At 46.6% G+C, this 230,556-nt stretch overlaps 3 protein-coding genes, 6 long non-coding RNA genes and 1 other non-coding gene across 25 annotated transcripts; 4 read left to right on the top strand and 6 right to left on the bottom strand.

Annotated features, from left to right (window-relative positions):
- The first annotated feature begins 5,477 nt into the window (after window positions 1-5,477).
- Window positions 5,478-8,317, top strand: LOC144337705 (uncharacterized). The gene is made up of 2 exons (XR_013411138.1): window positions 5,478-5,524; window positions 6,327-8,317. It is a non-coding gene; the product is annotated as an uncharacterized LOC144337705 (long non-coding RNA).
- A 13,545-nt stretch (window positions 8,318-21,862) lies between these two features.
- Window positions 21,863-206,042, bottom strand: WWP2 (WW domain containing E3 ubiquitin protein ligase 2). 14 transcript variants are annotated; one of them, XM_077983736.1, is made up of 25 exons: window positions 205,965-206,033; window positions 181,110-181,194; window positions 169,503-169,650; window positions 169,037-169,158; window positions 126,642-126,779; window positions 124,770-124,866; window positions 93,175-93,302; window positions 75,909-76,119; window positions 55,773-55,862; window positions 46,582-46,756; window positions 37,634-38,068; window positions 37,359-37,515; window positions 33,895-34,019; window positions 33,216-33,408; window positions 32,243-32,318; window positions 31,890-31,961; window positions 31,582-31,670; window positions 29,358-29,517; window positions 27,534-27,667; window positions 27,068-27,208; window positions 26,280-26,400; window positions 25,857-25,961; window positions 24,463-24,559; window positions 24,173-24,245; window positions 21,863-23,745 (listed from the first exon to the last, which is right to left on the bottom strand). In XM_077983736.1, exons 14-25 carry the CDS (start codon window positions 33,341-33,343, stop codon window positions 23,646-23,648), a joined length of 1,296 nt encoding a protein of 431 aa, XP_077839862.1. In that variant the 5' UTR covers window positions 33,344-33,408; window positions 33,895-34,019; window positions 37,359-37,515; window positions 37,634-38,068; window positions 46,582-46,756; window positions 55,773-55,862; window positions 75,909-76,119; window positions 93,175-93,302; window positions 124,770-124,866; window positions 126,642-126,779; window positions 169,037-169,158; window positions 169,503-169,650; window positions 181,110-181,194; window positions 205,965-206,033; the 3' UTR covers window positions 21,863-23,645.
- On the bottom strand, window positions 30,290-30,389 carry MIR140 (microRNA mir-140). The gene has a single exon (NR_032412.1). It is a non-coding gene; the product is annotated as a microRNA mir-140 (primary transcript).
- On the bottom strand, window positions 48,989-55,702 carry LOC144337689 (uncharacterized). The gene is made up of 3 exons (XR_013411117.1): window positions 55,583-55,702; window positions 52,142-53,622; window positions 48,989-50,452 (listed from the first exon to the last, which is right to left on the bottom strand). It is a non-coding gene; the product is annotated as an uncharacterized LOC144337689 (long non-coding RNA).
- Window positions 76,815-79,327, bottom strand: LOC144337710 (uncharacterized). Its single transcript, XR_013411143.1, has 2 exons — window positions 77,897-79,327; window positions 76,815-77,605 (listed from the first exon to the last, which is right to left on the bottom strand). It is a non-coding gene; the product is annotated as an uncharacterized LOC144337710 (long non-coding RNA).
- Window positions 104,454-106,458, top strand: LOC144337708 (uncharacterized). The gene is made up of 2 exons (XR_013411141.1): window positions 104,454-104,592; window positions 106,326-106,458. It is a non-coding gene; the product is annotated as an uncharacterized LOC144337708 (long non-coding RNA).
- Window positions 104,748-112,954, bottom strand: LOC144337701 (uncharacterized). Its single transcript, XR_013411134.1, has 2 exons — window positions 110,474-112,954; window positions 104,748-106,205 (listed from the first exon to the last, which is right to left on the bottom strand). It is a non-coding gene; the product is annotated as an uncharacterized LOC144337701 (long non-coding RNA).
- Window positions 121,239-122,226, top strand: LOC100426255 (protein-L-isoaspartate(D-aspartate) O-methyltransferase). Of its 2 annotated transcripts, XM_077984561.1 has the most exons (2): window positions 121,239-121,428; window positions 121,534-122,226. In XM_077984561.1, exons 1-2 carry the CDS (start codon window positions 121,374-121,376, stop codon window positions 122,055-122,057), a joined length of 579 nt encoding a protein of 192 aa, XP_077840687.1. In that variant the 5' UTR covers window positions 121,239-121,373; the 3' UTR covers window positions 122,058-122,226. The 2 variants fall into 2 exon arrangements, with proteins under 2 accessions (XP_077840687.1, XP_014981992.3); XM_015126506.3 differs by having other exon boundaries at window positions 121,239-122,226.
- On the bottom strand, window positions 147,670-150,222 carry LOC144337699 (uncharacterized). Its single transcript, XR_013411132.1, has 2 exons — window positions 150,024-150,222; window positions 147,670-149,567 (listed from the first exon to the last, which is right to left on the bottom strand). It is a non-coding gene; the product is annotated as an uncharacterized LOC144337699 (long non-coding RNA).
- Window positions 206,043-208,645: 2,603 nt separating the features above from the next.
- NOB1 (NIN1 (RPN12) binding protein 1 homolog) lies at window positions 208,646-222,145 on the top strand. 2 transcript variants are annotated; one of them, NM_001258197.1, is given in 9 exon segments: window positions 208,651-208,723; window positions 208,845-208,977; window positions 211,798-211,928; window positions 214,457-214,528; window positions 214,746-214,871; window positions 214,966-215,166; window positions 215,753-215,850; window positions 219,036-219,180; window positions 221,416-222,144. In NM_001258197.1, coding segments are annotated over 9 exon segments (1,239 nt in total). In that variant the 5' UTR covers window positions 208,651-208,660; the 3' UTR covers window positions 221,686-222,144.
- Window positions 222,146-230,556: the final 8,411 nt, after the last annotated feature.

The raw sequence follows: 230,556 nt of genomic DNA, 5'->3' as shown, positions 1-230,556 counted from the left end.
CGATTTTTATTCCGTAGACCTGCCAAAGAGCTAGTTAGTGGAAATTTGGAAATAGGTACAGCTTGAGTATCCCTTATCTGAAATGCTTGGAACCAGAAGTGTTAAGGATTTGGGAATTTTTTTTTTTTTAATATTTGCATTATACTTAACAGCTGAGCGTACCTAATCTGAAATGTACCAATGCACATTTCCTTTGAATACCATGTAAGTGCTCCAAAAGTTTCAGATTTTGGAGCATTTCAAATTTTTGGATTAGGGGCACTCAACCTGTAGTAAAATGTAAAATGACTATTGTTCAGCATAAATAGAGGCATGCCCCATCGGGGTTCATTTCAGAGTTCATCACGATTCTGAGATAAAAAGGCATGGTAAAGTGAAAACAGAACTAAACTGACTTTTCTGTTTCAGAAGCCAAAAGTCAGATGGTTGTATCTAATTGAATAAAAGAAACTTGAAGTACATAGATTAAAACTTGAGGTGTATCCCAAACCACGGGAGCGTTGAAGCAGCTTTTGAGATTTGGGTGCCGTGTTTGGAACACACTGATGTGACAGGGAGCCTGGACCACAAACCCTCTCTAGGAAATGGGCAAGAACAAGACTCAGGCGTGGGAGGAGAGCCAGGTGCCATGGTGCTGAGGTTCTAAGCAAGGGAACGCGGCGTCATCCTGAGGAACGGGTCCTGTATGTGAGGCTCGGGGGCAGGTGCACACCTGAATTGACACCGCACAGGATTCAGGTCTGCCTTTAAGAATATAATGCAGGGTTGGGGGCAGTGGCTGGTGCCTGTAATCCCAACACTGGAAGGCTGAGGCAGGAGGATCACTTGAGCCCAGGAGTAAGAGACCAGCCTGGACAACATAGTACAACCCATCCACAAAAAATTTTTAAATTGTCTGGGTGTGGTGGGATGTGCCTTAGCCCTAGCTACTCAAGAGGCTGAGGCAGAAGGATAGGGGAGCCCAGGAGCTCAAGGTTGTAGTGAGCTGTGATCACAGGCCACTGCACTCCAGCCTGGGCAACAAAGCAAAATCCTGTCTCTTAAAAAAAAAAAAAAAAAAAAAAAGTATCATTTGGATTTAACAGACTTTCCCAGGGTCCGGTGCACTAGCACAATGCCACAGCCTTTTAAGTTGGTCACAGTTTGATGAACTGAAATGTTCATTGAGCATCTAAGAACATGGGAATCCCTAGGCCTTATTATTTTTTAATAGTTTGGCCCGCATACGAACAAAACTGACTTCTACCTTCCTAACTGGAATCTTCCATTCCTACTTATGAGGAAAATAGCCTGTAGCCTGTGAAGTCACTTAGGCACATTTTCTAAGGCCAAATTGCTGCCATCATGTAGAAGAGGGGGAGCCCAGTAGAGCTACCGATGAAGTCTTGCTCATACAGATAGCAGCTGACTCGACTGCAAAACCCAGGGCCCACCCCTCAAATAAAGCCTTACTTTTGTGTAGTCTGGCGGTCTGGAGATGAGGCTTCTAGGTGGCTCTTGCTGGTTTTGGAAACACTGAAAAAGTATTCTGGAAAAAGCGTGATCCTGAGCCTGGATCTCATCTCCATAGCTACAACATTAGCTTCCCTTCCATTTCACCACAGCTTCAGAATGACTGCCTAATAGATTTCAGGCTGCTCCTGTGACACATCTTACAGAGGATGGTGTTTACTCCCGAATTATGGTTTTCTGTTTGAAAACATGAAATATGTGAGTTATAGACTGGGTGGGGATAAATGTGGAGAGGGTCCTGAAGTCAAGGAGAAGATTCTACCAAAACTAGAGCACTTTAACGCCAGAAGTAGGCCAGGTGTAGTGGCTCACACCTGTAATCCCAGCACTCTGGGAGGTCGAGGCGGGTGGATCACTTGAGGTCAGGAGTTCGAGACCAGCCTGGCCAACACGGTAAAACCCCATCTCTACTAAAAATACAAAAATTAGCTGTGCATGGTGGCATGCACCTGTAATCCCAGCTACTTGAGAGGCTGAGGCAGGAGAATTGCTTGAACTGGGGATGCAGAAGTTGCAGTGAGCCGAGTGCCACTGCACTCCAGCCTGGGCAACACAGTGAGACTCTGTCTCAAAAAAAAAGAAAAAAAGAAAAAAATGCCAGAAGCAAATGAAGGACAACTACAGGTTTAAATGAAAACAAGCTGAAGCAATGCAAACTTTTTATATTAGATATTTGACTTTAAAATATCTCAATAAAGTGTTGATTTTCTCAAAAAAAAAAATGAAAAAGAAAACAGGAAATAGCCCTCAACTTATGGAAAACAATGAAATCTCCCATTCACTGGGAAGTTATGCAAAGGCATTTTCTTCTACCATTTGTGGTTAAGCAAAATAAAACTTGAGAATGAGTTAGGATTGTTTGTCAGACTATATAACACGCTAACAAAACCACTTTCATCTGCCCTGTCGGGGAAAATGGGGTGGATACAGGACTGTGGGAAGGCAGAGAAACATTTGATTTATATGGCCCACAAGAAAAAATGTTTACAACTTCCCTAAGCAAATGTATTGCAAATTATTACACGTAATACCTGTGCACATTCCTGTGCCGTTCAACTCTTGGCATTACCGATTTTTGCCTGGTAGCAGTGCAAAATTGAGATCTTTTTTTAAAAAAAGTAAAGCCTGTTTTTTGGCCAGGCACAGTGGCTCACACCTGTATTTGGGAGACCGAGGCGGGCAGATCACGAGGTCAGGAATTCAAGACCAGCCCGGCCAACGTGAAGAAACACCATCTCTACTAAAAATACAAAAATTAGCTGGGTGTGGTGGCGGGAGCCTGTAATCCCAGCTACTCGGGAGGCTGAGGCAGGAGAATTGCTTGAACCCGGGAGGCGGAGGTTGCAGTGAGTCGTGCCACTGCACTCCAGCCTGGTGAAAGAGCAAGACTCTGTCTCAAAAAACAAAAAGTCAAGTCTGTTTTTATTGGCGGAGTAAATAAGAATTGACTCAGTACAGACATAGAAGTGAGGAAAGAAAATATGTGAAAAGAAGGGAAGAAGAAACTGGAAGTCGTGTTTCTAGCGCCCAAATCAAGAGGAATCTTTTGCTAATCGTTGCTCTTTGGAGCCAATCTGTTCTTTGACACTAGATGGCGTCATTCACTCAGCTCAGCTCATCTCCTGTCGAGAAAAATTTGATTCCCAGTTGGGCATAGATTTGGGCATCTGCCCCAATTACTTCCTGCCATTTCTGCTTTCGGCTGGAGCCACCCAGGCAAAATTGTGAAGGAATTTGAAGAGGCTATGGGTGCAAAAAGACTGGGTTAAGCCTCCACACCTCCACCATTACGTCCTTTTACACACTGCTGCTGGGGGATGAATACAAGCAGATAGTTCATGCTTCGATTTTCCTCACTGCTGGTATTACTCTTCTAATTTTTTTTTTTTTTTTTTTTTTTTTTTTTTTTTTTTTTTGAGACTGGGTCTTGCTCTGTCGCTCACACTGGAGTGCCGTGATGCGATCACAGCTCATTGCAGCCTCAACCTCCTGGGCTCAAGTGATTCTCCTGCCTCAGCCTCCTGAGTAGCTGAGACGGCAGGCACGAGCCACCACACCCAGGTAATTTTTTAACTTTTTTGCAGAGACAGGTTCTCACCTTGTTGCCCAGGCTGGTCTTGAACTCCTGGGCTCAAGCAATCCTCCTGCCTCGGCCTCCCAAAGTGCTGGGATTACAGGCATGAGCCCCCATGTCCAGCCTCCTAATTACTTTAAGGATCTTACTCAGTGGTGTGCTGGTAAACATGTAACAATCAGTTCTCCAAAAAAGGGATGAGGGGCATTGATTTGTAAGCCTTTCCCAATTTCCCTGGTATAAATACTTCCACGGTGGCTGATTTCACAACAACCTGAGTTGGGAGGAGAGGCGCAGAAGCACAGTGCTATATAGTATTTCTACCTTACAGATAAGATAGACAAAAATAATCTTAGGAGCACACTTGATAGTAAAATGTAGTAAAGAAATTAGGGCCGGCGCGATGACTCACGCCTCTAATCCCAACACTCTGGAAGGCCGAGGCAGGCGGATCACCTGAGATCAGGAATTTGAGACCAGCCTGGCAAAACATGGGGAAACCTTGTCTCTACTAAAACTACAAAAACTAGCCGGGCATAGTGGCATGGGCCTGTAATCCCAGCTACTTGGGAGGCTGAGGCAGGAGAATTGTTTGAACCCAGGAGGCAGAGGTTGCAGTGAGCCAAGATCGTGCCACTGGGCAACAGAATGGGACTCGGTGTCAAAAAAAAAAAACAAAAAAAGAAAGAAAAATATTTTCTTAATATAATCTATTTAATTGTAAGTTTATACAATTTAATTTTTAACAATGGTTGTGTTTAGCCTCCAGCTCACAAAATTTCTGAAAATTTAACAATTGGCTTTTGCAAACCTGTGCAACCTGGCTGCAAGCCCACCCTTTCCAGTCCTATTTAAATGATCACTGCCTGCATAACTGCTACTTAATCCCCACTTGTTTTCATTGTAGACCTGTTTCTGTTTTTTTCAAGAAAACTAACCAAGACTTGGAGGTTCATTCAAAGTAGCCCTCTCCACACAGGGGCAGACAGTTGTAGGTGACAAATCTTTGTCAAATGCCTGGGACTTTTCCAGAAGGGGGTGGTGCTGCTTGGTTGAGTGATTCGTTTCCACTCACTAGGACCTCAGCTGGCCATTCTCTAGCAGTTACTCAAAGCGTAGAACCAATGACAGCAGATTTCACTATGATGCTTGTTAAAAATTCAGGTTTCTGGCCAGGTATGGTGGCTCACGCCTGTAATCCCAGCTCTTTGGGAGGCCAAGGCGGGCAGGTCACTTGAGGCCAGGAGTTCAAAACCAGCCTGGCCAATACAGTGAAAGCCAGTCTCTACCAAAAAACACAAAACTTTGCCAGACGTGGTGACACGCACCTGTAGTCCCAGCTACTCAGGAGGCTGAGGCCAGGAGAATCTATTGAACCCGGGAGGCAGAGGTTGCAGTGAGCTGAGATTGTGCCACTGTACTCCAGCCTGGGTGACAGAAACGCTGTCTCAAAAAAATAATAAAAATTCAGGTTTCTGGGCCCAACCCCAGACCTGCGGTGTTAGAACCTCTGGGGATCTGTGTTTTTAAGATGGTCTCCATATGGTTCCTGCCCACATGAAAGTTAGAGAACATTTATTTTGATGTAGATCAATCTTATCAATTTTTTTTTAACAGTCCAGGGGTCTGTTTTGTTTTTTTGTGCCATTTTAAAATCATTTATTTATTTATTTTTCATAGAGGTGAGTCTCCCTATGTTGTCCAGGCTGGTCTTGAACTCCTGGGCTCAAGCAATCCTCCTGTTTTGGCCTCTCAAAATGCCAGGATTACAGGTGTGAGCCACCATACTCGGCCTTTTTTTTTTTTTTTTTTTTTTTTAAACACCTATAAAGCCATGAATTCAAGAGGATCGGGTTCCAGAAGCTTAGGTTCCTTTTCCCTGTTCTCACAGATTGTGCTTCTCTGACTGGAGCAGGCTGGCACTTCAGTTGAACCCAGGTACTCTCTGGCTGCCTTCTCTTTTTTTTGAGACGGAGTCACTCTGTGTTGCCCAGGCTGGAGTGCAGTCTTGGCTCACTGCAACCTTTGCCTGCCAGGTTCTCGAGATTCTCCTGCCTTAGCCTCCCAAGTAGCTGGGAATACAGGCATGGGTCACCATGCCCGGCTAATTTTTATATTTTTAGTAGAGATGGGGTTTCACCATGTGGGCCAGGCTGGTCTTGAACTCCTGACTTCAGGTGATCTGCCCACCTCAGCCTCCCAAAGTGCTGGGATTACAGGCGTGAGCCACCGCACCTGGCCTCTTCCTCATTTTCTTTCTTTGTTTTTGAGATGGAGTCTCGCTCTGTCACCCAGGCTGGAGTGCAATGGCACGATCTCGGCTCACTGCAACCTCCACCTCCCAGGTTCAAGCAATTCTCCTGCCTCAGCCTCCTAAGTAGCTGGGATTATAGGTGTGTGCCACACACCCTGCTAATTTTTGTATTTTTAGTAGAAATGGGGTTTACTGTGTTGGTCAGGCTGGTCTCGAACTCCTGACCTCGTCATCCGCCCGCCTCGGCCCCACAAAGTGCTGAGATTACAAGCGTGAGCTACTGTACCTGGCCTCTCTTCCTCATTTTCAATCCTGACTCCATCCCCACCTCTTACCCCTAGGCATATAAACCCTCAGCTCCCTCCCATATTACAGCTGCACACCTGCACTCTGCAGCCCCTGCTGTAGCCTTCCTCCATCCTTCTTCTCCCAGTTAACCTTCAGCAAATGGCTCACCTATGTCTGTTGCCTTCTCTTGTCTTCCAGGTATTTCCTTAATCATCTGCAATCTGGCTTTTGCCCCCCACCATTCCACTAAAGTAGCTCTCACTAAAGTCACCAATGGCTTCTTTGTCCATCCTGTTGGCCCTTCTGAACCCTTATATATTAGTCCGTTTTCACACTGCTGATAAAGACGTACTTAAGACTGGGTAATTTATAAAGAAAAAGAGGATTAATGGACTCACAGTTCAAGTGCCTGGGGAGGCCTCACAATTATGGCAGAAGGCAAGAGAGAACTTGTGCATGGGAACTCTTCTTTACAAAACCGTCAGATCTTGTGAACCTTATTCACTGTCATGAGAACGGCATGGAAAAGACCCGTCCCCATGATTCAGTTGCCTCCCACTGGGTCCCTTCAATGACATGTAGGAATTACGGGAGCTACGATTCAGGATGAGATTTGGATGGCGACACAGCCAGACCATATGACCTCACCTCCCTGGCTTGATCCCTGGCACTTCTATCACGGTACTCTTACCTGCTTCTTAGAGCCTCCTGAGCCCCTTTGGCTCCATTTTCTCTAGACCCGCATTTGACTCAACCTATGTCTTATATTTTAAAGAATCCCTCATCGTTATCTGATGCCTCTGATTCCAATACTCATTCCTCCTCTTTCTTCCAGACCCTGGCTGGTCACGCCACCACACGCCACCAGAACACAGGAGTCATACTGGCCGCCCTGCTCAGCCTCAGCTGCTGCATTCAGCCACCTGGTCCTGTGGGTTCTACCACGTGGACCCTCTCTGACACCTGCCCCTCTGCATTCCTGCTGCCCCTGCCTATGTGCAAACGTTCATCTCCTTTCTGTTCTGTTGCTACAGTTGCCCAACAGCTCTGTCTGTCTACTTTTTCACCCTCCCCCTCCTCTTCATTCTATTCCAGTGCCAGAGTTACATGGCTGGAGGAAGAACCTCAAATGTAGAGAGTGGCAAGACTCTTAATCCTCAGTTCATGACTGCCATCATCATCACCATCATCATCAAACGTGTCCTTTCTTCGATATTTTTTACCTGATTTCCTCTATCATTCTAACCACCCATCCTTCCCACACACATAAGCTATAGCCACTTCAATGTGTTTAATAAACGTCCTTAGATATGGATGGATCTGCAAAGAACATGCAGCGTAATGTTCTCGAACTCCTGACCTCAGGTGATCCGCCCACCGCAGCCTCCCAAAGTGCTGGGAGTACAGGCGTGAGCCACCTCACCCGGCCCATGCAGCGTAACGTTCTATGTGCATGTGTTTTAATTTCTGTAAGTTTCCCTTTCATTTCATTCTTTCCTACCTTTTTATAAAACTTAAAACTATGTTTAAAGACCTGTCTTCATGGCTGTATGTATAGATTCATTCAGTTCATAGCTTGTAACTGCTTGTGGCAGCAACAATACTATGTGTTCCCAAATCCTGTTCCACATTCGTCTTTCCTGGACATACTGCAGACTACACTTGCCACCCCTTTTGCTCCAGAGAAGGCCACGAGATGAGTCCCGGACAATGAAAAAATATAAGCAGGCCGGGCGTGGTGCCTCACGCCTATAATCCCAGCGCTCTGGGAGGCAAGGGGGGGCGGATCACCACCCAGGAGATTGAGACCATCCAGGCCAACATGGTGAAACCTCGTCTCTACTAAAAATACAAAAATTAGCTGGGAGTGGTGGTGCGCGCCTGTAATCCCAGCTACTTGGGAGGCTGAGGCAGGAGAATCACTTGAACCTGGGAGTCGGAGGTTGCAGTGAGCCGAGATCGTGCCCCTGCACGCCAGCCTGATGAGAGAATGAGACTGAGAAAGTGAAAAGCCCCTTCTGTCTCTCCCCCCGCCTGGGCGACAGAGGAGGGACATGCTGAGATGGCAAGTCACACAGGGTGCAGCCTGACTGCTGAGCCCCTTTACAGAGAAGAGGTGTCCTAGAGAAACACGTGCCTTGCATTTGATTTGATGTAAGCTGGAAATAAAACTTGTGTTCAGCCACTGAGATTGGAGGGCTGTTTGTCATCACGACGTAACTTTGCCTACCCTGCTAGTCCACTAAGGTGGGGATCCATTGTCATCAGCCACCGTGGTTTACTCACCTACCTCCTAGTGATGGACACCTGGGTTACTTCCAGCTCTCCACCACCACAGACAAAGCTACCACATGTCCTCGTAAGGACCTGAGCAAGAGTTTCTATGGAGTCCATGTCCAGGAGTTTGCAGGAACATAGAATACAGGCATAGTTCATGTCTCTAAGTACAGCCAGGTTGCACGCTAGAGTGGCTGCAGGCCTTTATGCTCCTACTCACGGTGCATGAGGTCACCATGTCTGAAACTACAGTATATTTTAGCAGCTTAAAGTATGGGCTCAAGTCAGATTGCTTGACTTGGAATCCAAGATGTATAAACTACTAGCTGTTAAGGCTATTTGGCCAGGCGTGGTGGGTCACACCTGTAATCCCAGCACTGGAGGAGGCCAAGGCGGGGGTATCACCTGAGGTTAGGAGTTCGAGACCAGGCTGGTCAACATGGTGAAACCCCGTCTCTACTAAAAATACAAAAAATTAGCCAGCACGCGTGCTTGTAATCCCAGGTACTTGGAAGGCTGAGGCGGAATCGCTTGAACTTGGGAGGGAGAGGTTGCAGTGAGCTGAGATCACACCATAGCACACCAGCCTGGGTGACAGAGCAAAAAAGACAAATCTCTATCTCTATTTTCCCATCTGCAAAATGGGAATAGTTTTATTACTACCTGCTTCATAGATTTGTTAGGAAAATTACACAAAGTATTACTTATAAGAGGCTTGGAGCAGAGCCTGCACACAGTATATCCCGTGTCAGTGTGATTGTGACAGTCCTTATTAATATGCTTGCCAACCTAACACTGCGCATGATCCAACTTCCCAATTTTTATAGATCTTAGGAGTGCAATAGTATTCTGAAGTTATTCTGATAGAGCTTTCTCCCCATGGCCATGTCTATTGTCCCTTCTGTGAATTGCTACTTCTGTCTTTTGCTCATCTTTTTTTCTATTGAGTTTCTTTTCTTTTTCTTGTAGATTTTCAGACATCCTTTGAATATTCAGGAAACAACTCCTGTTTCGGTTTTTTGTGACAGCTCTTTTCAGTCAGTCCCATCTGTTTGTTACTTTATCTTTGGGGAGCTTTGTGGAACAGAAATCCTCTATTTTGATGTAGACAAATCGATCCATTCTCCCCTATGGTTAGTGGTTTGTGAATCACACTTAAGAAGCCGTTCCCTAGCTTAAAGTCCCAAATCTATTCTCATACTTACACATCATTAGCTTTATATTTTCACCTTTCACATTACATCTTTTCATTCACTTCAAGTTTCTTTTTTATTTTTACTTTTTGAGAGACGGGGTCTCACTCTGTCACCCAGGCTGAGGGTGCGGTGGTACGATCATAGCTCCCTGCGGCTCGACCTCCCAGGCTCAAGCGACGCTCCCACCTCAGACTCCCAAGCAGATGGAACTACAGGCGTGCACTACCATACCCAGCTAGTTTTCTGTCAAGACGAGTGTCTTGCTCTGTTGCCCGGGCTGGTCTCCCCACCTTAGACTCCCAAGTGCTAGGATTACAGGTGTGAGCCACCGCACCCAGCCTCCACTTCAAGTTTCAAGACTTCTGTTTATCTGACAATTTCCAGCTCTGTACCTCCCCAGCCTTCTGCTGTCCCTCAAATCCCCAAGCCTTGAGCCTGAATACACTTCTGGTCTGCAGCAGTCGGGAACGGGCAGTAGCTGAGTTGCATGGGGCCTGGGAGGGGAGGTGGGTGTCCAACTCCTCTGTATGCGGATGCTTAACTACTCCACTTGTTTTTGTTTGTTTTGAGATGGAGTCTTGCTCTGTTGCCCAGGCTGGAGTACAGTGGCACAATCTCAGCTCATTGCAACCTCCCCCTCCCAGGTTCAAGTGATTCTCCTGCCTCAGCCTCCTGAGTAGCTTGGACTACAGGTGCACACCACCATGCCCGGCTAATTATTTGTAGTAGAGATGGGGTTTCACCATGTTGGCCAGGCTGGTCTCAAACTCCTGACTTCATGATCCGCCCACCTCAGCCTCCCAAAGTGCTGAGATTACAGGCATAAGCCACTGCGCCCAGCCTACTCCAGTTGTTTTTAGGCCCTAGTATCACCCTTGCCTTCTTGCTGCCCCCAAACCCTAAGTCTCTCAAGTGGTCTACTAGACAGAGTGGCTCATTTCTCATCGGCCTCCCCTGCAGTGCAGATTCCGGCTCTGCTTGATCAATTACAATCCTCCACCTGCTGTCTGCCTTGTAAAACTATGTTAGCCATCCTCGTCTGCCACCAAGTCCTCTTATGTTCTCTTTGCCCTTGTAGGTTAAGACTTTTATAAAACTTTCACCTTGTTTATGGTAAGAGATAGGAATTCAACTTTGTTTCCTCCAGAGAGTATTCATCCCTGGCCCCTGCAGCTCCCCTGCTCTAGTCTTTTGCATCAGATTAAATGGTATCATCCTCTTCCCAGTTTCTCAAGCCAAAAATGAAGACATCATCCTTGTCTTCGCTCTTTCTCTCATGCACCATTTCCAGTCCACTGGCAAAATCATGTCAATTGCACCCCAAAGACAGCATGAGTCTTTCCATTTTCTACTCCGTATGAAGTCAACACCTAACCCAAAGCCATTGCCTCTCCTGGATATCCACAGTGCCTCCTAACCACCCTCCCTGCATCCCCTCCAGCTCCAGGGGACCCACGCTCCATGCTGCCTTTGGGGTGATCTTTCTCAGGTGTACCTCGGGGCATACCTGTCCTGTGCCTGAGCCTCCAGTGGCTTCCCACTGCTCTTAGAATGGAAACTGAAGCTCTTCATCAGGGCTCATGGGTCCCTGCATGACCTGGACCTGTGCCAACCTATGGGTCTCCTCTTATGCTGCCCCTGCTCCGTCACCCCAGCCCCAACCCACTCTCAGAACAGGTCAGCCTCCTTCCCACTCAGATGGCTGCACTGGATGCTTCTAACTCTGGACATTCCTCCTCCAGCTCTTTACTTGACTGGCTCCTTGTTATTATTATTTTATTTTATTTTATTTATTTATTTTTTTTGAGACAGTCTCACTCTGTCACTCAGGCTAGAGTACAGTGGCACAATCTTGGCTCACTGCAACCTCTACCTCCCAGGTTCAAGCGATTCTCCTGTCTCAGCCTCCCGAGCAGCTGGGATTACAGGCACCCACCACCGTGCCTGGCTAATTTTTGTATTTTTAGTAGAGACAGGGTGTCATCATGTTGGCCAGGCTGGTCTCAAACTCCTGACCACAGGTGATCCACCCCCCTCAGCCTCCCAAAGTGCTGGGACGACAGGTGTGAGCCCCCATGTCCGGCCTTCTGGTTCCTTCTTACCTTTCAGGTCATTAGGCTGAAACACCTCTTTTGAGAGGCTTTCCCTAAAATCCTATCTAAAGTAGACTCTTTCTCTTGCACTCTTCTCTGCCATGTAATATTTATCAAGAGGCATCCTGTGCCCCTTGGCAGAAAGCTGATGTTTAGGGGTGAGTCCCACGTATGGAGTACAGGGACAGGATAACAGTCAACATTTACCACTCAGGCTATTTCTCATGTACCCCACACACAGACATTCCAGATTTTAACCAGTGTGGACCAATTACAGAGAGTTGGCAGATCTTGACTATAAAATCCAGACATTCAGATCAGGCGCAGTGGCTCACACCTATAATCCCAGCATTTTGGAAGGCCAAGGCAGGAGGATCCCTTGAGGCCAGGAGTTTGAGACCAACCTGGGCAACATAGTGAGACCCCGTTTTCACACACAAAAAATTTTTTTTTAATTAGCCGGGTACACTGCAGCCTGGGTGACAAAGTAAGACCCTGTCTCAAAAAAAAACAAGACAAAATTAGCCAGGCATGGTGGCATGTGCCTCTAGTCCCAGCTACTCGGGAGGCTGAGGTGGGAGGATCGCTTGAGCCCAGGAGTTTGAGGCTACAGTGAGCCTAGATCGCACCACTGCACTCCAGCCTGGGCAACAGAGCAAGACCCTGTCTCAAAAATAAATAAATAACACAAAATAAAATCCAAAGGTTTGGGGGTAAAATGGATATCCTCCCAGAAGCAGCACTGCTTCTGCACCCACAGCCCACCAGGCCCCAGATACTCATGGGAGGCCGTCATGGATGCGAGAGCTTTGCCCTGAGCCAGCCTCCGTGGGAGTCCTAGAGCTGCAGAGGCCGCCCTTCAGGCTAATTTGCTGCTGTAATAGCACCATCTACCCTGCTGCTCACCCTATAATTACACAGGAAACGGCCCCAAAATTGTCCTTGAGAGACTGGACACAACTCTTGCCAACTATGTTTGGCTGGAGGCCCAGACAAGAACTAATGACATCTCAAGGCAGAGAGCCGCAGTCGCAGACTGGGCCAGACCTGAGGGCCCCGGGACCATTGGCGCTGCCGGGCAAATGTTGTCAGGCTGGAAACTGGGGTCTCGGGGAGGGATTAAAATGACTCCCACTTCCCAGTATTCTCTTTCCCTGAGAAGAGGAACACGGGCAATCGGCCTGTGTTCCTGGTATGATTTTGTTGATTTACAGATAATCTCCCTGCCATGGCTCTTTCATGTATTAAAAATCATGGCCACATTCAGGAAGCAGGGAATGGAAGGGATGCTAATCTGAGGACATTTAATCTGACCTAGGATGGTATACTGGTTACCTATGGCTGCCTAGAAAATTACCGTAACAGTTAGCTGCTTACAACACGCGTTGGTTATCTCACAGTTTCTGTGGCTCAGGGGTCCAGGCATGGCTCGCCTGGGTCTCTGCTTTGACTTGCTCACCGGCTGCAGTCGGGGTGTCCGCTGGGCTGTAGTCACCTCCAGCTCAGCAACAGAAGGATCCGGCTCCAAGCTCACATGGCTGTTGGCAGGATTCAGTTCCTCGTGGGCTGTGGGCCTAAGGGCCTCAGTTCCTTGCTAGCTGTTGACATAAGGCTGCCTTCAGTCCCTTGCCACGTGGGCCTCTCCAGCACAGCAGCTTGCTCCATCAGGGCACACAGGCCAGCAGGCAAGGGGACAGTCAGTGAGACAGATTGCAGCTGAATCACAGAAGTGACATCCCATCACCTGGGCCATGTTCCACTGGGTAGAAGCAAGTCCCTAGGGCAGTCCACTCTCAAAGGGAGGGGTTTTCCCCATGAAGGTGGGAATACCAGGAGGGGAGCACTGGAGGCCACTTAAGAAGTCCACCTACTAGGCCAGGCGCGGTGGCTCACAGCTGTAATCCCAGCACTTTGGGAGGCCGAGGCGGGTGGGTCACCAGAGGTCAGGAGTTTAAGACCAGCCTGGCCAACATGGCAAAACCCTGTCTCTACTAAAAATACAAAAATCAGCTGGGTGTGGTGGTGGGTGCCTGTAATCCCAGCTACCTGGGAGACTGAAGCAGGAGACACACTTGAACCCAGGAGGTGGAGGTTGCAGTGAGCCAAGATTGCACCATTGCACTCTAGCCTGGGTAACAAGAGCAAAACTCTGTCTCAAAAAAAAAAAAAAAAAGTTCCCCTACTGTCAGAAGGTATGCGAACCAGAGTGACTCCATCTTGAACAGGGGCTGGATAAAATGAGGATGAGATCTGCTGAGCTGCATTCCCAGGAGGTTAGGCATTCTCAGTCACAGGACAGAGGTTAGCAGACTGGTATCACAAAATACAGGTCATAAAGACCCAGCTGATAAAACAGGGTGCGGTAAAGAAGCCAGCCCAAGCCCACCAAAACCAAGATGGCGACCAAAGCGACCTCTGGTCATCCACACTGCTCATAATACGCGAATTGTATTACATTTGCATACTAAAAGACACTTCTACCAGCATGTGACAGCTTACAAAGGCCATAACCATGTCCAGAAGTGACCGTGCATGATAGAAAAGGGAAATTCCCACCCCTTTCCTGGAAAACTCATGAATAATCTACCCCATATTTAGCATTTAATCAAGAAATAACCCTAAAAATAGCCAACCAGCAGCGCTCAGCGGTGCTCTGTGGAAAACCATTCTTTTGTTTCTTTACTTCTCTCATAAACTTGCTTTCACTTTACTCTGTGGACTCGCCCCGAATTCTTTCTTGCATGAGATCTGAGAACCCTTTCTTGGAGTCTGGATCAGAACCCCCTTTCTGGTAAACACTAATACAGATAGGAAGAATTCACTAGGGTAATCAAGAATAGAATACAGTGGGGTTTTCTGAATTTGGTGCCTAATTAATGTCTTAGAATGAGAATACTGTTAGTGGAAAATGCAGAAGTAAAAATTTTTTTTTTTTTTTGACAAGGTCTCACTCTGCCACCCAGGCTGGAGTGCAGTGGCACAATCTTGGCTCACTGCAACCTCCGCCTCCTAGGTTCAAGCGATCCTCCTGCCTCAGCCTCCTGAGTAGCTGGGACTACAGGTGCCCACCACCATGCCTGGCTATTTTTTTTATTTTTAGTAGAGATGAGGTTTCACCATGTTGGCCAGGCTGGTCTCAAATTCCTGACCTCAGGTGATCCACCTGCCTCCGCCTCCCAAAGTGCTGGGATTACAGGCGTGAGCCACCATGCCTGGCCACCCTCTTGTTTATAAACAGGACTACCTATTGCCACCATTGGCTTTGGAGATAAGAAAGCAAAGCAAAACCATCCCACCTACTCCCCTTCCCCGCCCCACTTCATCCACCTACCTCCATCCCATGCCCTTCACCTTCCACCCTCTCCCAGCATAAGGAAACCAGTCAGTGCTCTTGGGGAAGTGGGCACAATGAGGTTCATCTTGGCTGATGATCTGGGTGCGGTGTTTCACACCTGTAATCCCAGCACTTTGGGAGGCCGAGATGGGCGGGTCACCTGAGGTCCAGAGTTCAAGACCAGCCTGGACACAATGGTGAAACCTCATCTCTACTAAAAATACAAAAATTAGCTGGGCATACTGGCGGGCATCTGTAGTCCCTGCTACTCAGGAGGCCGAGGCAGGAGAATCGCTTGAACCTGGGAGGTGGAGATTGCAGTGAGCTGAGATCATGCCACTGCACTCCAGCATGGGCGACAGAGTGAGACCCTGTCTCAAAAAAACAAAAACAAAAACATCTTAGCTAATGAGCAAGAACTGCATTCCGAAATGTGTTTCTGTTTTCTTCCTCTCAAGACCCCATCAGAATGGCAGTGAAGGAACATTAAAATTTTTCCATTTTGCTCTACTCAGTTCGCCCAATCTGAGGGGTAGCATCTGAGAGGTGGACCAGAGAGTTCAACACATTTCTAGGAGGTGTCAGGCAGGAGGAGTGGCCAGGCAGAGGGAGCCCTCGCCAAGAATTCAGGCAGAAAGAGCTTAGCCAAGGAGGGCTCTGGTGAACCCTGCAGAACCTGGAAAGGCTCAGGACTGAGAAAGGCAGAGGCAGCAGCAGCAAAGTTAGTTGAAAGTCAGTATAATAAAAGCAGACAAGCCCCTTCAGGGCCTCGATGCACAGGCTACCCTCTTCTGCCCCCAGGCGCATCTATCAAAGGAGAGGAAGCTAACAGAGAGCAGATCAAGCATCTCTTCTTACTAGAGCCCCAAAAGTGTGTATTTATTTATGTTTGAGACAGAATCTTGCTCTGTCACCCAGGCTGGAGTACAGTGGCATAATCTTGGCTCACTGCAACCTCCGCCTCCTGGGTTCAAGCAATTCTCCTGCCTCAGCCTCCTGAGTAGCTGGGATTATAGGCGCCTGCCACCACACCCGGCTATTTTTTGTATTTTTAGTAGGGACGGGGTTTCACCATGTTGGCCAGGCTAGTCTTGAACTCCTGACCTCGTGATCTGCCTGCCTCAGCCTCCCAAAGTGCTGGGATTACAGGCTTGAGCCACTGCATCCTGCCCAAAATTATTTTGTACCCTAGAACTTAAAGTATAATAAAAAAATTTATAAATAAATAAATAAATAAAACAACCAAACAGGCCAGGTGCAGTGGCTCACGCCTGCAATCCCAGTACTTTGGGAGGCTGAGGCAGGAAGATCACTTGAGACCAGGAGTTTGAGAGCAGCCTGGACAACATAGTGAGACCTTGTCTCTACAAAAAATTTAAAAAATAGCCAGGCACAGTGGGGTGTGCCTGTGGTCCCAGCTACTCAGGAGGCTGAGACAGGAAGGTCGCTTGAGCCCAGAAGGTCAAGGCTGCAGTTAGCTGTGATGGCACCACCACTGCACTCAGCCTGGGCAAATGAGGGAGACCCTGTCTCAAAAAAAAAAAAAAAAAAAAAAAGGCAGGGTGTGGTGTCTCGCACCTGTAATCCCAGAACTTTGGGAGGCCAACTCAGGAGGATTGCTTGAGCTCAGGAGTTTGAGGCCAGCCTGGGCAATATGGCAAAAAACTGTCTCTACAAAACATTTAAAAATTAGCTGGGTAGTCCCAACCACTCAGTAGGTTGAGATGGGAGGATCACCTGAGCCCGGGATGTCGAGGCTACAGTGAGCCATGATCGTGCCACTGCACTCCAGCCTGGATGCCCTGTCTCAAAAAAAAAAAAAAAAAGAAAGAAAGAAAAAGAAATGAGCCCTGCAGAGCTCGCAAGAGACTGAGAACTTGGGGGCAGCAGGAAGCAGGAGTGAGGTAGAGAGCTGAAAACTGAGGTAGCTACAAGTTCCTCTACAGAAGAGTGGGACACCCAGGTCCTCTCCAAGCCGCACACGGTCTGGCTACCTGCCCACTCCCAGCTGCAGGAGACGAGAGATGGAGTCCAGCTCCAGGACTGAAGACCTGAGTCAAAGCTGCAGGCAGGGAGAAGGAGCAGGGCAGGAAAGCAGGAGAAAAGGTAAGGCTGGGGGCCTGGGCTCTGCAAGCTCAGTTCCTTCCTGCTCTCTGTTCCCAAGAAATCTACACGCAGGTGCACCCTGTCTCAGGCACGTCCTCCTCTCCAGGCAGGAGACCGGAGGAGTCATCTCTAGAGAAACCAGCCACCCTGAAATAGACAGCCCCGAACAGTCAGATCTGGGGCCTCAGTGAAAAGGCCCACTTGCCACCCAGTCCCTTTCCAGCAAAGGCCAGCAGGTGAGAGAACCACTCCTGTGGTGTCTTCCATGGAGGAGGCAAAGATGTTGACTGGGGAGCTGCTCCTTTACCGGCTCTCCTGGGCTCCCGTGCTCTTCCCTGCCTAATGCTTCTGCGGCTACCTGTTCCTGTGCTTCTAGGCACCCACACTTCTAGGGGCTGATCTTCAAATGGCAGTTTGGGACCCTGGCCTGGGTGACCTAGGAAGATCACACAGACCCTGTTCAGAACCCATGAAGTGGGTTTGGCTAGGTGAGTTTCCATCTCCTTAGTCGTTTGTTCTCAAAGCCATAGCCCAGGTACACAGCAGCGGCAGTTTGCCTTTGTCTCTGCTGGTTTGCATGAAACGGGAGGAAACAGCGAGCTGGCCCTGTCCCCTCTATGCTGGAGTTTATTCAGACCCCTTCAGCCCGCAGCAGCTGAACTCTCAGCCCCATTGCCAGGCAATGCAAGCATGCAACAAGCCCACAGCTTCATTCTCGCCCCACGTTTTGTGCTTTTGCTCTGTTTCTGGCCTGTGGAATTCTTTATCTTGTTTTTGAACCAGTTCTTTTGTTTTTTCTCTTCTTGTAGTTTGTTTCTTTATTTGGAGCAGAGATGTGATCAAATCATGAATTCACTGTGCTATTTTGACAGAACCCCATGTTTTGAATTGAAATCATTTTTTTTACACCAAAAGAACAAATGCAGCTAGCAGAGTAGTTAATTCTATGTTTTGGGCAAGACAACTAAAGCTGGGAATAGAGTATCTTGTAAGCCAGTGGTCCCCAACCTTTTTGGCACCAGGGACCGGTTGATTTCATGGAAGACAATTTTTCCACAGACTGGGATGGGGGTATGGTTTTGGGATGAAACTGTTCCACCTCAGATCATCAGACATTAGATTCTTATAAGGGGCGTGCAACCTAGATCCCACACACGCGCAATTCACAATTGGGTTCATGCTCCCATCTGAGAATCTAAGGAGGCTGCTAATCTGACAGGAGGCAGAGCTCAGGTGCTAATGTCAGCAATGGGCAGCAGCTGTAAATACAGATGGAGTTTCACTTACTCAACTGCTGCTCACCTCCTGCTGTGCAGGCCAGTTCCTAACAGACCATGGACCCACAATGGTCTGTGGCTCCCGGGTTGGGAACCCCCATGGTAGACCATCAAATATACTGAGAAAGATGGCACCAGAGTCCAACTAAAGAGACCAAAATTATAGCAAGCATCAAAAAGAAAACCATGATCACAAAGGACTGGAATACACAATTCTCCAAAGAAAATATACATTTGGCCAATGAGTACATGACAAGATGCCCAACATCACTAGAGAAATGCAAGTCAAAGCTACAATGAGATATCACCTCACACCCATTAGGAGAGCTACTATTAAAAATAAAAACAAGAAAAGAACGAATGTTGGTGACGATGTGGAGAAATTGAAACCCTTGTGCATTGTTGGTGAGAATGTAAAATGGTACCACTACTGTAGAAAACACTACGGAAGTGCCTCAAAAAATTACAAATAGAATGATGCTGGGTGTGGGTGGCTCACACCTATAATCCTAACACTTTGAGAGGCTGAGGCAGGAGGATCACTTGAAGCCATGAGTTTGAGACCAGCCTAGGCAACATAGGAAGATCCCATTTCTACAAAAAATAAAAAATCAGTCAAGCATGGTGGCATCACACCTGTGGTCCCAGCTACTCAGGAGGCTAAGGCAGGAGAATCACTTGAAGCCAGGAGTGCAAGGCTGCAGTGAGCTATGATCATGCCACTGCACTCCAGCCTGAGTGACAGCATGAAACTCTGTTTCTAAAAAATAAACATAAAAAACAGAATTACTGGCCGGGCCTGGTGGCTCATGCCTGTAATCCCAGCACTTTGGGAAGCCAAGGTGGGCAGATCATGAGGTCAAGATATCGAGACCATCCTGGCCAACATGGTGAAACCCCATCTCTACTAAAAATACAAAATTTAGCTGGGTGTGGTGGTGTGTGCCTGTAGTCCCAGCTACTCGGGAGGCTGAGGCAGGAGAATTGCTTGAACCCAGGAGGCGGAGGTTGCAGTGAGCCAAGATTGTGCCACTGCACTCCAGCCTGGTGCCAGAGTGAGATGCTGTCTAAAAAAAAAAAAATAGAATTACCATATGATCCAGAAATTTTTTTCTTTCCTTTTCTTTTTTTTTTTTTTTTTAAGACAGAGTTTCAGTCTTGTTGCTCAGGCTGGAGTGCAGTGGCACGATCTTGGCTCCTCTGCCTTCCAAGTTCAAAGCGATTCTCCTGCCTCAGCCTCCTGGGTAGCTGGGATTATAGGCACCTGCCATCACACCCGGCTAATTTTTGTATGTTTACTAGAGACAGGGTTTCGCCATGTTGGCCAGGCTGGTCTCAAACTCCTGGCCTCATGTATCTGCCCGCCTCGGCCTCCCAAAGTGCTAGGATTACAGGCTTGAGCCAATGCACCCAGCCCAGAAATTTCACTTCTGAGTATATACCCAAAAGAACTGAAAGCAAGGTCTCAGGGGTATTTGTCCATGTGTGTTCACAGCAGCGCTATCCATAATGGCTAAAACATGGAAGTAACACAAGTGTCCACCAGAGGGATGAACAGAGAAGAAAAAAGATACAATGGAATATTCTTCAGCCTTAAAGAGGAAATTCTGACCCATGGATGAACCTTGAGGACATTATGTTAAGTGAAATAAGCCAATCACGAAAAGACAAGTGCTATATGATTCCACTCATAAGGAGGTAGTTAATAGGAGTCACAATCAAAGGGACAGAAAGGAGAATGGTGATTACCAGGGGCTGTAGGGAAGAGGAATGGAGGGTCAGAGATTCCATTTTGCAAGATGAAGAGAGTTCTGGAGATGGATGGTGGTGATGGATACACAACATTATGAATGTATTTAATGCCACTGAATTGTGCACTTAAAAATGATTAAGATAGTAAGTTGTGTATTATGTGTATTTTACCACAATAAAAAACAAAACGAAACAAAAACAGTCAGGTGTGGTGGCTCATGCCTGTAATCCCAGCACTTTGGGAAGCTGAGGCAGGAGGATCACCTGAGGTCAGTAGTTTGAGACCAGCCTGGCCAACATGGCGAAACCCTATGTCTACTAAAAATCCCCAAAGTGCTGGGATTACAGCTGTGAGCCACCACACCTGGCCCCGTTGGGATTTTTAAAGTATATCTGGAAAGATCTGAGAGAAGCCAGCAGTGATGGTTGCCTCCGGGAAGGGATCAGGGTGGCCGAGGGACAGAAGAGTAAGGGAGGCCTTACACAGCAGCTCCTTTGCATCTTTCAACTGAACCTTCACCAAATTTTAAAATAAAAATAAAGATGCATGATCAACAATCAAACTTCTAAGACCGCCCCCTAGCAGAAGAGCAGCAGCAGCAGCACGCAGACCTGCCCGAGGGCGTTTCCCAGAGCTCCACAGCCACCAGCAAACTGTGGGACACAGGTGCCACCCCCTTTAGGAAGGAGCTGAGCGTATTACAGAACTGCAGGAATACGGAATGTCACACAGTGGCTAAAGAATTAAGTAGTATCTACCTCGACGAACATGGAAAGGGGTCCATAACATCTCATTTAATGAAAACAGTGAGTTGCGCAGTATGTACAATATTCCATTTTTGGCATATTTAAAAATCCTCTGTGTAAACGATGTGCCCACCCACACAGAAGCATCTGGAAATGCCACCGCCAACTGTGAGCGGTAGGTCCCTCTGGGGACAAGGGTTGGGGGAACGATTTCCACTGGGGCATGTCTTATTTGAATTTATCATGAGACATCTGGACCTTTTCCAATAATTTTGTCAGAGTACAGCCTTGGCCTATTGCCTGAAAATAAGGTTTTGGAGCCGGGCACAGTGAGTCCAGCTGACGAACCCAGGAGGGAGCCCGCTCTGAACACCTCTGCCCCGCTGAGCATTGGAGGCACGGTCGGGGCCCTGCTTGATCCATGACAAAGTCACTTCCTTGTCAAATGCTTCAGGACCCATCAGCATGGTGATCTGTCAAAACCAAAAACAGTGGGTGGCAAGCCTTTACGTGACCCTGAGGTCAAGATCACAGAGTCCCTCGACCATCGACCGTCGTGGAACTTGCGAAACCTGAGTATTTCCTGAATGAATGACTGCCTAGAACACTCTCCCTGCAAGCCAGTTTCGGAAGCCCCAACCTGCAGCTGTTATTGTTCTGCACCCCACAGCAACTGCTTGGAGACCCCCCCGGGTCTGGCAGGGGGACGCAGAGGTCCCGAAAGGGTGCAGTGAGGTGGCCGATCAGGGGCTGAAGCTGGTGATCCTTGGGCCAGGACTCAGCTGCCCAGCCCAGAAGTTGGGGGCTGCCTCGGTCCATGACACACAGGCTTCTCAAAACCAGCGAGGTCAGGGAATTTCCACCCCTATCCAGGCCTGGAGGGTCTGTGAGGACCAGAGTCCTCTTGACTAGAGGACCACAGGTTTGTAAACATCCACACCAACACCACCCACAGCTGCTGATTGTTTATTGCACAAGAAACTGGCAATATCGAGGCAGGGGGCGGGTATTACAAAATAGTCTGGTGACCAGCCCATGGCTAGCAAAGGGCATTCCGTACAGACACTTCAGTTATATACACGTACGCACACACACGCACGAACACACACGAACACCCGTGAGCCTGATGCTTCCAAACCTCACCAGCAGCTTACGCCCTGACCCACCCTGGAGCGGCTTCCGTGGTGGCGTGCCGCAGGGAAGTACGGCAAATGACTGAAAGGGACAGAAGAGGTTGCGCTGTGGCAAGCTGAGCCACTCAAATCAGCACACATGACACAGGCAGACGCAGGCTGCACCTCCCCGGCCAGGGAAAGGTCGAGAATCTGGGAGCATGGAGACTGTGCTTGGAAGGTACCCGGGACCAGGCCAAGGGGCTGCCTGGGGTCCTAGAATCCTGGGGGCCCGGGCAGGGAGTCTGCCATGATTACTGCCCCAGCATCCTGGGGGGGCATGGTCATCTTGAAGATTTCAATGTGACCTGTGAAGATTCCAATTATGGCAGAGTCCCCGGGTTGGAGGCTGGTGGGAACTGCAGAAATCAGACCGGGCTATGCAGCAGGTCAGGGCCTTTCTGCTGGTTTCCACGTCCTGTGTGCAGATAAAGCACCTACGCAGAATGGACACTTTCCGCTGGCCGGGCCGCACTCCATTCTGAACAGGGGACCAGCAGGCCCACCTGGAACTCCAAGGGCTGACGGGAGAGCTCCACAGCCGGATCCCTGTGTCCCGCCACTGGGGACTGCCTGGGGGACCCTATCTAGCAAAGGGATTTCTTCTCTATTGAAGGCGGCAAGGCTAGGAGTGGCGCTCGGGACCTCAACCCCTCCCACTCTGCCAGGCTCGGGGACGAGGTCCCTGCCAGGCTGCGCCGCTGGGTCAGGCCCGCCTGAGCTCACGGAACCACCAGGCAGGTTCCTGAGACGCGTGGCTGTTTGGGAAACTCGTGGACCCAAAGGCCTGGGTCCCTCAAGGTCTCAGAACGCCTGGGGTGCCAACTCCTGGACAGAAAGTGACAGCAGCATAACAAAAAAAACTGCAACCCTACAACACAACCGCTTCAAGTTTATAAATGGAAAAAGAAAGTCTGAGGGAGTCTGCTGTTTCTGTCCCATGGATACCCAGGCAGCTTAGACAAACCTTCATTTGCTGAGAATGAATTAACTGACCAGCATGCGTCCTGCGACTCAGCCTCCATTGCTGCTGCCTGCTAGGGAGGCAGGCGGAGATGGCCTCGCCCCAGGGCCGTCGCCCTCAGACCTTCACTTCGTCTCGATCATCAGGCAGAACCTCCTTTGCTGGCAAAGACCCTTGGCTCTCAGTCCAGAACAGCCCAGCCCACCCCAGGAGCCGGTCTCCTGGCCAAACTAGTCCGGGAGGTCTTCGGCCTCTGCAGCAGCCCCTGGGGATGCAACACCTTCCCTTGCACACACACACACCCAGGGTGGGGTCTAGGGGATGGGGGAGAGTTTTGCAGAGAGGGTCACCCCTCTGGAACTTTGCGAAGGTGGGGCCAAAGGCAACTAGGGGGCTTTATTCCAGACTGCCATCCATGGGTGGGGGGAACTGCAGGGCCTCCTGGGATCAGGCTCTTCTGCCAGAAGCGAGATGATGGTGTCGTCCCACACAGGGCCACATCCACGGGGGCCTCCCAAGGGCTGCAGGGCCGGTGGCCTCCCAGGCAGGGAGGACTCAGGACTATGTGTGCACTGGGGGGTGTGGGGGGGCGGCCTCAGTTACTCCTGTCCAAAGCCCTCGGTCTCCTCAATGGCATACAGCAGCTTCTCTCTCAGCTGTTCGTAGCTCTTGTAGGGAGGAAGATCCAGACGGTTGAAGCTATCGAGAGCGGGGAAAGCACGACAGTCAGCCCCAGGAGGCCAGGGCCCTGACAGCCCCGCCCTGCCTGCCTGCAGCAGGGCCACAGGGCTTGCGCCACACTGGCTAGGGCTCAGGGGCTGCCAGTCAGGCCTTTACACTGCAGGTACCTGGACCATGGGGTGTTAAGGGAGGGGCCAGGACAGCTGGAAATTGGTTGGGGGGACACTTAGGGCAGTAGCTCTTGGACTACTGGAACAGAAGCGCTTCATATGTAAAACCCGGCAGATAAGATGCCCATCACAGCCCCATCTCTCCAACCCAACACCCCAGGGCCACGCAAAAGCTGTCAGACTCGAGGCTAAGAAGCTGCTACACCCACTGGGCTGTCCCAGGAGCTCATCGGGTCTGAGGCCCCCCGACGTCCCACTAAAACTAGAAGGCTCACCAGGTGTGGCTTCTGGGCAGCCAGGTTTCCTTGCCAACTTTGTCAATGCAAAACTTCTGTGGTCCATTGCTACCTGTGATCCAAGGTAAAACACACCCATGTCAACAGAGACGTGCCTTCCCAAAGCAGGACCCTCCGGCTCCACCCACAGATGGGCTCAGCCCCAGGACACAGAGGCCTCAGCTCTTCTCCATCCCACTGACGTGCTTCCAGGAAAAGACTAGGTTCCCCCCTCCCTCTGAGCTGTCCTCACTGCCAGCCAGGACACCAGAGGGCGAGAGAAAATGTACCGATGAGTTCAGCAAATCCGCCGATGGGCAGGCGGCAGGTCCCAGTGACAAACTGCAGCAGCCGGATCCTCTTCTCATTGTCCATCTCCTTCACCACCTGGAAGTCCGCAAGTCAAGGCACAGTCAGGCGACCCACGGGCCCAGTACTTAGCCCGAACGTGGAGCTCTCCAGCTCAGCGGGGCCCCTCTTTGGGGCTGAGGACACAGAGCCAGGTTGGCCAGGGGATGACAGCCCCCAACCTGAGAAAGCCCGGAAGTGCTCCTGCTAAGAGGCTGTGTCTGCAGAAGATTCCCACCCGTCCATGGGACAGCTCTGGGTCTCAGGGACACCGAGTATTCTCTTCCCATCCAAGTTCTGCTTTCAGAAATGACTAAATATGGGAGTGACTGCTTAATGGCTATAAGGTTTTTGGGGAGATGAAATGTCCCAGAATTCGATAGTGGTGACAGGTGCACAACACTGTGAATGTACTGGAAGCCCCTACTCTCTCGCCCGGGCTGGAGTGCAGCGGCACGATCTCGGCTCACTGCAGTCTCCACCACCCAGGTTCAAGCGATTCTCATGCATCAGCCTCCTGAGTAGCTGAGATTACAGGTGTACGCCACCACAACTGGCTAATTTTTTGTATTTTTAGTAGAAAGAGGGTTTCACTATGTTGGCCAGGCTGGTCTTGAACTCCTGACCTCAAGTGATCCACCCACCTCGGCCTGGGTGGGAAACCAGGGAGCCCAAAGTGGAAAGCCACTGAATTGTGTATCTTAAAAAACTTAAATGGGTTGGGCACAGTGGCTGATGCCTATAATCCCAGCACTTTGGGAGTGTGAGATGGAAGGACTGCTTGAGCCCAGGAGTTCAGGACCAGGCTGGGCAACATAGCAAGACCCTGTCTCTATTGAAAAAAAAAAACAAAAAAACCATTTAATAGTTAATTGTAGGTTATAGAAATTTCACCTCCACAACAAATTTGTATACATACATATGCATACAGACATATACTAAGAATATCTGTAATCATTTTTTTTATGCTATACTTCATAACGACAACAATGACAGCTCTTTCTGTTTTCTGGAGCCAAGCCCCTGACTTCCTGTCCCATCTGGCTGGCAGGGGACCTCTCAACCAGGGGCAGCTGCTGTCTGCCTGCAGGTCTGTCCCTGCACACCAGCTGGCCCAAGGCTGACCACTGACGGCCTCCTGTCACGTCCACTGGCCACCACTCAGCTGGAACTGTCCCTGTTCATCCCAAGGCTGGTCTACCGTCTCCTTTTGCAAGTTGTGGGAGGTGAGGACAGGGTCAAAGCTGAAGGTCCTTGCGTGTGAGGTCTCCTCAAGACCCGTTTCCTTTGGCTGATGGCCCAGATGTCCCTGCCAAGGCCTGGGCCCAGGACCCACCTGCCAGAACCACTGGATCTGCTTGCTGTTCTTGGTGTAGTGCCGGTAGATGGTGCTCTTCTGCCAGTCGCTCATGTCTATCTCCTGCATGCCGCACAGCATCAGCTGGGGAGAGGCAGCAGTCAGCACCCCTGGCAGGCCCCTCCCCACGCATCGTCCACTCGCTAGCACATGACATTGCCCCAGACATGTTCAACTAGCCATTTCTGGTGTCAGCGTTAATAATATGGGTAATGTAAGTCCCTGTTTTCTTGAAACAAGTATCTGGGGAAAGGTGGGTCCTGAGATCCCAAATTAAACCCATCTGCCCTGCCGCAGTGGGCGTTTCACTGCTGAGTGTCTGTGGGTGCACAGTGAGCGCATCACAGAGCAGGATCACCCCAGAGGCAGGGGCTCAGGGTCCCAGCAACCTCAGACACTCACCTCCAGCTCTTTTTCATCAAAGTAGCGCAGCCACTCCAGCGGGGCCACCTCGTTGAAGCCATCCAGGAAGGCTTTGGTCTGCTCTTCCACGCCTCGGGTGAAACGCCAGTCGGTCAGCAGCCTGAGACCAAAGACCAGCCATGGGTGGAGGATGAGACCCATCGCTCAGAGGCAGCTCCTGGCCAGGCCGCGTGGCCGTTACCACGCAGGACCACCAGATCAGAAGAGCCCACTTCGCACACCCAGACCCAGCCTGCTGGAGGCCCTAGAGTGCGGCCCTAAAAACCTCACAGTGACCTGCAGACACCGGAGTCTTTGAAGTCATCCTCACCACCGCCACCTCCTGCTCCTGCCCACAACGCCAACTGAACCTCAGACGTATGAAAGCGTGGAGATAAAAAGACTAAACCAAGAGGCCTGAGGAACAGGCATGGAGAACGGGCACACGTGAGACGGTGGGTCTAGGCACGCAGGCCACAGAGATCCTCTCGGCCTGGAGAAAGATGCAGACGTCTAAGCTTGACGCGACTTCAAAGAAATTCCACCCTGGAGGCTTGAAGTCTCCCACGTGGGGAAAAAGTGCAGCCGGGAGTCAGTAACTAAGGACCTCGGCTCTGGTCCCCCAGCTCGCGCCATCACATGACGGCCCATCAGCAGCCACCTTCGAGGCAGATGGAGATGGCATCCACAGTGACCGATGGGCCACAAGGTGGGGGCCCATCTTGCTCTGCAACCAACTAGATCTCCGCACCGCCCCTGGAGCGGAGGCCCCGGCGCCTGAGACTCACATGATGTACTCTTCCTTGTTCTCCTCCGTGACCCGGATGCTCTCGCCACCCTCCTTCAGTTCGTGGGTGGTCACCTTGCCCAGGATCTCCATGTCCTGGATGAAGTACAGCTCCAGGCCACATTCTTCCAGGTTGTTCTCTCTGGGGGCACAGCAGACCAAGTCGGGAGATGTCTATCGTGGCAGGGTCTTTCCTGGATCCTGCTCTGCTGCCCATGGGACACCAAGGGTTCACGGGTGGCCTAGAATCCTGAACAGTGACATGGGACAGCTTCCTGACTCAAGGAGGGGATTCTAGAACTGTCCACGGGGGACCCAGAGGACATTCCTCTCCACTAGCTCTTTTAAAGGCTGGACAAGAGCTCAGGGGCCACACTGGCAGACAAAATAAAAGCCGTCGGTACCTGCTCCCTGCCCAGAGACGTCCCTCCTATCAGTGCGGTGGGGTGAGGGGGGAGGGAGCTCACTTGATCCAGACAATGGAGTTGTAGAACTCAGGGTCGACGGACTCCAGGTCTTTCAGGGTTGGTCTCTTGTTGAGCATCCGCTTATAGAAAGGGAGGGTGAAGCCCGTGTCGATGAACTTTCCGTGGTACAGCGCCTGGGAAGGAAGAGGCACAGCACAGAGCTTGGGCCTTCCCCAGGCACTGCCAAGACTGGCTCTCGGATACTCGGTATCAAACTCCGCTACCGCCACCCGCCTTCCCTGACAGAACCGCAGCAGCGGCTGCCTCGGACGCAGCGGGAGGGCCTCGGGAGCAAACAACGCCTTTGTCCTGACTTGCACCTACAGAGGGACTCCCACCCTGCCCTGCAGACCGCAGGACTGGGCAGAGACAGCTGGCGCGGGAACCCACGTCCAGGCCCGCATCTGCCCCTCACACTGGCCGGCTGGCTCCCAGCCTAGCAAAGGTCTGTCCCTTGCTCACAGAAAAGGCTTGCTCAGAGCAGCTCCAGGTGGCAGCCCTGACTCACTGGCGCTCAGGGTGGGTGGCAAAGGCAGCCAAAAATAATGCAGACACCGCTGACAGCGAGAGCTGGCGGCCAATGGTGAGTAATAGTCTAGGGTTTTACCGGTCTGTCCTGTTGGCTGCTGGGCCAGGCGGGTCTCTAGACCTGGGAAGAATGTGCCCACTTCCAGAGCCCAGCACCTTGGCCAAGAGCTCCCCGACGATGGGAAGGGCCATATTTAGTCACAGGCTCCTGGGACACTTGGGTCCTCCTAAGAGGGGAGCTCAGGAAGGCAGGGGAAGAAGCGAAGGAAAGTGAGAACTGAAACTTCTCAAGCTATGAATGTGGCTCCCGTGCTGGTCCCCGCTTCTCAATCGGGTTCTCCACACTCCCAAGACCCTCAACAGGGGGCACGTGGCAGGACCTCCCTTTCCCTATTCACACCGTGTCCTTCTTTCCAGTTAAATACAGATGCTGGGAAAGCCCCTCCCCAGAACTGGCCCACTTTCTGACATACGTCCCTACACCCTGCACCAGCCAGTTTACGGTTCACCAGGAGGCAGCGTGGCGTGAACAGCAGCCCCCGTGGACTGGCGCGCCCTCTCTGGGCCCCACCCTTCGCCCCCGTAGAGCTCGTAACCTAAAAATGCAAAAAGCTGGAGAGAGTTCTGGAGAAGCCAGAGCTTTCTCAGCGGCTGTCCTGTAGGTAGTGAAGAGTTTCCACGCTGCTTGTATAGGACTTGTCGAGAGGAAGCCCAGGGTCTCTGGGCCACAGACTTTAGGGTTTTGTTCTAAGCTAGTGTTGACTCCAAATGTCCTTCCAGAAGGCTTAGTGTCTCAGTGGGACGTTCCCAAATGCCGTGACAGTGTCACCTCCCAGAGACAGGCAGCAGGTGGGCAGCTATGTTTTCACCTGGCCCTGTCATCCCAAGGCCCTCAACAGAGCGCATATTTAATGTTCAGTAAAGTCTGTGGCCCAGAGACCCTGGGCTTCCTCTCGACAAGTCCTATACAAGCAGCGTGGAAACTCTTCACTACCTGCGGGACAGCCACTGAGAAAGCTCTGGTTTCTCCAGAACTCTCTCCAGCTTTTTACATTTTTAGGTTACGAGCTCTATGGGGGCGAAGGGTGGGGCCCAGAGAGGGCGCGCCAGTCCACGGGGGCTGCTGTTCACGCCACGCTGCCTCCTGGTGAACAGGCCCAGGGCCTCCTCCAATGCTGCCCCTTCCTGGAGGTCTCAGAGAAAGAGCAGATTCCCCTGGTGCCCCTGGCACACTTCACCAGGAGAGGGAAGAGGAGGGAGAGGAGGGAACCAGGCAGACCCCTGGGGCCCCCTTACCATGGCGATGAATCTGCCTATAAAGCGGAAGTAGGTGAGGTGGTCTGGGTTGATGGAGGAGGCAGGGTTGATCTGCAGGCAGTAATTGTTCTTTCCCGCGTATTCAAATAAACAATACATAGGGTTGAGCACCTCGTGAGACAGGAGGAAAAACCACTCTCTGTGAGGGAAGAGAAAGAAAAGACAAGAATAATGGGTTCCTTGGTGCACATCTGCCCAGGAGCTGTGACTCTCCACCGTTGTGTTTCAGGTAGTCTGGGGACACGTGTCCCAGGGAGTCAAGCCCCGTGACAAGCACCCGCGCTAACCTATATGAACAGCTGGTCAGTGAACAGGGTGGGCTCTGTTCTACACAGAATGGCAACTGCATTTGAGGATGATGTTTGGGGAAACGTGTCCCCGTCGGCTCCCAGATGACGTGTTCCGAGACTTTACATCACAATATCCAGAGCTTCTAATGGTAAAGGTGGTCCTTGTCACCATGCTCAGTTGCATAGGCTGTGCACTACACAAGGGCACGATGCGTGTTTATGACAATAATTTTTCTGCAAAGGTTCTGTATGAATAGCAACTACCCTGTTTCCGCTCTACCTGGGTGGGCAACATAACGTAAATACAGAGCACCACATTCCCAACCCCGATCCATGAAAACGTAATCCATGCTGCCTTCAGATTAGAAACCTCACACCCACCAGCTACGCCACACTCTTGCGCTTTGCCCTCCCTTCACCCCAGACCCCAACACCATCCCCATTCCCACACTTCCAAGCATTCATCTGAATCAACACCCGTGCCCTGGGTGCGAGCCTCAGGCATGAATTCAGAGTCCTTTTGGGCTTGAGCTAAACCAGCAAGGGGACGTCCCAAGGGGGCCAGTCCCCGGCTGCTGGGCTGTTTGTGGCTGGGCAGACGAGGAGTCCTTCGACGCAGAGGGTGCCCCGGTATCCTGTCCGTGGTTCTACCCTGTGGTAGAACAGCATGACGTAACCTACCATAGGGTAAAACCACTGGCAGGACACAGAGAGAGACACACACAGGGCGCGGCCACACCAGGGAAGCCCACCAAGCAGAGCCTGGAGAGGAGGTCACCACGGAAAAAAGGAACAGTCCATCCACAGGGCCAGCGCAGAAGGCCACGCCACCACCAAACAGAGGACCAGAAGCAAGTTAACCCAACACCAAGCGAGAAGACATGCCCACACCGGGAGAGGTCTCGAGCAGAGAGGTCGCCGCAGGCCAAGGCGCTCCCTCTCTCTGCCGGGGCCCTTCTGCCCTGCCGTCCGAGGCAGCATTTCCCAGAGGGCCTGTTAACTTTTATGGGTGGACCAGGGTGAAGGCAAGACAATGCTTTGGACTCTTTTTAGGGTGACATAAGCCGTTACAGTGTTACTGACCCCAGACACGTGACATGCAGCTGAGCCCTGCTCAAGGCCCTGTGGATCGTGACATAGCTTATCCACATGGGGACACCTGACTTCACCTGCCCTGGCTGCCTTAAGGGGAGGGGACCCCAGGGTCAACTCTAATGGATGACCACACAGCCCTGATATTCAACTGCCCAAATGCTGCTGGCCTGGTTGTTAAAATACAGAAACATGACACACTGGTAGATAACAGAGCCACTGTACTGAGCTTTCACCCCTCCCGGGAGTTCTCCATCGCCTCATGACCCAGTTACTAAAGGCTTAACGCCCAGCCCAGCAGGGCACCCCAGGACCCTGTTCCAGGCTCAATGGACTGGCCACATGGATTCATGTATTTTGGTTTTTTATTTATTTTTGAAATGGAGTTTCGCTCTTGTTGCCCGGGATGGAGTGCAGTGGCACGATCTCGGCTCACCACAACCTCCTGCCTCCCAGGTTGGAGCGAGTCTCCCGCCTCAGCCTCCCCTATGAGCTGAGATTACAGGCATGCGCCACCGCACCTGGCTAATTTTGTATTTTTAGTAGAGATGGGGTTTTTCCATGTTGGTCAGGCTGGTCTCGAACTCCCAAACTCACTTTGGGAGGCCTTGGCCTTGGCCTCCCAAAGTGCTGGGATTACAGGCGTGAGCCACCGCACCTGGCGGATTCACGTATTCTGAATGCCACACTGTGCCCACTCCTGAAGATGCATGAGAACTTTGGGAGGGAATGTGAGCAGGGGGCAGGCAGCTTTCTGGCCATGGACGCTGTAGCCTGGGGAAGCGGGGTACAGGGCAGCCTCCCAGGGCACTCAAGCTCACCTGGCAATGCCCCCATAGTCCAGGCCCTCCTCGCCACGCATGATGATGTAGAGCCGGCGGCGCAGGTCATAGGGTTTCATGTTCATGATCTGGGAAGACAGAGCATCGGGCCGGCCTGCCACTCTCCCTTTCACAGCGGGCAGGGGCGGGAGGGACGGGACTCTAAGGCCTACTCTCCAGCAGACACAGTCACCAAGACCCATGCCGTGGAAAGTCTGCAGTGTGGGTTTAACAGGCCATGCGATAGGAGATGGGGTGCTGGGAGGAGGGCGTCGGCCTGGCCCTGGTTTCAGGCACCATGATCTAACCTGTTGGAAGGAATCTTCAAAAAGCGTCTGCCTGGAAACACTGATCTTCACGTGGCTGGGTAGGGCATTTGACTGAAAAAAAAAAAAGAAAATAACTTCAAATTGAGCCTCAAGTGATCATCTGTTCTCCTGTCTGTATGAACAGGCAGCCCCCAGCCCGATGGGCCAGGAGGGGACAGCACGTCCCCTAGGAATGAAAACTCGCTTCCTAGAGACAGCCAGTTTGGGGTTAGACAAGTGTCTGGCCCCCACCTAAGACACAAACATTCCGATACCTGCTGCTGTGCCGGGAACTCACACCAAAATAACTCAATAACCCCAGCTGCCACGGGAGCCCCAGTACCAGAACTCACATGGCAGAGGAAACGGAACTGGTGATACTTCCACCGAAAACTGCGGTCATAAGCACCAGGGGAGCCTTGCTTCGTCCTGGGAAGAGCAAAGGTGTTTGGCGGTTCATGCCATTTCTCAGAAAATGAACAACTTGTCTTTGTCAACCCTAAGGAAAGCTGGTGCTATGTTAATTTAAAGATGAGTAATGTAAGGCGAGGAAGTGACTGTCATTAAGATCCTTGAAGAATGAAAAAGAGAATCTAGAAATAAAGCCAGACTTCTTGTTTTTAGAGAAATAACACTAGTGTCACTTGGAATAAACAGGATAGTCCCTTCCTCCCCATCCCATCTTATTTATTTGTTTGTTTGTTTTCTAGAGACGAGGTTTTGCTCTGTCGCCCAGGCTGCAGTGCAGTGGTGTGATCATGGCTCATGGCAGCCTCAAATTCCTGGTCTTAAGTGATCCTCCCACCTCAGCCTTCCAAGTAGCTAGGACTACAGGAGTGTGTTACCACACCGAGCTAATTTTAAATGTATTATTATTTTTTAGAAACAGGATCTCACTCTGTCACCTGAGGTGGAGTGCAGTGGTGCCATCATAGCTCACGGCAGCCTCAAACTCCTGAGCTCAAGGGATCCTCCCACCTCAGCCTCCCACATAGCTGGGACTATAGGCAGGCACCACCGCATCCAGCTAATTTTTAAATTTTTTTTATAGAGATGGAGTCTTGACATCTTTCTCAGCCTGGTTAATCTTTTTTATTCTTGTAGAAACAGGGTCTCACTATGTTGTCCAGGCTGGTCTCAAACTCCCGGACTCAAGCAGCTATCCTCCCATCCCCTTCAATATGACATCAACATTGGCCACTAGAGGGCAGTAAGGGCAGTAGAACGCACTGCAGGGGCCGCCCAAAGTGGGCCTCTCAGAGCCAGAACAAGGACGGCCTGGGTCTCGGCTCCTGGACGCTGCTGCTACCTGTACAAAGTCCTTACCCCGACTCAAACCCTGGGCGAGGATCCTTAAAGGTGGTGGTGCGGGTATTGTGGTCCACAAAGTATCGCACCCCCTCGCTGGTGTATTTCATCTCCCATCCTGGGGGCAGAGCTGGTTCCTGGATCATCCTGGAAACATGGGAAGAAAAGGGTGAAGGGCTGGCCCCACCTTCTGGACCTTGGTGGTTGGGGGCTGGGTCCTCAAAGTGTGGCTTTGTCTCTGCAGAGTCCATGAGGGACCTTGAGGACATGCACCCAAGAAGCATGACCCAAGTCGTGAGGACAGTTCTGCAGCACAGAGAGGTCATTTAATATCTCATGGCCAAAAACGCAGCCCTGCATGGATGGCACTGGACTGAATGGCCACCAGCAATCCTGAGACACTCCATGCCCCAGCACGGCTTCACTTGGGGTGTTGGGAAACCAGGATCCCTCAACCTTTTTGCAATTATCAGCAGCCTGCACAATCAGTATGGAGACCAGCAACACCCGCCAGCCAGGCCACCCTCCATCCACCAGGAAGGTCTGTTTAAGAAACCACTTTTAAGTTGTCATCAGGCCAACAGTGTATCTGTGTAGTGAGAGTCTCAAGACACTTGTGTGTGGCTACAGGTCCCTGACATCAGCCCTCTGGGACGATGCAGTCCAAAACCACCTGCCTAATGCTGGAGCTGCACACAGACCCAGCCTGGCCCGGCCCCCCTCTCAGCCCAAGTCCTTACCCCTGGGTCCGGGGGTCCTCCCACTGGGTCGTGCGAGTGTTATGGTTCACGTAATACACCCGTCCATTGTCTTGTCTCTTCTCTGCCACATGAGAAGAAAGAAAGAACCATCAGATTCAAACATGGAGAGCCGGTGTCCTTTCCCCGCGGCTCCCACCTCCTGGATGCTGGGTCTGAGTTTCTCTCCCTGTTGTCAGCCTGTTAGAGAAGAACCAGCCAAAGCCGAGCTCACTCACACTTGTCACTGGGAAAGGGACAAAGAGGGTCCTTCCTTCTTGTTGTTGTTGGTGGCGAGGGGGGGTGTGTGACACATTTCCAACTCGAGATGAAGCACTTCTTTGGTTGGTTGGTCAGTTGGAGGGAGGGGGTGGTGTGGCCACCCGGAGGGAGCAGCACAGCTCAAACCAGAGGCATAATTGCTCCCAGCTGTGTGCAGCACGGAAGCCGGGCAGTCCCCAACCCGCCAGGCCCCCCACCCAAGTCCCTCACGGCTGATCCCTGGTCCTGGGACCCTCTGCACTGCATGCAGCTGACCTGGGCGCCTCTGTCCCACAGGGCATGGTCCTTATGGGGTAGCTGCATCTCCCTCGCACCTCTCTGATCAGTGCTCTGCACCCTGCGCCCCTGCACCCTCCAAGTTCTCCCTCTTCTCCCACTTACAGGCTAAGTCTTGTTCTAAAACTCTCATACCCTGGCACATCTCTTTCTTGCTTATGAGCAAATAAATGATATCTGGGGCTGAGGACACTTACACTGCCCAGCCTCTTCTTAGACATGTACCTTTTTTTTTTTTTTAATATAAAGACAGGGTCTCGCTATGTTGTCCTGGCTGGTCTCGAACTCCTGGCCTCAAGTGATCCTCCCGCCTCAGCCTCCCAAAGTACTGGGATTACAGGCAATAAGCCACCATGCCTGGCCTGCCTATCCTGTTCTTACACCTAAGTATGTGCTTTGAGACAGGGGAGTGTTCATAGAGTGGGGCTGGGGCACAAATATACTTTTCCTCTGCTCTCAACAATCTCTGTTGTCTTGCCCTTTACTGATACACTGATAAGGGCTCTGGGGTCCCCAAGGGAGGAGTCTGGGCTCCAGGGGCAGACCCAACCCGAGCTGGCGATTCTGGACCTTGAGAGGGATGGAAAGGGTAACCTCTCAGCTCCAGGTAGACAGGGGAAAAAAAAACTAGGGGGTAAAGCTCTTGGCCCAAAAGAGGTCACCTTTCCCAGGAAGTTCGAGCCTTCAAATCTGTTTCTCTCCCGAAAACAAATGATGCTAATGGCTCTCCTTTTACAAGACAGAGTAACATTAAAGAAATAAAAAATAATCAGTTCCAGAAGCTACAGGGAACCTGAAAGCTGAAAAAGGAGCAGAACAGGAAAGAGCAACAACCCCCTCCTCACTCCCTACCAAGACTCGAGCTGCAGTGCTCCCAACACCAGCCCAGGCCTCAGTCTCCCTCCCACTCTCTGCCTTACCTGGTATCTATGACTCGTCTGAAATTTTACAAACAGACATTATTTGTCAATCATACGTCGATAAAGCTGGAAAAACAAATAAATACAATAAAATAAAAATAAAGACAGGCTGGGCACGGTGGCTCACACCTGTAATCCCAGCACTTTGGGAGGCTGAGGCAGGAGGATCGCTTGAGCCCAGGAGTTTGAGACCAGCCTGGGCAACATGGCAAGACTTCATCTCTTTTTTATAAATACAAAATAAATAAAAGGAAGACAAAAGGAAAGAAAGAACAGGAGGTGCCCAGAGCTGTCAGGGAGCTACCACCACCTCAGAACACACAGAAGGAAGGCTTCCCAAGAGGTTTCCAGGGGAGGGGGCCGCTCCCAGCCCAGAAGCTACTGCTTTGAACTAGATCCTCATGTCTGCCCTGTTAAGGGCCAAAGCCAAGGCTAACCACAGGGCCAGGGGGATCTGTCCAGCGGGCCTGAGGCCTGTGTCATCATTTCTGGCACTGCTGCTGCGTGGAGGCCTCCCAAGGCCGGCTGACTGCCTCGCAGCCTTCAGTTTCAGTTAGGGGGCTGGGAAAGACCTTGAAGGAACACCAGCTCGACCTCATTTTAGGAGCAAATGGACTCAGACGTATTCAGCCACAGGCCCAGGGTCAGGGCCACCGAGGGCAGATGTGGATCTCAACCCGAGGTGTCCTGAGTCCCACAGCAGTGTGTGGGGAAGATGCAGGGTCTCTCCTGGGGCAGCAGAGAGGGACACCAGCAGGCTTGGTTAGCAAGCTGCCGCTCAGTGCCATTCTCACTTGGTCTGGCTGTTCTTTCTGTTCATTCTCGGCGAGCCCTGGGGAGGCGGCCCCTGCCACAGCCCTGGGGCAGCCAACACAGATCCCCAAGGATCTGCAATTCAGAAGGAGCCCTGGCCTTTAGCCAGAATGTTCTTCCTCTTAAGTTTGGACTATGACAGTTTGGTGGGCTTTTTTCTGATTGTTCATTAACAGCATCGACTCTGACCACGGCTCCTCCATTTCCATCTCAAAAATTTCCACACTTAGCATTCGAGAGCTGCTTTCAAGTCTCCATCAGCTGTGCTTACCTGGTGACCATCACTCAGCAGAACTGGCATGAAAACACACTTGACTGCGCTACACCACCTGCCTCTACAGAGCCTGAAACACACTAGCAGTCCCCGGCTTCTAGGCCGCTGGTCACCAAACAGCAGTACAGATTCTTGTTTAATCTGACGCATTTTCCCCTGCCTACTGATGAGGCGGGGTCTTCAGAGTTTTACTCTCTCACTTTGGAGCTGCTGCCAATCTCTGAGATACCAATGACCTTTCTTTGATCCAGGGAGCCATGTGGGGCAGCTGTCTGCGTAAGGGATCCCTGAGCTGAAAGTCAACAAATATGTGGAAGCTTCACTAAATGGTATCTCCAACCAGAAGGACCAGAAGGCCCTTCTAGGACCCTGGACTGCAGTGCTCATTCACTAAGTGGTACCCTGCAGGTATAAGAGGGTTGACACAACCTCTTAAATGACTACCCGAGAGCAGATGTGTCTGCACCGAGAAGGTCCAGCTCCAAAGCTGCACGTTTCCAGGCATCAGAAGCCCATCCTATCATTGTCAACTTCCCAGGATGCACCTCTCCATCTTTGTTGTCGAGTGCACCCCCTCCCAGTTTCACACCATCTGTCAACACCACCAAACCAACGTTTACCGTATTCTGCTGGCCTAATCCATAAATGAAACGCAACACATGCTGGTTCCCGCAAAAACTGCCTTCTTCCGCTCTCAGTGACTCTTACAAGATTAAATAAAACTCTGCCCCAGCTCTCTCTATCAAATGCGCTAAGTCTCATCATCTCTAATGACCCTTTTTGCATGGCTACTCCTTCCTAGAATAGCCATGAAGCCTATAATCTCTCCTAAGTCATGGGTGTCCATCCCTTAACTCACTGTTAGCAAATCACGTCAAGGACCTGGGATAGGTAAGAGGCGGCTACCAAGGGCGAGGAGAAATCTACACGGCGTTATTAACTAGCAGCGATGCGTTTCCAGAGTCACCACCTAGCATTCAACTCTCGTATCTGCTTGCCTCTGGCCTCTTTCACAGCTATGTCAGAAATAAAAAGGTGGCTTCTATTAGTCAAAATTAGACCGAAGTCCGCCAACATCTCAGCTGCAAAGCAAGATGTGTTAAGGTGGATCATTCCAAGCATATGGTCACAGACCTGAAACAAATCCATGTGGGAGTTCGGCAGTGTCAAAATATCTTAGTGTAGCATGGACACTTGAGTAGACACCTTGAAACTCAAGACCAAAGCCCAATAGTCCCCCAGCTGCTCGGGGACATCTTTCTTAGGGTCCCACTCCTTTAGCGATGGTGGGTTTGGTGGATGCTCCAGTGGTTCGGTGGAGCTTGGTTACTTTCCCAGCCGCCCGGCTCCATCACCTGTAACTGCTGTGGCGGGGCATGCCCAGAGAGTGTGCTGGAGAGGGGAGAGATGGAAAACAGACGGACAGGAACAGGGAAGGAGGACACGCGGGAGGAGAGGACAGAGCACCGTGGCTGACAGAAGGCCGAGGGCCGGGAAGAGAACTCAGTACTTACCCCAGCCAGGAGGGAGGGGGCCCAGGGGATCATGGTCAGTCGAAGCACTCGAAGACTAAACACAAGAAACACAGCAGAACACAGAGGTTACAAAAAGCCACTGGTGAAAAAATAAATCAATCGATAAAAAATAAAAATGCCAACGACTCGCTTCCGCATTTGAGCGCTCTGCAGGGAATGCAGTGGGACTTTAGGTAGCATCTGCTCCTCTCAAAAGTCTCTGGTTTTTGTTTTGATTTTTACAGAAAAACCAAAAAAGAACCCTGTGCACGGAGGGCCCAAGTGAGTTTTGGAAATGGTAGAGCGATGGGGAGGAGGCGGCACGCTGGTGAAGGTGTGCCAGGGTGGTGGAGGCAGGGAGCAGCCCCGGTGGGGCAGAAAGGCCCGGGAAGCAGGCTCGGCCCAGTGCCTCCGCTCAGCTCCGGCTCGAGGCGGCCAAGGCGACTGAAATCACCACCACCTCCAACTTTCTCCAAGAACCACACGCAGGAGGGGAAAAAATATCGCAGGCCTTTCCAATGAAATCATTCCCACAAGCCCTGCCCACGCCCAGAGCTTCCTGGCTGGGGCCTGGCCCTCCTCCCTCCACCTCGGCGTCCCCCCCAACCTCCCATCTGGGTGTGCAGTGTCCACCCAGACTGAGGGCACATTCATGCCCCAAGCCCTCACCTCCCCCAGGAATGTTTTCCTTCCCCTTCACAAAGCACCTTTATTCCTCCCCTGCCTGAACCTGAAGTTGCTCAGTGTTCTGTGTTTGTCTGGAGGGGGGGGGTTGGGGCTGGGGGCGGGGCAGCAAGACAGAAGGGGAGACGGGAAAGACGGGGCCACCGGCTCCAGGACTTCAGGGTCGCTGTTTACATTAGAATCCCCCCCGCACCCCCTTCAGCCAAATTCTGCTTCGAGGTCCCTGGGGATGGACTGCAGTGGACCAGGAGTTCTCATATCCTGCAGGGAAGGGGGGTGCCGTCAAAAAGTTCTGGTCATTAAATAAAACAAGTATTGTTCCCCTCTTTCTTCTTTTCTTTTTTTTCTTTCTGAAGCATTTTTATTTTACTTACTAAAATGTGATCGTTATAAGAGGGGATCAAGTTCTAAATGCGGACTTCAGGCTGCTGGGCTGGCCCCGTCTGGGGGTGCCGGAGCCACACACGGGCAGGAGGATGAATGGGCTCAGTCTCAGCTTGAGAAAACATTGGTGGAACTCAACTGCCAGCAAGCCCCTTCCACAGCCCTCCCTACACGCCCAGCTGAAAGACAGAGAAACTTTCTTTCCAAGGTGGCAACACAGGCCCCTCTTCCAAGCAAGTTCCAACAAAGATGTTTAAGTCTTGAAACCATAGGCTCCTTGATAGGACGGAGCTCCCTTTCAGGGCAGGGCCTCCCGCCCACACAGAACGCAAGTGCATGGAGGTGGGGGAAGCTCACCTTGATTTAGGGTCCCTTATCATTGATCTCGAGCTTAAAATTCTCCATCGCAAATCATATTGAATCATTACTGAAAAAAAGCTCCCGAATTCACAGAAGTCATGTGGGCGTGTGTCTGTGTGTTGGGGGGTTGGGGGAGATAGGGTACAGTATCTCATAAAATCCAACTCTGTTTTGTAGTTAACACATTAACAACATTCGGCAACAGAGGCATGGGAACAAATGTGAAAACACACGTATTCTACATCATGGAGCCAAAGGCACTTGGTAAGTGCTGAGCTACAGCAATGACCTTGCAAAGGGGAAGGACTATAGAAAAGGTTATTTTAAGACATTAAAAGAGGACGCATTTGGTGTAAAAGTGTTTGCTGCTTCAGGTCTTGTTTTGCAGTGAGTAGATCATCTGTAAAGTGTTCAGGGCTCTCATGGGAAATCGACAACCAGCTGGTACCAACCTGGCTTCCACGGGGGCACGGTCATCTTTTGCTTAATTCTACAAATCAACAGACCAAAAAGGTCTTTATCGACAGCCCCCCTGACTAGCACTGAACTAGGATCAGAAAATACTGATCAGCCCCTTTCTGAATCCTTGCCTTTAAAAAAAAAATCTCGGCCTTTATGCAACGTAGGCTCTTTTGTTAAAGTGTTTTTTAAAAAATGTCCCTGGTATCCTGATTATTATTCTATCAGAACGCCCCCCGCACCCTCCACCACACACACCTATAAGAATCGAGGAGAAGAGGAGGCAGACAGGCCCCCCGCGCCCTCCACCACACACACCTATAAGAATCGAGGAGAAGAGGAGGCAGACAGGCCCCCGCACCCTCCACCACACACACCTATAAGAATCGAGGAGAAGAGGAGGCAGACAGGCCCCCGCACCCTCCACCACACACACCTATAAGAATCGAGGAGAAGAGGAGGCAGACAGGCCCCCCGCGCCCTCCACCACACACACCTATAAGAATCGAGGAGAAGAGGAGGCAGACAGGCCCCCGCACCCTCCACCACACACACCTATAAGAATCGAGGAGAAGAGGAGGCAGACAGGCCCCCCGCGCCCTCCACCACACACACCTGTAAGAATCGAGGAGAAGAGGAGGCAGACAGGCCCCCGCACCCTCCACCACACACACCTATAAGAATCGAGGAGAAGAGGAGGCAGACAGGCCCCCGCGCCCTCCACCACACACACCTATAAGAATCGAGGAGAAGAGGAGGCAGACAGGCCCCCCGCGCCCTCCACCACACACACCTGTAAGAATCGAGGAGAAGAGGAGGCAGACAGGCCCCCGCACCCTCCACCACACACACCTATAAGAATCGAGGAGAAGAGGAGGCAGACAGGCCCCCGCGCCCTCCACCACACACACCTATAAGAATCGAGGAGAAGAGGAGGCAGACAGGCCCCCCGCGCCCTCCACCACACACACCTATAAGAATCGAGGAGAAGAGGAGGCAGACAGGCCCCCGCGCCCTCCACCACACACACCTATAAGAATCGAGGAGAAGAGGAGGCAGACAGGCCCCCGCACCCTCCACCACACACACCTATAAGAATCGAGGAGAAGAGGAGGCAGACAGGCCCCCGCGCCCTCCACCACACACACCTGTAAGAATCGAGGAGAAGAGGAGGCAGACAGGCCCCCGCACCCTCCACCACACACACCTATAAGAATCGAGGAGAAGAGGAGGCAGACAGGCCCCCCGCGCCCTCCACCACACACACCTGTAAGAATCGAGGAGAAGAGGAGGCAGACAGGAAAGGGAGAGACACCAGAGACTGATAAACACAAACAACACGTATTAGGTTGGTGCAAAAGTAATTGTGGTTTTGCCATTGAGTCATGGCAGCTGGGTGCCGTGGCTCAGGCCTGTAAACCTGGCACTTTGGGAGTCGGAGGCGGATAGATCATTTGAGGTCAGGAGTTCAAGACCAGCCTGGCCAACATGGGGAAACCCTGTCTCTGCTGAAAATACAAAAATTAGCCAGGCATAGTGGCAGGCACCTATAATCCCAGCTACTCAGGAGGCTGAGGCAGGAGAATCGCTTGAACCCGGGAGGCAGAGGTTGCAGTAAGCTGAGATCACGCCACTGCACTCTAACCTGGGTGACAGGGCGAGACCCCCGTCTCAAAAAAAAAAAAAAAAAAAAAAGGAGTCATGGCAAAAATCACAATTACTTTTGCACCAACGTGATAAAATCAGAATCAATGGGAGCTGATCCTCACAACAATTTACTTCTTATTGTTAAATCGAAGCACTTGACGATTTTGGATACGTCCTTCCTCAGGCACACAGTACAAGTTGAAAAAGAAAGAAAGCCAGAAGGGAGGACGTGAACAAGGAGAAATGAAAAATAAAAACTATGCATCATGGCCAGAAAACCAAAAGCCAAAAACCCCACATCTCCAATGGGCCAACCAGCTCCCTCCTCTTCTACCACATTCCCCTAAAATGAGAGATGTCAAGGTGTTACTTGGAGCAGATAAAGGATGTAGATGGGGGAAAGCAGGACTCTGCAGCCAGAAGGGAGATCCTGGACGTTCTCTATCACTAGGAACAGAAAAGAACACTGGAATCCTCTTCCCGCGTAATGGTCCCTGGGTTGGGAGATCTGGGGTGCAGGCCATGAGCCAGAGAGCTCATGAGAGTTCAAGTCCCTTGGGAACTAAGCACGAAGTTCCAGTAATATTTTAAGATACAAACTCAGAAATGAAGAATGTCTAGCAAATACAGCTGAGGGTAAGAAAGGTCTGGGAAGGGCATAAAGGTTGCAGCGTGGAAGGCGGGCATTTTTTTTTTTTTTTAAGGATGTACTAGACGGACGCAGAACAAAATCCAGGTGCTTGAGAATTCAATGCAAGGGGCTCTCTGCAAAGTAAGAAACAAGTTGTCTGTTTCTCGATAATGGACTCCACACCCTAAGAGCCAAAAAATAATCTGTTTCTTTTCCTCTTTTTTTTTTTTTTTTTTTTGAGATGGAGTCTCACTCTGTCGTCCAGGCTGGAGTGCAGTGGCGCGATCTCAGCTCGCTGCAGCCTCTGCCTCCTGGGTTCAAGTGATTCTCCTGCCTCAGCCTCCCAAGTAGCTGGGACTACAGGTGCCCGCCACCACGCCCAGCTAATTTTTGTATTTTTAGTAGAGACGGGGTTTCACCATGTTCGCCAAGATGGTGTCGAACTCCCGACCTCAAGTGATTCGCCTGCCTCAGCCTCCCAAAGTTCTGGGATTACAGGTGTGAGCCACCGCGCCCGGTCAAAATAATCTGTTTCAATACTGCAGAGAGAGACGCCCCAGAAGTTGCCGGCCATGTGAAGGTCCCGTCACAACAGCACAACGTGCAAGGCTGTGCCGGGCATCTTCAGTGGGTCCTAGCAGGAACGCGACACAAGAGGGCAAAAGGAAACTGCAAGGGTGAAACAAGCAAACGAAAAGATACATGATGATCATGGGCAACATTAGCACATTCGTGAGTTAGGAAAGGGAAACATGGCAGAAAAACTAAGAACTAGGATTTAGAGGAACTGGAATAGGTGTGTGTTGAGGCAGACAGCAGGAAGGAATTACAGGAGACTGCAATCTGGGATTCCCTTGATTTCCATTTTGAACTCTATTTCGTGGTGTCTGCAGTACAGCAAAGAAGAACAAGGTCTCAGTCGAAGCCCAGCAAGAGGAGGAGGGGAGGCCGCTAGTCTGGTATTGGATCTTAAGTCTTCCGAGTCAAACTCTGGGCCTAAGCCAAACCCCAAAATAACTATATGAAAGCAACCCTTCTTGCTTGTAACCAGGACATGGCACCATAGCAAACAAGAGGAGAAAACCAATGCCAGAGGGGGAGGAAAATCAACAGAGAGACATTGAAAGCAGACCAAAGAAAGATTCCTGCCACATTTTTCAATATGAGTCTTGTTTCATGGAGAAAAGGTAACCATCACCTCCATGCAGAACCCTCCCACATCCCCAGCGAGGCTGAGAAAACCATTTTAGCGTATTCAGAAAGAACAATTTTTTAGTGTTCAATTTTTACTTCTAGGGAACCCTCCAAGTCAAAGTTCTATCTCTAAAAACCCAGAATAATGTTGCTAAGAGAGGCAGGCAAAAGGAAGGAAGACTCCAAAAGACCAGGCAGATGTGAGCTCCTGAATCTGGGACTCTTCCCTTTCACACACCAACATCTTGATCAACCTACAGAACCTAATTGGTGGCTATTAAGGGGGAAAAAATTGCTTTAATGCATCTTATTTTATTCATTCATTTATTAAGGCAGGATCTTACTGTCATCCAGGCTGGAGTGCAGTGGCACGATCATAGGTCACTGCAGCCTCAGACTCCTGGGCTCAAGCGATCCTCCCACCCCCAAGTCTTCTGAGTTGCTGGGATTACAGGTGTGTATCAGAATACTCAGTTCAATTTTTTTTTTTTTAAATGAGAAAAGTTGGATAATCAGGCAGACAAAAACCATGTGAAACTCCTAAAATATGTCCTTGTCTCTAAGTCAAAAGACAGATAGGTCAAAGAAGAAAGATGCCCCAGACCTTCCCAGTTTTGCAGCCACAGCCACCCAAGAAAATGGCAGGCAAAATCTTTGGGGCCCAGCTCAAAAGGAGCAATCACTGAAATGTGGTGAAAGACGAAGATTCCATCCAATTCTGAAACATGCCAGAATTGGATGTCAGGCATGTGTGGCAGGCATGGGTGGGAAGCCTGGCCCAAGAAAGTGTGCAGTGCTGCACTGGGCTAGACAGCGGGGCCCTGGCTGGAGACAGGCATGACCATCGACCCTGCAGGCAACTTACTAAGACAAACACCACACTTTCTGCTGACCCCTGCTAAGGAAACTGAGGCCCTCCATGGTTTCCTCCCTGTATGATGAGCAATCCATCCCCACAGACAGAACTAACCAAGGGAGATGCTACAGTGACTTATGGCTGATGATCAAAAGTCGGAGGTCCATCGGCTGGGTGCGGTGACTCACACTTGTAATCCTAGCACTTTGGGAGGCCAAGGCAGGTGGATCGCCTGAGCCCAGGAGTTCAAGACCACCCTGGGCAACATGGCAAAACCCCATCTCTACTAAAAATACGAAAAATTAGCCAGGCGTGGTGGTGCATGCCTGTAGTCCCAGCTACCTCAGGGGGCTGAGGTGGGAGGATCGCTTCAGCCCAGGAGGTCAAGGCTGCAATAAACATGATCATGCCATTGCATTCCAGCCTGGGTGACACAGAATGAGACCCTGTCTCAAAAAAAAAAAAAAAAGGTCAGGGGCCCAGCTCAAAACATTTCCAGCCTGGAAGGCACCATCATACCCTGTGTTAGTTCTGCTGTAGATCCCAACCTTCACACCTAAAGTATTCTGAGAAAAGATAATCAGCCAACTTGGCAGTCCCATGTCTCCCTACCAAAGAGGCTGTGCGGCTGGGCTTCCCCAAGTCCAGGTCACTGTGGACCCTCTAATGGGATGGAGACTCCAGCAGGTGGAACTGGGAGGGTTCCCAAAGGGACACAGTATGGGAGACTGTTCAGGCAGTTAGTTTGAAACCAGAGCACCCAGAATTCTGGACTAGAAAATATAAATGTGGGTCGGGCGTGGTGGCTCACACCTGTAATCCCAGCACTTTGGGAGGCCGAGGTGGGAGGATTACCTGAGGTCAGGAGTTTGAGACCAGCCTGACCAACATAGTGAAACCCCATCTCTACTAAAAATACAAAAAATTAGCCAGGCATAGTGGCGTGCACCTGTAATCCCAGCTACTTGGGAGGCTGAGGCAGGAGAATCACTTGAACCCAGGAGGTGGAGGTTGTAGTGAGCTGAGATTGTGCCACTGCACTCCAGCTTGGACAACAAGAGCGAAACTCCGTCTTGAAAAGAAAAGAAAATTTAAATGTTGATGGGAATGGTGGCTCATGCTTGTAATCCCAGCACTTTGGGAGGCTGAGAAGGGCAGGTCACTTGAGGTCAGGAGTTCAAGACCAGCCTGGCCAACATGGTAAAACCCCTATCTCTACTAAAACTACAAAAATTAGCCAGGTGTAGTGGCGGGCACCTGTAATCCCAGCTACTTGGGAGGCTGGGGCAGGAGAATTGCTTGAACCTGGGAGACAGAAGTTGCAGTGAGCTGAGACTGTGCCACTGCACTCCAGCCTGGGCAAAAGAGCAAGACTCCATCTCAAAAAAAAAAAAAAGAAAGAAAGAAAAAAAGAAAAGAAAATTTAAATTTACTCTTTAGGTAATGACCACAAAAGGTTTTGAGCCAGTAAATGGATGCAATGACAATAACATTTGAAGACTGCTCTGGAGGAAATAGGCCAGATGGACTGGAAGAGAGAGAAGGTCAATAGAGAGAAGAACTTAGAGGCTGCTCTAGCAATTCAGATGGGAAGGGGCAGAAGATGATCAAGCACCAGACAGGAGGCTCAGCTAGACTAAAGATAAACTTTTTCTGCAAAGGGTCAGACAGTCGGCTTAGGCTACTTTAGGATTTCTGAGTTACAGTCTTTATTGTGATACTCAACTCTTTTGTACCACGAAAGCAGCCACCATTAATATGTAAACTGCTGGGTGTTCTTATGTTTCAATGAAACTTTATTAACAAAATGAAGTGGCAGGCCAGCTTGGCCCATGGACTATTATTTGCCAATCCCTGATCTAGATGAGCCCAAGGATCTTTCATCCTTGAGAATCTGTCAGATAATAAAGATCTAACAAAAAACAGTAGCAGTTTTTTGTGTGTTTTTTTTTTTAAGAGACGGGGGTCTGACTATGTTGCCTGGTGATTGCTTTGATCTGGAAAGGTGAGGGATGGGAGAAGTTAAAGCTGACCTTCAGGGTGCAAGTCAGGGAAAATGGACTTGAATGAAGGGGGCAGAAATGAAAGCCAGTCTTGGAAGAAAGATGGGGAACTCAGTTTTAGACATGTTGATTCCTTAAACACAGAGGCTAGACACGGAGCTGCTGAGTGAGGAACGCTGGAATTTGAGGAATTTCACCGTGATGAGTGAAATCTCCAGGGGCAGAGCGCTGACGTTGCCAGACGCTGTTTTCCCTGCTCACCAAGCAGGTCAACAGAGAACGCGGTGAGGCTGCACGTGCGCAAGGGCAGGGAGGCGCCCCCACCTCAGGCCAAGCGCCTGCCCTCTCACCTGGTAGAGGAATCTTTGGCTGAAGTGCTGCATGGCCCCCTGGAGCTGATTCCGCTGCGACTGCCACTGCTCATAGTTGCGCACGTACTCCGCGGTCGGAGGCTGCCAGGTGGTGGTCCTAGTATTGTGATCCACATAGTAAAACCTGCCTCGGGGATCTGTGCGTTTTTCCCAGCTGGAAACAGGAACCTCAGAATGAATATAATGACAACCCCACTCCCATCCCTCAATTCTAGAAAAGTCTCAGGATGCCTAGCACAGCCAGGCAGGCCCTGTCACAGAGGTTGCTGGGGCTTAGCTGGCGACAGCAGACATCTGTGGTTGCCTCCACAGCACCCAATCCCTCCTTGCCATTAGCTCTCAATTTCTAATTTGGGGATCCATGTGGTTCTGGGGAAGCTGACTCTGTTCCCAACCTCAGAGCTGCATGGTTGCCTGGACCAGAAGTGCACATGTGACGTATGCTGAGCCAGCCACAGCCAGTCTCAGGACTTCTGCTAGCAAATCTAGGAAAACTAACAGTCGCTCATCTTTTCTGAATATGACTGTGTAAGCATGCGGTCTTGGGGGCCACTGGCTATTATTTAGGACCCAGAGACAATAGGAAGTTGACCCAGTGGATGGCACAGCAGAAAAATGGGAGAGAAGCCAATTCCTTGGTGATATTGTTGAGTAGCCCAAGCTTCGCTTGGAATCAGGATATCTAGAATTTTCCATTACATGAGCCAATACATTGCCTTCATTATTTAAGCCAACTTTGATAACAACTTTTGTTACCTGCAACTGAAACTCTCCTGATATAAGGCGCCAATGAAAACATGTTGTATGGTCTTTGGTTTTGTTTTGTTTTGAAACAGAGTCTCACTGTTTATATTTTTAGTGGAGATGGAGTTTCACCATGTTGCCCAGACTGGTCTCGAACTCCTGGACTCAAACGATTCCCCCACCTCGGCCTCCCAAAGTGCTGAGATTACAGGCATGAGCCACTGCACCTGGCCTCAATGATTTTTTTTTTTTTTTAACTCAAGGCCTCCCTAAAAATGGTTTTCCCTCAAATGGTTCCTAGGACCCACAGTCAGTTCCCAGGTTTTGTCTGGATTCTGCCTGCTGGAGTGCCTCACCTTCATGACTGGCTGTCACCCTTCATTCAATTGAATGCCACAGCTCTGTCCCCACACCCAGGTCTTTCCTCAGTTTCCTCGTGTCAGTTCTCCTCCCAGGGATGAAACCAGGCCAACATCATTCCCACTGCTATCAGTCAATCACTTAGCCTAACTACTGCTTTTTCACTGTCTCCCTGCCTCTGACTTTCCATTTTCCACTCCTATGTCCAGATCTGTATCACCTCACCCCTGGACTACTGCACCTACCCTGGAATTAACCTCCCCACTCCATCCAGCCTATAAACAGCCATCAGAGTAAACCACTAGACTGAGCCCTTGGGTCACACTCCTGCTCAAAAACTTCAATTGACCAGCCAAGGCAACAGAGGGAGACCCCCATCTCTACAAAAATATTTTTTAAAAATTAGCTGGGGGTGGTGGAGTGTACGCCCTTGGTCCCAGCTACTTGGGCGGCTGAGGCAGGAGGACTGCTTGAGCCTGGGAGGTCAAGGCTACAGTGAACTATGGTTATGCTACTGCACTCCAGCCTGGGCCACAGAGTGAGATCCTGTCTCAAAAAACAACAACAACACTTCAATTGACTCCCCACTGCCCTTGAGTCAAAATCCTTTAGTAAGTACGCAAGACTCACAAAAATCTGGAACCTTCCTAGCTTTCTCATAATTTGTCTACCCCAGGCTGGAGTATAGTAGTAGGATCATGGCTCACTGCAGCCTTACCTCCCAGGCTTAAGCAATCCTCCATCTCAGCCTCCTGAGTAGCTGGGACCACAGGAATGCACCACCACACTCAACTAGTTTTTTTAAAAAAATTGTTGTAGACATGGGAGTCTCCCCGTGTTGCTCAGGCTAGTCTCAAACTCCTGGGCTCAAGCAATCCTCTCACCTCAGCCTCCCAAAGTGCTGGGATTACAGGTGTGAGCCCCTGCACCTGGCCCAAAGCCATATGTATATAGTTTTGAAACACAAACAGGACTGCAGGGAATATAATGAAAAACCACAGTCTCTTGCCCCATTGCTGACTCCTGTTCCCCATGGACAACCACTTTCAACTTTCAATTGCTTCTACTAGTATATGTGTACATCTGTGTCTCTAAATAACATGCCTACTTCATTGCTTTTTGTCTTTCCTTTAATACAGAGACAGGGCCTCACTATGTTCCCCAAACTGGATTTGAACTGCTGGGCTGGAGTTATCCTACAGCCTCAGCTTCCTGAGTAGCTGAGTAGTCTCAGGTGTGCACCACCAAGCCTGGCTCATGATTTCTTGTTTTTGTTTTTTTGTTTTTGTTTTTTTTTGGGGGGGGGGTTGCCCTATTTGCTATCGCTTATGGACTTTCCACTACCAAAGATGAGGAATGAGGATGTAGGTATTGTACTCCATCCCTCAACTATCTCCTCCCCTCGTCCCCTCAATATGGAAAATCACCATTAAATCAATATTCAGAGTTTGGATTATGACAATGTAGAATACTGTAAGTATATTTCCTTACTTGTAACAACTTTTTTCTTTTTTCTGGAGGTAAGAATGTCCTTTTTGCCTTCTGTGTGGTTTTCAAGAACCTATCACTGACGCATCCCCAGATTCTCAGACAGGACAGGTGGCCTGGCAGTGGCCTTGCTCTCTCGGCCACATCTCTCCCTCATCTGACGTGGACAGTTGTGTGTCCATCTTACACCTGCTCTGTGTCCTTGACCTGACTCGCCTTCCCTTCTCCTCCTCCTGGGAGATTCCACGGCCTTGGGGTTAAGTTCTCTGTGTCTCGCATCCCATTCATTCTTCTTTCTTGGCTTCCTGGTCGGATTTGGTGGTGGGATAAATCATGGAGTAGCTTTCGAGAAAGGATGTATCAAGGTTAATTTTTTGAAGCCCAGAATGTCTGAAGATGCCTTTATTTCTACTCTCACATTCAAATGTTAAAATAACTCAAAGTTGATTTCTAGACAGGAAATCATTTTCTTTTTTGTTTGAGAAAGGGTCTTGCTGTTGCCCAGGCTGGAGTGCAATGGCATGATCATGGCTCACTACAGCCTCAACCTCCCAGTTTAAGTGATCCTCCCACCTCAGCTTCCCAAATAGCTAGGACTACAAGCACGCACCACCATGCTGGGCTAATTTTTTGTTTCTCGAAAAGACAGTGTCTCACTATGTTGCCCAGGCTGGTCTTGAACTGCTGGACTCAAACGATCCTCCTGTCTTGGCCTCCCAAAGTGCTGGGATTAGACGTTTGAGCCACTGCGCCCAGCAGGAAATCATTTTCCATCGGAGTTGTGAAGGTCCTGCTCTACAGCTGTTGAGAAGGATGGCACTCTTGGTTCCTGACCCTTTCTAGGTACTCTGTTTTTTCCCACTGGAAGTTCTGAGGTTGTCTCTTGACACTTGGAAATTCAATCAGATGAGCCTTGGGGTGAGTCTTTTTTTGTCCTCTGGGCTAGGCATGTGGTGAGCTGTTTGAATCTGGATACTTCAGTCCTGGCAATTTTCTTTTCTAATCATTTCCTATTGCCTGTTTCTCTGTTCTTTCTTGCTATTCAGCAAGTTCTTGCTAAAGAACTATTCTTCAGATGTTAATTTTTTTTTCCTTTTTCTTTTTTTTTTTTTTTTTGAGACAGAGTCTCACTCAGTGACCCCAGGCTGGAGTGCATTGGCGTCATCTCGGCTCACTGCAACTTCTGCCTCCTGGGTTCAAGCGATTCTCCTGCCTAAGCTTCCCGAGTAGCTGGGATTACAGGCATGAACCACCACGCCTGGCACAATTTTTGTATTTTTGGTAGAGATGGGGTTTTACCATGTTGGCCAGGCTGGTCTCAAACTTCTGACCTCAGGTGACCCACCTGCCTCGCTCTCCCAAAGTGCTGGGATTACAGGCATGAGCCACCGTGCCTGGCCCAAATTTATCTTTCAACAATTCTACTGAATTTTTCATTTCTGTTGTCATATATATTAATTTCTAAAAGCTCTTGTTTTCTGCCTGGTCCATTTCATGGCCTCCTGTTCTTGTTGCACAGATGCCATTATTTTCTTCCAAATCTTTGAGGATATCAATTATAATTTGATTTTCCTTTCCAAAGTTGTTTTTCAGCTTCCTATATTCTTTTCACCAAGTCTCTTTTTTCTGTCTGCTAATCTTTGGCTGTTTGGTCACATTTATTTTTACTTCTTATTATTATTTTTTGAGACAGGGTCTTGCTCCGTCACCCAGGCTGGAGTGCAGTGGCACAATCACGGCTCACTGCAGCCTCAACCTTCCAGGCCCAAGTGATTCTCCCACCTCAGCCTCCTGAGTAGCTGGGAACACAGGCGTGCATCACCACACTCAGCTAATATAAATTTTTTTTTTTGTTTTGGCCGGGGTGGTGGCTCACGTCTGTAATCCCAGCACTTTGGGAGGCTTAAACAGGTGGCTCACCTGATGTCAGGAGTTCGAGACCAGCCAACCGGCCTGGCCAACATGGTGAAACCCCATCTCTACTAATCTCTACTGGAAAAAAAATTTGCAAAAATTAGCTGGGCATGGTGGCATGTGCCTATAACCCCAACTACTTATGAGGCTGAGGCAGGAGAATCACTTGAACCTGGGAGGTGGAGGTTGCAGTGAGTCAAGACTGTGCCACTGCACTCCAGTCTGGGCAACAAGAGCAAAAATTATGTCTCAAAAAAAAAATTATTATTTTCTTTTTCGTAGAGACTGGTTCTCTCTATGTTGCCCATGCTAGTCTCGAACTCCTGGACTCCAGTGATCCTCCCGCCTTGGCCGCTGGAAGTTCTACTATTACAGGTATGAGCCACCACGCCCAGCTGTGTTCAGTCACATTTAACAGTGAGCCACTAAAACACTGACTAACTTCTGTATCCTCAGCTGGGCGCCACAAACTACAGAGTGACCAGGAAGAGTCTCAGCTATTTCACTAGAAGGTTCCCAAATATCACAATCTATGTTTCTTTCTGTTAGACTGACCACTTTCCCCAACAAAAACAAACAAACAAACAAAACTACCCTCCAATTTTCAGCCTGGGGAATGGAGATACCATCTGCATTTAATCTCTTGTTTCTGAGTTCATCCTGGCCTTCAGCTATAGTTTGTGTCCTCAGACCAGGTCCTCCCGCTCTCTCTGCAGCTTCTCAATGTCAGAGGCAGGCATGAGGCTCTGTATATGTGTGTGTGTGTGTGTGTGTGTGTGTGTGTGTGTGTGTGTGTGTGTGTGTGTGTGTGTGTGAATCCAAATCCCTGCACAAACTTCCAACTTATCTTCCCACTGATCTAAAAGCAATGAGGTTTTGTTTGTTTGTTTGTTTGAGATGGAGTCTTGCTCTGTCGCCCAGGCTGTAGTGCAGTGGTGCAATGTCAGCTCACTGCAACCTCCACCTCTCGGGTTCAAGCAATTCTCCTGCCTCAGCCTCCCAAGTAGCTGGGACTACAGGTGTGTGCCACCACGCCTGGCTAATCTTTTTGTATTTTTAGCAGAGATGGGGTTTCACCGTGTTAGCCAGGATAGTCGCAATCTCCTGACCTCGTGATCCACCCACCTCAGCCTCCTAAAGTGCTGGGATTACAGGCGTGAGCCACCGTGCCCAGCCAAGGTTTTAATCTCATTCCACACCCATCCTTGGTGCCTCTAATCACTGAGGCTTTCCAGGGCCCCATGGTGCAAATCAGCCGGCTTCTTGGTGGATTCCTCATCCTGCAGGTGTGGGTTTCGGTTCTCTCAGCTCTGCCATTTATCTACCAGAAACTAAACTTTGATTAACATCTCCCATATGCTGTTTCTCCTCCTCCATTCCTTTACTGTTGAAGGTTTATGCCTTTTTAATACCTTTATAACTATTTTAGTGGGTTTTCAGGAAGAACAGAAATGAACACATGTTCAAGCCACATGTTTAACTAGAAGTGCTCTGCTGTGTTGAATTTCTACTTCTAAGCAGCACAACTGCACTCTTTATTTCAGTTGAAATATTGCACAGAACAGTGACTGGAGGCCCAGTCAGCCCTTCCACCCTCTTTGGCTCCAGTGGGCATCTTCCCCAAACCTGAGAGCCCCTCTGGGGACACTCTGAGCATCTTTACTTCATACAACCCTTCCACTCCAGCATAACCGCCCCGTGCATCCTTCCCCATCCATATCCTTTCCATTCCCACATGCACGCAGCCACCTCCGCTGTCCCCACAACCTGGATCATCTTCCTGCAGGAGTTGGAGCCACTTCCCTCTGTGAGGCCTCCTCAATCCTGCTGTTTCGCAGTGATCACTCTTCGCTTACCTCTGGTCTGAGCATAGCTTAAGAGTGACTGATGAGCAAATGGTTGCATTCACCCTGAGCTACTAGGTCCAATACTTATTGCTCCTGGATAGAAGGACCCATTCTCATACGAGTTTCCTGTGGGTTTCCTATACAGGGATGGCCATGACAAAGTGAATCGTTGGTTCAATCTTGCTCCCCAGGGACTAGGTCTGTAGAGATCATGGCTCCATCTGTAGTTTCAAAATTGTTTTCATCATGGTTAATACTTCCCTGGAGGCAGGACTTCTGCCATTAATGAGAAATGAAAGCTTAAGCATTCATTCTGTTCTCTCTGGATCCCCTGTGATTACAGAGCAGAAATGAGAGCTAGAGGACCAAAGTTCTTGATCTAAAACTCAGGAAGAACTAATAAGCTATGCAGGGTGTACAGGTGAGCCATCTCCCAGGAAAACATGAAAACTACCCTGGAAATAAGACAGCTTGATTAGTAGTGTCCCACCTCAACACCGGGAGGAGAGCAAGTCCCCAGCCATCCTTAGAAGATATCACTGCATATCTTTACTTAAATTCCATGCAAATGTTCATTGGGTCAAGGCCTACATCCCTCCTAGACCAGTAAGGTTGAGAAGAAGCCACAGTAGGCTAGGCGCAGTGTCTCACGCCTGTAATCCCAGCACTTTGGGAGGCTGAGGCAGGCGAATCATAAGGTCAGGAGTTCAAGACCAGCCTGGTCAAAGGTGAAACCCTGTCTCTACTAAAAATACAAAAAATCAGTTGGGCATAGTGGTGGGCGCCTGTAATCCCAGCTACTCAGGAGGCTGAGACAGGAGAATCACTTGAACCCAGGTGGTGGAGGTTGCAGTGAGCCGGAGACCGCACCACTGCACTCCAGCCTGGGCAACAGAGCGAGACTCCGTCTAAAAAAAAAAAAAGCCACAGTACACAGAGCTCCTGCTGTTTTAAAGTGCACGTTATAAAGTACACAAAGTACAAGTGTGTAATACATACTGTTAAAGTCAATGTTTAATTTGTGACACAATTATAGAAAGTCAAATATTGACTGGGTATTTGATAATATAAACAAAATACCGCTAATGATATTGGAGCTTTACTTTTAATAAAAGAATATGTTTTAGAAATATATACTGAAATATGGAAAAATGATGTGTTTGTGTTCGTGTTTGGGATTTGCTTCAAAATTACCTAGATCAGAGCGTGGGGGATGGGTGGAGGGTTACAGATCAGGAGCTAGCAAATTTTTTCTATAAAGGGCCACACAAAGTAATTATTTTAGGATTTGCAAGCCATAGAGTCTGCTGCAATTACTCAACTCTGCCAATGAAGTACAAAAGCAGCCAAAAACAATAAGTCAACAAATATGTGTGGCTGTGTTCCAATAAAACCTTATTTACAAAAACAGTCAGAGAGCTGGGTTTTGCCCACAGGCCATCATAGTGTGCCGACTAGTTTGTACAGATGAAACAAAACCCGCCATGAGTTGATAATTTTTGAAGCTAAATGTTGACTATGTGGAGGTTTGTAATATTATTCTCTCTATATCTATTTGAAATTTTCCATAATAAGAACATTTTCATAATTTTCATAACAAAACGCTCAACCTGTTTTTATTTTTTACTCTTATTTATTTATTTATTTAATTTGAGAAGTCCATGTTTAACTTTCGTAACTTATTTGACTTCAAGTCAAAGTGGAAAACAGAGTGAGCACTGATGATGACAGGTTATGAGTTTCATCCTCCAGGAGGTACAGAAAAAAGGAAAACTCAAGCATTCTACTGGAAAACTGGAGCTAAAAGCAGCCCATCCACGGACCAGAAGATGAGGTGGGATGTGTGTGGCACACTCCTGACAGCTGAACCAAACAAGCCACGTGGGCTCTCCTGAGAGTCCCCACTTCTGACAGCCTTTCCCTCCACAAACTCAGGGCAGGGGGAAGTATGTATATTTTATACAGGAGCGCTTCATGGCTACTTCACTGGGAGGGGATTCTTTCTTGAAGCAGAATACGTTCCCTTTTGAAAGCTCTCGGGACCAGGAGACACTTTGTGGAAAGAACTTTCTGTCCCTGGCAGACAGGGAACCAAATCCCTTCTCCTTGAACTTGGACAGTCTTCCCTGTCTTGGAAGCCTCTCTCATCCTTTGGTTTTGGATAACTTGGCGGCATTCTCACAAAGCCCTGCCGAATGAGAAGCACTCTGCCTTTAGGGACAGGCGGGGCACAGGGCACGGTGAAACGCAGCAATGCTCTATCTTGGCCTTCCATGCGCCTTTCGTTTCCCAGAGATCCTCTAACAATTCTTTTTTTTTTTTTTTTTTTGAGACGGAATCTCGCTCTGTCACCCAGGCTGGAGTGCAGTGGCGCGATCTCAGCTCACTGCAAGCTCCGCCTCCCGGGTCCACGCCATTCTCCTGCCTCAGCCTCCCAAGTAGCTGGGACTACAGGCGCTTGCCACCTCGTCCGGCTAGTTTTTTTTTTTTTTTTTTTTTGTATTCTTTTTAGTAGAGACGGGGTTTCACCGTGTTAGCTAGGATGGTCTCGATCTCCTGACCTCGTGATCTGCCCGCCTCGGCCTCCCAAAGTGCTGGGATTACAGGCTTGAGCCACCGCGCCCAGCCTAATAATTCTAATATGTCCTAAGACATGGGAGCAATATTAAGGTAAGTGGATAGGAAAAGCAATCAAGTGACCCGGAATAAACGTCACTGTGCTATGCTACCTCTGCAGAAAGGGACCATTTCAAGAAGCCATTGGGTGACTCATGGTGTCAGTTCCAGAGTCTCAGGTCTTCTCAGGGGATGACTTACCCCGGAGGAAGCGGCCGCTCCCAGGTGGTGGTCTTGGTATTGTGATCAACATAATAGACACGTCCATTGGGCAGCTCTCGCTGTTCCCATCTGAAAAATAAAGTCAAGGGTAGCATGAGACACACAGTGGAAAGGCATAGGCCCCTGTTAGAAAGGAAGACCTTCACCACTCATGTGGCTAATTTACAAGAAGCATCAAAGATGACATGTGAGGTTGACCCAATGGTGAAGCCGGTTCCTGCGTGGCTGAGGGTGCCAGCCAGGAGTGCTTCTTGAAGAAACTATAATAGCTCCCCTGTATGGAATCAATGGACCAGCATCCACTATAGATCACTCTAAATTTCCCTAAATGACCCGTAGGAATATATATTCCATGGATTTAAAAATCAATTTAGCATTTCTCCACCATTTCACAATCAAAGGTCCCTTTGGAAACGTGATGAAAGATGAGGACCCTTTCCCTTCAAAATGCACTTATGACAAAAATTTGTATTGCAATTTCTGGGTTTCACAGACCCCTCCAAAAGATCATCTATAGGCCCTCCAGTCTTTTTCATCTACCCAACCTGTTAAAGTCACAGATTCTTTATTTTTTTAATGAGACAGGGTCTCACTCTGTTGCCCAGGCTGAAGTACAGTGGTGCAATCTCAGCTCACTGCAGCCTCCACCTCCCAGGCTCAAGCAATCCTCCCACCTCAGTCTCCCAAGTAGCTGGGACTACAGGCACACATCACCATGCCCAGCTATTTTTATTTTTTAATTTTTGATAGAGACGGGTCTCACCACGTTGCCAAGGCTGGTCTGGTACTCCTGAGCTCAATCAGAAGATCCGCCCACCTTGGCCTCCCAAAGTGCTGGCATTATAGGAGTGAGCCACTGCACCCGGCTTAAAGTCAGGTTCTATGACTACCCCTGTTCTCCGAGCATCATATATATTCATGCTTACATTTATTTTTGTAATATAGGATTCATTTACAGCATATCTTAAAAGAGATCTGGGTGAATACAGAAACACAATGTATTGTTATTTTATACTGCTCCACTTATAAAGTCAAGTCTGTTTGTAAGCTAATATAAGCTCAAGGTGCTGAGGGTGGCTCATCTGCACTACTGAAAGAATGCCAAAGTATCAGGTGATTCAGAGATAAGACACAAGACTGATCAGTACAAAATACAGCCAAGGACCACCCATTCTCCACACTCCTGTTATTTGCATGATGTCTGACAATAACTCTACTTCCCCAGAACATAGTAACCTATATATAAAGGATGTAAAAATGTATTTATATAATGCTTACCACTTTCTCAAGGATATTAATGGTACTGCAGGCCTTTATGTTTTACACTGAATTTATTTACTACTTTTGGGTACTGTCTAGGAGAAATTGACCTTTTCTGGCAAGCTACTACAGTCAGTTCTGCTGTAATGCTTGTTTTAAAAATGCAAATCTGTTCCAATGCTACTGATACAGAGAAGCGGACAATGTGAGCATAATGGAAATTCTGTTTGCTTATGCATGATTTTGTCTGTGAGAAACACTAGATGAACACAGAAAACTTCCCCCAGCTAAACCGAGTGACACAAGAATACACAAAACCCACAGGTATCTAGCAGCCTCCTCAGTTTACAGTGTATTAACAGGCTACACTGTCAACATCTGGAGTTACAACTCCCATCTGATTTCAGATAGCCCTGCATGCACCAGTTCACAGTAATACTCACAAGCTCCAACTTCTGACACCTGCTTCCACAAGCAAACTTCAGGTCTTCTCAAGAGAAAATGCCATATTTACTGTAGTGTTATCTATTTCGTAATCATTTAACATGTGTAAAACTGCTATCATTATTAGGTTCCTATTTTTTTTTAATGTGTCACTGACAAATTTTTTTAGCATTACGTCCTACTCATTTTTCCCCAGAAGCCCTGTGGTTTTTATCCTCTTAACATATTTTTATTTTTATTTTTTTAAAGACAGAGTCTTGCTCTGTTGCCCAAGCTGGAGTGTGGTGGTGTGATCAAAGTTCACTGCAGCCTCTGATTCTTGGGTTCAAGTGATACCTCTGCCTCAGCCTCCCAAGTAGCTAGGGAAACAAGTGCATGCCACCAGGCCTAGCTAATCATTTTATTTTGTAGACTTGGGGTCTTGCTTTGCTGAGGCTGGCCCTGAACTTTTGGGCTCAAATAATCCTCCCACTTCAGCCTCTCAAAGTGCTAGTATCACAAACCAACGTGCCTAGCCCCTCTGTGTTTTAACTGCATAATTTTGCATCACGTGGTGACTTTTAGGGGCACATATGTTAGAGCAGAGCTAACTGTATACGAACAAAAGTGTCCTAACTTCTACTATTAAGCCTGATGTGTCTACACTGATAGATACCACCTGTACTTAATGCCATTTCTCATTTAAACTGGGATGTCTGGTTAGTGGACTGCATTGATCAGCCCCTCAGAAGCTAGTCCAGAAACAGATACATAAGGCCAGACACAGTAGCTCACGCCTGTAATCCCAGCACTTTGGAAGGCTGAAGTAGGCGGATCATGACGTCAGGAGATGGAGATCATCCTGGCTAACACAGTGAAACCCCATCTCTACTAAAAATATACAAAAATTAGCCGGGTGTGGTGGCGGGCACCTGTAGTCACAGCTACTTTGGGAGGCTGAGGCAGAAGAATGGCGTGAACCTGGGAGGTGGAGCTTGCAGTGAGCCGAGATTGTGCCACTGCACTCCAGCCTGGGCGACACAGCAAGACTCAGTCTCAAAAAAAAAAAAAAAAAGGAACAGATACATAAGGTTTTCAAGGTAAGGAAGAAGCAGAGGAGGCACCATCACCACTGAGAATCTACCATGAGCTACAGGCTTACACCATGTATGCAATCCTTGCCTCCATTCTTTAAGGTGGAATTACCATCACCACTGAGGAAACTGAGGCTCAGAGAAACTATGTAACTCTTCAATGAGATTCAAACTCAGCTCTGCCCCCCAAGCCCATGAATTTCACCATGCTTTGCAGGAAGGAAGAACAGGAAGAAAAGGAAGATGAACTGAAATTTATAGGGGCTCTTCTACATGGCCACCATGTGCCAGATGCCTTCCCAATGCTGATCTCAAAGTGAGCAGTTTTCCTAGCACTGGCATCGAGGTAGGATCGAAATGACTAGGGAGGAATTATACAGGTTGAGTAGGCCCTTCTCTAGATGCTTGGGACCAGAAGTGTTTCAGATTTTGGACTTTCGTTTTCAGATTTTAGAATATCTGCAGAATACATACCAGCTGAACATCCCTAATCTGAAAACCTGAAATCCTAAATTCTCCAATGAGTATTTCCTTTAAGCATCATGTCAGAACTCAAAAAGTTCTGGATTTGGGGGCATTTCAGCACAGAAACGCTCAACCTGTAATGGGTCCACAGTCTTCATTTCTAGGTTCCATTTTAATCACAATCCTCTGCTCAGATCTGATTTTCTGGACGAAGCTACACATTTTGCACCACTAGGAGGCCTGGCCCCAAGAACAGTGAGATCTAGAGGTTCTACACAATCCCCAAAGTGGACAACTCTTGGTTGAGGACCAGAGCACTACTGTTTAAAGACAAACATTAGACAAAATAAATTTAACCAAATTTATTTAAGAATGATCCATGAACTGGGCAGCACTCAGAACCAGGAGAGGTTCAGAGAGCACTGCCACGCAGTGAGAGGAGCAAGTCTTTAGAGGCTGAACATGGAAGCAAGGTAGAGAAATCATCTAAATGGCTACAGCTGGGCATCTGCCTTAACTGGGCATGGTCTGATCAGCCACCTGCCTGTGACTGGCTGAAACCCAGCTATTTGTTACAAAAAACACACACTCCTAATTTGGGTTTTGGTTGGTTTCCGTAGTAAGTTAGGTTGTAGTTCACTATGTAAGAATTTGAAGTACAGAGACAGCCTCAGGCTAATGGCCTCTTGCTCACTTATTTAACATGGCAAACACCATTAAATAGCACCTAGGGATGTTTTCTCTCCTGGGCATTCTTGCTCAAGGCTCTGACTGATGAGAATCCTGGGGATTTGACACAGATGCCCTGGTTCCTCCCACTGCAAAAGGGAGATTTTCATATTCCCTTTAGTATTTTTACCAAAAGGGCAGGATCTGGCAAAAGTGGTCAGATGAAAATGCACACTAGGGCCAGGTACAGTGGCTCATGCCTGCAGTACCAGAACTTTGAGAGGCTGAGGCAGGAGGATCACTTGAAGCCAGGAGTTTGAGGCCAGCTTGGGCAACATAGCAAGATCCCATCTCTATAAAAAAATTTTTAAAAATAGGCAGATGTGCTTGCATATACCTGTAATCATACCTACTCAGGAGACTGAGGCAGAAGGATCACTTGAGCCCGGGAGTTGGAGGCTGCAGTGAGCCATGATCATACCACTGCACTCCAGCCTAGGCAACAGACCCCAACTCAAAAAAAAAAAAAAAAAGAAAGAAAGAAAGAAAGAAAGAAAATATGCACTAGGAATAGTCAAAGATCTTCTCCCTCTGAATGCCCTTCTGATTTGAAGACAAAGGAGTAACAATATTGCCAGCTCAAGAGGCTGGTGTTCCATCTGTGGGGATTTGGCAGGGCCTTCTAGCACAGAAGGCAGCCGACATACTACAGTATTCTCCAAATACCTTCTGTCTGCTCGGTAACAGAGGAGCAAATCTGATACCCTCTTTGTTCATCTGAATTTGGAAATGAAGAAAGTCCTGAGAAAGATATTTGGCTTAAGGGTAAGTATTAAAAAATGAAAGCGCTGAGCGCCAACGGCAGCAAGCCTCTCTTTTATAACATCTGCTCCTAATGCGATTTAAGTAGCTGAGAACTCTCCAGCACTCCCTAAGAATTTAGCTGCATCCTTCCCTTCCTTGAAAACAGTTCTTTGGGCAGTTTTGTGGCACAAAAGCCCTAATATTAGTATGCTCATTTTTCAGTCACTATTTGGAAAACTAATATTTGAGGGGCTGCCCCTTTTATTAAAGACAAAATATCTGTTAGAGTAGCAATTGGAGTTTAAAAACAAAACTTAAACACATTTTTCTTTATTCTTTTCTTTTCTTTTTCTTCTTTTTTGAGATGGATTCTTGCTCTGTCACCAGGCTGGAGTGCAATGGCACAATCTCGGCTCACTGCAACCTCTACCTCCTGGGTTCAAGCGATTCCCCTGCCTCAGCCTCCTGAGTGGCTGGGAGGTATGTGCCACCACACCCGGCTAATTTTTTTGTATTTTAGTACAGACGGAGTTTCACCATGTTGGCCTCCCAAAGTGCTGGGATTGCAGGTGTGAGCCACCACGCCCAGCCATTTTTCTCTATTCAAAAAATTCTTTTAACTTTCATATTATCAGCAGTCTCCACTTTTGACATCTTTTATGTTCATTTGAGACAAGGAGAGAAACATTGATTACACTTTGGCTAATGTTTTAATATGAAGGTAGGGTAACGCTTCAAATTCCATGAAATAAATGTCTGTAATTGACAGTGGTATTCCCACACACTGCCAGAAATGAAATCAGTGCTGAGTCCTCTTCCCTTATATTCAACAGTTTCAGCAGGTCTTCAGAGGACACAGGCCCAGATAAGGCCCACCCTTCCATCTTTGATCGCAGCTGATGCTGGAAATGAAAGTCTCTCTTTCAGGGACTATTATTGTCCCACAAAGCTCAATGTCCTTCTATGAACCCCCCTCAACTGGCTTAGCGAGAAGAATAGTTACCAGAGGAACAAGAGCTTTCTTCCATCACCTTTTTTGGTATCTACATTTTTCCCTTTTGCAACTGGACCCCTGCTCAGATTAAATGTCCCTGTGGGTCCTCCCTGATCCACGACCTGACCTTCCTTCCTTTCTCACAGAACCTCACTCCTCCCTCACCTGCACGGCTATTCATAATTCACACAAATCTCTCCCCTTCATTCACACAGCACAGTCGGTGGATTCTATCAGCAACCAGACGAGCCTCCTGATTCCTGTTCCTCCTCAGTGGCCACTGACCCACATAGATGGAGCCTCCAACTGTCTTGGTTTGGTCCCCCCATGCCAAGAAAGTGACACTGGTATCAACTTTTCATCAGCACATCCCTGTCAGAGGTTACATTTCTGTCCCTTATAAGCAACTCGTTCACACTGAGATTAAAAGGCTTTTCAATCAAACTACCCATGGGTCTCAACACTGCATCTTGGTCACGTGGGTCATCTCCTGTCCCCCTCAATAGCTTCCATTGATGCTTTCAGGAACAGTGTTCAAAGCACCAAGCTTGTTTTAAGTCCCTACCCAACACATTGCTCCTTGGCCTTCAATGAGTAACATTTGGTTGGATCATGGACTACATGAGGTCTTTGTACTTCAAAGTACTTTAAAAGCAGTCTCCAACTGCAATTAATCTTAGGTACTTTTTCTTTTCCCTAAATTACCTTTGCTCTGATGGATGTTAGCTACCTTTGGTTCAGTTGTATATGAACCATGTTCCACCCCCACATCCCAATTCACTCACAACTGCCATCTTAACAGGTTAAAGGCTAAATATCTCTATCTCATTATTAGAACAACATCAACATCTCTCTCATGTTACCGGAAAGGAAGTTGTCTGGTCTTCTGAACCACGTTTTCCTGTCAAAGGTTTCCTATATGTCTTCAGGAAATTAATGCTCAATTACCCATTGTTACAGTATGTGTTCAGCCATTCTGATCACCATATTTCTTGGTCAGATTCACTTGTTTGAAGAGAATCACCATTTCACCAAGAATAGGATTAAGCTAAAAGGGATTAAAGCTGGGCAAAGAGTTCAAGTGAGTATTAGAGAAATTCTCTATTTATTTATTTATTTAGAGGCGAAGTCTCGTTCTGTCACCCAGGCTGGAATGCAGTGGTGCAATCTTGACTGATTGTAACCTCTACCTCCCAGGTTCAAGTGATTCTCCTGCCTCAGCCTCCCAAGTAGCCGGGATTACAGGGACTTGCTACCACACCTGGCTAATAGAAATTATCTTCAAATGGCCCTTATAAATTGTATACCAAAATGCTCCAAATTTCAGTCTTGGTAGGAGCATTATCAGCTTGTATTATTCATTAATTTGCTTACTTTTTATTGACACAGGCACTGGGTATTATTAGTAAAGCTAACTCAATCAAAATCCACTCTCTCCATTAGAAAATAAGACCACATGAAACTCCGTCTCTACTAAAAACACAAAAAAATTAGCCGGGTGTGGGGACACGCGCCTTGTAGTCCCAGCTACTCAGGAGGCTGAAGCAGAAGGGCATGAACCCAGGAGGCGGAGCTTGCAGTGAGCCGAGATCGCGCCACTGCACTCCAGACTGGGCGACAGAGCGAGACTCCATCTCAAAAAAAAGAAAATAAGACCACATCGGAACCCTTTCACGCCCTAAAGAAAAGACGTCTTGCTGGTTACTCAGACAAAAATTAAACTTAGGAAGAATACACTGGAAGTACTCAAGTATTCTTTAAGCTGCCTCTTCAGAAGTTCAGCTCCCCACAGGCAAAAGTTACATAAAATCACATTTTCTTACTCTATGCTCCTATAATAAATGTTTCTGAGCCAAGTCCTGTTCTTCCCCCAAGCTTTCGCCACTTCCGGGGAGAACCATAAGATGTATTTCTTCTGTAGGAATCTTTTCAGGCTGTTTTATGAGTCAGAAATCTGTCTGCAATGGAACATACCTCCTGTGCACTGTGTTTAGTGCTTCAGTAGGTCCTTTGTAAACTGGGTGGGAAATGTGTTAAACTCAGTCCTTCCCCAAAGGACCCTTCCTGAAATAAGGAACTAGCCTTTAAATCTAAGCACACTAACCTTTTAATAACTCAACAACCAGCACTTTATGCCTTCCAAACACAGGATGGCATGGGAGCAGCTACCAAAGCTCCTGAATTAACTCTTTCTTCCTATCTTTTTTATCTTTGCCCAAGCTCCTCCATAAAGGCTGGCAACACTGGCCAGGCACTCACGCCTGTAATCCCAGCACTTTGGGAGGCCGAGGCGGGGAGATCACCTGAGGTCAATGGTTTGAGACCACCCTGGTTAATATGGTGAAACCCTGGCTTTACTAAAAATACAAAAAATTAGCCAGATATGGTGGCACGCACCTGTAGTCCCAGCTACTCCGGAGGCTGAGGCAGGAGAATCGCTTGAGTCAAGGAGGTGGAGGTTGCAGTGAGCTGAGATTGCGCCACTGCACTCCAGCCTGGGTGACAGAGCAAGACTCCACCTCAAAGAAAAAAAAAAAAAAGTTGGCAACATTAAAATATATGCATCTATAAAAAATCCTTTTAATTCTCTTTTTGAAAAATAGAGACGGGGTCTCGTCATATTACCCAGGGTGGTTTTGAACTCCTGGGCTCAAGCAATCCTCCTGCTTCAGCCTCCCAAAAGTGCTGGGATTATAGGCGTGAGCCACTGCACCCAGCTTCTAAAAAATTATTTTTAACCTTTTGCTGTCCAGGCTGGTCTTGAACTTCTGGGCTCAAGCAATCTACCTGCCTAAACCTCCCAAAGTGCTGAAGTTACAGGCATGAACCACCAAGTGTGGCCTGTAACATTTTTATATAACTTCGGAGTAGGGAAAAATTTTAGACAAAACACGAAAGACACATGAAAAAGATCACAGATTTGGCTATTTAAAATTATTAACTCTTGTACAATAAAAGGCACCATAAACAAAGTGAAAAGACAAGCCACAGACTGGCAGCAAATATTTGCAATGCATATAATTGAGAAGCAATTTGTATCTAGCATTATTAAGAATCCTGCAGATTGGACGGGTGTGATAGCTCATGTCTGTAATTCCAGCACTTTGGGAGGCCGAGGCAGGTGGATCACCTGAGGTCAGGAGTTCAAGACCAGCCTGACCAACATGGTGAATTCCCATCTCCACTAAATACAAAAAAAAATTATCTGGGTGTGGTGGCACATGCCTGTAATCCCACCTACTCGGGAGGCTGAGGCAGGAGAATTGCTTGCACCCGGGAGGCGGAGGTTGCGGTGAGCCAAGATTACATCATTGTACTCCAACCTGGGCAACAAGAGTGAAACTCCATCTCAAAAAAAACAAAAACAACAAAAAAGAATCCTGCAGATTAAAAATAAATATATATACAGACAAATTTTAAAAATGAACAAAAATAAATAGGCAATTTACAAAAGAAGAAACCAAAGAACCTAATAAAAGCACGTGAAAAGAGGTTCAATCTCAATAGTAATCAGGGAACTTCAAACTGAATCCTCAAAGACGTACCATTCACGCCCATTAGACTGGCCCACATGAAACACAACTGACAACACTAAGTTTTAGCAGGAATGCTTACGCATGTTCACAGGAGTGCGAACTGGTTAGGTGATTCAGGCAATTTGATAATATCTACTACACTTGAAGATCTTCATTTCCTATAATGCAGAAATTCCAGTTACTGTACAAACCTTTAAGAAATAACTGGCCAGGTGCAGTGGCTCACACCTGTAATCCTAGCACTCTGGGAGGCCGAGGTGGGCAGATCACCTGAGGCTGGGAGTTCGAGACCACCCTGGCTAACATGGCAAAACCGTGTCTCTACTGAAAAAAAACAAAAACTAGCCAGGCATGGTGGTGGGCGCCTGTAATCCCAGCTACTTGGGAGGCTGAGGCAGGAGAATCGCTTGAACTTGGGAGGCGAAGGTTGCAGTGAGCCGAGATTGTGCCACTGCACACTCCAGCCTGGGGAACAGAGCAAGACTCTGTCTCAAAAAAAAAAAAAAGAAAAAGAAAAAGAAAAAACTATGTACACAAAAAGGCATGCACAGGAAAACCTTACTGCAGCCATTGTTTCACTGTTTGTTTTGTTTTGATTTTTTTTGTTTTGAGATGGAGACTCGCTCTGTCGCCCAGGCTGGAGTACAGTGGCATAATCTCGGCTCACTATAACCTCTTCCTCCCGGGTTCAAGCCATTCTTCTGCCTCAGTCTCCCGAGTAGCTTGGACTACAGGCATGCACCACCACACTCGGCTAATTTTTGCACTTTTAGTAGAGATGGGGTTTCACCATATTGGCCAGGCTGGTCTCGAACTCCTGACCTTGTGATCTGCCCACCTCAGCCTCCCAAAGTGCTGGGATTACAGGCGTGAGCCACTGTGCCCAGCCTACTGCAGCCATTGTTTATAGCTGTCTAGAAACAAGTAAATGGGTAAATTTTTATCTATTCATTAACAGAATACCGTATAGCAGTTTAAATGCATGTCCCAAGTCCCATGTATCACTGTATACAGGGAATGAGATCAGAGAGTTCACGGAACCTTCAGCTGTACTGGTAACATCTTACACATCAAGGGATTAAAAACAAGTGGTTAAAAGACCTCTTCAGGGGCTGGGCACGGTGATTACGCCTGTAATCCCAGCACTTTGGGAGGTTTAGGGGAGCAGATCGCTTGAGCCCAGGAGTTCGAGACCAGCCTGAGCAACACAGTAAAACCCTACCTCTACAAAAATTACAAAAATTAGCCTGGCATGGTAGGATGTGCCTGTGGTCTCAGGTACTCGAGAGGCTGAAGTGAGAGGATCACCTGAGCCTGGAAAGTAAAGGCTGCAGTAAGCTGAGACCATGCCACTGCATTCCAGCCTGGGTGACAGAGATTCTGTCTCAAAAACAAAACAAACAAACAAACAGAAAAACAGGGGGAGACCTGTAGCAAATGCAGCACAGAGCTAAAGATGGTAAGCCACAGGTATTTCTTACATTCTTCTCCAATTGTATCTGCATGCTTACAATATTTTACAATAAAAATGAATGAATTTTAAAAGCATATATTGGAAGATTATCACATTTTGGTAGATGTGTGTTATATGTGTATCTGCATATGTGGTGCCTGGCAAATTGCTTAAGTTCTCCTCACTTGCAAGATGAGGATAAAAGTAGCTCTCTCACAGAGGGAAGACTGCATGAAATAATCTACGTAGGAAACTGCGCAGTCCCCAGCACATTAGAAACACTTATGATACACAATAGCTGTAGTTAGTGTTTAAAAAAAAAAAAATACACGCAAGGTGCAAAAGAAATGGCCGGGCGCGGTGGCTCACGCCTGTAATCCCAGCACTTTGGGAGGCCGAGGCGGGCGGATCACAAGGTCAGGAGATCGAGACCACGGTGAAACCCCCTCTCTACTAAAAATACAAAAAATTAGCCGGGCGCGGTGGCGGGCGCCTGTAGTCCCAGCTACTCAGGAGGCTGAGGCAGGAGAATGGCGTAAACCCAGGAGGCGGAGCTTGCAGTGAGCCGAGATCGCGCCACTGCACTCCAGCCTGGGCGACAGAGCGAGACTCCGTCTCCAAAAAAAAAACAAAAAAAACAAACAAAAAAAAAATACAAAAAAACTAGCCAGGTGAGGTGGCGGGCGCCTGTAGTCCCAGGTACTCAGGAGGCTGAGGCAGGAGAATGGCGTGAACCCGGGAGGCGGAGCTTGCAGTGAGCTGAGATCAGGCCACTGCACTCCAGCCTGGGCGGCAGAGCGAGACTCCGTCTCAAAAAAAAAAAAAAAGAAATACCAATGGTCAGATCTGGGTGGGTGTTTGTTAACTGTTGGTACTATGCTATGTATTGTTCTTCTCCTGCCTCCTATTTTTTTCTAATTTTCCATCAATGGGCTTTTATAATAAGATCAAAAAGAAACTTTAAAAAATTTTAAGGGCCACTGAGAATGTGGTATCATTTTCCCACTCATGTAACACATCATTCCCTCTCCTTGGAAGCCAAGTTGTGTGCTGGGTGCAGGGAACACAAAGACGGACACAATATTCCTTGCTCTTGAGAAGCTCTCAAGAAAGCGTAGTAAGGTTGGGCACGGTGGTTCACACCTGTAATCCCAGCACTTTGGTAGGCCAAGATAGGAGGATCTCTTGAGCCTCCAGGAGTTGGAGATCAGCCTGGGTAACATAGCAAGACCTTGTCTCTACAAAAAGTACAAAAATTAGCTGGGCATGGTGGTGCACGCCTGTAGTCCCAGCTACTTGGGAGGCTGAGGCAGGAGGATTGCTTGAGCTAAGGAAGTTGAGGCTGCAGTGAGCTATGATCATGCCACTGTACTCCAGCCTGGGTGACAAAATGAGATCCTGTCTCCAAAAAAAGGAAAGAAGGTGCAGTAGATATGAAAATGAGTAATTATGCATGAATACACACACATAAGGTGAAGACATTTCATGGCCCAGCCTCCGACAACAGTAGAATCTTTGGAAATAAGAGTTTAAGTTCTGAGACGGTGATGAGGAAGCCAGAAACATGCACTATTCCATGTGACCTAAGCATGTAATAATCCCTGCAGAGTCATGAACTAAACCACAGTAAGCAAAGAAACAAACTGGAGGAAAGATACAGATGCTCGCAGTGTAATCCTTTAATCTGAAGCTACTCAAAGAATGGCCCACAGGCCAAACTGTTACTGTTCTGCGACCAGAAAAGTACTGAAGTTTCTAAGCACTTAGAAACTTTTTTTTCTTTTAACTGAGACAGGGTCTCACTCAGTCATCCAGGCTGAAGAGCAGTGACTTGAACACAGCTCACTACAGCCTCGACCTCCAGGACTTATGCGATCCTCCTGCCTCAGCCTCCAGAGTAGCTAGGAACACAGGTGCACACAGCTGATATTTTTGTTTGTATTTTTTGTAGAGACAAAATCTTGCTAATTTGCCCAGGCTGGTCTCAAACTCCTGGACTCAACCAATCCTCCTGACTCGGCCTCCCACAGTGCTGAGATTACAGGCATGAGCCACCATGCCTGGCCCACTTTAGGAACTTTTGTGCCAATCTGACACTACTGTAATATGCACATATGTGCTCAATAGATTTGTCTCATTGAGCAGAGTATAGAATAAAAGGATTCACAATAGACAGAATATTTTAAAATAAATTAAAACAAAACAACAACCAAAAAGGACTGTTTTCTCACAAATAGTTTTGAGAAGTACAGTTTTAAAACTTCTTGGGTAAGGCTCTTTGGCTAGTGCTGAAGTTGAGTTTGGAATGAAATTCAATGGCAGCGCCTGGTTTATAACTTAGCAGAGAAGCTCCAAATTCCAACATCTCTTAGAGTGTCCCCACAAGCAAACATCCAAGAACTCTTACAAGGCTATCGTCCTTGATAGTGTCTTAAGGGCCATCTCAAGAGAGTGCCTCTGGATATCCATAATTGGGCAGGGGGGTAGAGGAGATGGCAAATCCGAAAGATCTAGAAAACATCCCTCCTCAATTAATTCCACTCAGAGGCAGGAAATAGACGGGGCAGCCAATGGCTGCGGGAGAAAAAGCATGGTGTGAAATGGCAGAGCTGAGGTAAGTCAGCAGTCCAAACACAACGCCCTCCGTTATGTAAGAAACCACAGTGGCGTGCTGGCTGCCAGGGCAAAATAATGTGCCTCTGTGTGTGTGGGACCGAGGGAGCTGCAAAGACTGTAAGGGACACGCTTGGAGTTTATCTAAGCCATGTACACACAGTTGGCTCATTGATAATGAGCGTTGGATCCCCAAAGTGGGCTAAGCACTGAAAAAAAAACAAATACACGGCCCACAGACCAAAGCAGCCTCGCTTCCCGTTGCCCACGACCTGAACCACTATCTCACCAGGACCCCCCAAACCTTCCTGGCACCCCTCCTTTCATAGACATTTGCAACCTGAAAACTTCATACCCCTCCAGTTGGCTTCTTTTATGCTAGTTAATTTAAAAGTTATGGAAAGCAGGAGGGCTTACAGATGGGGACAGAGAAAAAGGGATGGGGAGTGCTGTATTTGGACCTCTGCAGCCCAGGTTTCAGCAGCCTTCAGTTCTTAAAATGTTCTGATGCGTGTAACCACATATGGCCAAAGTCTCATCTGCTGCGTATTTCAAAAAGACAACGCAGCTAGGCGCAGTGGCTCATGCCTGGAATCCCAGCACTTTGGGAGGCCAAGGCGGGAAGATCGCTTGAGCCCAGGAGTTTGAGATCCACACAGGCAACAGAGTAAGACCCTCACTCTACTAAAAAAATTAAAAAATAAAAAAAAATAGCTGAGAATAGTGGCATGCGCCTGTAGTCCTAGCTACTCAGGAGGCCGAGGCAGGAAGATTACTTAAGCCTGGGAATTTGAGGCTGCCGTGAGCCATGATTATGCCACTGTATTCCAGCCTGGGTGACAGAGCGAGACCCCATCTCAATTTAAAAAAAAAAAAAAAAAAAAAAAAGCAGTAACCTGAAAAATAGAGCCATTAGATCCTCAAGAGAACCTTGCTCCTGTCACTCAGTAAGGGAAATTGGATGAGCTGAGAAGATAAAGTTAGAAAGACAGAGTCCCCTGGAGGGCCCAGAAAGCAATCAAGCTTAGCTCAATTGCCTCAGTGAAGATGAGCCGTGCTGCACAGTATCTGCCAGTGCGGGAAACGCGATCCTTTATGAACAGAGAAGAGCATTCTGAGGGCTGGGTGCAGTGGCTCACTCCTGTAATCCCAGCATTTTGGGAGGCCGAGGAGGGTGGATCACTTGAGGTCAGGAGTTCGAGCACGGCCTGGCCAACATGGTGAAACCCTGGCCCTACCAAAAAATACAAAAAATTAGCCAGGCATGGTGGTGCATGCCTGTACTCCCAGCTACTTGGGAGGCTGAGGCATGACAATCATTTGAACCTGGAAGATGGAGCCTGGACAACAGAGTAACACTCCGTCTCAAAAAAAAAAAAATAGTATTCTGAACTACAAGAGATGCATATTTGAACCCAAAGCCAGTCAACCCAGTGAATGACAGCATTAGGCTCAACTTTCTTGCCCTTGGGAAGAAAATGCAATATTGCTGTCATAGTTGTTCTTTCTTTGAGGCATCAAAGAAGCAAAAAACATTCATCTAGGTGAAGGAAAGAAAAAAAAAAAGATGGCATTTAAAAGTATTCATCCATTCATTACAAACAAGTCTTGGGGGCCTACTCTCTGCCAGGCTCCTGGCCACCTTGGCGTGCAGAGCCAAGAACAGCAGAGAGGCAGAAAACAAGCAATGACAGGTGTGAGAAGAGTGACAGAGGAAGGACACGCTTCCTCTTGTCTGCCAGGAATCAGGGAGGAGTCCCAGAGGATTTACTGATTTAAGTTGACACTTGAGGATGTATAGGAATTAATGGACAAGATGGCAAGGAAGGTTTCAAAAAGAGCGACCAGCACAGGGGAGGGTCCTAAGTCCGGAGAGAGGGTGATGCATTTGTCAAATTAAAGTTAAGTTATTGGCCGGGCGCGGTGGCTCAAGCCTGTAATCCCAGCACTTTGGGAGGCCGAGACGGGCAGATCACGAGGTCAGGAGATCGAGACCATCCTGGCTAACATGGTGAAACCCCGTCTCTACTAAAAAATACAAAAAAACTAGTCGGGCGAGGTGGCGGGCGCCTGTAGTCCCAGCTACTCGGGAGGCTGAGGCAGGAGAATGGCGTAAACCCGGGAGGCGGAGCTTGCAGTGAGCTGAGATCCGGCCACTGCACTCCAGCCCAGGCGACAGAGCGAGACTCTGTCTCAAAAATAAATAAATAAATAAATAAATAAATAAATAAAGTTAAGTTATCATGGCTTAGGCAGAGACGTGGAGTGGATCCCACTGAAGGCTTGAGGGGTAGGTGTGGTCATATTACACAGGCCTTTTTAGGCCTAGGATTTGGGGATTTATTCACAAAGACAATATGAAGCCACTGGAGCATTCCAAGTGGTGAAAGGTCATGATCAGAGTTTTATTTTTAAAAGTTAAAACAGGGCTGGGCACAGTGGCTCATGCCTGTAATCCCAGCACTTTGGAAGGCCAAGGCAGGAGGACTGTTTGAGCCTAGGTGTTTGAGACCAGCCTTGGAAACATAGGGAGACCTTGTGTCTATGAAAATAAACAAAATTAGCTGGGTGTGGTGGCAGGCGCCTGTAGTCCCAGCTACTCAGGAGGCTGAGGTGGGAGGATCACTTGAGCCCATGAGGCTGAGGCTGCGGTGAGCCAAGATTGCACAACTGCACTCCAGCCTGGGTGACAGAGTGAGACCATGTCTCAAAAAAACAAAAGTTAAAATAGATTGGGAAAGGGTAAAAACAGTCACTTGAGTGACAGATCATGGTAATGTGGTCTGGAATACTGCAAAAGCATGTGGCCACGTGGGCAGATGTAAGAGTTGTTTAAGAGAATCATTGTTTCAATGAGAACACATGGACACAGGGCGGGGAACATCACACACCGGGGCCTGTCAGGGATTCGGGGCTAGGAGAGGGATAGCATTACGAGAAATACCTAATGTAGATGACGGGTTGATGGGTACAGCAAACCACCATGGCACATGTATACCTACATAACAAAACTGCATGTTCTGCACATGTGCCCCAGAACTTAAAGCGTCATAAAAAAAATCGTAAAATAAAATTTTAAATAAAAAAAAAAAGAGAGACTCATTGTTTCATTTAACTATTTCCTGGAGTCCCACTATGTGCCAGGCTAGGTACATACGTGCTAGGTGCTGGACACGCAGAGGCAAATAAGAAAGACACAATCCCTGCCCGTATGGCACCTAGAGTATGGTGGAGGAGATGGTCACTCAATAAATGGTATGCAAATTATACCTGTGATAAACGCAAAGCAGGATCAGCATGGGAAGCTGAGACAGCACAGTCTGGAGGCCCAGAGGCAGGGCTTGATGACTGAATGGATGTCAGGGACGGGGAAAGATGTATGGCTTGAAGGTCACCTGGGCAGATGGTGGCACCATTCCCAGGAGGAGGACCAGGTTCTAGCCAGGATGGGATGGGTAAGATGATGAGTTCTGTTGGGTTGAAATAGCCACGTGGCACCGGACCTGCCATCTCTTAAATAGTAACAGATATTTGTCTAATGAAAGAATGAACAGTGTAAAACCTCGAATATAGAACTTAGGCACTAGTAGATACTCAATTCAGACGCTGCATTTATATATCCTCATAAAAGATAAAGGCATTCTGCAAACTCAAGAAGATGCAGTTCCTATGAAATGGCACTCCAATCCCTGCGCCACAATACACCCTTTGTTGGTATTGGAATTAGAAATGACAGATTTCATTCTCTCATTGGTCCCCTAACTCTGAACACCAGGAGTAAGTTAATAACCTGCCTTGCCTGGATCTCCTAAACTTTTAAGTAAGCTGGGGTGGGGCTGGCAGGCCTATGAACAGGAAGGATCGCTGGCAGAAATCGTGCTCTCTCTGGCTTCCATCAGCTAACCAAAAGCCTGCCGTACTCCCTCTTAGACACTCAGCAGTGCTAGTCAGCCTCCAGGTAGGTGGCTGATGATCTCCAGGCCCTGAGTCAGCCCGCAAAGCCCTCCTAGTCATTTAGAAGGGCACGTGGAAGCCATCTGGGCTGGAAAACTGGGTCTCCGACACCCTTCTCCGGGCCATCGTAGATGTTCAAGTGGGGAGCAGCCTCCCCAGGCCCACACGTGGGCCTCATCACGTTCTAAATGCCCCAAGGAGGAGATGCTGTTCAGGCTCTACCTCAGAAACATGTTTCAGCCTCTGGCAGGATGAGGGAGGGGAATCGGCTTCCCTGGGCTGCTCGATCTGCCAGACTTAGAATAAAGAGCGTTTTCAGAGCCTGGAGTTTTCCAGCTGCCTGGAAACAGGAAGTGCCCAATCCCCGAGAACAGTAACCCTCACACACACCCTACATAAAGACATGTTGAGCCATTAGCCCTAATTGCCTGTGACTGACACAGGAGTGAGGCCGGCCTTCCAGGCATTCGCTCAGCGGAAAGAAAACAAACAGCTCACTGGGGACACAGGCGTCCATTTTCTCTCCTTTCTGCCAACATGATTCTGCTCTGTTCCCCCCAAATTATAACATACAGGCTTCAAATTATAAACCAAACAAAGGTCTTTCGAGTATTCCTTACCACATACAAAAGAGAAATATCTCTGTAGGGAGTAGCTGGACACAAAGCAATTGATTAGTGAGCTCTTCACTTTAACCTTCACTAAAATCAAAAACCTCACAAAAAAACGTCTCAGAGCTGCCTGTCAATCCTGCCAATTCTCTCCAGGTTTGAGGTGCGAAGGAATGTTGAACAGGACTTTCTGAAGAGACGGAGTTAGGTAGCGTGGTGCATGCTGGGAAAACAATACGTATGTGGTAAAGGTCACATATGCCTTCAGGTAAAGGATTTTTGTTTTGACAATTGGGTTTTTGAAAGTGGCTTAAGCCAGCCTGGGCAACATGGTGAAACCTTGTCTCTACAAAAAAAAAAATAATAATAATAATAATAACAAAAATTATCCGGGCGTGGTGGTGCAGGCCTATAGTCCCAGCTACTTGGGAGGCTGAGGTGGGAGAATAGCTTGAGCTCAGAAGGTCAAGGCTGCAGTGAGCCAAGATTGTACTATTGCACTCCAGCCTGGGCAAAAGAGTGAGACCGTGTCTCAAACAACAACAGCAACAACAACAAAGAAAGTGGCTTAAGAATAACAGAATAAGGAGATGGGATAAGGGAGGGGAAAAAAAGAATAATACAACACGTTGTAGTCAAGTAAGAGGCCTTACACCCTTCCTTTTTCCTTCATGAATTACAAGGGTTCACAGGACACACACTGCCAAGTCATCGTCAGCCGGATCACCAGCAACTAGAGTGATACAGATGTGGGTTTCCTCCGCACCAAACTGATAACCAGGAGGGGCAGTGGGAGCTGGCCCCAACTGTGATCAGAGCTGCTGAGAAAGGGCTTCACCTCCTGGTTCAGAAGCATTCCCTTCCTTTAGGGCCCCTTCACAACCACTTGAAAAATACCACTTACCAGGTGTAACACCTGCCAGTCAGTGAGGGCTTCATGCTCACCATCTTATTTGAGTCCCTTAACTTCCTGGGGAGATATGTATGATGATTATCTCCACCTTACCAAGAGGCTAAGTAATTTGGCCAAGGTCACATGGTGGGGAGATTTCAAACCCAGAGCTATTTGATTCCCAGGTCCATGCTTGTAATCTCCACTCACGATATAACCAAACTCGAACTTCCCTTTGGCTTACAGGGGCCGTCTTCTTATCATCCAAGGTCTTTGCTGTCAGATTTATTTAATTTTTATTTCTGAGACAGGGGTCTCGCTCTGTAGTCCAGGCTGGGGTACAGTGGCATGATCATAGCTCACTGCTGCCTCTAACTCTTGGCTCAAGCAATCCTCCCACCTTGGCCTCCCCAGTAGCTATGACTACAAGCACAGGTCACTGTCCCCAAATTTGTGTGTGTGTGTGTGTGTGTGTGTATCGCCCAGGCTGGTCTCAAACTCCCAGCCTCAAGTGATCCTCCGACCCCAGCCTCCCAAAGCATTGGAATTGATTGGCACATGAGCCACCACACCATCTGACTGAACTAAAGGATGGCAAGAGGGCCGGGTGTGGTGGCTCATGCCTGTAATCCCAGCACTTTGGGAGGCCGAGGCAGGTGGATGACATGAGGTCAGGAGTTCTAGACCAGCCTGGCCAACATGGCGAAACCCTAGCTCCACTAAAAATACAAAACAATTAGCCAGCGTGGTGGTGTGCGCCTGTAGCCCTAGCTACTCAGGAGGCTGAGGCAGGAAAATCACTTGAACCCAGGAGGCAGAGGTTGCAGTGAGATGAGATCATGCCATTGCACTCCAGCCTAGGTGACAGATTAAGACTCCATCTCAAAAAAAAAAAAGATGGCAAGAAAACTTGCAGTTTTTGTTAACTGAAGTCCCAGTTATGAGAATAACATACAGCAATACTCACAGCCTAAAGCCCAACTCCTGCATGGGCTGATAAAATTCAAGAGAGAAAAGCTGTTTTCTAGGTAGGATCTAGGTGAACACCCTCCAATGATTCAGGAAAGCAAAATGAGCTCCTTGTTCCATAAAAGCCACACTTTTTGAGTCAAGCTGTTCATTTCAAGTCACGGTACAAGGTAGCATTGATTCTGCCCCAGGCAACAGATTCTTTTTAAGATTTATGTAGAACAAGCAGTTCTTCCACACCTCCCTTGCTTCAACGCACAGCAGCCTCCCCAGAGGCTACTAGCCACTAGGTAATAAATAATCACGTTGTTTCTGCCCCCGTAAAGGAGCCTCAGTCTTTGGGGAGGAGAGATCTTTATGGGACAGAAGGCTACTCACCCGGCGGGCAGAGCGTCGGGGGCCTGGGCAGCCGCTGGGAGCTGCTGTGTACCCGAAGTGCTGGGTTCCTCTCCTTCAGCCGGTGTGGCTGGGGCAGGGAGAGAAGTCGTGTTGGGATTCGGGGTCACACTCAAGGGTGCAGCAGGTGGGGACGTCACACCAACAACGGAAGGCTCTTCGGGATCTGTGGCTGTTGTGGGTTCGTCATTCACTGAAGATGCACAAATCATACTTTAAAGATCAACTGAGAATGAGAATTTTATTTATACTTGCTAGGTTTTTCACTTAATAGGCTAACATGGTATCTATAATGTCATCCTACATGTATTGGGCGAGAGCAAAAAATTTTACAAAACATGACTTTGGAAAGTACAGTAAAGTCATTAATGCCTGTCCAAAGGAAATCAGGATGAATCTGAAATAAATATATTAACACTACCTTTTTTACATAACTTTATCAAGTTTTTCTAACATACTATGGTTATATTTACATTTATTGCAACAAAAGAGTAGCAGGAAAGATCAACATCACAGGAATGTGTTGGTGCTGGGCTCGGTGGCTCACGCCTATTATCCCAGCACTTTGGGAGGCTGAGGGGGGGGTGGTGGATCACTTGAGGTCAGGAGTTCGAGACCCACCCGGACAACATGGCAAAACCCCGTCTCCACTAAAAATACAAAAATTAGCTGGGCATGGTGGCGCATGCCTATAATCCCAGCTACTTGGGAGGCTGAGGCAGGAGAATTGCTTGAACCCAGGAGGCAGAGGTTGCAGTGAGCCAAGACTATGCCACTGCACTCCAGCCTGGCAAAAAAAAATTTAACTGACAGCAAAATTCTGTCTCAAAAAAAAAAAAAAAGTGTTGGGGCTAAATGCAGCAAGGCCAAGTTTATAGGGTCACATCCTTTTCTTTAAATTTGTCATTTGCTTGCTAGACATGACTAGCACCTTCTTTCAAAAAGCTCATACACACTGAAGAGGCAGAAAACTTCCAATATTGTGCTCATTCTTTTAAAGGCTCACGCTCAAAGTAGGAAGCAAGAATGGCTCACAGCTAAGGGTCTTCTCCCTGAGATAACAGACAATGAGACAGAACTGAAACACACTAGTCTCCAAGTCTCCCTATTTCACCATCTCTTCACTTCTTTGATGATCACTTATGTTCACAAGGACCCCAAGGTGCATTGCAATATCCTCTAACTCAAAAAAAGATCAAATAAGGTTTCAAAGAACCGTGGTTCTTTGGAAGTGATAAGCTATATGCAGAGAATTTTCCATGTATGTGATTGCATATGTGTACATGTAGACTAGAATTTCACAGGTTAACGCCTTAATCATCACTTAGCCTCATCTTCCTAATGCAGAAATTCTTTTTGTTGTATCCCTAAGAAGTGGCTATCCAGATTCTTCTTGAACATTTCTCACAGGGAGCTCACTACAGAATCATCCCATTGTTGAACAGATGTACTTGCCAGAAAGTTGGTGGGGGGTTGTTTTGTTTTGAGACAGAGTCTCACTCTATCACCCAAGGTGGAGTGGAATGGCACTATTTTGGCTCAATGCCACCTCTGCCTCTAGGGTTCAAGCAATTCTCATGCCTCAGTCTCCCAAGTAGCTAGGATTACAGGTGTGCGCCACCACACCCGGCTAATTTTTGTATTTTTAGTAGAGACAGGGTTTCGCCATGTTGCCCAGGCTGGTCTCAAACTCCTCAAGTGATATGCTCACTTCAGCCTCCCAAAGTGCTGGGATTACAGGCATAAGCCAGAGGACCCGGCCCAGAAAGTTTTTTTTTTTTTTTCCTCTTCATATGAGGCTGACTGTATTACCTGGTCTGAGTCTCCCCATCTCTATCTCCAAAGCAATTCAAAGTATCTAAGCCAGACACCTAGATACTTTGCCTCTAATTCCAGCACTTTGGGAGCCTGAAGCCGGAGGATTGCTTGACCCAGTAGTTCCAGACCAGCCTGGGCAACCTAGCGAGGACTCATCTCTACAAATAATTTAAAAGAGTAGTTGGGCATGGTGGTGCCCACCCGTGGTCCCAGCTACTCAGGAGACTGAGGGAGAATCACTGGAGCTGAGGAGGTGGAGGCTGAAGTGAGCCATGATTGCACCACTGCACCCCAGCCTAGGTGACAGGGTGAGACCCATCAATCAATCAAGCAATGAATGGCCACTGTTTCATGTTAGTATTCTCATTTCTAGTAAAGAGGCCTACCATTTCTTCAGTGTTTCTAGGCGGCCTCCCTTTCCCGATCATCTGGCTGCCCTCTTCTAGATATCGTCTACTGCCTCTTCTAGATAATCATATCAGGAACTGAACATAATAAATCCGATACCATGAGGCCAGCAGAGTCAGATTACCAACTTAAATACCAGGTAACATTTCCAGAACACCAGAATGTGCAGGCAAGGTGCAAAGCCCTTTGGATTATCTCATTTAGGCCTCACACGCAACCCCACAAGTTAGTTACAATTGATATCCCCACTTAACACTTAAGGAAACTAAGGCTCAAAAGGTTACAACACCTCTCAAGGTCATATAGCACCTAATTCACACCATGCTGTCTGCCTCCAGAGCCTAAATCACTTGTCACTACGCTCTACTTCTCCCTCTCTGCACATCCTCTAATTCAACCAAAGATTATAACTCTTAGCGACCACATGATCCTGTTGGCACACATGGGACTCGTGATCAGCTGAAAGTCATATTTCTTCATATGATGTGATGGACGCCAAGCTAGATCTTAACAAATGGGTAGGAGGCTGATGCTAGAAATTGCCTACGATTTATTCACTTGTTTTCTCTGAAGTATATAAAATATTGCCTTTCACACAAGCTAAATTAGTTGTTTAATAAATGACTAAATCTTGTGCAATTAATGTTTCCCTAACAGAAATGCAAGGCTTGATATTTATATTCCTATTCTATCTCAGGCAAGCCAGTATAACACAATAGATGGCAATTCACTTTATGCACATCTACACATTTTACTCAATTAAAAAAAAAATACCACAACTTTTTTCAGAGCTAGATGAATTTATTCTAAAATTTATTAGGAAAACTAAATACACAAGAATAGCCATGAACATTCTAAAGAAGAAGAGTGGTGTGTGTGTATATAGGGGGAGTTTGTAAAACAGTGGGGGGGGTGTGTGTGTGTGTGTGTGTTTGTGTGGGTAGGGGGAGTTTCTAAAGTATTAAAACATACTACAAAGCTACAACAATTAAAACAATGTGGTACTGATACATGAATAGGTGTGTCAATAAGGAAGTCCAGAAATAGGCTTAAATAATTAAATAATTCACAGAAGACTGTAAAATAGTAATATTCTAATTCTACCACACCTTCATTTATCAGCTAATAATACTTCTATAAAGAGAAACCTCCCCTTATCAACTATTCGGCTACCTAGAGGTTCAGTTTGTAAAGAAACGGCAGGAGAAATGCTTGCTTCTTTCCCTTTGTTTACCAGTTTTTAGAATGAGTTTATTTTCTTGCATCCTCAGAAAATGAACAATGAAGTTTCATTTTGTTTAAGAATCTTTATGAGGCACTGGATTTAAATATGTTGTAAAATATTTCAATCCATTGTGTTTTTTGTTTTTTGTTGTTGTTTTGTTTTGTTTTGCTTTAAGACAGGGTCTTGCCCTGTCACCCAGGCTGGAGTGCAGTGGTGCAATTATGGCTCAGTGCAGCCTTGACGTCCTAGGCTCAAGCAATCCCCTTGTCTCAGCCTCGTAAGCAGCTGGAACTACAGGCTCACGCCACCATGTCTGGCTAAATTTTGTTTTTATTTTTTGTAGAGACAGGGTCTCACCATGTTGCCCAGGCTGGTCTCAAACTCCTGAGCTCAAGCAATCCTCCCACATCAGCCTCCTGAAGTACTGGGATCACAGGAGTGAGCCACTGTACCCAGCCTAATATTCTTTTTGATCCTAAAATTGTCTCCATCCTTGGTTGGACTTACTGGGGAAAGGGGAGGTGAACGAAGCTCTTCAAGTTAGCTTCAAATACCGTGGGAAAATTCTAAGATAATTACTAAATGAGAAAGTGCAGAACAATGTATACATGTGCTATCATTTGTAAGTTTGTGTGCATACACACGTGTGTGTTTTTTCAAGGAATATATATACAGATACTTGTATATTCCAAGAATCTTTGAAAGAACCACAAGAAACACAACAGTGAGCCTTGGGGTAGGAAACTGAAGGTTAGCAGAATAGGAAAAAGACATTCTTTATACTGTTTAAGCTTCTTTTTTTTAACGTTTTAGTAACATATATGTACTATTATTAAAAATAATTATTATGAAATAGTTGACCATGAAAAGACCAAAAGCAGAGCCCCCATGGCATGCCAGGGGAGGAGATCCTCCAATGACCACTAATTGGATCTGACTGTTCATGCAGCTGCAAATCTAGTTACAAGGGTTCCCTCCAGGGTTGTACGTGTCCACAGGCCTAACCAAGAGCCTGTGACTCACCCTAGCTCACCCATAGTAGCTCTTCTGTTTAAGAGTTTGTGCGGGGTGGGGGTGCGGGGAGGGAGAGCATCAGTAAGAATGGCTAACCGATGCTGGGCTTAATACCTAGGTGATGGGTTGATCTGTGCAGTAAACACCACGGTACTCATTTACCGATGTAACAAACCTGCACATCCTGTACATGTACCCCGGAACTTAAAATAAAAGCAGGAAAAAAAAGTTTGTGCTACACCTTGAGTTCAGATTTGGAAACAGAGAAATATGAAGGCTAGATATCCTAGCATAGACAAGCCTTCTGTGCCCATAAGTATTCACGAATACCCCTCTCCTGCTCTCAAAGAGGGTGTGTGTGTGTGCGCGCGCGCACATTCTTAGAACACGAGAGACTGAAAGAACCTCAGAAGTCAATCCACCCCATCACAGCTCATAGGAGAAATTAAGTTCTAACAACGCATTACTGGCCCAGCATCATGCTAGTCAACCAGTGACAGGGTACCATACTCAACCCCAATGGGGCTTCAAATAGAAAAACTGGATTGTCAAAGACAAGGAGTTACAAGTCCATCATGCCTTACAGAATTGCTGTACTACCTTTTTTTTTTTTGAGACGGAGTCTCACTCTGCCATCTAGGCTGGAGTGCAGTGACATGATCTTGGCTCACTACAACCTCCACCTCCCGGGTTCAAGCGATCCTCCTGCCTCAGCCTCCGAAGTAGCTGGGATTACAAATGTGTGCCACCACGCCTGGCTAATTTTTGCATTTTTAGTAGATATGGGGTTTTACTATGTTGGCCAGGCAGGTCTTGAACTCCTGACCTCAAGTGATCTGCCAGCCTCAGCCTCCCAAAGTTCTGGGAGTACAGGCATGAGCCACCACACCCGGTCTGCTGTATTACCTTTTAACTCTATTCAATATAGCCAATGTTCTCTAACTTTTAATCCTAATTATTTGAGGTACACCCGTATCTCCCCAAAAGGACTGCACCCATCTTGAGAGCCAGGGCAGATTTGTTTCCCGCATTTTTCACTACTTCTACTCTCTGTCTCCTGTGTTCTTGCTTCGTCTCTTTGCCCACATCAGCCATCTTCCCTCCCCACCCCTGCAGCCCAGGGAGAGCATTCCACACTGTGAAGCCCACAGTACCCGTGGCCTCAGCTCCTCAGCCACACAAGCCCCTGTGACATGTGCTGTTTTGACTTTGCTGAGGTGTGATTTCAACTTCTCCGGAACGAGATCGTAGGGCAGAGACCTTCTCTTATATTGCTTCCCATCGTCTGTAGTGCTTAACATTTGCTAAATATTTGTTCAAGAAACACTTGTTCAATAACCCCAATAATCTAGCAAAAGAAAGCTATTTGACTGGATAGAAGAGTTTTAAAGGGAAAAGAAAAGAAAAAAAATACAAAAAAATAAAAAATAAAAACTACTGGGAGGCCAAGCCAGGCGGATCACGAGATCAGGAGTTCGAGACCAGCCTGGCCAACATGGTGAAACCCCATCTCTACTAAAAATACAAAAATTAGCCAGGTGTGGTGGTGGGCACCTGTAATCCCCGCTACTTGGGAGGCTGAGGCAGCAGAATTGCTTGAACCTAGGAGGCGGAGGATCCAGTGAGCTGAGATCATGCCACTGCACTCCAGCCTGGGTGACAGGCAAGACTCCATCTCGGAAAAAATAAATAAATAATAAAAATTTTAAAAATTAAAAATTAAAAAATTAAAAATTAAAGAAAGATATTCAAAATAAAACCACCTGACATTTGTATAACACTATCATTTACGAAACAGGTTCTTTTGGCCGGGCACAGTGTCTCACGTCTGTAATCCCAGCACTTTGGGAGGCTGAGGCAGGCAGATCACCTGAAGTCAGAAGTTTGAGACCAGCGTGGCCAACATGGTGAAACTCCATCTCTATTAAAAATACAAAAATTAAGCCGGGCACAATGGCTCACAACTGTAATTCCAGTACTTTGGGAGGCCAAGGCAGGCGGATCATTTGAGGCCAGGAGTTCGAGACCAGCTTGGTCAACACGGCAAAACCCCATCTCTACAAAAATTAGGTTGGACACAGTGGTTCACCCCTATAATCCCAGCACTTTGGGAGGCAGAGGCAGGGGGATCACTTAAGGTCAGGAGTTCAAGACCAGCCTGGCCAACATGGCAAAACCCTGTCTCTATTAAAAATACAAAAAATTAGCTGGGTATGGTGGCACGTGCCTATAGTCCCCACTACTCGGGAGGCTGAGGCAGGAGAATCGCTTGAGCCCGGGAATGGGGAGGCTGCAGTGAGCTGAGAGCATGCCATTGTACTCCTGTACTCCAGCCTGGGTGACAGAGTGAGATTCCCTCTAAAAAAAAAGCACACACAAACGGGTACTTTTTGTTTTATTTTGCACTAATTTGGATATTATTTTCAGAAAATCTGAAAAGACAGTATGCCCTTCACCCAGTTTCCCTTAATAATACTATCTTATAGAATCATGGCATATTTGCCAACGCTAAAATAATAATTAGTATACTACTATTAACTAAAGTCCAGACTTTATTTGGATTTCACCAGCTTTTGCACTAATGTTTTCTTTCTGTTCCAAGATCCAACCCAGGAACCTGCATTGCCTTTAGCAAGTTCACTTTTATTAGCTCACTGATCCTCCCAATGCCCTTATGAGGAAGATATTATTATTCCCATTTCACTGCAGACAAAACTGAGGCTCACAGAGGGACCACTCAGAGAGGCGTGTGCAGTCAGCAAGTAGCAGAACCAGTACTCAAACCAGAACACCATGAAGTAAAAACAGTGGGCGTAGGGAGCGAAGACGGCTTCAGTGTTTCCCAAATGGGAGGGAAAGTGGGGTACCAAGGAGGGAAAGTGGGGTACCAAGGACCGGGAAAGTAGAGTACCAAGGAGAGAAAGTGGGGTACCAAATGGTAAGCAGTAAGATGGCAGTTGCATGGCCTCTGCTTTCTGTAACCTTGGATATTTCACAAGGTTCCCTCTGTGATGTTGGTTAAACATTCTAACTTTATGAATCACATATTCATTCAGGACTGAGACACACTCTAGTCACAGCCAAAAAAAAGATCAGGAATTGGAAATTCTTTTGCTTAATCCTAGAGACACTGCCAGCCCACTGTGTGTACCAAGATGCTTAGGTGTGCATGGTATATCACAAGCTCATGGACACTCAGGATTTTTCGGCCCTGCACTCAAGCACGTGGAAAGCCAGCACCAATAACAACAGAAGCTCTTTCTACTGAAGATCAGCTCATACCATGTGGGCCACGGTAAAGCAGTTGGTGTCTTTCACCCATGAAACACAAGCAACTGCACTGCCAAGGCAGCTGATCAGTCAGCTCTTCACGAGAGCAACCAAAACCAGACCAAGATTTCGTAATTAGCACGGCATGGGATGACTGAAGCTCATATAAAGAAAAACAGTTATATTACACGGGGGAAAAAGGAGCAAAACTTAAAAATGGACAAAGCCATACTGTGTTACCTGATTGATGGGAAGGTAAAATCCTTCCCCGGTTTATATACGGATGAACACGATTCCTACTTACATCCCACTGTGCTTCAAAGAATTCAAAGTCTGAAATTTGTTTTGAAAATGTATGAGGCCGGGCGCGGTGGCTCAAGCCTATAATCCCAGCACTCTGGGAGGCCGAGGCGGGCGGATCACGAGGTCAGGAGATCGAGACCATCCTGGCTAACACGGTGAAACCCCGTCTCTACTAAAAAAAAAAATACAAAAAACTAGCCGGGCGAGGTGGCAGGCGCCTGTAGTCCCAGCTATTCGGGAGGCTGAGGCAGGAGAATGGCGTAAACCCGGGAGGCGGAGCTTGCAGTGAGCTGAGATCCGGCCACTGCACTCCAGCCCGGGCGACAGAGCAAGACTCCGTCTCAAAAAAAAAAAAAAAAAAAAGAAAATGTATGAACGATCAAAGAACATCATGGAGTTAAAAAAAAAAAAAAAAGGCAGAACTAGCCCTTCCAGACATTAAAGAAAATACAATAACACATCAGTAATACAAATCATATGGGACTTACTCAAAACAAGAAACAAATTCTCACCGTATGTAAGAATGTGAAAAGTGATCAACACTAAATAAAATCACAGTAAAAAATGACACTGTTTACTTAATGTCTCTGTGATAATAGGATCCCAGTATAGAAAATAATTTAGACCCAGTCCTCATTGTATATACGTACATGTCTACATAATATATATTATGTATAAATATATATTTATAGTTATATATTATAGTGATACATCTATCACTATAAACTCCAATGGGATATTTATTTTGATAACATAACATCATGAAGAAAGCAAGTGAAAACAGAAGGAAGTATTTATCTCTGCAGATCCAATGTGGCCATAAAGAAAAAAAAAGTATCTCATTTTATAAACAAGAACTTTTACATTATTGACGCAAGAAGTGAAATTATACACATTTTTTAACTGCGCAGGCCTAATTATTTTCAAAATTCTTAAATCCTTTTCTGCAATACTCACAGAAATAAGATAAAATGCAAAACAGTGATATGGGAAAATTTATAATCATAAATATAACAGATAAAACTTGCAGCTACACATAGTTAGTGGAATTACCATAGTAATTCCACTCCTAGGTATACAACCAAAAGAACTGAAAGCTTGGGCTCAGATACTTGTACAGCCAAGTTCTCAGCTGCATTATTCCAATAGCCAAAAGGTGGAAATGACCCAAACGTTCATCTACAGATGAATGGAGAAACAAAATATGGTATGTATACGCAATCAAATATTATTCAGCCTTAAAAAGGAAGGAAATTCTGATACATGCTACAACATGGATGAATCTTGAAAACACCACGCTAAGTGAAATAAGCCAGACATAAAAGGACACGTTAGTCCACTTAAATGAGGTATCTAGAACAAGAAAATGCAGAAACAAACAGGAGATTAGGGGTCACCATGGGCTACGGGAGAGGGGCGGGCAGGTTGGGGGGAAATGTTATTGTTTAATGGATACAGAGAATCTATTGGGATGATGAAGAAGTTCTGGAAACGGACACTGGTGGTGACAGTTACCCAACATTGTGATTGTACTCAATGCCACCAAATTACACACCTAAAAATGGTTTAAATGGTAAATTTCATGTTGTGTGTTTTTTACTACAATTTTTTAAAATTGTACCTAGAATATATTGAGCTTATATAAACCTCTAAAATAAACTTCTAAATCTTTGAAGGACAAATGATCAAATAGTATGAAAAGAGACACAATAAAAAAGAAATAGTTAAGCAACTAGTAAATGAGGAAATGCAACAAGGTTAAACATTTTAACCAATGAGGTGGCACTTAATACTATTAGCAAAAAATTATAAACCAATATTTACAAGGTTGCAGAAAAAATAAACCTCACATACCACTTTATGAACATTTTGGACTACTTTGGATATATGATTGATCCTCTTAGAAAGACAGTCTGCTAATACACACTAGAGCTCATTTTTTAAAATTCACATATTTTGACTTAAGAATTTCACTCAAGAAGAAACAAAGCTATATGCAGGTATTTACAGAAGAATTTTGTTTTGCAACAGGGAAATACACAAGAATTAAGGAATGGTTAGATGAATTACGGAATATTAACTGCAAAATAGTATGAGGTCACTTTTAAAAAGCAAAGAAGAAGAGCACATACATGTATGAAACCATGTATAAAAATAGGCTGGACGCAATGGCTCACGTCTGCAATCCCAACACTTTGGAAGGCCGAGACAAGAGGATCGATCCAAGCCAGGAGTTTGAGACCGGCCTGGGCAACAAAGTGAGACTCCCATCTCTACAAGAAAATTTTAAAAAAGAAAAATGAAGTGAAAAAAATATATATGGCCGGGCGCGGTGGCTCAAGCCTGTAATCCCAGCACTTTGGGAGGCCGAGACGGGCGGATCACGAGGTCAGGAGATCAAAACCATCCTGGCTAACACGGTGAAACCCCGTCTCTACTAAAAATACAAAAAACTAGCCGGGCGAGGTGGCGGGCGCCTGTAGTCCCAGCTACTCGGGAGGCTGAGGCAGGAGAATGGCCTGAACCCGGGAGGCGGAGCTTGCAGTGAGCCGAGATCCGGCCACTGCACTCCAGCCTGGGTGACAGAGCAAGACTCCGTCTCAAAAAAAAAAAAAAAGAAAAAAATATATATATACACACACACACACACATATATATATATATATATATGTGTGTGTGTATATATATTCATGTTACCTAATTAAAACTCCATAAAATTATTCATAAAGACAAAAGCTCTGTGCCAGGCACCCTGCCAAGCACTCTGCATGTTTTATATACAGGCATACCTTGTTTTGCTGAGTTGCACTATGTGATTTTTTACAAACTGAAGGCTTGTGGCAACCTGATATCCAGCAAGTCTATTTCTCAACATCATTTTTCCAACAGCATAAACTCCCTTCATGTTTCTGTGTCACATTTTGGTAATTCTCACAATATGTCAACGTTTCCAACTTAAAACTTTTCGTAGTTGTCACGGAGATCTGTGACCAGTGATCTTTGATATGTTATTAATGCCACTGTTTTGCAGTGCCACAAACCGCATCCATATAGAATAGCAAATTTGGGCCAGGCGCGGTGGCTCACACCTGTAATCCCAACACTTTGGGAGGCTGAGGCAGGTGGATCACCTGAGGTCAGAAGTTCGAGATCAGCCTGGCCAACATGGTAAAACCCCAGCTCTACTAAAAATACAAAAATTAGGTGGGCACGGTGGCATGCACCTATAATCCCAGCTACTGGGGGGTGCTGAGGCAGGAGAATCGCTTGAACCCAGGAGGCGGAGGTTGCAGTGAGCCGAGATCACGCCATTGCACTCCATCCTGGGCAACAGCATGAGACTTTGTCTCAATAAATAAATAAATAAATAAATAGCAAATTGAATAATAAATAGTGTGTGTGTTCTGACTGCTCCTCCCACTGGCTGTTCTCTCTCTCTCTCCTCACACCCTACAATGGCCTCTAAGTGTTCAAGTGAAAGGAAGAGTCACATGTCTCTCACTGTAAATCAAATACTAGAAATTATTATATTTAGTGATAAGGAAGGTGGGTTGAAAGCCAAGACAGGCCAAAGCGGAAGCTTCTGTGCCAGTTAGCCAAGTTGTGAATGCAAAGGAGAAGTTCTTGAAGGAAATTAAAAGCGCTACTCTGGTGAACACTTGAGTGATAAGAAAGTAAAACAGCCTTACCAAGAAAAGCTGGTAGGGAGAAAGTTTGAGTAGTCTGAAAAGAAGATCAAACCAGCCTCAACATTCTCTTAAGCCAAAGCCTAATCCGGAGCAAGACCCTAACTCTCTTCAATTCTATGAAGGCTGACAGAGGTAAAGAAGTTGCAGAAGAAAAATTGGAAGATAGCAGAGATTGGTTCATGAAGTTTAAGAAAAGAAGCCTCAAACATAACATAAAAGTGCAAGTGAAGAAAATGCTGATGAAGAATCTGCAGCAAGTTATCCAGAAGATCTAGCTAAGATCACTGACGGGGTTGGCTACACTAAACAACAGATTTTCAATGTAGACAAAATAGCCTTCTATTGCAAGAAGATGCCATCTTGGACATTCATAACTAAAGAGAAGTTAATTCCTTCAAAGCTTCAAAGGACAGGCTGTCTCTCTTCTTAGAAGCTAATGTCGCTGGTGATTTTAAGTTGAAGCCAACGTTCACTTAACATTCTGAAAATCCTAGGGCCCTTATAAATTATGCTAAATCTACTCTGCTTGTGTTTTATAAATGGAGCAACAAAGCCTGGATCACAGCACATCTGTTTGCGGCATGGTTTACTGAATATTTTAAGCCCACTGTTGAGATATACTGCTCAGGAGAAAAGATTCCTTTCAACATATTACTGCTCATGGATAATGCACCTGGTTACCCAAGAGCTCTGATGGAGATATACAAGGAGATTAACGTTGTTTTCACGCCTGCTAACACAACATCCGTTCTGTAGTCCATGGAGCAAGGAGTCATCTTGCCTTTCATGTCTTACTATTTAAGAAATACAATTTATGGCTGGGCACAGGGGCTCAGGCCTATAATCTCAGCACTTTGGGAGGCCGAGGTAAGTGGATCACTTGAGGTCAGGAGTTTGAGACCAGCCTGGCCAACATGATGACATCCTGTCTCTAAAATACAAAAATTAGACGGATGTGGTAGCAGATGCCTATAATCCCAGCTACTTTGGAGGCTGAGGCACAAGAATCACTTGAACCCGGGAGGTGGAGGTTATAGTGAGCTATGATCATGCCACAGCATTCCAGCCTGGGCAACAGAGCGAGACTCCATCTCAAAAACAAAAGACGAAAAAAAAATACAAAAAAAACCCACAAACACATGTTATAAGGCTGTAACTGCCATAGATCATGATTCCTCTGATGGATGGGGGCAAAAACCCATTAAAAACCTCCTAAAGGCTCAGGCCTACAATCCCAGCACTTTGGGAGGCCAAGGCAGGCAGATCACCTGAGGTCAGGAGTTCAAGACTAGCCTGGCCCACCTGATGAAACCCCATCTCTACTGAAAATACAAAAAATAGCTGGGTGTGATGGTACATGCCTAGAACCCCAGCTACTCCTGGAACTGAGGTAGGAGAATCACTTTAACCCAGGAGATGGAGGTTACTGCAGTGAGCTGAGATCATGCCATTGCATGCCAGCCTGGGCAACAAGAGCAAAACTCTATCTCAAAAAAAAAATTAAAAAATTAAAAAAAATAAAAACTAAAAACGACTCACCATTCTAGATGCCATTAAGAACATTTGTGATTCATGGGAGGAGGTCAACATATCAACACAACAGGGGTTTGGAAGAAGCTCATTCAAACCCTGATGGATGGCTTTGAGGGGTTCAAGATTTCAGGGGAGGAAGGAAATGCAGGTGTGGTGGAAACAGCAGGAGAGCTAGAATAAGAAGTAGGCCTGAAGATGCTACTAAACTGCTTCAATCTCATGAGAAGACTGGAATGGGTTAGGAGTTGTGTCTTATGGATGAGCAAAGAAAGCAGTTTCTTGAGATGGAATCGACTTCTAGTGAAGATGCTGTGAACACTGTTGAAATGACAACAAGGATTTAGAATATTCTGTATACTTAGTTGATAAAGCAGTGGCAAAGTTTGAAAGAATTGACTCCAATTTTGAAAGATTTTCTACTGTTGGTAAAATGCTATCAAACAGTGTCGCGTGCTACACAGAAATCTTTGATGAAAGGGAGTGTCAACTGACACAGCAAACTTCATGTTGTCTTATTTTAAGAAATTGCCACAGCCACCCTGACCTTCAGCTACCACCACCCGGATCAGTCAGCAGCCATCAACATCGAGGCGAGACCTTCCACCAGCGAAGAGATTTCCACGGGCTAAAGGCTCAGATAATTGGTAGCATTTTTAGCAATAAAGTATTTTTTAATTAAGGTATATACATTTTTTAGACATAATGCTGTTGTACCCTTTATGGACTACAGTATAGTGTAAAGGTAACTTTTATATGCACTGGGAAACCAAAAACTTCATGTGACTTGCTTTTTTGTGATATTTGCTTTATTGTGGTAGCCTGGAAACAAACCCATAATATCTTGAAGCTATGTCTATAATTTATTCCTTATAACAACTTATGAGATATACACTTTTGCTGTAATTTTTTTTTTTTTTTTTTTTTGAGACAGGGTCTCACTCTGTCACCCAGGCTGGAGTGTAGTCGTGCCATCTCAGTTCACTGCAACATCTGCCTCCTAGGCTCAAACGATCCTCCTGGCTCAGCCTCCTGAGTAGCTGGGACTACAAATGCATGTCACCACGCCCAACTTTTGCCCTAATTTTATAAATGAGAAAACTAAGACCCAGCAAGTCACTGGGCCTTAAACACATTAAAGATGAAGAACCGGAACCTGACCACAGCTGATGCAACTTCTGACTGATGTGTATGGAAATTACATTTAGGGAAGAAGTAAAATATGTAAATTTGGGGGTAAAGTCTTCAATAAAGAATTAGCAAGTAAATCATTCCATACAAGTCTCTATGAAGGGCTACGCCATTAGTCTATTTCTTGATTCCACCACTTCTAAAACTTAGAAATATAATATTTATACAGACAGGCTGCCATTCACTCTTGTTTTATAAAAATGGATACTTTATGGTTGTGACAACATAAAAAAACCACCTGGAATCCAGCTCCGGTTTGGCCCCAAATTTCTTTTTCATGCATAACTGCAGCACACAGCCAAAAAAGGCTGCTAAATAAATCTCGCAAGTCTGTGGAGACTCTTCCAGGAGGCAGAGCTCCCCACCACCACCATCTTGGAACTGGTCCTCAGAGTTCTCACAGCAGCAGACTGAGGGATGAAGATGTCCTCATTCACACCCTCAAACCCCCTCGGGTACTGCGCTACTTAAGAGAGGAGCTTCAGCAGCTCCCCACGGCAAAGGTGACACAGTTCTGTACCCTTGGGGCAGACGTTATATCAAGTACAGGCTGCCTGTGAGGTAAAGGTGAAACACCATCACAGCAGAAAGGGGAGAGATGGACATCAAGGCCTCAGCACTGGAGTGGGCAGAAATCCCTAAAATACAACTGCCCTTCAGAGACAGATCTTAGGAACAGGTTTGGGCTTTGAGAGACAACACCATGAAACGTGTCCAAGGCAGTCCGAGGTTAGAGACACTCGGCTTCTTGAAGACACAGCTGGCACCTGCCTTGTCTGCTAGAACATAATGTTCCTAGAGATAAGGACAATAAGTAACGGTACCTAAAAATAAATGTAGGGGAAATACAGCTCTATTGAAATGTCTAAGAGTGACTCAAGGACTATCACCAAAGAAAGTCAATTCACCAATAGTTTTTATAGGAAAAGTAGAAGTAGTTGCAGGAAACCATGATCCCAGTAACACAGGCCCCTGGCAGAACAAAGCCACTGGTAGCTCCGCCACGGCACCTGGCAATCAGTTGGTTCCTAAAAGCCAGTCCCCCGTCCCCATTTGTAAACACTGCCCTCCTCCACAGCCACTGAGTTTTCTAAGAGAAAAATGCTCGCAGAGCTGCCTATGGTTCTCTATACCATGGCTCACGGCCATCACTTTGCTGTCGCCTTCACACAGACAGGAAGGCCAGGCTCAGCTACCACTGGATGTTCCAGCACGAGGATACAGTGGGTGGTCCAGGGGCACCAGGCGGCTGAGATGGCAGCCCCAGGACTCCCCACCTGCAGCTCCTCCTCATCCCCAAGGCTCAGGGTGAGCTAGTCAGTTCACTCAAGTCCTTCAGGCAGGTCCCAAACTTCAGGGAGGAGGTCAGGCCACCGCACTCACAGTGTGCTTTATAGGACACAGACCACTCCATCTCGTGGTCCACTGAAGACGACAGGGTATCCAGGCAACAGCAGCAGCCACAGGGACTCTGAAGCCCCCATATGGTGCTGCCAGAGAACTGAAGGGTATTACAAAGGAACTCAAATCAATTTCTTCCACTCAGTAAGTTTGTCACACAGAGGTCATTTAACAATGCCACAACAACACTTCCATGAAGAGCCACGCTGCTCTGAGTCTCCTGGCCTTCACGCCACACCTCTGCTGTCACGAGCATTAGAAAACTATCTCAGCGTCAACTACCAGTTTCAACCCCAGCATTCCTCTACCTACAGTGCATGGAAGCAAAATGTCTACGTCCCTGCCCAACTGCCCCAAGTGAAGACAAACTACCAAACGACCAGCAGTCACTAAAGATTTGACAGTCTTTGAGAAGTTTAGAGAAATGAATGGGTTTGTTTTTTCTTTTTCTTTTTTGACTCTGTCCTGATGAGAGAGAGGGAGAGCAGGACGGAAAATGAGTTGTTCTGAAATAGGTCCTTCCCGTCTCACTTACGGGGAAGCAGAGCCAAGTGTGGGGAAGCTCTGTGCGCACGTGGACGGGACTGTCTCCTCTCAAATGGGGCCCCCGTCAGGATGGCCCCAGCACACCCCCAAGTAGTTACCTGGCTTTGCCCTAGTCAGCATCTCAACCTATTCACCAGTGGTGTCATCATCTGACTCAGCTCTTAGCAACAATACTTAGTCCTATATTTCCTTAGTCTGGTAATTCCCTTACGCGAAGGAAATCAAAAATATGCCATGTATAAATGAGACAGCCTCCCCAACATGAAATCTAATGCTGATGAGAAATGAATAGAAAGGCCGGGCGTGGTGGCTCACGCCTGTAATCCCAGCACTTAGGGAGGCCGAGGCGGGCAGATCACGAGATCAGGAGATAGAGATCATCCTGGCTACCATGGTGAAACCCCATCTCTACTAAAAATACAAAAAATTAGCCAGGCATGGCAGCGGGTGCCTGGAGTCCTAGCTACTCGGGAGGCTGAGGCAGGAGAATGGTGTGAACCCAGGAGGCGGAGCTTGCAGTGAGCCAAGATCGTGCCACTGCACTCCAGCCTGGGAGACAGAGCGAGACTCCATCTCAAAAAAAGAAAAAGAAGACAGGACTTTTTATTTCTGTGCAAATGAGTATTTCAGAAAAGTGCAGTCATATGGAGAATAACCACGGCTGTACAGAATATGCCAGAGATAGAAGAAGATGGGTCAGTAGAAAGACTGATGGATTCAAATCCAGTTTAGTCCTAGAGCCTTCTGATGCCCACCCTCTATTCTGACACAGTGGGCAGGATCCCGTGTCCACGTTAGAACGGGTGAGAGCCCACGGCTTCAGTGCAGGCTGGCGTGCAGTGCCATCACTCACCTGTGCCATTGGCCAAGCCACTGTGGCCTGAGTTCTTGACGGGCTGGCGGTGCCGGCTCCGAGCACCTGGGCTTTGCTCGCCGGTTGCTGGGGTTGTTCTGGCTGCAGCACCTGAATGTCTGTGCGTCCTGGGGGTTCAAAGTAGAAAGCAGAGAGACATAAGTCACTGAAAAGGACAGAAGTGTTTCCTGCCTAAGTCATCATATTCCCTTCTCCTGCCATTTATTGGAAACAAGACCTTTAATAGCCCCTCTAGTTTTGGACTCAACAGAAGCTGGTTCCAAGCAGAGAGACCCAGGGAAGTTTCCTTTTTGGTAAAAGCTCAGAAGGTAACTTTGTGTAAACTTTTCCACTTCAAGTAAATAAATCCAGAGTGAATTGCCCCTGCATCTGAAATAATTGGCAAAATATCCTGTGACCATCACATTATTTTTATTGGGCTCAAATGTTACAAATAAACAAGAATCACTGACAGGCTCAGATGAAAATTTCCCCCCTTAGGCAAGAAGAGCTTTTATCCAAAGCAATTTTCTCTATAGCTAGAAAGATAATTCCCTTGGCAATAAAAGTCAAGGGGCATTAAACAACGTTTAGTCAATGCGTATGGTGACGCTTTTTGTTGTTGTCGCTCACTTGTTAGTTTGTTTAGAGACAGGGTCACACTCTGCTGGAGTGGTGCGATCATAGCTCATTGCAGCCTCAAACTCCTGGGCTCAAGTGATCCTCCCACCTTAGCCTCCTCAGGAGCTGGACTACAGGCGCACAGCACCACGCCTGGCTCATTTTTTTTATTTTTGGGGAGATGGGGTCTTGCTGTGTTGCCAAGGCTAGTCTCGAACTCCTGAGCTCAAACGATCCTCCCACCTCAGCCTCCCAAAATGCTGGGATTACAGGTATAAGCCACTGTGCCTGGCCTAGATAGGTTTTATGTAGAAAAGAGGACTCAACAATCCATCCAAATAAATGAGAAGCAATACAGAAATGGACCCAATCACAAAGAAAACTATGGGATTTAGCAGCAGAAAACCTATCAGGCATCTTCAGAGAACACAAGGCAACAGGCAGCATGCGCTCTCAAGTTCTTTCTGTAGCTTGACTTTGCCCACTCAGTGAAAATGTCTAAGCCTCCCTGTCCTTCGGTTCATCTGTTTCACCAAAGGAGGCTCTTCTACTACTTAGTAAGCATCTACTACTTTGCAACTGTGAGATGGTTCAAATACCATCCAGTGAAGATAAGATCACCCCTCTCCAGGCAGAGAAACAGAGGCCCAGAGACAATTTGTACCATGCAACACGGGGTGATAAGACTACTCTCACCAATAAAGGTGGTTGGGCACAGTGGCTCATGCCTGTTATCCCAACACTTTGGGACGCCAAGGCAGGAGGATCACTTGAGCCCAGGAGTTTGAGACCAGCCTGGGCAACATAATGAGACCCTGCCTCTACAAAAAATAAACAAAATTAGCTGCACTACTGGTGCATGCCTGTAGTCCCAGGTACTCAGGAGGCTGAAGTAGGAGGATCATTTGAGCCCAGAAGGTAGAGGTTTCAGGGAGCTAAGATCACATCACTGTACTCCAGCCTGGGTGACAGAGTGAATGAGAGTGTCTCAAAAAAAAAAAAAAAAAGTCAATAAATAAATAAAGGTAATAATAATGGCTATAGAAGTATGTAATATTCACTGACTCTAACATTATGTTCCAGGTACTGTGTGTGCTATGCACGTTACATATATTTTCTCATTTAACATGGGAACCCTAAAGGTAGGTTACTATTATCATCCCCACTTTACAGATAAGCAAACAGACACAGAGAAGCTCTGCAGAAAGTAAGCCAAAGGATGCAAAGATTCATATCCAGGCAGTTTAACGTGAAGAGCTCAGGCTCTTAAGTCAGAAGATGGGACAGGAAGCCTGAACTCAAGCTGAATTCCTCTTGGGCTATTTTTTTGCTGGTCATTTGGACAATGGTGAAATTAAGAGCTATAATAGAAAGTTCCCACTGGGAGGATCCACCCCCAGCAGAACAACCCTGCTGTGAGTGTTTGGTCCAGCGTGTTGGGATGGTCAACAGGAGGCTCCTTGAGGGATATGAACCACCCTCACCAACTACCTTCTCTAAAGTAAGAAACAGAATTTGACAAGATGAACATAAACCAAAATCTTAACGGTCATTATATTTGGATATTGGGAATACAGAAGCCCTTTTGTGCTCTTCTAGATTTTTCCAGCTTCCTTCATTGAGCTTGTATACTTGTGAGTAAGGAAAAAAACATGAATTTTTGGCTGGGTGCAGTGGCTCACACCTGTAATCCTAACGCTTTGGGAGGCTGAGATGGGATGATGACTTGAGCCCAGGAGTTTGAGACCAGCCTGGGCAACACAGGGAGACCTCATCTCTACCAAAAATTTTAAAAAATTAGCCAGGTGTGGTGGCATGCCCCTGTGGTCCCAGGTACTTGGGAGGCCAAGGCAGGAGGATCACTTCAGCCTGAGAGCGTGGCAAAAGAGTGAGACTTTGTTTCAAAAAAAAAAAAATTTCTTTTTAAGTTTTTCTTGCCCCCAACCCCCAACAAAAAAAAAAAAAAAAAAAAAAGGAGAAAAATGGAGAAACGTAGCAAACTCTGGAGTCCCTCATACCTAAACACTGCGTGGCAATAGAGACAGCGCACGACAGAGCTGTGGAAATACAGACTCAATGTGGACTCTCTTTTTCCATCTTAACTTTTTCCTTGAGCTAATTTCATAAATCAAAAGCTGTTGGCTGGACGCAGTGGCTCATGCCTGTAATCCCAGCACTTTGGGAGGCCAAGGCAGGTCCATCACCTGAGGTCAGGAGTTCGAGACCAGCCTGGCCGACATAGCAAAACCTCATCTTTACTAAAAATACAAAACTAGCCAGGTGTGGTGGTACGCACCTATAATCCCAGCTACTCCAGAGGCTGAGGCAGGAGAATCACTTAGAATCTGGGAGGTGGAGGTTGCAGTGAGCCGAGATCATGCCACTGCACTCCAGCCTGGGCAACACAGAGGGAGACTCTGTCTCAACAACAACAAAAAAGCTGTCAACCACACCTCAGTCAAAGATGAGTATTTCAAAGTTCCCACTTCATGGGAAGAAATGTTCACCGTAAGCATTTTACCACAGCTCCTCCTCAAAAGTGGAACGAGCACAAATGAGTTCCAAAGGGAAAGGCAGGCAGCCCTCAGCAAGCTGGTGTGTGTGTGCACGCGTGTGTGCGTGTATACTTGTGTGTGTGTGTATGTCCATGTGTGTGCGTGTGTGTGCATATGTGTACGTGTTGAGGGCAGAGAGCTTGAGAGAGAAAAATTGGTTAATAGAAGCTTTGTTTATGCCAAGGAACCCTTTACTAGGACAAAAAGCCTCTCTGATTTGGAACTTATAGCCCCCAGGAGCAAGCTGGACCCCTCAGGGAGCTGCAGGACCTGCAAAAAGTACACTGTCAGCCCCTCAGACGAACCTGCCCATGATCAATTCCAGCCCTGGGTTCCTTGTCCCTCTGCAGAGCAGCTGGGCATGACAACAGGGTGGGTCCCATTACTCCCTGGCCCCGCCCTCCCTTCCCAGAAAGGGCATGTGGTCAGCGTGGAGAGAGAATACTTTCAGAAACACTTAACCACTAATGATAGCGGCTTACCCTGAATGATGGGCAGGGCAGGGCGGGATCAGCCCTAAGCTAGGGGCAGCTGGGACCACTTTGCATGAACTGCTGCCTCCCCGCCCGTGGCCAGCCACCACCCCCCAACACACACGCACGCCACATCCCCTCTCCCCAGATTCCCTCCTTGCCCTAAATCTGGAGTTACTAGTTTTGGGCTCTTGTGTTACCTTAAAAATAAGACACTTAAAGGAAGAGAAGGCCTCAACATCTGAGGCGACTCCTCTCTTTGGCAGTTTCCTCTCTTGGAGAACTCAGTCAACCCATAAAAGATGGGATCACATCATGATGAAAAGCTGGCCCAGAGGCTGAAACCACACATCGTGGACCAAAATAGCACCCAGACAAATGCCGGGTGATAGCTGAGACAGCCGAGCTCGGCTCTGCCCATGGCTTCAACCTTGGTCTGATTCCCCTTACCATTTAGGGGGAGGGGAGGAGTTATATAGCCCCCAAGGCAGGCAGAAAGCAGTTAGAACAGCCGTGCCAGTCAGGCCAAACTCCACAAATGGTTTTAAGTCAACTCATTATAGAAATTCAGCTCTCTTTGTAGCACACCCTTCTCAGGAGGCGGTGTGTCCTCACCCAAGGTCTTCTCTCAAGAACTGAGGCCTCCTGAAGGCAGGCCAGTCACAACCAGGACCCATGCTCCCCAAAGCAGTTCTGATGCAGATGAGGTCCCCAGGACAAGGCTGCTCACTGACACTTGGCATTTAAGCTTTGACGGTCATAGCTCTGGCCTCCATCCTCAGCTACACCCTGACAGTCAGAGCCTTGGGTGTCATGGGACATCTGGCCTCGCCCTTCATGAGGGCTGCAGAATTGTACTCAGTCATCCTTTCCTGAGTGTTAGGCCCCGTTCTAGAGACAAAACAGAGTCCCTGACCTCAAGGAGCTTCCACCTTAGTGGAAATGCTGTGATGTGTAATTCTGCTCAGACACAGATTTCCATCACAGCACACAATGCTGCTTTGGGGAAGCCACCTGCTGGTGAGTGAGCCTGGCTGACCACGTGACAGTGTCACCTCAGTGCAGCCTTGTTGACCATTGTCACTTATGCAACGGTTCATGTGAAGTAATTAAATAAAGCAGGACTTTGTTTATTTGTTTGTTTGTTTTTTAAAAGCCTTAGCCAGGTGCAGTGGCTCATGCCTATAATCCCAGCACTTCAGGAGGCTGAGGCAGGTGGACCACCTGAGGTCAGGAGTTCAAGACTAGCCTGGCCAACATGGCAAAACCCCATCTCTACTAAAAACAGAAAAAATTAGCTGGGCATGGTGGCGCATGTCTATAGACACTCGGGAGGCTGAGGCAGAAGAATCACTTGAACCCGGGAGGCAGAGGTTGCAGTGAGCCAAGATTGCACCACTGCATTCCAGCCTGCACGACAGAGCGAGACTCTGTCTCAAAAAATAAAAAATAAAAACAGAACTGAAAGCAAGACCTCAGGAGAGATATTTGCACACACAGGTAGACAACAGCATGATTCACAATAGCCAAGAGGTAGAAGCAACCCACCCTCAACGAATGGATAAAGTATGGTGTATGCACACATGAGTATTACTCAACCTTAAAAAGGGAGGAAATTTTGACACAGGCTACAACACGGATGAACCTCAAGGACACTACGCTAAGTGAAAGAAGCCAGCGGTAAAAAGAAGAATCCTGTGTGGGTCCATTTAAATGGTACCTGGAGTAGTCAAACTAACTGAGTGAGAAAGCGGGATGATGGTTGCAAGGAGCTAGGGAGAGGGGGAAATAGGGAAGAAATTTGTAGAAAGCAAAAATATCTATTAAAATGAGGCTAGGTGCAGTGGCTCATGCCTGTAATCCCAGCATTTGAGGAGGCTGAAGCAGGAGGATCAATTGAGACTGGCCCAGGCAACGTAGGAAGACTCTGTCTCCATAAATAAATAAATAAATAAATAAATAAATAAAATGTGAAACATTTTTTTTAAAAGCATTTTGTGGCGTCATCAAAAATTTTAAACTCCTGCTCTTCTAAAGACACTGTCCAAAAAAATGAAAAGACACTCCATAATACTGAGAAATAATAATACAATCCTAAGCCCCTCAACCAACTGAATGGACCCCCCTCTTGGCCAAGAGGACCCCAGAGAAACCTTGAAAACCTTAATTCTCAGCCATGACGAGATGCAAGGTCAGACATACCTCGTTACACCCCCTCCTTCCTAGCCATCATGAGTCTTTCTTTCCTCAGTGTTAAACAAAAATCAACCCTCTCAAACGACTTGTTCACTGCTGATTTCAACCAGCAGCCTCATGCTGCCTTCCCTTTTGTGGTTTCCACACAGCAACTGACCAGCATTCCTTCCTGATAAGAGGCCACTGACCACGGTGTAGTTCTGGCCAGGCCACGGAGGCTGTGCACTGAGTATCTTCCCATCCTCTGCTTCACCTTCTGACGGACAGGGCCTAACCATAATACATTTAAATATTAAGCGTCCACCCCAAAGGGCAACAAGGGACACAAGTAACAAACGTGTTAGTTTATGATGCACACATGTGTGTCCCCTTGGTAAATATTTATAGCTTCTCCTATAACCTGATAAATATGTAAACTTAGCCAACCAGTTTAGCGTAAATTACTGTCTCATCCTTCCCTCCCTTGAAGTGCCTGCTTTTTGGTTTCAGGCGGAGGCTCCACTTCCTGCCTGCAGGTTATGGTATCCCCCTTTAGAAATGAAGCTCTCTCTTCTAAATTTATGGAGTTTGTGATTTTTATGGTTGATAATATATATTTGATAAAGGAATTTTATCCAGAATTGAGAGAGAACTCTTAAAATTCAGCAATCAGAAAACAACCCCAATATTTTTTAAATAATCAAAAGATTTGAGGCTGGGTGTGGTGGCTCATGCCTGAAATCCCAGCACTTTGGGAGGCTGAGGCAGGCGGATCACCTGAGGTCGGGAATTCAAGACCAGCCTGAGCAACATGGCAAAACCCTGTCTCTACAAAAACACAAAAATTTGCTAGGTATGGTGGCAAGCGCCTATAGTCCCAGCTACTTGGAAGGCTAAGGCAGGAGGATGGCTTGAGCTTGGGGAGGTTACAGTGAGCCGAGATCACACCAGTGCACTCCAACCTAGGCGACAGAGCCAAACTCCAACTGAAAAAAAAGATTCGAACAGACACATCACCAAAGAAGAGCTACAGAGGGCAAATAAGCACAAAAAAGATGCTCAACATCATAAGTTCTTCAGGAGGTGCAAATTAAAACTACAATGAGATATCATTACATATGTATTAGGACAGACAAAGGTTTTTTAGGTCAGACGCGGTGGCTCACGCCTGTAATCTCAACACTTTGGGAGGCCAAGGCAGGCGGATCGCTTGAAGTCAGGAGTTTGAGACCAGCCTGGCCAACATGGTGAAATCCCTTCTCTATTAAAAATCAAGCCATTGCACTCCAGCCTGGCCGACAGAGCCAGACTCTGTCTCAAAAAAAAAAAAAAAAAAAAAAATACAAAATTTAGGCATAGTGGCTGGCACCTGTAATCCCAGCTACTCAGGAGGCTGAGGCAGGAGAATCACTTGAACCTGGGAGGCCAAAGTGGTAGTGAGCCAAGATTGTGCCACTGTCTCTCACAACAAAAAGAATGGACAGAGTTTTTGTACAACTTACAGTAACAAGTCCGGCCGGGCGCGGTGGCTCACGCCTGTAATCCCAGCGCTTTGGGAGGCCGAGGCGGGCGGATCACAAGGTCAGGAGATCAAGACCACGGTGAAACCCCGTCTCTACTAAAAATACAAAAAATTAGCCGGGCGCGGTTGTGGGCGCCTGTAGTCCCAGCTACTCGGGAGGCTGAGGCAGGAGAATGGCGTGAACCCGGGAGGCGGAGCTTGCAGTGAGCCGAGATCGGGCCACTGCACTCCAGCCTGGGCGACAGAGCGAGACTCCGTCTCAAAAAAAAAAAAAAAAAACAAGTCCGGGTTAGGATGCAAAGTAATTGGAATTCTCATACATTGATGGCGGGAACACAGCCACTTTGTAAACTGTTTGGCAGTTTCTTATAAAGTTTTTTTTTTTTTTTTTGAGACGGAGTCTCGCTCTGTCGCCCAGGCTGGAGTGCAGTGGTGCTATCTCGGCTCACTGCAAGCTCCGCCTCCCGGGTTCCTGCTATTCTCCTGCCTCAGCCTCCTGAGTAGCTGGGACTACAGGCGCCCGCCACCTCGCCCGGCTAATTTTTTTGTATTTTTAGTAGAGACGGGGTTTCACCGTGTTAGCCAGGATGGTCTCGATCTCCTGACCTCGTGATCCGCCCGTCTCGGCCTCCCAAAGTGCTAGGATTACAGGCTTGAGCCACCGCGCCCGGCCATAAAGTTAAATATATACTCATCATGCAAACTGACAATCCCGCTCCTAAGTACTTTTTAAAATTATTATTTTCAGACAAGGTCTCGCTCTGTCACCCAGGCTGGAGTGCAGTGGCGTGATCATGGCTCACTGCAGCCTCCTGGGCTCCCGCGATCCTCCCACCCCATCCTCCCAGGTAGCTGGGATCACAGGTGGGTGCCACCATGCCTAGCTAATTTTTGCATTTTTGGTAGAGAAGGGGTTTCACCACGTTGCCCAGGCTGATCTTGAACTCGTGAGATCAAGCAATCCACCCTCCTTGGCCTCCTGAAGTGCTGGGATTGTAAGTGTGAACCACCGCACCCGGCCTCTCCTAGGTATTTACCCATGAGAAATGAAAACATGTTTGCACAAAAGCCTGTATGCAAATGCTCATAGATGCTTTGTTTGTAATCACCAAATACTGTAGGCAACTCCAAGTCCTTCAACTGGTGAATGAATAGACCAACTGTAGTACACATAGTGGAATAAATTCAATGCATAAAAGGAATGAAGTGCGGTACATGTGGTAACAGAGGTGAGTCACAACCGCATTATGCTAAGTAAAAGACACCGAAGGCTACACAGTGTACATTTCCATTTTTAAGATATTCAAGAAGAGATCAAACTTAGAGAAAGAAAACAGATCCATGCTTGCCAGCAGTGAGGGGTAGAAGGAGGAGCTAGCTACAAAGGGGCACTGGGGAACTTTCTGGGGTGATGAAACTTTCTGAATCTTTTTTGTTTTTTTTTGAGACGGAGTTTCACTCTTTCACCCAGGCTGGAGTGAAGTGGCACAATCTCGGCTCACTACAACCTCTGCCCCCCAGGTTCAAGCGATTCTCCTGCCTCGGCCTCCCTTGTGGCTGGGATTAAAGGCGCCTGCCACCATGCCCAGCTAATGTTTGTGTTTTTAGTAGAGACAGGTTTTCACCATGTTGGCCAGGCTGGTCTTGAAGTCTGACCTCAGGACTTCACCCGCCTCGGCCTCTCAAAGTGCAAGTATTACAGGCATGAGCCCACAGGCCCAGCCTTTCTGTATCTTGATTACGATAGTGGCTACCTGGCTGTATGCTTTTGTCAAAAGTTACAGAACTATACACTAGTAAGGGTGGATTTTACTATTTGTAAATTATACCTTAGTAAAATAATAATTTTTAAAAGCCATTGGTGGAGAAAATATACAAGTAAGCAAAAGGTGTAGAAAGCAGGTATGGCGTGAGGATATGCTCCAAAAAACAGCAAGAATGTGGATGGGAATGTGATTCAGGAAAAATTCAAGACCCTACAAACATTTCTGGATTAATACATGTAGGGATTCTATATAGACTAGGGACACATCTCTCCCGAATGTTGAGAATTCATAGCTAGGCTGGGGGTGGCGGCTTACACCTGTAATCCAGCACTTTGGGAGGCCAAGTGTGGAGGACTGCTTGAGCCCAAGAGTGCAAACGCAGCCTGGCAACATAGGAAGACCTCATTTCCATAAAAAGTTGCTTTAACTTAGCCAGGTATAGTGGCAAGTGCCTGTGATCCCAGCTATGCGGGGAGGCTGAGGTGGGATGATCAGTTGAGCCCGGGAGGTCGAGGATGCAGTGAGCTGTGATCACACCACTGCACTCTCTCCTGGGCAATAGAGCGAGAGATCCTGTCTCTAAAAAAAAAAAAAAAAAAAAAAAAAAAAAAAAGGAATTCATGGCTGGCTGGATACCAGGTTCTAAGCATACTTTTCTATCTTGGTAAAAGAGGCCCAGAATATGAAAGGGAGGTTCACTGACCCCAGATTCAGGCCCACTGATACTCAAGTTCAGCAAAAGAGAAGTTTCAAGGTATAAAAACTGATTATTAGCCAGGCATGGTGGCTCATGCCTGTAATTCCAGCACTTGGGAAGGCCGAGGTGGATCACCTGAGGTCAGGAGTTCGAGACCAGCCTGGGGAATGGAGGTTGCAGTGAGCTGAGATCCTGCTGCTGCACTTCAGCCTAGGTGACACAGCAAGACTCTATCTCAAAAAAACAAAACAAGGGCCAGGCGCGGTGGCTCACGCCTGTAATCCCAGCACTTTGGGAGGCGGAGGTGAGTGGATCACCTGAGGTCGGGAGTTCGAGACCAGCCTGACCAACATGGAGAAACCCTGTCTCTACTAAAAATACAAGATTATCCAGGCATAGTGATGAATGCTTGTAATCCCAGCTACTCAGGAGGCTGAGGCAGGAGAATCGCTTGAACCCTGGAGGCTGAGGTTGCGGTGAACCGAGATCACACCATTGCACTCCAGCCTGGGCAACAAGGGCGAAACTCTGTCTCAAAACAAACAAACAAAACAAAACAACCTGATTATTGATTTTCCTTCTATAAAACAGCCACAAAAAGTAAAATTGCCTAATAAAACTCTTCTCACATTCCAATCCGGGTGAGCGGTATTTGCCTAGGATTACTAGAACCAAGAGGGCTCCCCACCTCACGTCTGTCCTTCCTCTGAGCACACTCTTAACTGGTCATTGTCTTTTAATAGCTGCATGGAAAAAAAAATTCAGTGGAGCTGGGCCAGTTTCCAGTGAGACAGAACCAGAAAGAAACAGGCACTTAAAATAGAAGCATGAAAAAATAAAAAAAAAAAAGGAAGCCGTAATGGGAAAAGAAACAGTGTCCACCACCCTGAGAAGCACCAATAAATAAACCTACTCCCACCTGCACCCCCCTCAATTCTTCCTCCCCACTCAAATGTGGATTAGAAAAAAAAAAAATGGAGAAGGTGGGTAAAAGGAGAAGCGAACCAGGAAAGGCACAATTAGAGTTAAAATCGGCCCCTTCCAGTCGTTGCAAAGGCAATTTACGGCTCCATTCCACACCCTACTCTGGACTGCCAGCCTCACAAATGACAGGGAAGGTAAAAATAAAACCGCTGCCAAGTCCATTCTAAATTACTGAAAGACTTCCAGAAGACAAACGATTTCCTTTTGCTCACCCTAGAGAACAGAGCAACCTTCTCAAAGGTGGCAATTTTATTAGACTAAAAAAACTCACCTTGAGAGAGAATGTACAGTCAATGGTGACTTGTCCAATCTACTTCCAGGCTGTATGCTGGGCTTAGCTGAGAAGAGTGCGCAAACGCCCTCTCAAACTTGAAAGACAGCTAGAGAGTTCAGAGGGGAAGTGTTCACCTGCTCAACGCGGCCATCGATGGCTTGAGGTACCCTGAACAGAGACAGCAGCCTGTGATTTGTCCTATGACCTGACATCCCCTGACCCTGAATTACGAGTGCATAGGACACTGTCGCCGCTTAGGAGATGAGCATCCCAGCCCATCAACCTCCACTGCGCACAGGAGGAATCTCCATGGGGCTGGCCCCCAAGGAATGCAGAGCACAACCTGTCCAGGTGAGCCAGAAAAGCGTCTTCACTTTCTTGCTATCGGCATCAATCCCTGTTTGAATCTGGCCCACTCACTGCCTCCTTTTACTAGCTCCAGACCAGAAAGGACGACACAGGACCTTGAATGAATGGGGGACTACAGTATATTAGAGTGTTCTTCCTTTTCTCTTTTTTTTTTTTTTTTAATAGAGATAGAATCTTGCTATGTTGTCCTGGATGGTCTCAAACTCCTGGCCTCAAGCAATCCTCTGGCCTCGGCCTCCCAAAGTGTTGGGATTAGACGCATGAGCTGGGTACAGCATTATTTCTAAGTGTTCTGACATGACAAATCACAAGGCAGGAATTCAGCAGGAGGGAGGCAGGATCCAAAAAGAATATGTTCAATGGACATTCCTCAAAATACCTCTCTAGACCCCTACCAAGGGGCAGTCAGACCCTTTGCTGATCTCCTTGCCAGGCATACTCTTCCTGGACTTTCCACCCAGGTGGCCAAACTCCTAGGCCAAATCTCGGTCTAAATGTCACTCATCTCCCAGGCTACAGTAAATTTCCTTTCACTCTCTCATAACATCCTAATCATTCCCTTTATGGCACTGCTGTGTGTCATTACATATTCATGAGGGCAGGGACCAAGTCTTGTTTTGTGAACCTCTGGAGACTTGGCACCTAGTGCGTGCCTGGCCCACAGTAGGCATTCAGGAAATATTTGTTGAATGAAGGAAAGATGCAAGCTGTCAGGTTCAAAATCACTCTTGGGCCTGTAATCTCCAGTACTTTGCATATTCTTTCCAGTCCAGTCACTCATCACCTCCCCAACCCCTTTAAAAAATGGAATCGGACCACCACACCTGGCTAATTTTTTGATATTTTTTTTTATAGCAATGGGGGTCTCGAACTCCTGAGGTGAAGTGATCCCCCCACCTCGGCCTCCCAAAGTGCTGGGATCACAGGTGTGAGCCGCCATGGCTGGCCCATTTGAGAGAGTCTTTCTACTGTGGGGAGAATTTCTAAAATGACCTCCCTCCCACTCTAGCCCCCCTCCGATGCCTAAAACCTGTGAATATGACAAGGTGCCACACCCTTGAGTATGTCGTCATGTACCACAATGGACCTTAAGAAAGGGGATCATCCGAGGGGTCACCCAGTCTAATTAGCATCACATCACCTCCTGAAAACAGAGCGCCTTCTCCAGCAGGTGGCAGGAGAGAAAATCAGATTCAAATCACAGGGACATCCGACACTCCTTTCCTGGCTTGAAGGTAGAGGGGGCACCATGAGAAGCAATGCAGGGGATCGGTGGGTGGGAAGCTTAAGGAGTTGAGGGAGACCCCCAATGATGGTCAGCAAGGAATAGGCACCTCAGTCCTACAACTGCAAGTAATTAAATTCAGCTAAGGACCCCTGAATAACTTTTTTTTTCTTTTGCTCTTTTTTGAGACAGGGTCTCCCTCTGTTGCCCAGGCTGGAGTGCAGTGGTGCAATCACTGCATCCTTGACCCCCCTGGGCTCAAGTGATCCTCCTGCCTCAGCCTCCTGAGTAGCTGGGATGACAGGCGTGTGCCACCATGCCTAGCTAATTTCTGTATTTTTTGAGATGGGATTTGGCTATGTTGCTCAGGCTGGTCTCAAACTCCTGGACTCAAGCCACCTGCCCGCCTCAGTCTGCCAAAGTGCTGGAATTACGGGCGTGAGCCACTGTGCCTGGCCCTGAATGACCTTTGATGCGAATTCTTCCCCAGTGTATGCAGATAAGAATGCTGTTCTACCAGAGCCTTGATTTTGGCCTTGTAAGACCCTGAAGGCAAAAGTCAGCCGTGCGATCCTGGACTTACGACCTACAGAACTGTGAGCTAATAAACGGTGTTGTTTTAAGCCCTGAGTTTGTGGTGATTTGTTACACAGCAATAGAAAATGAATGCAAATAAATGACAACTCAATTTCCACGGTAGAAGATGGAACTCTCAAATACATGTATGGCTAGGGAACAGCCTTGACCCAGTTCTTGCTGGTCTAGTTCAGAAGCCCTCATACGGTTATGACATCACTCTGTGGGATCCATCTCGAAGGAGCAGCATTCCAGTGATCCTAATGTCCTCAAGACACACATTCCTAAGATTCAACAATCACTTGGGAATTTGAACACCTAGACATAAATGAGATATTACCTATTCTTAGAGGGTAACATTCTTTTCTGGTAGAGTTGAAGTACACAGACTTTACACCTTCTTTTCCCAGACAAGACTTATTTATGTGTCAATTCTTCTCTGATTCCAATATTAACCTTAAAAGCTGCAAGGATTTGAAAAGAACAGGCCGTGAAAAGCATTCAACACAGAAATACCAATCATGAAGAAACAAACAGACGAAGCCACAAAGACTGCGCAGGCAGTGGGACCCCAGCACGCTCTTGGTGGTTCACCTTGCAAGCACAAGGCGGTTCTGATAAAGAGCACCCCCTCTTCTCTGTGGTCCTCAAATTATGGCATCTCAGGAGTCAGGGTGCCAGGGAATGTGAACCAGCAGCAGGACCCACCCAGAAGTTCTGGCGAATGAAGAGCAGGAACACGAGACTCTTTCAGCTCAGCAAATATTTATTGAGCTGCTACTACGTGTAGTGAGGCACTATTCTAGGTCCTGCTGGGGACACCAAGATGAATGAGGCACACAGAGCCGTGGCCTGGTGTTTGGGTGAAAGCTTCAGCACCACTTCCCCCAAGCCCCCTCCTCCCCCAAAAAACAACAACCCAGGTAGAAGAAATAACTCCTCGGAAGTCTCCAATTCATCATTCTTTTTCTAAGTGTAAAGAAAAATGTATGACTTTACTTAAAAGGAAACTTTTTTTTTTTTACTGGTTCTAAAGGTAAAATTTCAAAGAAAAGCAACAAAACCAACTGGGCCCTAATCCCCCATTCTCCACTACAAAATAATGAGTATCTGCACCACGTCCTACTCTAAGTTTTCACTAATTTCATTATATTTTCTTTGTGTCATTTTGTCATTACAGAGTTGTCCTGTTAGGCTGGATGCGATGGCTTACGCCTATAATCCCAACACTTTGGGAGGCTGAGGAAAAAGGATCCAAGACCAGCCTAGGCAACACAGGAAGACCCTGTCACTACAAAAAAAACAATTTTCAATTAGCCAGGCATGGTGGCACACACCTGTAGTCTCAGCTACCTGGGAGAATGAGGTGGGAGGATCACTTGAGACTGGGAGGTCGAGGCTGCGTGAGCTGTGATGGTGCCACTGCACTCCAGCCTGGGTGACAGAGTGAAACCCTGTCTCAAAAAAAGAAAAAAAAGACTTGACCTTCAAAGGTCATTTGAAAACACAAAACACACAAAGTAGACCCAACATATAGACATGCTGTATATAAAACTCAGCATAAGACCAAACAGAAAATCTTCAGGCCATGAGCCAATCAATGAGCTCTTGTTCTCTTCACACCACTGGATGCAGAATTTCAACACTCCATTATCAAATAATCAGGGAGCCAAAGATACCTTCAACCCATCAAGACTTTTCTTGAAAAGGCATACCAAACACAGGCTTAAAATGGAAAGTAACGCCAGGCGTGGTGGCTCACTCCTGTAATCCCAGCACTTTGGGAGGCTGAGGCAGGTGGATCACGAGGTCAGGAGATTGAGACCATCCTGGCCAACATGGTGATGGAACACGCCCAGCTAATTTTTGTATTTTTAGTAGAGATGGGGTTTCACCATGTTGGCCAGGATGGTCTCGATCTCCTGACCTCGTGATCTGCCCGCCTCAGCCTCCCAAAGTGCTGGGATTACAGGTGTGAGCCACTGCACCTAGCCACCAAATGGGTTTTTTAATGATTTTTAAAATTAAGGTATAATTTACATAGAGTAAAATTTACCCTTTCTAAGGGTACAGTTTGGCAAGTTTTACCAAATGTTTATAGTGATGTTACCATCACCACAATGGAGACACAGAACATTCCCATTGCTCCCAAAACTTCCTTGTGCCCTTTTGCGGTCAATCCTTCCTCCAATGCCCCGACATCTTCAGACTGGATTTCTGTCCCTAGAATTTTGCCTTTTTCAGGATGTTATATAAATGGAATCATACATAACTTAAGCTTCTATGTCTGGCTTCTTAAGCTTAGCCTAATACTTTTAAGAGTCATTCACATTGTTAGGTTAATTTTTATTTGTCAGACCAAATAAATATACTTTTTTTTTTTTTTTTTTTTTTTTTTGAGACGGAGTCTTGCTCTGCCGCCCAGGCTGGAGTGCAGTAGCATGATCTCGGCTCACTGCAAGCTCCGCCCCCCTGGGTTCACACCATTCTCCTGCCTCAGCCTCCCGAGTAGCTGGGACTACAGGCACCCGCCACCTCGCCCGGCTAATTTTCTTGTATTTTTAGTAGAGACGGGGTTTCACCATGTTAGCCAGGATGGTCTCGATCTCCTGACCTCGTGATCCGCCCGTCTCAGCCTCCCAAAGTGCTGGAATTACAGGCTTGAGCCACCGCGCCCGGCCTCAATATACATATTTTTTAGGGATGGGAGTCTTGTTATGTTGCCCAGGCTAGACTCGAACTCCTGGACTCAAGCAATCCTCCCAGCTCAGCCTCCCCAGTGGCTGGGACTATAGGCACATACCACTGTGCCTGGCTTCAGACCAAATAAATTTTAAGAGAAAAAGCACTAAAAAAAAGAATGACAAGATAAGGACAAAAAGTTCGATTCATCAGTAAGACGTATGTCAAATTGTACTCTAGATTCAATGAAATAACCTTGAAATACATAAAGCAGAAATTCATCAGAATGATCTGGCGCTACCCTTTACCACTGCCATCTCTTCCTGTGACTCCACTTCCCCTTCCTCTCCAGTGGGACTGGCCTCTCCACTGTTCCCTCAATTCCAAAGGCACATTCCTAACTGAAGGCCTTCCCAACAGCCATTCTTCTGCCCAAACACTCTTTCCCCAGATATCCTCATGGTTACATTCCTTGCCTCCTTCAAATCTTTGCTTAAAAGTCACCTTCTCAACAACACGTCTCTTGACTGCCCTATTTAATACTGCAACCGGCTCTTCTATGATACATTTACATATATTTTTTGCATGAATCAAACTCATTTTTTAAGTAATAAAAATCAATAAAACCAAGGGAAAAAAGGAACATTCTGGGATTCTGCATTATTATAGAAACCAAGGCACAAAATGTTTCTAGAGAGGACTAGTCCACGATGTTAAATTGGCAGACAGGTCAGGGGGGCTTTGGTGACTGTCATTGCAGCAGAATGATAGAGGCAGAGGGCAGACTGAAGTGAACTAAAAAATACTTAAGAAATAAGGATGGCAGACCCCAAGAATATTGAGACAAATACCTCCACTATATTTTTAATAAGTTAAGGGTGAAGAAAAACTTCATGAAACCCAGTACATGTGAAGCAGAATATAAATTCTAGATTTTAGTTCTGTTACTATATTTATCTAAAACAAAATGAAAAGCCGGCTGGGCTCAGCTGCTCACGCCTGTAATCCCAGTAGTTTGGAAGGCCAAGGCTGGTGGATTGCTTGAGTTCAGAGTTCAAGACTAGCCTGGACAACATGAGGAGACCTTATCTCTCCAAAAGAATTTTAAAAATTAGCCTACCATGGTGGTGCACACCTATAGTCCCAGCTATTTGGGAGGCTGAGGCAGGAGGATCACTTGAGCCTTGGAGGTTGAGGCTGCAGTGGGCCGTGATTGCACCACTGCACTCCAGCCTGGATGACAGTACAAGACTCCGTCTCAAAATTTTAAAGAAGAAAAGAGGCCAGGAGTGGTGGCCCACACTTGCAATCCCAGCACTTTGGGAGGCCAAGGCGGCCAGATCACCTGAGGTCAGGAGTTCGAGACCAGCCTGACCAAACTGGCGAAACCTTGCCTCTACGAAAAATACAAAAATTATCCAGGCGTGGTGGCAGGTGCCTGTAGTCACAGCTACCCAGGAGGCTGAGGCAAAAGAATCGCTTGAACCCAGAAGGCAGAGGTTGCAGTGAGCCAAGATCGTGCCACTGCACTCCAGCCTGGGCAACAGAGCAATATTTCATCTCAAAAATAAACAAACTTAAAAAAAGAAAAGCCTACATACAGAATTGATTCGACGTTTGAAACGAGTCGTTCTATTTAGGCTATTTAAATGCCATCAGAAAGGCAGTCACTAAACCAAACCCCAAATCACCACCTCCACAGACCTTGGCGCTTTAAAAGGAGCCATCCAGTTCCAACAGAATCCGAAAGGAAAAGTCGAACCTCATCTCATCAAACCACAGCCACAAACACCAAGGCTGAAGCACCCCTCTTTCCCTGCCATCCACGTCTGTCCAAAGCATTTGCAGCCAGTAGTTCTGTTCCAGTCTTCCATCAGCACGTGGCCAAGCTGCCAAGCTCTCATGACTAGAAAGTCATTTCTCCAAGACCCATACTCTTTTTATTAGCTTCTCTCTAAACTTTTCTCCTTTCAGTCATGATTTTCTAGGACCAAGAAGTCGTAGAATCCAGATACAGATCTGGTTCAAGTAGAACTAGCACTCACATGCCCTGAATTGTGGCGGCCCTTATTGTGCCCCTGTGGTTCACTGTCAGGAATACAATGTTTTGCTCTGTGTCTCTTCAGTTAGGTTTTCATTTCTCCTCCTATGGGTGCACTTTCAGAGAAATGACTCTGTCCCGGAGCCAGGCAGTACCAACGTTTCATAAAGTCTGATGAACACCAAAGCCAACCATCATGGCGGATGTGGTTTTGAAGTGACATCTTCATTAGCTCCCCACCTCTTGCATCTCTTGTCTTCATGAATGACAGCACAGTAGAGGAATCTGGGAGTCCCCCCACGCTCACCTTGTCTCATTAGCCAGCCATGCAGTCCTGCTTAATTACACCTCCTAGGTATTTCTCTTGTCTCCTCTCTATTCGCTACTGCCCAAGACTAGTCATCAATTGCAACCTCACCAGTTCCTTCAAGAGTCCTCTTCATCAGTCCCTGAGTCTTGTCTCAGCCCCACTGTGTCAGACGTTCCCACCCTCTTCTATCCTATATGCCCACCCTGACTCATTGCGGGGCCTAGAAGACTTCCAGACCCTCCTGCAGATAGTCTCTGGGTGTGATTTAGGTTGCACCAATGAGAAGTTCTTGCAGGAAAGTTGGAAAGCAGAAGGAAGGCAGAAGCCATTTGTCCTATGGTGGTGGTGACTGGCAGGGGCTCCAGCAGACTCCATGTCTCATCGCCTGGACACCCGCTTCATACATGTAAAGTGGTCACAAGGGCGCAGCAATTTCTTGGCATGTGAACTGGAGCTGCAAGCCTGTAAGCCTGAAACCAAAGACCTCAGGAAGACCCCTCACTCCTATTGCACCAGCCCATCCAGTGACTTTTATAAGCATCTAATTCCCCATATTAAATCCTTTTTCTGCTTAAAATACCTAGAGTGGTTTCTGTTTCCTGCAATGAACCCCAACTGATACAGTTCTGAATTCATCCATTAGACTACTTTCCTGAATAATTCACTGCAGAAATAGCATTACCATACCCTTAGCTCAAAATCCACTGGTTCCCTGTCTCCAAAAAATAAAATCTACAGTCCTCAGTAAAACACAAAAGGCCCTTTGTGAACTGCTCTTGCCTTCAAACCATCTCCTACAGCAGGGACTGGCAAACTTTCTGCAAAGAGCCAAATCATAAATGTTTTAGGTTTTGCTGACCATATGATCTCTGTTCTAACTACTTAACATGCCATCGTAGCATGAAAGTAGCCACAGACAATATGAAAATAAGTGAGTACGGCCATATAAAAATAAAATTGTATTTCCCAAAACAGATGGTAAAGAGAATGAGAAGACAAGCCGCAGACTGGGAGAAAATATTGGCAAAATATATATCTGATAAAGAACTGCCATCCAAAATATACAAAAAATGCTTAAACTCAACAATAAGAAAATGAACAACCAGATTTTTAAAATGGGCAAAGGACCTGAACAGACACCCTGCCAAAGAAGATATACAGATGGAATATAAGCATATGAAACGACTCTCCATATCATAGGCCGGGCAAAGTGGCTCATGCCTGTAATCCCAGCACTCTGGGAGGCCGAGATGGGCGGATCACCTGAGGTCAAGAGTTCAAGACCAACCTGGCCAACATGGTGAAACCCAGTTTCTACTTTAAAATACAAAAAAATTAGCTGGGCATGGTGGCAGGTGCCTGTAATCCCAGCTACTCAGGAGGCTGAGGCAGGAGAATCACTTGAACCCGGGAGGTGGAGGGTGCAGGCAGCCGAGATTGCACCATTGTACTCAGCCCGGACAACAGAGTGAGGCTCTGTCTCAAAAAAAAAAAAAAAAAAAAAGACTCTACACATCATATATCATCCAGGAAGTGCAAATTAAAGTGAGATATCACTAGATACCCATTAGAATAGCCAAAATCCAGAAAACGGACCACATCAAACACTGGTGAAGATGTGGAGCAACAGGAACTCTCACTCATTGCTGGTGGCAATGCAAACTGGTGCAGTCGTTCTGGAAAACACTTTAGCAGTTTCTTACAAAACTAAGCATACTCTTACCATATGACCCAGCAATCATGTTTCTTTGTATTTACGCAAGTGAGTTAAAAACTTTGTTTTGTTTTGTTTGAGATAGAGTCTCGCTGCTCTGTCGCCAAGGTGGAATGCAGTGGCACGATCTCAGCTCACTGCAACCTCCACCTCCCAGATTCAAGCTATCCTCCTGCCTCAGCCTCCCGAGTAGCTGGGACTACAGGAGCACACCACCACGCCCAGCTAATTTTTTTTGTATTTTTACTAGAGACGGGGTTTCACCATATTGACCAGGATGGTCTGGATCTCTTGACCTTGCGATTTGCCCGCCTCGGCCTCCCAAAGTGCTAGGACTACAGGCGTGAGCCACAGTGGCCAACCGAGTTGAAAACTTTTATCTGCACAAAAACCTGCACATTGATGTTTATGGCAGCTTTATTATTCATCATTGCCAAAACCTAGAAGCAACCAAGATGTCCTTCAGTAAATGAATGAATAAACTGTGAAGGAGGAATGTAAAAGTGAATGGATAAACTGTGGTACATGCAGACAATGAAATATTATTCCGTACTCAAAAAATCAAGCCATGAGAAGACGTGAAAGAAATGTAAATCTCAATTACTAAGTGAAAAAAGCCAATCTGACAAGGCTATATACTCTATGAGCCAACTATATGACATTCTGGAAATGACAAAGCTATGCAGACAATAAAAAAATCAGTGGTTACAAGGGGCTGGGGACAGGAGGGAGAGGTGAATAGACGAAGCACAGGGGAGTGAAACTACTCTGTATGACACAGTAATGGTGGATACATGTCAGTGCCAAAGCACGTGGATCACTTGAGTCCAAGAGTTCAAGACCAGCCTGGCCAACATGGCGAAACCCCATCTCTACTAAAAACACACAAAAAAATTAGCTGGGCATGGTGATGCATGCTTGTAATCCCAGCTACTCAGGAGGCTGAGGCATGAGACACTTGAACCTGGGAGGCAGAGGTTGCAGTAAGCTGAGATCGCGCCACTGCACTCCAGCCAGTTGAATGACAGAGCAAGACTCTGTCCAAAAGAAAAAAATTAAAGAGTGAACCCTAACATAAATTATGGACTTTGAGTGACAATGATGCGTCAATGTAGGCTCATCATTCTAACAAATGTACCACTCTGGTGGGGGATGCTGACAGTGGGGAAGAGGGTATGTATGTTTGGGGTAACCTAAAAGTGCTCTAAAAAAAAAAATCACAGCAGATTTCACCCAGCAAAAACAAACAAACAAGCAAGAACACCAACAAAAAAGCAGGTGGCAGGCTGGATTTGACCTGCAAACTCTAGTTTTCTATGTTATCATCCCTAATATCTTACACGTCAACATTACTAAATGACTTTTGTTTCCTCAAATATGTCAAGTTATCTTACTCCTCCTTGCCTTCACTCATGCTGTACCCTCTGCTTGCAGTGACATCCCTGACCCCCACTTCGTTGGTCAGGCAAACTCCTTCAAAATACAGTTCAAGTGTGGGAGGTCTTCCCCAAATCCCCCGGGCAGATCTAGGTAATGTCCCACTACATTCTTCTTGCATGTGTATATACCATCACCATGGATCCATCACACTAGACTCTAAGTGTCATCCATGCATCTGTCTCCTACTAGAGACACTCCCTGATGTCAGGGACCCTGACTTTTCATCTTTTAATCACCACGACCTAGCTCAGAGCCTTGCATTCATGTATATCAAATGAATATTACCTTCAACAGCAGAGATTTGTCTTCCTTACTCCTAGTTTATAACCAGTTTCCTGGTGCACACCACATCTGGCGTTATAAACATCTCTCTAGGCTCATACAGAATAAATGTCAAATAAATACCTATTCAATAAATAAATGTATGATAAGGTACCGTGTATCATTTTAATTGATGCAAAATTAATAAACCAATGTATAAATGAATTTGTAATTAATCTCCATGATTTTTTTTTTTTTTTTTTTTTTTTGAGACGGATTCTCGCTCTGTCGCCCAGGCTGGAGTGCAGTGGCCAGATCTCAGCTCACTACAAGCTCCGCCTCCCGGGTTTACGCCATTCTCCTGCCTCAGCCTCCCGAGTAGCTGGGACTACAGGCGCCCGCCACCTCGCCTGGCTGGGTTTTTGTACTTTTTAGTAGAGACGGGGTTTCACAGGGTTAGCCAGGATGGTCTCGATCTCCTGACCTCATGATCCGCCCGTCTCAGCCTCCCAAAGTGCTGGGATTACAGGCTTGAGCCACCGCGCCCGGCCCATGATTTTTTTTTTTTAAGAGACAGGGTCTCCCTGTGTTGCCCAGGCTGGAGTGCAGTGGCACGATCATAACTCATTGCAGCCTCAAACTCCTGGTCTCAAGCAATCCTCCTGCCTCAGCTTCCCACACAGCCACCATGCCCAGCCATGATTACCTTTCAATGTCTGGCTTGGAGAATGCAGTGGGATGCCTGATCACTGTCTCAATACTATTCCATATTTACCAATTGCTCAGAAGAAAGCCCTGCCTATAAGCAGGGACTTTGAGCATGGACTATGTCTTAATTATCATTGAATGAATAAATAAATAAATAAATAAATAATAAATAAATAAACAAGATTTACTCCATTGTCTTCCCCAGCTACAGAAATGAGGCAATAGCCAGATTTTAAGCATAAGCTATTACATGAGAGGGCTTTCCTGCTGACAGGGCAACATCTCTAAATAACTGCAGCTCCCAATCAAGCAGCCTTTAGTCACCTCAGTGGAAGGAGGGGTAGCAACCGCCAGCCGACAATGACTGTGAGAATGGCCTAGTGCCCAAGGCTCAGATCCCATCCACCCTCCACCCCTCCTCCCTGCTAGCTCTGCTTCCCAATTCTCCCGGCCCTCCCAGGACTTCCTGAAGTGTTCACAGTGGACTCACACCGGCATGAGTTTATTTTTCTTTCCTTTCTGGGATAGGCTGTCTGCAGACACAGTTGATGGTCTATTTAGAGCTCACCAGAGACGGTTAGGCTTTATAAGTCTCCGAGATTACAGATCTTTTACATCTTCAGAGGACTTTAATGCCAAGGCAAGGGAGCCAATAAATCTGATATGTTTTCATCAAAGCAGGGCAAAAAAGAAGAGTACAGGAGGGAGAAAGAAAACTATCTAAGAGGCTCTGAAACTTTTCCATGTAAAAAAATCACTGGGAAGGACATGTTAAAATGCAGATTGTGACCAGCATTGGCCACCACTGACAGCTGATGATGGCCACCGGCAAATTCAAGGTCCCCAGCCCTACACGCACACACAAACACACATATACACACACTCTATCTCATGCACGTTCACATGCACTCTTAAACAAAATAGCTTAAATACATATACATGTTAAGAAAGGAAAATAAATTGTTCAAGCCTCTAAATATAGCTTCTTTTTTTTTTTGAGACAGCATCTAGCTCCGTTGCCCAGGCTGGATTGCAGGGGCTCCATCTTTGCTCACTATAGCCTCAAACTCCTGGGCTCAAGCAATCCTCCCAACTCAGCTTCCCAAAGTGCTGGTATTACAGGCATGAGCCATTGCACCTAGCTATAGTAGACGGCTTCTTTTTTATTTTATTTTATTTTATTTTATTTTTTTGAGATGCAGCTTCGCTCTTGTTGCCCAGGCTGGAGTGCAATGGCGCGATCTGGGCTCACCACAACCTCCGCCTCCTAGATTCAAGTGATTCTCCTGCCTCAGTCCCCCAAGTAGCTGGGATTACAGGCAGGTACCACCACGCCCGTTTAATTTTGTATTTTTTTTTTTTTTTTTTTTTAGTAGAGACAGGGTTTCTCCATGTTGGTCAGGCTGGCCTCGAACTCCCGACCTCAGGTGATCCACCCGCCTCAGCCTCCCAAAGTACTGGGATTAAACCCAGTCCATGCGCTGAGCCATGGTGCCCAGCCAACAGCTTCTACTAAGATCCTTTACATTAATCCATATTAATGAAAAATTTTATGAACCAAAAAGAAAATTAAATGCATTCTTCTCGTTTTTTTTTTGTTGTTGTTGTTGTTGTTGTTCCATTTCCCTGTATGACTATGGAAATTTTACTGAGATTCTAGACAGAAGCACCAGATATTCAAGCCAGAGGAAATCGTGAGGTGCTAGGAGGAGCAGCTCCACTCACAGACAGTCCTGTGGGCTTCATTCCAACTTGACTCCCTGCTATGGTTTGGATGCAGCTTGTCCCCACCAAAATTCATGTTGAAATTTGATTCCCAATGTGGCAGAGTTGGGAGGTGAGACCTAGTGTTTGGGTCATGGGAGTGGATCCCTCATGAAAAAATTAATGTCCTCTCACGGGGGTGAGTGAGTTCTCTCTGTTGGGAACCTGCAAGAATGTGGTATTAAAAAGAGCCTGGCCGGGCACGGTGGATCACGCCTGTAATCCCAGCACTTTAAGAGGCCGAGGCGGGCAGATCACCTGAGGTCAGGAGTTCAAGACCCGCCTGACCAACATGGAGAAACCCCATCTCTACTAAAAATACAAAATTAGCCAGGCAGCTACTCGAGAGGCTGAGGCAGGAGAATAGCTTGAACCTGGGAGGCAGAAGTTGCGGTGAGCTGAGATCGCACCATTGCACTCCAGCCTGGGCAACGAGAGTGAAACTCCATCTCAAAAAAATAAAAAAACTAAGAAAAATAAATTAAAAAAATAAAAAGGCCAGGCACAGTGGCTCACGCTTGTAATCCCAACACTTTGAGAGGCCGAGGTGCATGGATCACCTGAGGTCAGGGGTTTGAGACCAGCCTGACCAATATGGTGAAACCTGTCTCTACTAAAAATGCAAAAATTAGTCAGGCATGGTGGCATGTGCCTGTAGCCCCAGCTACTCAGGAGGCCGAGACAGAAGAATTGCTTGACCCCAGGAGGTGGAATTTGTAGTGAGCCAAGATTGTGCCACAGCACTCCAGCCTGGGTGACAGAGCAAGACTCCATCTCAAATAAATAAATAAATAAATAAATAAATAAATAAATAGAGGCTGGCAGCAGGTGTGGAGCCTGGCACACAACTGTAGTGCCAGCTACTTGGCAGGCTAAAGCAAGAGGATCACTGGAGCCTAGGATTTTGAGGCTGCAGTGAGCTGTGAGTGTGCCATTGCACTCTAGCCTGGGTGACAGAGCAAGACTCTAAATATATATTTGGTTTGAAGAAGAATAAAATAATGAACACTTGGGACCCACCACCTAGGCAAAGTAACAACATGACCAGTACCTTAGAAACTTTCTTTGTACTCTTTCCTCATTATACCTGTCTTCCTCCTCCCGAGATAACCACCTCCTGAACTCAGGGGTCATTATTCCCTTTTTTTTTTTTTTTTTTTTTTTGAGACGGAGTCTCGCTCTGTCGCCCAGGCTGGAGTGCAGTGGCCGGATCTCAGCTCACTGCAAGCTCCGCCTCCCGGGTTCACTCCATTCTCCGGCCTCAGCCTCCCGAGTAGCTGGGACTACAGGCGCTGCCACCTCGCCCGGCTATTTTTTGTATTTCTTAGTAGAGACGGGGTTTCACCGTGTTAGCCAGGATGGTCTCGATCTCCTGACCTCGTGATCCACCCATCTCGGCCTCCCAAAGTGCTGGGATTACAGGCTTGAGCCACCGCGCCCGGCCTTTTTTTTTTTTTTTTTTTTTTTTGATGCAGAGTCTCACTCCGTCACTTAGGCTGGAGTGCAGTGGTGCAAACTCAGCTCACTGCAACCTCCACCTCCCGGGTTCAAGTGATTCTCCTGCCTCAGCCTCCCAAATAGCTGGGATTACAGGTGCACGCCACCATGCCCAGCTAATTTTTATATTTTTAGTAGAGAAGTTGTTTCGCCATGTTGGCCAGGCTGATCTTGAATTCCTGACCTCAAGTGACCCACCCACCTCGGCCTCCCAAAATGCTGGGATTACAGGCATGAGCCACCACACCCAGCCCCATCCATTTTTTACAGTTTTGCTGCCTCTGAAGGTACGCATACAACATGTGTTGTTTGACTTTGCATTTTTCATCTTTCTACATATGACATCATACTACACACTGTTTTCTATGACCTGCTTCTCTTATTCAACATTATGTTTCTAAGATTTTACCATATGGATATAACCATCTTTCACCTATTTTTACTATAAGAGAGTATTCCATTATAGGAGTATATGATAATTTATGATATAAACTCTTTCTTTACACAATCAGACCTCTGATTCCATATTAACATAATCTGTGGGCAAACAAATTTATGCCACATGAATTGTTGGTGGCAGTCTCATGTTGGCTTCCATGTGCCAGACCAGATAATTTTTTTTTTTTTTTAAGACAGAGTCTGACTCTGTCGCCCAGGCTGGAGTGCAGTGGCACGATCTCGGCTCACTGCGAGCTCCGCCTCCCAGGTTCAGGCAATTCTCCTGCCTCAGCCTCCCGAGTAGCTGGGATTACAGGTGCACACTACCATGCCCAGCTAATTTTTGCACTTTTAGTAGAGACAGGGTTTCACCATGTTGGCCAGCCTGGTCTCAAACTCCTGACCTCAAGTGATCTGCCCGCCTCAGCCTCCAAAAGAGCTGAGATTACAGGCTTGAGCCACTGTGCCCAGGCTTCATCTGATTATTCTTGAAGAGGAGGCAAGATCCTACTAAGAAATGGAGCTGTGAGACCTTGCTTAGCAAGCAAATGGTGCTCTGTGGGATGAGCTTGGAGGAATGAACCCCTCAGACAAAACCGTTTCACAGTTCCAGTTCTACACTTTACCAAGCAGGGGAAAGGAGAGGAAAGGGTTGCTTTGACATTGCAGTCTTCACCTTCATGGGCACGTCAGAGCACCTTTGTTTGATCACAGTGAATAGCACCCAAGTCCAAGAAAAACCTACCCTTCAGACAGCAAAAGCTAAATATTTAGTCTGGGAGGCAGCAGGCAGAAGCCCCATCATTCTCTCTGCCCCCAGAAAGCAAGGACAGCAAAGGACTGCCCTTGATCCCAAAGGTCTGATTCATCACCTCTCAACTACAGTCCTTGATGTAAATGCACCGGTAACGCCTCACTTCCCAGGCTTAGCGGGGAGGGGGGTAGGTGTGCACAAACGACAGTCTCCAGACACAAAGAAAACCCACTGCCACTTCCACCGAGTGCTCTGGTTGCGTAAGGCCCTCTGACTGACATGCCTTATCTCAGTTCATTCCCACAATAACCCTGCAACAACCCTGTGAGGCAGGTGATATCCCCACTTTACACCTGAAAAAAAAAAATGGGCATCTGAGAGGTTTTGTGACTTATCCAAAATCACATAGCAAGTAAATGACAGGCCAGGATTTGATCTGTTATCTCCTGATTCCAAAGCCCTACACCGTTATCCAACAGACTACTCGGCCACCACCTACAATCATAAGCACGTGTGTACAGTGACCTTCATACCTGCAACAGCAGAGTGGAAAGGGGGCTTTAAGGAGGCAAAGAGACAGTCTTTGGGTAATATTTGCAAAAGTGTTTCCTGCTGAATGGCAACAGGTTCCACGTGAGTGCAGAATGAATACTTACCTAAATGGCAGAGGCCCGGGAAAACTCAGACGCTACACGTAGTAAAAGCCTGCAGCAGCTAACAGACTGCAGAGGACTCCGATACGGCTTACACTATCTGGAAGGTACCTTGCTCACCATCTAACTAGCACTGAATGTCTACCACGTGTGATGGGCCAAAATGAATCCGATTTCCTGTTGCAGCCTGGTTGCTGCGACACCAATGACCTGGTGTCATTCTCAACACCAATGACAACAAATAAGTTTTAACAGGATCTCTGAATTGCAAGGTCGATGAACTGGAGGAATTCAGAGACCAGTAAATAGGTCAAGAATTTAGATACAAACTTGTTAAGAGCTGAATCTGACTTTAAGCCCCAAATTAAGTGATATGGGTGTGTCTGAGACAAATTTTCCAACTCAGCTAAAAGACTAAGATGCAGTTACTAGCACCAAAGCTGAGAAGGCATCACTCTCTAAAGAGTGATTTCACTCAAGTATTCTTCCCTCTCTAAAGAGTGAAATGTTCAAGTATTCCTCGCCCACCGCTGTTCTAGCTTAAGAAACTGTTTCCGGCGACGGCAGTAACAGCGGCAGCTACAGCGGGGACGCGAGCGGGGCGGTGACGGTGTGGGAGGTGGTCTCACTCTTGGGAAAACTGCTGGGCACCGTCGCCGCGCTGAAGGTGGTTCTGTACCTGCTCCGAGTGTGCTCAGCGATGGCCTGGAAATCCGGCGGCGCCAGCCACTCGGAGCTAATCCACAATCTCCGCAAAAACGGAATCATCAAGACAGATAAAGTATTTGAAGTGATGCTAGCTACAGACCGCTCTCACTATGCAAAATGTAACCCTTACATGGATTCTCCACAATCAATAGGTTTCCAAGCAACAATCAGTGCTCCACACATGCATGCATATGCACTAGAACTTCTATTTGATCAGTTGCATGAAGGAGCTAAAGCTCTTGATGTAGGATCTGGAAGTGGAATCCTTACTGCATGTTTTGCACGTATGGTTGGATGTACTGGAAAAGTCATAGGAATTGATCACATTAAAGAGCTAGTAGATGACTCAATAAATAATGTCAGGAAGGACGATCCAACACTTCTGTCTTCAGGGAGAGTACAGCTTGTTGTGGGGGATGGAAGAATGGGATATGCTGAAGAAGCCCCTTATGACGCCATTCATGTAGGAGCTGCAGCCCCCGTTGTACCCCAGGCACTAATAGACCAGTTAAAGCCTGGAGGAAGATTGATATTGCCAGTTGGTCCTGCAGGTGGAAACCAAATGTTGGAGCAGTATGACAAGCTACAAGATGGCAGCGTCAAAATGAAGCCTCTGATGGGGGTGATATACGTGCCTTTAACAGATAAAGAAAAGCAGTGGTCCAGGTGGAAGTGATTTTATCTTCTGCTCTTTCTTCTTCCACACATGCAAGGTGAAAGGGTGTGGATTTTAAGACATTAGATTACAAGAGCTGTTTTGGTTGTCACCTTTATGCTCCTCCATTATAACATCAGAAATTCATTACATTAAAAATGTGAAAAATGAAAAAAAAAAAAAAAAGAAACTGTTTCCTCCAGTTCCAGGTGCCCATCATGGCTTTGTTGACAAAAGATTTGCCAATTACACTGTCATTTGTCACCCCGTGAGACCCAACTATTGTAAGTCACCTACGGAGACACAGAAAACATGACTGGTCTTCGGGAGCGAGGCAACGCCTTTACAGTGACTTGGAAAAAAGAGAATGGGGAAATGGCATCTCTGCTTCTAATAAGGGTACGGAAAAAAGATCCGAATGTACATCTTGTCTTGCTCCCGCCACCTGCCAGTCACTGCAACCTCATAAGCCCATAAAACAATCAAATCAGGAGAAGCTGACGGCTGTCCTCAGAGGGATCTTTTAAGATGCTGCGGGTATTGGCTAAAATCATATTCCATTTCTCAAAGCATTATTACCCCTCCCTGGGATCTGTTTGGGAAGTTTTTTGGTTTTTTGGTTTTTTTTTTAACCAAACATAGTCTCACTCTGTTACCGAGGCTATAGTGTAGTGCCTTGTTGCTAGCTCAGTGCAGCTGCAGCCTCAAACTCTTGGGCTCAAGCAATCCTCCTACCTCAGCCTCCCAAGTAGCTGGGACTACAGGCACACACTACCACGCCCAGCTCATTTTTCTATCTTTTATAGAGACCGAGTCTCCCTATGTTGCCCAGGCTGGTCTTGGAACTCCTGGCCTCAAGTGATCCTCCCACCTTGATCTTCCAAAAGAGCTGGAATTACAGGCATGAGCCACTGTGCCTGGCCTCATTTAGGAAGATTTTTACTGCCAGTTACTTACCTACTCTCTGCAGGTAATAAAGATTTACAAACATATTTGTAGTTTGTACTTTTAAGATTATTTTCCTCAAAATGTCCTTTAAATATCTGGTGATTTTGCACATGCAATAAACAATAAACAAAGGTGCCAACCCTCTCCCTCGTCTCTCTATACTTAGAGTTATTTTCCTGCCTAGATGTTCAGTTACCATGGAAATGAGTTTGCACCACTAACACAGGTATAAAATGGGAATTTCGGTAAATTAAATTATGTCATTTGTAAAATGTATAACAAGTATAATATTTGGACTCTAAGTGTAGGAGGTCTTTTTTTTTTTTTTTTTTTTTTTTTTTGAGATGGAGTCTCGCTCTGTCGCCCAGGCTGGAGTGCAGTGGCATGATCTCTGCTCACTGCAAGCTCCGCCTCCCGGGTTCATGCCATTCTCCTGCCTCAGCCTCCCGAGTAGCTGGGACTACAGGCGCCCGCCACCACGTCCGGCTAATTTTTTGTATTTTTAGTAGAGACGGGGTTTCACCGTGTTAGCCAGCATGGTCTCAATCTCCTGACCTCGTGATCCTTCTGCCTCGGCCTCCCAAAGTGCTGGGATTACAGGCTTGAGCCACCGCGCCCGGCCTGTAGGAGGTCTTAACCAACACTCCAAGGGAACCCTGGGCCACCCCCTAAAGCAGAATGCACGACAGAAAATCTCACAAAGAACCATTGCTCTAAGCATTTCTATGTGTGTCCTGGAAGAATAACTGTGGCAGCAGCACCTGACATACAAAAGAGCAGTCGAGTTTCCTGTTCGACGGTTCCTTTGATCCAATAACCTACTTAGCTAGTCCCAGTCTTCGTCAAGGAGCCTCTGACCCTTCTAAGAATCCTGAATTCTTTCACAGCCATAAAAAATGAATAAAAAGTAAGCCTATAATCTTAGCTTATGCTAGATTATAGCACAGTGGCTTATGCCTATAACCTTAGCACTTGGGGAGGCCAAGACAGGAGAATCAGTTGAGTCCAGGAGTTTGAGACCAGCCTGGGCAACATGGTAAAATCCCATCTCTAGAAAAATTTAAAAATTAGCTAGGCGTGGTGGCACATGCCTGTGGTCTCAGCTACTTAGGATGCTGAGGTGGGTCTGCATCTTGAGCCCAGGAGGTCAAGCCTGCCGTGAGCCGTGATGGTGCCACAGCACTCCAGCCTGGGCAACAGAGCAAGACCCCATATCAAAAAACAAAACAAAAGAATGAAATCACGTCATGTCCTTTGCAGCGACATGAATATAGCCGGAGGCTGGAGGCCATTATCCTAAGCAAATTAATGCTGAAACAGAAAACCAAATACCACATGTTCTCATTTATAAGTGGGAGCTAAACATTGGGTAAACATGAACACAAAGATATAAATAATAAACACTGGGGACTCCAAGAACAAGGAGAGAGGAGCAAGGATTGAAAAACTACCAATCAGGTACTATGTTCACTATCTGGGCAATGGGATCATTAGAAGCCCAAACCTCAACATCATGTAATATACCCATGTAACAAACCTGTTCATGTACCCCCTGAATCTAAAATAAAAACAAAAATTAAAAATCTAAATTCAATTTAAAAAAAAAAAAAAAGGATCCTGAGTTCTGGACTCCTCTATTAGCCTCCTTCACCACTGAGTCAGTTACAAGATCTCTGGAAATGTCCAACAGTTTCTACCATAAAATGTTCCCCGCCATGTCCCAACATGTTTTCAATAGCTCTAAGCATCTTCTCAGCTCTTTCTCATAGCCAAGGGGGGTCTTACCGGGATCTTCCACCAAAGCAGTTTGTGCTGGGGAGCTGGTGCCGGTTCTCTGGAGCTACCGCTGTTCCACTGGAGTCTCTCGAAGGTGGCTGTGATCCTAGAAAGGAATCAATCACAAGAAAAGACAGAAGCATTGAGGAGCTCAACTCATGTTCGAGATTTGACAGCTAGGAACAGAACTCCCTCTGCGTGTTAGAGTTGCCACCACCACAGGATACGGACATCCAGCAAGCTGCAGCCACCAGAAGGAGAGGAACAGGGACGATCACACAGGATCCAATCCATGCCATGGAGCAGTGGGGCTCAAACCTTGGAAACAGCTTCTCTTCTCCAAGACATTCAAGAGCATCCAAGGCACTTACAAGCAAATTGCCTTATCCATTAAATGAATCTCAGCCTCAAAAACATGAGATAGAGAACAAACGCTAACCGTGCAAAGTAGGGGCCAGGAATCGGGGGCATTTCTCCATAACACACCCAGAGAGCTTTTACAAAGCCAAATCAGATCATCATAGTCTTCTGCTAGAAACCCTTCAACAACTTTCTGTTTCTCAAGATGAGGTTCAAAATCCCTACCAAGGGCTTCAAGGCTGCACGATCTGAGTTGACCTGTTTCTCCGACCTCACCTCCTCCATTCTCTCTCCTTCTTGCTCCTAATAATCCAACCACACTGACTGCCTCTGTTCCCATCACAGGCCAAGCCACCCCTTCACCCCACACCCCCACCATGGCCTGTCTAAACTCCTTGTCCTCCAGGTCTCAGCTTCCTCAGAGAAACCGTCCCTGATCCCTCAATTTAGATGAGATCTCCCCCAACAAAGTACAGGAATCTCATGCCACCCTGTGGTTTTCACTGATAGCTTTTGTCACAATCACAGCTATGTAATTACCTGTGTGTTTACTCATTTGATGTCTAACTTCCCCTGCCCTCATCAAGTAGACTGTAAACCTCAAGCAGTGGAGACCATGTGAATTTGGCCCATTGCCATCCGGCTGGCACCTGGTCTAAGACCTAGTGCATACCAGGGATACAATTATGTATATATGTGTTGAACGAGTGAATGACGCATGTTTTTCTCCAAGCACCAAAGCACCCCAAGCACTGATCAGTGCAGTTGGATTTTTCTCCACAGTCAAGGCCCATCCAGCCACTGAGATTCCAACCAACTGCCCTTGAATTGGAATTCAAACTGCACCCCTTTGAAGCTACAGAAATCCTACTTGGTGCCTGGAAAGTGCCATGATTACATCACATCTAAGAAAACATTTAATGGGAAAAATTAATGGAGAAACCCAACCCATTTCAGACCTCAGAATTATTCATGAAATAATTTCCTACTAGATCCAAAGGTGACTAATTTCAGACTAGATCAAAAGAAACAAACTACCAATATTCGGGACAGAGAAGGGGACACTCTCCAAATTCCCAGCTCTGTCTGTATTTTGCTAGTGTGTATCTCTAGGAAAACACAGGGTCCCCTTCCCAACTCCTCATAAAAACACCCTCAACCTCCCCAAAAAGTGTAACTGTATTGGGAAGGAAAATGGGCCAAAGTCACATTTGATAAAGATATTTCATTTTCCAAAGTCCACATGGGATGAAAGATGTTTTTCTCTGCTATCAAACCAAACAATTACACAATTTACAGAGACTGGACATTTACTGTGGCCCTTGATCAGAAAGTGGCCCTTGAAAATTCATGTCGTGATATTGATCCACGGTGCTAAGAAGAGTCGGGGCTAGCTATGGGCCAGGCTGAGTGGTAATCAAACCAAGATGCCTAGTAGAGAACCAAGCTCTCAGCACCTCCTGGCCCCTGCCCAGCCCCACCCCGTCCCGGCACAGCCCTGAGGAGCAGGGCGGCACTCACCGTCTGTCACAGCACTGCCATTAGGCACACTTCCCAGATCAACAGTCGGCCCGTCCAGGAAAATTGTCAGCTCTCCGCCTGAGACAACACTGCCTTTGTTCTCCGTCTGCAGGTTCAGGGTCAGCTGCGTGTTCTCCACTGTGGGGTACAAAAGGCAACATGGATGGGCTAAAGCAAATGCACCCCAAGTTAAGATTCTCTAAATTAGAAGCTCCCATTTCACCTTCGCTGGCTTCCCTGAGAATGCTTTCCCCGCATCTTCAAATTTTGCCTCGTCGCATGGAACAAAGAGTGGGAAGGAATATGTCTAATGAAATCACTGTTGTATCAGGTTGGAGGGGAAGGTGTACTCTTTCTAAACATTTCATATCACCAGATCAGCAACATAATTTCCACATTACTGATGTATTAGTTTGTTTACACTTGCAGGACTGTGAGAAAACCACAGGGATACTGATGGTGTACAGATGAAGAAATAGTTGCAAGTAATATCCCCCTGCCCATAGAAACCAAAGAGACCCTAAGGAACTGTCAACAGGAGACATCTCCATCTGGAGAGGGATTGCAGGGGCTTATTCTTTTCTTATTTGTGCTAAAACATATTGTTGTTTTTTTAAATTTTCAATCCTGAAAATGTATTGCCTTGAAATAAGGGAAAAAAGTTACAACAATGAAACTTCAATGCAGGCTAATCGGCCCCATCACTGACTGAAGGAGAGAGAGGTGAGAAGTAGCCCAGAGCACCCTGTCCCCAAGGATACCAGGTAGATTCAGTCCTGTGGGTGACTGTAGCAAAAAAAAACAGAACAAACTGACTGGAGGCAGAAGCACCAAGCCCTAGGCAGGCTAGAAACTGCTGCACACACCCCCTCCACCCTGCTACTGAACTTGGCTGTGCTGAATAGCTTCTGTCTAGTTAAGTGTTTAGTCCACACTGAATACTTCAGTTCCCTTCAGTTCAGTCCAGCCAGGAGTTACGGCCTTTAGTTCAGGGCTGTTAAATAATTACCAAAAGGGAATCAGCCTTTATGAGGATTTCCACAGGGTCTGTCCACACCACACCTTACAAAACCAGACCAGGCAAGTGCCACGTATCTGAACCTCCCTCCCCACCCACCCCACCCAGTCCAACACCTTGTTTTATTTCTTAGTTGCTACTGCACGATAATAAGCTATCTTACCTGTTTTCTAGAACAAGGTAGAGTATGTATAAATGTCTCCATAAGCACACTAAGGTAAATTTGAGCATTTTCTACAGATAACCCCCCTTTCCTCCACCCCCGCAAAAAAGACAGCTCTAAATCCCTCTACAGATACAACCCTTTAAGAACTTAGCAGAAAATTCTAGATCAATTCAAGGATCTATTATAATAAGATAGAAACCAGTTACCCTTTGGTTTTCAAGCTCTCCTAAGCGCTCTACCTTCCCTTAATCTCTCTTCCCTGCCATGGATCTCTCCAACTCTTTTTTGAGTGAGTCTGCTGCTATTTTCAGCCAGTTCCACTAAGGGCCTTGGTGAGTACTAAATGTTTCTATAAAATAACACTTGTAGTTTCCAAAGGAAATGAGTTCCTTCAAAAGCCAAGGAGTATGGAAAGGAACTGAGACCTTTCAACCCCCAGCCACCACTTGTCATCCCTGGGAGTGGCCACTTGGGAAGCACCTGCTCCAGCCCCAGCAGAGCCTAACCCTACAGCTTAGTCCACATCCTGAATGCAGCCTCGGGAGAGATCCCAGGCCAGGCTGCCCAGCTAAGCTGCTGCCAAATCTAGCCCCCTGAAACTGTGCGATCATAAATGTTGATTATTGTGGGCTTTTTTTTTTTTAAGTCAAGGAGGGTTTCCCTACTCCATTATGCCAAGATCCAGTGCCTAAGTCTCTGGCAGTAGGGATATTAAGCACATGGGTTAAGAGGGGGTGTGGTCAAGCACTCTGAGTTTAATTCACAGTCCCTGAGAGCTGTGCAGCAAGAAGCAAATGACCTAAACTGAGCATCGGTCTCCCTACTTGCAAAACAGGGGAAATCATGGCACCTTTTTCAGAGGACTCTTGCAAAGAAGTAAATGGCACCTACTGAGCTCCTAATAAGCTGTCATTTTTATCATCTTCCTGTTGACTTTCCTGTTTTTAGGCTGAAGAGTCCTAATTCCTCTTGGTCTAATTTCTCATTCACCGTATTTGTTTTTTGTTTTATTTTTTAATTTTTTTTTATAGAGACGTGGTTCACTATGTTGCCCAGGCTGGTCTCTAACTCCTGGCCTCAAGCAATCCTCCCACCTCGGCCTCCCAAAGTGCTGGGATTACAGGAGTGAGCCACTGCACCGTAGCCTTCATTCATTTTAGTCATTCTTCTCTTGATCCTTCTGGTCCTTCTGAGACTTTTTTGGGCTGTGACCACAGAATCTTCCAAGGTAAGCCACAGACCCATCACGCAGACAAACTGTCTTTTTATCTTGTTTTCAGGTCATCTCCTAAAGGCGCCCAGCCTTCTGGCTCCAGTACACAGACCACTGTTGGAAGTGTGCTGAGGGATGAGCATTCCAGAAGGGCTCCTTGATTCCTGTCCTGATACCTCAAAGGTCGTCATTTCATAAATGGAGTGTGGACACTTTTTTGCCTCCTTCCTGGAGGACTGATAATGTTCAACAGGAGAGTGGAGGAACCCAAGGCCTCTCGCTGCTCATTTCTACCCCTGTGACAGTCACAGTGCCATGGCCTTGGACAGAAGCCAGAGAGATAGCCTGCATTTTCCTCTCCATGGTCTCGTCCCAAGGATCCAAGTTAGCTCTTCTATCTAGTTTATCTACTCATTGTCTCCAGTGGAATCATTATATATTTGAAGGCTCAGAAGCCACCATACAACACATTGAGACACACTTTGCCTTCAAAAAGTGTCAATGGGCTGGGTGCGGCGGCTTATGCCTATAATCCCAGCACTTTGGGAGGCTGAGGTAGGACGGTCACTTGAGGCCAGGAGTTCAAGACAAGCATGAGTAACACAGTGAGACTTTGTCACTACAAAAAAGTTAATTAAAAGGAGCCAGCCAAGCTCAATGGCTCATGCCTGTTAATCCCAGCACTTTGGGAGGCCAAGGAGGGTGGATTGCTTGAGTCCAGGAGTTCAAGACCAGCCTGGGCAAGATGGCAAAACCCCATCTCCAATAAAAATACCAAAAATTAGCTGGATGTGGTGGTAGGCTACTGTAGCCCAGATACTGAGGAGGCTGAGGTGGGAGAATCACCTGAGCACAGGAGGTCGAGGCTGCAGTGAGCCAAAATCACGCCACTGTACTCCAACCTAAGCAACCAGAATGAGACTCTGTCTCAAAAACATAAAATAGGACTGGGCATGGTGGATCATGCCTGTAATCCCAGCCTTTTGGGAGGCTGAGATGGGCTGAGATGGGTGGGTCGCTTAAGCTCAGGAGTTCGAGACCATCCTGGGCAACATGGTGAGACCCTGTCTCTATTAAAAATACAAAAAATTAGCCAGGCCTGGTGGGGTGTACCTGCGGTCCCCACTACCCGGGAGGCTGAGGTGGGAGGATTGCTTGAGCCTGGGTTGGGGCAGACACTGCAGGGAGCCAAGACTGCGCCACTGCACTCCAGCCTGGGTGACAGAGTGAGACCCTGTCTCAAAAAATAAATTTAATTTTAATTTAAATAGCCAATAGGGAGGGGGAGGGCCTTTTTTCTTTAAACTAAACTTTTGAGAACATAACCCTCCTCTGTTCTATTTGAGACCTCTGGCTATCACCATGATAACCAAGTGATCTAATTTACTGTCACCGAGAGCAAGGCAACCTGACGCCACAGGCTTCATGTGAAAGAGGGGGATGGAGAAACGTCAAACGATACCATGAGGAAGCAATCAGACGCCAGAATGTGGGACATCGATACGACAACTGTCCCAGACTCCTGAAAAAGTCAATGTCATTAAATTCATTTAAAGAAAAAAAAAAAGAGGCAGGATGGAGACTCCTCTAGATTTAAAGAAAACCAACAAATGCCATGCACGAATTTTTGACTAAACCTTGGTTTGAAAAAGCTATATTCTTGGGATATGTGGAGAAATTTGCATACAGACTGAATATTAGATGATGTTTGAAATAATTGTTAAAGTTCTTAGGTTTAATAGCAGTACTATGGTTTTACAGACAGGCATAGTGGCTCACATCTGTAATCCCAGCACTTTGGGAGGCCGAGGTGGGTGGATCACCTGAGCTCAGGAGTTCGAAATCAGCCTGGCCAACATGGTGAAACCCCATCTCTACTAAAAATACAAAAATTAGCCAGGCGTGGTGACACGCATCTGTAATCCCAACTACTTGGGAGGCTGAGGCAGGAGAATCACTTAAACCCTGCAGGCGGAGGTTGCAGTGAGCCAGGATCGTGCCACTACATTCCAGCCTGGGCAACAGAGCAAGGCTCTGTCTCAAAAATAAAAAAAAAGGCTGCGCGTGGTGGCTCACGCCTGTAATCCCAGCACTTTGGGAGGCCGAGACTGGCAGATCACGAGGTCAGGAGATCGAGACCATCCTGGCTAATACGGTGAAACCCCATCTCTACCAAAAATTCAAAAAGTTAGCCAGGCGTGGTGGCGGGCGCCTGTAATCCCAGCTACTTGGGAGGCTGAGGCGGGAGAATGGCGTGAACCCAGGAGGCAGAGCTTGCAGTGAGCCGAGATCACACCACTGTACTCCAGCCTGGGCAACAGAGCAAGACTCCGTCTCAAAAAAAAAAAAAAAAAATTCACTTTGGTTTTATATGAGAATGTCTCATTCCTGGGAGATGCAAGAGTAGATGAGAATGATACACGCATTTATTTTCAAGTGACTTTTTAGAAGAATAGGGTGAAGTTTTGGGGAGTAAAGTGTCACGATATCTGCAATTTACCTTCAAACGGCTCAGGAAAAAAAATACACCCAGCCATACACTATAATAACATATAGACAAAACAAATTTGGCAAAAAAAATGTTAACAAGTGCCAGAAATAGGTGGATGGCATTTGGGTGTTCACTGTATCACTCTTTCAATTCTTCTGTATGTTTGCAAATTTCATAATTAAACATTGGGGAAAGGTTTTTTTTTTTTAATTGGCAAGGTTATTTAAAAAATTAAACTTCAGAGAACAGAACACCTCATTATTCACTTTTTTAAAAAATTGAGCCAGAGGAGCCCTATAATATACAATGGGACTAAAGAAACCGTTAGCTAATTGAGTGACAGATTCGTGCATACAGGGGAGGCTAGAAGGCGTAAGTGTGGCTGGAAAACATATACTAGAACCTTAGTTATAAATAGCAGTCTTAGCCACCTCACCTCTGGGGCCCTCTGTTTTCACTACAGCTGTGCAGACGGCTCTACAGAGGCCCTTTCTCTTCCAGTATGTCTTCCTGCTGCCTTTAGAGGCATTGCTCAAAATCAAGAAACCCATGAAAAAGTAGGTTTAGTGAGTCCATTTCCATAACTGGAATCTGATTTAGCATATAGGAAGCTCACCAGCTCCTCTCAAGCTCATCAGGCCCTGTTCTATCTGCATTCGTGCTGTTCACATCTGTGCCTTGAGTACCTACTATTTTAGTTACTGTGATTCAACAGGAACAAGATAGGCAAAAAGCATTTACATTCTACTTGGAAGAAACAGACAATAAGCAATGTCTTTTCTTTTCTTCTTTAAAAAAAAAAAAAGTAAATTGCATAATCTGTTAGAAGGTGGCAAGTGCAGGCTGGGCGCCATGGCTCATGCCTGTAATCCCAGGACTTTGGGAGGCCGAGGCAGGCGGATCATTTGAGGTCAGGAGTTTGAGACCAGCCTGGCCAACATGGTGAAACCCCATCTCTACTAAAAGTACAGAAAAATGAGCTGGGTGTGGTGGCGGGCACCTGTAATCCCAACTACTCGGGAGGCTGAGGCAGGAGAATCGCTTGAACCCGGGAAGCAGAGGTTGTGGTGAGCCGAGATTGTGCCATTCACTACAGCCTGGGCAACAAGAGCAAAACTCCGTCTCAAAAAAAAAAAAAAAAAAAAAACTAAAAAAAAAAATTTTTAATGAAATAAAAAAAATTTAAAAAGAAGGTGGTGGCAGGTGCAATAGGAAAAAATAAAAGAAGGGGGATGAAGAATGCTAAGCTGGGAGAGGATGTGGGGTAGAGAAGAAAAACCTCCCTGGGAAGGTGACAATTGAGCAAAGAGTAAAGGATAGGGGAAGCCACGTGGGTATCTGGAGGAAGAATATTCTAGGCAGAGGGAAAAGCAAGCCCAGAGGTGCTAGATGAGAGCATGCCTAGCATGTCTGGGGAATGGCAGGGAGGCCAGGGCAGCTGGAGTGGAGTGAGGGAAGAGAGGAGCAGATGAGGGCAAGAGGTAGCCAGAGCCTCCAAGTCAGGCCTTGGGGCAAGGTCCTCACAATTGCTCAACATGGGATGCGGCTCCGTTACAGGGTTTTGAGCAAGGAAGTGACCTGATTCCTGCTGCAGCACAATCAGTCTGGCTACAGGAGAAGGGCTGAGGTACACAAGACCAGGTAGGAGGTCACTGTGGTAATCCAGGCGAGAGCAGATGGTGGTTTGGGCAAAGGCGATGGCAGTGTCTTTAAGAAACACTGTGTCTAAGAAGATTCCACCCTGGCCTCCTCCCTAGCATGAGTTAGAAAGCCCCAGGACTCCCCACCAAGCACATCAGCCAGGCCCCGCAGGCCCACTGATGTCTTGGAATCAAAGCTTTGGGCAAGTCATAGGCAGGGGCTGCAAACCGTGCCAATTTAGAGCATGGCTAGAGGAAGTCTGATTCAATTAGGACTAAATAGAACATATATAATGAAAATAATCAGCTGGCACAGGCTTAGGTTTCACCGAGAAAGTCAAAGGCCTGAGCTCATGCTAACTTCAGTAATCAGCAAACATACTTCTTCAGCTATACGACTGAACCCTTCTGTTCTAAGTAATAACTGGTTACCGATACCTTCTAATACTACTTGATGGAGGTCAACAGACAGCAGTAAGGCTGAATATGAGAATCTAGGGAAAAAGACTCTGGGAAGTCCCAGGGACTGTGCCCTTTGAAAGACAGCCCTTTAAAAGCCAGCATACAGACACCAGGTGCCTCCTGATGGAAACACACATCACCACACCAGAGAAAAAAAAGAACCAAAGTCAGTCTCAGCCTCTAGATCTGCCCATGAGGGACAGAGGGACACGCAGAACCACACTTTAGGGAGACACACAGCAAAATCCAAAGTGTGGGAAACTGTAAAGGACACGCTGTCCAGTTTCTTCAGTAACACAATGCAAGGAGTAAAAAGAGGGAGGACAACGTCTAGGTTAAGAGAGACTGAAGAGACATATCAATCTTGTTTGGTTCCTGACTCAAACAAACCGATGGCTTAAAATGGCTGAGCACAGTGGCTCATGCCTGTAATCCCAGCACTTTGGGAGGCCAAGGCAGGGGGCTCACTTGAGTCCAAGAGTTTGAGACCAGCCTGGGCAACAAAGTGAGACCCCATCTCTGTAAAAAAATAAAATAAAATAATTGGTTGGACATGGTGGCATGCACCAGTGGTCCCACCTACATGGGGTCTAGGCGTCATGGCTCATGCCTGTAATGCCAGCACTTTGGGAGGCCAAGGCAGGCGGATTATTTGAGGTCAGGAGTTTGAGACCAGCCTGGCCAACATGGTGAAACTCCGTCTCTACTAAAAGTACAGAAAAATGAGCTGGGTGTGGTGGCGGGCACCTGTAATCTCAATTCAGATTACATGGGTGGCTACATGGGTGGCTAGGCAGGAGGATCATTTGAGCCCAGAAGGCCAAGGCTGCAGTGAGCCATATTTGCATTACTGCACTCCAGCCTAGGCAACAGAGCAAGATCCTGTCTTGAAAAATAAAAATAAAAAATAAAAAGCTTGGGCCCGGCACGGTGGTTCACACCTGTAATCCCAGCATTTTGGGAGGCTGAGGGAGGCAGATCACTTTTGTTCAGGAGTTTGAGACCAGCCTGGCCAACATGGCAAAACCCCATCTCTACTAAAAATACAAAAATTAGCCAGGTGTGGTGGCACACATCTGTAATTCTAGCTAACTTGGGAGGCTGAGGCACGAGAATCACTTGAACCCAGGAGGCAGAGGTTGCCGTGAGCTGAGATCCACGTCACTGCACTCCGGCCTGAGTGATGGAGTGAGACTCTGTCTCAAAAAACATTAAAAAAATTTTTAAAAATAAAATGAAAGTGTTACACTACGACTGGGGAAATGTAAAAACTGCCTAGATAGTTCAAAATATGAAATGATTACCATTGAGTTTTCTAGGTATGAAACTGGCATCATGGGTTGGGTTTTTAAGAGTCCTTATCTCTTAGAGAAATACACTAAAATATTAATATTTGTAGTTGAAGCATGTCTGGGATTTTCATAAAATTAATCCAGTGGGGACGGGATGGGAAGTTAGATGAGACAGGAATGGCCCGTCATAGACGGCTGCTGAACTGGGTAATGGCATATGGGGATTCACCGACTATTTTTCCACCTCTGTGTATGTTTCACATTTCCTATAATAGTTTTTGTTCTAGTAACTGGCCACTAACAAAAAAAAAAGAAGGCAGGGCGCAGTGGCTCACACCAGTAATCCCAGCACTTTGGGAGGCTGAGGCAGATGGCTAGCTTGAGCTCAGGAGTTCAAGACCCACCTGGGCAACAGGGTGAAACCCTGTCTCTATTAAAAACACAAAAATTAGCCAAGCATGATGGTGCCTGCCTATAGTCCCAGCTACTTGGGGGGCTGAGGCAGAAGAAGCACTTGTGCCCAGGAGGTCAAGGCTGCAGCGAGTTGAGATCGGGGTACTGCACTCCAGCCTGGTTGACAGAGTGAGACTGTTTCAAAATAAAAAAAGAAGTTTTTGTGTTTTTCCATGCCAGGACACCCAAGGCACTAACAGCAACTATAAAGAAAGAAAAAAAAAAAAACTTGCAAGATTTTGACAAAATATAGTTTAAAATATAAAAAGGTAGAAGACACATCAGTCAAGCTGTTTGGGGAATAACTCTTACTCTTATTTTTCCTCCCTTCAGAGCCTCAGATTTGCAAGTGGCTTCAAGTTAATAATTTCCTACTGAGAAGAGTTTGTACGTGCAGCAAGGATGAGTCATATTTTTCTAAGAGTTACTTTTTCCCTTTCTTGACCTGGATTTTTAAAAATATGTTGTTTGCATGTGGTACTAATAAATATAGACAAATAGGGCATGGAAATTGCCGTCCTTATTCCAACAAAAGAAAAAAAATTACATAAACCGTAACTGCCAAACCATGCTACTATAATGCAATTCCGTTACAAAATCCAGAACACTTGCCTGGACAGTTTCACTGCAAATGTATGAAAGAACTTTCTAGTTTGGGGTCTTTTCTCATTATTGTCCCTCCCCACCCTATACCATCGAAATGTCTGTGCAGGTCATGTCCACACTTAGATGTTTTAAAAGGAAAAAAAGTTCTGTTTTCTTTTTCTTCCTAATTCAGAATACAAATGTTAGGCTTTACCTGGAAATTTGAGAAACATGAAACAAGAAAGAAAGGAGGATTTTTTTAAAGGGAGGCCAAGGACGCCAGGATGAAGAGTCTCTGAAGCCCGACGAAGACGTGACTGATTTGGCCATTCACATAGTGCTGCTTAGCGGAACAAACCTCCTTCCTCCTGCCTCCCTCTTCCCTCAATCCCACAGGCCCATCAAAAGCAGGTGAGAGTAAGCAGCACCTTCATTAACCGGCCCGTGTTCATTCTACACATAACTGCAAACACTGGTACACAGAGGAAGGGAACCGGGGGAAATTCCAGAAGGGCAGAGAGTCAACAGTCTCCTTTCTATTCCCCAGTTCCCTGAAACTCAGACACACACAGGCTGGAGTCTACCCCAGGTCTCCAGAGAAGGCTCTTTCACATTTCCTTTGCAGGAAAGGAAGCCAGATGATTCCAGGATTTACTGTGACGAGGGCTCTTCGGCTTCCAACCTTAGCCAGAGCCTAACAAGAGAAAGTCTCTTGTACCCAGCTAGGCCAGCAGTGAACACTGGTATTCCTGTTGGGGCGACAATGCTGACTTTGCTCACTCCACCTCCCCACGGCCCCCAACACTCACACTCTGGCAGGGTCTTACTCAGAACACAGAATGTAACGAGAACTCTGGCTTGGCCTTGCAGTCTCTTCTTTGGGCTACTACCACTGGGAATCATTGCTAAATGAAAGTTTTGGTCTCCTGGGGGTTGCATGAACTCTTCTAGAGAAAACAGCCTCATTTTTACAAAGCCGGTTTACAAACTTTCTCTGTTTCTTGTTCATTTATTCAGGAAACATTTCCTGGGCTGGGCGCAGTGGCTTATCCCTGTAATCCCAACACTTTGGGAGGCCAAGGCAGGAGGATGGCTTGAGATCAGGAGTTTGGGACCAGCCTGGGCAACAAAGTGAAACCCTCATCTCTATAAAACATTAAAAAAATTAGGCCAGGCATGGTGGCTCATGCCTGTAATCCCAGCTCTTTGGGAGGCCAAGACAGACAGATGGCCTGCGCGCTGGAGTTCAAGACCCACCTAGGCAACGAGGTGAAACCCCATCTCTACTAAAAATATAAAAACTAGCCAGGCATGGTGGCATGTGCCTGTAATCCCAGCTACTCAGGTGGCTGAGGCAGGAGAATCACTTGAATCCAGGAGGCGAAGGCTGCAATGACCCAACGTTGCACCATGCGTTCCAGCTTAGGCCAAAGAGTGAGACTCTACCCAGAAAAAAAAAAAAAAAATTAGCTGGGCGTACTGGCGCATGCCTGTGGTCCCAGCTACTCAGGAGGCTGAGGGAAGAGGATTACTTGAACCCAGGAAGTTCAAGTAACATTTGCTGGGTGCCCACTATCTGCCAGACAGTGCTTGAAGCTATGTTATCATGAAGAATGGAAACAGATGTCGTCCCTGCTTTTAGGAAGCTTACAATTCAGTGGCAGAAGTGGAAGTAACAAGGAAATGTAAAGTTGCAACTGTAAGAAAAGGTTTCAAGAGATATCAACATACGGTCCCCTGAGCAGCCAGATCCTTGGCCTGGTCAGGACATGAGGAAAAGTTTCTCGAGAAACTGATAATTGTCATCTAAGTTTCGAGAAGACAGCTAACAGGGTAGGGCAGGGCAGGGAGGAAGACCATCCAGGCAGGGGCAATGTTGTGTGCAAAGGCCCTGTGCACAGTGAGCTGGGTGCATTCAGGATAGTGGGCAGAGATGAGTGGGGCTGGACTGGAATGAGATCCAAATGGGTGGGAGGGCTGAGTGGTCACTAGACGTTGCAGTGGCTTGTGACATGCTGAGTTATAGAGTTTTTCTGTATCCTAAGAGCCACCACACAGTGCTAAAGGGTTTTTTAATTGAGGTGTGACAAGATCAGCCTTGCTGGATTAATAATCATTCTGGCTGTGGTGTGGAAAACAAGCTGGAGGAAAGGAAGGACAGAAACAGGCAGAGCAGACAGGAGGCCACAGATAAAAATTTTGGCGGCCAGGAAAGGACTAAAGCGGGAGAAGTGGAGCTGAAGAAGTGGGCAGACTTGCAAAAGTAAAAATCAAGAGAATCTAAAGAGATTAGAAAACGGGTCGGGTATCAAAGACGGCTCCTGGGTTCCTAATGCACTTAACTGGACAAATGGAGAATCTACACGATGAAATCTAGAATATGGGAACAGGACCAAGCCTGAGGAGGAGGTGACTTGCACGTGTTGAGGTGCTTCTGACATAACCACAGGGAGACACCAAGAGTCGTCAGATATGTGGGAAGAGAGCTCAGAAGTGATTCAAATCTGTGGCTCACCTGCACACGGTGGTTTGCACAGAGAGGAAGTTCAAATAAGGATGAGATCATGGAAGAAAAGGATGGAATGATAGGAAACTCTCATATTTAACAGTTAAATAGATGATGACCTTGCCGAGGCAGGCGGATCACCTGAAGTCAGGAGTTCAAGACCAGCCTGGCTAACATGGCGAAACCCCATCTCTACTAAAAATATAAAAATTAGGCCAGGTGCGGTGGCTCACACCTGTAATCCCAGCACTTTGGGAGGCCAAGGCGGATGGATCACCTGAGGATGGGAGTTCAAGACCAGCCTGGCCAACATAGTGAAACCCTGTCTCTACTAAAAATACAAAAAAATTAGCCGGATGTGATGGCAGCTGCCTGTAGTCCCAGCTACTTGGGAGGCTGAGACAGAAGAATTGCCTGAACCCAGGAGGCAGAGGCTGCGGTGAGCCGAGATCACGCCATTGCACTCCAGCCTGGACAACAAGAGCAAAACTCCATCTCAAAAAAAAATACATATATATATATATATATATATATATATTTATAATATATAAATTAGCTGGGCGTGATGGCAGGCGCCTGTATCCCAGCTACTCGGGAGGCTTGAGGCCAGAGAACTGCTTGAACCTGAGGCAGAGGTTGCAGTGAACAGAGATTCCACCACTGCACTCCAGCCTGGGCAACAGAGCAAGACTCTGTCTCAAAAAAACAAGTAATAAAAAAATTAATAATAGATGACGACCTTGCAAGGAAGACAGAGAAGAGTAACTGGAGAGGTGGGAGGGAAGATCAGGAAGGGCTCCTGGGAAGGCAGGGAAGGGGGGCCTCTAAGTATGGATGGGGCATCTGCCCTTCACAGGAGGAGAGAAAGAAAGGAGGGTGGATTCGGCACTCATGTCCTCATTTCGGTACATAACAGACTCATCAATCACGACCACCCTTTATTTCTCCTGATTCAGGGTCCCAGTACTCTACAGCCAAGACCCATGCAGCTACATGCATTTTCCTTTACTTACAAAAAAAAAAAAAAAGTACATATGCACACACAAGTCAGCACGTTATCCATCACAGTCACCCGTGTAACAAGGCACCCCAGAAGGAGTCTCGGGAACCAGCTGTGGATTCCCTTAAAACAGGATACAAAGACTTCATCCATCTTGGTAAATCTCTCAAGCCATAGCATATTTTAATTTTTTAAAAGGGACTTAGGGGAAATAAATACAGATCTTGGAAGCTTAAGTCTTTAGAATAAATTATCAGTTCACATCATTACTGCTGCCTTGTCATTAGCCCTCCTCTTCTCCTAGGGGGAGGGAGAGTCCCCGCCACACCATTAATCGCCATGCCCAGGCCCTGCCCAGCCCCAACAGATCACCCATGCTCTGTGCCCTCAGGGAACCGCAGCGGCCACAACCAACTCTCTAAGTTGCCAGGTATCAAAGCCATGTTTATAAACACCTTCCAAAGAACAAACCCCCTTTTAAATGTTCTTTGCAGAGCAAAATGTAGGAGCTCTCTTAGAAAATTATTTTTTAAAGTTATAATTCTGCTTTTAAAAAATTCCCCTTTTTATAAATTGGGTTTTTTTTTTTACAAATTATAATTTCAGATAAGGGAGCTACTGTGCCCCAACTAAGATTGAGATTAGTGATTATAAAGAGCGTACAACAACATGGAAAATTATTCATACCACAATGTTAAGTTTTTATTTTTTTTTGAGATGGAGTCTCTCTCTGTCGCCCAGGCTGGAGTGCAGTGGTGCGATCTCGGCTCACTGCAACCTCTGACGTTATAGAATGCACCCTATTATTAAGACCATGTAAAAATAAGTATACAAAGGTGCAAAGAAATAAATGAACCAGGCCGGGCGCGGTGGCTCAAGCCTGTAATCCCAGCACTTTGGGAGGCCGAGACGGGTGGATCACGAGGTCAGGAGATCGAGACCATCCTGGCTAACATGGTGAAACCCCGTCTCTACTAAAAAATACAAAAAACTAGCCAGGTGATGTGGCGGACGCCTGTAGTCCCAGCTACTCGGGAGGCTGAGGCAGGAGAATGGCATGAATCCGGGAGGCGGAGCTTGCAGTGAGCTGAGATCCGGCCACTGCACTCCAGCCTGGGCAACAGAGCGAGACTCCGTCTCAAAAAAAAAAAAAAGAAAGAAAGAAATGAACCAGAGAAAAATGATAAGTTGTGTTTGAGCAGTAAGATTATGAAATAAAGATTTTCTTTGTCAATTTCCATTAATTCCATAGCGGATTTTTTTCCATAATTTCCATGTCCGTTAAACATTAGACATGTATGCGGGAGTGTCAACAAATGAAATGACACAAGGCATGAGATTTTCTTGCAAATACGTCCCCAAAAGATGGGCGCTAAAGATGAAAGACAAGTAGATGTGTGCTGGTTATCATTAAAGCTGGGTAACCGGTGCTGAATAGTCCATTATTCTCTCCACTTTTTTTTTTTTTTTTTTTTTTGAGACGGAGTCTCACTCTGTTGCCCAGCCTAGAGTGCAATGGCATGATCTCGGCTCACTGCAGCCTCTGCCTCCTGGGTTCAGGCAATTCTTCTGTCTCAGCCTCCCAAGTAGCTGGGACTACAGGCAGCCGCCATCACATCCGGCTAATTTTTTTGTATTTTTAGTACAGACAGGGTTTCACTATGTTGGCCAGGCTGGTCTCAAACTCCTGACCTTGTGATCTGCCCGCCTCAGCCTCCCAAAGTGCTGGGATTACAGGAACAAGCCACCACGCCCGGTCTACATTTTTTTTTTTTGAGACAGAGTTTCACTCTTGTCACCCAGGCTGGAGTGCAGGGGTGCAATCTCAGCTCACCGCAACCTCTGCCTCTACAGTTCAAGCGATTCTCCTGCCTCAGCCTCCTGAGTAGCAGGGATTATAGGCACCCACCACCACACCCAGCTAATTTTTGTATTTTTAATAGAGAAGGGGTTTCATCATGTTGGCCAGGCTGGTCTCAAACTCCTGACCTCAGGTGATCTGCCCGCCTCAGCCTCCCAAAGTGCTGGGATTACAAGCATGAGCCACTGCACCTGGCCCCTTCTCTCTACTTTTATTTATGTTTGAAATTTTCCATAATAAAAAGTTTAAAAAGAATTTTCCAGGCAGGGTGTGGTGGCTCACGTCGATAATCGCAACACTTTGAGAGGCCAAGGTGGGAAAATTGCTTGAGCCCAGTTTGAGACCAGCCTGGACAACATAGGGAGATCCTGTCTCTCCAAAAAATGTAAAAACTTAGCCAGGTGTAGTGGCATGCTCCTGTGGTCCCAGCTACTTGGGAGGCTGAGGTGGGAGGATCACTCGAGCCCAGAAGGTCAAGGCTGCAGTGAGCTGTGATCATGCCACTACACTTCAGCCTAGGCAACAGAACAAGACCATGTATCGGAAAAAAAAAAAAAAAAAAATCTGCTTCTGCTATATAATATCATCTTTACAATAAATAATATTAGCTTTCAAAATAAAAAATAATGTGCTCATTTAAAAAATTCAAATACAGAAAGGTAAAATATGACACCTACTCCACAAACACGTTCCAAAGCCTTTCCCATGGTATCACTACTTTAGCTTTTGGGGTTTGTTTTGTTTTGTTTTGTTTTTTGAGATGGAGTCTGGCTCTGTAGCCTAGGCTGGAGTGCAGTGGCGCAATCTCGGCTCACTGCAAGCTCCGCCTCCCGGGTTCACACCATTCTCCTGCCTCAGCCTCCCGAGTAGCTGGGACTACAGGTGCCTGCCACCACACCGGGCTAATTTTTTGTATTTTTAGTAGAGACGGGGTTTCACCATGTTAGCCAGGATGGTCTCAATCTCCTGACCTCGTGATCCGCCCGACTCGGCTTCCCAAAGTGCTAGGATTACAGGCGTGAGCCGCCACGCCTGGCCTTGTTTAGTTTTTTTTTTGAGATGGAGTCTCACTCTGTTGCCCAGGCTGGAGTGCAGGGGCACCATCTCAGCTCACTGCAACCTCTGCCTCTCGGGTTCAAGCGATTCTCCTGCCTCAGCCTCCTGAGTAGCTGGGACTACAGGCGCCCGCCACCACACCCGGCGATGTTTGGATTTTTATTAGAGAGGGGGTTTCACCATGTTGGTCAGGCTGGTCTATAACGCCTAGCCTCAAATGATCCACCCACCTCAACCTCCCAAAGTGCTGGAATTAGAGGTGTGAGCCACCGCACCCGGCCAGTATCACCCACTTTGAACAACTTTGTATGAAGTCATTGCGAACACAAGCAGAAATATACATATAAAAGCTACAGATGCAAGGCCGGGCACGGTGGCTCACACCTGTAATCCCAGAGCCTGAGGCAGGTGGATCCCCTGAGCTCAGGAGTTCAAGACCACCCTGATCAAAATAGTGAAACCCCATCTCTACCAAAAATACAAAAATCAGCCAGACATGGTTGCACATGCCTGTAATCCCAGCTCCTTGGAAGGCTGAGGCAGGAGAATCACTTGAACCTGGGAGGTGGAGGTTGCGGTGAGCCGATATCACACCACTCCACTGCAGTCGGAGCGAGAGAGTGAAATCTGTTTTTAAAAAAAGAGAAAAAAAAGAAAAGAAAAGAAAAACAACAACAGATGCAAAGTTGTCATTCTAGGCCCAAAGCTCTGCCCTTTGATTTTTCACTTGTAATCTACGAATCTTTTCAAACATATACAGATGCAATCTATCCATTCATGAGTGTTTGGGGATCCCCCTCCGAGAGAATGAATTCATAAAATACATGTGTTATAAACATTAATTAATTGAGGGAGAGAGGAAAGGGGCAAGAGGAAGGAAAAAAGGGAGGAAGGGAGGGAGGGAGGGAGAGAGGAAAGGGGCAAGAGCAAGGAAAAAATGAAGGAAGGAAGGAAGGGAGGAAAGGAGGGCGGAAGGGGGAAGAGGGGGAGGGAGGAAGGGAAGAGGGGGAGAGGGAGGGAGGGAGGGAAGGATATTATTTTCTGAGAAGTGTGTGCCTTACTGTCCTGTATGTAATAAACAGCACCCCCAGGCCAGGTCAGGCACTGAAGTCAGAGTCCCACTCTGTACCTAACAGTAGCACTAATTGCCCACTTATGTGACTGTGACACTCTTACTCTGGTCCAGGATTACCTTCCCTTTCGACAGACCACTCTCCCACAAAGAATAAGCCTCCTACACTAAGAAAAATACTCCAAGAGTCCTGGTAGTCTGGAGGAAAAGAGAACATCAAACACCACAAGGAGATAAATGAGGTCTGATGTTAACACGGCTATTCCAGCAGCCGCAGCACCTCCCCTGGGAGAACCTGGAAGGCTGGAATGGACGGTCAGGCGGAAGCCGTTCGAATGACTGGTGCAGAGCAGAGGCCCAAACACCAGATGAAGTGTTTCAGTTTTGTTTTTGGCAAGGGAAAGGAAACAGCTCACATTCAGGCAACCATCTCATTTTCCTGTCACCAGGTCAAGGCCACCATTCTGGGCCTGCAGCAGGTGTTCATTTAGGGCCTGAACACTACACAGCTGATGAGAAACGGCACAGGCCCTGGAGAAGATGGCCCAATGCCCCTGTGCCATAGGTTCAAGAGGAATGGAAGAAGTTTCTAGAACTGTACAAATATAACCCTACACTAATGGTAACCTGATTTCAAAGAAAAGTTTCTTCTGAAGACAATTTTAACAAAAATTTTTGGCCGGACACCATGGCTCAAGCCTGTAATCCCAGCACTTTGGGAGACTGAGGCAGTTGGATCACTTGAGGTCAGGTGTTTGAGGCCTGCAGGGCCAATGTGGCGAAACCCCTTCTCTACCAAAAATATAAAAATAAGCTGGGCGTGGTGGTGTGCACCTGTAATCCCAGCTACTTGGGAGGCTGAGGCAGGAGAATCGCTTGAACCCGGGAGCAGAGGCTACAGTGAATGAGATCATGCCACTGCACTCCAGCCTGGGCAAGAGAGCAAGGCTCCATCTCAAAAAAAAAAAAAAGTAAAAAGAAAAAATTTAAATAAAAAATTTGTAAATACAAATAAATAAATAAAAGAAGAGAAGTTTCCCAGTCTTCCTCCAGGGACTCAACCTCTAGACCTGCACTGTCCAACAGGGGGGCCACAGCTACCTGCAGCCACGGAGCACTTAGAAGGTGGCTGGTATGGATTAAGATGTGCTGTGTGTCACAAAGACACACCTGAGGCCAAAAAGTATGTAAAATATCTCATTAGTACTTTTAAAAATACTGATTACATGTTAAAATAACATTTTCGTATGTGGAAATAAAATACATTATTAAAATTAATTTCACCTGTGTTTTTGTTTTTACTTTTTTCTTTTTTGAGACATAGTCTCGCTCTGTTGCCCAAGCTGGAGTGCAGTGGCGCGATCGTGGCTCACTGCAATCTCTGCGTCCTGGGTTCAAGCGATTCTCCTGCCTTAGACACCCAAGTAGCTAAGGTAACAGGCGCGTGCCACCATGCCTGGCTAATTTGTGTACTTTCAGTAGAGACGGGGCTTTGCCATGTTGGCCAGGCTGGTCTTGAATTCCTGGCCTCAAATGAATGATCCACCGGCCTCAGCCTCCCAAAGTGCTGGGATTGCAGGCGTGAGCCACAGTGCCCGGCCTATGTTTTTACTTATTTTTTATATGGCTACTAGCAAATTTTAAATTATACACACACCTCGAATTCTGTTTCTATTGGACAGCACTGATCTAGCATCTGCCTCCTCCCTGCTGTTGGCCTCCTGTGTGACTTGACAGCAACCAGTTTGTTCCTGCCTCAAAGCTTCCCACATGCTCTTCCCTCCACCTAAAATGCTTTTCTCCTGTTCCCCTAGACAATTCCTTTTTCTCCTTCTGGTATCCAGGTGTCACTTCCTCCAGGAAGCCTTCCTTGATAAACACACATGCATGTACACACACACACACACACACACATACACACCCCACCCAGGCCAAAGTCTCCCATGATGCATTCCCAGATCATCCTGTACTTTCCTCCATCACATCTGTCACAACTGGAATACTTTGCACCATTTGTTCAACTTTCTGTTTTCCTCTCTAGAGCCTAAATTCCAGGAGGACAGGGATGCTGTCTACTGTTCACCACTTCAGCGCCAGCCTCTAGCTCGGAACTCAAAGGTGCTTACTGCATGAAAGTTGATAAATCAGCGTCAGGCCCTGCCCCTGTTGCAAGCAAGTCTCATGATCCTAAGAAAATGCCCTACAGAGGAGAAATAAACTCTCACACAAAACCCTGACCCAACACTAAGAAACTCTTAAGTCTAAGAAGGAAAGAAAAGCAGGGGCCAGGCACGATGGCTCATACCTGTAACTCCAGCATTATGGGAGGCTAAGGTGGAAGGATTGCTTGAGCCCAGGAGTTTGAGACCAGCCCAAGCAACAAAGGGAGACCCTGTCTCTACAAAAAATACAAAAATGAGCTGGACATAGTGGTGTGCATTTGCGGTCTTGGCTACACGGGAGGCTGGGGTGGGAGGACCTTAAAGTTTAAGGCCAGGAGTTTGAGGCTACACTGAGCTATGATGGCACCGCACGCTAGCCAGGGTGACAGAGTAAGACCCTGTCTCTTATTTTTAAAAAATACATGTATATATAGCCAGGCATGGTGGCTCATGCCGTAATGCAAGATCTTTGGGACGCCGAGATGGGAGGATTGCTTGAGGCCAGGAGTTCGAGACCAGCCTGACGAACACAGCGAGACTACATCTCTTTAAAGGGAAAAAAAAAAAAAGAAAGAAAGAAAGAAAAGAAAGGGGAGAAAAAATGTCTTGGCCACCTACTGCAGACTAAAACACAAACAGTCACAATATACCTGTAGAAAAGGAGTAAGAGGAACGGCCTTGGCCAGCATTCAGCGTTTGGAGCAGAATCACCCTCTGCTCAAATATGTGTTCCCACAAGGCCGACCAACTTCCACAGCCGACACCTCACAGAACACTCTGGAGGCGGCAGCCTGGACCAGGAGAAGGTAATCCTGACAGAGAGCTTTTCTTCTCTCTCAGGTGAGGCTCCACAAGGCAGCCTCTCAGCCAGCACTCAGTGACACACGGGGCAGGTTTGTTGGAACATTCGTTGCAGGGCCTCCGTGTTTACTTTTCGAGACTTGTGGCTAAAAGGACCTTTTCTTTCCAACAGCTCTCAGCTGATACCAAAGCCAGGAAATGGGCCCCGGCTGTAACTTTGAGAAGCTGAGGGTGTGGGGCTGAGGGAGGGGGTTGCTTTTGGCATCTTCAGGAATTCCTTGAGGTTCTGGCCTGGGCGTATCTGCCTGAGGTGCAGATGATGGAAAGCGACACACAGAGGGCTTTTCAGAGACTGCTAGAGGCAGCCTGAAATCCCAAAGCGTGGCATCTGGTGCCAATCAAAAAAACAGTAGTGGCTGATGTAACTGCAACTCGATCAGGGCAAAAGGAAACAACGGCTTGCATTTGGAGGCTGGAGCCGGGCTCAGCCCACAGCCTCCCCCAAGTGGGCGGCACGCACCACACTGGTCCTGCTGTCGGCCTCCAAGGTGAGCCAGACGCTGGCCACAAAGATCTAAGTCACAGGAAAAGACATGCATCCTCAGTAATCAGAGGAGAAAGTCATTCTTTCAACGTCGTGTGTGCGTGTGTGTGTGTGCATATGTATGCATGTATTCATGGTTTTGTGTTGTAGGTACACAAAAGTGAACAAAATTCACAAAACGCCTGCCCCCATAGACCTTACATTCTATTTGTGGAAGACAGTGAATAAGAAAAATAAACAAAATAAACAGTAGTATATGGGGATAACTGCTTACAAGAAAATAAAGCAGAGAAGGGAAAGAGGGAATGTTGGGGAGGAGTAGTCACAATTAAGACAGTTTTGTCAAGGCCATAATATACGATACATGTGATCTTTTTTTTTTTTTTTTTTTTAAGAGACAGGGGGCCAAGAGTGGTGGCTCACGCCTATAATCCCAACAGTTTGGGAGGCTGAGGTGGGTGGATCACTTAAGGTCAGGATTTCAAGACCAGCCTGGCCAACATGGTGAAATCCCATCTCTACTAAAAATACAAAAATTAGCCAACCACAGTGGCACGTGCCTGTAATCCCAGCTACTCGGGACGCTGAGGCAGGAGAATCGCTTGAACCCAGGAGGCGGAGGTTGCAGTGAGCTGAGATGCAACACTGCACTCCAGCCTGGACGACAGAGTGAGACTCCGTCTCAAAAAAATAATAATAAAAAAATAGACAGGGGTCCCACTCTGTCACCGAGACTGGAGTACAGTGGCATGATCACAGCTCACTGCATCCTCAACTACCTAGGCTCAGATGATCCTCCCGCCTCACCCTCCTGAGTAGCTGGGACTACAGGTGCGGATAACCACACCTGGCTAATTTTCCTATTTTTTGTACAGGGTCTCGCTATGTTGCCCAGGCTAGTCTCAAACCCCATCCATCCCCTGTCCCCACCTCAGTCTCTTAATGCACTGAGATCACAGGCATGAGCCACTGTGCCCAGCTGTATGATTCTATTTCTATAAAATGTCCAGGAAAGGTATATCTATAGAGACACAAAGTAGATTCGTGGTTGCCAAGGGCTGGAGGTGGAAAGGGGAATTCACTATAAATGGACACAAAGGATCTCACTGGGGCAATGGAAAAATTCATGGCAATGATTGGATGACTCAGTAATTTTTTTTTAAATCACTGAATTAATGATTTTTTAAAAATCATGTTAAAATCACTGAATTACATGCCTTTTTTTAAAAGGCATGACCAGGTACAGTGGCTCACACCCGTAATCCCAGCATTTGGGAGGCCAAGGCAGGAAGATTGTTTGGGGCCAGGAGTTCGAGACCAGCCTAGTCAATATAGTGAGATCGCATCTCTATAAAATTAAATTAAAATGAAAGCAGTATTATCAAAGAAGGCCTCACTGAGGTGATTATTTCAGTGGACTGGAAGGGGTGAGTTTCAGGAGAGATTTAAGGCCAGTGCCAAGGGTCAGCGGCAGGAGAGCAGCACTGGGCTGGAGAAACAGCAGGGAGACCTGTGGCCTGAGGGGTCTGGAAAGCGGAGGAGCATGTTTGAGATGAGGTAACAGAGAGGTAACAGACACACAAAAAGGCATCACAGAGGGCAGGTGGGCCCATAGGGAAGGACTTTGGTTTTTACGGAGTAGCGATACGATTTGACTTCTGGTTTGAATTATTCTGGCTGCTGCATTCAGAACTGTTCCATAGGAAGACAACAGCAGACACAGCGAGACCCATTAAGAAGCCTTTGCAATAACAGTCAAGAAGTGACTTGGACAATGGTGACAGCAGCAGTCATAGTGACAGATGGTTGGATCCCAGAATACATCCTAAAGGCAATGCAGACAGGAGGTGCTGATGGGACAGAAAACGAAGTCAAGGAAGGCACAGAGGATTTTAGCCTGAGTGACACAGAATTGTCACTGCTTCAAGACGCGGAAAGCTGTGGGAAGCAGGTGACTCAGATTTCAACAGTTCACTTGAGGATGTTATTTAGCCGTAAATACTGTCTTTGGTTGCCAGGGGAGAAGCCCTAGCTGTGAGTTTGGGGCGTATAGGCCAAATTTAAAGCAAGGAGGCTGGATGTGCTCATGAATGAAAGGGGGGTAAATTAACAAGTGAACACAGGACAAAGCCACCATGGAGCACCCCCATGTTTGCAGACTGGGGAAGAGGAAAACCAGCAAGGGAGACTGAATAAGAGTGACCAGAGAGGTGGACAGAAAACCTACAGAGTGTGGTGCCCTGAACACCAAGGCAGAACATATGTCAAGCAGGAAGGATCAATTCATTGTATCCAATCTGTAAGGCCAGTGATTACAGCTTGAGAAGTGACCACTGGGTTTAGCAACACGGAGGTCACTGGCGACCTCGGGACAAGCAAATGCAGCAGAGCAGCAGAACACCTCACTGGAGGTTCCTCAAGAAGAAAAGGAGGCCAGGCACCATGGCTCACACCTGTAATCCCAGAACTTTGGGAAGCGGAGGCAGGCAGATCACTTGAAGTCAGGTGTTCGAGACCAGCCTGGTCAACATGGTGAAATCCCGTCTCTACTAAAAATAAAAAAAATTAGCTTCGCCTGGTGGTGTGCACCTGTAATCCCAGCTGCTTGGGAGGCTGAGGCAGGAGAATCACTTGAACCCGGGAGGCAGAGGTTGCAGTGAGCCGCGATCATACCACTGCACTCCAGCCTGGGCAACAGAGCAAGACTCCATCTCAAAAAAATAAAATAAATAAAATATAAAATATAAAACAAAATAAAGTAAAATAACAAAGAGAAATCACTTTGCCTAACAGACTAAGGTAAGTTAAAAAGACTGACAACACCCAGTGCTGTCGGAGGTACAGGGAAACAGGTATGTGGCACCCTTACACTGTGTAAATTGGTCCAGACTCTGCCATGGACACAGGCAGCAGGCATCAAAAACTTAAAACACACCCACCTTCTGACCCAGTGACTGCATGCCTAGGAATTTACCATAGGAAAAAAAAAAAAAGGAGCATAAAGGTATCTTTACAAGAATTTAGGCTGGGTGCAATGGCTCACACCTGTAATCCCAACACTTTGGGAGGCTGAGGCGGAAGGAAAATGCAAAAATTAGCCAAGCATGGTGGCACAATCCTGTAATCTCAGCTATTCAGGAGGCTGAGGTGGGAGGATCACTTGAGCCTGGAGGTCGAGAGGTCGAGGCTGCAATGAGCTGTGATCACGCCCCTGGGTGACGGAGCAAGACTCCATCTCTTAAAAAAAAAAAAAAAAAAAGGTTGAACAAAAAGTGCTGCTAGTAATTATAAAAAAAATAGAAAGGGCCGAGAATGAAAGATTGGTTAAACTGTGGGTGCATCTACACAAAACAAAAACAAAGCACCTAGCTGGGCACAGTAGCTCACACCTGTAATCCCAGCACTTTGGGAGGCCAAGGCAGGTGGATCACCTGAGGTCAGGAGTTTGAGACCAGCCTGGCCAACGTGGCAAAATCCCGTCTCTACTAAAAATACAAAAATTAGCTGAGCGTGGTGGTGCACGTCTGTAATCCCAGCTATTCGGGAGACTGAGATGGGAGAATTGCTTGAGCTCAGGAGGTCGAGGTTGCAGTGAGCCAAGATCGCACCACTGCACTCCAGCCTGGATGACAGAATGAGACTCTGTCTCAAAAAACAAAACAAAACAAATCACACCCATTACTGTAGCCATTAAAACTGACCTAGTTTCACTGATGTGGAAAAAACTGGGTGAAAAAATCAAGTTACAAAGAAATATGTATAATGAGTTATCATTTGGGGAAAAAAAAAGGCATACATACAAATATGAGTATATGCCCCCCAAAACAGTGGCCATATTACAAAGTATTAACTGGATTAGGTCTGAATAACAGAATTCCAAGTGATTTTAACCTTCTTCCTTGGAAGGCAGAATGTATAGAGGTTACGGGCAAAGGCTCTAGGAACAAAAGACCTGGGTTAAATCCTAACTCTGCGAACTCCTTATAGGACAACTTTGGACAAGTTACATAACATCTCTCTGCCTCCATTTCTTCATCAAAGGGGATGGCACCACAATCTACCTTGAATGTATGGAGGAAGAATAAATGAGTTTATACATATATGTGTATGTGTGTATATATGTGTGTATGTGTGTATGTGTATGCACATGTGTGTATGTACGTGTGTATATGTATACGTGTGTATATGTATATGTGTGTATATGTATATGTGTGTATATGTATATACATATGAGAGAATTCAGAAAAATGATACATACTAAGTACTCAGAATATTGTCTTTTTAGTAATATGCATGAAATAATAATAATCAGAAAAATACTCATACTAATAATGTTTTTAATTTTATGAGCATGTATTGCTTTTACTTTTTATTTTATTGGCTTGCTCAAGAATGACTTAGTGTGTATATATATATACACTAAATGTATATATTTATATATTTTATATATATTTTTTAATTTATTAATTTATTTATTTTTAATAGAGTGGTGGGTTTCGTTATGTTGCCCAGGCTGGTCTTGTACTCCTGGCTTCAAGTCATCCTCTCACCTCAGTCTCTAAAGTGCTGAGATTACAGGTGTGAGCCACTGCACTGGGCTGAGTAATTATTATAAATTGTGGTAAAATATACGTGATATGAAATTTTACATAGCTTTTACAGTCATACAAAATATTAATAATGTTCAATTTCGGGAGCAAGAGAAAAACTCTCAGAATCTAGTATTATTGTAATCATTCCATGAGATTGAAATAGTGGTTTACCAGGTTGAAAAAACTAGCTGGGTATGCAGGACTGGGTTAGCAGTTTCTACCATGAAGCCTGTTCGAGGCACCAGGGTCTGTAGCTGCCTTTTACCTTTGTCCCTTGCTGCCTCCTCAGCTGAAGAATGGTGAGTAATTTATCCAATTTAAGTTTAAAATTGCCAGCCTGGGCAACATAGTAAGACCCTGACTCTACAAGAAATTTAAAAATTAACCTGGTATGATGGTGCACGCCTGTAGTCTCAGCTACTCATAAAGAAAAGAAAGCAGAGAAAGGAAAGTGGGACCATGTGTTGAGGCCATAATATACAGTATGTATGATTCCACTGCCTTTTTTTTTTTCCCCCCCCAGACAGAGTCTTGCTCTGTCACCCAGGCTAGAGTGCAATGGGGCAATCTTGGCTCACTGCAACCTCTGCCTCTCAGGTTCAAGCAATTCTCCTGCCTCAGCCTCCCAAGTAGCTGGGACTACAGGCACCTGCCACCACACCTGGCTAATTTTTGAATTTTTAGTAGAGATGGGGATTTCACCATATTGGCCAGGCTAGTCACAAACTCCTGACCTTGTGATTCGCCCACCTCGGCCTCCCAAAGTGCTGGGATTACAGGTATGAGCCACCGCACCCAGCCCCCGCCCTTCCCCCTTTTTTTAAAAAAAAGAGACGGGGTCTCACTCTGTCATCCAGGCTAGAGTACAGTGCCATGATTATAGCTCACTGCATGATCTATGGCCTAGGGTCAGGAGTTCAAGGTTACAGTGAACTAAGATCGAGCCACTGTACCCTAGCCTGAGTGACAGAGTAGGTTCTTGTCTCTAAAAACCTAACAATAAAAATTAGGCCAGGTGCAGTGGCTCACGCCTGTAATCCCAGCACTTTGGGAGGCCAAGACGGGCGGATCACCTGAGGTCAGAAGTTTGAGACCAGCCTGGCCAACATGGTGAAACCCTGTCTCTACTAAAAATACAAAAATTAGCCAGGCATGGTGGCTCATGCCTATAATCTCAGCTACTCAGGGGGCTGAGGCAGGAGAATTGCTTGAACCCAGGAGGCGGAGGTTGCAGTGAGCCAAGATCGTGCCACTGCACTCCAGCCTGGGTGACAGAGTGAGACTCTATCTCAAAAAACTAAAAATAAATAAATATTTTTTTTAAAAAAAGCTAATAATAAAAATAAATTTAAAGTTGTTTTTAACTGAAGAGCAACTTTTTAAAAATTTCTTCTCTTCTCCCTCTGACTCAAGTTCCAAGGTTCAGTAGTTTTATTTATCTTCCAGCTGAAAAACTGGAAAAACAGTGCTGTGTTTACTTTAAAATAAATGCGTACACTGTCAGGCACAGCTGCTCAAGACCCACGGCCCATCCACCAGAACACTCTATCCTCACAGAGCGATGAGGGAGGAGGCCCACTGCTCATGACTGGCCCGTCTGTTCTTGGAATGTAAAGTGCTGTAATAACCCTCTGCTTAAAAGATTTTTAAATAAATAGGGGGTTGTTTTCTTTTTCTTTCTCTTTTTGAATCTGGTAGACACACATGGGGAAAGAGAAGAAACACACACAGAACATGGACAGCGTAAAGTACGGAGCTTTTCAAAATCAACTTCACCTTTCACGGCAGTGTGGGCACAGCAATTCTCAAATCGCCTTCTGTGCATTACAGATGTGAAGGAATTTGTAAATACATAAATAGTGTTGAGTGCCAGGGTTCTCATGAGAGTGGAGAAAGGTTAGGAAGAGCCCTGTGGAGCTAAGTTGGGATTGGTGGATTGGTGGCTTCAGTACAAATTCATAGTGTTTAATACACTAATTCGGAAGACAGGCACAGGACCACACGCCTGTAGTTCCAGCAACTCCGGAGGCTGAGGCAAGAGGATCGCTTGAGCCCAGGAGTTTGAGGCTACAGTGAGCTACGATCACACCACTGCACTGCAGCCTGGATGACAGAACAAGACCTTGTCTTAAAAAAACAAAAAAAACAAACAAACAAACAAAAAAAGACCCACATTTGGGTATGGAAGGTACCTGACTTTTTTTCTCCCAAGTGGTTAGTTTAGTGGTTCTCAAACGAGTGTGTGTCTGAATCCCCTCGAGGGCTTGTTGGCCTGAGAATTTACACATCTGACATATTTCCTGGAGATGCCTGTGCTGCTGGCCTCAAGATCACACTTCAAAAACCACTGGGTTAGCTGATGATCCTAATGCCACTTGTATGCCTTTCTCTTCTGATTTTAAATGCCATCTTTATCACATAGTAAATTTTATCTATATTGGATTATGTTGGGACAAAAATATATGATGGCGACATGTGAAAAGATACAGCAGCAAGCTTGAAGAGGCAGCCACTGGCCAAGCCAGAGATCATTTTAGCATCAAATCAACACCAGAGGCCAGGCACAGTGGCTCACAGCTGTAATCTTACAGCACTTTGGGAGGCCAAGGCAGAAGGATCACTAGAGCCCAGAAGTTTAAGAACAGCCTTGGGCAACACAGTGAAACCCTGTATCTACAAATATACCAAAAAAAAAAAAAAAAGTAGCCAGTGCACACCTGTAGTCCCAGCTACTCTGGAGGCTGAGGTGGGGGGATTGCTTGAACCTCAGGAAGCTGAGATTGCACTACTGCACTCCAGCCTGGGCGACAGAGCAAGACTCTGTCTAAAACAAACAAAAAACAACAACAACAACAAAAAAAGGCCGGGCGCAGTGGCTCACGCCTGTAATTCCAGCACTTTGCGAGGGCAAGGCGGGTGGATTAACTGAGGTCAGGAGTTCAAGACCAGCCTGACCAACATGGAGAAACCCCAACTCTATTAAAAATACAAATTAGCCAGGTGTAGTGGCGCATGCCTGTAATTCCAGCTACTCGGAAAGATTAGGCAAGAGAATTGCTTGAACCCGGGAGGCAGAGGTTGCGATGAGCAAAGATCGCCATCATTGCACTCCAGCCTGGGCAACAAGAGCGAAACTCCATCTCAAAACAAAACAAAAAAAAATTACACCAGAAACAAGTTATAACCCATGGAATAAAATCTGAACCCACAAGTAGAAGCTGATAATACATACCTACACGCATGCATACAGGAAAAGGGAAAGCCCTTCTTTGCACTATGCCAATTAATAAATGCAGAAGGAAGGATGGAATTCAAAAATAAAAATGTATAGGCATCAGAGTAAAATCACTGGATGCAGAAACTAGCAGGTAAAGGTGTGATGAGGAATAGATATTTACATAGTCTCAAAGTATCTCCCTGTAAATTATAATACCTTTTCATTGTCAAGGGGAAACAGTAATTTTGCAGTAGAAAAACCTGGCAGACAGCACCCTAACTAAGTGATGAAAGTTAATGGCATCAATAATAAAACAAGCTGAGTCACGTGCTTCCAGATATGCTGCACTGAGAAGAACACAAAGTCACTCCTGGGTGTTCCTGCCAAGAATGCACACTCTGAATCTAACCATGAGGAAAAGCAGACGGCCCCAAGTTGAGGGGAATCTGCCAAATAATGTTTAAAATTTAGCTGGGCAGGGTGGCACACATCTGTGGTCCCAACTGAGAGGCCAAAGTGGGAGGATTGCTTGAGCCCAGGAGATAGAGGCTGCAGTGAGCCGTGTTCATACCACTGCACTCCAGCCTGGGCGACAGAGCAAGACTCTGTCTCAATTAAAAAAAAAAAAAAAACTAAACTAAAAAAACATAGGGGTTGGGGGCAGGCACAGTGGCTCATGCCTGTGATCTTAGCATTTTGGGAGGCCGAGGCGGGCAGGTTACCTGAGGTCAAGAGTTCAAGACCAGCCTGGCCAATATGATGAAACCCCATCTCTACAAAAATTAGCTGGGCATGATGGCGGTGCCTGTAATCCCAGCTACTCGGGAGGCTGAGGTGGAAGAATCGCTTGAACCCAGGAGGCGGAGGTTGCAGTGAGCCAAGATCATGTCATTGCACTCCAGCCTGGGTGACAGAAAGATACTCCATCTCAAAAAAAAAAAAAAAAAAAAGCGGTCTGTACTCTTCAACAATGCCAATGTCATGAAAGACATAAATACCCTAAGGAACTGATCCAGATCCGAATTTGAAGAGACAGGACAACTAAACACTGCATCTTGCATGAGGTCCTGGATGTGACAGCTGGGAAATCTGAATTAGATTAACAATACTGCAAAAATGGTAAATTTCTTAGTTTTGTTAATTGTACTATAGTATCCTTCTCCTTTAGGAACTAGACACATCAGTAGTTAGGGATAAAAGAAACACGAGGTTTGTAATTTACTCTAAAATGGCTCAGAAGAACACGGTGAAAGCAAATGTAGCAAATTTTAACAGTTGGGTGAAGGACACTGAGGAGTTCTTTGTTCTATTCTTGTAACATTTCTCTGAATTTGAATTTTTTATGTTTTTGAGACTGGGTCTGGTTCTGTCATCCAGACTAGAGTGCAGCGACACAATCACAGCTCACTGCAGCCTCTAAGTGCTGAGCTCAAGTGATCCTCCCACCTCAGCCTCCCAAGTAGCTGGGACTACAGTTGCATGCCACCATAGCCAGCTATTTTCTTCATTTTTATTTTTGTAGAGAGGGGGTCTCACTATAATACTGAGGCTGGTCTCAAACTCCTGGGCCCAAGCGGTCCTCCCACTTCAGCCTCCCAAGTAGCTGGGACTACAGTTGCATGCCACCATGCCCAACTATTTTCTTCATTTTTATTTTTGTAGAGACTGGGTCTCACTATAATACTGAGTCCGGTCTCAAACTCTTAGGCTCAAGAGGGCCTCCCACCTCAGCCTCCCAAAGTGTGGGGAGGTATGAGCCACCACATCCTGCTATTTTTTATTTTTTGTAGAGATGGGGGGTGGCATGGGTCTCACTGTGTTGCCCAAGCTGGTCTTGAACTCCCACACTCAAGCAATCCTCCTGCCTTAGACTCCCAAAATGCTGGGATTACAGGTGTGAGCCACCGCACCTAGCCTGAAATTACTTAAAAATAAAAAAACTGGGGAGGGAAAAAACCTACTTCAAGCTACATTCACCTCCTTGAAAAGAGGAGATTCTGGGAAAGCCAAAGTCTGCAGTGTTCCTGGGGAGAGCTGCAGGAGCTGGGAGCTACAAGAGGAAATTGAGTATTAGACCCTACCTGCTAACAATATAGGGAGAAATTAAGAGCAGCCAGTGGGTGGGGACAGATGAAACATGCTGGTAAGTCTTGAAGCTGCATCATGAAAATTATGTTTGAAAATTCCGGCCGGGCACAGTCTCACACCTATAATCCCAGCACTTTGGGAGGCCGAGGCAGGCAGATCACTTGAGGTCAGAAGTTCGAGACCAGCCTGGCCAACATGGTGAAACCCCATCTCTACTAAAAATAGAAAAACTAGCTGGGCATGGTGGTATGCACCTGTAATCCCACCTGCTCAGGAGGCTGAGGCAGGAGAGTTGCCTGAACCTGGGAGGCAGAGGTTGCAGTGAGTGGAGATTGTGCCATTGCACTCCAGTCTGGGCAACAGAGCGAGACTCCGTCTCAAAAAGAAGAAAGAAAAAGAAAATTCCTCTAGTAAAAAGATGTTAAGGCCGGGCGCAGTGGCTCACGCCTGTAATCCCAGCACTTTGGGCAAGGCAGGCAGATCACAAGGTCAGGAGATCGAGACCATCTAGCTAACACAGTGAAACCCCATCTCTACCAAAAAAAATACAAAAAATTAGCCAGGCATGGTGGCAGGTGCCTGTAGTCCCAGCTACTCAGGAGGCTGAGGCAGGAGAATGGCGTGAACCTGGGAGACGGAGCTTGCAGTTAGCCGAGATCGTGCCATCGCACTCCAGCCCAGGGGACAGAACGAGACTCCGTCTCAAAAAAAAAAAAAAAGATATTAAAAACTCAGTTGGCAATATCAAAAACTGGGTTCTACCCAGACATGACTAGAACTACCTTTAAGAGCCAAATCAGCACTTTTGGGCAAGCCTTCTTTGCAGCCATGGCCAGGGCAATGTCCCCAAAGAGACAGACAGCCCAGGTTGACCATCCGCCACTGCGGGAGTTGAGTGAAACCCTCCATTACAGCATCCCTCTACCAAAGGGAGGCAGAAAACAGCCAGCTGAGTTTCCCAGCCAATGTCCAAGTCCACCCAGGGGAAACAAGGGAGCAAATGAAAGAACAAATTCTGTCCGTGGAAGAGGAGAATGTCAGTTAGGGCAACCACTGTCCATCAGGTCCTTCCCCAGGAAAAGATGCTGCGGGAAGACTAGGCCACAGTGAGAGGAGTTACCTAACGCACTGTGACCAAACAGCTGTATGCACGATTTGACACCACTCTGCAAGCATTGTCAGCCCAGCAGTTCCATACCAAGAGCAAGGGGCAGGACCTTGGGGCTGAAATGTCCCATGTTAACGACAGCTTCCCCACTCCACCAACCTCAAAGCTTCTTTCTTTTCTTTCCTTCTTTCTTTTTTCTTTCTCTCTCCCCTCCCTCCCTCCCTCCCATCCTTCCTTCCTATCTCTCTCTCTCTCTGTCTCTCTCTCTCTCTCTTTCTGACAGAGTTTCGCTCTTGTCACCCAGGCTAGAGTCCGATGGCGCAATCTCGATTCACTGCAACCTCTGCCTCCTGGGTTCAAGTGATTCTCCTGCCTCAGCCTCCCGAGTAGCTGAGATCACAGATATGCATCACCAAGTCTGGCTAATTTTTTGTATTTTTAGTAGAGACAGGGTTCTACCATGTTGGTCAGGCTGGTCTTGAACTCCTGACCTCAGGTGATACACCCACCTTGGCCTCCCAAAGTGCTGGGATTACAGGCATGAGCCACCGTGCCTGGACACCCTCAAAGCTTCTGCATTTGTCTCATCCTAGAATTCCCTCCTGAAACAATCTCAGAACTGCCTTCCCTTTAGGCAAGACGGTCTCGCATCAGGAAACAGGGTCTCTGTGGTCCGTCTCTGAGATTCAAACCTCCCCATCTTAGGGAAGATTTGCAATTACCAGAAATAACCTTGCTCTGAATAGAAGGCTTTATGAAACGTGGCTGGAATGTTAGGTACATGGGCTACGTACGCCACAGTCGTCCTAGAAGATTTGTTTTTCTAAGAAAAAGCCCACTGCCCTGTTGCGATCCACATTTTCCAACAGACTCTGATCTGATTTGCCTGCTACCCAACCCAGCCACACGCACAATGTGCTACGGCTGGTGCCAGCAACAGCAGCAATAGCTACAACCAATACCACAAACAATATAAACACTGGAAAACATAGAAAACAACCACTTAAATAACTCTGGGTTTGAAGATAAAATCACAACAGTAATTACAAACGAGCAGAGCACAGTAAAATTTACGAGATGGCAAATTGGTACAACACTAGAAAACTGATGGTGTCTACTAAAGCTAAGCATACAACCACCTTATGAACCAAAGCTCCTAGATGTGTACATACACAACAGAAAAGCATGTGTGTGTCCTTCAAAATACAGGTCCAAAGAGTGTTTATATCAGCTTTGTTCATGATGGCCAAAAACTGGAAACAACTCAAATATCTACCAGTAGGAGAATGGAGAAATAGATTATGGTGTATTCATAAAACAGAATACTACACCCAAATACAAAGACAGGTCATGGCCAGGCACAGTGGCTTATGCCTGTAATCCCAACACTTTGGGAGGCCAAGGCAGGCAGACCACCTGAGGTCAGGAGTTCGAGACCAGCCTGGCCAACATAGCGAAACCCCGTCTCTACTAAAAATACAAAAATTAGCCAGGCATGGTGGCAGGTGCCTGTAATCCCAACTATTCAGGAGGCTAAAGCAGGAGAATTGCTTGAACCCGGGAGGTGAAGGTTGCAGTGAGCCAAGACAGAACCATTGCACCCCAGCCTGGGCAAAAAGAGTGAAACTCCATCTCAAAAACAAAAAAACAAACAAACAAAAAAATCAAAGACAGGCCAGGCATGGTGGCTCATGCCTATAATCCCAGCATTTTTGGAGGCCAAAGTGGAAGAATCACTTAAGATCAGCCTGGGCAATATAGTGAGAGCCCATCTCTATTAAAAAAAAAAAAGGACAGACTGTTTACACATGCAAAAAAATGGTCATATATCTTTAATCTCAAAGATAGAAAATGAAAAGCCAGGCATGACAAAACATACTGCATGTTCTCACTAATATGAAATTCAATACTAGGCATAGCTAAATAATAGTGATAGAAGTTAGAAGAGTGGTTATTTCAGGGAAGAGAAATTAACTAGAAGGGACAATGGGAAATTTCTGGGGATGCTAGAAATATTCTGTGTCTTGATGTGGGTGATGATTACACAGCTGTGGACCATGTACATACTCAAGTTGTAACACTAAGAATGTTTGGGGTTTGTTTTTTTGTTTGTTTGTTTGGTTTGTTTCTTTGTGATAGGGTTTTGCTCTGTCACCCAGGCTGGAGTGCAGCATGATCACAGCTTACTGCAGCCTCCATCTCCCGGACTCAAGCCATCCTCCCACCACCGCCTCTCAAGTAGCTGGGACTACAGGTGTGCAACATCACACCTGGCTAATTTTTTTTTATTATTTCTTTTTTGTAGAAACAGGGTCTTACTATGTTGCCCAGACTGGTCTCAAATTCCTGAGCTCAAGTGATCCTACCACCTCAGCCTCTCAAAGTGCTAAGATTACAGACATTAGCCACTGTACCTGGCTTCTCTTTTTTTTTTTTTTTTTTTTGAAGAAAGAGTCTTGCTGTGTCGCCCAGGCAGGAGTGGAGTGTCACAATAACAACTCGCAGCAGCCTCAGCCTCCTGGGCTCAAAGCAATCCTTCCAACTCAGCCTCCCAAGTAGCTGGGACCACAGGCACACGCCACCACACCTAGCTAATTTTTTTTATTTTTTGTAGAGATGGGTTTTCACTGCTACATTGAAAGAAAAACAATTCAATATCCAGGGGGAAAATTCAAAGACAAGTACAAAGCAAACATGTTTTCATTATTAAACAAAAATGGACAAAGATAGACCGGGAGCGGTGGCTCATGACTATAATCCCGGCAGTATGGGAGACTGAGGCAGGTGGATTACCTGAGGTCAGGAGTTCGAGACTAGCCTGGCCAACATGGTGAAAACCCATCTCTACTAAAAATATAAAATTAGCCGGGCATGGTGACATGTGTGTGTAACCCCAGCTACCCGCTATTCGGGAGGCTGAGGCAGGAGAATCACTTGAACCCAGGAGGCAGAGGTTGGAGTGAGCAAAGATCATGCCATTGCACTGCAGCCTGGGCAAAAAGAGATAAACTCCATCTCAAAAGAAAAAAAAAAAAAGACAAAGATAAATGCAGTAAGCTTTCCACGTGAAAAGCTATAAATGAATACATAAATAAAACAGATCTAGAGAAAATAGTAGAAAAATAAAGCTAAAGACAGAAATTAATATTACAAAATATGGTATATCTGACAAATCGAAGAAATTGTTTTATGTAAAATAAATTTAAAAGCAAAAATTAAAACCAAAAATGTTTAACTTAGTCAAGAAAAAAACTGGGGAAACACACAAATAGCAAAAACTTAAAGTAAGAAATACTAGAGACGTTTTTAAACTGAGAATGATATTTAAAACCCTTATTCTAATAAATGTGAAAATCTCATGAACCGATTTTCTCAGAAAAAAATGAGTTAACAAAATTGAGTTAAGACGAAACAAAAAAGCTGAACAAACCAGGAATTATGAGGGGGGAAACTGAAAAAAAAAGTCATCAAAGAATTATTTCAAAGCAAGATGCCAGACCCAGTTGGTTTTATGGGTGAGCTCTTTGCTGCACTCATGGAACAGATAATTCCCATGTTATAGAGCCTGTTCCCAAAGTTGGAAAGCACATCAATTTACTTTATAAAATTAGCTTGGCCTTGATTCCAAAGCTGACAAAAATAGACGAAAGCTACAGACAAATACCACTAATGAATACAGATGGAAAACCCCAATATAAAATATTAACAAACAATTCTAACAAAATTTTCAAGGAATAGTCTACCTTGAGCGACTAGGTATATTCTAGAAATTGTAAGATAATTACTATTAGGAAATTAATACAATAGATTTTTTAAAATCTTTTCTAGAGACAGGGTCTCACTCTGCTGCCCAGTCTAGAGTGCAGTGGCACAGTCATAGCTCACTGCAGCCTCAGAATCCTGGACTCAAGTGATCCTCCTGCCTCAGTCACTCAAGCAGGTGGGACTACAGGTGTACACCATCACACCTGGCTAATTTTTTTTTTTTAATTTTTAGTAGAGACAGGGTCTTGCTATGTTGTCCTGTCTGGTCTTGAACTACTGGCCTCAAGTGATCCTTCTGCTTCAGCCTCTCAAGTGCTGAGATTACAGGTAGGAGCCACTGTGCCCAGTCGTGAAAATTAATATAATAATTTAAAGATGAAAAATCATATCATCATTCCAACAGTTGCTTAACAGATATTTGATAAAAAGTCAACACCCAACCTGGGCAACACAGTGAGATACCATCTCTTAAAAAAAAAAAAATTAAATTAGTAACACACCTATAGTCCCAGCTACTCCAGAGACTGAGACGGGAGGACTGCTTGAGCCTGGGAGGTAGAGGCCACAGTGAATGGTGATCACGCCACTGCACTCCAGGCTGGGCAACAAAGCAAGACCCGGTCTCAAAAAAAACTCAACATCCTTCCTGACTTTTTTTTTTAACCTGCAATGATTAATAAGTCAAAAAGATTCCCAGTCAGAAAGGTGCCAAAAATAAAATAAAAAAAGAAGAATAAAGAAAAAGGCTACTAATACCCAACCTTACACCTAGAAGTGATTTACTAAAGGGCATTTCTCTATCACCACTAAAACAGAAAGTTTTATGCAAAGCAACTAACACAAAATAGAAACATAATTATCTCTTAGGATTAACAAAATTATCAGTGTCACAACTCACATAAAAGTCTACCAAGCAGGCCAGGCGCAGTGGCTCACGCCTGTAATCACAGCACTTTGGGAGGCCGAGGTGGGCAAATCACCTGAGGTCAGGAGTTCGAGACCAGCCTGGCCTTCATGGTGAAACCCTGTCTCTACCAAAAATAAAAAATTAGGTATGGTGTCGGGCGCCTGTAATCCCAGCTACTTGGGAGGCTGAGACACGAGAATCGCTTGAACCCAGGAGGTGGAGGTCGCAGTGAGCCAAGATCATGCCACTGTACTCCAGCCTGGGTGACAGAGTGAGACTCCATCTCAAAAAAAAAAAAAAAAAAAAAGTCTACCAAGCAAACTCAAAAGAAACTACTGCAAACCTATACTAAAGAACTCAGTAAACTGACAGATTACAAAGAAAATGCAGAAACAGCCATCTACCAACAATACTGAGTTAGAAGACAGAATAAGAAAAGATCCCACTGAAAATAATATCAAAGCTTTTTAAAATTTAAAGTGGAATCTATTTAAAGATAACTTCAAAATTATTTGAATTAATTTAGAAACATTCCATGTTCCTAGGTGGGGAGATTCAGTATGAAAATTCCCCATTACATTAACTTTACATATGACAGGACTCCATAAAATCTCAAGAGATTTTTTTGGAGTGCATGGGGAGTATGAAGAGGGGAGAGTCTGACGAAATTGTTAAGGTTCATCTAGTGATGTGATGTATGCAAAGAAAAGAAGCAAGAAGACTTTGGGAAAAAAAGAGAAACTTAACTGCCAGGTATTAAAACATAATTTTACAACAGCTTAGACAGAGTGATTTGGAAAGGCTAATAAAACAATAGATTAAATGGAAAGTCCCTAAGCAGGCCCAAGTACACATATGTTTTTAATATAAGCTGAAGCAACTCAAGTCATTTGGGAAATAGATGGATTATTCAATAAGTAGTGCTAAACCAATCAGTTACATATTAAGGAAAAAAATAAATTAGATCCCTACTCATACTAGGCACAAAAATAAACTCATTTGGATGCAGAATTACATGTGAAAAAATAAAATCATAAAGACCTAGGGAAAAACAGAGGTGACCATTTACCTCATCTCAGAAGGGGGAATGCCTTCCAAAGCATGAAAGAAAATGCTGAAAACATAAAGGGTGACAGATTGGACTACAAAAAGTTAAAAACATACGAAGTTAGAATGCAAAAGAAAAATGGGAAAAACATTTACCAATGGTAAGACGAAGAATAATAACCTTAACATATAAAGAGTTATTTCAACACCAAAAGAGAAAAATGCACACTTCAATATAAAAATGAGCAAAGGACATGAATAGGGCAATAAACACTTTTTTTAATCATTCAGTATCCTTCAACAAATCATAGCTTTAAAAAATAGGGTGGAGGCTGCTCTGCCTATGGAGTAGCCATTCTTTATTCCTTTACTTTCTTTTTTTTTTTTTTTTTGAGACAGAGTCTTGCTCTATCATCCAGGCTGGACTACAGTGGCACAATCTCAGCTCACTGCAACCTTCGCCTCCCAGGTTCAAGTGATTCCCCCGCCTCAGACTCCTGAGTAGCTGGGATTACAGGCACTCGCCACCACACCCAGCTAATTTTTGCATTTTTAGTAGAGACAAGGTCTCACTGTGTTGGCCAGGCTAGTCTCGAACTCCTGGCCTCAGGTGATCAACCCGCCTCTGCCTCCCAGTGCTGGGATTACAGGTGTGAGCCACCACGCCCTGCCTTCCTTTACTTAATAAATCTGCTTTCACAAAAAAAAAAAAAAAAAAGTAGGGTGGAAGTAGGTGACCTCAGAGATAGAACAATCAATGAATGGACATTCCCAAACCCAGGTTCAAGCAAACCAAATGTAAAACTGCAAAACGACATGTTTGAGAAAAATGGTGAAACTATGAACAGGTTATTGGACATAAATAGGAATTCATGTCACTATTGCTAGATGTGATAATGATATGGTAGTTGTGTAAGATAATGTTCTGTTTTTTTATGTAAATGTTTCAAAGTAAAAAAAAAAATAGAAAAAAGTAGAATTAAAATAAAGAAAATGTCCTGTTTTAACAAGATGCATGCTGAAGAATCTAGGATAATATGTCAGGACATCTAGAATATACTTTAAAATACTTCTTAGTGAAAGGCCAGGAGATCAGAGCAAAAAAGTAAAAAATAAGAAAATAAAAATAATTCATCCAAAAAGAAAAAGAAAAAGAAAATCCATCATAATGTTGATAGTTATCAAATAGGAAAAAAAAAAGGTGTTTTTTTTTTTTTTACAAGTAATATCCAATATATGCCAAGGTACAATACAGACCAGCAATTTCAGCCACTGCTGATGGGAAGGTAAATTGTACAGGTCTCTTAAGTATCCTTTATTTGAAATGCTTGGGACTGGAAGTGTTTCAGATTTCAGATTTTGGTATATTTGCACATACATAATAAGATATCTTGGGCCAGATGCGGTGGTTCATGCCTATAATCCCAGCACTTTGGAAGGTCAAAGTGGGCAGATTACTTGAGGTCAGGAGTTTGAGACCAGTCCGGCCAACATGGTGAAACCCTGTTTCTACTAAAAATACAAAAATTAGCTGGGCATGGTGACAGACACCTGTCATAATCCTAGCTACCTGGGAGCCTGAGGCAGGAGAATCACTTGAACCCAGGAGACAGGGGTTGCAGTAAGCTGAGATCGCGCCACTGCACTCCAGCCTGAGAGACAGAGCAACACCCTGTCTCAAAAAAACAAAGGAAAGGAAAGAAAAGAAAAATCTTCTGATGCGTGTTACAACACGAATAAGCCTTGAGGACATTATGCTGACTGAAATAAGTCAGTCATAAAAGGACAAATACTGTATGGTTCCACTAACATAAGCTACCTGGAAAAGTCAAATTCACAGAAGCAGAAAGTAGAGGGGTAGCTGCCAGGGGTTGGTGTGACGGGAGGAGAGGCAGTCATGGTTTAATGGGCACGGAATTTGAGTTTTGCAAGGTGAAAAGAGTTCTGGAGATGGATGGTGGTGACGGCTGTACAACAAGGTGAATGTACTTAACACTACTAAACTACACCTAAAACTTATAAACGAGATTAATTTTACATCATGTGTATTTTATCACAACTAAAAATAAATATAGGCCGGGCATGGTGGCTCACGCCTGTAATAACCCAGCACTTTGGGAGGCTGGGGCGCGCGGATCACAAGGTCAGGATATCGAGACCAGCCTGGCCAACATAATGAAACCCTGTCTCTACTAAAAATACAAAAATTAGCCGGGCATGGTGGTTGGCGCTTGTAGTCCCAGCTACTCGGGAGGCTGTGGCAGGAGAATCGCTTGAACCCAGGAGGCGAAGGTTGTGGTGAGCCAAGATCGCGCCACTGCACTTCAGCCTGGGCAACAGAGCAAGACTTCATCTCAGAAAATAAATAAATAAAAACAAAGATATATTGATACATTTTTAAAGAGAAAAAGGCATATTGCAAAATATATTCATGTATAACCTCAATTTAGTTTCACTGATGTCATAAACATCAATATATGTCTACAAACATAAAAGAAGATCAGAACAAGGATCTGAGGGGAAAAAATTATTTAAAAGATAAAAAGCTCAAAAATGTATACGTCAAAATGTTAACAATAGTCAGGAATAGTGATGCACGCCTGTGGTTCCAGCTACTCCGGAGGCTGAGGCAAAAGATGGCTTGAGGCTGGGAGTGTGAGGCTACAGTGAGCTGTGACCATGCCTGTAAACAGCCACTACACTCCAGCCTGAGCAATATAGCGAGATCCCATCTCAATTTAAAAATTAATTAATTGGGCCGGGCGCGGTGGCTCACGCCTGTAATCCCAGCACTTTGGGAGGCCGAGGTGGGCGGATCACAAGGTCAGGAGATCGAGACCACGGTGAAACCCCGTCTCTACTAAAAATACAAAAAATTAGCCGGGCACGGTGGCGGGCGCCTGTAGTCCCAGCTGCTCGGGAGGCTGAGGCAGGAGAATGGCGTGAGCCCGGGAGGTGGAGCTTGCAGTGAGCCGAGATCACGCCACTGCACTCCAGCCTGGGCGACAGAGCGAGACTCCGTCTCAAAAAAAAAAAAAAAAAAAAAAAAAAAATTAATTAATTGGCCAGACGCAGTGGCTCACATCTGTAATCCCAGCACTTTGGAAGGCCAAGGCAGGCGGATCACTTGAGCTCAGGAGTTCCAGACCATCCTGGCAACATAATGAGACCTACTCTCTATTAAAAATATGAAATACAGCCAGGCCATGGTGGTGTGTGCCCACAGTCCCAGCTACTAGGGGGTGAGGGCTGAGGTGGGTGGATCACTTGAGCCCAGGAGCAGAGGCTGCAGTGAGCCGAGATCGCACCACTGCACTCCAGCCTGAGTGACAAAGTGAGAAACCTGTCTCAAAAAATAAATAAATAAAATATAAAAATAAAAATTAATTAATTAAAGTAAAATCCCTCTTTTTTTTTTTTTTTTTTTTTTGAGACTTGCTCTGTCACCCAGGGTGGAGTGCAATGGTGCAATCTCGGCTCACTGGAACCTCCACCCCCCAGGTTCAAGCGATTCTCCTGTCCCAGCATCCTGAGTAGCCAGGATTACAGAGCCCACCACCATCCCCGGGTAATTTTTGTATTTTTTTTAAGTAGAAACAGGGTTTTGCCATGTTGGCTAGGCTGGTCACAAACTCCTGACCTCAGGTGATCCACCCACCTCAGCCTCCCAAAGTACTGGGATTACAGGCATGAGCCACCACACCTGGCCATAAAATTGCTTTTAAAAAAATATTAAGAATAACTATCAGGCTGGGCACAGTGGCTCACGCCTGTAATCCCAACACTTTGGGAGGACGAGGCAGGCGGATCACCTGAGGTCAGGAGTTCAAGACCAGCCTGGCCAACATGGTGAACCCTCATGTCTACTAAAAATACAAAAATTAGCTGGGAATGGTGGCACACAGCTGTAATCCCAGCTACTTGGGAGGCTGAGGTAGTAGGATTGCTTGAACCTGGGAGGTGGAGGTTGCAATAAGCCAAGATTGTGCCACTACACTCCAGCCTGGGCAACAAAGTAAGACTCCATCTCAAAAAAAAAAAAAAGAAAGAAAAGAAAAAACAGTACCGTAACTATTACTAGGTGCTGTGATTATGGGCAAATTTTGTTTTCTTTGTGTATCCATGTGCTTTTCTGTAGCTCACAATTTCTCCGAGGACTTTTGCTAACTGAAAGGAAAAGCATATTGGCTGGGCAAATGAAGAAGAAAAAAGGACCCTCATGCTGGTTGTTGCATCCTAATGTGAGGCTATCCACAAGTAGATTTCCAAATACTGAAATAAATAGAATTCTCCCTGATGATCAAATTACAAAAGGCTGGCTAGGGTTTGGGAAAATAAACACCAACTCAGAAGACAAAGCAATCAGGGAGTTCTCTGCAGGATTAAAGTGGAGGCACATCTCTGGTTTTAAACAGTTCCTCGGGCCAGAATGGGTTCAGCACATCTCCATGTGCCCAGCAGAAAAGAAAAGACCAGAGGAGGCTCAAAGACCTTTCAAGTGGCCCATTGCTTAAAAGGAAAGGCTTGGAGAGAAAAGAAAGACTCTTAAATGAATGCAACACGCTCGCTAGGACGCAATGCTCCCTGCCCCCACTTCTCTCTTAAGCTACATCCACTTTCAGAAAATACTTTCTAGACATCAAGAGAAAAAGGAGCCTTTCTTAACATGCCATTCATTCGCCACATATGGTACCACTCTGAATAGAGGCCTTATGAAGGAGGGTCCAATACCACAGCCATGGGCCATGCCACTGACCACAAACAGCAATAAATAGATGAGGATTTATATGTCTGTGACGTAGAGGCACGTTGGCTAATTCAGATGGCGCGTCCATCACGTTCTAACATCCAGTAAATGTTTACTGAATGCCAAGTAAGCACAGGGCACTATTTGTAAAACTATCCCAGACACACACGTGCACACACGCACACAGGCACGCACACACACACATATACGTATATACACAGCTCCTTTGTTCTGTTTTAGGGCTGAGGCTAGAAAAGCAATGATTTAGGCTAGAGGCATTTGACAGTTTCATTCAACATATCACACATCTCCTGCAACGGGAAGAGCAGCAAAGGCAGACAGAAAGTTTCCAGTCCCTAAGGAAGGGTCAAGGGCAACACACCACTGCATCCCATTGCTACAGGCCCTGGACAGAGAGGGCTAAACTCTGCACTGGAGGCAGAGAGGAGCCCTCAGCCTTCCTAAAACTCCAAATTCAGCATCCAAGGAGAACAGAGGTACCGCAGCCCCAGTCCTGGGGGAAACTGCAACACCAGGTTGATGTGCCAGGTCCTCCCATCCCCATCAATGAATCACGTCGGCACCCCCTTCATCATACGTACTTTTGCCCCCATTGTTCTTCAAGACGTTGGAGAGGTTGACAGACGCGGTGCCTAGCAGTTCATTTCTCAAGGTATGGCAGCTCCAGACCTTTAAATCTAAATGACTCTGGGCCGTGACATTCCTGGAAAACAAATACCGGATTCATTACATCCAAGCAGATCATTCCTATAACTTAGAAGAAAACATTTAAACTAAACTGCTGACATCTTGGGGAGGGGGAACCAAAACAGGCAGACACCCACATATTTCCTTTCCCCCACAAAAGCTGACCCTGTAACCCTCTAGCTAATAATGAACGCTCTATGAGCTCAATGGTGCAGGAACGCCTAAAGAGAGGCACGTTGGGTACCATAGGCAGAAAAAGTCGGAGGTGCCACCGGGAATCTGTACCTCCTACAACCCCCTCAGAGCACCCTCTCTCTTTCCCCATCTTGTTGCATTCAAGAAGAAGGGGCTTTCTCTTACAAAATGATGATCTCATTCCAGAGAAGCTCAGAGCTCCCAATGCGCTTTGCAGTCTTCTTGGTCTCGCTGGCGAGTCCATCCACCGCCACCTCCACATAGGAGTTAATTCGAGGTTGACGATTATGCACCTTGGGCTTTGCGGACACCACTGGGAAAGAAAGAAAAAGTCAAAGATGAGTCCCAGGGCTCCCAGATGCCCCCCTGTGGCAGATGTTCTGACTCTTTTTCGTTATTTCTTTAAAAAATAAATCAATACTTTAATTTTTGTCTTGATTCTAAAAACTTTTTAAAGAAACGTGAATACACACACCAAAAAAATATGAAGTGTAAGAAAAAAAAAAATCATCCCTAATCTGAAACCACTGGGATAATTGCCGGTGACCATCATTACCAATTCACCATAAACTGCCTTCCAGATTTTCATCTCTTACTGCTTCAATTCTTTAAAAATTCTTCGCCCCCATAAGTCACTCTTAAATGACTGCAATATAAGCTCATAATAGGTATATGTTAACTATTCTTTCATTGTCGAATAGAATGCTTGCAATTGTTCGCTCTGGGGAAATTATCATGAACACACACATCTGCATGCCTTTCTTGAATATTCCTCCAAAGGATATGAACACTTTTTAAAGTTCTTAAAACTGCCCATTCCTTTCCAAGAAAGGTAAAACCCATTGAGCCTCCCATCAGTGCTACAGGAGTATATTCATTTCACCAGACATCACAGAGGGCTAAGGGATATGCTCGTTCACTTTTTGCAAATCACATGAGTTAAAAACGCACAGTGTAAAGATTACAGCTAAGGCCGGGCATGATGGCTTATGCCTAGCACCCCAGCACTTTGAGAGGCCAAGGTGGGAGGACTGCTTCAGCTCAAGAGTTCAAGACCAGCCTGGGAACATAACAAAATTTATAATTTTTCTTTTTTTTTTCTGAGATAGAGTTTCGCTCTTGTTGCCCGGGCTGGAGTGTAATGCCACGATCTCATCTCACGGCAACCTCTGCCTCCCAGGTTCAAGTAATTCTCCTGCCTCAGCCTCCTGAGTAGCTGGGATTACAAGTGCCCGCCACCATGCCTAGCTAACTTTTTGTATTTTTAGTAGGGAAGGAGTTTCACCATGTTGGCCAGGCTGGTCTCGAACTCCTGACCTCAGATGATCTGCCTACCTCAGCTTCCCAAAGTGCTGGGATTACAGGTGTGAGCCACCACACCTGGCCAATTTATAAATTTTAATTGAAATAAAGATAATATTTAAGATTTTATGAGTACTCATTAAAGACCCTCTACCATGTGCACACATTATCTAACTGAATCCTCACAACAAACCCATGAGGCAGGGAATATACCATCGCCCCATTTTACCCAGGAGAAAACAGACTTGAGAGGTGAGGTCACTGCCCCAGGCTACATAGCCAGGGAGCTACAAGCCACACTGGGCACCCAGCCGGCCTGATTCCACACCATGCTGCATATCATTATTGAATTTTACTTATTTGTTCTATTGCTGTTCTTCGATTACCAGTGAGGTTGAATATTTTTGCCATGTGTCATTAGCCATCTACATTTCTTCTTCCGCTCATAGCCTTCATGTAGCGACAATTTTGATGTTCATTTGAGACCAGGAAGCCAAAGACTCACGGAGCACAAAGCCACGCAAGCCTCATGCCGAGGAAGTAGACAGACATCCTAGTGTATATTACCCCTGATGGAAGCGCCAGGTCGCTACGGTACAACACATCTAGACATCTCCCATCCTGCGCCAAATCAGAGATACAACTGATGCTCCCTTGCCCCTAATGGCAAGTCTATCCTAGCCTGAGCTTCCCTGTTTGAGTACAAGCAAATCTATCCCTCCCAGACTCTTCTGAAAGGTGACAGTCCTACAATGGTGTCTACAACTTAGCAAAGGCCAAATTCGCCTTCAGATTTTTTATAGCAGTAAATGTCTTCCCCAGGCCCCAAAGGAACGGAAGGGAAGAAGGCAACAGATAAAAAAATCAGCTGTGGCTAAGATTCAGAAGCGACAAAGGAACAGTACTAGGAACAAAGGTTTGTGGTACTGAGGGATGGCCCAGGGTAGAAAAATGAGGTGCAGTGATTTACACAGGGACCAAGGTTAACTGAGGCCACCTGGTGGTAAGAGCATGGATCTACATGCCTTTAAAAAAAACAGGGACTACAAATGGTGCACGACTTAGGACGTTTGACTTTACGATGGTGCGAAAGCGATATGCATTCAGTAAAAACTGTACTTTAAATTTTGAATTTTGGTCTTTTGGCAGAACAGTCATATGCGGTACTACTGGGCAGCGGCAGTGACCCGCAACACCAGTCAGCCACGTGATCACAGGGGCAAACAACTGATATTCTGCCGTGTACCCCCTTCACCAGATGATCTTGCCTAGCTGTCCTGAGCACATTTAAGGTAGGTTAGGCTAAGCTATGATGCTAGGCAGGTTAGGAGCATCAGATGCATTTTCAACTTGCGATATGTTCAACTTATGATGGATTTTTCAGGACGTCACCCCACTGTAAGTTGAGGAGTATCCGTGCTCATACACATACACATTTTTTCCTGAAACTCTGAGAGTAAGCTACAGACGTTGTGCCCCTTTACTCCTAAATACTTCTGGGTGTATTTCCCAACAAACACATTTTCTAACATAACCAATAGCACAATTATCAAAATCAGGACATTTAACTTTTTATAATACTAAGATTTAATTTACAGACTTTATTCACATTTTGCCAATTGTCCTATCAATGCCCAACATAGCAAAAAAAAATTTGTTCTGGTCGAGGCCCTAATCTAGGATCATATGTGGTATTTAGTACTCTTATTTTGAAGCAGGGCGTTGTGGCTCACGCCTGTAATCCCAGCTCTTTGGACGGCCGAGGCAGGTGGATCACTTGAGGCGAGGAGTTTGAGACTAGCCCGAGCAACATGGCAAAACCCTGTCTCCACCAAAAATACAAAAATTAGCTGGGCATAGTGGGGCACAACAGTAGTCCCAGCTACTCAGGAGGCTGAGGCATGAGAATTGTTTGAACCCAGGAGGCGGAGGTTACAGTGAGCTGAGACCGCACTCCAGCCTGGGTGATGGAGCAAGACTCTCTCAAAAAAAAAAAAAAAAAAAAAACTCTTACATGTGCCCCCCATCACGCCTGACTATAGATTTTGAAGTTTCCAATCTATAGAAAAATTGAAATAGAATAATAGATACTGTATACTCTTCTACTCTTCAGCAATTGTTATCATTTTGCCACATTTGCTTTCTGTTCTATGTGTCTATAGCATCACTACCCAAGAGAACTTCCATGATGACGAACATGTTCCATTTTCAGTGCTGCCCAAAACATTGCATGAGACACATGTGGCTACTGACACTTGAAATATGGCTAGTGCAAATGAGGACATGATTTTTAATTGCTCTATAATTGTAATTTAAGTGTAAATAGTTCTATGTGGCTTCAGTGACTATTCTATTGGACACCACAGGTTATAGATAAATGCCATCTATGTCTTTGTGTGTGTGTGTCCACACTATTTTTCCTTGGTAAAACCATTTAAAAGTAAGTTGTAGACCGGCTGGAGTGCAGTGGCACGATCACAGCTCACTGCAGCCTCGACCTCCCCAGCTGAAGCAATCCTCCCACCTCAGCTTCCTGAGTAGCTGGGACTACCAGTGCACACCACCACACCTGGCTAACTTTTTAATTTTTTTTGTAGAGACGGAGTTTCACCCCATTGGCCAGGCTGATCTTGAACTCCTGGCTCAAGGAGTCTGCCTGGACTCAAGTGATCCACCCGCCAGAGCTTCCCAAAGTGCTGGGATTACAAACATGAGCCACTGCCCAGTCCCCAGACATATTTTTAAAGCTATTTTTCCCCCAATTCAGCATCTAATCAATATATACAAATTGCCTGTGGCTACTATCTCCTTAATCTTTTAAAATCTAGAACATCCTCCCTTCTTTTCCATGGCAATGATTTTTGTTTGTTTAACTTTTTGGTTTTTTTCTTTTATAATCCCAGCAGCTTTGCCAAGGCAACAATGATTTTTAAAGACTTCCACCAGCTGTTTTAAAGAATGCACCAAATTCTACATTTTTCTGATTGTGAAACTGCCTCTGCAAAATTATGAGAGAGAAATCAGACATAGTTGAATCCATCTTACTTCTGATGTCTAAGCTGTCCTTGGTCATTCCTGGGCAAGGGCCAAGCTAATTTTGGGAGAAATTTAGTTTATAGTTTCTTTTTCTTTTTTTTTTTTTTTTTTTTTTTTGAGACAGGATCTCCCTCTGCCGCCCAGGCTGGAGTGCAGTGGTGCAATCTCATCTCACTGAAGCCTCCACCTCTGGGACTCAAGCGATCTTCCCACCTCAGCCTCTCAAGTAGCTAGGACTACAGGTGTGAGCCACTATGCCTGGCTCATATTTGTATTTTTTGTAGAGACAGGGTTTACATGTTGCCCAGACTGGTCTCAAACTTTAAGCTTGAGCTCAAAACCATCCACCCACCTCAGCCTCCCAAAGTACTGGGATTACAGGCATGAGCCACCACACCCAGCCTACAGATTAATCTTAAAGCAAGGATAGCTGGGCATGGTGGCTTACGCCTATAATCCCAGCACTTTGGGAGGCCAAGGCAGGCAGATCACTTGAGACCAAGAGTTCGAAACCAGCCCAGCCAACTTGGTGAAACCCCATCTCTACTACAAACACAAAACTTAGCTGGGCGTGGTGGTGCACACCTGTAGTCCCAGCTACTCGGGAGGCTGAAATACGAGAATCGCTTGAACCCAGGAGGCAGAAGGTGCAGTAAACTGAGATTGCGCCAATGCACTCCAGCCTGGGTGACAGAGCAAGACCCTGTCTCAAAAAACAAAAACAAAAAAAGCAAGGATAATAACAGCTCTTCCCAAAACTAAACCACCTTTGTAAAACTAATCAATAGCCACAAGGTTAGGATTATGGGAGGGGCTTGAATTCTAATAAGAGGTAGGTAGTTTTTATAATCCCTTACTGCTCAGGAGTCATGTAGCCAGAGGTCACAAGATTTGTGACTTCCCCAATTGCTCCCATAGACAACATCGCTATTGCAGAACCTAAGGTTGGTCTTTTGAGATTTTTTCTGACTTTCTGGCAATCTACTGACCTTGCCTGGGCCTGTGACTTGACTCATGACACAAATTATTCTGTGGCCCCACCCACAAGTGGACTCAGCACAGGAGGACCGTTTTCCACACTTCCATAATCTCATCCCCAACCAATGAGCAGCACCCTTTCCCTAGTCCCCTGCCTGGCAAATTGTCTATAAAAACCCTAACCTCTGAGCCTCCTGGGAGACTGATCTGAGTGATAACTCTGTCCCCCGTATAGCCTATTTTGTGTCAATTAAACTCTTTCTCTAATGCAATGCTACAGTCTCAGCGAATTTATTTATTTTATTTTTAAGATAGAGCTTCACTCTGTCACCCAGGCTGGAGTGCAGTGGTGCCATCGCCACTCACTGCACCCTCCGCCTCCCAGGTGCAAGCAATTCTCTGCCTCAGCCTTCCAATTAGCTGGGATTACAGGCGCCTGCCACCACACCTGGCTTAGTAGAGACGGGGTGTCACCATCTTGGCCAGGCTGGTCTTGAACTCCTGACCTCGTGATCTACCCGCCTCGGCCTCCCAAAGTGCTCGGATTACAGGCATGGGTCACCGCGCCCAGCAGTGAATTTATTTTGTCTGTGGAGTGGACAAGAAGAATCTACTGGGTGATTACAATTGTTTCCTCATGATTAGACTCAGTTTAAAGGCCAGGCACAGTGGCTCACCCTATAATCGCGGCACTTTGGGAGGCTGAGGCAGAAGGGCCACCTGAGCCCAGGAGTTTGAGACAAGCCTAGGCACCACAGCAAGACCCCAAATCTACAAAAAATAAAATATTAGCCAGGTGTAGTGGCTCACACCTGTAGTTCCATTTACTCGGGACATAGGAGGATTCCCAGAGCCCAGGAGGTCGAGGCTGCAGTGAGCTGTAATTGTGCCACTGCACTCTAGCTTAGGTGACAGAGTGAGACTCTGACTCAAAAGAAAGAATACTACAACATAAGTTATGTCATGTACCTATTATCACATACATTACGTTGTCCTGCGACTGGGGATACTAAGTTTGAACCCCTGCTTAATGTGGAGTTGGCCAGGTCTCTCCTCTGACACATTTGTAACCTACAGTTAACAGGCAGGGTGATATTTTGAATGTTTCTTGTTCTTAAAAGACAGGCCAAAACAAAGACATGAGCAAGTTTATCTAGAAAGTCTCTTTCATGGCCGGGCACGGTGGCTCATGCCTGTAATCCCAGCACTTTGGGAGGCCGAGGCGGGCGGATCACAAGGTCAGGAGATCGAGACCACGGTGAAACCCCGTCTCTACTAAAAATACAAAAAAATGAGCCGGGCGCAGTGGCGGGCGCCTGTAGTCCCAGCTACTCGGGAGGCTGGGGCAGGAGAATGGCGTGAACCCAGGAGGCGGAGCTTGCAGTGAGCCAGGATCGCGCCACTGCACTCCAGCTTGGGCGACAGAGCGAGACTCCGTCTCAAAAAAAAAAAAAAAAAAGAAAGTCTCTTTCATGAAATATATCTTTACACACGGAGTCACGACTTTATGTGGGATTTAGCTTTTAAAGTCAACAAATCAGGCAAAAATCACATAATGACAAAATTATACACTGAAAAAGCTCTTAAGAAGGGACCACAATAGAGTCTGGCATCTGCTCTCAGTAAGTTCCAAACAGCTCGTTTTTTGTTTTATTATACTATGCTTTTCAGAGATCAATTTTTCAGTGTTTCTCTAGTAAAATATCAAATAAAATAGCTGGCCTACGTTTAAGCGCCTCGATGCATTTAAAAATATACCTTAAAACACCAGGATCACACTGTGGGCAGGCACAAGGGAGGTGGAAACCGCGCAGTCACCCCACAGGTTACACTATCAGCTTTCTTCATGTGGATCACCCGAGGTCAACAGTTTGCGACCAGCTTGACCAAAATGGTGAAACCCCATCTCTACTAAAAATACAAAAATTAGCCAGGTGTGGTGGCGGGAGCCTATAATCCCAGCTTCTCTGGAGGCTGAGGCAGGAGAATCACTTGAACCTGGGAGGCGGAGGTTGCAGTGAGCCAAGATCACACCACTGCACTCCAGCCTGGACAATAAGAGTGAAACGCCGTCTCAAAAAAAAAAAAAAAAACGAAAAGAAAAGAAGAGAAATGAGTGTGCATGGCTGAATAACATGGCCTCAAAACAGAGACCTCAGGATGTTACCAGGTCCAACGGGCCGACTTCTGCTTTGAGCTAGACTTGCTAATTATTAGCTAAGGTAATAAAGTCTGTAGTCCCCAGTTTAAAACCATATCCGTTCACTCTAACTCATCTCCCTACTCAAAAGGGCAGAAGCAGGCAAAAGACTCCAAGAAACATGATTAAAATATTTCAAGACTACAAAAAAAATCAATAATGTAATAAGAAACAGGCAAAGAACATGAACAGGCAATCCACAGAAAAGGAAATACAACTGCCCTTAAATATATAAGATGCTAAACACTTTTGCCGGGTACAGTGGTTCACACCTGTAATCCCAGCACTTTGGGAGGCTGAGACAGGCGGATCATTTGAGATCAGAAGTTCAAGACCAGCCTGGCCAACATAGCAAAACTCCATCTCTACTAAAAATACAAAAATTAGCCAGGTGTGGTGGCACATGCCTGTAAGCCCAGCTCCTTGGGAGGCTGAGACACCAGAATCGCTTGAACCCAGGAGGCGGAAGTTGCAGTGAGCCAAGATCACACCACTGCAACCCAGCCTGGGTGACAGAGTGAGACTGTCTCAAAAACAAACAAACAAAAAAGATGCTAAACATCATACAGTTGAGCCTTGAACAAGAGAGGTTTGAACTATGAGGGCCCACTTTTACATGGATTTTTCTCCTGCCTTTGCCACCCCAGAGACGGCAGAACCAATCCTTCCTCTTCCTCCTCCTCCTCAGCTACTCAACATGAAAATGATGAGGGTGAAGACCTTTATGATGACCCACTTCCACTGAATAAATAGTAAATGCTTTTTCTCCTCCTTATGATTTTCTTTTCACTAGCTTATTTTATTCTAGAAATACAGTATATAATACATGTAACATACAAAACACGCATTAATCAACTGTTTCCACTTTTGTTGTTGTTGTTTTTGTTGTTGTTGTTGTTTCATTTGAGACAGAGTTTCATTCTTGTTGCCCAGGCTGGAGTGCAATGGTGTGATCTCGGCTCACTGCAATCTCGGCCTCCCATGTTGAGGCAATTCTCCTAGCCTCAGCCTCCCAAGTAGCTAGGATTACATGTGCCCCCCATCACGCCTGACTAATTTTTTTGTGTATTTTTAGTAGAGACAGGGTTTTACCATGTTCGCCACACTGGTCTTGAACTCCTGACCTAAGGAAATTTGTCTGCCTCAGCCTCCCAAAGTGCTGGGATTACAGGTATGAGCCTCCGCACCCAGCCAATCAACTGTTTCTGTTATTGGCAAGGCTTTCTGTCAACAGTAGGCTGTAAGTAAAGTTTTGGGGCTGGGCGCGGTGGCTCAAGCCTGTAATCCCAGCACTTTGGGAGGCCGAGGGGGGTGGATCACGAGGTCAGGAGATCGAGACCATCCTGGCTAACACGGCGAAACCCCGTCTCTACTAAAAATACAAAAAAATTAGCCGGGCGTGGTGGCAGGCGCCTGTAGTCCCAGCTACTCTGGAGGCTAAGGCGGGAGAATGGCGTGAACCCGGGAGGCGGAGCTTGCAGTGAGCCGAGATCATGCCACTGCACTCCAGCCTGGGTGACAGAGCGAGACTCTGTCTCAAAAAAAAAAAACAAAACTATACTGAGAACACAAGCTTGCACCAATGCAACAGGCAAAAGTTAAAAGTCTGACAACATTGTGCTGGTAAAGATGTGGGGAAACAGGCACTCTCACACATTGCTAGAAGAGTATTCCTTCCAAGGAAGGCAATCTGGCTCTCAAAATTTAAAAAATGCATCCCTTTTTGTGTATCTTGGAAAAGACACACAAGAAACATACTATTGGTTTCTTCCAAGCAGGAGCACTGAAGGACTGGAGGAAAGAATTTTGAACTACAGGAGGCCTGGCACGGTGGCTCACACCTGTAATCCCAGCACTTTGGGAGGCTGAGGCGGGGAGATCACGAGGTTATGAGTTTGAAGCTGGCCTGCCCAATATGGTGAAACCCCGTCTCTAGTAAAAATACAACAAGTAGCCAGGCATGGTGGCGCACGCCTGTAGTCCCAGCTACTCAGGAGGCTGAGGCAGAAGAATTGCTTGAACCCGGGAGGCAGAGGTTGCAGTGAGCCGAGATCATGCCACGGCATTCCAGCCTGGGCAACAGAGCGAGACTCCATCTCAAAACAAACAAACAAACAAAAAGTTAGCCGGGCATGGTGGCACACACCTGTAATCCCAGCTACTTGGGAGGCTGAGACAGGAGAATCGCTTTAACCTGGGAGGAAGAAGTTGCAGTGAGCCGAGATAGCTCCACTGCACTCCAGCCTGGGCGACAGAGCAAGACTGTCTCAAAATAAAATAACATTAAAAATTAAGATTTTTAAACTACATGAGTATATTATATAAATAACATTTACATTTCAAAAATACTCAAGAAAAATATTCCCAAGAGACACAATTTTGCCTCTGGAGGACTAGGCTGAGGGGCCTGAGCTCAGATACTGAGAGTCACTCTCCCATCTGTGATGGCTGCAGAGCTATAGAACCCGAAGCAACATTCTTTCGTTCAGGCCCTATTGACTGAGGGCCCACTATGTGTCAGGCACTGTTCTAGCGGCTAGGGTAGTTAACAGTGACCAAAGCAGACAAAAATCTTATTGTGGATACATTCTATTGAAGGAGACAGTCAACAAATGAAATAAATTAATTAAACAGGGACAAGGGCTGAGAAGAAAAATATAAATAAGGGAGGGAAATAGATGTGAAGTCAATGAGGAAGGTGGCTTTGGATCAGGGGATCAGGAAGAGGGTGGCTTTTGAGAACAGGCCTAAGGAAGTAAGGCAGCGAAAAGCATTTCACTCAGAGGGAACGGCAAGTGCAAAGGCCCGGAGGCAGACACCTGCCCAGTGTATTCACTGAAAAGCAAGGAGGCTGGCGCAGAGAAAATGTAGACCAGGAACAGGTGATGAGAAATGCGGGGTGGGGAAGGGTCCCATCACATGGGACCTTCAGCTTCTACTGTGAAATGGAGCACCCTTGAACAGTTTGAGCAGAGGAGTGACAAGACCCAGCTTGCATTTTTTTTTTTTTTTTTTTTTGATACATGTTCTCGCTCTGCTCTGTTGCCCGGGCTGGAGTGCGGTGGCACAATCACAGCCTACTGCAACGTCGAACTCCTGGGCTCAAGTGATCTTCCTGCCTCAGCCTCCAATTTTTTGTAGAGACAGGGGTCTCGCTCTGTTGCTCAGGCTGGTCTCAAACTCCTGGGCTCAAGTGATCCTCCTGCCTTGGCCTTCCAAAGTGCTGATATTACAGGTATGAGGCACCACACCTGGCCCCAGTTTACATTTTAACAAGATCACTGGCTGCTGTGTAACCAACAAACTGAAGGAGGGCAAAGCGGAGAAGCAGAGAGACAGGACAGGAGTCTACTGCCTTAACCCAGGGTGGAGACAATGGTGGCCTGGACCAGGCTGCGACCTAGGGGTGGTGAGAAGTGGCTGAATGTTGAGTGACACATTTTGAGGATCGAGTCAACCAGATATGCTGATAGGCTGATACAGACAATGAGGAAGAAAAACCAGGACCTCAGCTATAGACAGGCTAAATTCTAGATGTTTAGTAAATATTCAAGCGAAGGTAACAAACTGGCTACTGGTTATAAATCAGGAGTTCAGAGGAAAAGCCCAGAGGAGTGATCTTCTGTTGGTGGCATTTAAAGCCATGAGGTTGGATGAGGCACCTAGGGAGTGAGTGTTGGTAGCAACGAGGGCCAGGGCATGAAGAGATCACCATTTTATTTTACTGTTTTCATTTTATTTTGTTTTTGGGACAGGGTCTCACCCTGTCACCCAGGCTGGAGTGCAGTGGTGTGATCACAGCTCACTGCAGCCTTGAACTCCCAGGCTCAAGCAATTCTCCTTCCACTTCAGCCTCCTTAGTAGCTGGGACCAGCTAGCGTGAACCACCATGCCTGGCTAATTATTTTATGTTCTGTAGAGACAGGTCTTCCCTATGTTTCCCAGGCTGGTCTTGAACTTCTGGACTGAAGGGATCCTCCTGTCTCAGCCTCCCAAATTGCTGAATTACAGGCATGAGCCACTGCACCTGGCCTGAAATCACCATTTTAGATAATTTTAGCCAAAAGGTCCTTATTTTCCTGCTCCTTTATTTTCTTTCTTCTTCAAGAATTACAGCTACAAGACGATAATGACATGAGAATAATTAACACCCGTAAGCTATCTCACAAAATTTGGCTCCCCAGACCAAGGCGTGGTTAGATTCCCCCTCTTCCCGGGCCGTAGACAAGATAAAGACGTTATACAGTGCCACTCACCTTTCAAAGTGAGCTGAGACTTCTCAAAAGGCAGGGCCACTCCTGCCCGGCTAGAGCTGGCAGATGCCATATCATCACCGTGAAGCTGTAAGACAAACAGAAAGATAATTGAGAGAACATCTGATAAGAAGACAGAGGAGTTGAACTCAATTTCAATATTTAAGCTTAAAGAGACAGAGGCAAAAAAATAGAAATGTCCAAGCAACTGCAACCAGAGTATAGTTTGTCTTATAATGACTTAATGAACCTGGACCGGTCTTAGGATAGACTAGAAAGGACACAGGACTGTTACAGCAAAGTCTAGAGGAGGCAGAGTCTAATAAGACATCTCGGCCGGGCGCGGTGGCTCAAGCCTGTAATCCCAGCACTTTGGGAGGCCGAGACGGGCGGATCACAAGGTCAGGAGATCGAGACCATCCTGGCTAACACGGCGAAACCCCGTCTCTACTAAAAAAAAAAACACAAAAAATTAGCCGGGCGAGGTGGCGGCGCCTGTGGTCCCAGCTACTCGGGAGGCTGAGGCAGGAGAATGGCGGGAACCCGGGAGGCGGAGCTTGCAGTGAGCTGAGATCTGGCCACTGCACTCCAGCCTGGGCGACAGAGCGAGACTCCGTCTCAAAAAAAAAAAAAAAAAAAAAAAAGACATCTCCACCAGGCATGGTGGCTCACGCCTATAATTCTAGCACTTTGGGAGGCCGAGATGGGCGGATCACCTGAGGTCAGGAGCTCGAGACCAGCCTGACCAACATGGCGAAACCCCGTCTCTACTAAAAAATACAAAGTTAGCCAGGCGTGGTGGCACATGCCTGTAATCCCAGCAACTCCTGAGGCTGAGGCAGGAGAATCACTTGAGCCCAGGAGGCGAAGGTTGCAGTGAGCCAAGATCGGCCATTGCACTCCAGCCTGGGCAACAAAAGCGAAACTCCATTTCAAAAAAAAAAAAAAAAGATTGGGCGCAGTTCATGCCTGTAATCCCAGCACTTTGAGAGGCGGGTAGATTACGAGGTCAGGAGTTCAAGACCAGCCTGGCCAAAATGGTGAAATCCCATCTCTACTAAAAGTACAAAAAAATTAGCCAGGCATGGTGGCAGGCGCCTGTAATCCCAGCTACTCGGGAGGCTGAGACAAAGAATTGCTTGAACCTGGGAGGTGGAGCTTGCAGTAAGCCGAGGTCGTGCCATTGCACTCTAACCTGGACGACAGAGCAAGACTCTGTCTCAAAAAAGGAAGAAGAAAAAAAAAAGACATCACAGATTCACAGCAGAAAGACAGCTAATCTAGTGTGTTACCTATGGAGCAAGTTGGCTGCAAACACCTCAAGGAGGGTCTCTGGCCAAATGAGTAGAATCTGATAGTAATCCTTGCTAAAAGTATAATGCAAAAAAAAAAAAAAAAAAAAAGGAAAGGGAAAAAGAAGACAACTAATATAATTCTTTAAATGGGTAGGCTGGGTGCAGTGGCTCACTTTGGGAGGCCAAGGCAGGTGGATCATCTGAGGTCAGGAGTTTGAGACCAGCCTGGCCATAATGATGAAACCCCATCGACACTAAAAAACAAAAAATTTGTTGGGGGTGGTAGTGGATGCCTTAATTCCAGCTACTCGGGAGGCTGAGGCAGGAGAACTGCTTGAACTCGGGAAGTGGAGGTTGCAGCGAGCCGAGATTATGTCATTGCACTCCAGCCTGGGTAACAGAGCAAGACTCAGTCTCAAAAAAACAAAGCAAAAAGGTGTGCAGCATCATTAGCCATGAGGTGTCCCTGTCATTCTGTGTTGGCTAGAAGCAAGTCTATCTTGTACTTTGAATGGATCTTTTACTTGTATGTGATTTTGGAACATCATCATTTGACATTTGAAAAATATTGGTTCATTGAGTTATGCAGATTTTCCAAACGTTGACACATTTCATTATGCAATATCCAAAAATCACATTTGTGAATGTCACCACTGATCTCATCAGATAAGTCTTTAAGCATTGGGAAGCCATTGAGCTCTTGGTAGTAGATATAAGCATTCCAAAAGTCTGACTTTCACTTAAAAACTTTCACTTAAAAACTCGTATCTGCTCCCCCTTCCTCCCTCCTTCTATCATCTCTGCTACCTTGTCTTTTGTCTTTTTTTTTTTTCCTTTTTTCTTTTGAGACAGAGTCTCACTCCGTCACACAAGCTGGAGTGGTACAGTAGCACAATCTTGGCTCACTGCAACCTCCACCGCCCAAGTTGAAGTGATTCTCGTGCCTCAGCCTTCTGAGTAGCTGGAATTAGAGGCACCAGCACCACTTGGCTAATTTTTGTATTTTTAGTAGAGATGGGGTTTCACCATGTTGGCCAAGCTGGTCTCGAACTCCTGACCTCAAGTGATCTGCCCGCCTCAACCTCCCAAAGTGCTGGGATTACCAGTGTGAGCCACTACACTCGACCACTCTTTCTTAAAAAAAAAAAAAAAAAAAAAAACTCATATTTTATCATTGGTAGCAAATACCGTGTTGTTTTCCTTGAAGTGTCGGGCTCACTTCATTCGTTTTCAAGAAAAGGCTTGCCAAATACCCAAATCTAGTAACACGTTTGTCTGTTAGATGTTTAAGTAAAAATGGTACTTCACCCAAAAAGCAATTAATTCAGCTCTCAATTCAAACAACCGTGCTTTTTCCCAACACACCATTATACTTCAACAGGAGGCAGAAGAGCTTTTGAAGTATTGCCCATTTCAGCACACAGAATATTTTTTTTTTTTGCATTTTCATTTAACTTTTTTAATTACACTTTACGTTCTAGGGTACATGTGCACAACGTGCAGGTTTGTTACATATGTATACATGTGCCACGTTGGTGTGCTGCACCCATTAACTCGTCATTTACATTAGGTATATCTCCTAATGCTATCCCTCCCCGCTCCCCTCACCCCACAACAGGCCCCGGTGTGTGACGTTCCCCTTCCTGTGTCCAAGTGATCTCATTATTCAATTCCCACCCCTGAGTGAGAACATGCGGTTTGGTTTTCTATTCTTGCAATAGTTTGCTGAGAATGATGGTTTCTAGCTGCATCCATGTCCCTACAAAGGACATGAATTTATCCTTCTTTATGGCTGCATAGTATTCCATGGTGTATATGTGTCACCTTTTCTTAATCCAGTCTGTCATTGATGGACATTTGGGTTGGTTCCAAGTCTTTGCTATTGTGAATAGTGTTGCAATAAACATACGTGCCAGCACACAGAATATTAAAAAGACGTGCTCAGGAGTTAAGACTTCATAAAATTAATGAATTTTACCACTTCATCAAGGACATTCTCAGGTGAACCTGGCTTTTTCTTTTCTTTATACTGAGAGTATGTATGGTGAAGAATACCATGGCCACAGCAACAGCCCAATTGGTGCTAGCACCAATTGCTTTACTCACCTTTGCTTCTGGACCACTGGTGCAAATGGGATCACAGTGAAAAGGCAAAGTGTTACTGTCATTATGAAAATAGTTTCAGCCGGGCACGGTAGCTCACACCTGTATTCCCAGCGCTTTGGGAGGCCAAGGTGGGTAGATCACCTGAGGTCAAGAGTTCGAGACCAGCCTGACCAATATGCTGAAACCCCGCCTCTACTAAAAATACAAAAATTAGCCGGGCATGGTGGTGGGTGCCTGTAATCTCAGCTACTTGGGAGGCTGAGGCAGGAGAATTGCTGGAACCTGGGAGGCAGTTGCAGTGCGCCGAGATCATGCCACTGCACTCCAGCCTGGGCGACAACAGCAAGACTCCGTTTCCAAAAAAAAAAAAAAGAAGAGTTTCAACCTTGCAAAACCCTAAAAGAGTCTGGGAGGCCTCCCGATGTCTGAGGACCACACTTGAGAACTGATGCTGTTAAATTATTGTGCCTTTGTATCTTATGCTTTTTAGAGATGGTATCTCACTCTGTCGCCCATGCTGGGAGTGAAGTGGCGTGAACATGCTCAGTGCAGCCTTAAACTCCTAGACTCGAGCAATCCTCTCACCGTGGCCTCCCAAGTAGCTGGAACTATAGATGTGCCACCACAACTCTACTATGTTGTTGTTGTTGTTGTTATAGACAGGGTCTTACTACGTTGCCCAGACTAGTCTCAAACTCCTAGCCTCAAGCTATCCTTCTGCCGCAGCCTCCCAAAGTGCTGCGATTATAAGCATGAGCCACCAAGCCTGGTCAAAATTCCTGTTCTATTCAACATCATTAATACCTTCCGTCATTCTATTTGTATGTGACCTCTCTCCCTGACTTCCCATTTCCTTTTTTGTTCTTCAGTATTATTATTATTACTATTTAGAAACAGGGTCTGGCTGTATTGCCCAGGCTAGAGTACAGTGGCTACTCACAGGCACAGTCATGGCTCACTGCAGCCTCGAACTTCTGCACTCAAAGGATCCCCTGCGTCAGCCTCCTGAATAGCTGAAATACAGGTTCAGACCACCAAGCCCAGTGCCTGACTTATCTTAAAGAGTTGTTCAGCTTTAAAACATGGTTATGAACTCACCATATTACTCTAAGAATGAAAGCCCTTGGCCGGGAGCGGTGGCTCACGCCTGTAATCCCAGCACTTTGGGAGGCCGACACAGCCAGATCACTTGAGGTTGAGTTGGAGACCAACCCGGCCAACATGATGAAACCCCATCTCTACTAAAAATACAAGAATTAGCTGGGCGTGGTGGCACGCGCCTGTAATCCCAGCTATCCAGAGGCTGAGGCAGGAGAATTGCTTGAACCTGGGAAGCAGAGGCTGAAGTGAGCTGAGATCATGCCACTGCACCCTAGCCTGGGGGACAGAGTGAAACTCCGTCTCAAAAAAAAAATGGACAAAAGCCCCTTATATGAGAATTAAATGTAGCTACAGGAGAGGCACAGTGGCTCACATCTGTAATCCCAGCACACTGGGAGGCTGAGGCAAGAGGATCGTGTGAGCCCAGGAATTCAAGACCAGCCTGGGCAACACAGTGAGACCTTGGCTCTATTTTATAATTTAAATTTAAATTTAAATAAATGTAGCTACAGCTAAGTGACAATGATTTTGACATTTTCCACAGCTAAAGTCAAACAATTTCATGCTTCAAGATGTTTATCAAACTCGAACAAATTTGTCTTATTTATGTGATATATCCAGTTTCCAAAAAGATTTAAAGTGGCTAGTTTTTCTAGACTAGTCTGTAATAAGCATTTGACTTCCAGTGGAAACCTCTGAAATGGTACTTAGCAAATGGAATACAACACCAAACTCTTCTTATCAAGAGCTCCAGAGAGACCTCCAGGTTATCAAATCCCACAGCGAATCTCCCTGTCCTCTTACATGACTGACCTATGGGCAGCATCTGACACAACTGATCACCCTTTCGTCCTTTAACCACTTTTCCCTCAGCTCTCAGGACACCAGTCCTACCTCATCCTCCTCCTGCCCCACCTGAGCCTTCTCGGTTGGTTCCTGCCCCCTCCTCAACCTCAAGCAATCGATGTTCTACCTCTTCTCCGTTACCTCATCCTGTCTCAGGCTTTGAATGCCATCCCTTTGTTTGTTTGAGATGGAGTCTCGCTCTGTCACCCAGGCTGGAGTACAGTGGCACTATCTCAGCTCACTGTAACCTCTGCTTCCCGGGTTCAAGAGATTCTCCCGCCTCAGCCTCCCTAGTAGCTGGGATTATAGGCACCCACTACCATGCCCAGCTAATTTTTGTATTTTCGGTAGAGACAGGGTTTCACCATGTTGGCCAGGCTGGTCTCGAATTCCTGACCTCAGGTGATCCGCCCACCTCAGCCTCCCAAAGTGCTGGGATTACAGGCGTGAGCCACCACGCCCGGCTCCGGAAACTTAATCTTAACAGTGTTGAGAGGTGGGGCCTTGAAGAGGTGATTGTCATAAGGGCAGATTGATGCTACTTCAGGGCTGGGGCCGTTATCTCAAGAGCAGGTTTGTTATAAAAGCAAGTTCAGCCCCCCACGTTTCTTTCTTGCTCTCCTGCCTTTCCTTCCATTTGGGATGTGGAGTACAAAGGCCCTCGCCAGGATGTGGGCCCAGCACCTTGGACTTCCCAGACTCAAATACAAAGAATAAATCTCTTTTCTTTATAAATTACCTAGTCTCTTTATAAATTATCCCATTTCTATTACCCAATTATGGAAACACAAAATGAAATTAAGACACTGTCTAACTCAGAGTAAAAGGCGGCGGGGCCGGGCGCGGTGGCTCAAGCCTGTAATCCCAGCACTTTGGGAGGCCGAGACGGGCAGATCACGAGGTCAGGAGATCGAGACCATCCTGGCTAACACGGTGAAACTCCGTCTCTACTAAAAAATACAAAAAACTAGCCGGGCGAGGTGGCGGGTGCCTGTAGTCCCAGCTACTCGGGAGGCTGAGGCAGGAGAATGGCGTAAACCCGGGAGGCGGAGCTTGCAGTGAGCTGAGATCCGGCCACTGCACTCCAGCCTGGACCACAAAGCGAGACTCCGTCTCAAAAAAAAAAAAAAAAAAAAAGGCGGCGGGAGCAGTGGCTCATGCCTATAATCCCAACACTTCGGGAAGCCAAGGCGGGCGGATCACCTTGTGCTCAGGAGTTCAAGACCAGCCTGGGCAACATGGTCAAACTCCATCTCTCAAAAAAAATACAAAAATTAGCTGGGTGTGATGGCAAGTGCCTGTGGTCACAGGTAATCAGGAGGCAGAATTGGGAGGATCGTTTGAGCCCAGGAGGTCAAGGCTGCAGTGAGCAATGATTGTGCCACCGCACTCTAGCCTGGGTGACACAGTGAGACCGTGTCTGAAAAACAAAAACACAGAGTAAAAGCCAAAAACCTGCAAATGACCTTTGATGTCCTATGCAATACCCTCCCCTCATCTCCACACACCTCTCGGACCTCACGGCCCACTTCCTGCTCCCCAGTATCCCCCCACCCTCACCATGCTCTGACCCTGCCACACAGGCCTCCTCACTGTTCAACCATCTCAGTTTTTTTTTCTTTTCCCTTTTTTAAAGTCAAATTTAGCACTCAGGGGTTGTATACAAACTTCAGTGAGACTAATGTTAGTAAGTTCTGATAACCCACTACCATGGGCCCAACCTGTTTCTTTGAGACAGGGTCTAGCCCTGTTGCCCAGGATGGAGTGCAGTGACATGATCATAGCTCACTACAACCTTGACCTCCTGGGTTCCAGTGATCCTCCCGCCTCAGCCTCCTGAGCAGCTGGAACTACAGGCATGTGCCACCACATCCAGCTACTTTTTTTCCTTTTTTATTTATTTATGTATTTATTTTTTGTAGAGATAGGATCTCACCATCTTGCCCAGGCCAGTCTTGAACTCCTGGCCTCAGGCAATCCTCTCAGCCCCACCTTCCAAAGTCCTGGCATTACAGGCATGAGCCATTTCACCAGGACAAAAAGATGTTTTGATTCCCTTAGGCTAAATTTGTCTTGGCAAAACAGTAAAAAGGTCAACTCTCTTTGCTACCCATCAGATTAGAAAGGGATGAGAAGCCTGACAATAAGCGTTGGTGAGAAGTCTTACGTGCCTGCGGAGGCAGCGCACATGAGATGGTGACTGACAACCTCTGGCAGAGTTAAAGACACATAATTCTGGACCCACCAGGATTCTCCTCCCAGGCATTTGCAGAGGGAGAAATTCTCCAACACACACAAAAGAGGCCATGTTCAAGGATGTTCATCATAGCAGTATTTGTAATGGTAAAAAATTATAAACAACTTAAATACCCATCAATGGGGGAATGGATACATTGTGATATATTTCTTTTTTTTTTTTTTTTTTTTTTGAGACAGAGTCTCGCTCTGCCGCCCAGGCTGGAGTGCAGTGGCGTGATCTTGGCTCACTGCAAGCTCCACCTCCCGGGTTCACGCCATTCTCCTGCCTCAGCCTCCCGAGTAGCTGGGACTACAGGCGCCCGCCACCTCGCCCGGCTAGTTTTTTTGTATTTTTTAGTAGAGACGGGGTTTCACTGTGTCAGCCAGGATGGTCTCGATCTCCTGACCTCGTGATCCGCCCGTCTCGGCCTCCCAAAGTGCTGGGATTACAGGCTTGAGCCACCGCGCCCGGCCCATTGTGATATATTTCTAAAATGGAAAGCTATGTATATAGTACCTGAAATATATGAATTTAATCCACATGTACAAATCCCAAACGATAATGTCAAGAGGGGGAAAAAAAAAAAAGCACGTGGCAGCCTTAGTACAATATCTACAGCGTACACTTGAGCTTACACAGAACAACTATATATGTTGTTGTTGTGAACACACAAATGTTTAAAAGTATAAAAGCACGATGGGAAGGAACCACACCAAGTTCAGAACAGAAGTTCCCTCGAGGGTAGGGGAGGAGGGAGCAGGGGAATCGGAGTGAGGAAAGAGACCAAAGGAACCTCAACTGTATCTGCAACATTTTATCTTTCAAAGAAAAAAGTTCTGGAGCAAATACGGTAAAATGTTCATATTCATTAAATCCAGATGGTGGTTTTTATGACTGTTATCTTCATCTCTGAACCATTTTATATGTTTGATCTCTTTCATAATTGAAAAATAATTTTAAGGGGAAGCAAAAGATTGTATCTTGAATAATGCAGGAAATATTATAAATAATTATAAATTGAGCCTTGGGGCTTTTAGTTAACAGGGGTTAAAGCACTAAAAGCTGGAAATCTATTATTTATAGACTTTAAAAATAAAAGAATATTTTAGAAATCTTTACTTCTATTGGGATTCTTTCTTTCCTAAGGCAACTCAACTAATGGTAGTTTTTAAACTATCTTATTCTCCTGAACTGTAGCAGTTTTGAGCCTTTGGTCCTAACTCTTAAAGAATGAAACTTGAAGCCCATACATGTCCTGTTCAACAGGAAAAAGACTAGATTTTTTCATCTACACTTCATGGCTGCAAAACTAAAACAATCAGATAAATTCTAAAGAAGGCTCAGAAGGAACAAAGACAACTGGGAAGGCAGGAGAAACAGGGTAGATAACATCACCATGTTTTCTTTCTCTAGTGTCTTTTAAAACTGCAGACCAGGCCGGGCGCGGTGGCTCACGCCTGTAATCCCAGCACTTTGGGAGGCCGAGGCGGGCGGATCACAAGGTCAGGAGATCGAGACCACAGTGAAACCCCGTCTCTACTAAAAATACAAAAAATTAGCCGGGCGCGGTGGCGGGCGCCTGTAGTCCCAGCTACTCAGGAGGCTGAGGCAGAATGGCGTGAACCCAGGAGGCGGAGCTTGCAGTGAGCCGAGATCGCGCCACTGCATTCCAACCTGGGCTACAGCGTGAGACTCCGTCTCAAAAAAAAAAAAAACTGCAGACCACCGTTAACAAACAGTAATCCATGTTATTCTATAGAGCTTCGTCTGGAGTTCCAGATCTAATTAGCAAGATACCACCCTGACATTATATACTATAAGCATTTGGAATTAGAAAACCTTTCCAATTGATGCATAAAGAGAAATAACTGGCCGGGGCCAGGCGCAGTGCCTCACGCCTGTAATCCCAGCACTTTGGGAGGCCGAGGTGGGTGGATCACCTGAGGTCAGAAGTTTGAGACCAGCCTGGCCAACATGGCAAAACCCCATCTCTACTAAAAATACAAAAAATTAGCCAGGCGTGGTGGCGGGCGCCTGTAATGCCAGCTACTTGGGAGGCTGAGGCAGGAGAATTGCTTGAACCCGGGAGGTAGAGGTTGCAGTGAGCCAAGATTGCACCACTGCACTCCAGCCTGGGTGACAGAATGAGACTCCTTCTCAAAAAAATAAATAACCAGCCAGGTGTGATAGCTCACACCTGTAATTCTAGCACTTTGGGAGGCGGAGGCAGGCGGATCACTTGAGGGCAGGAGTTTGAGACCAGCCTGGCCAACATGGTGAGACCCCGTCTCTATGAAAAGTACAAAAATTAGCCAGGAGTGGTGGTGCAATTATAATCCCAGCTACTCAGGAGGCTGAGGCAGGAGAATCGCTTGAACCCAGGAAGCGGATGTTGCAGTGAGCCGAGATCGCGCCACTATACTTCAGCCTGGGCGACAGAGTGAGACTCTGTCTCAAGAAAAATAACCATAACTATAGAAAGGAACAGATCCCATCCCCATCAAAGTACTTTCAACCTCTTAGCTTTTGCTTCCCATCTTAGACAAGGTTCCAAATGCATATTAGATCCAAATCCCCACTGTCCACTACAAGAAGCTTGGGAAACCTGAGGCCCGGACTTTACACTCTGTCTCAGCAACACATACAGATGACTCTGTACATGTACTCAAGTAATTTCTCCCCTGCTAATAGCCATGGAAAGTAATTGCACCCTAATCACTCCAAAACTCTGAGTGAGCATAAGCTTGGGGCAGGAAGAGGGAGAATGGGGGGCAATGTTGAAAATATCACTAAAGGTTACCAGATGAACAAAGTATTTCATTATTGAAGAAAGTAATGGACTTATTGGGAGGGGGATGGGAAAGTCAAAATGTTCCCCTTTACTAAGTCTGGTAGATCTACTGAAATTTCTCAAAAAAAAAAAAAATATATATATATATACACACACACACTATAGCATAAGTGTGTGTGTGTATATATATGTGTGTGTGTATCTATGTGTGTGTGTGTATCTATGTATGTGTGTATATATATACATAAAGTGTATATATACAAAGTATATATATACATAAAGTGTGTGTGTGTATATATATATATATATATATATTTTTTTTTTTTTGAGACAGGGTGTCACCCCAAGCTGGAGTACAGTGGCACAATCATGGCTCACTTCAGCCTCAACCTCCTGGGCTCAAGCAATCCTCTCACCTCAGCCTCCTAAACGGCTGGGACTACAGGCACCAGCCACTAGACTCACCTAATTTTTTAAATTTTTTGTACAGATGAAGGGGGTCCCTATGTTGTTCAGGCTGATCTGGAACTCTTGAGCTCAGGCGATCCTCCCACCTCAGCCTCCCAAAGTGATGGGATTACAAGTATGAGCCACCATATTTGGTCTCAAAAATATAAATAACATATTTATATATAATAGAAATACAACTAACATATCTCCTCTGAACTCATCCTCTACATAAATCTTGACAAGCACTTTAAAAATAAAATATAAACAAATAGGGTAGAAAATATAAAAGTTGTATACCAAAGTAAAATAAATAAAAAGTTTTTTTAAAAGAAAATATAGGCCGAGCGTGGCGGCTCACACCTGTAATCCCAGCACTTTGGGAGGCTGAGGTGGGTGGATTGCTTGAGGTCAGGAGTGGTGGCGGATGCCTGTAATCCCACTTACTAAGGAGGCTGAAGCAGGAGAACTGCTTGAACACAAGATGCGGAGGCTGCAGTGAGCCAAGACGGCACCACTGCACTCTAGCCTGGGTGACGGAGTAAGACTTCGTTTCAAAACAGAAAAGAAAATATAAAAGTATATCACACATTAAGGAAAGCATTATTTCACAAAAAGTTTAGCAAATAAATGTACATGTATACATATAAAATATGTGCATATATACATATGTATATATACACACATATGTATGTATCATATATGCACATATTTTATATGTAATAGAAGAGAAGAATGCCTTGATGGGCTCATCAGTAGACAGGACATGGCTGATGGGGTTTAAGATACCTTACCCCAAAACATGACACCTTGGCATTTAAGAAAACAGGAAAAGCAGGAAGTCGCTCTCAGCTTCCTCTCACCCTTCTCCCCTAAAGCAGGTCTTAAAGCCTAGGAAAGATTTTCTGACCTTCCCCTGAAACAGGTCATATGACCCTCCTTCGAGAGATGCCCTCCTTATACCCCAAGGAAAGGAATATCCTTATCTCTGAAGACAATAGGACACAGAAAAGAATCTGAACAAATAGGACTTGTTAAATTTCCCCCAGTGTATTACCAGTCAATCATACCCCTTTTGTCCAATCCTATTTCTCCACGATTGTCCACTCTTCATCAAACCTAAACATAAATACACAACATCATCTGTTTCTCCAGGTCTTAATTTCCTTATAATGCCTCTCGTGTCATGTAAATTTATATTAAATAAATTTGCATGCTTTTCACCGTTTTTTTTTGTTTTTTTGTTTTTGAGACAAAGTCTTGCTCTGTCGCCCAGGCTGGAGTGCTGTGGCGTGATCTCAGCTCAGTGCAACCTCCACCTCCTGGATTCAAGTGATTCTCATGCCTCAGCCTCCTGAGTAGCTAGGGTTACAGGCACATGCCACCATGTCCGGCTCATTTTGGTATTTTTAGTAGAGATAGGATTTTACCAAGTTGGCCAGGCTGGTCTTGAACTCCTGGGCTCAAGCAATCCTCCTGCCTTAGCCTCCCAAAGTGATGGGATTATAGGTGTAAGCCACGGCACCTGGCCAAAATAGAAATTGAAAAGGCATGAACAGGAAGGTCTCACTGCGAAGGTGACATCTGAGCAAAGATCTGAAGAAGCTGAAGGAAGAAACTGAGAGTATCTGCAGAACATTCAGGTAGATAAAAGGGTACGATGGCCAGCTGCGGTGGCTCACGCACGTAATCCCAGCACCTTAGGAGGCCAAGGGAGGTGGATCACTTGAGTCCAGGAGTTCGAGACCAGCCTGAATATGGCAAAACCTCGTCTCAACAAAAACCACAAAAATTAGTCATGGTGGCACATGCCTGTAGTCACAGTTACTTGGGAGGCTGAGGTGGGAGGATCGCTTGAGCCTGGGAGGTCGAGGCTGCAGTGAGCTATGATCACGCCACTGCACTCCAGCATAGGTGACAGAGCAAGACCCTGTCTCAAAAAAAAATAAAAGGTATAAGCAAATGCTGTTGAGATGACAGCATATCTGGGGAATATAAGGAAGGAAAGGGGTCAATGTTGGCAGGAAATGTAAGATGGAGAGGATAACAATAAGATAACAGATGCAATTGAATGTGTAGAGTTAGGTTAAATTATCCTTAATGAAGGATCAGATGCCTTGGAGCAGTGGTTCTCCATCCTTCCTAGACATCTGAATTATCTGGGGAGCATTAAAAAAAACAACACTGACCACCAAACCCCACCCTCAGAGATTCCCATCTAATTGGTCTGGGGTAGGCCAGGGACAGGTGTGTTATTTAAAAATTCCCCAAGTGATTCTAATATGAAGCTGAGTTGAGGACCACTGGTTTAGTGTTAATGAATTTGTTGAAACCTCAACTAATGTGACTGCACTAAAAGGAGTACTTTAGACCTCAGCTAATTTGGCTGAACTAAAAAGATGCAAAAAATTTGCATAGAAAATTGTGCAAATGAAAAACTGGGGCAGCCGGGTATAGTGGCTCATGCCTGTAATCCCAGCACTTTGGGAGGCTATGGGCAGACTGCTTGAGCCCAGGAATTCGAGACCAGTCTAGGCAACACGGAGAAACCCCATTTCTACAAAAAATTAGTCAGACATGGTGGTGCGTGCCTGTAGTTCCAGCTACTCGGGAGGCTGAGGTGGGAAATCACCGGAACCCAGGAGGTCGAGGCTGCAGTGAGCTATAATCACTCCACTGCACTCCAGCCTGAGCAACAGAGGAAGACCCTGTTTAAAAAAATAAATAAATAAAAATAAAAAATAAATTTAAAAAGGAGGCCAGGCGTGGTGGCTCATGCCTGTAATCCTAGCGCTTTGGGAAGCCGAAGTGGGTGGATCACACGAGGTCAGGAGTTCGAGATCACCCTGGCCAACACAGTGAAACCCAATCTTTACTAAAAATAAAAAAATTAGCTGGGCGTGGTAGTGGGTGCCTGTAATCCCAGCTACTCGGGAGGCTGAGGCAGGAGAATCACTTGAAACTGGGAGGCAAAGGTTGCAGTGAGCCAAGATTGCGCCACTGCAGTCCAGCCTGAGCGACAGCATGAGACTCATCTCAAAAAAAAAAAAAAAAGGAGCAATGTGTATCAGTAGGAACAGAATACAATGAAGGAGCTCCCCCATCAGGAATCAGGACTGTTGCTAAGGAAACAAAGTAGTAGCAGCACTTGTGTCTTCCCAGAGGCCAGTTCTTCCCTTAGCCTTCTAGGAGCTCTCAATACACACAGCAGATTACACATACATTTATGTCTGTTCCCTTCTCAAACTTCACCAAAATGACAGGAAAGCAATACAAAAAGGTGAAAACCCACAGAAAGAGGGGAAAAAAAAACAACAGAAATAGCAGCAAAATTTTGGAAAATGGTTCCAGTGTGTCGAAACTGAAACTTAGCTGCCCACGAGAGAGGTCAACAGGAGGAAAGTGGACTGGCAATGAAGAATTCCAGGAAGCGTCAATAATTGGTGCTGAGGCAGGAGGCAGGTCTCGGCTCAGCACCAGACTGAAGACTGCCTGAAACAGGGAAGAGGCACCAAAAGCACCTCCCCAAAAGACACACCCACCAGTGCCACGACAGTGTGCCAATGCCATGGTAATGCTCCAGAAGTTACCCCCACTTTTCTAGAAATGTCTAATAGCCCACCCCTTAATTTGCATATAATTAAAACTGGGTATAAATACAACAGCAAAATTGTCCCTGAGCTGCTACTCAGGACACACTGCCTATGGAGTAGCCCTGCTCTGCAGGAGCAGTCACGGAGCTGTAACTCCGCTGCCTCAATAAAGCTGTTTTCTTCTACTACCAGCTTGTCCTTGAATTGTTTCCAGGGCAAAGCCAAGAACCTAGCCAGACTAACCCACCAGTTTTGGCGCTCACCTGCCCTGCATCAGTGGTAACCAGGTACCTCTGAAAGTAAGGGTAGAAGTGAGGCTAAAAACAGGAGGACTCGCAAAAGCCTATCTTGGGAACGATTAGAGTCCCAGAGTCCCCTCCCCACCCAGTTCAACCAAGCAGTTGCCCCTTCCTAATCCCAAGCAAAGACTTTTAGTCCAGCACTTTGGGAGGCCAAGGTGGGCGGATCACCCGAGTTCAGGAGTTCGAGACCAGCCTGACCAATATGGTGAAACCCTGTCTTTACTAAAAACACAAAATTAGCCAGGCGTGGTGGTGCATGCCTGTAATCCCAGCTACTTGGGATAGGCCAAGGCAGGAGAATAGCTTGAACCCGGGAGACAGAGGTTGTGGTGAGCTAAGATCACATCATTGCACTTCAGCCTGGGCAACAAGAGCGAGACTCTGTCTCGGAAAAAAATAAATAAATAAATAAAAAGACTTTTAGTTTCTCAATAGGCGAAACCAAACTCAAGACCTCAGGCACAGCTGACAATAGGGATAAGGCACCATACTGACCCAGGGAGACAGTGAAAGTCTACATTATAAACTGAAGAGGTCAATTTCCCCCACCCAACTCACCTTCTGCACTTGCACTGGTCCTAGCACAGAGAGCAGATCAGCCCATGGGTACTTCACACCTAAATGTCAACAACCATTGAGGAACTCCTTGGCCACAAAGCCAGATACAAAAAACAAACAAAAAGAAAAACCGAATTGTTTTTCAGCAATTGACAAGCTTACCCTAAAGTAAGGAAATGCAAGGAACCCAGAATGCCAAAACAATCTTGAAAAAGAACAAAGTTTGAAGACTAACACTTTCCAATTTCAAAACTTACTACAAAGCTACAGTCCTCCAGGCTCGGAGGCTCACGCCTGTAATCCCAGCACTTGAGGAGGCCCAGGCGGGTGGATCCCGAGGTCAGGATTTCGAGACCAGCCTGGCCAACATGGTGAAACCCCATCTCTACTAAAAATACAAAAATTAGTCAGGCATAGTGGCAGGCACCTGTAATCCCAGCTACTCAGGAGCTGAGGCAAGAGAATCGCTTGAACCCGGGAGGCAGAGGTTGCAGTGAGCTGAGATAGCACCACCGCCCTCCAGCCTGGGGGACAGAGCGAGATTTCATCTCAAAAAGAAAAATAATAGTAATTCTTAAAGAACTTTTGACAGGGCCAGGCGCAGTGGCTCACGCCTGTAATCCCAGCACTTTGGGAGGCCGAGGCAGGCGGATCATGAGGTCAGGAGATCGAGACCATCCTGGCTAACATGCTGAAACCCTGTCTCTACTAAAAAATAGAACAAAAATTAGCCGGGCATGGTGGTGTGTGCCTGTAGTCCCAGCTACTCGGGAGGCTGAGGCATGAGAATGGCATGAACTCGGGAAATGAAGCTTGTAGTGAGCGGAGATGGCACCACTGCACTTAACACCTGTCAATCTTCTGGAGGCTAATAAACTGAACCATTCATTTGCCTTTGAGTGATCCTGAGCAAGTTACTTACTGAGAGGATGGAGAGGAAAAAGCAAACTCAGTTTCTTCCTGCTATACTCTCACTACACAGAATACTACCTTTGATTTTTTCAAAAAATATTTAGAGACAGGATCTCACTATGCTGCCCGGGTTGGTCTAAAACTCCTGGGCTCAAGAGATCCTCCTACCTCTGCCTCCCAAAGTGCTGGGATTACAAGGCACGAGCCACCACGCCCAGCCCCACAGCATACTTCTGACACCAGATGTGCGGAAGCCCCATACGCCAAGCAAGCAATCAATTCTGCAGCTGGCAGACACCAGCTGGTGTCCTCCAATTCAGTTCCTACACTATCCACCTGGAAGTAGCATCAGATCCCACAAGTTTAGTCCCCAAGACTGCCCCCGACTTGCAATGTCAATTGCAAGCTCCAGGTTGTTTTACCAGTGCTGCCGACCGACCCGCTATAAATCAAAGTTCTTAGGATGGATAAATTTGCTAGAGTGGCTCACAGGACTCGAGGAAGCACTTTATTTGTATTTACTGATTTATTATAAAGGATATTACGAAGGATACAAATGAAGAGATGCTAGGGTGAGGCATGTGAAAAGGGGTGCAGAGCCTCCAAGCCCTCCCTGGGGACGCCATCCTCCGAGAACTTCCAGGTGTTCAGCCATCCAGAAGCTCCCCAAACCCAGTCCTTCAGGGATTTTATGGAAGTTTCATTACGCAGGCATGATCAATTAAGTCACTGGCCACTGGAGATCAAGTCAACCTTCAGTTCCTCTCCCTGTCCCAGAGGCTGGGTGTAGGACTAAAAGTTCCAACACTCTAACCACAAGGCTGGCTTCCCTGGCCACCGGCCCCCTCATCCTGAGACTATCCAGGAGTCCCCAACCAAAGGTCAATTATTAGCACACAAAAAGACACTGGCCAGGTGCAGTGGCTCACACGTGTAATCCCAGCACTTTGGGAGGTCAAGGCGCGTGGATTACCTGAGCTCAGGAGTTCGAGACCAGCCTGGGCAACATGGCGGAATCCCATCTCTACTAAAAATACAAAAATTAGCTGGGTGTGGTGGCATGTGCCTGTAGCCCCAGCTACTCGGGAGGCTGAGACATGAGAATCGCTTCAACCCGGGAGGCAGAGGCTGCAGTGAGCCAAGATTACGCTACTGCACTCTAGCCTGGGTGACACATCAAGATTCTATCTCAAAAAAAAAAAAAAAAAGACACTGATCACTTGGGAGATTTCAAGGATTTTAGGAGTTATAGGTCAGGAAAGGGGAGGAAGACTAAATATATATTTCACAAAATCATACCTACCCTCTCTAAATCTCAGTTTTCTCATCTGTGAAATGAACCCAATAATAATAGTACTTACTTTCTAAGATTATTGTACTGACTACACGAGTTCAGGTAAAGCAGAGGACACAGAGTAAGAGCTCTTCAAATATCAACTCCAAACGAAACCCCTTCTCGGTCCTGAAATTCTAGGCTCTGGCATTATAAGCACCTCAATTCCTAAAATTCTTCACCCAGCTTTGAGTCAAGAAACCAATGAACACTGATCTTGAGATGAAAAGACCTGTGTAGAAGGAGCCAGGGAAAAGCAGAAATTACTCACTAGTATCAAGATTTTATTTCTTATTTAAAAAAAATTTTTTTCAATATAATCCATGGGTTCACAAAGATTTTATTTCTAATTAACCAGCTCTTGTAGAAACAGGCAGAGCTTCTTTCTTTTTTTTTTTTTTTTTTTTTTTTTTTTTTGAGATGGAGTCCCGCTCTGTCGCCCAGGCTGGAGTGCAGTGGTGTGATCTCGGCTCACTGCAAACCTCCACCTCCTGGGTTCAAGAGATTCTCTTGCCTCATCCTTCCAAGTAGCAGGATTACAGGCGCCCGCCACCATGCCCGGCTAGTTTTTAGTATTTTTAGTAGAGATGGGTTTCACCACATTAGCCAGGATGGTCTCGATCTCCTGCCCTCATGATCCATCCGCCTCAGCCTCCCAAAGTGCTGGGATTACAGGTGTGAGCCACTGTGCCCGGCCTGTACCCATTTCTTGAAAGATATACAAGGAAAAGCTCTGTCCAAAAGATTCTCATTTTCTTCACAGGCTCATGCTACTCCAACACTAATGCTTCTTTCTTGGCCTCCTTCCTCTGCCCAGCATTGAGTTACTACCTTCCATTCTCCAAAGGCCCATATTGAAAAACAATCAAACAGAATCAACTTTGCCAAATGACATCCTTACAAAGACTAAGCACGGAAAAAGAGAAAACGGGAGGGAGCAGGGAGGTACACTATTGGAAGCCCCGTGGAATTATAAGCTAAGAATAAAAGAGGCCGAGTGGAAGGCAGATCTGAAGACAAAACAAGAAGCAAAAGGCATAGGTGACTTGAGGAAGAGGACGGCCCCTAGGTCAGAACTGCCATGTCTTGGTACTTGTTATTTTTTTATTTATTTAATTATTTTTGAGATGGAGTTTCACTCTCGTTGCCCAGGCTGGAGGGCAGTGATGCAATCTTGGCTCACTGCAACCTCTGCCTCCTGGGTTCAAGCGATTCTCCTGCCTCAGGCTTCCAAGTAACTGGGATTACAGCTGTCTGCCACCACACCTGGCTAATTTTTTGTATTTTTAGTAGAGACAGGGTTTCATCATGTTGACCAGGCTAGTCTCAAACTCCTGACTTCAGGTGATCCACCCACCTCGGCCTCCCAAAGTACTGGGACTATAGGCGTGAACCACCGTGCCCGGCTGGTATTTTCCTAATAGTTATTATTAGTAGTAATGATTTAAATCACTGAATATTTGCTATAAACTGCGGTGGGGTGAAAAACAGGGAACCACAACCTCCTAAAAAGATTTTGGTTAGAATCTAACCTGTCACATCATCCAGGGGGAAACATCTTCCCTTTTGTTCCCATCTCTCAGAAATTCCAGAGCCCTAGCCAGGTATGGTGGCTCACACCAGTAATCCCAAACACTTTGGGAGGCTGAGGCAGGAGGATCACTTGAGCCCAGGAGGTCAAGACCAGTCTGGGAAACATAGTGGGACCCCATCTCTACAAAAAATTTAAAAATTAGCTAGGCGTGGTGGCACATACCTACAGTCTCAGCTACTTGGAAGGCTAAGATGGGAGGATCACTTGAGCTCAAAAGGTTGAGGCTGCAGTGGGCCATGATCATGCCACTGTACTTCAGCCTGGTTGACAGAATGAGACCTTGTCTCAAAAACAAAACAAACAAAAAAAAGAAATTTCAGGGTCTATAATGTGGAGTCCTAATAAGATAAGTAAACAGCAAAGAGGAAGGGGCCCCAGGTGGGGGAAAACCATGGACAGTTGTTCTGAGAAATGATTAATCACAAACAGCCCTCAGACACATCGATCCCCACATAGTCCCCTCCAGCACCACCCTGTAAAACTTCCCTCCATCCCCTGCCTCTTTGCAGACAGTCCCTTCGCTGCTGTGCTGCCCATTGCTTTCTTGCAACGTGTTTTCATACTTTAATAAATCTGCCTTTCTTTACCTGATAAATTCCCTTTCTGCCTGTGACACATAATAGTCCTAAGGGACTCAAAGTCGCTCAAAAGCAACTCACTGATTTGATGCCAATGGGAGTTTATGTTCTTATAGCCATTCCACGCATCTTACTAATGGTAAGTGGTAGAAGGACCAGATCTGGACTCTGAAGACCAAGATTCAAATGGCTATCTCTTTCATTTCTTAGCTACCTGACCTCGTGAGGGTCACTTCACCTCAACAAGGTTAAATGTATAAAATGGTGGGATGCCTGACAACATGCATTCAATACATGTTTGAAAAAACCAATACATATTTTAAACATAAAAAGCCCATTATCCATCCATCCTGGAGGCCTCTAAACTGGATGCCAACCCAGGAAGCCAGACTAATTACAGAAATTGGCACTCAAATTGATTTCAGGGGTGCTACAAAGATGCACAGTTGGAAGAGTAGCCTCCTTAAGAAAAAAGAAACCCATTAGCTTGTGGTTTTCAAAAAGATTAAAAAAAAAAAACAAAAACACTATTCCAGCACTTTGGGAAGCCGAGGCAGGCAGATCACTTGAGGTCAGGATTTTGAGGCTAGCCTGGCCAACCTGGTGAAACCCCATCTCTACTAAATACAAAAATTAGTTGGACATAGTGGTGGATGCCTGTGATCCCAGCTACTCGGGAGGCCGAGGCAAGAGAGTCACTTGAACCTGGGAGGCGAAAGTTGCAGTGAGCCAAGATCGTACCACTGCACTCCAGCCTGGGCAACAGAACAAGACTCCAAAAATAATAAAATAAAATAAATAGAGGATCTCTAGAAAAGCCTCTCTCTGAAGGTGATGGCTGAGTAAAGATCTGAGGAGGTGAGGGAAGGAAGGGGACGTGTGGCTGAATGGGGGCAAAGGGGTCCAGGCAGAGTTCGAAAGCCCCAAAGAAGGAGCACCCCTGGCAGGTTTTGGGACCCGTCAGGAGGCCAGTGTGGCTGGAGGGGATTGAGTGAGCAGGAGTGGAGAGAGGAGGTCGGGATGGTGGTGGGTGTGGGAGGAGAGATCAGGTCATGGAAGGCTTGCAGGCCACTGTAGGGTATTGGTTTTCACTCCAGTTAAGCTGGGACAATTGGAGGGTTTGAGTTGGGCAGTGGAGTGGACAGGATCCATCCTGCCTTTTAACAGACTTGCCCGGGTCCTGTGTGGAGAAAGTGAAGGCCAGCCAGGGTGGAAGAGGGAGACAAGTTAGGAGGCTGTTGCCATCATCCAGGGGAAAGATGCATCCAGCGTGTACTCTGAAGTACAGCCAGTAGGCTTTGTGGACGAGCTGAGTTCGATGTGGGGTGTGAGAGGAAGAGACGAGTCAAGGGTGACTCCAAGGGCTTTGGCTTGAACAACTGGAGGAATGGAGTTGTCATTCACTGAGATGGGGAAGGCTAGATGACGGGCAGGGTTGGAGCTCAATTTTGTTGATGTTGATTATAAAATGCCTGATAGGAATCCACATGAAGATATTGTGGGCAATTGGATCTAGAAGTCTGGAGACAGGCCCAGGCTAGACATACACATATGGCAGCTGTTAGCATGTGGATAGTATTTAGAGTTAAGAGACTGAGCCAGGTGCAATGGTTCACGCCTGTAATCTCAGCACTTTGGGAGGCCAAGGCAGGAGGATGGCTTGAGGCCAAGTGTTGAAGACCAGCCTGGGCAACAGTGAGACCCCCTCCCCTCCACTCCCCATCTCTACAAAAGCAAGACAGAGTCTCACTTTGTCACCCAGCCTGGAGTGCAGTGGCGCGATCTTGGTTCACTGCAACCTCCACCTCCCGAGTTCAAGCAATTCTCGTGCCTCAGCCTCCCGAGTAGCTGGAATTACAGGCATGTGCCATCAAGCCCAGCTAATTTTTGTATTTTGGGTAGGGATGGGGTTTCACCATGTTGTTGAGGCTGGTCTTGAAATCCTGACCTCAAGTGATCCGCCCGCCTCAGCCTCCAAAAGTGCTGGGATGACAGACATGAGCCACCGCACCTGGCCAGGATCCTATTTAAACTGCAACCTACATCCCTCTTCCCTGCTTTATTACAACGTAATACATATTCTACTTAGTTATCAATGTGGCCTTCTCTAATGAAATTGAAGATCCGCAAGGGTGGGGATCCTTGCCTTTCTTGTACTGCTATATGCCTGGCATTCAGAACAGGTTTGTCCAATAGAAATAAGATGGGAGCCACAAGTGCAAGCCACATTTATAATTTTTTATTTTTCTAGGAAACACATTTGAAAAAGAAAAAAGTGCTGGTGTCAAGTCAAGGTTAAGTGGGGGAAAAAAAGACAAAAAGGTGAAACTTTTTTTCTTTTTCTTTTTTTGAGACAGGGTCTCACTCTGTCACCTAGGCTAGAGTACAGTGAGTGGCACGATCACAACTCACTGCAGCCTCCACCTCCCCAGGCTTGGGTGATCCTCCCACCTCAGCCTCCTGAGTAGCCAGGCGGGCGCCACTGCACCTGGCTAATTTTTGTATTTTTTGTAGAGACAGGGTTTCGCCATGTTGCCCAGGCTTGTCCCAAGTTCCTGGGCTCAAGAAATCCATCCACCTTGGCCTCCCGAAGTGCTGGAATTATAGGCATGAGCCACCATGTCCAACCAACTATTTATAATTATGTTGTACTTAACCCGATAAATCCAAAATGTTACCATACATGTTTACACATATTATATGATCATTTACTACAACATAAAAGGTATCAGTGAGACATTTTACTTTTTCTTCATGCTAAGTCTTCAAAATCCAGAATGTATTTTATGCTCACAGCATAGCTGCTGTGCTCAACAGCCCCATGTGGCTAGTGTACACCATACTGAATTGTACAACAATGCTTAGCAAAGACAGAGGGGGTACTTATAAATATTCATTGAAAGAAAGAATGTTTTCCCAGGAAGAGGAAGCTATGGTAGAGTACAGCATTTTCTAAACTTCATTTACTCACATTCTACATTCACAACTTTTTCTGTGTGATCTTTTTCCTTAAAATGTCACACTTTTTATTCCTGAAAAATTATGTAAAACTTTCAGTTGGGCATGGTGGCTTACGTCTGTAATTGCAACACTTTGAGAGGCCGAGGTGGGAAGACTGCTTGAGCCCAGGAGTTTGAAAACAGCCTGGGCAACATAGCAAAACCTTTGTCTCTACAAAAATTAGCCAGGCGAGGTGGCACCCACCTGTTGTCCCAGCTGTTTGGGAGGCTGACATGGGAGGATCACCCGAGCCCGGGCAGGTCAAGGTTACAGTGAGCAGTGATCGTGCCACTGCACTCCAGCCTGGGCAACAGAGTGAGACCCTGTCTCAAAATAAAATAAAAATAAATTTTTCCATTGTGTCAATAAATGAAAAAGAATGGGTCTAAGGATTAAGGGCCTGGGCTTGAGTGCCTACTCATTTACTAGCTCTGGGATCTAAAGTAAAGACTTCACTAAGCCTCAGTCTCTTCATCTGTGATACAGGGACAATACTGACCACCCCAATTTCACAGGGAAGGTTAAGTGAGATGTTGGTATATGCTCTTTGCAAATGCGAAAGTAATCATGAAGTGAAAGAGACTGAGAAGCCAATCCAAGTCTTTCTCTCGAGCCTATTTTCATATGGACCAGTAACACAGATAATCACAAGCTTGTCTGACAAGAGAAAGAGTAGAAGACTTGGGTTCAAACCCCTTATCACCACTTATGCCAGTGTGACTTTTAGAAATGCATTTATTCACCAAATATTTATCAAGTGCCCACAACATACCAGGCACTAGGCTAGGAGCCAAAGAAAATATGAAACCTGCCCTTGAAGGATTTGCAATCTAGCAGGAAGAAAAGAGGCCAGCAAACAAGAAACACCAATAAATTGTTTTAAAAAATCAAATCGTCTCTCTTAAGTCTGTTTGTTCCTTGTGAAATGAGAATAACACCTTCCCAACCTCACTCATAGAAGCTGCTACAAAAACTAATTTTTAAATGTTTGTCAAATAACTCCAAAAACTTGAACTCATAATACATTAGGAAAGTACTTTTTCCTACTTGTAACCCAAAACGACGCTGGCTGCTGTGAATGTCCAGTTTGAACATTTGTTCCAGTTACACTGCACTCATGAAACTCCCTTCGCTTCTGCAAATTTTAGTAAACATGAGAAACAGGAGGATGAACAGGCTTTAACACAAGTATTTAATCTCAAAATCATGATCCAGGTCACAGTTCTAAGGAACATAACACAGACCTCTCAGTCACCCTACCTAGTTACAGTTCATCAAGATAAGCAGTCACACGCTAAGGGAAACTGAATAATTTAAACGGAAGAAAGAGGAAAAGTCATAAAGCAGTCTAGGTAGACACTCCTCTGTCCAAGATTTCAGCAGTCACTATGTTGCTGAGGTAACGCTGGGCTAGGTCAACAGTGTAAGCTAAAAGCCATGTTATGGGCAGAGCAAAGTGCGCACACTTCTTTTTTTAATTTATTTTCTTTTTTTGTTTTTTAAAGCCTCGATGATGGCCTGTTCAGGGAAAATCTCAAAGAAAAATGAGCCGAAGGGCTAGGCTCCCAAGAAGTGGAAACCCTACCCACGCAGGACTAAGTGGGCGCGAGGAAAGCAAGCGACCAGGATTCTGTGATCCCTCCTGAAGTTTAAAAACTGAATGGGACCGTCATCAAAGTCTTGGCAACAATCATTTCCAAAGAGTAAGGAAGGGAGAAACTCTCAGAGGGGGTCCAGGCAGCATCTTCTTCCCTCTGGCTCCACACCATAAACCCATTCTCAGGTACCCACTTCCAGCTCAGTTCCAAGTCGCCCCTTCCCCTGGTCCCGATCCCTCCACAAAGATCGCTCCTCTCCATGCCTGGGCACCTAAGCTCCTCTCCCCTTCCGGGAGGACTCGCTCCAGCTGCACCCTTGGCTGCCCGGGCGACCATCTGGGAGCAGCCCCCGCGCGGGCCGCGGCGCGCCCACCCCGCTCGGGCGGGAGCCGGGACACCCCTCCTCGGAGGCCGGAACCGCCGCGCCAGGCCCCTCCCACAGGAAGCCGCCGCCCCCCGGCGCCCGGGCCGCGCCGCCCCCGGCCCACCCCGCGCCGCCCGCCGCCCCCGGCCCGCCCCGCGCAGGCAGTCAGCCCGCCGCGCCCCCCGCGCCGGCGCTAGCTACCTGCCGTGGCCACAGAAGCGGCGCCCAACTCCTCTCCTACTTCCGCCTTCCACCGCCCGCACTCGGGCCGGGTCACGTGACCGCGCGCGGTCACCTGACCCGGAAGAGGCTGGCCAGGCTCGCAGGTGCGGGCAACCTAGGCCTGGCCTGGGCACTTATGGCCTCGAGGAGGCATTTTTAGCGTCTTTGCATTTGAAAGTGGAAGGGCTTTCTGCTCACCGGATGGTCCCGGGCAGTCAAATAAATTGAGGACTCACTGAGTGCCATTTACTCTGCCCATCAACCTTATGGAGGCAGGGGCAGGTACTAGCCCCATTTTACAGGTGAAACGAGACCTTCAGTCTATTAAGTCAACAAATACTTAATTGAGCTCTTTAGTAGGGTTGCCAGATAAAGTACAGGACACCCACTTAAATTTGAATTTCAGATAAACAGCAGTGTAATATGTATGTCCCAAGTACAGAATGGGATATATTTATACTAAAAAAGTATTTGTTGATTATCTGAAGATCAAATTGAATTGAGTATCTGTATTTCTATTTCCTGGCAACCTTATGCCTATTATGTGCAGGCACTGCTCTAAGATCCAGAACCACAAACATCTCCGCCTTGTGACGTAAAAGTACAAAAGCTTAAAAACTCCTGCTTGGATCCATAAAACCCCCCTCCACACTAATCCAATCTCATTCCCTTAATCTACAGGGCACAGACAGCTTAACGAATTACAATCCAGGTAAGTAGGTAGATAGGTAGGTAGGTAGGTAGGTAGGTAGGTAGGTAGGTAGGTAGGTAGGTAGGTAGATGGATGATAGGCATTTTTTTTTTTTTTTTTTAATTGAGATGGAGTCTCGCTCTTTCGCCAAGGCTGGAGTGCAGTGGTGCTATCTCAGCTGACTGCAACCTCCGCCTTCCCGGTTCATGGGATTCTCCTGCCTCATCCTCCCCAGTAGCTGGGATTACAGGCATGTACCACCATGCCTGGATAACTTTTGCATTTTTCATAGAGACAGGGTTTCCACATGTTGACCAGTCTGGTCTCAAACTCCTGACTTCAAATGATCCGCCCGCCTTGGCCTCCCAAAGTGCTGGGATTACAGACATGAACCACCACGCCTGGCAGAGAAGTTTTTCTTTAAGAGATGGGTCTGGATAGGTTGCTTCGGCTGGGCTCGAACTCCCAGCTTCAAGCAGTCTTCTTGCTTCAGCCTCCCAAGTTGCTGAGACTACAGGTGAATGCCGCTGTGCCTGCCCAATAACTATTTATTTATTTATTTATTTGAGACAGAGTTTCACTCTTGTAGCCCAGGCAGGAGTGCAGTGGCTTGATCTCAGCTCACTGCAACCTCTGCCTCCCAGGTTCAAGCAATTCTCCTGCCTCAGCCTCCCCAGTAGCTGGGACTACAGGCACCCACCACCACACCTGGCTAATTTTTGTGTTTTTAGTAGAGATGGGGTTTCACCATGTTGGCCAGGTTGGTCTCAAACTCCTGACCTCAGGTGATCCACCCACCTTGGCCTTCCAAAGTGCTCAGATTACAGGCGTGAGTCAATGCACCCAGCCTCCAAGAACATTTTAAATCGACATTCTTGACTGATGTTCTGGACAAGTTGAATGAAGGCTCAGTTTAATCACCATTGATTAAAATTAATACTAATGACATAATTAGCCTCAAAGACTTGTACTAATTATTCTGTTATTTTTGGGTCTTCGAATTTGTATGGATTCTATAATGCATATTAATTAAATTGACTGGTGGGACATGGAGGCTCACGCCTGTAATCCCAGCACTTTGGGAGGCAGAGGCAGGTGGATTACCTGAGGTCAGCAGTTCGAAACCCACCTGGCCAACCTGGTGAAACCCCATCTCTACGAAAACCACAAAAAAAAAAAAAAAAAAAAAAAAAAAATTCGCCGGGCATGGTGGCTGGTGTGGGTAATCCCAGGTACTCCGGAACCTGAGGCAGGAGAATTGCTTAAACCCGGGAGGTGGAGGTTGCAGTGAGCCAAGATTGCACCATTGCACTCCAGCCTGGGCGACAGTAAATAAATAAATAAATAGGTTGGACACTTAGTCTCTACTTTTTCTAGTACCACTCCAAATCCAAGAGATTAACTTTCAAGGAGATACAGTCCTGTCTTTGTACATTAAACCCTGTATTAGTCTCATTTATAAAACTACTGTAACTACGGTGGCTCAAGCCTGTTATGCAGCACTTTGCTGTGATAACGAAATTAGGTAATCTGTATTGATTGACTTTTAATCATAGGAATATATACAGGTTTTACATTTATTTATTTATTGAAGAGATGAGGGTCTTGCTATGTTGCCCAGGCTGGTCTCACATTCCTGGGCTCAGGCGATCCTTTCGCCTCAGCCTTCTTAATAGCTGGGACTCTAGGCGCGCACCACTACACCTGGCAGGTTTTATCTTCAAAGGTAAAGAAGGCGCTAAGCTCTAGATGCTGAAGCGGATTTCCCAGGTGTCCCCCAAGGTTTGACCCCGCCCACACTTCTCTGAGTGTGTGGGCGGTGTCGCTGCACATGCGCGCGGGTAAAGCCGGGAGGTGCTGGCGCGGCCGCCAGGAGGCGCAGCCAAATCGTGGCTGCTCTTCCTGGTTCCCAGAGGCCCAGACTCGGACAGAGGAGCAGGCGCAAGCTCCGTGCGCATGCGCGTTCCCTGCTCACGCCGCCAACATGGCTCCAGTGGAGCACGTTGTGGCGGACGCTGGGGCTTTCCTGCGGGATGCGGCTCTGCAGGTACGGGGAGCTCCCTGCGGGACAAGAAAGATCTGGGTTGACCGCCCCTCTGGGAGTGCGTGGAGTCGGGCGGAGCGTTACTTGGTGCGGGCGGGTCTGAGCTGGGGCGTTCTGTCCGCAGGACATCGGGAAGAACATTTACACCATCCGGGAGGTGGTCACTGAGATTCGGGACAAGGCCACACGCAGGCGGCTCGCTGTGCTGCCCTACGAGCTGCGGTTCAAGGAGCCCTTACCGGAATACGTGCGGCTGGGTGAGTGCCTCTGCCCCAGCATTGATGGGAAGCCGGGGTCCCGGGCGCAGATGACACCCACTTGGGTGCGAGTTGGGGTCTAGCTGCCTTATCAGAGCAGTAGATTTAGAGCCAGCACTTCCTAGGAGATAGTGGTAGGAGACAGGCTTCCTGGGTCTGGAGTCAGCCAGTAACTAGCTGTATGCCCTCGGGCATAACATTCAAATTTGGGCCTCGTTTACCTCATCTGCAAAATGGGAATAATAATTGTATCTGTCTCCAAGGTTGCTGTGAGCATGAACTGAGGAATATGGCAGTCAGCACAGTGTTAAACACTTTGCAGACACGCAATAAATTTATTTGGATTTAAAATAAGAGCTTTGATCTCTTGCTACTACTCTTGTACATTTCTTTTCAGTAGCTTAGGCTGATAACTGGATATAAAGATCTGCACCTGACAGAGCTTTAAAAAGGGAGTGCTTTTAAGGCATTGTATTAAATGTGAAAGAAAATTAAACTGGGCGCGGCGGCTTACGGCCTGTAATCCCAGCACTTTAGGAGGCGGAGGCGAACGGATCACCTGAGGTCAGGAGTTCGAGACCAGCCTGGCCAACATGGGGAAACCCCCGTCTCTACTAGAAATGCAAAATTAGTTGGGCGTGGTGGCGTGCTCCTGTAATCCCAGCTTCTCGGGAGGCTGAGGCAGGAGAATTGCTTGAACCCGGAGGTGGAGGTTGCAGTGAGTCGAGATCGCGCCACTGTACTCCAGCCTGGGCGACAGAGCGAGACTCCGTCTCAAAAAAAAATAAAAAATAAACAAAATTAAACAATTGTCTCTTGGCTTAGGAGTCAGCGTTGTTCTCTTGTTGGGAATCAAGGTGATACCCAAGAAAGGCCCCTCAGTGTTTGGAAGTGTTTTAGAGGTTAGAGGCTGATAGTGGAGATGATGTTACCTCCTCTGTGATTTCTACGATTTTCTCCACCAACTTAGTAGCTCTGTGATCTTTGCCAACTTACTAAATCTTTCCCAGGAAATACTAATAGTACTTCTGAAGATTGGCAAAGGATGAAATGAATTAACACGTAAAGCTTTTAATGCAGTGCCTAGTGCACAGTAAGTGGACAGTAAATTGTAGTTGCTGCTAATGTCTGTTTTTTAGGAAATAAGAGCAGTATACCTAGTGTTCCTTGTACCAGTGTATTAGGAGATATCTCTCTGTTAATTTCAGGAAAAATTTTTTTTTTTTTTTGAGACGGAGTCTCGCTCTGTCGCCCAGGCTGGAGTGCAGTGGCCGGATCTCAGCTCACTGCAAGCTCCGCCTCCCGGGTTCCCGCCATTCTCCTGCCTCAGCCTCCCGAGTAGCTGGGACTACAGGCGCCCGCCACCTCGCCCGGCTAGTTTTTTTTTTGTATTTTTTAGTAGAGACGGGGTTTCACCGTGTTAGCCAGGATGGTCTCGATCTCCTGACCTCGTGATCCGCCCGTCTCGGCCTCCCAAAGTGCTGGGATTACAGGCTTGAGCCACCGCGCCCGGCCTGTTTCAGGAAATTTTTTTTTTCCCCCAAGATGGGGTCTTGCTCTATCACCCAGGCTGGAGTGCAGTGACGCGATCTCCGCTCATGCAAACTCCGCCTCCCGGGTTCAACGCCATTCTGCCTCAGCCTCCCGAGTAGCTGGGACTACAGGCGCCCGCCACCCTGCCCGGCTAATTTTTTTTGTATTTTTAGTAGAAACAGAGTTTCACCGTCTCGGCCACTATTTGGCCAGGATGGTGTCATCTGCTGACCTCGTGATCCACCCGCCTAGGCCTCCCAAAGTAGGAAATTTTAAATGTTTATTATGGATGACTGGAGAATAACAGCAGTCGAACAGCTGACATTTATTATGCATTAAGCAAGTGCTTTTTGTTTCCTCATAGACTACTACAATTACAAGTTGAGCATCCTGGATCTGAAATCCAGAATGCTTCTAAATCTGAAACTTTTTTTTTTTTTTTTGAGATGGAGTCTGGCTGTGTTGCCCAGGCTGGAGTGCAGTGGCACGATCTTGGCTCACTGCAGCCTCCACCTCCCGGGTTTCAGCAATTCTCCTGCCTCAGCCTCCCGAGTAGCTGGGATTATAGGCACGTGCCACCATGCCTGGCTAATTTTTGTATTTTGAGAAGAGAAGGGGTTTCACCATGTTGGCCAGGTGGGTCTCGAACTCCTGACCTCAAGTGATCTATCCACCTCAGCCTCCCATGGTGAGGCATGAGCCACCGCACCCCAACTTTCTTTTTTTTTTAAAAGGAGTCTCACTCTGTCACCCAGGCTGGAGTGCAGTGGCACAATCTTGATTCACTGCAACCTCTGCCTCCCAGGTTCAAACGATTCTCCTGCCTCAGCCTCCCGACTAGCTGGGATTACAAGCCCCTGCTACCACACCCAAATAATTTTTGTATGTTTAGTAGACAGGTTTCACCATGTTGGCCAGGCTGATCTCCTGACCTCAAGTGATCTGCCCACCTCAGCCTCTCAAAGTGTTGGGATTACAGGTGTGAGCCACCACACCCTGCCCCAGCCAACTTTCTGCTCCTTCCTCTGCATTTGATAAGGGTGTTACAGTAAACCTAACTGGCATGAGTCTTGGTGGTGGAGAATACAAATTTCTCAACTGCGTGTAGGGAAAGGTCAGAAAATGGATGAAAGTGTTAAGACTTTTCATGACACAGTGATCCTTTCTAAATTGTTTTGATACTTCCATTGTTTTGATGTGTTCTAAATCATTTTGATACTTCCACTGGTTATCCAAGGTCATATGGCTTTTTGCCTCTAACTGAAGATGGAAATCTGTTGTTTACAGTGACTGAGTTTTCAAAGAAAACAGGAGACTACCCCAGCCTGTCTGCCACGGACATCCAAGTGCTTGCGCTCACATACCAGCTGGAAGCAGAGTTTGTTGGAGTGTCTCACCTAAAACAGGAACCACAGAAGGTAAATCAAGAGGATAGGTTTTTAGAAGCTTTATATTGTGGGAACGATCAGATACACAAAAGTAGAAGGACTAGTGTAATGGACCCAGGGTCCCCATCATCCCCCTCCAGTTATCTCATAGCTAGTCTGTATTCATCTACACTGATCCACAGTCCTGAGTACTTTTTTTTTTTTGAGATGGAGTCTTGCTCTGTTGCCCAGGCTGCCGTATAATGGCGTGATCTCAGCTCACTGCAATTTCCACCTCCAGCGATTCTCTTGCCTCAGCCTCCTGAGTAGTTGGTGGGATTACAGGTGCCCACCACCAGGCCCAGCTAACTTTTGTACTTTTAGTAGAGACGGGGTTTCGCCATGTTGGTCAGGCTGGTCTCGAACTCCTGACCTCAGGTGATGCGCCCACCTCAGCCTCCCAAAGTGCTGGGATTATAGGCATGAGCCAGTGTGCCAGGCCTCAGCCCTGAGTATTTTAAACTCAGACATTGTGTAGTATTTCACTGATAGTTATTTCTTGGTATGTCTCTAAAGATCAAGACTCTCAACTTTAAAGCCATCATTACACCTACACAAAATTAATAGTAATGCCTGTTATCAAATATCCAGTCAGCATTCACATTCCTCAGTTATTCTGTAAATGTTAAGAGTTTGAGGTTCATACATTACAATTGGCAAATGTGTTTCAGTCCCTTTTTTTTTCCCCCTTCATCCAGGGTCTACCTGTGTTGCCCAGGCTGGTCTCAGAACTCCTGGGCTCAAGTGATCCTTCCACCTTAGCCTCCTGATTAGTCTCTTTTGATCTTTAGGTTTTGGGGAAAGGTTTAAGTTTGGAAAATGCAAAAAGAATAAAAATCTATATATCTGTATATAATAATTTTTTAAAAAACACAATTCTTTCTGGCCAGGTGCTATGGCTTATGCCTATAATCCCAGGGCTTTGGGAGGCCAAGGCAGGAGCATCACTTGAGCCTAGGCATTAGAGACCAGCCTGGGCAACCCCATCTCTACCAAAAAAAAAAGGCTATCCAGGCATGGTGGTGTGCACCTTTAGTCCCAGCTACTTGAGAGGCTGAGGCAGGAGGATCACCTGGGCACAGGAGATTGAGGCTGCAGTGAGTTGTGATCACACCACTGCACTCCAGCCTGGGTGACAGTGAGACCCTATCTCAAAAAAAGAGAGTTTTCTGGAGGTAAAAAAGAAGGAACACTAAGTATGTGCAAGTGTTTTTTCAAACCTTTGCTTCCTTCAAAACTCTGACTCCTGTTGTGCTTTTAGGGTCTTACCCAGTATGGCTAGGTTGAAGAGACTGATAAATTTGTGCCTGTGCCCATTGTCTATTTCTAAGCCAGAAGATTTTAGAAGCCAAAAAGTTTAACCTAATAATAGTTCATTTTCAATAGTGTTGACAAACAATTGCTTAATCTTCTCTGCCTAAAGTCACCAAAACTATGGTGGACTCCTATTTTTGCACTAGTTGAAACTACCTTCAAATTTTTTTTTAAGAGAGATGGGGTCTCACTGTGTTGCCTAGGCTGATCTCAAACTCCTGGGCTCAAGCCATCCCCCCACCTTGGCCTCCCAAAATGCTGAGATTACAGGAATGAACTACCACACTTGTTTTTTGTTTGTTTTTTAATGAGACAGGATCCTGCTATCACCTAGGCTAGAGTACAGTGGCGCTGATCACAGCTCACTGCAGCATCAAACTCCTGAGCACAAGCAGTCCTCCTACCTCGGCCTCCCAAGTAGCTGGAACTATAGGTGTACACCACCATGCCTGGCTAATTTTAAAATTTGTTTATAGAGATAGGGTGTCACTTTTGTCCAGGCTGGTCTCAAACTCCTGGCCCAAAACAATCCTCCTACCTCGGCCACTGCACCCAGCTATTTTTTCATTTTTATTCTGTGATTTTTTTAAACATTGGATGTCAGCCAGGCACGGTGGCTCATGTGTGTAATCCCAGCACTTTGGGAGGCTGAGATGGGCAGATCACTTGAGGCTGGGAGTTTGAGACCAGCCTGACCAACATGGCGAAACCCCATTTCTACTAAAAAATACAAAAATCAGTGGGGCATGGTGGCACACGCCTGTAATCCCAGCTACTTGGGAGGCTGAGGCATGAGAATTGCTTGAACCTGGGAGTCGGAGGTTTCAGTGAGCCGAGATTGTGCCACTGCCTTCCAGCCTGGGTGATAGAGCAAGACCCTATCTCAAAAAAAAAAAAAGGATATCTTTTTTTTTTTTTTAAGACAGAGTCTCGCTCTTGTCGCCCAGGCTGGAGTGCAGTGGCGTGATCTCGGCTCACTGCACTCACCCGGCTAATTTTTTGTATTTTTAGTAGACACAGGGTTTCGCCATGTTGGCCAGGCTGGTCTCCAATTCCTGACCTCAGGTGATCCACCCACCTTGGCCTCCCAAAGTGCTGGGATTACAGGCATGAGCCACTGCGCCCAGCCAAAAAAAAAAAAAAAAAAACTGGGTATCTTTAACTTTGATAACAAGAGGTAAAATATGTTTTTTGTTTTTTTAAAGGTTAAAGTGAGCTCATCGATTCAGCACCCAGAAACACCTCTGCACATTTCTGGTTTCCATCTGCCCTCCAAGGTAATTTCTTAGACAAGCTAGGCTCTTCATGTTCTTTTCTGAAACATGTCACATTTCTGTAAGTTATGTGTTCACAGTGAACTAAATTTACATGGACCAATAACATAGTTTGTCCAGCCGTGTCTGATCTGACTTGTTTGTCATATGTGATTTCATCTGTAACCTGAAAGGCTACAGATGGATTTTCAGGTTTTAAAATTGTTTCTTTTGATTTCAGCCTAAATCCCCGCAAGAAGCAGAGAAAGGACACCCAGCTTGTGAGCCTGAGAACCTGGAATTTAGTTCCTTCATGTTCTGGAGAAACCCTCTGCCCAGCATTGATCATGAACTGCAGGAGCTGCTGGTGAGGCCTTGACTTTTGGTCTTCGGACGACAGCTCAACGTCTCCCCCACTGCTCCTGTGGGCTGGGAGTTTGAAAGGTCTGTTGATGTTTCAGATTGACAGAAGTGAGGATGTTCCAAGCGAGGAGGAGGAGGAGGCAGAAAACGGGTTTGAAGACAGAAAAGATGACAGCGATGACGACGGGGGTGGCTGGATAACCCCCAATAACATCAAGCAGATCCAGCAGGAGCTGGAGCAATGTGACGTCCCCAAGGACGTGCGGGTTGGCTGCGTGACCACAGACTTCGCCATGCAGGTGGGTAGGGTGGGCCTGAGCCCACGTGTCACACACGTCATCGGCAGTGGTCCTACCGAGCTGCACAGATGTACACGGAGCTGGTGCTGCGCAGCACTTGTTTCCCTGGTTCTGGAAACCGCCTGTGCCCTTGGTGATTTTTAGTTTTGCTTAGAGGCTAGACAATCGTGATATGATGACAACATTTGTATAGTACATTAAATGTTTAATGTTTACTATTTTTTTTTCTTCAGTGTATATAATGTCATGTGGTCATTCAGATTCTTAAGACAGGGAGAGACAGTTTTCAGCCAGCAATGAGTATATTTGCCCCAGACAAAATAAAATGTCCATTGAGAGAGCTTGCTAATGACAGGTCATGGAAAATGACAAACACAGGCTCCAGGACAGTGTTAGAAAGACATCTGAGTCTTCGTCCTCGTTTACACATCTTGAGAGGCATCCCCAGGCTGAGTTTCCTTCACAAAAGCCAAGGAATATGGGCAACGCAGGGTTTGTGAAGTTCCCATAACTGTGATTACAAAATTGATGTGAAAAGAAAATTGATGACAAGAAAATTGAGTTCTTCTTTAACTTGTGGTTGTAGAATGTTCTGCTGCAGATGGGGCTGCACGTGCTGGCGGTGAACGGCATGCTGATTCGCGAGGCCCGGAGCTACATCTTGCGCTGCCACGGCTGTTTCAAGTACGTAGCTGGTGACCTGGCCCTGGTGCCCTCTGTGGAACACACAGTTTCTTTTTTTGTTTTGAGACACAGTCTCGCTCTGTAGCCCAGGCTGGAGTGCAGTCGCACAATCTCAGCTCACTCTGAGATTGCAACCTCTGCCTTCTGGGTTCAAGTGATTCTCCTGCCTCAGCTTCTCAAGTAGCTGGGACTAGAGGCACATACCACTGCACCCGGCTAATTTAATTTCTGTGTGTTTTTAGTAGAGGTGGGGTTTCACCATGTTGGTCAGGCTGGTCTCAAATTCCTGACCTCAAATGATCCATCCACCTCAGCCTCCCAAAGTGCTGGGATTACAGGTGTGAGCCACCGCACCCAGCCCACTCTTCCTGTTTCTTCTACAGACTTATTTAAAGAGTGCCCTACGTTAATGTATGTTTCTTCCACCTTGTCATTCCTCTGGGGCCTGGGTTCTGTCTCCACCTGGGCGCCGAGAACTTGGGGACAGAGGTTGCCAGGGGCCTCCCACCTTCTCTCAGTGGCATGAGGTTAGGGACATGGGTTCTGGAACAGTGAGCCTCATTCTTTAGCGGCACATACTGAAATGTCTGTCCTTGGAATGTCTGGGATTTGCTTTGACATAATCCACAAGTAGAAGGAGTGGGTGGGGGTGGAGAGGAAATAAGATTGGCCGTGAATTGATAGTTTTTGAAGCGGGGCGTGGGGGGGGGGTGATGGATACATGGGGGTTTATCGTGTTTTGTCTGCTTTATACATGAGAGATTTTCTGTTTACAAAAAGAAGTGTACATGGGTTCAAATCCAGATTCTGTGTCCTGCTGCCAGGGTGATTTTGCAAAAGCTGATTCACTTCTTTGTGCTTCAGATTCTTTTCTTTGAGATGAGGTCTCACTATGTTGCCCTGGCTGGTCTTTAACTCCTGGCCTCAAGCAATCCTCTTATCTTGTCCTCCTAAAGTGGTGGGATTATAGGCGTGAGCCATCCACCTCTCAGATTCTTTTTTTTTTTTTCTTTTTTGAGATAGTTTCCCTCTTGTTGCCCAGCCTGGAGTGCAGTGGCGCCATCTCGGCTCACTGCAATCTCTGCCTCCCAGGTTCAAGCAATTCTCCTGCCTCAGCCTCTGAGTAGCCGGGACTAGAGGCACATGCCACCACGCCTGGCTAATTTTTTGTATTTTTAGTAGAGGCGGGTTTCACCGTGGTAGCCAGGATGGTCTTGATCTCCTGACCTCTGATCCGCCCGCCTCAGCCTCCCACAGTGGTGGGATTACAGGCGTGAGCCACTGCGCCCGGCTTCGTATTTTTGTTTGTTTTGGTTTTTTCTGAGACAGTCTCACTCTGTTGCCTGGAGTTCAGTGGCACAGTATAGGCTCACTGCAATCTCTGCCCCCTGGGTTCAAGTGATCCTCCTGCCCCAGCCTCCTAAGTAGCTGGGACTATAGGCACCCACCACCACATCTGGCTAACTTTTTGTATTTTTAGTAGTGACAGGGTTTCACTATGTTGGCTAGGTTGATCTGAAATGCCTGAGCTCAAGTGATGTGCCTGCCTCGGCCTTGCAAAGAACTGGGATTGCAGGCATGAGCCACCACACCCGGCCCTATCAGATTGTTAATAAGATTGAGAAGGTGGTTGTGAGGAACTAGGAAGACAGTCGTGTCAAGGACTCTGTGGTATCCGGTACATAAGCAGCGTGCCTGTCGGGTGAACTGTTAGTTTCTTGACCACTGACCTCTCTTTGCTTTTCTGACTCTTGAGATGGTTCCTGTGGTGAGGGCTGGTGTTCTGTAGGGAGGCCTCTGGGACCCTGGAGACCGCCTGGTTGGCGTGGAAGAGCCTCTGCTGCAGCCTTGCTGGTGGAATGTGGCCTGGGACCTACTCTAGGGTGGCATCTGCCACTCTGCAGGCTCAGGCTGGGTCTGGGGGTATCATGTAGATCCATCTGGTGGTGCCCTTGTAGAGGCCCATGAGGAACTTTATGAATCATCAAAGGTGCCTCTCTGGGTCCCCAGCTCTTCCACTGGGCGGGGAGTTGCCTGTGTGAAGCCTCATTCCCTGAAGGCCTGAGCATAATCCAGCACTCAGGCTTGGGGCCCAGCCCCGCCAGCCAGTGTGGCTCTGCCGCTCCTCAGAGTGGCCCGCACCTTCCTCTGAAGCTTCATGTCATTTTGCTGTTTCAGGCTCATGACAGTAAAGCTCCTGGCTTCATAAAATTCCATTTTCTCCAACATCCTTTGTTACAAAAGCACTAAATTCACCAGATTAACACTCAATTCTTAGAAACACTTGGAATGTTCTTCATTCTTGTCAGATTAGCCCCGTGACTGCACAGTTTGCTGTACAAAATAATTAGGTCCCAACACTTGTTACGCGGTGCTTAGTTCACTCACAAGAGACTTCGGGTAAGGCATTTGGCTTCTCCAGCTATTCCACCCAGCTCTTGTGTCTTGACCATTGGGAACTGATGGAGAACTCCAGAAGAACAGGGACCAGGGCCACTGCTTTGCCGTTGGCAGCAGCAACTTCCTCCTGTCCAGGGTCCACTGTCCACAGGGCTTAGAGCACGTAGGCGGGGGAGGCCTTGGGTCTGTCCTCAGCACCTGGGCTTCGTTCAACCATGGCAGTGTGTTTCCTGTCTCATTAATACGCTCTGCCGCCTCCAGAGCTGCTCCCGAGTTACCACCCAGGCTGCCATTTGGAGAGAAGGTAGCTCGTGGTGTGACGAGGTGCCCCTCGAGAAAGTGCCGTGATGTGAAGGGCATTGATTCTGGAGCCAGACTGCCTGGGTTTATCTGCCATGGACCAGCTGGGTGACCTTGAGCAAGCTGCCTTAACTTGCCTCAGTTTCCCCATTTGGAAAATAGAGATGGTGCCATCCTCCCAGGACTAGTGACGTGAACCCTACAGAACAGAGCCCGGCGGTGTGTAGGAAGGGTTCGGGATTCACCTAACTGCATCCTGCTTGCTGGCACGCTTCCTTACCCGCCCTCCTGTGGTTTATCTGTCCCTCAGAGGGATGCAGCGACCCTTTGCTGACAGCTTCAGTGGCCTCCATCTTTGTGACATGTGTGGTGCGATTCAGCCCTTCCATGTTTCTTCTACTGAGGCCTGGGATCCACCTTGTACTCTGGGGCGGCGTTTGCTGCCTGTGGCTTTGGCGCAGATCGTCTCCTTTTGTGTCTCCCAGGACAACGTCTGACATGAGCCGAGTGTTCTGTGCTCACTGTGGGAACAAGACTCTGAAGAAAGTGTCCGTGACCGTCAGCGACGACGGCGCCCTGCACATGCACTTCTCCCGCAACCCCAAGGTGCTGAACCCCCGCGGCCTCCGGGTGAGTGGCACCTCTCCCAGTCCCCTCCCCACGCCCGAGTCGAAAAGAACAGAAAGGACAAAAGAAAAGCAGTCTAGTCATTTCTGCAAGATCAGGGATTGAAAGCCTGGGACCTAGGTACCAAGACGGAGCAGGGAGAATGCACACATGCCATCTCCTGAGAAGCGACCGGTCATTCGGGCAGTAGCTGTGAAAGGCGGCAGTGGTGGCTCACGAAGCGGGAGCTCATGTGGAGTAAGGCAGAGGTTAGATTTGTGCAGGACTTGAAGGATGGGCAGGGTCTCGGGACACCCATGGTGCAGAGAGGAACAGGTGTGGAAAGCACAGCACAGAAGAGAGGGCCTGATGGGTTACATGCGCAGCAGCTGCCAACAGAGAACCGGGAGGGAAGGATTGGAGGACAAATGAGCGTCATGAGTGGCACTGGCCTCTCCCAACAGTAAAATAGCCACGCATGCATGAAAACCTTTCAATTTTGAAATAATTTTCAACTTACAGAAAAGTTGTAAAGACAGTATAAACAATTCCTGGGGGTTTTTTGTTGTTTGAGGCAGGGCCTCACTGTCGCCCAGGCTGGAGTGCAGTGGCGCCATCTTGGCTCACTGAAACTCCACCTCCTGGGTTCAAGCGATTCTTCTGCCTCAGCCTCCCAAGTAGCTGGGATTACAGGCGCACACCACCGTGCCTGGCTAATTTTTTTTATTTTTAGTAGAGACAGTTTTGCCATGTTGGCCAGGATGGTCCCCAACTCTTGACCTCCGGTGATTTGCCCACCTCAGCCTCCCAAAGTGCTGGGATTACAGGTGTCAGGCACTGCACTCGGCCAGCAATTCCTGTTTACCCGTCACCTGGATTTCCCAGGGTTAATCATGTACCCACATCTGCTTTCTCTTTATACATGTACGTATTTTTTTCCTGAACCATTTTAGAGTAAATTATGCACATAATGCCCTTTTGCCTTGAAACAAGGACTTTATCTAAATCAAGAAATCAGCATTGCTGCAATACCACTGTGTAATCTGCAAACCCAAATCCAGATTTTACCAGTTGTTCTACAAACTTCCTGACAAAAGGAGATTTTTTGGGTGGAGAATCCAGTCTAGAGTGACACGCTGCATTTTGTCATCTCGTCTTTTTTCGTCTGGGGTCCTTTCTCAGTCTTTTGTCTTAGATGACCCTGATGCTTTTGAAAACTATGAGCCCGTTCCTTTGTAGAATGTCCCTCCCCTTGGGCGAGTCTGGTGTTTCCTCGGGATTGGATTAGATTGGGGCTGTGCAGTTTTGGCAGGAACACCCCGGAAGTGATCCTGCTGTGTCCTTCTCAGGACTTCATTTCAGTGGGTAAATAATTAGTTGTATAATGTACTGGTGATACTAACCTTGATCACTTGGTTCAGTGGCTTCTGCTACCTTCATCCCCTGTAAAGTTATTTATAATACTTAATTTGTAGAAAGAGACTGAGACTATGTATATATTATTTCTCGTTGAACTTAACTAAAGTTGCCTGAAACAGTTATTAGAGTGATGATTGCCAAATGGTGATTTTTTGTCATTCCTTCCATGTTTATGGCCTGGTATTCTACTGTAAGGAGGAACTTTCCTTTTATTCCCATGTATTGATTTCTATGAGTGTGGTCTTGTGGATCTGTGTTATAGTCTACAGGTTGTGATCTGTCACTGTCATTTTGAGCCTCGCATTGTGCCAACCTGTGGCCAGTGGGAGCCTGTGTTCTTTTGACAGATCCCAGGTACTCTTTCAACACAACTTTCTGGCGTAACAAGAAGTTCCCGGCCTCTCAGCCGTCTCCCGCCTGTGCGCCAGAATCTGCCATTTCTCTCAGGAGCTCTGGTTTTTTATGCAGGAGGGTTTTTAGAAGTAAAGATCTGGAGACTGGGTGTGTCTCTTGTCCTGGGGTATCATTGCGTCTTGGCTCCAATGGACAGAGCTAGGAAATATATACACGTGTGTATAAATACACACTGGAATGTTTTGTATTTCTGTTTCTGTATTGTCTTTAGCTGAAGGTACGTAGTCAAAATACCGTGCTCGGTCTTTCATGTGTGAATTGAGGTGGGAATCAGGTGGGAGGTGGCGGCATGTCCCACGTAGTACATGGTAGGCAGTCAGTTACCACCCGCTGTCATCTGCCTGCACCAGGATCTGCAAGGTCGGCTGTGCCTTGTGTGACTGTGGCTCCCCTTCTTCTAATGGCCCTTCCTTGTCTTATTTCCAGTACTCGCTTCCCACTCCCAAAGGGGGCAAATACGCCGTCAACCCCCACCTCACCGAGGATCAGCGCTTCCCTCAGCTGCGACTCTCCCGAAAGGCCAGGCAGAAAACCAACGTGTTCGCCCCTGACTACGTCGCCGGGGTGTCGCCCTTTGTGGAGAACGACGTCTCCAGCCGCTCAGCTACCCTGCAGGTCCGGGACAGCACCTTGGGAGCTGGGCGGAGACGCTTGAATCCCAACGCTTCCAGAAAGAAGTTTGTGAAGAAAAGGTGAAGTGCGAGTTCCCGCAGGCAAACTGGATGGGTGTTCTGGCCACTGTGGAGGTCCGGTGTCCCATTTCCCCAGCCGTGTCATCTCCAGGACCACCCGATGGAAATAACAGGTGGGCTTCACAGTGCAGCTCTGCCCCGCCATGCCCTGCTGGGTCTGCAGGGAACTGGGCTGTCCCATGGCCTGTGAGCGTCTGGAGCACCTGGCTGCCTGCCAAGGAAAGGGAATTGGATACAAACAGAACAGCGCCCTGGAGCCAATCTTCGAGAAAGGAATTTCCAAAGGATAATATTTTTCTAGTAAATGCGGCTGCAAGCGCCTGTGCATTTTTATTAAATAGGCCAAATTTTTGCTGCTTAGGTCATCTCGAGGCTGACGCTTGAGCTGTGTGCCCAGAGATCATGCATTTAGATTTATCTTTTTGCCAGAAAATACAAGGTTATAATAAAACTAAGAACTACCATTTCTTTCTTTTCGTTTAACCTCTTCTTTTTTTGAGAATGGTTTCCATTAGTCTGGAAGGTGCAATGTGGTGAGCTCCCTGACGGCCTTTCACCTGGATTCCCTGCGGTTCTGCCTCATCTTTTTCTGTACACACAGTCAGTCACAAAGTATGAGCCGTCTAGGAAAAGGATATTCTTTTACATAACCACAGTAGAGTTAGCAAATTCAAGAAATATCACGTTGGTACATTACTATTATGTAACATGACAGCACTGATAATCACCCCGTATCAGTTCTTTCTTCAGCTGCCTACTGTTCCATTGCGAAGAGCTATGAAACAAACTTGTTAACTACTTACTCTACATTAGCCCATTTAATCCATAGAACGTTAGTACAGGGTATGGCTGCTGTTATTTCAAGCAAGTCCTGAGCTACAAGAGGTAAGTGACACAGCCTGTGAGTGGCTAGACCAAGATAACAACTTAGTCCATCTGTGCTTTTTTTTTTTTTTTTTGAGACAGTCTCGTTCTGCTGCCAGGCTGGAGTACTATGGCTCAGTCTCAGCTCACTGCAGCCTCCGCCTCTCTGGCTCAAGAGATTCTCCTGTCTCAGCCTCCCGAGTAGCTGGGATTACAGGCAAGTGCCACCGTGCCTAAGTTTTTTTTCTTCTTTTTTCTTTCTAGTAGAGACGAGGTTTCACCATGTTGCCCAGGCTGGTCTTGAACTCCTGGCCTCGGGTGATCCACCCACCTCGGCCTCCCAAAGTGCTGGGATAACAGGCGTGAGCCACCGCGCCTGGCCCCATCTGTGCTTTTAAGCAACAAATGTACCAGTGGCGATGGTAGGAGGGAGGGTGAACACTGCCCGCTTTCTGTCCCCATCTTTGTGAAACTCCTGCTCTTGGGAGGACTGATGGGTTGACACCCACCTGCAGCACAGGGTACTGGAGGGGAGGTGAATAGTGGTTAGAACCTGGGCGACTCCGATGTGCCTTTTCCATTTCTCCACATACTCTGTTCTGTCCGACAGAGGGAAGGTTAGGAGGCCGAGCACGGTGACTCCTGCCTATAACCCCAGCATTTTGGGAAGCCGAGGCAGGATCACTTGAGCCCAGGACATAGAGAACAGCCTAGGTCAAAAGAGTATCTCCAGAGAACACAAGAGGGTAAGGCTTTTAGTTTAATTGCACCCCTGTTTCTCACCATCATCTTGGAATTCCTTCCCTTTCTCCTAGTCCCACCCATTTCATTCTGTATTTAGTAGCCATAAGACTACTAAGTAAGACTGGCCAGGATTTGGCCAACAGTCCATATGTAATTTTTTTTTCTTTTTGAGACTGTCACCTAGGCTGGAGTGCAGTGGTGCGATCTCAACTCACTGCAGCCTCCGCCTCCCGGGTTCACGTGATTCTTCTGCCTCAGCGTCCCGAGTAGCTGGGACTATAGGTGTGTGCTACCACGCCCAGGGATTTTTTTTTTGGTAGATGGGTTTTTGCCATGTTGGCCTGGCTGTTAAATGCCTGACCTTAGGTGATCTGCCTGCCTTGGCCTCACAAAGTGCTGGGATTACAGGCGTGGGCTACCACGCCGGGCCTCATGTAATTTTAGAAAGTGTTGGACCAGGCACGGTGGCTCACGCCTGTAATCCTGGCAGTTTGGGAGGCCGAGGTGGGTGGATCACCTGAGATCAGGAGTTCAAGATTAGCCTGAGCAACATGGAGAAACCCCTTCTCTACTAAAAACACACAACTGGGCGTGGTGGCAGGTGCCTGTAATCCCAGCTACTTGGGAGGCTGAGGCAGAAGAATCGCTTGAACCCGGGAGGCAGAGACTGTGGTGAGCCGAGATCGTACTGTTGAACTCCAGCCTGGGCAATAAGAACGAGAATCCATCTCAAAAACAAAAAGTCATGGACTGGGTGCTGTGGTTCACGCCTATGATCCCAACACTTTGGGAGGCCAAAGTGGGAGTATCCCTCAAGTCCAGGAACTTGAGACCAACTTGGGCAACATAGTGAGACCCATCTCTACAAAATATGCAAAAATTAACAGGTATGGTGATACACACGTGTAGTCCCAGCTACTTGGGAGGCTGAGGTGGGAGAATTGCTTAAGCCCGAGAGGGTGAGGTTGCAGTGAGTTGAGATCACGCCACTGCACTCCAGCCTGGGTGACAGAGAGAGACCGTGTCTCGAAAGAAGAAAAACTGCCTGCCTGGACGCAGTGGTTCAGACCAGTAATCCCAGCATTTTGAGAGGCTGAGGCGGGCAGATCACTTGAGCTCAGGAGTCCAATACTAGCCTGGCCAACATAGCGAAACCCCGCAAACAAAAATGAGTGAAACAAATTAGTTGCACATGGTGCTGCCTGTAGTCCCAGTTACTTGGGAGGCTGAGGTAGGAGGATCACTTGGGCCCAGGAGGAGGACGGGGTTGCAGCTGAGATCCTGCCACCAAACTCCAGCCTGGGTGACAGAGCAAGACTCTGTCTCAAAAAAAAAAAAAAAAAAGTCATGGCACAGTGGCTCACTCCTGTAATTCCAGCACTTTGGGAGGCCAAGGTGGGTGGATCACTTGAGGTCAGGAGTTTGAGACCAGCCTGGCTAACATGGCGAAACCCCATCTCTACTAAAAATACAAAAAAAAAAGCCAGGCATGATGGCACATGCCTGTAGTCCTAGCTACACGGTTGGCCAACATGGTGAAACCCCGTCTCTACTAAAAATACAAAAATTAGCTGGGTGTGGTGGCGGGCACCTGTAATCCCAGCTACTCAGGAGGCTGAGGCAGGAAAATCGCTTGAACCCGGGAGGCGGAGGTTGCAGTGAGCTGCGATGATGCCACTGCACTCTAGCTTGGGCGACAGCGAGACTGTCATTCATAGATAGATAGCTAGAGATAAAAATAAGAATAATCAAACAACCAGGCTGGCCATGGTGGCTCACGCCTGTAATCTCAGCACTTTAGGAGGCCAAGGCCGGTGGATCAGTCGAGGTCAGGAGTTCGAAACCAGCCTGGCCAACATGCTGAAATCCCGTCTCTACTAAAAAATACAAAAATTAGCCAGGCCTGGTAGTATGTGCCTGTAATCTCAGCTACTCAGGAGGCTGAGACAGGAGAATCGCTTGAACCCGGGAGGCAGAGGTTGCAGTAAGCCAAGATGGTGCCACTGCACTCCAGGCTGGGCAAAAGAGCAAGACTGTGTCTCAAAAATAAATAAATAAAAATTTTTTAAAAATAATGACCAGCTGGGCATGGTGGCTCCCACCTGTAATGTGAGCTACTTGGGAAGCTGAAGTGAAAGGATGGTGTGAGCCCTGGAGTTCGAGGCTGCAGTGAGCTATGATTGCACCACTGCACTTCAGTCTGGATGATAGGGCAAGACCCTATCTCTCAAATATAAATAAGTAAATAAACAACTAATCTCAAAAACCCAAGATTCTAGCACATGATTATTTTAATTGAATGTGACATCATAATATTTGGTTGTAATGAAATCTTTGATTTGGGGGTTCAATAGTAGAAAGATACAGACTCGAATCAGGTTCTAAATAGATAGCAAAAACAACTACAGGCCAGGCTCAGTGGCTCATGCCTGTAATCCCAACACTTCGGGAGGGAGGCCTCGGCAGGCAGATAGCTTGAGCTCAGGAGTTTGAGACCAGCTTGGGCAACATGGTGAAACCCCATCTCTACAAAAAGTAAGCTAGGTATGGTGGCATGTCCCTGTAGTCCCAGCTACTCGGGAGGCTGAGGCAGAAAGATTTACTTGAGCCCGGGAGGTCAAGGCTACAGTGAGCCAAGATCACACCACGGCACTCCAGCTTGGGCAACAGAGCAAGTCTCCGGGAAAAAAAAAAAAAAGACTCCATTTGCTGCCTTGAATCAAGTCTCTCTTCAGAACAAACGAATGTCCTTTTTGAGAGAAATTTTAGGGTTTTGTTGTGTTTGTTTGTTTTTTTGTTTTTTGGGTTTTTTTTTTTTTTGAGATGGAGTCTTACTCTGTTGCCCACGCTGGAGTGCATTGGCACAATCTCGGATCACTGCAAACTCCGTCTCCCAGGTTCAAGCGATTCTCCTGCCTCAGCCTCCCGAGTAGCTGGGACTATAGGCGTACACCACCACACGTGGCTAATTTTTGTATTTTTAGTAAAGATGGGGTTTTACCATGTTGGCCAGGCTGGCCTTAAACTCCTCACCTCAGGTGATCCACCTGCCTCGGCCTCCCAAAGTGCTGGGATTATAGGAGTGAGTCACTGTGCCTGGCAGAAATTTCAGTTTAACCAGAGTGTTCTAAGCCCAATAAAGGATGGTCTAATTCAGGCAAAACATAACTTAAAGAAATTAGAGCAGGACACACTAAAACACAGGAAGCCCAACACAGTGGCGTGAGTGCTATGAAATAGCCATAGCAGTGGTGGGTAGGAGGACAGGAAGGGATGGATAGGGTTTCTAGTAGAAGAATCTCTTCTACCCTAATACCAAGAACCTTTTCCCCCCAGGAATACTTGGCTGGTATCCACAGGAACCACTGAGGACAAAAGATACCCAGGTCCCCAGACAGGCTCAAAAATGGCTCTGAGCTAATGTACAAAGTCCATCATCCACAGCACAGAGAAAAGGAAAGGGGCTTTGGAGACTTCTTGTGCAGAAAAGCAGCCACCCAGGAGGACATCATGCATTAGCAGGTGGCTCATGAGGATGTTTGTGTTCTTTCATCAGAAGGAGAGAGGACTCCTGAGAATTATTGTACTTCCGGCTTTTAATTTCTAGATAATGAAGACAACAAAGCTTCCTACAGCTATGAGGTCCTGGCCTGCTCCCTGGGAACAGAGTGGGACCCTGAGGACACTGTTTTCAGTTGATACATAATACCTGGTACATACTCCTGGGATAGAGGCCTGCTTCAGAAAAGACCAGGGGAAATGTACGGTCTTAGTACTGAGAGCAAATTAAAGCTGGAAGAAACCATGAAGACAGAGAAGAGCATTAGCGGCTGACTGTGAATGAAACTGAAGAATTCTTACTCTAGCTCTGAGAACAATTTAGGGGCTGGCAGCTGACTGTGGAGCCCAATGGCCTGGGTACAAATTCTGAACAACATCACTGAGTGGCTGTGTAACCACAGACAAGTCACATAACCAATTGTCTCAGTCTCCTTATTTGTAAAATGGGGATGTTATTCCCTACCTCACACCACACACAGAAATTAACTCAAAGGGGATCATACACCTAAATAAAAGAGCAAAAACTATAGAACTCTTATAAAAACACATACATATAAATTTTCATTACCTTGGGTTAGGCAATGGTTTCTTAAATGTGACACCAAAAGCACAACTGATAGAAGGTTGGCCAGGGGCAGTGGCTCACGCCTGTAATTCCAGCACTTTGGGAGGCTGAGGCGGGCAGATTGCCCGAGGTCAGGAGTTTGAGACCAGCCTGGCCAACATAGTGAAACTCCGTCTCTACTAAAAATACAAAAAAAATCAGCTGGGCCTGGTGGTGCACGCCTATAATTCCAGCTACCCATGAGGCTGAGACAGGAGATTTACTTGAACCTGGGGGGCAGAGGTTGCAGTAAGCCGAGATTGCACCACTGCACTCCATCCTGGGTGACAGAGCAAGACTCCATCTCAAAAAAAAAAAAAAGAAAAAAAACAAAGGTTAAGGCCGGGCACGGTGGCTCATGCTTGTAATCCCAGCACTTTAAGAGGCTGAGGTGAGTGGATCACCTGCGGTCAGGAGTCCAAGACCAGCCTGACCAACATGGTTAAACCCTGTCTCTACTAAAAATACAAAAATTAGCCAGGCATGGTGGTGGGCGCTTGTTAATCCTAGCTACTTGGGAAGCAGAGGTGGGAGGATTGCTTAACCAGGGGAGGTCAAAGCTGCAATGAGCCGAGATCTCACCACTGCACTCCAACATGGGCGACAGTGAGACTCTGTCTTTAAAAAAAAAAAAAAAAGCAGGGGGTAGGGGGCAGGCGCGGTGGCTCATGCTTGTCATTCCAGCACTCTGGGAGGCTGAGGTGGACGGATCACTTGAGGTCAGGAATTCCAGACCAGCCTGGCCAACAGGATAAAACCCATCTTAACTGAAAAATACAAAAAATTAGCTGGGCGTGGTGGTAGCACATGCCCGTAATCCCAGCTACCTGGGAGGCTGAGGCAAGAGAATCACTTGAACCCAGGAGGCAGAGGCTGCAGTGAGTTGAGATTGCACAACTGTACTCCAGTCTGAACAACAGAAAGAGACTCTATCTCAAAAAAAAAAAAAAAAAGAGAGAAGATTGATAAGCTAGGACAGACAGAATACAAAGACCTCTGGTGCTTATGGAGAGAAAAAGCAGATCACATCCAAATGGTCAGGAAGCAGGTGGTAAGAAATTCTCCCTGAAAACTAGAGAACATAGATCGATGCCTTCAAAATTCCAAGAGGCAACAATTTTCAACCTAGAATTCTACACACAGCCAAACAGTCAGATACAGGATGCATCAGAAAACTTATTTCTACTTATCCTTTTTTTTCTTTTCTCTTTTGAGACAGTCTGGCTCTGTTGCCCAGACTGGACTGCAGTGGCGCGATCTCGGCTCACTCTAACCTCCACCTCCCGGGTTCAAGTGATTCTCCTGCCTCGGCCTTCCTGAGTAGCAGGAATTACAGGCATGTGCCACTATGCCCAGCTAATTTCTGTGGTTTTATAGTAGAGACAGGATTTCACCATGTTGGCCATGCTGACTTCAAACTCCTGACCTCAAGTGATCCACCCGCCTCGGCCTCCCAAAGTGCTGGGATTATAGGCGTGAGCCACTGCACCTGGCCTCACTTATTCTTTCTTAGGGAACTACTGGAGAATGTAATCCAGAAAAAAAAAAAGTGGGGGAGGAGAAAACCAAAGAAGAAATATAAGATCCAATATAAGAGAGAGGCAAAAAGAACCCCAGAAAGACAGCAGTGCAGCAAACCTAGAGAACGATGAGCCCACATTGGGAGAGAAGGCTTCCAGGAAGACTTTTTCTAGAAAAATGAAACTGATAAGAAACCTGATGTTTGGCCAAATGAAAAGTAGACCAGGCACAGTGGTGTATACCTGTAATCCCAGCACGTGGGGAGGCAGAGTTGGGCATACTGTTTGAGCTCAGCCTGAGCAACCTAGGGAGATAACTTCTCTACAAAAAGAGAAAAATGTTTAAATCAGGCTAGGGCTGGGCGTGGCGGCTCACACTTGTAATCTTAGCACTTTGGGAGGCCAAGGTGGGCGGATCACCTGAGGTTGGGAGTTTGAGACCAGCCTGACCAACGTGGAGAAACCCTGTCTCTACCAAAAATACAAAATTAGCTGGTTGTGGTGGCGCATGTAATCCCAGCTACTTGGGAGGCTGAGACAGGAGAATCGCTTGAACCGGGGAGGCAAAGGTTGCAGTGAGCTGAGATTGCGCCACTGCACTCCAGCCTAGGCAACAAGAGAAAAACACTGTCTCAAAAAAAAAAATAAAAAAAAAACATAGGCTGGTGCAGTGGCTCACACCTGTAATCCCAGCACTTTGGGAAGCCAAGGCAGGCTGATCACCTGAGATCAGGAGTTCCAGACCAGCCTGGCCAACATGGTGAAACCCCGTCTCTACTAAAAATACAAAAAAATTAGTCAGGCATGGTGGTATGTGCCTGTAATCACAGCTACTTGGGAGGCTGAGGCAAGAGAATCACTTGAACCCAGGAGTCATAGGTTGCAGTGAGCCAAGATAGCACCACTGCACTCCAGCCTAGGCAACAGGGTGGGATTCCGTCCCCTCCCCACCAAAAAAAAAAAAAAAAAAAAAAAAAATTTAAGAATCAGCCAGGCATGGTGGTGAGCGCCTGTAGTCCCAGCTACTCAGGAGGCTGATGTGACAGTATCACTTGAGTGTGGGAGTTCCAGGCTACAGTGAGCTATGATCACATCGCTGCACTGCAACTTGGGGGACAGGGTGTGCTTATTTGTTTTTTACAATTTAGATGGTTTGGGAACAATTAGTGCTGGTGGCATAGAAAACTAATGAGAAGGCCAGGCGCAATGGCTCATGCCTGTAATCCCAGCACTTTGGGAGGCCAAGGTGGGCAGATCAGTTGAGGTCAGGAGTTCGAGACCAGCCTGGACAACATGGTGAAACCCTGTCTCTACTAAAAATACAAAAATTAGCTCGGCATGGTGGTGTGTGCCTGTAATCCCAGCTACTCTGGAGGCTAAGGGAGGAGAAATGCTTGAGCCCAGGAGGCAGAGGATGCAGTGAGCTGAGAGAGCATAACTGCACTCCAGCCTGGTGACACAGCGAGACTCCATCTCAAAAGAAAAAGAAACAAGAGGCAATTATTAACCCTAGGAAAACAAAAGGTTGTAGGAAAAAGGAAATGTAAATATAATTCACTGCATGGCTCATTGTTACAATAGC

Source organism: Macaca mulatta, chromosome 20, assembly GCF_049350105.2.
Source record: "Macaca mulatta isolate MMU2019108-1 chromosome 20, T2T-MMU8v2.0, whole genome shotgun sequence".
Taxonomy (NCBI): domain Eukaryota; kingdom Metazoa; phylum Chordata; class Mammalia; order Primates; family Cercopithecidae; genus Macaca; species Macaca mulatta.
Note: the sequence above shows the minus strand (reverse complement) of the source record. Positions and strands in the feature narration are given on the sequence as shown.

Coding starts and splice junctions, on each gene's coding strand:
- LOC100426255 (XM_015126506.3), top strand. CDS start 121,374: ATGGCCTGGAAATCCGGCGGCGCCAGCCACTCGGAGCTAATCCACAAT.
- WWP2 (XM_077983729.1), bottom strand. CDS start 181,179: ATGGCATCTGCCAGCTCTAGCCGGGCAGGAGTGGCCCTGCCTTTTGAG. Junction 126,780..169,036: donor GAAGAACAATGGGGGCAAAA/GTACGTATGATG, acceptor TGTACCCCACAG/TGGAGAACACGCAGCTGACC. Junction 38,069..46,581: donor GCCAAAGATTCCTCTACCAG/GTGAGAGGGCAG, acceptor TCTTGTGTTTAG/TCTTCGAGTGCTTCGACTGA.
- NOB1 (XM_077983727.1), top strand. Junction 214,529..214,745: donor GTTTCCATCTGCCCTCCAAG/GTAATTTCTTAG, acceptor TTTTGATTTCAG/CCTAAATCCCCGCAAGAAGC. Junction 215,851..219,035: donor CGCTGCCACGGCTGTTTCAA/GTACGTAGCTGG, acceptor TGTGTCTCCCAG/GACAACGTCTGACATGAGCC.